At 40.7% G+C, this 226,112-nt stretch overlaps 4 protein-coding genes across 5 annotated transcripts; 1 reads left to right on the top strand and 3 right to left on the bottom strand.

The window, feature by feature from the left end:
• Positions 1-884: 884 nt before the first annotated feature.
• On the bottom strand, positions 885-137,144 carry SLC16A10 (solute carrier family 16 member 10; the record flags this gene model as incomplete). Its single annotated transcript, XM_082668668.1, is given in 7 exon segments — positions 885-3,313; positions 3,315-3,538; positions 5,854-6,082; positions 16,352-16,495; positions 40,444-40,906; positions 50,754-50,898; positions 136,799-137,144. Coding segments are annotated over 7 exon segments (1,605 nt in total). The 3' UTR covers positions 885-3,259.
• Positions 111,406-112,404, top strand: LOC309831796 (mitochondrial dimethyladenosine transferase 1-like; the record flags this gene model as incomplete). Its single annotated transcript, XM_082669143.1, has 1 exon — positions 111,406-112,404. The coding sequence occupies one exon, from the start codon at positions 111,406-111,408 to the stop codon at positions 112,402-112,404; it is 999 nt and encodes a 332-aa protein (XP_082525269.1).
• A 50,210-nt stretch (positions 137,145-187,354) lies between the features above and the next one.
• Positions 187,355-222,848, bottom strand: RPF2 (ribosome production factor 2 homolog). 2 transcript variants are annotated; one of them, XR_014297629.1, is made up of 11 exons: positions 222,745-222,848; positions 220,628-220,760; positions 219,649-219,686; positions 216,246-216,285; positions 212,757-212,838; positions 212,012-212,088; positions 206,181-206,280; positions 195,966-196,068; positions 190,997-191,141; positions 188,254-190,246; positions 187,355-187,460 (listed from the first exon to the last, which is right to left on the bottom strand). XR_014297629.1 is itself a non-coding variant. In XM_082669023.1 (10 exons), exons 1-10 carry the CDS (start codon positions 222,765-222,767, stop codon positions 190,067-190,069), a joined length of 921 nt encoding a protein of 306 aa, XP_082525149.1. In that variant the 5' UTR covers positions 222,768-222,848; the 3' UTR covers positions 187,553-190,066. The 2 variants fall into 2 exon arrangements, 1 of the variants encoding a protein (XP_082525149.1); XM_082669023.1 differs by lacking the exon at positions 187,355-187,460 and having other exon boundaries at positions 187,553-190,246.
• LOC309831946 (ubiquitin-conjugating enzyme E2 D3-like) lies at positions 209,478-210,149 on the bottom strand (the record flags this gene model as incomplete). Its single annotated transcript, XM_082669378.1, is given in 3 exon segments — positions 209,478-209,498; positions 209,502-209,527; positions 209,530-210,149. Coding segments are annotated over 3 exon segments (438 nt in total). The 5' UTR covers positions 209,921-210,149.
• Positions 222,849-226,112: the final 3,264 nt, after the last annotated feature.

The following is a 226,112-nucleotide window of genomic DNA, read 5'->3' as shown; positions in this document are numbered from 1 at the left end:
ACACATCTTGTAGTAGGGCTATAGACGAAGCATTACAACCGTGATCAAAGAGATTTATAAATTTTGAATATAGTATCAATAATCTGGGTGGTTTATTATTACTTAAATGGATGCATCCCAGCAATGTCTACTGCAATAAAATTTAACCAGAATGTTTCTGTAAGATCCTTGGGCATCTGTTACAATACCCAATCCAGCCTTTCTGTAAAGTTGCTCCTCTTCTTATGCTATTGTTGGCCTCAAATGCCAGAACCTTTTAAATTTGACTTCGCTTAGTCCTATCAGAATTAGGAGGATGAGATGAGAAAGTAGAGTTCTGTATCTATTCCTTTTTGGGGGTGGGGAGTGGGCAAGGAATAGCAACTTTATTCAGAAAGCCAGCCGAACAAGAAGACGGTGGACTTGTGTCCCGAGAACCATTGCGCCTGAGTTAGAATTCAGGCTTCTTTTATACTAAAAGGGGAGGGAGTAAAGTCAAACATTTCCTGGTTCTGTTCAGCCTCCGGAGGGGATGTGTTAATTTCTTCCTCCCTGCAGTCATTCACAGGTGGGCCTGGTCAGGATGTTTCCTGTGAGCTAAACAAAGGTATTTTATTTTATTTTTATTTTTTTTACAAAAAACTTTTATTGTATTTGAATTATAACGTTGTGTGAATTTCTGCTGTACAGCAAAGTGACAGTTTGTATCTATTCTTTTAAACAAGTGTCTTGGATTGAACAAAAAAAAAATGTAGGCCCATCAGGTCACTTTACTGCAACAGTAACACTCTGTTCAGAAATTAGAAAGGATTTACTTTGAAAGATTAATATTTCTTGGTCTAAAACAAATCTTTGTGAATATTAATATTTTTTATTTTCTTAGTATATATTTTAGATGTTTATAACTATTTGTACCAAACATATTACTAAATATGCATTTTATGGAATTTAGCATCTTACCTTTCATACTTTTTAACTTTATATTATTACAGCACAGAACTCCCCATAAGAGTCTATGTTAGTGGAGCCTTTTCAGCATTGTAGATCCTGTTTGATTCATTCCATTAGACTGAAAACTAACATATGTATAATATTATACACAAACACAATATTCTGAGATCTAAGTTTTATTATAAATACTTGTCATGTTGCTCTTTTATCATGGAAAATAAGCAAGATCAAGTCTTTGAGTTTCAGATTATTACTTTTCTTCCCCTAAAATCAGCAACATTTTGAAAGGAAAAACATTTTGGAGGTCTTTACAAAATAAATTTTCTATTTTAGATCTAGTCTTTCTGTAAAATTGGGAGGTAGTCAGGAGTTTGTGCTGAAACTGTAGGAAAAATAAAAATAATGGCAGGTTTGATGATTGTACTTAGTTGTATGGTTTTGCTAATTTCAAAAGCACTGATAATAATGCGGAAATAATGTTTTATATAACTGGGCATGAATAAATGAAGAAACTAATAATGTATTACATTATCATTTCTAAGTCATTTTGTAAAAGCTTAAATAAAATAAGAATATCAAAGGGCAGCATGGTCAAAATATATATATATATTTTTTAATGCAACAGAACCTTCCAAAAAACAAATTATCTAAGTCCCCTGAATATGAAATGTGGAAGAATTGGAAGTAGTAAGTTGCAGAGTGTCTCCAAGATCAAAATTATTTAAAGTTCTGTTAGAAATAAATTCCATATTTAGTATTTACACTTTGAACCTTCAAGGTTGCAGTATTTACACTTTGAACCTTCAAGGTTGATACTAAAAGGAAAAGTTATTGGGTTTTCTAGATGTTTAATTAACAGCCTCACTTTGCTCCTCCCCCTGCCTGCCCTCCTTTCCCATCAACAACTGCAAATCCATATGCTTTCCAGGCATCTCCATCCTCAGCTAGAGACAGGAATGGAAGGACTTTGCCTTTCACAAATGATCGAAGCTGAAAAGAGAAGTAGGGAGATAATAGGTTTCATTTCTCTCAGCACAGAGACTTTAGAAACAGGTGAATCCTGGAGGTGCTTTATAAAAACAGCATTTTCCCAGGTGAACAAGCTACATTTGAGGAAGATCTAAAATACATATGTATTTAGGATTTAAATATGCTTTGCACATTATCAACTTAAAGACCTAAATAAGAAAAATGTACTAAAATATAATTTCAGGAATGAGGGACGTGTTCTGATGTTTTTTAGATGAATATGGGTCATGTCATGACTTCGGTTTTAAGTCTTTAAAACTCAAATAGCCTTCTTATATTTGTCTGTGTATAAAAATATTTTTAAAAATACAGGCAATGTTAAAGGGGAACACAATAGGATAAGTACATATGAACGCAAATTTCTGTCAGAAAGTTTTACCGATTTGAGCAATTCTTTCTATCAGAAATAGATATTTTCTTCACAAATGTTTTTTTCCCATTTGTGCCTAAAACTGCAACTTGATAACATGCACTAGGACCTGATATTTAAACAAAGTCTTACTGAGCAACAAATCAGAAGTCAGAAAAATTCTAAGTTAAAATGCCAGAATATCTTTCAGTTCTTCTATTTTACTTTATTGTTACAATTTAAACAAATTCAGAAATCTGGGGTGTTTCTGGCTACTTGAGTAAAACACACTGCAAATCCAAAGGGGAAAAATGTAAATGGAAGAAATGTCTGATTTCTGAACTGTTCTGCCCTTATGAACATGATCCTGTTCATCTCACACCTTGATTCTGAACACCTTGTCAGTACCTGCTCCAAAAAGGTCCCTTGACACTGGAGCAAGTCAGAATAACTTACTTTCAAAGCTTATTTAAGAGCAGGCGAGCAATTTTAACATAGACTTGAGATTTAAGTAGATCTGATATTATCTAGAATCCAGGCTTAAATTTTGTTTCCAAATAGCAGAAGAAATTAAAACAAAGATACCAAAACTAAAAACGCCAAGTGAGACAACAAACAATATTTCCAGTCCTGACCAAACTGCAACCCTTTCAGTACAGCTTGAGGTATTTTTAAATATTTGTATAAGCTAAATAGCGCTCACAGTTTCTGAAGTTACTTTTTACTGAGATAGCTTCATATTCTCATAATAGTTGACTTTCAGACAGGTTTTCTTGTACATGAAATTGAGTCTGAGTCTCCGGCCTCAGACTCATGGAAATATTGGACAGCTTTTCAGTGGCAGAAAATGATTCTTGTAGTAATAAGGTTCTATTTCCCAATTATTGTGCTATTCCTAGGATGTGATTTAAAAAATAAGAAATTTGCAATTCATATAAAAGGAAAACTTGCTTAAACTTCTAAAAGCAAGTCCAGTCTGGTGGAGGTATATAAGACATTAAATAACAGAGTCAGATTCCTTCTTAAAGATTCCAGATGAGCTTGACAACAGAGAGTTCTGGTTCTCCAACATTTTCTCCATCTTTTCTCCTCCAGTGGTTTTATTGATCTCTCTTTGCTTCTTACTATGGATCCATGGAATAAAACAAAGGACAGCACCTCCAATAAGGGGAGGGATTCCAGCGAGGTAGAATGCCACATCATAGGAGCCCAGCTTGTCACGGAGTAACCCTGGGAAGGGAAAAAACTGTCACCAAGAGAGAACAAGTATGGCTCTTGGGGTCTCAGATTAGTCACTCTGGTGGCCTACTGCCAACCTAGTATCTTCATCTCAGCAGGATAGTTCAAACATCTCAGATATCAGACATTTTTAAGGAAATGGGTCTGAAATATAAACCTTTTCTGATATGAGGAAGGAAAAGATCTCATTTCTTTAATCTTGTTGCAAGTCTGTGACAGGCCTTTGAGTTTTCCTACCAAGATATTACACGGAAAAAATATTTTCAACCCAGCCTTGGCTTTCTCAAAACCCTTCAGAGGCCATTTGGGATATTCTGACACATGGTGTAAAGGTCCTGTTTTAGCTGAAGGTGGACGGACCGTCAAGCTGAAACTTCTCTCATACACACAGACCTCAAAATGTCTACGTTTTAAACCTTTCTTGGGCCTGTTTATGAAATAACATGAAACTACTTAAAAGTATAACCCAAAATCATGAAAAATTATAAATCTAAGAGTCAGGATGAAAAAACTAGGTTGTTAAATACATTTTGGAAAGAAACTAAGGTTTGTCAGCACATGGGAGGAAAATATAAGAATATATGTGTGGTGCTCTAATAGATCCTAGGGCTCTGCTTCTAAACACTGTCAGAATACTCCTTATTTCTAATTTCTCTAACCAAATCCAGATTTTAAAAGTTATCTTAGTGTTTTAAACTTTTACTATATAACCTAAGTTATCTGAAATGTTCTAGGAACACATTGTACTGAATATCTGACTCTGCTAAGTAAACAGCTGAGGATTTGTTCAGGTAAGTACCAACATCAAAAAAAAAAAAAAAAGAAAAAGGTGTACAGTCATTCCAAATAGAAACCTAAAATATACAACATATCTAAATATATGCTTTTCCTATCCCCTGAATCAGAACATTCCACATATAACTGAACCTTTCATCCTTATGAACATAAATTAGTATGTTTGGTTGTAATACTATGATCCCTCAGAACCTCCTGCTGTTCTGCCTGCTTTGAAAGTTTCCTGTTAACTCCTTCATTCTTGGTCTGTTATAGTCACTTCTAGTAGCAAACACCGTTTCTACAAAAGTGCTGCTTGTAATTTGCTGTGGACTTGGAAACCCTAACAAACTAAGCTTGTAAGATGTAAAAATAGTGTATTACCTGGGGGAGAGGGGAAGGACTGGAGGGTTTTCCCTAAAAGGAGACTGTGATCTTGAGAACTTATCTTTTATTTGGTCTGCTCAGTAGTGGTTCTGCTTGCTTGATACATGACTAGATTCCCAACTGGCAAATTTGCTGATATGTGTGGTTCTGAATGTGAGAATGAATTGAACTGAACTTTCACTGAGCCACTCAGATACCAGACACAGATGACAGTACATACATTTAAATTTTATAATAATTTTAGCAAATCTTATCATAATTTACAGTGGCACCCAACTAATACTGAACGTGAAACATCTTTATACTATCATTCAGAAGATTTCTAAAGGTGAAATTCACATAACATAAAATTAACCATTTTAATGGCATTTAGTATACTAACAATGTTGTACAACCACCACCTCTCTCTAGTTCCAAAATATTTTCATCACACCAAAAGAAAACTCCACACCCATTAAGCAGTTACTCCCTAATCCCCCATCCCTCCAGCCCCTGGCAACCACCAATCTGTTCTCTGTCTCTATGGATTTACCTATTCTGGATATTTCACAGAAACAGAATCATATAATATGGGACCTTTTGTATTTGGCTTCTTTCACTTAGCACATGTTTGAGGTTCATCTGCCTGGTAGCATGTATCAGTACAGCACTTCATTCCTTTTTATGGCTGAATAATACTCCGCTGTATGGATATACCACATTTTGTTTATCCATTCATCTGCTGACGGACATTTGGGTTGTTTCTACTAAGTGTTATTTTTCATTAACTACTTCTCAGGGGGCTATGATCTCTTACACAAAGCATACATATTTAGAAATCTTTCAGAATCTTCACCTCTTCCTAAAAAGAAATCACACTGCTATTCCTCCAAAACACATACTAAGTGAAATATAGGAACTCTGAAAGCTCAAAGTCCAGAACCTAACTGCTACACATTTCACTGAGAGTTTTAGATATCAATGAGAATAAGAGGACTCATCGGCAAATTTTTCCAACATGCCATCTACAGCTGGTCTTATTAAAAATGTTATAGATAAGGCACATACAAAGCAAGACACCAGAAACCAATAAATCATAATATATTTAACATATAAGTGAGACTTAGGACCTACAGTAGAAAATGCTATGAATTAATATAATTTACCTGCAATGGGTGGGCCCACAGTCATGGGTATAGACATGAATCCGAGTAGAAATCCAATTGCTTGTGAGACATCCTGGGCACCAACTAACTCAAAGGCAATGGGGGCCATAATGGAAATGAAGCATCCATCGAAGAGACCCATGATGAGACAGACAGCAATGAGGGCCCCAAAGAGGCTGCACAGGGGAATCATCATGGACATCAGACCAATGAAGAAAAAGGACAGTACCTAGGACAGACACCACAATGTCAACTCTGCTCTCGGGAAAAGTGAACATCACTATTACTGAGCAACAGGCTTAGGACTTTTAAGTGGTTACTGGTCAGTTGCCGCCTCAGCCCAGTTCGCCTTGATTTTATATACATAACCAACTCCCATAATCATCTCCCCCAAGTTTCCCCAGCACTTTCTCAATATTTCCATTAAGGGACAAGAAGAAAGTAAGGATTTTTTTTAATAAATTTATTTATTTTATTTTTGGCTGCATTGGGTCTTCACTGCTGCACGGGCTTTCTCTAGTTGCAGCGAGCGGGGGCTACTCTTCATTGCGGAGCGTGGGCTTCTCATGCAGTGGCTTCTTTTGTTGCAGAGCATGGGCTCTAGGCGCGCAGGCTTCAGTAGTTGTGGCATGCAGGCTCAGTAGTTGTGGCTCATGGGCTCTAGAGTGCAGGCTCAGTAGTTGTGGTACATGGGCTCAGCTGCTCCATGGCATGTGGGATCTTCCCGGACCAGAGCTCGAACCCGTGTCCCCTGCATTGGCAGGCGGATTCTTAACCACTGCGCCACCAGGGAAGCCCAAAAGTAAGAATTTTTATATACTTACTTTTCTTTCCAGGCTGAAAGCTCTTTGAGATCAGAATCTGTACAAAAGTCATCTTTGAACTACATATTATAAGGTTTAAGGATCTTGAACCTGGGCACTGCTCAATACATATTTGTTCCTTGAATATCAGCTCAAATTCACTTATCAAACATGATTTAAAAATTTTACCCTTGAAATTATATGCACTTTACTGGTATTAGTCCTCTGCATAATGAAAATATGCCAGCCAGATCCGTCCTTCACATCACAGAGCTTCCAGTTTGGAGAATACAGAGATGTAAGTTTTAGATATTTAAATAATCAATTTAGAATATAGTGCCTGCTAATATTCCAGACATGGTGAGCATAGGTAGATCAAGTGAGAGAGATTAAAATAAGTAGCTATGATTTGATATTCTATAAATGTGTACTGAATTTTGATTATTCCAATTCCAATTAAATTTTGACTGTCAGAGGAAATATATGATGCATAATATGCAGTGAAAACAGTGAACACATTCTGCTATAACATCCTAAGAACTCATTTATATAATCCAGTTTTATTTACAGTGTAAATCAGTGACTATTATTGCCAAAGAATATTTTCAAACATTGTCTTTTGATGCTAAGTCATAGATATACCCTATTTAAGCACCCCAGAGTTAAGGCTGAGAAATATTTTGCACCACAGAACACTTTCATTTTAGCGTTAGAGTAATTAATAGAATCAAACACTTGATTTTCCCTGCCATTTGGTAGCTACTGTGCTATGTTCTGTGTACGGTGCTATGTGAATAACACCTGGTTCCTACCCTTGGGTTGTGGGGAGAGGACCATGTAAATAAATAAATGCACATGAAGTGTTCTAGATGTTGCTGTTGTATATTCAAAGTATGGTGGGTACAAAAAAGGAAGGAGTGGCCAATTCAATAGCTTTTTTAGGCAAAGAACTAATTAAAATTGGATCATTCACTCATTAGCGGAAGAAATGTTTTAAAAAGAATCAGCTTTTTAAAAAAGTATTCATATAATAGCAACTATTATTTATTTAATGTTTATGAAATGCCAGGCGTTTTTCTAAGGACTTTAGATCGTGATTCTCATAACAGTTTTATGAGATGGGTACTAATGTTTTCCCCGTTTTACAGATGAAGAGAATGATGCTGAGAGGTTTAGTAACCCTGGATGGAGCCAGCCCGGAACCCATGGTCTGCGTGGGCAGTAGGTAGCAGGGAACGATGGAACAATTTCTAGAGGGTACCCTCCGATGACAGTGGGGCTGGGGAGGAAGGGAGAGGCCACATAAAGCAGCCATCTGGATCACCGTCTTCATCTGCCCTGTTTTTTCCCAGGACCCACTAGGCACGTCTGTGGCATACCAAGCTTGATTGCACGCCTCAGGGCAGCCCCTCACAACCTTAGTGCACATCAAGATCACCTGAGGAACAGGGATCTGGGAACGGTGATTTTCACAAGCTCCCCAGGTGACTTTGACACAAGTTGTCCACTGACCCCACAATAAGAAACACACTGTTGAAAAAGGTTTTAAACTCCAAGTTGCTTGCTTTTTGACAACAACATATTATACAGCTGAATCAATTTTTCTTCTTCATTATTAAAATACAGCTTTGTGGTAGAATTATGATTAGTTTAAGACTCTGAGTCGGCTGTTTGAAAAGTAAGTCTGGCACTTCACATTTTCTAAAGAACATAATCTCCCATATTCCGATTTTCTATGTTCTACTTAAACATCTTTTTCTCCAATCCAATTTCCCTCAAAGCATAAGCATAATTTCTTAGTGGTGGGTAATTACTGGGTTTGCAGCCTATAGACTGGAAAGAACTAATAAGGCTCAGAGGGACAGACCGGGCTCTAGCTCTCTGTGACCTTGATAAAAAGACTCCCTGATGCTGCCCATCTACACAAAAAAAGATTTAAAGCTAAATCAGAATGTAGAAAGTGGGTTGAAACTAGCAAGTAAGTCAAGATTTGAATTATTTTTATTGAAAAACTAATAAAGACAAATCCTAATATTATTAATTAGATACATTTTTACTCTATCTACAAACACAAAAGAAGATAAATACTTGAATCTTAGAAAGGTATCTATCATTACAAATTCCAGAGAACCTGGAGTAAAATGTTAGGACATCACGGGCCAGATGGAATGGGTTTAACTGGTAAAGCCACATACCAAATATTCCCAACCACACAACTGTAATTCTACTAGGTGAGCTTTCAATGTGCTTCCTATTCTTTTACTGTTTTGTTCAGAACAAATATCTTCCAAGGTAAGACAACCAGAGTGACTGTTGAAAGCTTAGCCCAAAGTCATTTTTGCTCAATAAACAAATGTTTTCTTGGACCAGTTTATGTAACATGAGACCGAGGCACTTATGTTAGTTATCCTGATCTTTCTATCCATTTTTGGCCCCTTCAACTTTTTGTTCTTTGGTCAGTTTTGTAAGAAATCATATAAGAGGGGCTTCCCTGGTGGTGCAGTGGTTAAGAATCCGCCTGCCAATGCAGGGGACACGGGTTCGAGCCCTGGTCCGGGAACATCCCACATGCCACGGAGCAACTAAGCCCATGTGCCACAACTACCAAGCCTGCACTCCACAGCCCATGAGCCACACCTACTGAGCCCAAGTGCCACAACTACTGCAGCCCACCCACCTAGAGGCCGTGCTCTGCAACAAGAGAAGACACCGCAATAAGAAGCCTGCGCACCGCCAACAAAGAGTAGCCCCCACTCGCCACAACTAGAGAAAGCCTGTGGGCAGCAACGAAGACCCAACACAGCCAAAAATTAATTAATTATTTTAAAAAAGGATTGCTAGTGTATAGATACACAATGGATTTTGTAAAAAAAGAAATCATATAAGAGTTTCAAATTTATTATTATATATTTTGAGCATATTACTTCTTAATACTTTACCTGACTGCAAGTTCTCCTTTTCTCAATTCAAATTATGTTAATTTATATTCTTTTTCAAATATTTAAAACTGTTAAATTTTAATAACAATTGTTAAATAAAAATTATTAGTTGTTATTTAAAAGTAAAATTTCTTGGTTTTTCTTTAAGAATTGAATTTATAGAAATTTACACATTTATTCTTTAGCATTTCTCAGAAAATACCTAGCTACTTCTGCCTTATTTGTAGCTATAGTAGTGAGAAACACTGCTCTTTCTCAGCAGATATAACTACCCCAAATGTAGCTAAATTAGGAGGTAAGCAGGCCAAGCTGGTGAGGACATACTCCCCACATGCAGGGACATCTGAGCCACAAGGAGCACAGGCCAAGGTTTATTTAGCACACTGCGTGTAGGAGGTTCATCACTTCCCCAAACATCTACTGATCTATAGATACTAGGCCCCAGTTTGAAAGGTGAATAAATTTAGTGTTACATACAATCTTTTTTTCCGCCCCAAACGCAGTAGCTCTGGTTAGATTTAAATAAGAGATTCAAAGGTTCCTAATCCTCTTATAGGCTCTGGCACTGACATTTAATAAGGCATTGACTGTTGAGATGTCTTCCTTGCTTTTGTTTCTTAAAACCATACAAGGAAATATCTCCTGTCATAATTTAACAGGCTCTAGAAGAATAACGCCCCGCTTAAGTTAATGTACCTAAGAACAAACAAACAAAAAAAATGGGGTTTTTTTTGCTATTACCGTTCCCATTTCTGTCACAAAGAGAGCATTTTCAGAGAACTGTCAGGGGAAGTTTTGCTCAGGAATCTAAGTATATGACTGAAGAGGAAAAATGAGCTGCACCTGAATAGCAGAAGGCACTTTCGGAGGCGGGCACACAATTGGGCACAGTTAGAATCAAGGGTTGCTCCTATAAATTTATTCACTATAAAGTTTCCAGACTTTCAGAGCCTCTGGCTAGGAACCCAGTAGTTGGCAGCAGAGACCTGCAGGTCCATCACACTTCAGGGAAGTGTTTAGGGCACAGCCAAGTGGCTGGCTTCTTCTAAAGCACAGTTCTCTGGAAGTGCTTCACAGGGAGTCTGTTCAACTTTCCCCACGGCACGTGAGTACCACCATTTCTGCCTGGAGGGGGAACTGGCCCCAGTGCCACAGCCCAGGCAAGGACAGAGAATCATCGTCTGATTCCTTACTCAGGCCGGGGAACTACTAAATATTTGGATACCATTTGGGAAATAGTTTATGTTTGGTAAAGCATGTACCTTTATCCCAATGTATCTTCAGGAAAACATAAAATGCTAAAAGGGAACAAAAAGCAACAATAACAGCAACAACAAAAAAAAGAAAACTGGACAACGCTGATCAGTTCATTCTACTTCAACCAGAAGAGGAAGCTTACACAGGAAGTTGGATCCAAAAGTGATTAATTTTTCTAAATTACAAAAAAAGTTTCTGAATTTCAAAAGTAACTCATGAATACATTCTTGAAAAATTTCAAACCTTAGAAAAATATATAAAGTAATATATGAAACTCTCCCTTCAACCCCCTCCCACCCTCAACCCATTCCCACTTTCCTCGTCAGGAATAACCGCTCAACAATTTGGTGAGCCTCCTAGACCTCTTCTGTGTACACACATGTTGTTTGGGTTTGTCTGCTTTACATACATGGATATGACGTCCACACTTCAGTATGTCCATGGCACAGAGAAATCTGACACGATGGGAAAGTGATCTAAACCCAAAGTTTTTGATTCTGTCATTAGAGTTACAACTTCCAAACCTTTGAAAAACACTTTCACACTTTTACAACAGTTACATATTAAACACACAAATCTGCAGTAATTTAATGGTGACTAGAAAAACAGGTCTGTGAAGTTAAGAAAGATGGCTGAGAAGATACCAGGACATAGCCTTTCCTCTCCTAATAAAGTACTCCAGGAACCCTTGCAAAGATTTTCTTTAACCATCATTATTCATCATTAATGCAGTTCGGTCATCTCTTTGCTTGGCATTTAGAATTGTTAGGCTGAAAATACCTGGAACCCAGGACCCTGATGGAAGTTTAAATTCAGAACTCTTAAGCAGAAGTGTAAGATATATTCCTAAACTCTGTTACCTATAAGCAAAGATCCCCAAATCAGGATAACCAAGGTCTCCTTGATACCTGTTCCAAACCAGGATCTGCCTCAGTATTTAATAGAATACTAAAACAATAAAAGCAAGGATCTATTAATGATCCACTCTGGGCCGGCACTTTAAATAAGCTGTCACCGGGACTTCCCTGGTGGCACAGTGGTTAAGAATCTGCCTGCCAGCACAGGGGATACGGGTTCGAGCCCTGGTCCGGGAAGATCCCACATGCCGTGGAGCAACTAAGCCTGTGTGCCACAACTACCGAGCCTGCGCTCTAGAGCCCGTGAGCCACACCTACTGAGCCCGCGAGCCACACTTACTGAGCCCGCAAGCCACAACTACTGAAGCCCGTGTGCCTAGAGCCCGTGCTCCGCAACAAGAGAAGCCACCGCAATGAGAAGCCTGTGCACCACAACGAAGAGTAGCCCCCACTCGCCGCAACTAGAGAAAGCCTGTGTACAGCAACGAAGACCCAACAGCCAAAAATAAATAAAATAAAATGAATAAATTTATATAAATAAATAAGCAAGCAAGCTGTCACCATGAGTCCTCACACAGCCCTCTGCCGGATCTAGAGACAAGTCATATCACACTCCAGAGCCTGTGCTTTTCTACTCTGCGGCCTCCCAAACCCAAGATGACTGTGCCCCAAAAGTAGAACATGTGGGAGGCTGTGAAGTGTGTTCTGGGCCCGGAGGCTACTCAGAACCCGTGTGATGGGGACAGAGAGGGAGGGGAACTGCCGTGGCCCCACCAGGCTGAGCTGTAACAGACGAAAGCGAGGAGCAGACACGTCTGAGAAAACACAGCACCAACAAAAGGCAGGAGAGGAAGATAAGCAGCAGAAGCCTTCCAACCCTTAAAGGCCGCCAAAGGGCGGACAGCCAGGCAGGGAGACAGGGAGAGGAGGAAGAATAAGCAAACAGGCAGAGCTGGAGTTGGTCGCAGCAGAGAAGAAAGAGCCAAGAATCAAAACCCACACTGAATGTTTGGGAGTTGGGGCAGGGAAGCCAGGAAAAAGAAGGGACAGAGCGGGGTGGTGAGCCCAGCCGCCTGTGTGGGGTAGGCCTGCGTTGGCCCCTGTGCTGTCAGTGGCTCCCAGCAGCACAGGACACACCGAAGGCTGCCTTTCTCCTCCACGGGCCTCCTCGGGCTGGACCGCAGTCATCTCGCCTGTGACTCAGCCCGCACTACTAGGTGCTACACACACTGCACATTTGGATGAAAAAAATCAGATGCGACCTAAAAGAAGCCAGGCTGTGACTAACCTTTCATCCAAAACGAAATTACTGATTCTTAACGCACTGCCGTGTAACTGCAGACCAAACATGGGACAAGCTAGGAAAGGCTATATTTTCTTTCATAAATCACATGAAATACTAACGTATGTGCCCCCAATATGTTGTAAGTGACCCGACTGCCCTGCCTGTAGGGGGAAACTTTCTAAAGTTATAGTTGTTCCCGAGTAAAGTGCTGATGTATAAAACATACCATGACTTCATCCATCACAGCACCTTAGTCTGGGCCCCAATCGCCTCGACCCGGGACACTGTATTGGCCTCCTAACTGGTCTCCCTCCCTCCAGCACTCCTGCTTCCCTCCCAGTAATACAGCCTCCACACACAGAGCGACCACAGCGACTAAAACGTAAAATCCCGTCATTCCCCAACAAAGACCTACTATGCTTCGAGTAAAATGTCTGCATCAGGGATTTCAAGGCCCTGTTTAATCTGGGCCCTCCTCTTCCCAACCTCTTCCCAGGCCACTCTCCCTGTCTTCTTGAGTTCCCATTCACTCCCAGCTTCCTCCTGCCTCAAGTCTTGCTCCAGGAACTCAGGGACCACGTCTGTCTTGTTTGTATCACCCCTACCAGGGTCTGGGCTGGTGCTTGGGGCACAATGGGCACTCCTTTTTTATTTTAATAAATGAAAGGAAGCCAAAAGTCTGTAATACAACCAATTTCCACTAGAGGGCTCCCTTGACACTTGAGAACAAGACAATGTTCTGCTAAGTGTTCGACAGGGATATCCGCAGTTGGGTATTAATAAAAGGGGGAATGATCCTAACACAGTGAATATTTTAAAAAGTAGCACTCTACTAGCTGTCTGCACTTCCTTCTAGCCGTGTGACCAGACTCCTTCCTGCAGCTCTCTGCCTGGCCCTATACACAAACACCCACAGTGAGGTAGCTTCCCTGTTCTTCCGTGTTGGCATCCCTAAGTGGAAACAGCGACGGTACCTTCCTCAAAGGGCTGGGGAAGGAGGAAAGAAGATAATGTACGTACAGCATTCAGTTCATCGTCTGGCACACGGAAGTGCTCAGTAAATGGGGATGGCTATTATTTCAAATTAATTAAAGGCAATTTATCTGTAATAAATATCTTTTCCAACCATGTCCTTCGCCCAAGTTCTACCTTTCCTTCAAGGCCCTGCTCAGATACTGCCCCTCATCTCTACAGTGAACGGACGTGCGCAATCCCCAGTCCCAAGCCCCCATTTTGTCTCTCCTTTACCTTCCTTCCACAGCCAAGCCCTTGACAAAGTTGCCTGTATTTCCATTTAATCAGCTGATCGTGATCAGTCTTTTGCACCTGCCACTCCACTGAAACTCCCCTCTGTTGCTAAATCCAGTGAAAACCTATTAGTCTAACGTGCCTGCCCTCTCACTAGTTACTGACACTGCTGACCACTCCTGCCCCTGGAAACACTATGTGCCTCGCTTTTTTCCTACCAGGCTGGCCACTCCCTTTCAGTGTCCCCTGCACACGCTCTACTCACCCCATACAAGCCCATGAATGCCGAAGTCCCACAGGTCTCTCAGCCACGCTCTCCCACGAGCTCCAAACTCAACTTGGCTTTCCCACAAGCACTACAAACTTAACATGGCAAAAACAAACTCATCCTCTTACTCTGTTCTACTGAATTACTGATCTTGATAAAACAGCAAAACCTTCCACTGTTACCTGAGCCACAAATCTCAGGCCCAGCTTAGGCGGCTCCACTGAATTCTCATTTCCTGTATCCCTGTTTTACTCCCTGTTTGATCCCAACATCTCTGCCCTGGTTCCTCCTGCCTAGACTATTTCAATATTCTCCAACTAGTCCCTGTGCCTCCACTTTTTAAAATAAATAATAACAATAGCTTTATTGAAATATAAATTCACACACCAAAGAATTCACCCACCCATTTAAAGTGCACAATTCACCGCGGGTTTTAGTTTAACAAGATTGTACAACCATCACTACTGCCTAGTTTTAGGATATTTACAACACCCCAAAAGAAACCCCATACCCAGGAGCAGTCACTCCCCATACCCTCCTTCCCCCAGCCACTAGCAACCACTAGGCTGCACTCTCTGTCTCAGGATCCGCCTATTCTGGACACTTCATATAAAGGGAACCACATGATATGTGGCCTTTTGTGACTGTCTGAACTCTTGCCCTTCCTCCTCTGTATTCCACCCTTCACAGTCACTAGGTTAAGCTTTATAAAATACAACTCACGTCGGGATTCCCTGGTGGCGCAGTGGTTGAGAGTCCACCTGCCGATGCAGGGGACACGGGTTCATGCCCTGGTCCGGGAAGATCCCACATGCCGCAGAGCGGCTGGGCCCATGAGCCATGGCCACTGAGCCTGAGCATCTGGAGCCTGTGCTCCGCAAGGGGAGAGGCCACAACAGTGAGAGGCCCGTGTACCACCAAAAAAAAAAAAACAACTCATGTCATGTCACTCCCTTGCTTAAAATCCTTAATGGCTCCTGGTAGATTTCAGGATAGAGTTCGGCCTCTCCTGTGCTCATAAAGGCCGTTCCCAACTTGACTCCTGCCTATCCCTCAGCCAATCAATCTACTATTCTCTCTTTAGTCCATTCAAACATTGTTTCCCAGACCTAACATCTCTTTGCCCATGTGGCTTCCTCTGCTTGCAACAAACACCCTTTTCTCTCTTCCTTATCTATTTAACTATTGCTCACCGCTTAACACTCCACCAGCCCAGGAAGCCTGCTCAACCCTCCTCTAGTGATTTAGATGCTCTGTGCCTATGTTTCTATGGCACCCATCTAGCATACCATTATTCCACTGTGCTGCAGCACTGCTTTATCTTTCTTCCCCGGAGACCATTAACTACTGAGCACACAGACCATACTTCAGCTGTACCGTTTAGCACAGCGTCTGGCACGGAGGAGTCACTTAAATACTTGTCAAATAAGTGTCGACGTGATCTTGGAATAGCACACCCCACAATACCCAGGAGGCGATCTGCAGTAAAGAAACTCAGAAGACACGCACACCCCTGAATTTCACAGCGTATTGCAAAAGGCACGTGACTATGAGAACTATGCCAAAAATAAATCATTCTTAGAAAAAACAATGGGCAAACACCATTTTGGTTTGGTGGAGTTCCACGACAAGACAAAGATTGTTGTTTGTTCGCCAATTTCTCATGTTGAAAACCCAAAACTCATAACTGATTTTGCCCTTGAAAAACTGCTTGTAAAAGTTAGGTTCTAGAAAGTATTTCTCATTTTTACAGAAGAATTTAAGCAAATAAGTACATATAATGAGCCATTAGGTGGTAAGGATAAATTTGCTGGAGGAAAAAAGGCTTATTAAGAAAGTACCTGTAGATAAACTTTCTTCACACCAGGCACATAATCTGCGATCCGGCCGAAGAGCAGCCGTCCAACTCCTGAAGTGATGCCGATGCACATGAGAACCACCTCTTTATTTTTCTCATCTTGAAACCTTTCATTCACATGTTTCATCTGTAGACCAAAGAGAAAGAAGCCACACTGAATATGGTAGGAAAACTGGACACGTTTTGAAGCTCTGTACAAATGCCTTTGTGTCTCTACCATGTTATGGACTCTCATCCCCTTCCAAATTCAAATATTTATAAAATTTGTTCTGTAAAAAAAAATTTATAAAATTTTTCATGAGAACACATGAAGAAAAGCTAACATGGTTTAGCTTGTTTATAAATAATAATTTTTATAAGAGGGTTTAAAAAAATTTTTAATAAAAAGTAACCAGCACACCCTTTATCAGTTACCACTGGGCCATGAGCTAAAGAAAGAGACCTTTGAACACACCGTGCCACCTTGTCCTCACAAGGTCACCCGAGGATCCAGCCATCATCTGCTCCCCTGAAAGGTAGTTTAAGGCTCAATTCTGGAGTTTCCTCTCTTCTAGGAGGACCTGAACCAAACTGAAATAAGTTATACTGGAGCTTACAGGATAAAAGCATAAGGTTCTCTGCCTGAGGATTTGCCTATTTGTGTGGCATTAGAACAGATAAAAATAGAGTCAGTTTAACAGAAAGAAGAAAGGCCTGGAGAGAGAATGTTTGCATTTAAGTCCTGGTTCCATTCCTTGCTAGCCTTGTGACCTTGGGTAAGTTGTTAATCTCTAGGGCCTCAGTCTCCTTGTCTGTAAACTGGAGACAGCAACAGTACTTCAAGAGGGTGTTTGTGAGGATTAAATATCTCTGTAAAGAACTTAGTGCCTGACACACAGTTAATAGTGATATTAATTTTAGCCTTTTTTTTTTTTAAAAGACCTTTTCCCTCAATTTACAGTCTACTTAGAATAGTGACTGCAAATCTACAACCCAACAATGTTTTAAAAGGAGTGTGACTAGCAGGTGTTATAATGGGTGACAAAACCTGCGGCTCAGCACCCACTGCCTAACACAAGCTTTGCTCCCATGGCCCCTAAGTTCCACGCTTTCCACCTCTTGCTCAGCGCTTCCACTTTCTCAGTGATCACCTATCTGTGCTCACAGCAAGGAGAAAAAGCATGTCTGTACTCCCACTGCTTTCTCTGAAATCACTGAGCTATCATAACAAACAGTTGTTTCAAACAGACTCACTGTCCCCTACACCAAACGCTGGCCTGAATTCTGAAAGCCTGCAAAGCAAATTTGCCGGAAAGCGCGATGGCCCAGCTGGTACCCTGCTGCACTCACCCCCTCACAGCCTGCCTCCCTCCGTTTCAGTTACCACCACTACTGCTGGCCCAGCTACCCAGGTTTAGAAACTGGACAACCATCCTAGATTATCCCCTCCCTCCCTTCAGATCCAGCAGTCACCACCCAGTTCTGATGGTTTTACCTCCTAAATCTCTCAGACACTCTTCCTTTGGTCCATGTCCCCCCCAGTGTTTGAGTCTGGGTTATCACTCCTCACCTGGACCCCTACAACAGCCTTTAACGTGCTTCATGCTACAGCCCCCAACTCCTGAATCTCTAACCTGCATTCTCTGAGACCACCTGATTAAGTTCCAAATTAAAAATAACACTGCTCTGCTATGATCCCACAGCCTTCAGGGTAAAGCTCAAACTCCTGGTTTGACCAACAAAGCCTCCCTACTTTGCTGCGAAGCCTCACCATGTCAGCACTGTGCTGTCCAGTACAGTAGGTGCTAGCCACGTGTGGGCTATCCAGCACTTGAAATGTGGTTAGTTTGAACTGAGATGTGCTTTAAGTGTAAAACGCAAAAAAAAAATTTTAGAAAACTTAGTGGGGAAAAAAAAACACAAAAAATATCTCAATAATTTTAAAATACTGATTCCATGTTAGAATAACAGTTTGGCTATATTGGCTAAATAAAATATATTATGAAACTAATTTCATTTTTTTTAACTTTTAAAAATGTGGTTAGTAGAAAATTTTAAATTACTTATGTGGCTTGCATTATATTTCTACTGGACAGTGCTGGTCTAAGAAATTCACTTATGGTCACAAAGATAAAACAGCTATTGATAAAAGTGACCTCAAACTGGCTAATTCCTCCAAGTCCTTATCAGAGATGGATTCCAGCTCAATTCTGAAGAAAATGAATAACCTGATCTAAGGCAGGTGAGATAATAATTATGTGTATTCATCAGCTTTATTTGGAATTTGAATCCAGACTCTGATGTATTAATCTACTTTAGGAAACACCCAAAGGATCTAGAATAACTTTTTAAGACGTTCTTTAGTATTCAAATAAGACTGAATATGCTAGTCATTCTTTTGATGAAACTAAGAACACCTGCCTGCCAAATTGCTATTATCCTTTATTAGTCGTTTATTTTTGCCCCCTGCTCTACACTTTGTAATCCTTAAAAGAAATAATGAGGTGAAATGTTTTGGGTCTCTTGAAATAAGGTAAATTTGGTAAATTCAAATTACACTTAAGTGGAAACTTACTTCTTCAGCTATAAGGGGCATTATTTCATTGAATTTTATTATTGTTGTCATTGTTTAAGTAAAGCAAGAACTACAGCTTCTAATACCTCCTTCCCCACCCTCAGCCAAAATCTGCAAAATAAAGTTGAGGTTTATTTTGTTTTTTGGATTTTTGTCAGGAAGTAAGGGAATCTGGGTGACTGGAGAATGGAATCGGGGGCTGCTGCATCTCTGGGTCTTAGAGAGCCTTTCTTGGTGAGGGAGTAGCACCCAGGAAAGCTGGCGTGTTCTACTTGCAGCCTGGGCCTCCCATGACTGCCACCAACTATTCTACGAATCCCTGCCCATCTCTCTGGAGACTGGCACACATTTTAGTTTAGCAGAATGCATGAACGCTGGGCAAAACTGATTACTTCCCATAAAGAGTCACATGGAAAGGGACATGAAAATGTGGAACAGATGTTTCCGTATTTAACCTAACTTATTTAAACCGATGCAAAGCTTATATTAGAAGCCACTATCTACACAGGGGATAACGCCATTTTGTATGGCAGTGGTTTAAAGTGGACTTTATCCAAATGTGTAAGTGCCTTTAGGGAATTAGTCTTTTGTTTCTATTCTAAACATGTGTTTACTCCAGGGCTGCACACCTTTCAGGGATTACCAGAGCCTTGCTGACTGACAGCTTGAACGCTCCCTGCTCCTGAAACATTTTCCATCATTCAAACAACTTTCGCTAACCACAGAAGCCATTTTTGGATTGTGTGAAACCCTATTTATTGTTTTGTTATCCAAAAATAACCAAGAACTTAAATCCCATAATATCTGCGCATTCGTTATCCACGGGTGAAAGAAAGACACACTAGCTCACAGTTTACCCCCTTCCTCCTAACCATCCCCACTTCAAGTAAATGGTGATTCAGCCTCTCTCTACAGATGACATGTTTCTGACCAGCCACATGAAGAGAGAAGTTCCTCCCCCCTCACTAGAGCCCAGAGGCAGAGCCGTTTTTGAGAGGTCGAGGGCAGCAGCCTAAGAAAGTGACCCTCCTGCTGGATTGGCCTAGCCCTGGCTTCTCCCCTCCCTACCTCTTCCCTACAGGGAGCCTCAGGACCAGACATTTGGAGACATCAGACAGTGTTCTTCCACTGAGATCCCAGGCTGAGTCCTCTGGCTGTCAGAGAGTCAACCATGAAGGAAGCTCAGTTTGGGGTGGCCATAGTACAAAACCAGGTCCAATACAGCTGACGTAAGTGCGTTAGAAACTCAAGCTTCTCCTTGACAAATGGTTTCACGACAGAAGATGGCCCAACAGAAGGGCATCCCAACTCACTTTACGGAAGCCCCTGAAATCCAGTGATGCTACGCATCTGCAAAACAAGGAGGTCACTGGTCCAAAAGGTCCAATAATTAGGGAATTCCCTGGCAGTCCAGTGGTTAGGACTCGGCACTTTCACTGCCGAGGGCCCAGGTTCAATCCCTGGTCAGGGAACTAAGATCCCACAAGCCACACGGTGCAGCCAAAAAAAAAAAGTCTAATAATTACTTATAGTTCTGTTTTCTAAGATTGTGTTATTTGGCCATGCCATGATGGTCATTAGCCTCACTGTCCTTCCACACACACAACTTTTTAAGGGGATGGGTGGTTTTTGTTTAATATCTTTTATGTAACTTATTACATAAAAACATGATAAAACTTTGGTAGATACAATTTAAACTATACATCTTTGGGGGTGTATAGTAGTTAAGAAAGAAGGGAGGGCTTCCCTGGTGGCGCAGTGGTTGAGAGTCCGCCTGCCGATGCAGGGGACCCGGGTTTGTGCCCCGGTCCGGGCCCAACAGAGCACTGCAGGCTATGGGACTAATGAAACTACAACTACCTTTGCAGGATGGAGGAAAAACAAAACAAAACGACAATATTTATCATCCGCTGTTGTTGCAGTTACTACGCCCTTTGGGAGATTAACAGATTCCAGACAGCAGTCATCATCTGTCCTTGTCTGTGAGCATTTGATTCCCTGATCCTCTGCCCTCCTCTTCAGATCCATACCATCAAGCTGAAAACAAGGTGGGCAACAGGTAGTCACGTGCACTCCTTCTGTGTCTGAGAATAAACTCTTGGCGAGGACAGGGGACCCGTATCATTTACATTTACGCAGTACATTCAAAAATGGGATAGTAAATGCTACACAGTATTTTCAGGGGTTGTGGAATTCAGAATGATTTCTGCAGCTTCCTACTTCCCAACAGAGATGCTGCATTCAGAGTACTTCTCACTTGCTGTTCACTCCTGAGATTAGCAGTTTCAGCTTGTTGCCTCTCATTTGCATGCAGTTTCAGCTTGTTGCCTCTCATTTGCATGCAGTTTTTCTAAGAATATATCCTTTCAACATCTGAAAAGCTACTCCGTAACTCTAAAAGACCATTCTACTTAAATATACTTTTTGAAAGGTAAACACAAAGAAAAGAGCCTGGTCCCTTTAAAAATTAGATGTACATTTGAAAGGCAGTAGAAGGCCTGCTAGAGTGGTTAATGGATAATCTCAGATTTTGTTGCAAATCAAAACTTTATACTACCCTTTGACTTCAAAGAAAGATGAACAGAAATCTTCTGAATGGAACGAGGGTTTGGTTTGGTTTTTTTCTTTCTTTTTTAAACAACTGTGTTTTCTCTATCTCTGTTTTTGCTAAGAAAAGGAAGAAAGGGCATTCATTCCCTGAAGAAGTTTTACATGGGCAGTGTACACCAGCAAGCCCAGTGAGGTGACTAAAGATAGCAGGAAACTAAGTCCATAGATATGGGTACATAAAATTAAGCCCTTTATATCATATAATATTGAAATCGGACTCTATAGCCATAAGACAGTCATTGATTAGGTCAGCCTCAAAACATCATTTTGACTTGTTAAATTTGATAAACTGTGCTTTGAAATAAAACAGCTCCAAGATGTACTTGAAGTGAAAACGCAGAATTTCCTTGCCTGCCAACATTTTTAAGGACTAACATCTTAGGCAGCCCACTGTCTCTATACTAGTAAGATATTTGACATGACTAAACCCGTGGTGCGGGTACCGCCTGCCTGCTCAGCAGCTGACCCAGTGGAGGGCAGACCTTTGGCCTGGCAGGACTCTAGGAGGCATGGGTAGTTGGTTCTGTTTGTTTTTTTAAACGGCCAGTCTTTCCATTTCATTAAGATGGGTTTCCATAGTGCAAGTATTCACACATGGCGCTGTTAAGACAGATAAATGTCAGGACTGAGAAAAAAAGAGGGAAGAGTTTCCAGGAAAATTATTTAACAGCCACCAAGGGATAGAAAAAGAGTTCGGAAGGAAGGAAGATAGCTAATGGTTTGGAAAACTTTGGTCTGATTTTGAAAACATTTTCTAACTCTAAAAATTCTTTAAATCCTTCATTTTTCTTTTTGTTTTTTTGAAAAATAATTTTCCTTAGATTAAAAAAGAAAAGTCCATCCTTAACATAGCATTATTTAGATCAGATCAAGATTTGGCAACATGTTCTAGAGGAAGTGTCTGTCAAAACCAATTTGGATTCAGATACCAGTTCAAATAATCCTGAATTACAGAAGTTAAGATGAACTTCATCTTAAAATAAAAAATAAGTCACTAGGATTTTTAGGTAACTTGAAATTATTTAGTGACCCTGACAATAATTTCTGTGTCAGATATTTCTCAAATTATCAAAAATTATTCTAGTCCTTCCAGAACAATGAAAGATGTTTAATCCATTTTTTAAAAAACTTTTATTCATTCCACCTAAATTCAAATATGATTCTGAAGAGTTTCTTTCTTGAAGTCTCATTCTTGGCACACCAGGGTCACCACTCTCTCAGACCCTTGGTTCCTGGATAGTTGGGATGAACACAATGGACTGTGAATTGTTAAGACAGTGCCCATCTGTGAAGGAGGTAGACTGTCTCTACTCTGGTCAAGATGGCTCGGGAGGTCTCAGTCATGGTCCACTGCATGACCGCCTGACTAACGCTTTAGTAGAGTACTCTGAAGATACACGGTGATAGAAAGGTCTCCGAAGATGTGGACTCCTGGTTGTGATTAATGCTCTTCTGAGGCATCATGTGTTTCTATGTTTGTATTTGTTTAAAAAAAGGTGGAGGGATATGCTCTTTTAAACTTACTCCTGGATTTATCTGGTGATAAAATCACCTATCAGCTAAATGTACATGCAAATAGATAGGTGTGGGTTATGGAGTCTGCAGTCATTAGCTGAATTGCATGAATTTGGAAAAGTAGTCCAAATTGAACAAATATACCCAACAAAAGGCTAGTTCAATTAAGGTTAAATTTTAGAAGTTTAAGATAGACTTCATCTTAAAATAGAAAGGGATAATTTCAGAAAGTATTAGTTAAATCACTAGGATTCCTGGGTAATTTTATAACTTTACTTAATGACCCTGGCTATAATGCTAATAAGCCAGATATTTTGTAAATTATCATAATTGGTTCTATTTCTTCTTGAACACAGAAAGATGTGTAGACTGTTGTTTTACTGAAATTTTAATTTGTTTAAGGTAGATCTAATTTTTGAGAGAAATTAGAGCACTATTAGTTCTTATTCAGCTTAATTTTGCCCTTAATTCTAAAGTGAAAAAAGATTGATCCTTCCATGAAAATTCTACCTTCTTCTACCCTCTCCTCACTAAGATTCCCTCAGACTAGTGGTGCTGGCTAGAGAACCCTTTTACCAAAAGCCATCTGGCCTCCTTTCTCCTCTAGTCTTCCTAAGGCACACCATAGTGAGTGTCTTTTCTATTAATTCTAAGAGTTATCTAATTGCCAACTCTCTCCCTAGTATCACATAAAATTCAAAAAAAATTTTATCTGAATGAAGATTAAAAATTATTAGGATTAGGGAATTCCCTGGCAGTCCACTGGTTAGGACTCCGAGCTTCCACTGCAGGAGGCATGGGTTCAATCCCTGGTTGGGGAACTAAGATCCCGCATGCTGCGGGGCACGTCCAAAGAAAAAAAAAAGCAATTGTTAGGATTAGGCCCAGAAAAGTTTTCCTTCCACTGCTGTCGCTTTCACATACTTGTGAGATTGTCTACCCCGATTTTTTACCCTTTTCTTAAGAATAAGACTATTTCAGAGTTTGGGGGTGTTGGTGATTAACATTATTTTAAACATGTTCAGTCCTGTCTTGTGATTTTAGTGTTCAGGAAGAAAAGGACCACACCCCTTTAGGATAGATAAGAAAGTACAAAGCCTGAGTGGTCTGGATTAAGGCAGCTGGCATGGCAAAGAGAAAACTTTTGTGGACTGAGAGTTGGAAGGCCTAGGCATAGTAGGAAGAAAAAAGTCTTTGGAGTCAAATTATGAGCTCTACTCCTTATTGAGTCTAAGATCTTGGGCATCAGTTTCTTAGTTTCAAACCAATACTGCACACTGGTTCACAATAATGGCAGTACCACTCCCTTGGGGGTGTTTCGGAAATCTGTGGAGGCTATTTTTATCTTTCTGATAGTTGTGTCCAAGCATTACCTTTTTTCCAATTATTGTTTTTTATTTTAACAACATTTATATCACATAACATTTACCATTTAAACCAGTTTTGAGTGTGTATAGTCATTGGCATTAAGTATTCACCTTCTTGTGCAAACATCACCACCATCTATCTCCAGAACTTTTCCATTTTCTCAAACTGAAACTCTGTACCCATTAAATAATAACCCCCATTGTCCCCCCTTCTCCAAGTCCCTGGCAGCCCCCATTCTACTTTCGTCTCTATGAATTCGACTCCTCTAGGTATCTCATCTAAGTGGAATCATAGACTTTGTATCTGGCTTATTTCATTTAGCATAATGTCTTCAAGGTTCCTCTATGTTGTCACATGTATCCCAAGCATTACCTTTATTTTATTCAAGAATTACTTTTTATTTCTCCTTGTGTTACAAGTGGGGCATTACTGATTTTTTTTAAATTATGTATATAGGCAGGTTTCATGACCTAGGAATTTTGTTTCAGGAGAGAAAAGGAGGCACTGGGTCTGACACACTGCTCTAGATGTGTGACAGGGTGGCTGTGAAGGTGAACGTGATACAGAACTTAGAAAGCACCTCACAAGGAAGAGGTAGGACGGGAACCCTAGGACTGGGCAACCCCTACTCCAGGATCCAAGGCAGCCCCGAGAGCTGAAGAACAGGAGACACTGGCAGGGAATCGTGAAAAGTCCCTAAGACAGCTCCCAAGGAGAAAGAAACATAAAAGGAAAAAATGTATTCACAGAAGCAGATACAGTTAAGTAGGAATAGGGATACCGGATGTACGTTGAGGCTATTGTAATGCTTCATAAATTAAATAATCAACATATGGCAACATTTTAAATTGCACAGATGGGTACATGGGTCAAGAGCGTGGGTCATCTGTTAGGCTACTTATTGGGCTGTGGTCACCTAGGCATCCCATTCTCCTGGAAGCAGCTTGGAAGATGGTACAAGGCCTAAGAGGTATTGTTTCACCTCAGCAGGGCTGACTATGTACCTCGAGCCACCCATTTCCGTATCTTTAAATTACTCCACATTGACACTAGTCTAGATAAGCATACTTTTACTTCTATTATTTAACCTTTAAACCACACCCTGCCACTAACTATTTGTATGTGGCCAGAGAAAGTCTCAAAAGCAACTAACTCCTCTCCCTATAAAATGGAGATAAAACTGTTCTCACCTCCAGGGGTTGTATATTGAGGATCAAAGAAAAAAGAATTTGAAGAACATAAAGTATTATTAGGATGAAAAGTAGTCACGAGTAGGGAAATTAGTAGACATCATATTCCAGCAATTCAACCAACCTATAGCTCAGCCTCAAACTGGTCAAAAAGTATTTGTGTGCCAGGCACATGCTTGGTGCTGGGGATGGAGCAATGGAAAGGAGGCTCTGTCCCTACCCTTGTCTAATCTACCTTACCTGGTTCTTCTTTATCATTTCCTGAGGTGTTAGGACACTCCCCACACAAAACTCCCCAATGTATTTTGTAGATAAATCCACAGTTTTCACCAGCCTTTCCCATACTTACATTGAATACATTATACAGGATAAGGGCCTAACAAAAATACACTACTGCTGCTTTTCAACTTAAGTTAAAATCAGATATTCTTAAATGTTTGTGGATTTCGTTTTCCCTCCAAATTTTAAATCTTTTAGCAGTTTGGGGCCTACATTCTAGGGATAATTTTCATGCCTGAATAAACCATGCATCACTTCTAAAAACTACTGTTGAATTATTTGTAAATACTTATTTTTGGCTAAATAAATACAATTTGGAACACATGACAAACTTACTCTACCTTACTAAAAGCAGCAGCTCTGTTTTAGTTTATTTGTAAATAATCAGTTTTCTAGATTTCTTATGTATTAATTACGTAATGTCTTCCTATCATGTTCCTATGCTAGTGTATTACAATTCGAAAGAAAAAAATTCCAAAAAAACCCAAAAACAACCCGGCTAGCTTTTTTTTGATGAAAATGTTCTGTAGATATTTAACTTCACCATTAATTAGTCACACACAAGTGGCCAGAGAAGTAAAGATCCTTATTCATCTCAAGTAGGAGAATGCTGGTGAATACTGCCTAAGGCACAAAACTGATAAATGGGCAAATTTTCACTAACCTGAGTAGTCAAATTTCAGCAGATGTTGAGATCTGCAGGGAAATAAATGCAAGGTTAGAAAAGCAAGAAAAGCATAGACACCATTGAAAAAAATCTGAAAAGTGGGGATAAAGTAATGGAGAGAGGATGTCTATTCACTCCTGTAATAATCACATGAGAACTGAGAAACTGTAGTGTATTATCAGAAGTTATAAGTCGTGAATGAAGTATCTGGAGAAAAAGCAAAGCTTGGGTCCTATGCAAGAATTTTAAAATTCTAACATGCAGATTTGAATATATCAGATAAAAATAAGTTGAATAAAAAAATTCATCAACTGTTGGCTGGCCTTAAAGATGGAAACTAGAGAAATTCCATGTCACAGGCTTCCTGAGGGCAATAGGAAGCTGTATCATTTTTGTATCTTCCAAATACCTAACGCTACCCTTCACTGAGAGAAGGCACCTACTGGCACCTCCTCAAAGAGGCTGTCCCTGACTTTACAAACTAAGGTTACATTCCACCATCACCTTCCATCTCATTTTATTTTCTTCAAAGAAAATATCACTATGTGAAAACTACCTTGTTTATTTATGTGCTTACTTATTTATTGAGCTCCGTGAGAGCAGAGATCACGTCTGTTCTCACCACTGCATCCCCACACCTAGAGGCACCCGACAGGTGCTCAGTGAATATTTGCCAGATATTCACTTGAATGCTTGAATCTGCTCAACCTGAATCTGTACAACTGAGTTGTAATTAGAGGAAGTCACACATGTGTAAGAAAATACAACAGTGACAGAATGGAATAACCCATTCTAATTCTATTCTAATAACATCCCTGCCACTGACTGTGCAACTCTGAGCAAAATACAACCTCTCTGATGGTCAAGGTTCTTATCTATTAGTGGGAGAAACCAGTATTAGCACTGCTTTCCTCATAAAAGGCTGCTGTCAGAGTTGAATCAGAAAATATATGTGTGAAGGAAATACCTTTATATTCTTTCTGGAAGTTCACTGGGATGGGAATGAATGAATGAAATGAAAATAAGTGAACAAACAAAACACTTCCAGACCACATAATAGTGAAAAAATGTAGGAGTTGTGCGTGGGTATATATAATCAGCACACAGGGAATCTTAATGGTTAATTCTGATATTTAAATTAATACACTATACAAAGAAATATTCTTGTGTCAAAGAAATTTTATAAGCCTATTTTTGAATGAAAAATAGAAGAAAAATTACTTAAATTAGAAAATCTTGGTGAAAAAGCAATGTGATTACTTTTTATTCTGCAAACTACCATAGCATTCTGCATAGCTAATAAGTGTTAAAGTAACAATAATCAGAATAATAAACCAAATCAAGAACAAAAAGAAGGAAGGGAGGGAGGAAATAATGAAACTTTAGCCCCTAGTACTTAGCCTCTAGTGTTTAGTGCCCAGGCTAAAAACAAAATTAAAACGTCAACTCTGCCTCTTTTATTTGCTTGCAGTGCCAAGAAGACTGAGATAGGGCAACTCTTCAGATTATGCAACTCCATTGGAAATCATTCTAAAAATGTTTCCAAAACTCTGCAATCATCATCCCAGGGCTGAGGACATGTAATGGGCACCAAGGCTCTTCTGCCAGAACCTTACAGTGAACAGAGATAAACACAACAGGAGAGGTCAGCTCAGCAGCCCAGTCCTGGCCCAATATACAGTAACCTCTGGTTTACATGGATTCTGCTATGAATCCTGCATTCTCAGGGCTCTGCCACACAATAACCATAACCCTGAGCTCTAAATATATCCATGAAAGAAAGACGACAAAGCCAGTACAACTGTTACTGGCAGCTTTGAAGAACTAGACTGTGTCAAAATGGGGAAGCAACCTCCCGATTGGGAAATGAACCCTATAAATTGACTAGAGTTATGTAAGGTGAGACAACTTCACTCCTTTAATGATTCAGTTTCTACTACATACACATTTACACTTTAGGCTACGATAAGCTTCCATTCATTTTCCACGGATATTCTTGCATGTTACACCAGGTTCTGCCACTTTTATAACTATGTGACATTTGGCAAGCAACTTAACATTTCTGTGTCTTAGTCCCTCTACCAGACTTAAAAAAAAGAAAAGTGCAATTAAGTGACCCGTACAATCCCTTCAACGCCTAAATTACTGTCCTTTTTTTTGGCAGGCATTTAAATATCTTCAAAGCCACACTCTTAAGAAGACCAGGCTCAAGCCCCAGCTGCACCAGGCACCGGCCTTTCAACCCTAAGCAAGTTGTCTTAACAACCCCAAGTCCGGTTCCTTTCCTGCTGAATGGAAACCGATCCTGCCCATCTCATAGGGTGGCCCTGAGGCTCCAGTGACAGAGAATATTTGTGGGAGCTTCTTATAAACTAAATGTTAATTAAACATGTGGGAAATAAAAAATACTATATGTGTTTAAAAGAAACTTATGGTTTAAAACAAACCCTTGCATGGCTGTGAGGACTGGGCACACAGAATCTTAAACCGTGCTCTGAAGACTGAATGCTACAGTTGTTCTGGTCATGTTACTCTGAGAATAAATCAGTTGAATTTGACATGGATGCAGACACAGCTGGATTACATAACTGCACACCAGTTGTCCATGTTTGCAATTTTGCCTCCAAATGGTAGGCACTACCTACCATTAAATGAGTTTTTCTCCAATCTGTTACGAGGGAATATAAACTTTCTGATTACAAGTGAGCTGCCAACAAGTAGAGGGGTGAAAAAAACTAGATACAGATAATGGGGCTAGAAAGTGGGGAAAATGGAAAGTGGCAGGGCATCTGGGAGCTAATACATAAGAGATGTGCAGCCCTCAAACTTCCTTTGGATCTCAAGACTCTTCCCTACAGCATGAATACATAAAGTGGCCTTTTCTCCTGGTGCTCTGTAATCCTTGGAGTTAGTGTCTGTGAGGCCTTTTCCAAAGAGGTGTGTCAGAATTTAGAGATAAGGTTAAACTAGCAGAAATATACTCTCAATGGATCAGACAATTCTTTCCCCTCACCAGAGCCACCTGGTAAATGTGGGGTAAAAGTCAATGTCCAGGTATAGCCTCACAAAGGAACATTCTTCAAATTAAGATTTCTATTTCTATTAATCCTCTATCATAACAATTTATTTTCTAGTTGATATAAAAATCATGATAGAACCCTTATCAGCTAAATTTAGGTTCCTCAAACTTGCACAAACTTTAATTTGATATTAATACAATGAGTTGAGGGATAAGCAAATATCCATACTACAGTTAAATTTTGAGATTATTCAAAAGTATATTATATTTTAACAAATAAAACATGAGACAGTTAAAAACAAAAGACCAGGGCTTCCCTGGTGGCGCAGTGGTTGAGGATCTGCCTGCCAATGCAGGGGACACGGGTTCGAGCCCTGGTCCGGGAAGATCCCACATGCCGCGGAGTGGCTGGGCCCGGAGCCACAACTACTGAGCCTGTGCGTTTGGAGCCTGTGCTCCGCAACAAGAGAGGCCACGATAGTGAGAGGCCTGCGCACCGCGATGAAGAGTCGCCCCCGCTTGCCACAACTAGAGAAAGCCCTCGCACAGAAATGAAGACCCAACACAGCCAGAAATAAAATTAATTAATTTAAAAAAAAACAAAAGACCTGGTGAAATTTACACATTAACAAGACAGAAGGACAGAGAATGAACTAGTGGTTACCAGTGGGGAGAGGATGGGGGGAGGGGCAAAATAGAGGGTAGGACATGAAGAGGTGCAAACTATTATGTATAAAATAATTAAGCTACTAGGATATATTGTATAGCACAGAGAATATAGCCAATATCTTATAATAACTTTAAATGGAGTATAACCTATAAAAATACTGAATCACTATGCTGTACACCCGAAACTAATATGGTAAATCAACTATACTTCATTTTAAAAAGAAGAAAAACATTACAGATATAGCTGGGGGGGAAAAAAAAACAAGAGAGAAGGAACAGCTTTTCCAAGGCTTTTAGGGCTTTCTCAGGACACTTAATGATTCATCAGTGGCCTCAGAGAGTTTATATATAACTCTAAAATTCAAGCAATTTGCTTTTTTCCATTTTCCTCTAACAGTACTTATGTTATTAATCAAACATAAGATAGCTCTTGCTATAAATTTATACATTTGTCCATTTTTTTCTTCTGCTATGCTTAATGTTTATTATAGGAAACAAAACTGAACATAAAACTATGTATATTCCATGTTCTGCTTGTCACAGGCTGTGAAAAGCAATTCAGTTTTCTCATATTCACAACGTACTAAAGACCAAAAGAGGAGATGTGGGGTCTGGAAGAAAGGTTAGGTGGTATCCCATCATCCCCATTAGCCTGTTTCCTCAGGAGTCCTCTCCGTGGCTGCGCAGCATCCTCTGAGTGCCAGGATGGTCCAATCCTGCCTCTGTGCTTCGCTCTGAGAGAACAGAGGGAAACTTGCAAGGCAAAGAAAACTCTGGTCCAGGCCCAGTGTGGCTGACAGTAGGCAGCACTCCACCTCTGAGGTGATCCGATGAAGGAACAGCAGACTATTTTACGAAAAGAACATGAGACTTAGAGTCCGAGATCTATGTTCAAATCCCAGCTCTGAGCAAACTCAGTGAGTGACCTCGACTAAGCACAGCTTAACTTAGCAGAGTTGTTTCCTTAGCTCCAAGTATATAGTTATTTATTACACTTATTACACTCATCCTTATGATGGTTACCTGAGATTTTGTGGAGATGCTTGACACATGACAGATTCTTGACAAACGTTACCTGAATCCCCCTCTGAGGAAGCCACAAAAGAGATGAAAGCATGTCTGCTGTTCCTATTTGCATGGCTCAGCGCCCTGAGCTCTGGCTTGGGATAATATTCCTGCTGTCACCACAACATGGCCAGAGGTGACCTGGCCAGTGAGGTCTAACAGCTACATTCCAGTACTGAGCCACAGAGCATTTGGCATTAACCAAAGCCATAAAATATCTCCCAAGGTACTACGTGTCCCATTTATCGGCTTATTTGCCTCAAATTTTCATTTCTAGTTTTAAAACACAACTTGTGGGGACTTCCCTGGTGGCGCAGTGGTTAAGAATCTGTCTGCCAATGCAGGGGACACGGGTTTCAGCCCTGGTCTGGGAGGATCCCACATGCCGTGGAGCAACTAAACCCATGCGCCACAACTACTGATCCTGCGCTCTGGAGCCCACGAGCCTCAACTACTGAGCCTGTGTGCCACAACTACTGAAGCCCACGTGTCTAGAGACTGTGCTCCACGATGAGAGAAGCCACTGCAATGAGAAGGCCGCACACCGCAACGAGGAGTAGCCCCCGCTCACTGCAACTAAAGAAAGCCCATGCACAGCAACAAAGACCCAGTGCAGCCAAAAATAAATAAGATAAATAAATTTTAAAAAATTAAAAAATAAAATAAAACACAACTTGTTGGGACTTGCCTGGTGGCACAATGGTTAAGACTCTGTGCTCCCAATGCAGGGGGCCCAGGTTCGATCCCTCATCTGGGAACTAGATCCCATACGCAGGCCACAACTAAGAGCCCACATGCCACAAATAGTTGAGGCCGGCAAGCCGCAACTAAGGAGTCTACGTGCTGCAACTAAAACCCAATGCAACCAAATTAATAAATATTTTTAAAAATTAAAAAATAAAAACACAACTTGTTTGTTCCCAATTACAGCTGGACTTGGTGTCCACTTAAGTGCCCTGTCAGCAGGCAAATGATGGTGCCTTCAATCATAGTCTCAGAAAAGTGGGATCTTCCCTACCAGATCAGAGTTTCTTTTGAGAACAACTACTATCTGCCACAAAAATGACACACTTATAACTTACGGAGTTTTTTCAAAATGGGCTAATAAACATATATGTTGCAGATTTCAACGCATGAGTCAGTCGTCTTTTCTCCGATAGAGAACTATGTGGATCAGAGCTTAAAAACCAAAACTTGACTGCCATATGTTCTGGAGTCAAAGAACACAGGTGCAGCTTTTCAAGGCGAGTAGTGGTGGACAGATGTGAAAGCAATAAAAACTAAGTCATCATTCTCGTACTGAGGATGGAACACTGCCCCTGAGAAGAGTTGCATCATCGTTGTCATTTTGTAGGCATTTATCAGTCATCCGGCTGACGTGGCCCTGTGGTCAGTGCTCTACCAAAGCAATGCAGACTTGTGGTCAGGCTCTGGTCCTGCATCCTCATCCTGTTCTCACACACACCACCCAAGGCTCTGCGAGATTTTCAGCTGCTACACCGTAGAGAAGACACCAGTTGTCTAGATTTCCTTGTTAATGGGGATAGCCATTCACCCTTCCATACACTTACACAATAGTGACAGAGACACAGAAATTTCTTCCATTTATAAAGTTTCAATTTCAACATGCAGATAAAGCTATGGGTCAAAAGCAAAACACATCAACTCTTTTCCCCATCAACAGATGTCATTAGTGCTCCTTAGTCTTAGGTTTGCTGAATTTGAGCTTCTTGATTAAGTGTTGAATGGATATGAATACCATCATGTCCTATAGGTATAACATGTGAAACATCATTCTGGTATCAAAGTAGAGAATTTTAAAGATCAAAATGGAGAGAAAATGAATACTGCTTATATGGTGTCACTTTAGACTTATCCATAAGATAGTCATTCGACAAATACTTGAGCACTCACTGTACATTAGGCACCATGATAGATGCTTGGGTTCATTCACTGAACAAGACAGAGGAGGACCCTCAGCCTCCTGAAGTTTACATTCTAGCAGAGGTATACACACAGAGAGCAAACAGTAATCATCACAAGTAAATTATGTAACATGTTAGAAGGTATGGGGACTTCCCTGGTGGTCCAGTGGTTAAGAATCCGCCTTCCAATGCAGGGGACGTGGGTTCGATCCCTGGTCGGGGAACTAAGATCCCACATGCTTCGGGGCAACTAAGTCCATGTGCTGCAACTACTGAGCGCATGTGCTCTGGAGCCCACCCACCACAACTAGAGAGAAGCCCTCAAGGTGCAACAAAGAGCCCACTAACTGTAAAGAAAGATCCCACATGCCACAATGAAGATCCCACATGCCACAACTAAGACCCAACGCAGCCAAATAAATAAATAAATATATTCAAAAGAAGAAAAAAAAGAAGGTATGAAGCGCTATAGAAAAAGAAATAGCAGTGTGAGGGGGTTTGGGAGTATGTGGAGGGCAGAGGGAAGAAGGGGGTTTTAACCAGGTGGTCAGGGTGAGCCTCACTAAAAGCTGAATAGCAAAGAGAGCAGAGTGGCGAGAGCAGAGTGAATGACGGGGACCAGGCCTGATGAGATAAGAGATAGGAGGGGACAGACCACGGAGGACCTTGTAGGCCACTATAAGGACATTAGTCTTTACTCTCAGAGCAATGGGGAGCCACCCAAAGATTTTGAGCAGAGTGACTTGTGTGTTGAAAGAACACCTGTGGCTTCTGTGTAGAGAACAGACTACAGGGGGCAGGGAAGGATACATTTTGAAAGGAGAACCGCCAGGATTTCTGGCCTGGATCAAGAGTGTGGTATGAAAGAAACAGGAGGTTTGGGGACTGATGGAACTGCCGCCTCCTGAGATAAGGATGGCTGAGGGCAGAGCAGGTTTTGGGGATGGGGGTAAAATCAGGATTTTAGGGCTGGACATATTAAATCTGAAACATCTAACAATCATCCCAGTGCAGATATTAAGTAAGCAGATGGCTATAAAAGTCCAGTGAAGAATTCAAAAGAGGCCTGAGCTAAATATAAATTTTGAGCCACTGGCATATATATGATGTCTGAACACAGGAAATTAGATGAAACCATCATTTGGAATGAGTAGAGAAAAAGATCAAGGTGTAAGGCCTAGGACTGCTATTCAGGGTCAGGGTGAAAAATAAGGAACCAGAAAAGAAACTAAGAAGGAGTGATAGAGAGGTAGGAGGAAAAGAGCACGTTATGTTTCTGGAAGCTAATGAAGAAAAACTGGATAACGAGGAGCCATAAAAACTTCAATCCTGGGCTTCCCTGGTGGCGCAGTGGTTGAGAGTCCACCTGCCTGTGCAGGGGACACGGGTTTGTGCCCCGGTCCGGGAAGATCCCACATGCCGCGGAGCGGCTGGGCCCGTGAGCCATAGCCGCTGAGCCTGCGCGTCCAGAGCCTGTGCTCCGCAACGGGAGAGGCCACAACAGTGAGAGGCCCACGTACAGCAAAAAAAAAAAAAAACTTCAATCCTGGGTTTCCCTGGTGGCGCAGTGGTTAAGAATCCGCCTGCCAATGCAGGAGACACGGGTTCGAGCCCTGGTCCAGGAAGATCCCACGTGCCGCAGAGCAACAAAGCCCCACGCCGTAACTACTGAGCCTGTGCTCTAGAGCCCGTAAGCCGCCACTACTGAAAGCCTACACGCCTAGAGCTCGTGCTCCGCAATAAGAGAAGCCACCGCAGTGAGAAGCCCGCGCACCGCAACGAAGAGTAGCCCCCGCTAGCTGCAACTAGAGAAAGCCCGTGCACAGCAATGAAGACCCATTGCAGCCAAAAATAAAATAAACGAATGAATAAATTTATTTAAAAAAAAAACTTCAATCCAAGCAACCAACAAGGGATTATCTCCAAAATATATAAACAGCTCATGCAGCTCAATATCAAAAGAACAAACAACCCAATCAAAAAATGAGCAGATCTAAATAGTCATTTCTCCAAAGAAGACGTACAGATGGCCAAGAGGCATATGAAAAGCTGCTCAACATCATTAATTACTAGAGAAATGCAAATCAAAACTACAATGAGGTATCACCCCACACCAGTCAGAATGGCCATCACCATTATGGCCAGCATCACAATAAACGCTGGAGCGGGTGTGGAGAAAAGGGAACCCTCCTACACCATTGGTGGGACTGTAACTGGTACAGCCACTACAGAGAACAGTATGCAGGTTCCTTAAAAAACTGAAAACAGAGCTACCATATGATCCAGCAATCCCACTCCTGTGCATATATCTAGAGAAAATCATAATTGAAAAGATACATGTACCCTCAATGTTCACTGCAGCACTATTTACAATAGCCAGGACATGGACGCAACCTAAATGTCCATCAACAGAGGAATGGATAAAGAAGACATGGTACATATATATAATGGAATATCACTCAGCCATAAAAAAGAATGAAATAATGCCATTTGCGGCAACATGGATGGACCTAGAGATTGTCATACTGAGTGAAGTTAAGTCAGACACAGAAAGACAAATATCATGAGATATTGCTTATATGCGGAATTTTTTTAAATGGTACGAATGAACCTATTTACAAAACAGAAATAGAGTCACAGATGTAGAAAACAAACTTATGGTTACCAAAGGGAAGGGTGGAGGGATAAACTGAGAGATTGGGATTGACATATATACACCACTATATATAAAATAGATAAGTAATGAGAACCTACTGTATAGCACAGGGAACTCTACTCAATACTCTGTAATGACCTATATGGGAAAAGAATCTGAAAAAGAGTAGATTAAAAACAAAAGAGTAGATATATGTATTATAATGTATAACTGATTCACTTTGCTGTATAGCAGAAACTAACACAACATTGTAAATCAGCTATACTCCAATTAAAAAAAGAAAACTTAATCCAGAAAACCAAAACAAAACAATTCTCAAGCAAAATGGGCAATTCACAACAACTAAAGCAGCTGTTACTGGGAATGGCTATTTAGAAAGTTATGTCTCACCTAAATTGATGTATAAGATTTGTACACTTACTCTATTTCTTTAATTTTGTATCTATGAGATGATGGATGTTTACTAAACTTGCTGTGATAATCATTTCATGATGTACATAAGTCAAATCATTATGCTATACACCTTAAACTTATACAGTGCTGTATGTCAACTGTATCTCAATAACAGTAGAAGAAAAAAAAGATCCATACCCTTACAGTAGAGATTACAAGTGGGTAGGCCTAAAAGAGATCACTGACCCCTTCCATGAAGCAATACGATTCTTCATGTTTAAAAGTTAACTACTAAAAGAAAATTTCCAACCTTGCTCGGAGAAGAAGAATGCCACAAAGCATACATATTTTCTCTCAAATCATCATGTATAATGTAATAAATAAGTAAAGATCTTAGGATCTTTAACATAACCATGAGAGCGCGTCACTGTATTTCAGAATCTTCAAAGGAGGCCTAGATAGATAAATTAGTTCCCTAGCTAATTAAGGATCCAGTTTCAAGTCTCAGGCTTAAGGACCAACTCCAATCCTATGAAACTTGTACTAACCACTTTTCCAAAGGGACACTTTCTCCTTTGACTCTTCCACAGCCCCACTAAAACCAGCAATTCACAATCACGTTGTCTGAAATTTAAATAACTCTTATTTTTATACCAGAACTGAATAGATGCTTTACAGACATTTTCTCTCATCCTACAACAACTCTGCAAAATTGGGTCTATCCCTATTTTATAGATGTAGAAACTGATGCTTAGAGTGTGTTACCCAAGGTTACACAACTAGTAGGGGACAAAACCAGCTTTTAAACCCAGATCTCTTTTACTTCAGAGCCTTTACTTTTACCCACTATGCAGTACTACCTCTTGCATGAAAGTATAACACTAATAATTACCAGCTGCTGTGTCTTGTGACCCTGGGCAAGTTTCTAAACTTCTCAGTGCCTCATTCTTCTCATCCATGAAATGAGGACAATACATTATAGGTACTGCATTGTGGTGAAGATTATATAAGATAATGTATGTAAAAGTCCTTTATAAACTATAATTGTTTATATTATTACATGTACTAGATTTTATGCTCCTTCAGAACAGGTTCTTATGCCTTACATGCATATTCCCTTCAACACCCAGTAAAGGGTTTAACATGAATTGAACATCTACTAGTCTTTGGAAAAATTTGAGACACCTTTTCCCCCTCTAAGGAGGAAAGTAAGTGGTGTCCCATTGCATGAAGCCTGGGATTAAGTATCCGTAATCCAAACCTTAAATTACAACACAGTGACAAACTCGGTGTACCCATCAAACATGAGATTTAAACAGCCTCCATGACATTTAACTGTCTGGTGTTTCCTTTCCAACGTGGCTTTAGTGCCATAACAGTTCAAAAGGGGGAAAATCCCAAATGAAAATATCAACACATTTTGTAAGAAAACGTGCCCGGAAGGAGGGAGAGCAGAATAAGGCCTGATTTGTTATCCGAGTTAACAGAGACCCATTGTTTTGTGTACTATCTGAATTACAGCCTCCTGACGACAGTAGTAACTATAACACGGTCTAACTGGTTACTCACTGTGAAATTTCATTTACTTTAAGAAAAAGACCAATAACATACTTATTAAATTTCCTTACGCATACTCACATCCCCCTCAGTAAGATGGACATATCTAGCAGTATATCCAGGGACGGGAGCCAATATGCCCCAGGCTAAGACTGTGCTAGATTTGCTACCAAGTAAGCACAGCGGAAGGGAACCAGCCCCTGCTCTGCTGATATGTGATTCCTGGGAAGCCACTTAACATCTCTGTTAATGATGGATCTGTTTTCCACTCTGTAAAACATGAGCTAATATTATTTTGCCTACCTCACAAGTTTACTGTGAAGGTCAAATGAAATAATAATATATGTGAAATTAATTTACAAATTATATTACCAGAAATAGCTAGATAATCACCTACCACTTGTCTTTTAGTAAATGTCACATACTAGCAAAGCTGACGTACAGATTTCTCTGAGTGTGTTCACCTTATAGTAACAAAGAGAATTTTTTAAAAATCTACTCGGGGGACTTCCTTGGTGGTCCCAGTTGTTAAAGACTCCGCACTTCCACTACAGGGGGCGCAGATTCGATCCCTGGTCTGGGAACTAAGATCCCACATGCTGTGCAGTGCAGCCAAAAAATTAAATTAAAAAAATGAAAAGAACTATAAAATAAGAAAATAAAAATCTACTTGGGAATTCCCTGGGGGTCCAGTGGTTAGGACTCCAGGCTTTCACTGCCAGGGGCCTGCGTTCAATCCCTGGTTGGGGAACTAAGATCCCGCAAGCCTCAGGGCGTGGCCAAAAAAAAAAAAAAACACAGCAGGCATTTAAATAAATAAATAAATAAATAATCTACTCGTCTCTGAGATGGACACAACAAACACTTTCTTATCTACAGAGCTATGGAAGAGGTAACTGGTAAAGCTGATCTTTCCACAATGGATCTATATATTTTTTTAAAAAATATCTTCAAATGGTTCAGCTATGCCTTCCTAAAAGTGTGAAAATGGATTATCAGATCAAGATGTAGCCAGAGACTTCATATGTGACAAGCATCACATACTAGGTCATTTTACCTAGTACCTCAGTCTCTGCAAAATGCCATGTGGCTCAGAGTACTAAAAACTAGTCCTCTCCTTCTCTCCCCACTGGTCATCCCAGCTGCTTCCTCAATACCTCTGGCAAAAAGAAAATAAGGAGAATTGAGAATTCAAAATTATCTTAGATACAGGACATGCCTACCACCCCTCTTTGGGTTTCCTTGACCTAATTCCTTTCTGAACTAAGCACAGGAACCCACAAAAGACTGATGATGTAGTGTACTGGCTGACCCCCTGACCCCAGTAATTCTCTGAACTGTACTGCCAACTTGCACCAGAACTTTAACTAAAGAAAAATTGCACAGATGTCCAAAAGTAGACTGAAAGCTAGAAAGGCTTCAAGTCACACACACAGTATACACACAAAAGAAAAACTTATCCCACTACCATTTTTGTTGATCATTTATCAACTATGTTGAACTGTATATACATTTTCAGTCATAACAGTAAGAAAAAAGGAAGAAACATAATAATAAGCACCTTTTTTTTTTTTTTTTTTTTTTTTACGGTACGCGGGCCTCTCACTGTTGTGGCCTCTCCCATTGCAGAGCACAGGCTCCGGACGCGCAGGCTCAGTGGCCATGGCTCACAGGCCCAGCCGCTCCGCGGCAAGTGGGATCTTCCCGGACCGGGTCACAAACCCATGTCCCCTGCATCAGCAGGCAGACTCTCAACCACTGTGCCACCAGGGAAGCCCAATAATAAGCACTTCTGAGGAAATTCTGCCAGGGGCAAATACTTTAGACACTGCTTACTCTTATTTCATTATAAAGAGGCCAAAATTTGCCTTCGCAATATGAACAAACAATATAAAGTGCTTGAGGCCGCACTTGCCTTCTGAGGTGGCCCACACTCTGTGGAATGTGTTTCTCTCTAAATAAATCCATTTCGTACCTATCAAACAAAAATAATAATAATGATGATAATAAAGTGCTTGAGCACTTGAAATCCTAATTTCCTGTGAAACCCTTGCTCTCTCCCATCATTTGGAACTTGCTAACATTTCTCAAATAATCCTCTGAGTAGAATTTCCATTTTCTCAGAAGTGTCCCACAAGTAGACAAAATGTTTCTTTATGTCAAGGCCGTTGGCTTTTACTATTTACTTAATTTTTGTACCCTTCTGTTGAAGAATAATTTATTGATGTTGACAAAATCATTGCACCATCTTTGTCCCTGATTATGATTTGTAAGCCACTTGAAGGAAAAGTGACCTATCAAATTTTTTGTACTGATGACATTTGTTCCAACATTTTAGTCATTTTTTTTTTAAAGAACTTGTTTTTGTTTGTGTAGGTTTGGCGATTTCTAAAAATACCAAAACACACCATGAAACATATTATCTGTTTAATGATCTGATGATGTGATGACCTCATCTTAGCAGACCTTGAATTTCAAGAGTCCCTGAATTACAAACAAGATAATTATTTAAGGCCAACTTCAACCTGATCTCTATTGCTCTTCTAAGAAGTTTTTGTGTATGAAATAATAATATCCATTACCAGCAACGCCAGAGAAGCATACTTACCAAGTGAACATAAGGCACAAAGTATCCAAAAAGTGCAAGTGGTATTCCAACTGCCCACACTGCATATGCTGTCACCTTGAAGATGGCAAAATTGAAAATTTTTTTTGGAGGACTGAACTTTCTCCTGGAAAAGAGGGAGAATCTGTTGCCTCCTTTGGTTCCACTGTCTTTATCTTTGGCACTGGAAGCAAGAGGTCGGTAAGTAAAGCCAGCCAGAAAGAGAACAAACATGAAGATGCAGAGGACCCTCAGGGTATAAAAGAGGCCCACGCTCTCAGTCAGTACCCTTAAAAGGAAAGGCAGCAAAATTGTGAAGATACTGCTGCCGGCGGTGACAATGCCATTCACCAGTCCAAGGCGCTTCTTGAAATAGTGTCCCAAAATGACCAATGAAGGCTGGTAGGCAAAGGAGCAGCCACAGGCAAATATGATTCCATAGGTCAGGTACAGAGGCTCGATGGAGCTGTGTAAAGACGAAAAAGATGGAGAGCAGCTTTCATTATTTTTATCATGTGCTTGGTAGAATAAAACCTTATTTTAAAACTGGGTTTCAGTTAATCAAAGTATTTTCTACAAATAAAAATCAACCAAAAACAGAGGTGAAAAACTTAATAAGTCAAGAATACAATGCTGAAATATTTTAATTTAATGTGAACGGATAATAAAAAATGCCTTGAGTATGTGAAAAAATGACCGTTAAGGTCATCAGTGATTTGATTCCTCCTTCTCTTTCTATGGATTTCAGGCAAACCATGCAGCACTGGGTAAAAACTGTTGTGTTCTCCGCAACTCAGAAATAAAGGACAGTGCCAGGAAGGGCCTCAGTAAAACTGACAATGATTAAAATTAAAAATTAAAAAAAAAACTAGTCGTGATAAAAGTTTTTAAAAAGTATAATTTAACTATGAAAGCTCACTTTTTTAATGGAGTTTTCCCAGGCACTTACTAAGCAATCTACTCAAAGAAAAGGCTGCATCTGATATTTTCTCCACAAGGTTATGTCACAAACGTTTGCACAGGGGAGCAGTTCTGTTGCATTTTGCTGGCCTAAGGGCTGCAGACCAACCTTCGCCCTGTACTGCACTGTTCTTGGTATTGTGCAAGATAAGGAGAAATCATATTCTGATTGCAGGAATACTAAATGAAGTGTGTTCACTAGTGATCCCAGTTTGTAAGCTTTAGGGCCGTGTATGTCTCAAAAAAATAATAAAGGATTAAGAATTCTTTATTTTAACCAAATAACTTAATTATACACTTCTTATGAAAGTAAATGAACACAGGGAATTCCCTGGCGGCCCAGTGGTTACGACCCCTCATTCTCACTGCCGAGAGGGCCTGAGTTCGATCTCTGGTCAGGGAGCTAAGATCCCACAAGCCTCACGGTGGGGCAAAAAAAAAAAAGAAAAATAAAAAGAGAGGGCTGAAGCAAGAGGAGGCTGCAGATGGAAGAAAGTAAAAAAACAAAACAGTAAAGGAACATACAGCATCACATTCTTTGAAACATTTAAGGTAAGGAGTGAAAGAAAACTAAAGTTTTTTTTCTTTTGAAAAGTTCAATTCAAAAGGCTGTTTATCAGTAGTAAAGGCAAGCTATTTATTAGAAACTAAGATAGATAAAGTTGGTTAATAATTAAATTTTGGACAATAATTCTAGCCTAGCAATATGCTGAGGTAATCACAAGGAATTCTAGAATCTGATAAAATTAAGGCAGGTTGTCAATTCTCTCTCCCTGAGATGCCCTTTCCCCCTCTATTAATCCACAGTTAGAACCATCTTCAAATCAGGCTCAAGAGCCACTCCCAGACTCTCCCAGATTAACCCTACCTCACTCTGATCACTCTTTACTGAAACTCCACTCTTTATTCAATAAACATATATTTAACAGCTACTATGCTCCAGATACTTGGTGAAAAGAATATTTAAAATGTGGTTATGCCCTACTTCTAGTCTGCTTAGTGAAACAAGACATCTACGCCAGATAATAAGAATACAGAACAAAATATAAATAATACTTCACTCATTCTGCATCAGTTTCTGCACATAAGTAGTTTTCCAGGTAACTACAACTTACTTCTTAAGGTGCTAATTTATTTTTATTTAACAATTTTAAAGGAAGAATCTAAATCTAAATACATTTCTCTGCCTTCTTCAAAGTGTATGTTAAAAATAGTATTGACAGCAAAGTATCATCATGAACACCAGTATCTACACAATTATACCACATTATTATAAAGCTGTCAGTTGGAAAACCAGAGAGCCACTGACATAAATCACAGACATTCTTTTGCACAACATTTAAACAGAGAGTGCTGGGTAAGATTAACTTTGTATCTCTCCCACAGAGTAAAGTACATAAGCTTTGTGATGGCATTTTCACTGCTGCTGGAACCTTTTTTACTTCTAAATTTTCACCTTAGTAACAGGTGGTTCAAACTATTGAAGTATGACAACTGAATAAGTACAGTGTAAATCAGTAAGATATCAAATATGTGTGGAAAAAGGATTCCAAGAAGAGACACTGATGCAACCTGGGGGTGCTAGAGAAGGCTTTCCTAAAAAGGCAGAACTTGAACTAGAGGAAAAGAGGGTTGGTCCACTGTTTGACACTTGGAATTTACACTACATCTCCCCCTCGCGCCTGTGTATTGTTCTGAAAGTCTGGCAGCTTTTGATCGGTGGGGGGTTAAATAATGAAACTGAATAGAAAACATGACAACATTACATACAGTAAGGTAAAGATGGCTTCAAGACATTTTGTTTTAGTTAGGGGTGGGGATGGGGGAGGGAAAGAGAAAGGAAGAACTAGGTCACAATGTAAAATACATTTCATAATTTTTATTTCTCAGCGGTCAAAACTATTTGAGAAACACTGCTTGCTGTAAGCAGGTTTGTGTATATGTGTTTTGTCTACCAAATTAGGTAATAAGTTACATGGATTTTCTATCTCTTAGTTTCTCTCTCCACCAAAGCCTGAGTGTTAACACTTCAGCAAGCGCTAAGAATACTGACAATGGGTACCTGGAAGCTTCCAGACCAAGTGGGTATCTGACAAGGTGGTTATCACGCCATGCTGTATTACTGATAAAGAAGAACTAAAAGTAAATGATCTCACAGAGCTACCTAAGCAGAATCTTATTCCAAACAAAACTGGGTTTTGTTTCTTTAAAAAAAAACTTTAGAAGAAGAAAAAAAAAAACAAAACACAAAGGCACTTTAAAGGTAGAATATTTATTTTCTAACAAAAAATTAAAATAATTGTTTAGGGACTTCCCTGGCGGCACGGTGGTTGAGACTCCGCCTGCCAATGCAGGGGACACAGGTTCATGCCCTGGTCCAGGAAGATCCCACATGCTGTGGAGCAACTAAGCCTGTGCGCCACAACTACTGAGCCTGCGTGCCACAAGTACTGAAGCCTGCGCTCTAGAGCCCATGCTCCACAACGAGAAGCCACAGCAATGAGAAGCCCACGCACCGCAACAGAGTAGCCCCCGCTCGCCACAACTAGAGACACCCCGCGCACAGAAACGAAGACCTAACGCAGCCAAAAATAAATAAATAAATAATTGTTTAGAAGCCAAATAAAATGTCTAAGTTAGGTGAAAGAAAGAGGCTCACTCTAGAGTTCAGAAAGGGGTATATATGGGGAGAATGGGGGTAAAATTAGCAAACCAAGGATTCTGTTGATTAAATCTTAAATATTTAAAAATAAACATGGCGGGAATTCCCTGGAGGTCCAGTGGTTAGGATCCCATGCTTCCACTGTAGTGGGCCTGGGTTTGATCTATGGTTGGGGAACTAAGATCCTATATGTTGCGTGGTGCAACCAAAATAAATAAACAAATAAATAAAGATTACAGGAACAAAAAAATAAAATAAAAATAGGGCTTCCCTGGTGGCGCAGTGGTTGAGAGTCCGCCTGCCAATGCAGGGGACATGGGTTCGTGCCCCAGTCCGGGAAGATCCCACATTCCGCGGAGCGGCTGGGCCCGGGAGCCATGGCCGCTGAGCCTGCGTGTCCAGAGCCTGTGCTCCGCAGTGGGAGAGGCCTCAACAGTGAGAGGCCCGTGTACTGCAAAAAAAAAAAAACAGGGTAGGGGCTTCCCTGTTGGCACAGTGGTTAAGAATCCACCTGCCAATGCAGCAGACACAGGTTCAAGCCCTGGTCCAGGAAGATCCCACATGCCGAGGAGCAACTAAGCCCACGTGCCACAACTACTGAGCCTGCGCTCTAGAGCCAGTGAGCCATAACTACTGAGCCCGTGTGTCACAACTATTGAAGCCCACGTGCCTAGAGCCCATGCTCCGCGACAAGAGAAGCCACTGCAATGAGAAGCCCACGCACCGCAACGAGGAGTAGCCCCCACTCGCCAAAACTAGAGAAAGCCCACAAGCAACAAAGAAAACCCAAGCAGCCAAAAATAAAATAAATTAAAAAAAAATAAAGATGGCAAGCAACATAAGTTTGATTTTTTTTTCTAATAACCACAATAATGCTTTTCAACTAGAGCACGAAGATAGCTAGGGAAGAGAAAGGCACAGGATGAAAATTAACTACTAAAGTAGAGACAGGATGAAAATCATCTTAAGGTTTTTCTTGTTAATCACCTCCTGTTAGCCAGACCTACCTATTAAACCAGTGTTTCACTAACTGGGGATTATTCTGACAATGAAAGGGTATTTACAGGTAGAACTGGAGCTGGAGGGAGAGGTGCTTCTATGGTAATATGCCCACCAGCTCTTTGCAGTTAGTTCCTCTGCAGTGCACAACAGCTTTTAACAGACACAGGGAAAAGAGTGTTTTATTTTAAGCTGCATTTGACCACTTCATTTTGTCATGATCTTTTTAAATTTCAGCATTGTTCTTTTTTTAAAAAGAGTCCCAGGCAGGATAAACCCAAGGAGAAACACGCCAAGACACATAGTAATCAAGCTGACAAAAATTAAAGACAAAGAAAAATTATTGAAAGCAACAAGGGAAAAACGACAAATAACATACAAGGGAACTCCCAGAAGGTGAACAGCTGATTTCTCAGCAGAAACTCTACAAGCCAGAAGGTAGTGGCATGATATATTTAAAGTGATGATGAAAGGGAAGAACCTACTACCAAGATTACTCTACCCAGAAAGGATGTCATTCAGATTCGATGGAGAAATCAAAAGCTTTACAGACAAGCAAAAGCTAAGAAAATTCAGCACCACCAAACCAGCTCTACAACAAATGCTAAAGGAACTTCTCTAAGTGGGAAACACAAGAGAAGAAAAGGACCTACAAAAACAAACCCATAACAATTAAGAAAATGGTAATATGGGCTTCCCTGGTGGCACAGTGGTTGAGAGTCCGCCTGCCGATGCAGGGGACACGGGTTCGTGCCCTGGTCTGGGAGGATCCCACATGCCGCGGAGCAGCTAGGCCCGTAAGCCATGGCAGCTGAGCCTGCGTATCCGGAGCCTGCACGTCCGGAGCCTGTGTGTCCGGAGCCTGTGCTCCGCAACGGGAGAGGCCACAGCAGTGAGAGGCCCGCGTACCGCAAAAAAACAAAAACAAACAAAAGAAAATGGTAATAGGAACACATATATCAATAATTACCTTAAATGTGAATGGATTAAATGCTCCAACCAAACGACACAAGCTCACTGAATGGATACAAAAACAAGACCCATATATATGCTGTCTACAAGAGACCCACTTCAGACCTAGGGACATATTCAGACTGCAAGTGAGGGGATAGAAAAAGATATTCAGTGCAAACGGAAATCAAAAGAAAGCTGCAGTAGCAATACTCATATCAGACAAAACAGACTTTAAAATAAAGAATGTTACAAGAGACAAGGAAGGACACTAAATAATGATCAAGGGATCTATCCAAGAAGAAGATATAACAGTTGTAAATATTTATGCACCCAACGTAGGAGCACCTCAATACATAAGGCAACTGCTACAGATGTAAAAGAGGAAATCGAAAGTAACACAAAATAGTTGGGGACTTTAACACCTCACTTACACCAATGGACAGATCATCCAAAATGAAAATAAATAAGGAAACAAAAGCTTTAAATGACACAATAGACCAGATAGATTTCACTGATATTTATAGGACATTCCATCCAAAAACAGCAGATTACACTTTCTTCTCAAGTGTGCACAGAACATTCTCCAGGCTAGATCACATCTTGGGTCACAAATCAAGCCTCAGTAAATTTAAGAAAAATGAAATCATATCAAGCATCTTTTCTGACCACAACACTATGAGATTAGAAATAAATTACAGGGAAAAAAATGTAAAAAACACAAACACATGGAGGCTAAACAATACGTTACTAAATAACCAAGAGATCACTGAAGAAATCAAAGAGGAAATCAAAAAATACCTAGAGACAAATGACAATGAAAACACGATGATTCAAAACCTATGGGATGCAGCAAAAGCAGTTCTAAGAGGGAAGTTTATAGCAATACAAGCCTAACTCAAGAAACAAGAAAAACCTCAAATAAACAATCTAACGTTATACGTAAAAGAACTAGAGAAAGAGCAAACAAACCCAAAGTTAGTAGAAGGAAAGAAATCATAAAGATCAGAGCAGAAATAAATGAAATAGAAACAAAGAAAACAACAGCAAAGATCAATAAAACAAAAAGCCGGTTCTCTGAGAAGATAAACAAAACTGATGAACCTTTAGCCAGACTCATCAAGAAAAAGAGCGAGAGGACTCAAATCAATAAAATTAGAAATGAAATAGAAGTTACAACAGACACTGCAGAAATACAAAGCATCCTAAGAGACTGCTACAAGCAACTCTATGCCAATAAAATGGACAACCTGGAAGAAATGGACAAATTCTTAGAAAGGTTAAAACTTCCAAGACTGAACCAGGAAGAAACAGAAGATATGAACAGACCACTCACAAGTAATGAAATTGAAACTGTGATTTAAAATCTTCCAACAGGGCTTCCCTGGTGGCACAGTGGTTGACAGTCCACCTGCAGATGCAGGGGACACGGGTTCGTGCCCCGGTCCAGGAAGATCCCACATCCCACGGAGCGGCTGGGCCCGTGAGCCATGGCCGCTGAGTCTGCACATCCGGAGCCTGTGCTCCGCAACACGAGAGGCCACAACAGTGAGAGGCCCGCATACCGCAAAAGAAAAAAAAAAAATCTTCCAACAAACAAAAGTGCAGGACCAGATGGCTTCACCAGTGAATTCTATCAAACATTTAGAGAAGAGCTAACACCTATCCTTCTCAAACTCTTCCAAAATATTGCAGAGGAAGGAACACTCCCAAACTCATTCTATGAGGCCACCATCACCCTGATACCAAAACCAGACAAAGATACTACAGAAAAAGAAAATTACAGACTAATATCACTAGTGAATACAGACGCAACAATCCTCAACAAAATCGTAGCAAACAGAATCCAACAACACATTAAAAGGATCATACACCTTGATCAAGTGGGATTTATCCCAGGGATACAAGGATTCTGCAATATACGCAAATCAATGTGATACACCATATTACCAAACTGAAGAATAAAAACCATATGATCATCTCAATAGATGCAGAAAAAGCTTTTTACAAAATTCAACAGCCATTTGTGATAAAAACTCTCCAGAAAGTGGGCACACAGGGAAACTACCTCAACATAATAAAGGCCATATATGATAAACCCATAGCAAACATCATTCTCAATGGTGAAAAACTGAAAGCATTTTCTCTAAGATCAGGAACAAGACAAGGATGTCCAGTCTCGCCCCTATTATTCAACATAGTTTTGGAAGTCCTAGCCATGGCAATCAGAGAAGAAAAAGAAATAAAAGGAATACAAATTGGAAAAGAAGAAGTAAAACAGTCACTGTTTACAGATGACATGATACTATACGTAGAGAATCCTAAATATGCCACCAGAAAACGACTAGAGCTAATCAATGAATCTGGTAGAATAGCGGGATACAAAATTAATGCGTAGAAATCTCTTGCATTCCTATACACTAATGATGAAAAATCTGAAAGAGAAATTAAGGAAACACTCCCACTTACCACTGCAACAAAAAGAATAAAATACCTAGGAATAAACCTACCTAAGGAGGTAAAAGACCTGTACTCAGAAAACTGTAAGACACTGATGAAAGAAATTAAAGATGATACAAACAGATGGAGAGATATACCATGTTCTTAGATTGGAGGAATCAATATTGTGAAAATGACTATACTACCCAAAGCAATCTACAGATTCAGTGCAATCTCTATCAAATTACCAATGGCTTTTTTTTTTTTTTTACAGAACTAGAATAAAAAATCTTAAAATTTGTATGGAGACACAAAAGACCCCGAATAGCCAAAGCAGCCTGAGGGAAAAAAATGGAGCTGGAGGAATCAGACTCCCTGACTTCAGACTATACTACAAAGCTACAGTAATCAAGACAATATGGTACTGGCACAAAAACAGAACTATAGACCAATGGAACAGGATAGAAAGCCCAGAGATAAACCCACGCACCTTTGGTCAACTAATCTATGACAAAGGAGGCACAGATATACAATGGAGAAAAGACAGCTTCTTCAATAAGTGGTGCTGGGAAAACTGGACAACTATATGTAAAAGAATGAAATTAGAACACTCCCTGACACCATACACAAAAATAAAGTCAAAACGATTAAAGACCTAAATGTAAGATCAGACACTATAAAACTCTTAGAGGAAAACACAGGAAGAACACTCTTTGACATAAATCACAGCAAGATCTTTTTTGATCTACCTCCTAGAGTAATGGAAATAAAAACAAAAATAAACAAATGGGACCTAATGAAACTTAAAAGCTTTTGCAAGGCAAAGGAAACTACAAACAAGACAAAAAGACAACCCTCAGAATGAGAGAAAATATTTGCAAATGAATCAACGGACAAGGGATTAATCTCTAAAAAGATTTATAAATATATAAATCTCTAAAATATATAAACAACTCATGCAGCTCAATATTTAAGAAACAAACAACCCAATCCAAAAATGGGCAGAAGACCTAAACAGACATTTCTCCAAAGAAGACATACAGATGGCCAAGAAGCACATGAAAAGCTACTCAACATCACTAATTATTAGAGAAATGCAAATCAAAACCACAATGAGGTATCACCTCACACCAGTTAGAATGGGCATCATCAGAAAATCTACAAACAACAAATGCTGGAGAGGGTGTGGAGAAAAGGGAACCCTCTTGCACTGTTGGTGGGAATGTAAATTGATACAGCCACTATGGAGAACAGTATGGAGGTTCCTTAAAAAACTAAAAATAGAATTACCATATGACCCAGCAATCCCACTACTGGGCATATACCCAGAGAAAACCATAATTCAAAAAGACACATGCACCTCAATGTTCACTGCAGCACTATTTACAACAGCCAGGTCATGGAAGCAACCTAAATGCCCATCGACAGACGAATGGATAAAGAAGATGTGGTACATTTATACAATGGAATATTACTCAACCATAAAAAGGAACGAAATTGGGTCATTTGTAGAGACGTGGATGAATCTAGAGACTGTCATACAGAGTGAAGTTAAGTGAGAAAGAGAAAAACAAATATCGTATATTAACGCATATATGTGGAACCCAGAAAAATGGTACAGATCAACCGGTGTGCAGGGCAGAGACGCAGATGTAGAGACCAAACGTATGGACACCAGAGGGGAGAGTGGCAGGGGGCAGGGTGGTAGTGTGATGAATTGGGAGATTGGGATTGACATGTATACACTAATAAGTATGAAATGGATAACTAATAAGAACCTGCTGTATAAAAAAAATAAAGTTTTAAAAATAAATAAATAAAATAAAATAAAGAATGCAGGCAGGAATTCTCTACCTGGGTTGAAATAAATAGCAAAGTCTGGATTTCATTAATAAAAATATTTCATATCAAGCCTATGAACAACCACTTCAAAATACCACTTCTCGTACCCTTTGGGGCTCAGACTGAGCTGACCATAAACTAAGCCCATTGTTTTAGACAACTTACTGTTATGAGTTAAGATTCTTCTGTGAATGGAAAAAACAAAAGGAGAAACATTTTTTCTTGGCTCCAGAGAACATATGTATCCTGACTGACATCTAACTCTGAGGCACTGCAAGCAGAAGCATTCAAATTCACAAGCTCTGATTTGCTGCTGTAGACAACAATGCGTTAAGTGACGCTGCTTAGTTTAAGTACTGAAAAGGAGGATTTTTCCTTGTAAACAGCAAAGTTTCTAAAAGGAAATCTTTAAGGTAGCTAACAGTTTTTGAAAAGTGACATGAAGAAGCTAAGTCCTTACCTTACAAAAGAACTTGATACGAGTCCAACAAATCCAACAGCAGCACCCACGACAGCTGTTCTCCGGCAACCAAACACGTCTGTGAAGACGCTGACAATTGGGCAGCAGAAGAAAATCATCCCCATGGAGAGAGAACTTACCCATGCTGTAAAAGAGGAAACAAAGGGACATTATGACATGGTAAATTCTATTTGTCCTTACCTAATAAGATATAATACATATTCAGAACAGTATTAATGCAGAAAAGGTATTACCCAGATTGATGAATGGGGGGAAGTTGGAATAAGTAACAAATCTGAATCACAGATGAAAGGACTGACCAATACTAATTATAATTAGCAAAGCAATTATTTGTGTTTAATGGAACTCTTAAAAAGTTTGTATTCTTAAATAAATCAAACATTCTCCTGTGACCTAATCACTATTAATCTCTATCCTGGTATCTATGGTTAATTTTAAGCAACTTCTAATCTATGGAAAGAAATTTATTTCAAAAAATTGAGATACGTTTAGGAACACATGCCTAGGTGATCAAACTGCAAAGAAGTGATGACCACCAAACTCAATACAGTGGTGAAACTCAGGGGAGAAAAAGGAATTATAACCATCTGGACCCAGTAGATAAGAACTGAACATTTGCCTAGAGTCTGGGCTTTGTGCTTTTGTTAAAGGAATAAAGTAGTACACAGGTAGGCTGTTTGTTGACCTGGGTAACAGTTACTGTGTATTCACTTTACTTATAAAACCATACATACATTTTATCTTCTTTTCTGAAAGTATGCTATCTTTCACAATAGAAAAGATTTAAGAATCAGGTCACAATTTCCTGTTCTGATCTGTAAAGACCAAAACAAAAGGAAAGCCAAAAAGAGAAACATACTGAGTACAAATGATCATAAATTTGTGCCCAAGAAATGAGTGATCTTATAGGATATCAAGTCTGTAAATTCTTAAAAAGTATATAAACTAGTGGGGCCTAAGTGAACATGAGCTATAAAACAAACAGACCTGGGTCCAAATCCCCCATCTCTGTAACTACAATATATCCTTCAGCAGGTCACTTCCTCTGAGTCTGTTTTCTCATCTGGAAAGGGAATTGAACACAGACTTTTCCAGAATTATTAAGGATTAGAGAAAATGTATCTAAACCTCTGCATCTAGCACAGGAACAATTAATAATTCAGAGTTTTAACAACAACAAATTGTCTTATAAAATGAAACAGATGATCTCCAATGCTCCATCCAGCTCTGACAGTCTACTAGTATATTACTCTATTTCCTCAGCAAAGGAATTAAGTCCAGATCCTGTGCTAATGCCCATTTCTTAATAATGTGGTCCAAATGGATCTTCACCAGACTAACAATTTCATTTAATTCTTTGCCTTCTTACCTTTTAAATTATTTTTTTAATTATGTATATTTTAATCAGCCATAATTCTCTTTTCTTTCTTCCCTTACCAGAAAGGAGACTATGATCTTAAAACAAAACACAATGGGATGCAAATAGAGATTATCATACTAAGTGAAGTCAGAAAGAGAAAGACAAATACCATATGATATCAGTTATATGTGGAATCTAAAATATGGCACAAATGAACCTATCTACAAAACAGAAACAGACTCATAGACATAGAAAACAGACTTGTGGTTGCCAAGGAGGAGGGAAGATGGAGAGGGATTGACTGGGAGTTTGGGGTTGGTAGACGCAAACTACCACATTTAGAATGGATAAACAACAAGGTCCTAATGTATAGCACAGGGAACTATATTCAATATCCTGTGATAAACCATAATGGAAAAGAATATATAAAAAAAGAAAGTCTATATGTGTATAACTGAGTCACTTTGCTGTACAGCAGAGATTGGTACAACACTGTAAATCAACTACACTTCAATAAAACACACACACACACACAATGAAGAGACTGTACAAACAATGCAGTCTTGGCTTAGGTGCTGGTGGGGGAATTCAGAAGTGGACAGCAGAGAGGCGATTGGCCAGATGAACTAGCACAACCTCAACCCCAGATGTGCAGAGCTGTTTAGTATGGGCTTGCTCAAGGAGAAGTGCAAATTTTTTAGTCTATGTTATATAAAAATGTCACTGATTTATAATAATTTAATCTTATTCAAAAAAAGTTTAGTCATCTATCCTGTTTATGAAACAACCTAGGCAGACTAGAAGAATAGCATCCTAACCTTTATTTTTGGATAAAGGTGCTTTTACAATTAAGTGAAACACCAACACTAAATTGGAGCCCACTTTAAGAAATCCAAGAGCGGAATTCCCTGGAGGTCCAGTGGTTAGGAGGACACCGCATTTCCACTGCAGGGGGCACGGGTTCGATCCCAGGAAACTATGATCCCGCATTCCGTGTGGTCCGGCCAAAAACAAAGAAATCTAAGAACATACAGCAGCACTGCATGTAATGCTCACATAAGTCAAGGCACTTTTCAAGAATAAAAACAAGGCTTAATGCATTACCATAGATTTCGGACTACTGCAATGCCAAACGTGAAAATTTTTACAGAATTTTTATGTCCACTGAACATGCACTAACTGCAGGATATAATCAAATATAACTTTATTTTTGTCTCGGCTATCCTCTTAAAATGTATGCAGGGAGAAAATGTTCCCCCGGCACTGGATGACCACTCAGCAGGCCCACACGTTTCTTCTAGCCAGTGCTAAGTAACAAAGTCCTACAGTCACTTTAGGTTACAAACCAATCTTCACTAGGTAATCAAATCTCATTTCCCACCCCCAGCTGGGAAAAGAGTAAGCTCAGCTATGTCTTTTCCATGACCCTTCTCCCCTTCCCTAGCTGCTGTTGTCTCCAAAGTGGATATGAGAGAGAGGAGTGCTGGGAGACGGAAGGCAACGAGATTCCAACTTAAGAGGTCCTGCCAAAAGGCCTGTCTGGTGATGTCTGAAGTGGACTCTTTTCCTCAGATGCACTTCTGTGGGTTCTTCAGAGTCTCACCTCAGAGTTTCTTCTGGCTATAGCTCTACCGACGTGGACAGTTCAGTGGATAGTTCATTCTCCTCCTGGCTTTTTGGCTGTCACTTAAAAGACTCACTGTTGGAGCCTCATTGCCCTTCTAGGCAGTTTATTTGGGCAGGAATTAAAACAGCTCCAGGCCGCCTCTCTCCTCCACTAGGCCTGCCTCTGCTCTGCAGGAAGTATTCATATTTCCTTTGCCTGGACAAACACTGGAGTGTAGGCAAATTCCAACACAGCCTACCTCTTGCTGTGGGAGCAGTCAGCCAGCTACAGTTCTCTCCTTGACGGATTTCTCAGGGGATCCAGACCTCAGTCCTCTGTACCCCCTAACTGAAGAGAATTCTTTAAATCTCTAAGTGGTCCCTCTAGAGCTCCTCTCACTAGATATCAAGTGAGTCTGTACCCCCAGTTCTCCCATGGTGTGTGTGTGGGGGGGGAAGCAACAGCATAATTTTTAAAAGAATCCTCACAAAATGTTCTTCCATGACCCTTAAGTATCCTTCTCATGTGTTTTAGAGCCTCGAACTGGTTCTTGAACATGAAATACCCCACTTCCAAATTTCACACTCTTGTACCTTAATGCCTCTGCTAAAGTTCCAACATCTTTTTTTTCTTTTTTTAATTTTTGGCCACACCACGCGGCATGCAGGATCTTAGTTCCCCGACCAGTGACGGAACCCGTGCCCCTGCAGTGGAAGTGGGGAGTCTTAACCACTGGACCGCCAGGGAAGTCCCCCAACATCATTTTTTTAAAAAAATAAATTTATTTATTTATTCTTGGCTGTGTTGGGTCTTCGCTTCTGTGCGAGGGCTTTCTCTAGTTGCGGCAAGCGGGGGCTACTCTTCATTGCGGTGTGTGGGCCTTTCACTGTCGCAGCCTCTCTTGTTGCAGGTCACAGGCTCCAGATGCGCAGGCTCAGTAGTTGTGGCTCACGGGCCTAGTTGCTCCGCGACATGTGGGATCTTCCCAGACCAGGGCTCGAACCCGTGTCCCCTGCATTGGCAGGCAGATTCTCAACCACTGCGCCACCAGGGAAGCCCCTCCCCAACATCTTATGTTACAATAAAAATTAGGAACAGATGAGGTTAGGTCTATCTTCTGAGCAAATTCAAGAAGAAATTAATTCTTGTGAAGATTAAGCGAGACTCTTTTTTTTTTTTTTTTAATTTTTGGCTGCACTGCACTGCATGCGGGATCTTAACTTCCCGAACCAGGGACTGAACCCATGCCCCCTGCAGTGGAAGCAGGTAGTCCTAACCATTAGACCACCAGGAAATTCAAGAAATTCATTTTTTAAAAAACTTTTATTGGAGTATAGTTGGTTTACAATGTTGTGTTAGTTTCAGGTGTACTGCAAAATGAATCAGTTATACATATACATATACATATATCCACTCTTTTTTTCTAATATTCTTTTCCCATATAGGCCATTACAGAGAGTACTGAGTAGAGTTCACTGTCCTATACAGCAGGTTCTTATCAGTTATCTATTTTATATATAGTAGTGTGTGTATGTCAATCTCAATCTTCCAATTTATCCCTTCCCCTCTTATCCCCTGGTAACCATAAGTTTGTTTTCCACATCTGTGACTCTACTTCTGCTTTGTAAATAAGTTCATTTGTACCCTTTTTTTTTTTTAAGATTCCACATATAAGCAATATCATATGATATTTGTCTTTCTGTGTCTGACTTACTTCACTCAGTATGACAATCTCTAGGTCCATCCATGTTGCTGCAAATGGCATTATGTTGTTCTTTTTTATGACTAATATTCTACTGTATATATGTACCACATCTTCTTTATCCATTCCTCTGTTGATGGACATTTAGGTTGTTTCCATGTCCTGGCTATGGTAAACAGTGCTGCAGTGAACATTGGGGGTACATGTATCTTCTCAAATTATGATTTTCTCTGAATATATGCCCAGGAGTGAAATTGCTGGGTCATATGGTAGCTCTATTTTTAGTTTTTTAAGGAACCTCCATACTGTTCTCCATAGTGGCTACCAATTTATATCCCCACCAACAGTGTAGGAGAGTTCCCTTTTCTCCACACCCTCTCCAGCATTTATTGTTTGTAGGGTCTTTTAAAAATATTTATTTATTTATTTGGTCGTGCCAGGTCTTAGCTGTGGCAGGCGGGCTCCTTAGCTGTAGTGAGTGTGTGGGATCTAGTTCCCTGACCAGCAATCGAACGAGGGTCCCCTGCATTGGGAGTGCGGAGTCTTATCCACTGCGCCACCAGGGAAGTCCCCATTTGTAGATTTTTTTATGATGCCCATTCTGACCAGTGTGAGGTGATACCTCATTGTAGCTTTGATTTGCGTTTCTCTAATAATCAGTGATGTTGAACATCATTTCATGTGCTTTTTGGCCATCTATATGTCTCCTTTGGAGAAATGTCTATTTAGATCTTCCACCCGTTTTTTGATTGGGTTGTTTTCTTGATATTGAGCTGCATGAGCTGTCTGTATATTTTGGAGATTAATCCCTTGTTGGTTGCTTCATTTGCAAATATTTTCTCCCATTCTGAGGGTTGTCTTTTTCTTTTATTTATGGTTTCCTTTCCTATGCAAACACTTTTAAGTTTAATTAGATCCCATTTGTTTACTTTTGTTTTTATTTTCATTACTCTAGGAGGTGGGTCAAAAAAGATCTTGCTGCGATTTATGTCAAAGAGTGTTCTGCCTATGTTTTCACCTAAGAGTTTTATAATGTCCGGCCTTACATTTAGGTTTTTAATCCATTTTGAACTTATTTTTGTGTATGGTGTTAGGGAATGTTCTAATTTCATTATTTTACATGTAGCTGTCCAGTTTCCCCAGCACCATTTATTGAAGAGGCTGTCTTTTCTCCACTGTATATTCTTGACTCCTTCATCATCGATTAGGTGACCAAGAAATTAATTCTTGAATGAATATATTACTAGGCACTGTAAACTCATAAAATTTCTCGTTTTTGTAAAATTTTAACATGGCATGACAAAGAATCCAAGGTCTTATGGGTTTTATGCTATACACCATAAAAATGAAAGAGACTGTTGTTCTCTTTTACCCCTTCCAAGTCTGACTATGATTATTATTAGTAACAGAAACTGAGAAACTGAAGACATAGTCACTATACCCACCATGGTAAAATTTTTGTTTAAAAAAATGCAAACTAGCCCTAATCCCTCTATGTAATTCAACCAAACACCCACACAGGGTTTCCTAATGTTGCTGAAGAGCAAATATTTTTCAATGGAAGAGGTACTATTTAAAATATGGAATAACAACTTTTCCGAGTAAAAGTGCCTATTATGTTCTAGGCACTATCCTAGGCTGCTGAGAATATAAAAACAACTAAAAGATTTCTCTACCTTCCAATAATTTCCATCTAGTAACATATATGCAAATAGAGGTCCAACCAGAACACCATACAGAATGTGCTAATCACCTTAAAAAACACAGATGTCAAAAAATATGTAATGAAGAAGGGCTTAAAGATCTCCTGAAATTTTACCAGCTTGGAATCCCTAATCAGCAAACATTGTTACAGACTGTTGTACCTTCTTCACATTTGCAATACTGTTTCTCAAATGTATGTTAGTAATAAAATACGGATACATTTTAAAATGCTAATGACTTCATAGTAGATCTCTTTCTCATTAGGTATTTCTCAATGAATTGTACTTTATATATTTACTGCTGTTGGAGGAGCAGCGTACACATGTATCTAATGAATTGATTTTGAGGTTGTTGGCACTCCTCTATGATTCAAGTTAACTATAATACAAAAGCCCATTTCCCTTAAAAAAAAAAAAAAGAAGAAAGAAAGGCTTTAGAATGTGCTTGTATACTCTTATTTGAATGTATGTGTGTTTGATGTTACAGAGGGAAACATCCAAAAAATAGCCAGGTTGGGAAATCTTTTTTAAAACATAACAATCAGCTTTCCAATTTCCCTATCCAGACCCTCTTTGTTTCCAACTCCATACTAAGAACAAATCCTCAGCTCTCGGTGCATGGCCAAAGGAGAATGCAAATCACTCGGAGAAAGTGGGTAGGTTTAATATTTTAAAAGATTTTCACTTGCAGGTGTTATAATTATGCAGATGTAAATGACTGCAAGGACAAAGTGTTTACAATTGAAAACACCCACAGGGAAGATTTACTATAGTTATTTTAAGGTTGATAAATATTTTTTTGCCCTGTTTTGAGAGCTCCAACCCCCATTTCCACTTGATCTTGGCCTCTTTCAAGACAGCTCTGCTCTATAATATCTGAACCTTGGTCTAACAGCCTCAAATAAAATGAAACAATATATTAAAACTGAGATTAAAATGCAAAATAGTATTTAACAAAGTCCCAATGACTTTTGGAGCATGGTGCTCTCTGGCAACTACACAATTTAGGAATGAGTAAACTGTACTTGATTTGACCATTTTATTGCCACCCTAAAGGTTATTTGGTAGTTATATGTCACTTAGGAGTGGTTTTTAAATTATTTGCTATCAACTTCTGTTAATGGCATCGGAGTGAAGTGGTCAAGTAAATCCTCTTGCAGATAATAACTGTGTGTAGCGGGGGGGGGGACTTATTTAAACACACTGGAAAATGTCTAAAAACAGAAGTTGGAGGAGAGTTTACACTTGAGAAGCTGAAACCGGAAGAAATAAGAATTACAAGTTTGTGGGCTTTCCTGAGGATCAACAAACTATGCAGGTGCTGGGTAGACTAGTAAGGGGTCAAACTAAAGAAAAGCAAGAGATGGAGAAAAAGAAAAGAAGCAACAGTTGGAAACTGTATGAACTGAACAGAGATAGCAGCTGCTACCTAGCACAGAGAGACAGACTTTGCAGTCTGAGTCCAGGCAAACTAACTGCCTCCTAAGAACAAAAACTCAATAACCCTTGGAAGAACACAAGGGAACCAGAGTTGCTTTAAATATTATCTACAATGTCCAAGTATTGAACCTAAAATTACTAGACATGAAAAGAAACAGGTAATCAATATTAATTGACTCTGAATGGACTAAGATGTTGGATTCAGAAAACAAAGACTACAAAACGTCTATTACAATTATGTTAGAAGTATTAAAGGATAATATTTTCAAAGAAGTAAGTTAAAATATGGTCTTATTGAGGGAACAGATAGTGAATCTCAACAGTGAAATGTAAACTAGAAAAAAATGGAAATTCTAGGGGTGAAAAGTACAACAGCTGAAAAAAATGCATTTCAATAGGATCACTAGCAACTTGGAGATAAAACTTAAGAATGAATCTGGGAATTTGAAGACAAAAATTACCCAATCCCAGAAAAGAGAGAAAAATAATATTGAAAAAGAATGAACAAAGTCTTAGAGACCTGTAAGACAAAAATCAAGAGGCCCGGGGACTTCCCTGGTGGTCCAGTGGTAAAGAATCCACCTTAAAATGCAGGGGACGCAGGTTTGACCCCTGGTCAGGGAACTAAGATCTCACATGCCGCAGGGCAGCTCCGCATGCCACAAGTACTGAGCTCACGCACCTCAACTAGAGCCCGTGTGCCACACACTACAGAGCCCATGCACCCTGGAGCCTGCACGTCACACTAGAGAAGAGAAAACCCACATGCCACAACTAGAGAGAAGCCCGCGCACCACAAGGAAGAGCCCATGTGCCACAATGACAGATCCTGCATGCCTCAACGAAGATCCCACGTGCCAAAACTAAGACCTGACGCAGACAAAACTAAGTAAAACAAATAAATAAATCGTTAAAGAAAAAAAAAATCAAGAGGCCCAACATAAATATAACTGAAGTCTTAGAAAAGAGAGAAAGAGAAAAGAGCAGAAGCGCTTCCCTGGTGGTGCAGTGGTTAAGAATCCGCCTGCCAATGCAGGGGTCACAGGTTCGAGCCCTGGTCCAGGAATATCCCACATGCTGCAGAGCAACTAAGCCCGTGTGCCACAACTACTGAGCCTGTGCTCTAGAGCCCATGAGCCACAACTACTGAAGTCTGCGTGCCTAGAGCCCGTGCTCTGCAACAAGAGAAGCCACTGCAATGAGAAGCCCGCGCACCACAATGAAGAGTAGTCCCCGCTCACTGCAACTAGAGAAAGCCACACACAGCAACAAAGACAAGGAAGGGAGGGAGGGAGAAGGGAGGGAGAAGGGAGGAAGGGAGGAAGGAAGGGAGGAAGGAAGGAAGGAAGGAAAGAAAAGAAAAGAAAAAAGAGCAGAATAAAATATATGAAGGGCTTCCCCAGTGGCACAGTGGTTGAGAGTCCACCTGCCGATGCAGGGTACATGGGTTCATGCCCCGGTCCAGGAAGATCCCACATGCCGCGGAGCGGCTGGGCCCGTGAGCCATGGCCGCTGAGCCTGTGCGTCCGGAGCCTGTGCTCCGCAACGAGAGAGGCCACAACAGTGAGAGGCCCGCGTACCGCAAAAAAAAAAAAAAAAAAAAAAAAAATGTATATATATATATATATATATATATATATATATATATATATATATATGAAGAAATAATGCCCCCCACCCCAAAATCACAAATTTTGTGAAAAACATTAACTTACAAAAACAAAACAAAACGAAAAACATTAACTTACAAATCTAAGAAGCTCAGAGAAATGCCAGCAGTATAAACTCTAAGCAAACCATTCCTAAGCACATCATGGTTAATCTTCTGAATGCCAAAGATAAAAAGACAATTCTGAAAGCATCCAGAGAAAAACGACATACCGAGGGAGAACAAAGATACCATTATCAGTTGGCTTCTCATAAGAACTAATGGAGGACAGAAGACACTAGAACTGTCATATTAAAAGTGCTGGAAGAGAATAAACTGTCAATCATGAATTCTACAACCAGCTACTAGCCTTCAAAAAGTGAAAGCAGGGCTTCCCTGGTGGCCCAGTGGTTGAGAGTCCACCTGCCGATGCAGGGGACACGGGTTCGTGCCCCAGTCCGGGAAGATCCCACATGCCGCGGAGCGGCTAGGCGCATGAGCCATGGCCGCTGAGCCTGCGCGTCCAGAGCCTGTGCTCCGCAACGGGAGAGGCCTCAACAGTGAGAGGCCTGTGTACTGCAAAAAAGAAAAAAAAAAGTGAAAGCAAAATAAAGATATTTTCAGATAATAAAAACTGAGAGACTCTGTCACCAGATTTCCACTGCAAGAAATCTTAAAGAAAGTTCTACAGACTGAAGGGAAATGATACCAGCTAGCAATTTGGGTCCAAAGGAAGGACTGAAACATACAAACACACACAACACACTGTTTTCTCATGATTTCTTTATAAGATATATGACTGTTTAAAGCAAAAATTATAACACCGTATACAGATGTACTATATACATGACGACAGTGCTAAAGATGAAGGTAAATGAAAATATACTGCCACAAGATTCCTATATTTCATCTGAAGCAACTTCATATCAACTTAAAATACACTGAGATGTATGTTGTAATCCCTAGAGAAAGCACTTTAAAAAATGCAAAGAGATACAGCTTGAAAGCCAATAGAGAAATTAAAATTGATTACTAAAAATTAGTTAATTAATTAAAGGAAGGCAGAAGAGAAAGAACAGAAGAACAAGAGGCAGATGAGGGACATAAAAAACAAACAGCAAAATGTCAGACCTAAATATACCCATATCAGTAATGACATTAAATAAAGACTCCAATCAAATGACAATATTGTCTAACTGGATAAAAAAAAATCAAGCATCAATTATATTCTGTTTAAAGAGATGCACTTTAAATATAAATACACAAATAACTTGGAAATAAAAAAGATATGTCATGTAAATAATAACCCCAAGTGCGCTGGAGTGACTGTACTAATATTAGACAAAATACACCTCAAGACAAGTAGTATTACTAGAAACAAAGAGGGCTACTTCATAATGATAAAAGTCTCAACACATCAGGAAGATATAACAACGACAAGCTTAGGTACATCTAATATAACACAGCTTCAGAAATACAGGAAGGAAATGTGATCCCTACCTTATACCATATTTTAAAATTACCTCAAAATGGATCACAAAACTGAAATGTGAAACTGAAAAGTATAAAACGCCTAGAAGAAAACATTGGAGAAAATCTTTTGTGACCTTGGGTTAGGCAAAGATTTCTTAGATACAACATCAAAAACATAATCCAGGGACTTCCCTGGTGGCACAGTGGTTAAGAATCCGCCTGCCAATGCCAGGGACACAGTTTGATCCCTGGTCCGCGAAGATCCCACATGCCACGGAGCAACTAAGCCCATGTGCCTAAACTACTGAGCCTGCGCTCTACAGCCCGCAAGCTACAACTACTGAGCCCATGTGCCACAACTACTGAAGCCCGCACACCTAGAGCCCACGCTCCACAACAAGAGAAGCCACCACAATGAGAGGCCTGCGCACCACAGTGAAGAGTAGCCCCCGCTCGCTGCAACTAGAGAAAGCCCTCGTGCAGCAAAAAAGACCCAACACAGCCAAAAATAAAATAAATTAATTATTTAATTTAAAAAATATCCACCAAAGAAAAGGGAACCCTCCTACACTGTTGGTGGGAATGTAAATTGGTGTAGCCACTATGGAGAACAATATGGAAGTTCCTTAAAAAACAAAAAATAGTTACCATACGATCCAGCAATCCCACTCCTGGGCATATATCTGGAAAAACAAATACTTTAATTCAAAACGATACATGCACCCCAATATTCATAGCACTATTTTCAATAGCCAAGACATGGAAGCAACCGAAGTGTCCATCAACAGATGATTGGTTAAGAAGACGTGGTATATATGTGTGTGTGTGTATATATATATATATATACACACACACACACACACACACACACACACACAATGGAATACTACTCAGCCATAAAAAATAATGATATAATGCCATTTGCAGCAACATGGATGGACCTAGAGATTATCATATTAAGTGAAGTAAACAGGAAAGAGAAACACAAATACTATATTATATCACTGATATGTGGAAACTAAAATATGATACAAATGAACTTATTTACAAAACAGAAACACTCACAGACATAACAAACAAACTTATTACCAAAGGGGAAAGGGGGTGGGGGAGGGATAAATTAGAAGTTTGGGATTAGCAGATAAAAACTACTATATATAAAATAGATAAACAACAAGGTCCTACTATATAGCACAGGGAACTTTATTCAATATCCTGTAATAAATCATAATGGAAAAGATATGAAATATATATTTATATGTATATATCTGAATCACTTTGCTGTACACTAGAAACTATATAATATATATATACGCATGTATATACATCTGAATCACTGTGCTGTACACCAGAAACTAACACCCTGTAAATTGACTATACTTCAATTTTAAAAATAATTTCAGGGGCTTCCCTGGTGGCGCAGTGGTTGAGAGTCTGCCTGCCGATGCAGGCTACACGGGTTCATGCCCCAATCCGGGAAGATCCCACATGCCACAGAGCAGCTGGGCCTGTGAGCCATGGCCGCTGAGCCTGTGCGTCCGGAGCCTGTGCTCCGCAACGGGAGAGGCCACAGCAGTGAGAGGCCCGCGTACCACACACACAAAAAATAATAATAATGATAATAATAATTTCATTAAATAGCAAAGAAATAAGAGAGAGCATAGGAAAACAATATAAAAGATTAACAAAACTAAGAGCTGGTTCTTTAGAAAGATAAACAAAACTGAGAAGCCTTTAGCTAGACTAACCAAAAAAAAACAAAAAAGACAGGACTCAAATAATATTGTAAAGGTACATGTACAGCATGGTGACTACAGGTTAACAGTACTCTATTGTACACTTGGAAGTTGCTAAGAGCATAAATCCTAAAATGCTCACCACAAAAATAAAATTGTAACTAGGTGAGATGATAGATGTGTTAACTAACCTATTTGTGGTAATCATTTCACACTATGTATGTATATAAAATAAACACACTGTACACCTCAAAAAAATAGAAAAATCCCACCAGGCGCTCAGAGCCAGGCACCATGCTTGATGCTGATGAAAAGCTATCCCTCCCCAGAGAAGCTCACAATCTAACTTAATTACAAAATCTAGACCTCAGTCAAGATGACACAGTGAATTCATCCTCTGTTCCAAACACAAATTAACAATACAGTCAAAATATTTTTTAAAAAAAGAAAAGGATACTGACAAAAAAAAAAAAAAAACACCTAGCCATGAGCTACAGACTAGCTGCAAAAAGGGATGGGGCAGTAAGTAGAGCCTGCCTGCTGGGGCCCAGGTCAGGAAGCAGGCATTGGCAATTGTAAAGAGGACAGAACGTGCTCCCTGTGAGATAGAAAAGGAGAGCCAAGCTCACCGGCTGAGGTGAGAGCAGAACTCCCCCCACACCTTATGACAGGAGGCTAAAGGTGAGAACTTAGTGATTCCTATATACATTAAAGATTTGAGGGCTTCCCTGGTGGCGCAGTGGTTGAGAGTCCACCTGCCGATGCAGGGGACACGGGTTCGTGCCCCGATCCGGGAAGATCCCACACGCCGCGGAGCGGCTGGGCCCGTGAGCCATGGCCACTGAGCCTGCGTGTCCAGAGCCTGTGCTCCGCAACGGGAGAGGCCACAACAGTGAGAGGCCTGCGTACAGAAAAAAAAAAAAAAAAAGATTTGAAACCCTACAAGCCTCTAGGGGAGGAGGATACAGACTCAGCCTCATGACCAGGCCCTGAAACAAGGTACACACTGGCTCTCTGGCTGGGTCTGTAAGATTTTCAGTGTTACCGTGGAACAAGAAACTTAAAAGGCCTAATTCTAAACTGAGAATTCAGGGAGCCAGGTGGAAGAAAGTATAAACCGTTAGGTAGGGAGGGTAAAAAAAGGAGACAATCAAACAAAACAATATACCTCCCACTCAGAATGATTCTGTAAACTCAAATTCCAAACAACTGAAGCCAATCCAATGCTAAGACAGCCAACAAAATCACCAATTAGCAAATACAGTCACTCCAGATGAAATTAACTCTATAGACCAATCTGACCACTCCAAAATGACTATGTTTACAACTTTCGAAGAAATAAAATAATAATTTTCATTTTAGAAAATAAGAAATTATGAAACAAATAAGCAAAAATAAAACAAATACATTAAAAAATGAACAAAAACAATGAAACAAGCAAAACTAAAACAAGTGCATAAAAAAGTATTCATTAGAAATTCTGGATATGAAAAAAATAGTCACTGAAAAATTCAATAATGGAAAAAACTTTTTATTCCAGATTACAAAGCTAAAAAAAAAAAACTTTAGGATCTTAAAATAAAGGAGAAAATCTTGACCTCATGATAGAAAAGGACTTCCAGACATAAGCATAAATCATGAATGAAAATATGGATAAAATCTGACCTCACTAAAATACAAATTCTGTGCAACAAAAGACACTAGAATCAAAGCAAGAAGAGATGAGCCACAGAACGGGAGATCACTGCAGTACATATCACTAGTAAATTATCATCTTGCATTTATAAAAATAGCCTGTGAGTCATTAAGAAAAAGACAGCGCAGCAGAAAAACAGGCAGAAGAGTTGAGAGGAAATATACAAAAGAGAAAACACAATGGCCAACTAACATTTACAAAGATGCTCATTAGCAATCAGAAAAATGCAAATGAAAAGAATAATAAATCACCATAATTTGGCAAAAATTAAGAAGTCTGACCACACCATGTTTTAGCGAGACTATGGGAAAATAAGAACTCTTATGCATACCAACATAAATTGAAATAACCACTGTGAACAGTAATTTGGCAACATCTAGCAAAGCCAAAGATGTGCATACCCAAATTCTAGCAATTCCACTCCCAGGTGTGTACACCAGAGAAACCTAACACATGTGCACAAGGAGACATGATTAAGAATGTTCACCAAAGCATTGTTTGTAATAGTAAAAGAGCTGGAAACAACCTAAATGCCCATCAGCATTAGAACAAATAAATAAATGTATTAACATATACAATGGAATACGGACTCACACATATGAAGTAACAGTATAAAACATGATGGAAATAATAAAAGCAAATTCAGGAGAGTGATTACCTCTGGGAAGGCATAGATAAAGATTAGGAATGGAGAAGGGTACAAAGGGGACTACAATTGATTCTGTAATGTTTCACATCTTTTTAAAAGGAGAAAACACTAGAATCTGACTACTAAGTAGTTATATAGAACAGGCATTTGTTATATTATTCTCTACATTCCTCTGTCTGAAATACTGAATAAAAAAGATACATAAAGTTAGTTTTCAGATCCTCAAAAGGTTATTCTAGCAGAGGCAAAATAGCTTTACAAGAAAGGGCTAAAAACAGAGACAACAATTTCAAACTCCCTCCATTTTAAAGCTTGCTTTAAAAATGAGAGAGACGTTATTCTGGCAAAATGGAAACCTTCAAATCTCACTTACTAGACGCGGGCCTCACACTGCTGTGGCCTCTCCCGTTGTGGAGCACAGGCTCCGGACACACAGGCTCAGTGGCCATGGCTCACGGGCCCAGCCGCTCCGTGGCATGTGGGCTCTTCCCGGACCGGGGCACGAACCCGCGTCCCCTGCATCGGCAGGCGGACTCTCAACCACTGCGCCACCAGGGAAACCCTACTAGTTCTTTTAAAACATGAATACAACAGAAAGACTGGAGTCAAGAGGGCAAACTAGGAGGACGTGGAATTCGCGTCTCCTCACAACTACGGCACCTGCCAGGCCAACGGTGGGGGACCACAGACACCTAAGGGGACGGGAGGAACCCCCAGCGAGAGGGTAGGACGTGGGGCATGGGGTGGGGTGAGGGGGGAAGAGAAGTGGAGGCGAGATGGGACTGGTGCCCCTGAGGGACAGCTGGGGGAGGGGAAGGGATCCCACGCCCTAAGGGGGAAATTGGGGGGCCATTGGGAGGGCAGAGGATCAAAAGGTAGCTTGGCCAGGCTTCCCCTGCCCACTTGGGCCCCCAGAAGCCTGCTGAGATCCCGGTCCTGACTCTCTGCCCACCAAAGCCCCCTCCAGCCATGCGGGTCCTGAGGTAATTGAAGGAAGGTGAGGGGGAGCAAAAGTAAAGGCCAGACCTCCGGGACCAGCACCCCTGAGGGGTGGCTGGGGGAGGGGAGGAGTTCCTACACCCAGCGAGACCCACCCATGGTTAGGGGTCCAGTGGTGACGGGGGAAACCCTGGGGGAGATGGTGGGGGAAGGGCACAAAGGAACGGAAGGGAACAGGGCCAGTGCTTTCCCTGTCAACTTAGGCACTGGGAAGCTTGTTGGGTTCCCGGGCCTAATCCTGTGCCTCCTGTCGCGCAGAACCCAGGCCCCGCCCCTACACCCCCACTAGGGCCCTACCTCTACACTCCAAGACCTCCTCCAACACGCTAGGCCTAAACCCCGCCCACACAGCCTCACTCAGGGACCTATCTCCAAACTCTGGAACTCCACACTCCAGAGGCCCTCCTTTCCATGTGCTGCCTCTCCCCTTCCATGCAGGTCCTAAGGAGAGGCCCCGACCCACGCTTCAACATCGCCCCGCCTAGGCCCCACCCCACGCTCAAACGTCAACCCCCACACACACCCGCCTAGGTCCCGCCCCACCCAAAACCAGACCCTGCCTAAGTCCCACCCCTGCCTAAACTCCACCCCCATAGACAAGTCTTTTTTCTTTTTTCCTCTTTTAGATTGGGGTTCTGTTTTACCTTGTTGATTCATTGTTGTTGATTCTTTTATATTTTTATTTTTCCTAATAAATATTTTATTTTTCTAATTTTATTTTATTCTTTATACTTTGTTAGTGATCTCTCCTTTTGGCTTGTTCTCCCCCCTTTTCTTTTTTTTTTTTTCTTTTTTCTGTGGTGGTTTTATTTTACCTTGTTGCAGTTGTTTCAATTCTAGTTTTATTTTTCATAATATATTTTTCATCTTTCTAAATTTGTTTTTTATTCTTTAATATTGTACTGCTCCTTTTTTTCCTTCTTCTTCTTCTTTACCACACCACGAAGCTTGCAGGATCTTGGTTCCCAGGCCGGAGGTGAGGCCCGAGCTCCTGTAGTGGGAGCTCCAAGTCCAAACAGCTGGACTAACAGAGAACCTCAGACCCCAGGGAGTATCAATTGGAGTGAGGCCTCCAGGAGGTCCTCATCTCAGCACCAAGACCCAGCTCTATCTAACTGCCTGCAAACTCCAGTGCTGGACACCTCAGGCCAAACAACCAGTAAGACAGGAATACAGCACCACTCATAAAAAAAAAAAAAAAAATGAAATGACAAAAAAATTTGTTACAGACGAAGGAGCAAGGTAAAAACCTACAAGACCAAATAAATGAAGACGAAATAGGCAACCTACCTGAAAAAGAATTCAGAGTAATGATAGTAAAGATGATCCAAAATCTTGGAAACAGAATGGAGAAAATATAGGAAATATTTAACAAGGATCTAGAAGAACTAAAAAGCAAACAAACAGTGATGAACAACACAATTACTGAAATTAAAAATACTCTAGAAGGAATCAATAAGAGAATAACTGAGGCAGAATAACGGATAAGTGAGCTGGAAGATAAAATGGTGGAAATAACTGCCAGGGAGCAGAATAAAGAAAAAAGAATGAAACAAATTGAGGACAGTCTCCGAGACCTCTGGGACAACATTAAACGCACCAACATTCGAATTATAGGGGTCTCAGAAGAAGAGAAAAAGAAAGGGTCTGAGAAAATATTTGAAGAGATTATAGTCGAAAACTCCCCTAACATGGGAAAGGAAATAATCAAGTCCAGGAAGCACAGAGAGTCCCATACAGGATAAACCCAAAGAGAAACATGCCGAGAAACATATTAATCAAACTATCAAAAATTAAATACAAAGGAAAAATATTGAAAGCAGCAAGCGAAAAGCAACAAATAACATACAAGAGAATACCCATAAGGTTAACAGCTGATTTTTAAGCAGAAACTCTGCAAGCCGGAAGAGAGTGGCAGGATATATTTAAAGTGATGAAGGAGAAAAACCTACAACCAAGATTACTCTACCCAGCAAGGATCTCGACAGAGAAATTAAAACCTTTACAAATAAGCAAAAGTTAAAGAGAATTCAGCACTACCAAACCAGCTTTACAACAAATGCTAAAGAAACTTCTCTAGGCAGGAAACACAAGAGAAGGAAAAGACCTACAATAACAAACCCAAAACAATTAAGAAAATGGTAATAGGAACACACATATTGATAATTACCTTAAATGTAAATGGATTAAATGCTCCAACTAAAAGACATAGACTGCCTGAAAGGATACACAAATAAGACCCATACATATGCTGTCTACAAGAGACCCACTCAGACCTAGGGACACATACAGACTGAAAGTGAAGGGATGGAAAAAGATATTTCATGCAAATGGAAATCAAAAGAAAACTGGAGTAGCAATTCTCATATCAGACAAAACAGACTTTAAAATAAGGACTATTACAAGAGAAAAAGAAGGATACTACATAATGATCAAGGGATCAATCCAAGAAGAAGATATAACAATTGTAAATATTTATGCACCCAACACAGAAGCACCTCAATACATAAGGCAAATGCTAACAGCCATAAACCGGGAAATCGACAGTAACACAATAATAGTAGGGGACTTTAACACCCCACTTTCACCAATGGACAGATCATCCAAAATGAAAATAAATAAGGAAACACAAGCTTTAAATGATTCATTAAACAAGATGGACTTAATTGATATTTATAGGACATTCCATCCAAAAACAACAGAATACACTTTCTTATCAAGTGCTCATGGAACATTCTCCAGGATAGATCATATCTTGGGTCCCAAATCAAGCCTTAGTAAATTTAAGAAAATTGAAATTGTATCAAGTATCTTTTCTGACCACAATGCTATGATATTAGACATCAATTACAGGAAAAAAACTGTAAAAAATACAAACATGTGGAGGCTAAACAATACACCACTAATTAACCAAGAGATCACTGAAGAAATCAAAGAGGAAATCAAAGATACCTAGAAACAATGACAATGACAAAGGCAACTACTGAAGCCCGTGCACCTAGAGCCCATGCTCCACAAGAAGAGAAGCCACTGCAATGAGAAGCCCACGCACCACAAAGAAGAGTAGCCCCCACTCGCCACAAGAGAAAGCCTGTGCACAGCAACGAAGACCCAATGCAGCCAAAAATAAATAAATAAATAAATTTTTTTTTTTTTTTTAAATCTTCCAACAAACAGAAGCCCAGGACCAGATGGCTTCACAGGCGAATTCTATCAAACATTTAGAGAAGAGCTAACACCTATCCTTCTCAAACTCTTCCAAAATATAGCAGAGGGAGGAACACTCCCAAACTCATTCTACAAGGCCACCATCACCCTGATACCAAAACCAAAGACGTCACAAAACTGAAAACTACAGGCCAATATCTCTGATGAACATAGATGTAAAAATCCTCAACAAAATACCAGCAAACAGAATCCAACAGCACATTAAAAGGAGCATACACCATGATCAAGTGAGATTTATCCCAGGAATGCAAGGATTCTTCAATATATGCAAATCAATCAATGTGATACACCGTATTAACAAATTGAAGTATAAAAACCATATGATCATCTCAATAGATGCAGAAAAAGCTTTTGACAAAATTCAACACCCATTTATGATAAAAACTCTCCAGAAAGTAGACACAGAGGGAACCTACCTCAACATAATAAAGGCCATATTTGACAAAGCCACAGCAAACATCATTCTCAGTGGCGAAAAACTGAAACCATTTCCTCTAAGATCAGGAACAATACAAGGTTGCCCACTCTCACCGCTATTATTCAACATAGTTTTGGAAGTTTTAGCCACAGCAATCAGAGAAGAGAAAGAAATAAAAGGAATCCAAATCGAAAAAGAAGTAAAACTGTCACTGTTTGCAGATGACATGATACTAGACATAGAGAATCCTAAAGATGCTATCAGAAAACTACTAGAGCTAATCAATGAATTTGGTAGAGTAGCAAGATACAAAATTAATGCACACAAATCTCTTGCACTCCTATACACTAATGATGAAAAATCTGAAAGAGAAATTAAGGAAACACTCCCATTTACCACTGCAACAAAAAGAATAAAATACCTAGGAATAAACCTACCTAAGGAGACAAAAGACCTATATGCAGAAAACTGTAAGACACTGTTGAAAGAAATTAAAGATGACATAAACAGATGGAGAGATATACTATGTTCTTGGATTGGAAGAATCAATATTGTGAAAATGACTATACTACCCAAAGCAATCGACAGATTCAATGCAATCCCTATCAAATTACCAATGACATTTTTCACAGAACTAGAACAAAAAATTGCACAATTTGTAGGAAACACAAAAGTCCCCGAATAGGCAAAACAATCTTGAAAAAGAAAAACACAGCTCGAGTAATCAGGCTCTCTGACTTCAGACTATGCTACAAAGTTACAGTAATCAAGACAATATGGTACTGGCACAAAAACAGAAATATAGATCAATGGAACAGGATAGAAAGCCCAGAGATAAATCCACGCACATATGGTCACCTTATCTTGGATAAAGGAGGCAGGAATATACAATGGAGAAAAGACAGTCTCTCCAATAAGTGGTGCTGGGAAAACTGGACAGCTACATATAAAAGAATGAAATTAGAACGCTTCCTAACACCATACACAAAAATAAACTCCAAATGGATTAAAGACCTAAATGTAAGATCAGACACTATGAAACTCTTAGAGGAAAACACAGGCAGAACACTCTATGACATAAATCACAGCAAGATCCTTTTTGACTTACCTCCTAGAGAAATGGAAATACAAACAAAAATAAACAAATGGGACCTAATGAAACTTAAAGCCTTTTGCACAGCAAAGGAAACCATAAAAAAGACAAAAAGACAGCCCTCAGAATGGGAGAAAATATTTGCAAATGAAGCAACTGACAAAGGATTTAATCTCTAAAATATACAAGCAGCCCATGCAGCTCAATAACAAAAAAACAAACAACCCAATCCAAAAATGAGCAAAAGACTAAATAGACATTTCTCCAAAGAAGATATACAGACTGCCAACAAACACATGAAAGGATGCTCAACATCACTAATCATTAGAGAAATGCAAATCAAAACTACAATGAGGTATCACCTCATACAGGTCAGAATGGTCATCATCAAAAAATCTAGAAACAATAAATGCTGGAGAGGGTGTGGAGAAAAGGGAACCCTCTTGCTCTGTTGATGGGAATGTGAATTGATACAGCCACGATGGAGAACAGTATGGAGGTTCCTTAAAAAACTAAAAATAGAACTACTGTATGACCCAGCAATCCCACTACTGGGTATATACCCTGAGAAAACCATAATTCAAAAAGAGTCATGTACCACAATGTTCACTGCAGCACTATTTACAATAGCCAGGACATGGAAGCAACCTAAGTGTCCATCGACAGATTAATGGATAAAGAAGATGTGGCACATATATACAATGGAATATTACTCAGCCATAAAAGGAAACGAAACTGAGTTATTTGTAGTGAGGTGGATGGACCTACAGTCTGTCATACAGAGTGAAGTTAGCCAGAAAGAGAAAAACAAATACTGTACGCTAACACATATATGGAATCTAAAAAAAAAAAGGTTCTGATGAACCTAGGACCAGGACAGGAATAAAGACACAGACATAGCGAATGGACTTGAGGACACGGGGAGGGGGAAGGGTAAGCTGGAATGAAGTAAGAGAGTAGCACTGACATATGTACACTTCCAAATGTAAAATAGCGAGTGGGAAGCAGCTGCATAACACAGGAAGATCAGCTCAGTGCTTTGCGACCACCTAGAGGGGTGGGATAGGGAGGGTGGGAGGGAGACACAAGAGGAAGGGGATATGGGGATATACGTATGCATATAGCTGATTCACTTTTTTATACAGCAGAAACTAATACAACACTGTAAAACAATTATACTCCAATTAAGATGTTTAAAAAAAAAGGAAAAAACAGAAAAGCTCTCTGTTATCCCCCCCACCCCCTCCATCACTTCTGTATACCAATAGCATTTCATGATGCTTACAGTTGAGAAAAGCACCTTTGGGGGCTACAAATTCCTAAATGCTGGCAGTTAGGATCATAGTTCTGATTATGATCTAAGGCATACATTTGCCTTAAAAGTGTCAATACAAGTAGTTTGAGGTTATATTCTATGGTTTCACTCATACTGACTGCCTGGCTAACTTGTGTCTACAATTCTCAGAAACCTCATTCTCAGATAAAAACACCCAAGTCTTATCTCACCTGTAAGATCAAAACTTGAGACTTTTCTGCTTTTTTAAAAACGAATTTTAGGGCTTCCCTGGTGGCACAGTGGTTGAGAGTCCACCTGCCGATGCAGGGGACACGGGTTTGTGCCCCGGTCCGGGAAGATCCCACATGCCGCGGAGCGGCTGGGCCCGTGAACCATGGCTGCTGAGCCTGCGCGTCCGGAGCCTGTGCTCCGCAACGGGAGAGGCCAAACAGTGAGAGGCCCGCGTACCGAAAAAAAAAAAAAAAAAAAAGAATTTTATTTTAGAATATTGTTAGATTTACAGAAAAATCGCGAAGACAGTATAGAGAGTGCCCATATACTCCCCATCCAGTTTCCCTGTTAACATCTTACATTAGTATGGTACACTTGTCATAGGTAATGAACCAATAACGGTACATTATTCAGTCTGTACTGAAGTCCATTCTTCATTCAGATTTCCTTAGTTTTAACCTAATGTCCTTTTTCTGTCCCAGGATCCCATCAAGGACACCACCTTACATTTAAGTCATCATGTCTCCTTAGGCTCCTCTTGACTGTGACAGTGTGCCATTTTCCTTGTTTTTGAAGACCTTGACAGTATTGAGAAGTACTGATCAGATATGTTGTAGAATATTCCTCAATTGGGATTTGTCTGATTTTTTTCTCATTAGATTGCAGATCGGAGGTTTTTAGAAGTTAGACCACAGAAGTGCCACATCATCACTTCATATCAAGAGTCCATGGTATTAACATGACTTCACTTTTGACATTAACCTTGACCACCTGGCTGAGATAGTATCTGTCAGGTTTTCCCACTGTAAAGTTTACCTTCTATTCCCCCTTTTCATACGGCATTCTTGCAAGTCGCTAACCACAGCCCACATTTAGGGAATAGGGAATTATACTCCACTTCCTTGAGGGCAAAGTATCTACCTACATAAATTATTTGGAATTCTTCTGCATGGGAGATTTTTCTATTCTCCTACATTTACTTAGTTATCCAATCATTTACTTATATCAATTTGGACTCATGGATATTTATTTTACAATTTGACTTATAATCCAATACTGTTTTATTTGGTTGGCCATTGGGAGCTCTTTCAGTTGGTTCCCATCACCCTTTGACATACCCCAATTATTGTGGAGGAGGGTTTTCTTGTGGGTTTTTGTGAGGGTTTTTTTGGTTTTGTTTTGGGTTTGTTTTTTTGTTTGTTTGTTGAGTACTTCCTCCTGGCTTTCTGGTACTATAACATGCTCCAGGCTCATCGTGTATATTTTCTGCTCCAGCCCTATTTCTCTAAAGAGCCCTGGTTCCTTGTATTAGAGAATGGTGTTAGAAACCAAGACCTGGGTGCTAGGTGTGCTTGTTGCTACAGAGGTGCTGTTGCTTCTAGGCCTGCTTAACTGACAGAGCTGGAAATACAAGCATGTATTTACACATATGTAAATGTATTTACACATATGTATTTACAAATACCCATGTACATACACATATCTATAAATATTCTCTATATGTAACTATTCATATCTATATTAAACTAAACATGAGTTCGTACTGTTATCTCCAACTCTAATCCATTATTGCATGAGTCATTCTAACCTTCTCCCTTGCTTGTCTGTACCTTCCATTTTTACATTGAAAATCTCCTACTTTTCACCTCAGAAAGTTACACGAGTAAAAGGGGAAATGAACTTATGCTTTGAAAGGAAATCACTTCTCCAAATAAGCATATTTTTCTGTCTTGTTCATAATATCAAGACTCTATAAATAAAGAACTTTAAAGCAACACTGATCACCCAAATGTAAAGTGAACTAAAACTTCTCTTCCCCATATCTTCCAGGTCATGGCATACATAGAAAATAATAACATTTGTACAGCCCACTGAGGCAAGATAGACAAGGCTGCTCATGGCTGGAGGCAATGGATCGGGGACCTGGGACTCAGAAGCACTGAGGGAATCAACAAGGATGCTCACCCGTAACCATTCACCTTGCCTGGGAAGCACTGAACTTAAGTAACATAGCTCTAAGCACTACTACACAGATTTCTGGAATTGTGTATCACACACTCCTCCTAATATATGAAAAGTAACAAAGTTCACGGTTAAAAAATATGGGTGTCTCATACCCATATCAATGGCTAAGTCTCCAGGGTTCACCTTTAATTGATGGCTCTGAGAAATTCAAAGTAGTAGACTTACAGCCTTGAGTTTGAGGATTTTTTTTTTTCACTCCTAACTTAGATTCACAATTCTGGCCTCTAATACAAAGCTCCTCACTTCTTCTTTATTAAAACTTACACCAAGAGTACTGAACACTTTCTAACCTTACCACTGTTTAAAGTAGAAGATAAAATCCCCCAGCCCACGTCCATAAGGCAGTGTGCTAGTCATATGGCTAAATGTGGGTGTTGATTAGGTTCTCAGTTTCCACAAGAGGATGCCAACCTGACAGTCTGCTGGTTTGTTCTCTAAAGGAGATTAACCCAGGATCTCTCAAAATACCCACAATACAGGTCCTAAACTCCTAGACAGCTCTTATCAAAAGACCTGTTGAAAGCAAGCATATGTAAAGAAGTTGAGAAAATTGTACAGTGCACCCTCCACATTGCCTTGGATCCAGCCTGCCCTAGAACCTATGAACTTGGATTGGATCACGCTGGCCTCTGGTATAGCTGCTTTCAGAGCTGTGTCTTGAAGTCATAGTCTTGGCTTTCATCAGGAGACACTTAGAGAAACCGCCTGATGAAATCCATTATTACATCTACTGTAAGGGTAATATGCCAACATTCCTTCATTACTCAGTGCTTCCTACAAAAAGCTAAGAGTTAGGGAACACTCGGCTTCCGTGACTACTAGGTAAATGTCCTTCTCTGTACACCTCCACCGTGCTTCCCTTTTCATTTTGGTTGCCAGGAAGCTTACAGTCAAATTTGTTATTGCATTACAACAACATAGGCCCTGTGACTTATGGATTAGGTACAATTTTCCCCCTGGTCTTCCCCACATACCGTATATTTTCAATGGTTCCTGATTTCTTATTTTCTGTTCCCACATTACCATTTTATTTTGTGTAGCGTTTTATACTTCTGAAACGACTTCAAATCCTTTGTGGAATGTGGTAGTATAAATTAATACACATATAATCCTATTATTACTACAGTTATTTGAACTTTGCAGTAATAACAGGATTAATGGCCTATAGTGGGAAACTTAGTTAAGAGTAACATTTTTTACTAAATTCATATATAAAATATTCTCCAAAATTGCAAGGAAATAAGCTGTTTTTCACCTGACCATCATTTTCTAGACTATCAAGAAAAATACTTTCCTAATTAGATCCCCTTCAAACATCCATTTTCCCTACACCCAATTCTGTGCCCCTCTTCTCCTTCATGGTAAACCTTTGTCTTTTTTTTTAATTGCTGGAACTGTAAGAGTGGTAGCTACACCAAGAATTAAAATCATAACTAATGATGGTCAACAGGAACACTTAAAATATATTCAGAGCAAAAAACTAGGGAACAAAAACCTAGGAAGAATGGTTGACATGCTGGTTGGCAACATCAGGACTCAAAATCCATACAAAGAAAAAACTGAAAGCAACAACATCAAATTTAATGGAGAAAAAATATAGCATTTTACATGTAGAGTCCAGGAAATTAAATGGACAAATATGAGTGGAAAATACAACTTTATTCATGCAAAAACATGTACTGAGTCCTAGACTTCTGGGCACTGGAGATCTCAAGTCTCTAATCTCAAGAAGCTCATAATCAAAACAGACAGACAGGGCTTCCCTGGTGGCGCAGTGGTTGAGAGTCCGCCTGCCGATGCAGGGGACACGGGTTCGTGCCCCTGTCCTGGAAGATCCCACATGCCGCGGAGCGGCTGGGCCCGTGAGCCATGGCCACTGAGGCTGCGCGTCCGGAGCCTGTGCTCCGCAACGGGAGAGGCCACAACAGGGAGAGACCCGCGTACCGCAAAAAAAAAAACAAAAAAAAAAACCAGACAGACAAGGACAGAACAGTGTACAGTGTGATAACTGACCCTGGTGTGAAACTTGTATTATGGGAACACTTAGGAGGGGTACCCACCCCAGACATGGGAGGGAAAGACCTATCCACTCTTTCCTCAGGGTAACACCCAAACTGTCTTGGAGAATGAACTGGCCTTAATCAGGCAAGGATTGGGGGGTGGGGGGATGGGGGGAGGATGCAGGAGCATTCCAAGTAGAGGGGAAAAAGCATGAGCAAAATTAATATCAGTAAGTGGTTGTCTAAGGGTGCAGCCAGAATCACAGCACAGCCATGCCTGTCAAATACAGACTTTATCCTTTAGATGTTATGGAGTCATCATTAGGTTTCAACCTGGGAATTCACATCATCAGACGGTCCTTTAAAAAACTTCACTCTGCCAAGGTTGGAGAGTGGGCTCTTCATGGGGGAGACTGGGAGGGAGGCAGCAGGAAGGCTCCTACAAGTGACAAATGGCAATGATCTGAACTCAGAAGTAGTGGGGTATCCAAAGGGACAGACCGAAGAGATGTGAGTGATGGAATCAACAGAACTTATGATTCTTTAGATATAAAAAGATGGAGGGAGGGGCAACAAGGTTGACACTTAAGAGATCTGACTAGGTGACAAAGTTGGGGAGGGGCAGAGACAGAGTCTAAGAATAAAGAAAATGAACGGATTTGGGGAGTAGAGAAAGGGGAAGATGATGAGTTGGTTTGAAAATGCCAGGAACTTAATATACCTGAATGTAAGGCAAGTTTCTTTTTCCAAAAGTACTCCTCAGGGAAGATGTAGTTGCTTTATATTAAATTCTGTTTCAAAGGTTTCCATAACATGGGGCACTTTCTCAATTTCTATATTTTGAAAAATTATTGTTGGAGAAGACAAATAAGCCAGAAACTACCTCAACTGTTGCTACCTGAGATCACCTGATGCTACCTGAGCTCACCTGATAGTTGGAATTGGTTAAACAGGAGCAAAGAAACTTAACACCAATTTATAATTCTCCTGGGAGCATACCTCACATTTGCATGTTTAAATGTTTCAAATTTCAAAAAGCTACATAGTAAGGAGATATGTTGCAGAGATCACAAATAGGTATCCACAGGACAAAAGCATCTGTCCTAATGTTGTCTGGGTAGGGACTTGCCACAAGGAACCTTCTTTATTCCCCAGCCTCTAGTTTCCCTTCAGGGGCTTCCCAGGGGAGTCAACTCAAGGTCTGTCTCCACCCCTCACCAACTACTCCTGGGGAAGATGACTATAGGCTAGGTGCCTTTGGTAGAAGGAACTGAGCATGCTCAGTCAGCTCCCTTCTGGGCTTCTCTCCTCCTTCCTAGTGGCTTGTCCTCAGGAGGTCCAAATTCTCTGATCATTCAGGATACAAGCCTACAGGGCAAAGCCTGCAGGAGAGATTTACAGCTGACCACTTCAACTGTAAATGCCACCACATCAGCCCCATCCTTTAAATGCAAAGAGAGACATTTAGATGGCCATAGATCATAATGATATTGATGATGATGATGATGATAGCTGAAATTTATTTAAAACTCACTGTGTGCCACTCTGGATGCTCCATACTTATTAAGTTGTTTAATATCCACAGCAATGCACAGAAATCTCTGACTTTCCTATACACTAACAATGAAAAATCAGAAAGAGAAATTAAGCAAACAATCCCATTTACCATCACAACAAAAAGAATAAAATACCTAGGAATAAACCTACCTAAGGAAGCGAAAGACTTGTAATCAGAAAACTATAAAACACTGACGAAAGAAATCAAAGATGATACAAACAGATGAAGAAACATACCACGTTCCTGGATTGGAAGAATCAATATTGTGAAAATGACTATACTACCCAACACAATCTACAGATTCAATGTAATCCCTATCAAACTACCAATGGTATTCTTCACAGAATTAAAACAAAAAATTTTACAATTCGTATGGAAACACAAAAGACCCCAAATAGCCAAAGCAATCTTGAGAAAGAAAAACGGAGCTGGAGGAATCAGACTCTCTGACTTCAGACTATACTACAAAGCTACAGTAATCAAGACAGTATGGTACTGGCACAAAAAACAGAAACATAGATCAATGGTACAGGATAGAAAACCCAGAGATAAACCCACAGACCTATGGTCACCTAATTTACGACAAAGGAGGCAAGAACACACAGTGGAGAAAAGACAGCCTCTTCAATAAGTGGTGCTGGGAAAACTGGACAGCTACATGTAAAAGAATGAAATTAGAACACTACCTAACACCATACACAAAAATAAACTCCAAATGGATTAAAGACCTAAATATAACACCAGACACTATAAAACTCTTAGAGGAAAACAAAGGAAAAACACGCTTTGACATAAACCATGTCAAGATATTTTTTGACCCACCTCCTAGAGTAATGAAAATAAAAACAAAAATAAACAAATGGGACCTAATGAAACTTAAAAGCTTTTGCACAGCAAAGGAAACCATAAACAAGATGAAAAGACAGCTCTCAGAATGGGAGAAAATATTTGCAAATGAAACAACAGACAAAGGATTAATCTCCAAACTATACAAACAGCTCATGGAGCTCAATATCAAAAAAAAAAATCCAATTAAAAAATGAGTGGAAGACCTAAATAGACATTTCACCAAAGCCGACATACAGATGGCAAAGAGGCACATGAAAAAATGCTCAACATTAGAGAAATGCAAATCAAAACTACAATGAGGTATCACCTCACACTGGTCAGAATGGCCATTATCAAAAAATCTACAAACAATAAATGCTGGAAAGGGTGTGGTGAAAAGGGAACCCTCCTGCATTGCTGGTGGGAATGTAAATTGATACAACCACTATTGAGAACAGTATTCAGGTTCCTTAAGAAACTAAAAATAGAACTACCATATGACCCAGAAATCCCACTACTGGGCATATACCCTGAGAAAACCATAATTCAAAAAGAGTCATGCACCCCAATGTTCATTGCAGCACTATTTACAATAGCCAGGACATGGAAGCAACCTAAGTGTCCATCATCGGATGAATGGATAAAAAAGATGTGGCACATATATACAATGGAGTATTACTCTGCCATAAAAAGAAACGAACTTGAGTTATCTGTAGTGAGGTGGATGGATCTACAGTCTGTCATACAGAGTGAAGTAAGTCAGAAAGAGAAAAATACCGTATGCTAATGCATATATATGGAATCTAAAAAAAAATAAATGGTACTGATGAACCTAGTGGCAGGGCAGGAATAAAGACATAAACATAGAGAATGGACTTGAGGACACGGTGGGGGGGGTGGGGGTGGAGGGGGAAGCTGGGGCAAAGTGAGAGTAGCATCAACATATATATATATATATATAACCAACTGTAAAATAGATAGCTAGTGGGAAGCAGCAGCATAGCACAGGGAGATCAGCCCGGTGCTTCAGGATGACCTAGAGGGGTGGGTGGGAGGGTGGGAGGGGTGGGTGGGAGGGTGGGAGGGGTGGGATAGGGAGAGTCAGAGGGAGGCTCAAGAGGGAGGGGATATGGGGACATGTGTATGCATACGGCTGATTCACTTTGTTGTGCAGCAGAAACTAACACAGTACTGTGAAGCAATTATACTCCAATAAAGATCTTTGAAAAAGAAAAAAAAAAGAATTGAGAGAAAATTTTAAAAACCCACAGCAATCCTGAGGTAGGTTATTCTTGAGGAAACTGAGGCACTAAGATTAAAAAACTTGCTCCAAATCACAAAATACTAGTGGATGGTGAGGCTGGAATTCGAGCCCTGAGCCCTCACTCTTTGCCACTATGCTATTCTGCCTTTGAAATGATTTAACCAAAAATTGTAATACAGTCTATATTAGAAGGATTAGAAAAGAGGTAGAATAAGAGAGTTAAATCTTCACCTTCCATAGAAGGAAGTCTACAGATAAGTTTGAAAATTCATAATACAGCCATATAAGCATTTCATTTAAAACTATGAAGGTAACCACAAGAAACAGCTGAAAGAGTTGAAAGCAGTTGCCTTTGGAGCAGGATGCCCAGGATGAGGTGGAGTGGGACGGGGAAATGCTACTTTCTATTACAAGCCTTAACAGAAATTGGATCTTTTATACTACATACATATATAACTTTAAACATATAAATTAATTTTAGGGACTTCCCTGGTGGTCCAGTGGTTAAGACTAGGGGTCCCCAACCCCCAGGCCGTGGACCAGTACCAGTCCACGGCCTGTTAGGAACCCAGCCACACAGCCGGAGGTGAGCAGTGGGCGGAGTGAGCGAAGCTTCATCTGCCACTCCCCCATCGCTTGCATTACCGCCTGAACAATCCCCCCGCCCCCGTCTGTGGAAAAACTGTCTTGCACAAAACCAGTCCCTGGTGCCAAAAAGGCTGGGGACCACTAGTTAAGAGTCCACGCTCCTGGGACTTCCCAGGTGGCAGAGTGGTTAAGAATCTGCCTGCCAATGCAGGGGACATGTGTTCGATCACTGGTCCGGGAAGACCTCACATGCCACGGAACAACTAAGCCCATGCACCACAAATGCTAAGCCCATGCACCACAACTGCTGAGCCCACGTGCCACAACAACTGAAGCCTACGCACTCTAGGGCCCATGCACTCTAGGGCCCACATGCCCCAGTTACTGAGCCCGCATGCTGCAACTACTGAAGCCCGCGTGCCTAGAGCCTGTGATCCGCAACAAGAGAGGCCACTGCAGTGAGAAGTCCGCGCTCCACAACTTAGAGTAGCCCCCGGTAGCCACAACTAGAGAAAGCCCACACACCTAGAGCCCGTGCTCCACAACAAGAGAAGCCACTGCAATGAGAAGTCCATGCACCAGAATGAAGAGTAGCCCCACTTGCTGCAACTAGAGAAGCCCGCGCACAGCAACGAAGACCTAACGCAGCCAAAAATAAATTTAAATAAAGTAATTAGTTAATTTTAAAAATTAAAAAAAACGAAAAGATCCTGCATGCCGCAAACTAAGACCTGGTGCAGCCAAATAAATAAATTTTTTTAAAAAATATTCCTAGGCATAGACTAAATCTGTGGGTCTGATATCAAAGACAGAGCAGTCTTCCCTAGCCACAGTCAGAATACAGTTTCTCCTGATCAGGGAGCAGACGGGTGGGTAATAAAAAGCAGCCTTATGCTTATAACTAGTTTTGTCTGAGTTAGAAACCTAGTTCAATTACTAACTTGCCAGAACATCTAACCCTTAAAAGCATAAAGACAACTATCCTTCCTTTAACAATAAGAATATTTGCAATGTGAAGGGAAAATGGAGGGTTAAAGTAATAGCTAGAGAGCAAGCCAGAGAAGGGTCCTGACTATGAACAGGCTGCTTTGTTAAGCAAATCATCAGTTCTGCTGAAGAGGGTAGCTATCAGGCCAGCACAAGCAAAGGAAGACAATTATTTCCCCAAAAAAGCACTTTGTGAGATTTTAGAGAATTTAAAAGTGATTTAAAATAATAAAACTTTATCTTGCTATTTAATACTGAACAACAGCATGACTTGTTTTAAAAAATAAAGAGGAATATTACACCTAGCAGAGTTCAGAGTAATAAGGTCATTCTAGACAGCTACATTCTCCCCATTTCCTTCAAGAGTGAAGAAAGAACTGCCTTCTCCACTCAAAGGGGTTTACCTGAGTACAAGTAAATTAGGTAGGTCTAGGACAAACTCAAGGGTAAAATTTCCAGTTAATCTCAAACCATCACCCCTTCTGCAGCCCAGAACACAGAACTATGCATACATTTCCTATAGTTTTGTACTAAGTAACTTTTATTAAGTGCTTACTATGTGCAGGGCACTGTTTAAGTGCTTTGTATGCATTACTCATCTAATTCTTGTTATCCTTGTACAGCAGAAGAAACTGAGGCAAAGAATGGTTCAACCGATTGCCCAAGGACCCAAAGATAGAGCAGAAGAAGGGAACCTGACATTCTGGAGGCCGTGTTCTTCACCACACCACACTCCCCACCAACAGCAGCCAAGTTCTTGTAAAGAGCTACAGCAAACCTTTGGAGACACACAGGAGCACCTCCGCCTGAAACTGTCACATACAAACATATCTTGATTATCTAAGAAAGCATCGACCCACACAGATAAGAATCCATCTGTTAGGCAGAAACCCATCTCAGTAAAACCAGTGCCTCCTTGCCCTGTCCTAAGTACCAACTAAACAAACATGCTGTGATAACAGCATTCCTAGCCACAGGTAATTCTGCCAGGGAGTGAGTTACTATCAAGTAGCAGAACATTAAGAGATAACATTTAAACTGCCAAAATAAACCATAAACTGCATGTATAGACTGGATTGCAAGACAAGGGTCTCACTCACATTCCTCCCTGACAGTGGATATTGGACGCAGATCATCTTTTATACAAAAGGATTTACTAAGACAAGTTGAGTTGATGAATGATTGAGGGGAAAAAAATAGCTTAAAAGAAAGATAGAAAGGATACCAAAACCATTCACCCTTTGCTCTGTTCTACTATGTTCTAGAAATCTTGATCTTTTTTTTTAATTGAAGTATAGTTGATTTACAATGTTTTGTTAGTTTCAGGTGTACAGAAAAATGATTCAGTTATACATACACACACACACATATATATATATTCTTTTTCAGATTCTTTTCCAATATAGGTTATTAAAAAATATTGAGTATAGTTCCCTGTGCTATACAGTAGGTCCTTGTTGTTTACCTATTTTATATATAGCAGTGTGTATATGTTATTACCAAATTCCTAATTTATCCCTCCCCCACCCCCTTTCCCCTTTGGTAACCATAAGTTTGTTTTCTATGCCTGTGAGTCTGTTTCTGTTTTGTAAATAAGTTCATTGTATCACTTTTTCAGGTTCCACATATAAGTAATATCATATGATATTTGTCTTTCTCTGACAGTTCACTTACTATGATAATCTCTATGTCTATCCATGTTGCTGCAAATGGCATTATTTCATTCTTCTTTATGGCTGAATGGTATTCTGTTAACCTGTCGTTGGACATTTAGGTTGCTTCCATGTCCTGGCTATTGTAAACAGTGCTGCAATGAACACTGGGGTGCGTGTATCTTTCTCTTTTTTTTAGTTATTTTTATTTTTGGCCATATTGGGTCTTTGTTGCTGCGCACAGGCTCTCTCTAGTTGCAGTGAGTGGGGCTACTCTTCGTTGCAGTGCGCGGGCCTCTCATTGCGGTGGCTTCTCTTGTTGCAGAGCATGGGCTCTAGGTGCATGGGCTTCAGTAGTTGCAGCACGTGGGCTCAGCAGTTGTGGCTCGCGGGCTCTAGAGCACAGGCTCTGTAGCTGTGGCACATAGGTTTTACATTCCCAACAATAGTGCAGGGGGGATCCCTTTTCTCCACACCCTCTCCAGCGTTTATTATTTGTAGACTTTTTTTTTTTTTTTTTTTTTGTGGTACGCAGGCCTCTCACTGTTGTGGCTTCTCCCGTTGCGGAGCACAGACGCAGGCTCAGCAGCAATGGCTCATGGGCCTAGCCGCTCCACGGCATGTGGGATCTTCCCGGACCGGGGCACGAACCTGTGTCCCCTGCATCGGCAGGCGGACTCTCAACCACTGCGCCACCAGGGAAGCCCTACTTGTAAACTTTTTGATGATGGCCATTCTGACTGGTGTGAGGCAATATCTCATTGTAGTTTTGATAGAAATCTTTATCTTCTTGCCCACAGCACGAAAGGAAAGAAAGATTTGTCTTAACCAAATCAAAATTATCTCTGCCATTCTGTTTAATCTCAAAATCAAACATAACAGGTTATGGAAAGTGTTAAGAGTGAAAAGGTAGACGGATGACCAAGTAAGGCCTAAAATGAGTGTGATGTGATGAGTAGCACTCCCTAGAGCCCCACAAGAATGAGCCCTGCCCTGGTCCCCTACAGATCACAGATACACACTCTCACAGAAATCTCATCAAACAAAACCTGGACTCTTGGCGCTGATACAGTGAGACTCATAACTCTTAACACTTTTCCTTGTTCAGGCCTCAGAGAAGCACATCTCCACACCTGCTGTCCTGTGTCCATGAAACAAAAGGGATTCTGCCTAAATGTCATGATGTTGTGGCTGTGCCACTGCCACACTCAAACTCTGGCACCACAGAGGGCTTGAGTGTGTGCAGAGGATATGAGCAGTGGGAGCACTTAGGTAAGAGACAAGTAAAGCCCTTCCTCTATGACAGCCCAAACACAATAGGTTCTTTGTGTTTTTTTAATTATAAATTTATTTACTTACTTACTTATTTATTTTTAGCCACACTGGGTCTTCGTTGCTGCGCACAGGCTTTCTCTAGTTGCGGCGAGCGGGGCCTACCCTTCGTTGCGGTGGCTTCTCTTTGTTGCAGAGTCTGGGCTCTAGGCACACGGGCTCAGTAGCTGCAGCTCGTGGGCTCTAGAGTGCAGGCTCAGTAGTTGTGGCACACGGGCTTAGTTGCTCCACGGCACGTGGGATCTTCCCTGACCAGGGTTCAAACCCGTGTCCCCTGCACTGGCAGGCGGATTCTTAACCACTGCACCACCAGGGAAGTCCTGCAATAGATTCTTGTATAATGAAGCTTTATTTCCAAGTACTGCTGAGTGTTCATTTCCTGTGCAATTCATGGTTCTGGCGTACTAAGTAGCGTGGTAGTCATAGCTATTACTCTTAAATAAGTACACATCTTGGTGAATCTAATATGAGTGACACATTACACTGACAGTTTATGCTGGGAATTAATAGACACTGAATGCTCAAACAGTTCTGATTTTACAGAACTATTTAATAAGACTTTAATAACTCTTATTAATAATAATAATGAGTTTAATAAATAAATTCAGCTATAAATGTATTTCAAAATTAAAATTCTGATTTACCTTCTTTGTTTTGCCTTGATTTTTTTCCTCACATAACTATTTTAGTGAGATATAACTCACATACCATAAAATTTGAACTTTTTTTAAAATAGTAAAGTCAGTGGTGTTCAGTATATCCACAAAGTTGTACAACCATCATGATCTAATTACAGACCATTTTCCTCATCCCCACAGAAACCCTGTACCCAGTAGCAGTCACTCCCATTCCTTCTTCCCCACAGCCCCTGACAGCCACTAATCTGATTTCTGTCTTTACAGAATTGCCTATTCTGGACATAAAACATGCTTCCATTTTTGTGTAGCTTCTTTCATTTAATATAATGTTTTCAAAGCTCATCCACTTTGTGTTAGTACTTTGTTAGTACTTTGTTCCTCTTTGTGACTAAATAATATTCCATTTGTGAATATACCACATGTCATTTATCCACTCATTCACTGATAGACACCTAGGTTGTTTCCTCTTTTCAGTTATTATGAATAACACTACTATGAATGTTTGTGAACAAAGTTCTGTGCGCACATATATTTTCTTTATTCTGTTTTTTTTTAATCTTTTGATCATGCCACACAGCACGGGAGAAGATTCCTTAACAAGATTCCTTAACAAGAATCGAACCCATGCCCGCTGCAGTGGAAGTGTGGAGTCTTAACCACTGGACTGCCAGGGAAGTCCCATGCACACGTATTTTCAGTTCTCTTGGGTAGAACTGCTGCGTCATATGGCCACTTTCTGAGGAATTGCCAGACTATTTTCCAAAGTGGTTGCACCATTTCACATTCCCACCAGTAATGTATGAAGGTTCTAATATTTCCACATCCTTGCCAACATTTGTTACTGTCCATCCTTTTTTTATTACAGCTATCCTAGTGGGAGTAAAGTGTACTTCACTGGATTTCTATTTGCATGTCCCTAATGACTACTGATGTTGAGCATCTTTTCATATGCTCATTGGCTGTCTGTACACCTTTTTTGGAGAAATGTCTATTCAAATGCTTTGCCCATTTTTAAATTGTGTTACTTGTCTTTTTATTGTTGCATTGTAAGAGTTCTTTATATATTCAGGATTTGCAAAAAATTTTCCCCCATTCTGTGGGTTCTCTTTTCCCTTTCTTCACAGTGTCCTTTGAAACACAAAAGTTTTTAATTTTGATGAAGCTCAATTTATCTATTTTTTCTTTTGTTGCCTGTGCTTCTGATGTCATATCTAAGAAATCATTGCCTAATCCAAGGTCATGAAGATCTATGCCTATGTTTTCTTCTGATAGTTTTATAGTTTTAGCTCTTATACTTAAGTCCTTGATCCATTTTGAATTAATTTGTGTATATGGTGTGAGATAAAGAGTCCAACTTCAGGGACTTTCCTGGTGGCGCAGTGGTTAAGAATCCACCTACCAATGCAGGGGACATGGGTTCGATCCCTGGTCCGGTAAGATCCCACATGCCTCAGAGCAACTAAGCCCGTGTGCCACAACTACTGAGCCTGCACTCTAGAGCCCGCAAGCCACAACTACCGAGCCCATGCGCCACAACTACTGAAGCCCGTGTGCCTAGAGCCCATGCTCCCCAACAAGAGAAACCCCTGCAATGAGAAGCCCGTGCCCTGCAACGAAGACTAGCCCCCGCTTATCACAACTAGAGAAAGCCCATGCACAGCAATAAAGACCCAACGTGGCCAAAAATAAATAAATAAATAAACAGAAATTTATTAAAAAAGAGTCCAACTTCATTCTTCAAGTGGCTGTCCAGTTTTCCCAATGCCATGAGTTAAAAAGATTATCCTTTCCCCCACTGAATTGTTTTGGCTTGCTTTTTTATCTTAATAATTTTTAATATTTAGAACAAAAATCATAGCATTTTGAAAACAAGATTTTCATTTATTTTTTACAGTTTTACAGACATAATTGTTATGCAATAAACTGCACATAAAGTGCTCATTGAGAAGCTCTGGCATGTGTATACACTCATGAAACCATTGCCACAATCAAGATAATGAATATTTCTATCATTCCAAAAGTTTCTTCATGCCCCACTGTAATTCCTTCCTCTTGTCACTCGCCAGACAACACTGATTCATTTTCTGTCACTATAGATTAGTTTGCATGTTTTAGACTTTTACATAAATGGAATCATACAATATCTATTTTAGTTTTTACTTTTACATTTACTTATATTTTTATTTATTTATTTTTTTTGGCCATGGCATGCAGCACGCAGGATCTTAGTTCCCCAACCACGGATCAAATCTATGCTCACTGCAGTGGAAGTGCAGAATACTAACCACTGTACTGCTAGGGAATTCCTACATTTATTTACATTTAATTACATTCCTACAATTAATTTACATCTTTGTAGAAAATTATTCAAAGACTGTGGTTTGAATACCAATACATTTTTTAGCTTATTCTATTTTTTATTAAGTTTTATTGGAGTATAGTTGCTTTATAATGTTGCAAAGCAAAGTACAGCGAAGTGAATCAGTTATATGTATACATATATCCCCTCTTTTTTAGATTTCCTTCCCATTTAAGCCACCACAGAACAACGAGTAGAGTTCCCTGTGCTATACACATTAGGTTCTCATTAGTTATCTATTTTATACATAGTAGTGTACATATGTCTATCCCAATCACCCAATTCATCCCACTGCCCCTTCCCCCTTGGTATCTGTAAGTTTGTTCTCTACGTGTGTCTCTATTTCTGCTTTGCAAATAAGTTCATCTGTACCATTTTTCTAGATTCCACATATAAGCGATATTGCATGATGTTTTTCTCTTTCTGACTTACTTCACTCTGTACGACAGTCTCTAGGTCCATCCACATCTCTGCAAATGGCACTATTTTGTTCCTTTTTATGGTTGAGTAATATTCCATTGTATATATGTACCATATCTTCTTTATCCATCCCTCTGTTGATGGACATTTAGGTTGCTCCCATGTCCTGGCTACTGTAAATAGTGCTGCAATGAAAATTGGGGTGCATGTATCTTTTCGAATGATGGTTTTCTCTGGGTATATGCCCAGGAGTGGGATTCCTGGGCCATACAGTTGTTCTATTTTTAGTTTTTAAGGAACCTCCATACTGTTCTCCATAGTGGCTGCATCAATTTACATTCCCACCAACAGTGTAGGAGGGTTCCCTTTTCTCCACACCCTCTCCAGCATTTACTGTTTGCAGATTTTTTGATGATGGCCATTCTGACTGGTGTGAGGTGATACCTCATTGTAGTTTTGATTTGCATTTCTCTAATAATTAGTGATGTTGAGCATCTTTTCATGTATTTGTTGGTCATCTCTAAGTCTTCTTTGGAGAAATGTCTATTTAGGTCTTCCACCCATTTTTTCATTGGGTTGTTCATTTTTTTTTTATATTGATCTGTATGAGCTATTTGTATATTTTGGAGACTAAGCCCTTGTCAGCTGCTTCCTTTACAAATATTTTCTCCCATTCGGAGGACTGTCTTTTCGTTTTGTTTATGGTTTCCTTTGTTGTGCAAAGGTTTTTAAGTTTTAATTAGATCCCATTTATTTTTGTTTTTATTTTCATTACTCTAAAAGGTGGGTCAAAAAAGATCTTGCTAACCACTCTTCCCAGGCCACATCCAAAGTGGAGGAATCTTTTTAAGGAGTCTTAAAAGTAATGCTTACTCATTGGAAAAATAAAAAGAAACACCTTAGAAAGGCAAAAAAAAGGATCTTGTGGCAATTTATGTCAAAAAGTGTTCTGCCTATGTTTTCGTCTAACAGTTTTATAGTGTCCGGCCTTACATTTAGGTTTTTAATCCATTTTGAGTTTATTTTTGTGTATGGTGTTAGGGAGTGTTCTAATTTCATTCTTTTACATGTAGCTGTCCAGTTTTCCCAGCACCACTTATTGAAGAGACTGTCTTTCTCCATTGTATGTTCTTGCCTCCTTTGTCATAGATTAGGTGACCACAGGTTCGTGGGTTTATCTCTGGGTTTTCTATCCTGTTCCATTGATTTACGTTTCCGTTTTTGTGCCGGTACCATACTGTCTTGATTACTGTAGCTTTGTAGTATAGTTTGAAGTCAGGGAGCCTGATTCCTCCAGCTCCGTTTTTCTTTCTCAAAATTGCTTTGGCTATTCTGGGTCTTTTGTGTCCCCCAGACCAGGGATTGAACCTGTGCCCCTTGCAGCAGAAGCATGGAGTCCTAACCACTGGACCGCCAGGGAATTCCTACAGTTACTTTAATTTACACTTTATAGAAAATTATTCAAAGACTGTGGTTTGAATACAAATACATTATTTTTTAATCCTTAAATAATCATAAGACTAGATCTTGTTACTAGTACACCGAAATATCTTAATAACATAGTGATTTTGCTGAAACAAAGTAATTAATTGTATAGAATAATTACATAGTAATTTTTTAATATCTGTATTTTACTTTATTACTCATCTAAACATCACAGACCTATCAAAAGAATACTAAGACATTTTAAATAATAATTGAATTCAGTCATCTTTGACATTTTGCTAAGTTTCAATTATTTAAAGCCATAACTTTACATATTTCCTAGTTTTGTTGCTATGAAGGTTGTCAAGGTAGAGAGCATATTTTAACCGTTTTTAGACATAAGGTATATAGGACTCCATTTGTACTTTTTTTTTTTTTAAATTTATTTTTGGCTGCACTGGGTCTTCATTGCTGTGCGCGGGCTTCCTCTAGTTGCAGCGAGCAGGAGCTACTCTTCATTGGCCTGCAGGCTTCAGTGGTTGTGGCACGTGGGCTCAGTAGTTGTGGCTCACAGGCTCTAGAGCGCAGGCTCAGTAGTTGTGGTGCATAGGCTTAGTTGCTCTGTGGCATGTGGGATCTTCCCGGGCCAGGGCTCGAACCCATGTCCCCTGCGCATTGGCAAGCGGATTCTTAACCACTGTGCCACCAGGGAAGTCCCATTTGTACTTTAGAAGCAGGCTGGGCTGGCAACATTCTGTTTCTTCATAAGTATGTTTGTAATTATCCTTCAAACTATACAGGTAAGTTTTTGCTCTTTTCTATACATAGGTTATATTTCACAGTAAAAGAAAGAGAAAAGGAAAAAAGCAGCTCAGAAAATCACATGACATGACCCTAATGAACACTATACAACTTCCAACTAAACTTGGCATAAATAATGGGTGAACTCCCCTGGCGGTCCAGGGGTTAAGACTCCGCACTTTCACTGCAAGGGGTGCAGGTTCGATCCCTGGTTGGGAAACTAGGATCCCGCGTGCCGTGTAGCACGGCAAAAGGAAAAAAAAAAAAAAAAGAATGGGTGAAGTAGAGTCATTTTGCTCACTTTGTTTATATGTGAATTCAGCTTCTGGAGGATTTGAATCAAACGTACAACTCTCCAGGATCATTGCTCCCTGAGGCAACCAGGGACCTTCTACATAGATCAACTTCAATGCTATCAGAAGAGCTGGGAGGGAACCAAGGGAAAAGCAACCATCCAAACAGCACCGTGGCAGGCCAGGCACAGAGCCAAGGGCTTTCCACATACATATGTCATTTAATCCTTGCAGCAACTCTGCCAAACAGGGAGCACGGGTTCCATTTCACTGCTAGGAAAGCTAAAGCTCACAAAGATTTATTCTCCGAAAGGCCACAGAGCTGGTTAGTAGGGTGCTGGCTCGAGGTCAGCGTGCTGAAGATTCATTCATCACATACACCCAATTTATTGATTCATCAATGATGGTAGAAAGAACTAGGAATTGGAAAAACCAGCAAACCATCAAGATGAATAAGACAACCAGGCTAGGGATTCAAAGACCAGATTCTAGTCTCAGCTCCTTGACACACATACCTCCCTGCCTGAAATACACTCCTGCCATCCTGTACCCCATTTATTTATTTATTCCAGCTCTTACTAGGTAATACAACTTTTCTGAATTCTCCAAGTCTTCTACAATGTTAGTGTATTACTTCTATGATTGGAAAAAAAAAGTATTTGTTTCACTTTATGCTTATATAATGTATACTATATACCAGGCAAAGTTCTAAGTGTTTTTTTAAATATTAACTCATTTAACCCTCATAACAGCCCTATGAGGAAGGCATCATTAGGATCCCCCTTTTACCTAAGGAAACCAAGGAATAGAGAAATTAATTTGCCCAAGATTACATAGCTAGTAAGTAACCTAGCCAGGATTCAAACACAAGCAGGTGGATCCTGCTCTTAACTGCTATACATTGTTACCTGTCTATTAAAAACCAGATTATCCTGAAAAACAAAACAGAACAAACCGGACTATCCTGGTGGGAAAAAGCTACTCTATTATCCTAGAGGACTCAAACAAAACAGAGGTGGGCAGGTGGCAGCATGGATGATGGCTAAATGGAGCTCAAGTCTAGGGCCCAGGGATGGGGGTACACTAACAGAAAGAGAGGTACCTCGTTAACAGCAGCAGCAAACAAGAGTGGCCTTTCTGCCTGATAAGACTGCAGACTCCCTGAGGGCAGATGTAATGCCTACCAGACCACAAGGCAGCTCTACACATGCACATCAGGATGCCTGGTGCTGAGAGTACATCAACCAGGGCACCCAAAAAAGGTAAAGGCCACCCAAAAAAGAACAGCCTGGGGAAAGATGCTTCCTTCCAGGCACTGTTCATATGTAAACATCAAGGAAATGGCCACATGTCAGTGACAGGTTCACTGAAGACTGTCACATAAACAAGTTTCCATACTACAGAAGAAAGCCTGTATGTGAATTTAACAGGAAGATCTGCTCCCCTGGAAATCTCACTGTGCTGACTCCACTGCGGTGCATTTCATCTAGAACGCATTCCCCTGACCTATATATCAATACGTATGCTCCAGTACCAACGTCTGGCTCACATTTTTGTTGTGATAGAAGTAGGGGGCAAAGCCTTAGGGCATACAAAGAGATGCTTTAAAGTAAACTACGTATTTTGATACAGTGATGTGTCTCATAATTAAATATTCCACTTCATCACTCAAATGTAGGCTTCCTTAATTTAAAGTGTGATGGCCTGAACTTAACATAAAACCTGATTTTGGAATTCTAGTTTATATAAATTATTTTCTCTCAACCAGATGGAATCCAATGTGCCAAAGCCAAAAAAAAAAAAAAAGAAAGAAAAAGTAAAATTCAAAGTAATTATGAAGGCGAAAAGAGGAAACAAGTGTCTCTATCAACTGTCTCAGGCCTTCTCCAAACAAGTTTAACAGGATTTATACTTTGTCCCATTGTTTTTCCCTTACCTCTTGTCACGTCCAGAAGCCCAAGAGAAAGGGCAATTTGGGTAGGGGAGCTATCAGTAAACATTCTGAACATAGGACTCCATCCTCAGAGTGTTTGGATTTAGATCATGGAGGACTTGAGTGCCAAGTGGTTAGTCTGTAGTTATACAAATCTGAAACTTAAAAATCACTTTGAATTAAACTAAATTTAAATATAGAATAACAGCTTTATCACTAAAATCGTATTTGTCAAGGATGTACTTTGTTCTTCCACTCTGATAAAACTGGTTTTATAAACAATAAGTAACTATTAAAGCCACTGAAAAGAGCAAAATATTGATAATTCTGACAGACTCTGATGCACTGCCTACTGGCTAAAGCTTTACCCTCAAAGTACCATATCAGGTAGGGATTGTTTTTCCTCTTTTCCAACACTGAACTCAACCATATTGTAAGTTTCACATGGTTCCAAATCACTGTATTTTTCCATTTCCACCTGGCTTTCTTGGAAGCCTGACAGACTGCATGGAAAGATGAAGGCTTTCCAAGGTCCAAACGTACAGCTGCTCCTTCCAAGGCCAGCTCTAAAACTGACGTGGCTGCCTCGTAGGCATCACCCCAATCAATTATTAATGCCTTGTAGCCTTTACACATTCCACTCTTTTCCTTTTCACGGGAGAGGCTTAACTTAAAAACCCATTATAACATAATGTTAAATGAAAAATTAATATGCTATAACTATGTACAAACTATACACAAATAAACACAAGAACTGGAAGTGAATGTGAAAAACTAAAAGCAGTTAATTTGCTGGGGTAAAGATTTTTTTTGATTTATAAAATACTATTATTATTATATTGTTTGTGCAATAAAAAAACCACTAAAGAGGTAAAAATCACAATCTGTCACTGGTTAAGCACCCTTCTATAAGGGACAACACATCCTCTATGAAGAAAGAGAGGTATTGGTTCTCTCCTCAATAAACAGCCTTTCTTAAAAGATTGCACTTCATGTGTATACAGGTGGAACTATTCAGAATAGAGAGGTGTATTATATGGTCCATGGAATGAACGTCTATATTCCTTCTTAAAACCAACTGGTATTGTCTTGATCAGCTAGCCTTTTTCCAATAGAAGAGTGCCACCCCCCGACTTCTTACCAGACCACTAAATAACCAATTAGTAACCGATAAATATATAAAAGTGTGAAAAAGTGATTAAGAGCATAGTCTCTAGTCTGGAGTTAAGCATGGGTTTGAGCCCTGGCTTCACTGACCCACTCTGCGACCACAGGCAGATTAATTAAACTCTCTATGCCTCATTTTCCTCAAAAGTGGAAAGATATCACCTACCTTGCAAGGTTTAAGGATTAGTAGAATAACGTAGGTAAAAAAGTGTATAACTAGTTCTCAGTAAGCACTCAGTAAATGTGAGCTAATATCATATTATATATAATTATTATAATGTTAATTGATAATTATCATAGCTAAACTGATGAAATGATTCAAAGAAACAAACTTCCAAGGGACTAGAACCCTGTTCTGAGAAGATAACACAAGAGTATCCCTGCCCCTTTTGGCCTCGGCGGAGATGAGAAAAGATACTGACAGAGTCTCAGGCCAAGAGCCAAGGAGGCAGCATCAGGGGTTGTGCTGCCTGAATTCACAGGGAACCTGGGAGAGAAGTGGTCCAGCCCATGCAGGCTCACTTAGGCCACCTCAAGGAGCCAGTTTAAACAGCATCCCTCATCTCTGTGCACAACAGAATCTTGCTTTTCCCTTCACTCCTCTACTTCCTAATCTCTATTTTGTACCCAGCGTTCAGAAATAGCCTCTTTACCCTTTTCTCCCACTGTCTCTACCTTCCGTGCCCTTTACATAAATTGTTAGAGAAGCAGATAACAAGAACGTGTCACTGGAGAGCTGACTCTGTGAGAATACATGATAAACAGCATCCCTTATCAGATAAGGCGTACACCAGCAGGAACACTGTGCAGTGCTGAAACTGCTAATCTGCTGTACACTAGTCTCATGACACAGAAGACTGCTAGCTACAGGAAGAAATAAATGTTTCATCCATACCTTTGTTTGTTTCACAGCACCTGGCCTGGGCTTGTCCCCAATTGGACACATCTCTTGCCTGCTCAAAACCCCACACTTAGAAGAAAATCAAGCTCTTTACCCTGGCCCCTCCACCTCTCTACACTGGACAACGTCTTTCTGTTCTGTGCCACCCTCATCCTGCCTCTCAGCCTTTGAACTTCTGTCTTCCCCCTCCTGGAAGGCTATTTCCCCAGATCTTCACATGGCTATGGCCACTCGGGTCTCAGATTAAACGGCACTTTCTCCAACAGGACTTCCCAACTAAGAATGCCCCTTTCAAGAATTGTCCCATTACTTTCCTCAAAGTCCCTGCCACTCCATGAACTTCATATTGACTCATTTACCATTTCTACCACTAAAATGTAACTTCGATTAGAGTAAGGACCCTATCTGTCTAGTTCACCACTGTGTCCCTGATCCCTAGGCCTAGTGACTAGCACATAGAAAAGGGCTCTTGATTTTTGTGGAGTTAATAAATAAAAGAGTGATAACCTCTGAAGATGATAATGCTACCTAATAATTATTGTTTGCCTACTGTTTGCCTCCACTGTTCTAAATACTTTGTACTCATTATCTTATTTAAACACTCAGACAACATTACAAGGTTTCCCATTTTACGTATTAGAATACCAAGGCTTAGAGAGACTAACTTGCTGTAAGGTCACTCAGACAGTAATTGGCAGAGCCAGGATTCTGGTCTGATTCATAAAAGAATATATAAGGATATAAGAATAGGGGCTTCCCTGGTGGCTCAGTGGTTAAGAATCCACCTGCCAATGCAGTGGACATGGTTTCGAGCCCTGGTCTGGGAAGATCCCACATGCCACGGCGCACCTAAGCCCATGTGCCACAACTACTGAGCCTGCGTTCTAGAGACCGTGAGCCACAACTACTGAAGCCCATATGCCTAGAGCCCCGTGCTCTGCAACAAGAGAAGACACCACAATGAAAAGATCACGCATCACAACGAACAGTAGCCCCCGCTCACCGCAACTAGAGAAAGCCCGCGTGCAGCAACGAAGACCCAATGCAGCGAAATAAAATAAATAAATTTAAAATATATATATATAAGAATATAAAAATGTATATTCTTAGCCATGGTGCTATACTATCTCCAAGTCAGATTTCTTCATTTGTAATATGATAATAACCATGTCATTTCACATGACTTAACATGTTTATTATGAGGAACAAATATATAAGAACAGATTGGAAAATATAAAGTGCTATACAGATATATTACAATATCCTAAAATAGTCATGAACTGCCTAGGATACATCTAACTAGGTCAAAAAGAAACTCGGTAAGCAATAAAATTCTTTAATCTCACACTTCATCTCTGGTACAACTGTCAGCAGTGGCATGAATCTGACACTCCTAGATATATTTCAGCATAATTCAATGCATGTTCTACCCACCTACCCTTCTGCTGCTACTGCATAACTATGAAGTATGGGAAGAAGCCAACCAAAGGACTGATGTTAAAAAGAGGACCTATAAATACCAAGAAAATACTCCTGGTGAAGTCAGCTTCACCTTTATAACCAAACACCAGCAAACTGGTTCCTCATTCATCATGTGGGAAAACATGAGATAACTGGAACAGTCTTCAAAATCTTAAGTATCTCTGATTCTAGGACTTTAAGATAATTCTCACTAAAGTAAGTGGTTCTCAACTGCAAATCTAAAAATAAGGCACTACTGATTATAATTCTAACATTTATGACAAATCTGATATACACATAAACGTATGCCATAAAATGTACATGTGCCTGTGTCTGAACAAAGCCACTAATGATGCAAGTTACAATTGCCATGCGTGTCTTCGCTAAGAATGTATCATGTAAGTCCATCGGTACAGAGAAGAAGAAGGAACGTGGAGTTTGGAGTCCAAAGGTCTAGGTTTGTGTCGTAGGGTGTGCAGGTACCTCCTGTTTGATCTAGTCAATCTGAGCCTCAGTTTCCTCAACTGCACAGTGAGGATGATGATAATGATGATGACAATAATAATACCACCACCATCCTACATGTTGGTCAAGTTAGGATTAAGGGTGTTATTTATGCAAAAATATACCAGAAAGCATAAAGCAGTAAACAGACTTTACATTTTTTATACAGAAATTGGCAATTCTAACAGCAAATATCCAGTATAAATAAAAACTTTTATTGATATTCAGGAATGAAGAGAGTTGTAGTATATCTTATTTAACCATAGAAATATCCAAGTAATACGCTCCCTTATTCAGACTGTCTAGAAAACTTAACAGAGGCAAAAAGATCTCAAGGGCAATTTGATGAGACATCGAGAGAGTAGTTTTTTGGCAAACTCGTCAAGTCAGATACTTTTTCAATGAATATTAATCTTAACATCTTACTGTGTGTCCTGGTTTTCCAGAATATGTCTTTCCAGAAATTTTAAGGGAGGTAAGTGAAAACCACTCCATGCCCATATACATTTATCAAAACATACTACCAATTCTACAAAGGCTCACCCCAAACTACTTGCATTAGCCCTGGAGATGAACTAATAATCTGTAACTTAATAACACTGCTTTTAAGGTCGATAATGTGAGCTTTAGTGCGGTTATAGAAACAGAAAGATCTTTGGATTAAAATAAGTCTCTGCAGATTTCATGATCTATTTAGATCTAGTTGAGGAATTTAGAAACAAAAATAAAGACTAATTCAGAGTTAAAATTATGTTTATTAATAAAATTTAAGGGCTTCCCTGGTGGTGCAGTGGTTGAGAATCTGCCTGCTAATGCAGGGGACACGGGTTCGGGTCCTGGTCTGGGAGGATCCCACATGCCACAGAGCAACTAGGCCTGTGAGCCACAACTACTGAGCCTGTGCATCTGGAGCCTGTGCTCCGTAACAAGAGAGGCCGTGATAGTGAGAGGCCCGCGCACCGCGATGAAGAGTGGCCCCCACTTGCCACAACTAGAGAAAGCCCTCGCACAGAAACGAAGACCCAACACAGCAAAAATAAACTAATTAATTAATAAACTCCTACCCCCAACATCTAAAAATAAAATTTAAGATATTTTAATAAAATATTTTTCTAACTATATTTCATCTTCCCAGTATAGCAGTACTAAGGTTAAAGTATGATTATCTCTAATGAATTGTGCTATTTAGCCATCAGCACTTATGAAACCAAGTGCCCCTAAAACTGAGTTCCCTTACCAAGTTTATAACTACTCTCTCTATCCAAAACTTTATTCCCTTTCTTGTCCCCTCTGAACTCAGTCCTGTGCTAACTGAACACTAATCAATCAGAGTCCGATGACTAAGGTTGCTGTTGTAGATAACATCGTTAATGTACTAAAATTGCTGTTGTCGATATTATCATTAAAGTACAAACTCTGGTTGTCTCTCCAGGACCAGGTGAGCTCAAAGACCACCTGGCAAGAGATCTGTAAACCGGAGACATCCTGACTCCGAAACCACAATTGAGAAATGTCACAGAGATGTCACAAGACGATGAGGAACCCCAGCTTCTCTGTTCTTCCCCTTTGAAACATCCCCAACTCTAAGACCATGAAGAAGCAGATCTGAGGCTTGTCTCACACTCCCTTGCTTGGCGCCCTGCACTAAGCCCTTACTTTGCTACAGACACCCGCTGTCAGAGTTTGGCTTTCTGTGCCACGGGCACATGAGCACACTTACAATTCAAAGTCTTACGAATTAACAGTGAGGAAAATTTCCAGATACTGCACAATGAACTGAACTCTGACAGTTATTAATGGATGAAACTGCAGAGGTAGGAAAAACAGTTGATAAGCAGAGTTTATAAACATTTGTTTTTCCTATAGAAAGTCTGTAAGGAACATTTCCTACTTCATGTCTTCAGAGATTTATTTTTACATCATACTAAAGATCACACTAAAAATTATCACTCTCTGCCACTCCCACTCAGTAACCTAAGCCAGAATAAAGTTGTAGAGATTCAACGAAGGAAAAGCACTCTATTGGGGAAATTGAAAAACTTTTAAAGTGGTTTTTTTTTTTTCAAGCTATAAGTACAAAAGTCTATTTCTCAGCTATCAACCAACCCTGAATAATTAGGTTCAGAATGAGCAGATAAAAGGCCCTAACTTAAGAGCTGAAAGCATAGGGCCCTCTGTATTTCTATGGCCAATCCCACCACCCAAAGTTTACTTACTTCATGGCAACTACAAAGCCCACTGCTAATCAAGAACCCCTCCATCTTATGTCTGAGGATGAGATCACCCTGGACTTAGACCAATTTTCTCTTAGGACCTCAGGGTGTTTGGTTTGCCCTAATGCTTCCTGTCAGTGTGTCCCGGAGTAGAGCCCTGGAGCCCATGGCTTTTTCCCACCTCTGACCGGCTAACTTTCCTGCTTCTTCTCATCCAGTCCTGACCCCCAACTCTGGGCCTTCTTGGAGATTTAAAAAGGAAAAAAAGGGAGGAGGTGGGATTTAAGCCAGTGTCTCTCTGATGGTAACCTAACAGAAACTGTACTGCTCTTTTTCTGATGAATGAATGTTGGTGCCTCCTTTCGGGAGGGCATTTAGGTGAGAAAGGACCCTTCGAGCTGAGGGTCACAGAAGTTAGTATGAAGAAGGACAAAAACAAATCCAGCACCCCAGGGAAACTATCTCTGATGAGGAGCTCCGATTCCTATTTGCCCCTTAGACCTACATCGGAATATTTAGGAACTTTTACTGGTTGTTAGTCTATTGGAATACAACAGAATAAGACGAAGTTACTGCCAACTCCTGATTCTGGGGTTCAAACAGTGAACCAAGTAACTAAGGGGCAGTGAGCCTCAGCCAGTAGGTCTCCCTGATTTAATCCTCACTGAATTAGACACCGAGGAAGGAGACTGTCAGACACAGATCCTTCTCCAGAGGGAGCAACAGTCTCAGAGCAACACTAACACATACCTGAGCGTGGGCATGAATTACACAAGTGAATAAATAATTGATCCAGAGGCTGAAAGGGAAAGGATTCTATTACACTGTAGTAATCTGAAGAGACTTCTTTGAAGAAGAAGAGATAAAAATCCAGAAGCAAGGTTATTGTGGAACCAGACAGAGATCAGCCTGCTAGGATGGGGACAGGTGGGAGGAATGGGCTAGAGTCCGAAGAAACACCTGAAGATAAAAACACACACATGGGGAGTAATAAGATCCAGCTCACACCAGCTCCAAGATCATGCTGATCTTTTCAGAAGGAAAGTTAATATGCAACATGTGAGTAAAAGGCAAAGGTGAAAATATTATGCCACGAACAGGTGAGGCAATGTTTATTTTCTAAATGAAATGATTCTCAGTGATGAAGAACTGGAAGTAGATAAAATACCAACAGCAGTATCTAGTCATTATGCTCAGCACCCCTCTCCCAGGAGATGGGCAATGGTCAGCAACTGAGGGTGAATCCAACCCAGCAAACAGCCTAAAAAGAACCCACCAATTCCCTCTGGGAAGCAGAAGCTGTGCTGAGTGTGCTAAGAACTTGACAAGAACCGGGCAACAAGAGCTCTCACCTAAACCAGGCGTTATGTCTGCATAGAAGAGCTGCACCTGAATGATCTCAATCAGAGCAGAGTGAGGCAAAAGGCCAGAGTTCCTCCCCAGCCAGCCACTGTGGAGAAGGGAGTTCTCACTGGTGCACAGTCCAACAAGCTAAAGTTTCTCTCGCCTGGAAAATCAGTGACCCAGTCCAGCCAGGATCGCAACTCCTTTCTGACAGCATATTGGGTTCCATCTTTAAAATCCCAAATCATCTCCTTTGTCTATGCAACTGAAGTGGGTTTCTAGGGAATACCAAGAAGCAGACTAGACTAAAGCAAAGGGGCAGAGTCAGGTCCAGGTTTAGGACATATAAGAGCAAGACACGGGAGGCTGTCAATGAGGGGAATGCATGAGCGAAGGGCCGTATCTATCAAGGCCAAGAGACTCACAAGCAACCGTAAGGGCAAGCCATGGTCAAAAAGCCCATGGGCTCTCAAAGTGAGAAACCAGCACGTTGACAGGCACAGGGACAGGGGGACAGGAAGGAAACTTAGTGTGGAGCAGAAATCATTCCTGGCATTACATGCTTACGTAAAAACCACCTGCTTAGTATAGTAAAGATGTGTTCCTGTAGAATTTACTATATACAGTGGGAATATAGTAAATTCAGGGGAATTACTCTTCTGACCAAAAAGCTTCACAGGTCCGTTTCATCACACATTAGATTTCATGTTTGTATGATCCAACTTGAAGAGAGCTTACCTTTCTATCTGAAACAAATCAACAGAGGCCACTGAAACTGTGCAGTCACAGTAAAGAAAAATAAAAAGTTTTAATGGTAAAATTCATGCTAATAACTATCTTTATGCTGTGCAATGCCAGGCTTAAATGCAAATATAAGAATGTTTAACGCATATGTAGAATCACTGAAATTACACAATTTACATTTCACAGCCCATCCCCAGAAGGTACCTGGAGCTAGCCAGAAGAGACCAATTCAAGCCAGGCTCAAGAAGGTTGCAAGGAAGAAGAGAAGGTGCTATGTGCGTGCAGCCAAAGCAACAGCATTCCTCTGGGCACAAGGGTTCTCATGGGAAGAGCATGGACTCTCAGGGGCGGGTGGGGAAGCGGGGCAGTGTTGCAAGCATACGCTCAGGCCTGATGGCTGCTGGCTTTTCTCTTCTCACCACCAACCAGACCAAGGCTGTGGGGAAATAGAGCCAGGTGTCTCTCCTGCCCATTGGCCAGTCACTGCAATCCATGCTAAGGGACACCCAAGGGGTTTTAAACCTCCACACCTGGACAGAGTAGACACCTGGATTGGGGGCGAGCTAGAGGAGGACACACCAAACGTGTCAGCGTGCTGCCAGCCTGGGGCGGGGTTGGCTGTCACCACTCCCCACAACGCTGCAAGACGTAGGCACCTGACCCCAACCCTCCCCGAACTTGTACCCAGGCCCCAGCAGGAGGTGGAGGGTGACAGCAGAACATGGGCTCCTCCTCCCCAACATGAGCCAGTCAGCACCCCAGGTGAAGGGTAGCAGTGGACATGGCCGCTGGCTGGAAGGGGAAGCAGAACAGGGCCTAGGGATATGGAAAGGTAGAACTGCACATGAGCCAAGGCCCCAAACCTCCAGCACAGGCTCCACTGTCCCACTGGACCTCATTTACAAAATAAGATCAAATATAAAATTATCAAGAATTTCAAGATGCTGACAGCAAAACATTAAACCAAGCACAGAACCCTTCTGAGCACAGAGCCCTTTGGGACTGCACAGGCCACATGTCCAGGAAGCCAGCCCTGCCTGATTCCCTGCTATAACATGAAAAAAAATTTTTAAGGAGGCTAGTCTGTAGCTTTCCACGAAGTTTCCTTAAACTACGCTTTAAATGGAAATGGAATAACAACACAATTTCTCTAAAAAATATGTTCTTCCAAATACAATGAAATCTTGATAATGCTGGTGCCAAAGAATTAAACTAATCCGGGCCTGCAGGGTAATTAGACTGCTTCAGCTCCTCCAACAGAGTGAGGGAAGCATGTGTGTCATTCTGTTTGCCAGGTTATTTGACCCGTGACTCATTTAAACTGGAGGTTTAAGAAGATGGTCGTATTGTATACACAAAATCACTTGGCAATAAACATTCCAAATACACTTTGAATAAATAAATAAATGAATAGAAATAATTGATTAAACACTTTATATTTTTTCCATTAGGAAAACAAAACTCCCACTTGCCTCATATCCACACACACACACACACAATTTAAAAATTATTCCCCATGGGCTTCCCTGGTGGCGCAGTGGTTGAGAGTCCGCCTGCCGATGCAGGGGACATGGGTTCGCGCCCTGGTCCGGGAAGATCCCACATTCCGCGGAGCAGCTGGGCCCGTAAGCCATGGCTGCTGAGCCTGCGCGTCCGGAGCCTGTGCTCCGCAACGGAAGAGGCCACGGCAGTAAGAGGCCCGCGTACGGCAAAAAAAAAAATTATTCCCCACAAGATAAGCTGTGTTTCAGAGTGGCTCAGATTATACCAGAAGTTCTAAAGAGTAAAAATAACCCTGACACCTCAAGATAGATTTTGTCAAATCAATTCTTTCTTTTTCTTTTTCTTTTTTTTTTTTTTTTGGCCATCCTGCACAGCATGATCCCAGTTCCCCTGACCAGGGATCCAACCCGCGCCCCCTGCATTGGAAGCTCGGAGTCTTTAACCACTGGACCACCAGGGAAGTTCCACCAATTCTTAAAAAAAAAAAAAAAAAAAAAATTAACCATTCTGCAGTGATTGCAATAACTCTAATATCTTGTTCAAATACTAATAATCATCACTATGATATGATGGCCATCCTCTTTCCAAAAAGGCTGTCAAGTGAACTACAGTACCTGTTGGCACACAGCATAAGTTAAAGTTACCAAGATCAGTGCTTAAAATGGTTCATGGATGGGTGCTAGTCCATCAGCTACTTATTACCAGTTCACGACAAGATAACTAAAGAAACTGAGAGTGTTTAGAAATGTTTATAGCAATTTGAAAGGGGAGTTTTATGTCTAATAGATTTATAATATAAAATACAAATCCGGGGCTTCCCTGGTGGTGCAGTGGTTGAGAATCTGCCTGCCAATGCAGGGGACACGGGTTCGAGCCCTGGTCTGGGAAGATCCCACATGCCGCGGAGCAACTGGGCCCGTGAGCCACAATTACTGAGCCTGTGCATCTGGAGCCTGTGCTCCGCAACGAGAGGCCGCGATAGTGAGAGGCCCGCGCACCGTGATGAAGGGTGGCCCCCGCTTGCCACAACTAGAGAAAGCCCTCGCACGGAAACGAAAACCCAACACAGCCATAAATAAATAAATAAAGTAAACTGTCAACAAGTAAAAATAAATAAACACTATTATAAAAAAAATACAAATCCAACATTACATGTTGCTTTTTTTTCCTTTTTTAGTAATTTTGGACTGGAGATATACACACACTAACAGATTCCTATTGTCATTTTACTTTACTTCCATTTAAGGTATGAAATTTATACGGTATAGGAACTCAACTCTTTTTTTTTTTTTTCTGCGGTACGCGGGCCTCTCACCGTTGTGACCTCTCCCACTGCGGAGCACAGGCTCCAGACGCGCAGGCTCAGCCGCCATGGCTCACGGGCCCAGCCACTCCGCGGCATGTGGGACCTTCCCGGACCGGGGCACGAACCCGTGTCCCCTGCATCGGCAGGTGGACTCTCAACCACTGCGCCACCAGGGAAGCCCCTGTGTAGAAACTCTTAAGTGCAGAAAAACATATTGAAAATGCAAACGCTGCCAGAGTTATCTGGCCCTAAATTAAACTAAGTTAAATCTGTAAAACAGTGACATGTAGGAAAACTAACATGTCTCAACTCTAATCTCTGGTGCAGGAGCCCATTTTTGTGTACTTATGTATACTTTAAAACAATGTTAATGAGCACATTTCACACTGGTATTATGCCAGTGATTATAAGTAGACCCAGAGCAAAATGTCTTGATTATTTTTCCAAGAATCTGAGAAAGTATTACACAGAGGAAAAGGAGAAGTGGAAGAAATGCTTCATGAAACCCAAACTAGAGATGTTGGAAGAACAATGTCAGCATCTTTCTCTGAATGTCAGTGTGATTCTGCAATATGAAAACATGCAAATCAGCATTTATAAAGACAGATGCAAGCAATACAGTTGTGACCATATTTTTAATATTTCTAAATATTTTAAGTTAATTTCTATGATGGATGTTCCCCTTAATACTACTTAATGATTTAAACCAGCTACATATTTAAAAACTGCCCCTATGGGACTTCCCTGGTGGTCCAGTGGTTAAGACTTCACCTTCCAATGCAGGTGGCGTGGGTTCGATCCCTGGTAGGGGAGCTAAGATCCCACATGCCTCAGGAACAAAAAACCAAAACATAAAACAGAAGCAATATTGTAACAAATTCAATACAGACTTTAAAAATGGTCCACATAAAAAAAAAAAATCTAAAAAAAACTGCCCCTAATCAGCTTTAAAAGAAATTCCTCCGGGAAGATCCCACATGCCGCGGAGCGGCTGGGAAAAAAAAAAAAAAAGAAATTCCTTTATCATGGAAATTATGAGTGTGGATACATAAAATAGTTGAAGGAAGACATCCAAAATAATAAAAATAAAGACCAGAAATCCTACCAGTACCATGGTTTCCAAACTAGTAAGGTTCTGGAGTTCTTTTGTAGTGTTCTTTAGTTTCCAAAATTCCAAGTCCTAGATAAGGCCTGGATACGATCAAGTTTCAGACAACTTTAAATATACTCACCATAACTTTCATTTTTTTCTGAGAGCCAGAGTTAACAACCCATGGCACAGTGGGGTTAACAGCAATTATTTAAGTCCAAAATAAATGCATCCTATTTTATTTGGCTTACTCACTCCTTATACTAAGAGGTGAAAATCTGCCTCTTCCTTTCTTATATTAGGATATCTACTGATATCTAAGCACACCTGTGTATTTGATTATAAAATCTAAATATAATACAAAATATTCCTGCCAGTACTTCATGACTTCAAAATGTCCCGAATGCAAACAAACAGCAACAATTTTTAAAACACTGTAGGGGACTTCCCTGGTGGTCCAGTGGGTAAGACTCCGTGCTTCCAATGCAGGGAGCCCAGGTTCGATCCTTGGTCAGGGAACTAGATCCCACAGGTTGCAACTAAAGATCCCACATGCCACAACTAAGACCCAACACAGCCTAAATAAATAAATAACTATTTTTTTAAAAAAAAACAAAAACACCATAAAGACAAAAAACAAATGACAAACTGGGAAAAATATTTTCAGCTCATATCACTGACAAATGGCTGAGCTTCTCAATAAATTAGGAATTCCTACAAATCAATAAAAAAGCCAACATCCCAGTAGAAAAACAAAGGATATAAGGGACAGTTTAGAAGAAGGAAATACAAATAAGTGACTCTCTGAACACAAAAGATCCTCAACCTTATCCATAATTATTGTTAAAATTACCCATATAAGATACCATAATGATTACCAATTACAATTTTCCATAATATAATTTTACCCAGAATAAGTGAAACGTGTTATAATGAAACGCCACTTTTTTTCTAACACACTGTCAAAAGCTGTTAACTAATTGTGTTAGTGCAATTGAGGGTAAATTGTGCATTCTCATATACTACTTTCGGGAATGTATAGTGGCACCACCTCTATGGAGACAATATGGTAATTTTTGTTAAAATTATAAATACATACCAAAAAGCATATTATTGGGTCAAATGATGAAATTAAATTCAGATGGCATATATTAGAGAAATATATTGTATCTATGTTCAACTTATTGAAGTTAATAACTTGTGGTTATATAAGAGGATATCCTTATTTTGAGAAAATACACATTGAAGCATTTAAAAGAAAAGGACAATAATATATTCAACTTATACTTAAATGGCTCAGAAAAAATGTTTCCTCGAATACATGTATGTATATGTAAATGCACACACACAGACACAGAGAGCACAAGAGAGAGAAGAGAGCAAATGATAAAGCAAATGGAATAAAATGTTAGGAGATGATAAAGGGTTTTCAGCAATTCTTTATACTATTCTTATTCTTGCAACTTTATTGTTAAATAACATTTTTAAAAGTGTGGAAAAATGCACATACCCTTTGACCCATAACTTTCCCTTTTAGGATATAAAACCATTTGTCAACTCTTGCTACAGACGATGAAAAAGAATGAAGCATCTCTATGTGGTCTGACTGGGCCCGTCTCTAAAATATATAATTTAGTTTAGAAAGCAACATTGAGTATTTACTACTTTTACCCTGTTTACTTCCAATTAGAATCTAAGGGGACCTATTTGTGTGTCAGTGATTCTTTTTTTTTTTTTTTTTTTTTGGCTGCACTGCACAGCATGTGGGATCTTAATTCCCTGACCAGGGATCAAACCCATGCCCCCTGCATTGGGAGCGCAGAGTCTTAACCAGGGAAGTCCCTGTGTGTCAGTAATATTAAGTTCAATCCTCTTTTCAGACCTCCTGGGCTGATTTAGCCCAGATGATAAGGTCTGTTCAGAAGATGTGGCACATGGTTACCAAGGACAGATAGCCCACTCAGTCCCCTTGATCTTGGCTTCGCTGAACCACACTTGCCTTCAGAGTCACAGCAAAGTCCCACCCCCATCTTCTTCAGCAGGACATCTGTTACTGTGCTTGCCTTTGGTCCCAGTCCTGTTTGGATGATTCTCTTTCCCTGGTTTCGTTCTCCTGGGGCCCTGTAGTATCTTCTGGGTGGGGATGAGGACATTTCCTTAGTCAGATCTGAACCAGCTTCTCTAGTTGTGTGGGGCAGGAGAGGAAAGTAAAATTATGTGCTCAATTATACCTATTCTCAACTGCTTTGCGCCCTTCACAGCTTCCTTCCTAGTGGTCCACTTCAGCAAAACCACCTGGGCTAAATCATCTATGGGTGCCACACAGGACTGAGTGAATGAATAAAAAGAGGTGTAAGGCTACCACAACTTTCATGAAATTCACTTTCCAGGTTGTACTTTGCCTTTTACTGTTTGCATCAGTTTTTCAATTATAATTAATTTCCTAAAAATAGAGTAGATTGTCAACAAGAAGCCCTACAAGGCCAATGGTCTGAATGATAAAGTTCGTCTGTAAATGTTTCACCTTGAGGCAGCAAGATGCATTTACTTTATATTTTACATTTCTTCAATGACATTGCATATTTTTTCGTGTTATATTGTATTTCTTCTTTGGTGAGTTGTCTGTTGATGTTCTTTACCTATTTTTGTTTTGGAGTGGTAGTCTTCGTAAAAACTATAAGTTAAGATAATAATGACATCATATCCAATGTTCTGTCCATCCTGAAAAAATGGCCCCTAAAATGTCAATAATTTGGTTCTGCTCTCTCTCCCTTTCCCTCCTTCTTTCCTTGTGGTACAGTAGAAAGGGCACTAAATTTGGAGGCCTAAAACGCAGGTTCATTGCTGAGTCCCTGGGATTTATCTACTTACATATAAAGTGAAGGGGCTGGATTAACTGGTCAGCAAGGCCTTAGATGTCTAAAATTCTTTAGTCTTTTTCTATTCCCTCCCCAATCATCACCAGCCTCATTCTACCTCTGATGGTAAGATGACTTAACTGTGAGTTAATTATAGGACTTTTTTTTAGTAGCCATAAATCACTGGTGATGTAAAAATCAAAGGAAGAAGTACAGAGAAAAGAAATGGTCCTTCATGCCCTCAGAAGTTTCAGTTTCTTTGTAAATGATAAAATTAGTTAAGATTCTACCATCTCAGGGTCAGACTTTGGCTCTGTTGAGGATGTTAATGGCATTATTGCAAACAAATAGCTTCAAAGCAAATAACCAAATATTAACTAAAGCAGACACAGTCCAAAATTTTGGTTTATTTGGTAGTGCAAATGAAAAAGCTAGTCACATCAGCTCTGATCCTCCCACTTCTTGTACCAATCCTCTTCAATATTCTGATTTCCACACACTTGCCCTCAGCCAACTTACTTCTAAAAAGACAAAATTTAAATAATCAATTTGTGCATTGCTAAAGCAAAGCTGGTTTAGAATGTTTTAGTTTTATCATCAAAAGGGCCACTACTTTGCATTTTCTAGTATCCCCCATCCTAATATCTGCTATTTTCTTAGAAATTCAAATTTTTCTTTCAAAGATCTGGCTGCCCCAAAAATATAAGTACAATTTTTTTTTTTTTTTTTTACAAATGGTGAGGGGAGAAATCCACTCAAAATTCTACCAGTCTAGTACAACTATTGCTTGTTTGTTTCTCCATATTCCCTTCATCTTTGTTCACGTTCATACACATTTTTAGAGTCACAGTCGGGTGATACACCCTGACTATGTATCACCATCAAACATTTTCCATGTTGCTACATAGAAGTCATTATCAGTTGCAACATAATTCATAAAGTAGATCAACATCATTTATTTAACCACTTCTATAGTTGGGGGCATTTGATTCCAAAGTTTTACTCTTTTACAGTAATGGTATCGTGAAGATCTTCATGCATAAAGCTTTTTCTTAGGAGTCATTAGGCAAGGTCCTAGGGAATGAGATTCTGGGTTAAGTGGTGTGACTATATTTGGCTTTTTTTTTTAATTAATTTATTTATTTTATTTATCTTTGGCTTCGTTGGGTCTTCATTGCTGTGCGCGGGCTTTCTCTAGTTGTGGAGAGCGGGGGCTACTCTTCATTGTCGTGCACGGTCTTCTCATTGCGGTGGCTTCTCTTGCTGTGGAGCACAGGCTCTAGGGCACGTGGGCTTCAGTATTATCTTTTAATTCATACACAAAAACGGAGATGTAGAAAGCCCTCGGCCTTCCAACAACAACAACAAACCCCACTGCTGTGGTATGATAGATATAGGAAAAAGTCTGAAAGAACACAAAATCAAATGCAGTCGTCCCTCAGTACCTGCAGGGGATTGGTTCCAGGATCCCTCTTGGATACCAAATTCCAGGGATGCTTAAGTCCCTTATATAAAATGGTGTACATCCTCCTATATACTTTAAATCATCTCTAGATTACTTATAATATCTAATACAATGTAAATGCTATGTAAATAGTTGTAAATACTATGTAAATACTATGTAAATAGTTGCCAGGCATGTGGCAAATTCAAGTTTTGCATTTTGGAACTTCCTGGAATTTTTTTTCCCGGAATATTTTCAATCCACAGTTGGTTGAATTTGCAGATACAGAACCATAGACATGGAAGGCCAACAATACTATACTAGAAAGTATAACAAGATCCACTATATATATAGGCTTTTGCAACTTGCTTTTTATGTAGCTTCTAAATATATACTTTTCATTAGGAAATATTTACAGCATACATAAAATTATAGGAACTCACCAACCAGCTTTATCTTTTTTTAATATTTATTTATTTTTATTTGGTTGTGCTGGGTCTTAGTTGCGGCAGGCAGGCTCCTTAGTTTTGGCACTTGAACTCTTAGTTGCGGCATGCGAACTCTTAGTTGCGGCATGCATGTGGGATCTAGTTCCCTGACCAGGGATCGAACCCGGGGCCCCTCCATTGGGAGCGCAGAGTCTTAACCACTGCGTGACCAGGGAAGTCCCCAACCAACTTTATCTATCGTTTTGCAATATTTGCTTTAGATTTAAAAATATAGGGCTTCCCCAGTGGCGCAGTGGTTGTGAGTCCGCCTGCCGATGCAGGGGACACGGGTTCGTGCCCCGGTCCGGAAAGATCCCACATGCCGCGGAGCGGCTGGGCCCGTGAGCCATGGCCGCTGAGCCTGCGCATCCGGAGCCTGTGCTCCGCAACGGGAGAGGCCACAACACTGAGGGGCCTGCGTACCAAAATAAATAAATAAAAATTTTAAAAAATTAAAAATAATAAAAATATAGAGTTGAAGCCCCTCGTGTGCCCCCATTATCTGTTTCCCTCCCTCGCTTCATAGAGATAAATCACATCCTGAATTGGCTATATATCATTTCAATGCGTGTTTTTATATTTTTATTACGTAAGTATGTTTCAATAAAATATATTTACCTTATTCAATTCTAAAACGCATGCCTTTTCATATTATATCTCTAAAACTGGGATGCACCTTACCATCCACAATAAAGCACTACATCACAATTTAATCTGCAAGTTTTCCCCTTCGTCAGTGTACATAAAATGGGGCTGCATCTCAGCAACAGTGTTTTAGATTCTATGAAATGTGGTAGTATTTTTTCCTTAGTTTTTTTTTTAATGAAATGTAAATGGTATCACGTTAAACATTCTACAACTTCATATTTTCAACCAATACTATGAGATTTACCAATACTGTTACATGTATGTGGCATCTTTAAATGTTCTTAACTCACCACTACACACCACAAGATTAGGAGTCCTCTAGGTAAGGAGCAAGTCCTATGCTAGCTAGTGAAAATGACAACCATTATTGCTCAAATGTGTGTGCTTGGCTAAAACAAAGAAAAGGAGTTAACGAGATGGAAATAAGAAAAAAGGGAAGGAAAGAAGATAAACAGAAGACGCTTCCTTGATACGTAAGTAGCTGGGGACAGCAGACAACTGCATAACTAAACACGATGATTCAGGAATAAAAATGATGACAGGAGGAAGGAACCGCGGGGAAGGACATGTGTGAGACCTGTGCGGCCAGGCCAGGGCTCATGGCCGCCTCCAGGACGCTCGGCACCTTCCGTCTCCCACCATTACCCACAATTCGAGAAATCATTAAGTTGTTTAGACTGCAGGCTGTGAAGCAGCTATCCCAGAATTTTCTCTTGGACTTGAGGCTGACAGATAAAATTGTAAGGAAAGCTGGCAGTCTGACAAATGCTTATGTTTATGAAGTGGGCCCTGGGCCCGGGGGAATCACAAGATCCATTCTCAATGCCGGTGTTGCTGAACTTCTGGTGGTTGAAAAGGATAGTCGATTTATTCCTGGATTACAGATGCTTTCTGATGCAGCACCTGGAAAACTGAGAATCGTCCATGGAGATGTCTTGACATTTAAGATAGAAAGGGCTTTTCCAGAAAATCTCAAAAGACAGTGGGAGGATGATCTTCCAAATGTACATATTATTGGCAATCTGCCTTTTAGTGTATCAACTCCACTGATTATCACATGGCTTGAAAATGTTTCTCATAGAAATGGACCTTTTGATTATGGCAGAACCCAGATGACTTTTCAAAAGGAAGTGGCAGAGAGACTTACAGCCAGTACGGGAAGCAAGCAGCGTAGTCGCCTCTCCATCATGGCCCAGTACCTCTGCGACGTTCAGCACATCTTGACAGTTCCAGGTCAGGCTTTCATCCCCAAACCAGAGGTGGACTCGGGGGTGGTGCATTTCACCCCCCTGACCCAGCCCAGGATAGAGCAGCCATTCAGGCTGGTGGAGAGAGTCGTTCAGAATGCCTTTCAGTTCCGAAGGAAATACTGCCATCGAGGGCCTGGAATGTTATTCCCTGAAGCTCGGCGATTAGAAAGCACTGGGAAACTGTTCCGCTTGGCAGATGTGGACCCTACTCTTCGACCCACCCAGCTCTCTGTCTTACATTTTAAGAGCCTCTGTGACGCATACCGAAAAATGTGTGATGAAGACCCACACCACTTTGCTTACAATTTCAGAGAAGAACTCAAGCAAAAATCAGAAAAAAGGGGATGACAAGGAGAGTTACAGACTGTAGCTGCTACTTCAGGGGCTGGCAGCCAACTGGATGTTGATTTTCACAGTGTTGAACTTCTCATATGTGTGCTCCCCAGGTGTGACTTATTTCCCCTTTTACAGCTTGGTAAAGAGAATAAATATCATCAAATAAATTTAAAAGTGAAATCAGCAACTTAACCCATATCTGAATTAGACCTGTATTATGCCTTTCCATGGCTCTCTGTTTCATAAAAACACTCCCCGTTGACAACCGACGTTAAGCTCTGGACGCTGAATTCTCGCTCGAGAACGGAGCTGAGATCAAGGTTGGCATTTTCCGATTGACTGTCCAGGGACTGGTGACGCATCTGCACCTTCAGCAGAGTTCCCCTGTCCCTCTTGGTGCTGTTGGCTTTGCGTTTGATGGGGCAGAAGTGCCCCCGGACCAGCTTGGGCTGCCCGTCCTTGCCGGGCGGCTGCTGAGCTGGCCGAGCGTCCGGGTCCTCCGAGATCCTCAGTCTCTGGAACTGGATCTCCATGTCTGTGGTAGGGCTGTCCTGCTTCCCAGTCTGGTGGTAGTCCTCCTCGTCGTCGCTCAGAATGTCGCTCTCCTTGGTGAGACTGTCGGAGAAGTCGGCCAGGCCCTCGTGGGGGTGTTTCTGGGCGTCCTGTCTGCTCCCGGCCGGGGGGCAGCTGCTGCTCTGGGTACCACTGCTCAGGCTGCCCTCATCCGAGTCCAGCGAGCTGCCTTTGCCCGGCTCCCCGGGCCACTCGCTGCTGGAGGAATTCTTAAGGACTTTTAAGGACCTGGATGAAGCTGCAGTGAGAAAAGCACATCTTCCCTTATGATAGAGGAACCGATTCCACAATGTGTTCATTTTTGCCTTGTAGGTTATCAGATTTAACATCTTAATTAAAATTTTATCACCTCACTTCAATCCTGGGACTATCCTGGGACTTGGGCAAAAAAAAGTGTAGATACTGCAAATATGGACATTTTTTATTTATGCTTATTTGAAATTTTAAGTTGGAATTTGGCATTTTTAGAGGACCAATTATCAGAGCTTAATTACTGAGAACAATAAGCTATAAACTATCATAAGGGCTAGGATTCCTATTACTAATGAATAAATTTAAAAGTCAGTTGCTAATAAAATCTAGGTTCCTTTCTTTCACTAAAGTACTTTGTAGTTTGAGAACTAAGATTACACCATATTTCTCTGCCCACCTTCTCACCTGTTTATTTCCCTTGCTGCTCAATTAAAAGTACAAAAATGCTTTTTCTCTCTCAAAAAAAAAACAAAACAAAACGATGACAGGAGGAACTGTTCCCTGGAAATCTGTGCTGTTGCTACTCCAGAACCCAGCTGGAGATGCAGTCTGCTCATGTCAACCAAGCAGGCACTAAGACCCCAGGCCCCACCCGCCTTTACTCAGCCAACTCTGCTCACTGACTCCAAGGGGGCCCAAAACCAGCATCAGGACAGGGCAGGCCCCAGGGACGGAGAGATGACAAACAAGCGGCATTTACGCAACAGGGACTGCAGTCTCAGTCGGCTTCCTCTGCTTCTGCTCCTCCCTGCCCCTCCATCCCACCTCCTCTCTCCACTCCCCTCCCCTGCTCATTTATGTTTACTCGAGGAAGTCTACTCCAAGACCTGTGTCCACTGTCTGTCTGTCTGCTCTCCTACACACAGACACACACGCACAATCATTCAGTGAAAAGCCATAATGATCACTCAGTACTAGATTTTGATGATGAGACATAAGAAAATTTCCATTACTGGTTCCTGAAGCCAAACTCCAGTTTTAGCTTATTCGGAGTTTTAAAAGGTAAGAAAATAATAGGACTAGAGTTCCTAATAGCTTTTTCTTTTCTCTTTCCATATGATACAAAAATACCTTGGTGGAGACAGATTTTACTTCTAAAAAGAGCCTCAGTGGCCAAACACACATACAGAGTCCTTACCTTCCAGAATCAGAGGCGTACTGTGATAAGTAGCAATATAATACGTCCCTGTAAGAATTAACACTTAGATTGTATTTTGCCCCTTTATCTCCATTTAACCACAAGCTTATGACACTAGTTTATCTAATAGCAGCTAACAGAAACACCCATATTTATGCATATTTCTTAAAAAATAAAAGTATTACTGAATTCATTAATAAATGTACCTTTAAAGAAAAACAGAATTCCTCAATTAATTTATTAATAAACTATATCTTTTTACCTGTAAGAAAGATAATATTTTAAACTCTAGTGTATTTTATTTAGTATAAGGTAATAGAACTAAACAGTCCCCAACCATTTTACTGATTTTCTTTCTCCAAAACATTCTGTAAGCCATAATCTCTGCAGGTGTTCTGGTGTTTTGGAGCATTCTGCAACTTAAGTTCCTGTGACTTGCTGACATGTTTGATGTGTATTTGAACATAAATTATTGGAACATTCTTTCAACTGTCAAGTTTGATTGACTCACTTTCTGTCAAGTTATCCTAATTAACCCACAGCCTTCAAGCTTTGGGATTATTGCTGTCAATTCTGTACAGCCATTTGTTTAATGCACAGTCTGCTCTAATACCTTCCATGGTGAACCTGCAAATATAAACCCATTTTGATTTTTACTCATTAACTAGACATTGGAAAGTGCCATGCCGTATAACCTGTATTAATGTGTGAATACAAGTTTTGCCTACTTCATATGAAGCATTCAGAAAGAACTTATTAAACAAATAAATCCTCTCAGTGAAGGACTTTCAGTTGTTCAAAAACTTCACTGAATGCCCACTATGGGTCAAGCACTGTGCTGGACAGTAGAGATATAATTGTAAACAAGGCAGACATAGATAGCCCCCGCTCTCATGGGCCTTCTACATTTAGTAAGGAAGACAGACATTAACACATAATTACAACCAAACAGAGAGAAAGCTAATGCCACAATTTGTGCCTTGCACAGCACCTGCCAAAGTTAAGCTCAGTACATACTGTTATCACTACCTCAATTTCAAAAATACAAATAGTCTACCCAGTAAAGAACTATGTTAAAGTTATAAATCAGGAGTGATACAAAGGGAGGAAAAGAGATGACAGTCATGCTTCAAATTTAAGTTCTGGTATAGTGGTGACGGATGCACAACACTGTGAATGTACTTAATGCCACTGAAGTGTACACTTAAAAATGGTTAAAATGATAGATTTTGTTATATATATTTTACTACAATTAAAAAAACAGCATTTAAAAATTGTATTAGGTTGTTGAATCAACTTCACCAAAGACTTATAGCACGTGAGTACTTCCGCATCTCAGAATGGTGCATAAAAGGTGGAGAGAAGAGAAAGCCATACAGCACACAGCTGAAAGCAGACAGAAAATGTGAAACTACTTTGCTTCAATTCTCTTCTAACCTTACTGAATTGTTCAGTTCACCTGCTCTGCTCACACAGTAGAGCACAGCTGAGAAGGAAAAAAAGAAAAAAAAAAAAAAAGCCACAACCTTAGAAACGGGTTTCACTACAAATTCACAATTTCCAATATTTCCAATCTCGGTTCAGTTCTCAGAATTCTTCTCAATCCTTTTCCTTAGCAGTAATCAGCTCCCAAACCTTTGCCACTCTCTCAAATCTGCTGTTAAGTCCCATGTTATGCTTAACACATACCCTCCTTCTCAGAGGAAGCAAAGGCCCCCTCAGTTTCCTGATCCTCACCAACCCTACCCCTCCATTTGTTTCCGTTCTTACTTTCCCCTCTCCAGGTCCTGAATAGGTGGCATCTCTGGCAAATGCACTGCCCCCCACCCCTCAACAGCAGCAGCAGCTGTGCTCTGAATTCCCGCATCTGTGACCTGCTCATGAATCTTATTCCATTAACTAGCCACTTGGTAACTTGACCTTCTCCCTCTGTACAGGCTCCTTCTCCTCAAGCTACTCCCATGTTTAAAAAAAATTGTTATTCCCCCCACCCCTGACCCTAATCCTCTTCTAGCTACCACCCTATTTCTCCCCTTTCTCACTTCTAAGCTTGCACCACCATCCCTACCTCCCAGTCACTGCTCCACTCCCTGCACACCCAGGCCAATGAGTGTACGCTAGCTGAAAACATCAGTGATTTCCCAATGACTCCTTTCAATGGACCCTCTTCAGTTTTTTTTAAAAATAGAAAATCTCAGCCATATTTGACTCTCTTGATTGGCAGTACCACCATTCACCTAAAATCACCCAAGTGAAAAACCTGCCTTTCCAGAGTCCTTGCATACTATTTCACCTCCTCATTCAGTCACACACACACACACATACACACACAAAAATACATAGTATTATCCTCTTGTTAAATTTAAAAATACAGGTAAGCTTATAGAATAAAATGAAAATTAAAATAAGGTGCACGAGAGACAAAAACATATGTCCACACAAAGACTTGCACGCAAATGCTCATAGCAGCACTATTCACAGCAGGCAAAAACTGGAAACAACCCAAATGTCCATCAACATGTGAATGGATAAAAAATTGTAGTACAGGCATGCAACGGAATACTACTCAGCAATAAAAAGGACTGAACTGCTAGTACACTTGTCCCTCAGTATCTAAGAGGAGTTGGTTCCAGCAACCCAGCAGATACCAAAGTCTGCAGATGCTCAAGTCCCTTATATAAAGTGACGAAGTATTTGCATATAACCTATTCACATCCTCTTGTATACATACTTTAAACCATCTCTAGGTTGTAACCCAGCAGGACCCTCTGGGGCCTTCCTGGGACAGACCCCTCCCCCATATCCTCTGCTTTAGCTCCTCTCTGAAGTGCAGATAATAGTGTCTGACACACATTTCCTGAGTTATTTTACAGATGCTAAAGCCACCACCAAATGGAAGAAATTAACTACTTGACCATGAGCATGTAGCCCCCAGACCTAATGGCACCTGAGGATTGATAATGTTAACCCCTGTGACCCTGCCCTGTTACCTCACCATCAACCAATCAGAGAGTTGTGCATGAGCTGATCACACACCCTGGGACTCCCCTCCCACACCTGGCTTTTAAAAATGTTTCGCTGAAACCCATGGGGAGTTCAGGCGTTTTGACACAAGCTGTCCTAGACTCCTTGCTTGAGTCTCTGCAATAAACGCTGTGCTCTCCTTCACCACAACCTGCTGTCAGTAGATTGGCTTTACCACCTGCCTCCGGCAGACCCAATTTGGTTCAGTGACAGGTTACTTATAATACCTAATGTAAATACTATGTAAACAGTTGCCAGCATGTGGCAAATTAGAGTTCCGCTTTTTGGAGTTTTCTGGAATTTTTTTTCTTTATATTTTCTATCTGTGGTTGGTTGAACCCAGGATAGCGAAACCATGGATATGGAGGGCCAACTGCATATGCAACGACACGGTAGAGTCTCAAAAGCATCATGCTGAGTGAAAGCTAGACACAAAAGAAAACATACTGTGGGATTCCATTTACAGAAAATTTTAGAAAAAGCAAAACTATAGTGACAGAAAGCAGATCGATAGTTGTCAGGGGCAGAGGTTCCAGGGATAGACTGGCTGCAAAGGGGCATGCAGCAACATCCTGGGGTGATGGAAGGCCCTGTATCATGACTGCAGTGGTGATTACATTACCTTAGACATTTGTCAAAACTCATCAAATTATAGACTTAAAATGGTGAATTTTATCATATGTAAATTATCCCTCAATAAAGCTGACTTCCAAAAGTTAAAGTGAGTCTTCTAAAATGCATCCTAGGGACTTCCCTGGTGGCGCAGTGCTCAAGAATGTGCCTGCCAATGCAGGGGACACAGGTTCGAGCTCTGGTCCGGGAAGATCCCACATGCCGTGGAATAACTAAGCTCATGTGCCACAACTACTGAGCCTGTGTTCTAGAGCCCACAAGCCACAACTACTGAGCCCGCATGCCACAACTACTGAAGCCTGCACACCTAGAGCCCGTGTTCCGCAACAAGGGAAGCCACCGCAATGAGAAGCCCACGTACCGCAACGAAGAGTAGCCCCTGCTCGCCACAACCAGAGAAAACCCGTGAGCAGCAACGAAGACCCAAAGAAGCCAAAAATAAATAAATTTTAAAAATAAAAAATATTTAAAAATAAAAAATAAAATACATTCTACTAAAGATTTCTGTGTCTGCATTTGTTTTCCATAGTCCTAATTCATATTTTAGTTCTATGGTAATTCAGTCCTATATAGAGTATTGTGTTTCTCATAATAATACAAATCCTTCTCTAACTGACTGGAAACAATACATAGAATTCTGTTTTATTTCCAGAAACCTTATCAAGGCAACAATTTACAGTGTAAGTGTGTGAATTTTATTATTATCAAAATGGGAGTATCCTGATTATGATAAATAAGTAGTATGTCTCTGATTCCACCTGCATAGCAATTTCATTGACTCTCAAAAAGGTTCTTTGGGAACCTCTTGAATGAAGACCTCAAACTCCAAAAGGTGAACACTGCTCTGTCTTTGAGACACTGTACCCATGTGGAAAACATGAGACAAGGACTTCCTCTTTATTTTATTCCCTTGGGATTGAAATGTGTACTTTTCTTTATTCCCATCCCACCGCTAGCACTTAATAAATACAGTAGTTTATGTTGACTCCTTCAAAATATTTAAGGCATAAATAAATAGAACTGCTGTCAGCAAAAGACTCACTTCCTAAACAATCTATATTCAAACCAATTTTATAATGTTATCAATTTGCCTAATCCTAACAATTTGACTTCTCTGGTGGTCCAGTGGCTAAGACTTTGCCTTCCAATGCAAGGGGTGCAGGTTCAATCCCTGGTTGGGAGCTAAGATCCCACATGCCTCGTGGCCAAAAAACCAAAACATAAAACAGAAGCAATACTGTAACAAATTCAATAAAGACTTTAAAAATGATCCACACCAAAAAAAAACCTTAAAAAAAAAAATTCTTGTCTAGTCCTAGTAACCAGAAATACATACACAAGTTGCAAGCCTTAACCTGTTAAGGCAGTTCTGTTAATCCTTAGCTGGGGTAAACCTATGAATGCTTACCACAGGATAGTGTATTAAAAACCCCAAGATAGTGTATTAATGTATGTTCCCTGTGGTTCCACATACAGTTTCCAGAGTTACAGAATGATCATGCTATAATGCAGGGGAGAAAAGGGTGAAGGCAACTAGTTTCCATTCACTTATAATTAGTCTTACAAAGGCTGATTAATTATGACAGTTCTACTAACTCACTGACTTGCTTTCCAGAAATTAAGGATATTTCCAGCTAAACAGAGTAATTATCCAAAGATTAGTGGCTGGTGATTAATTTATCCTCTTAAGTGACCATAAATAATAGGGATTACATTGCCTTGACATTTTTCCATAACCCATTCTCAGTTGCCACCAGACACCCAAAGTCATCATGATGAATTAGAGGAAGAGACAGTTTAATTGGATTAAGCATTACTTTTATCTGATTTTTTTCCAAAAAATAATAATAGTCTGCCTTTTGCTTTAAGTGTCTCAATATTTGTTTCCTAATCAAAGCTACAAAAAAAAACTACCATGTATACCAACTAATTATAATAGCATACACATAATGAACACTAAGTTATACAAAACAGTGTATTTTCAAGTCAACACCAAAAAACATACATTGCTCTTTTGTGATTCCTGACCTTTGGTATTAGCAAATCTCTCTGGTGTGTTGGCATGGGATTTAAAAGACTATATGGCTTCTGTTTCTCAAACTCTGAGGAAAAAATACTTGAGTTGGCCTTCCCTCTGCCTCCCCTCCCCATGATCACTGGATATCAAATTGACTTGTCATCAGGCCAGTACTTGCGTTCAACCCCACAAGCACAACAGTAGACAAGCATGGTTGAAACACTGCCTTAAACCCTGACATGTACTTTAATACAGACCTTGCAAATGAAGCCAAAAGGTACTAAAAGATGAAACAGTTACTGGAAGGAAGGGTAGGGGGTAGGGGTGTCTTGGCTTACAAAATAAGGCAGATACCCTCTTCTTGCACAATCATCAATTCCCTTTCACCCACCCCCTGCTTTTACTGGTTCTTCCTCCAGGGTCACTGCACTTCCAGCACCTTCAGCTGGGCTTCAATCACAAGAGAGCAATTCAGAACCTGAATTCTGAGAGATTACAGCACAGCACATGAGTCAACACACACGCCCACATACAGGGACTGTGCCAACCTACTCAGTAACAAGAGTGTCTGACATATCTGTTGTGCATCCAAAGCACTTTGACATTCTTCTATCTTACTTGAGTCTCACTGCTACAGCTGAGGGAACTGAGTAGCTGACTCAGTTCCTAAACTCTGTGATGGCTGATCTACAAGATAACATCTTCCTGTTGAACAAGTTTTCCACCACTATCAATACTTTACATTTAAATTAGAAATATATAAATTAATTGAAACGATTCTAAGCCACTCCCACAGGCTCTTGGTCTAGAACATCTTGAAAATAAGACTTACAGACTGGTTTAATTAATTATACGGTGAATGCAAGAAACCGTAAATGCAGATAGTCTCAGAGGTCACGTAAAACTAAAGGGGGAAAAAAAAAACCAAGTCTTAGGACTAAGTTTTGGAAATACTTAAGACAATGACAGTAAAAAATACAATCTGACCTTTGGAAAGTTGCAAATCTGAATTAGAGAAATCTAAATGCTGGAAAGTTTTTTTTTAAGGATGAAGTGTTGTTACTTTTAAATAAGATGATTTCAATGGAAATCAACTAAGCTACCTAGGAGCAGCCCCTGGGGCTTCTTGAGACAGAATTTCTCAGTTTCTATGATAACATCACATTCCTCATAAAGAGACGGGCTCTTTCCAAAGCTCTACCTCCGGCCTCAGCTCCACTCTGAGGCTCCAGGTTTACGTGTCCAGTTATCTGCTTGACATCATCCCCTGATGTCCTGCTGGCATTTCACACTCATATGTCTAACATCTGAGTCAGCCCTTCCCTGTCAACTCCTCCTCCACATGCCCCTGGTCCTGTCAGTGGCACCATGCAGGACTGTCTACATCATTTGCAGGGCCGAGTACAAAACGAAAATGTGGGGCTCCTAGTTCAAAAATTATTTAGATGCTGTCCCCAGGCATAAGCATCATCTGTTTCCATGTCACTGTCCACACGCATCACTTGCCAGACTTCCCTCAGTCTGTCCTTTGAAATGTCTCACATCTACCCCTTCCTTCCCACTTCCACTGCTGGGCCTCCAATCTACCCCGGCTCTCAGCCAAGACCTCCGTAATTGATGTTCCTCCTCTTTCTTTAACTCTGCAACCCAGTCACAATTTTTTAAGGCACACTTCAAACATCCTTGATATCTTCCCATTGCCTATTAAATCACATGCAAACTTCCTAACTCGGCACTCAAACCTTCCATTCCCCATTCTTTCCCAGTCTTATCTTCTGGGACTTTCCTCTACAATTCCTGGGCTCTTGCCAAACCAAATTCCTTGTCATTCATTTAATGAGCCCAGTGTATAGTTGAGTATTAAAGAACCCGGGTCCTGGGCTTCCCTGGTGGCGCAGTGGTTGGGAGTCCGCCTGCCGATACAGGGGACATGGGTCCGTGCCCCGGTCCAGGAAGATCCCACATGCCACGGAGCGGCTGGGCCCGTAAGCCATGGCCGCTGAGCCTGCGCTCCGCAACGGGAGAGGCCACAACAGTGAGAGGCCCGCGTACCGCAAAAAAAGAAAAGAAAAAAAAGATGTCTACAGATATGTTATTTACATTGCATAACACAGCCTGCGATTCAAACACCCTGCAAAAGGACGTCTGGCTGAGTAATCTAGGGTAGATCAGTATGATAGCCGAATATCACATTTACTGAAAACATGAAGCAGGTACGCTACCTAATAAAGAAAAATGTACCTTAAAAATATTGTTCACTGAGAAACAGAAAACAAAATATTCACATATAAGTCTACAATTCCTTATTTCCAACTTTGGAATCCCAAACCCAAAGTTTTTTTTATAAGATGGCATCAATAATCACTTGGAAGTAAAACATGATCTGAACTGACATGAAGGTACTTATGGTCTCTATTTGTCCCAATTACTCTGAATAGTCATATATTTTTTTGCAGAAATATCAGTGTATTAGATTATAGGGTGCTGCCTCAGACTCCCCTGGGTGGGGAGGGACGGGGGGTAAAAAACACAGCTGTATGAACCAGGTTACTTTTTTAAAATCAAAAAAATTCGACCCCAAAACACATATGGCCCCAAGAGTTTCAGATAAGGAACTGTGGCTCTATGCTAATGACATCAATTGTAAATTTAAAGAGTTAAACTTTGGTATTCCTCAGCTTTGTTGAAAAAAGTGTCTGAGGGACTTCCCTGGTGGTGCAGTAGTTAAGAATCTGCCTGCCAATGCAGGGGACATGGGTTCAAGCCCTGGTCCGGGAAGATCCCACACACCGTGGAGCAACTAAGCCCGTGTGCCACAACTACTGAGCCTGCGCTCTAGAGCCCACAAGCCACAACTCCTGAGCCCTCGTGCCACAACTGCTGAAGCCCGCGCACCTAGAGCCCATGCTCTGCAACAAGAGAAGCCACTGCAAGGAGAAACCTACACACTGCAACGAAGAGTAGCCCCTGCTTGCCACAACTAGAGAAAGCCCAAGCGCAGCAACAAAGACCCAATGCAGACAAAAATAAATAAATAAAATAAATAAATTTATTTTTTTTTTAAAGTGTCTGAAAGGCATGCATTCTTTCAGGAAGGCTCTTTGTAATGCTACAACTGCAGGAGTGTGTGAAAAGACAAACCAAATCCCTCTCCAAATAACTACAAATTCCAAACCAATAAAACTGAACTAATTACAATTTCTTTTTGCTTAGATTCAAGATTTCACATTTCTGGAAAAGGGTCAGTCTTCTGTCCTACTGAGCATCATTTTACAGACACAAGTTTATTGAAAGAAATGATAAACTCTCATATTTTTATAAAGAACACTGAGCTAAAATTTAGGTCATTTAAAAGCATTATTTTAAATCTTTTAGTTTAAATAGTCATTTAATATGTAACCATTTTTATCCAGGCAAAGATTTTTTTTTTTCTGGTGGCAACACAATGCGGCTTTGAGATTTTTTTTTTTCTGGTGGCCAGCAGCAAAATGTGGGGAATGCTCTATTTGCCTTTGCCCTCGTACAAGTAGCCTGTGTACCAGAAACACAAAAGAACCACCAAACAAGAGGATTCTTGATTAGTAATTATTTATCACTCTGGATTTAAAATTATGCATACAAACACAAATATTCATCTATTATCTCTTCTGCCCCTTCTCTAGTCCCTCTACCCGCCCCCCAAAAGAGAAATATCAATAATAATTTTCTGTGCTGTGTCTGGCTGGGGATCAGGTATGATTAGCATCGCATGATCTAGCTCTTAGCGACTGTCCATCTGATATAAAATATCTCCATTTTGATCCAAAACAAAATGTGGCCAAATAATGTAACGTGATTTAAAATCAGTTCCCTGGGACTTCCCTGGTGATCCAGTGGTTAAGACTGCACACTTCAAATGTAGGAGCCACGGGTTCGATCCCTGGTTGGGGAACTAGGATCCCACAAGCTGTGCGACACAGCCAAAAAAAAAGAAAAAAGCCTCTCCTCCTAATCTGTTTATATACAATTAACGAAAGATTGTCATTATAAAACTAAAATCAGTTCCCTTTACCAGTTCCAGCCTATTCCATAATTAACATTTTTCTCTGAGAAGAGACAAAACCTAACAACTACAATGAAAACTCCATACATCTATCATCTAGTCCCACAAAACCACTTCATCTTAGGCCAAATTTACTATTACAGTCATTAAAGTTAATACATCTAATGCTAATGGTTAATTATTTTTACTATTATAAAAGCAACGCTTGTTCAACATAGAAAAACTAGAAGCTACAGATAAACCAACAGAGACTAAGAAGCCCAAAAACCTGGCACTGGGAGGTAACTTTGGAGTTGGGGGTACTGCTGCCAAAGTTCAAGTGTTACATTACTGCAGGAAAACAACTGCAACTTTCTGCCCCCATCCTGTGCTAAAACATCAATTAACTTTGTGGAATGCCGTTGTTTAAACAACCATTGACAAATGTGAATCCTTTGAGATGCTGACATTTGAAATTGGAACGTGAAGTCAAAACTAATAAAAAGGATAATTAAGCAAGATGAAAAGGTTTTCACTATTAAAACCAGTCACCAGACCAACCCACCCCACTTGGCATTAGTACCTACACAGAAAAAGTCAATAAGTACCTCTGTTTAATGAGTAGTGGTTTTCTACTCTAATGAAACGTATCTCAGAATTGTTTCTTGGATCCAGTCTAAGTTGGTCACAAGACTAAATAAATTTTGACTTTCTGAACACATGCAGAACACTGTTGATGCAATTTACTCTTTAACAAAAAAAAAAAAAAAAAAGGGTAAAGCTGAACCACAGACCAATGCACCTTTCCCTGAGTTTTATACGTTAATTTAACCACTGACCTTTCATTTAGATTTAACTATCTAATGATAGAAACGCATACCTTGAACGGAATTCAAAACTCCAGTCACTGATTCTCAAGTTGGGGGACTGGAGGAGGAAGGCAGCACAGTTCCCCCTCACTAAGAGGAGCATATCAGAGAGGCACACTTAGTTTTTGGGGGTTTTTTTTTTGCGGTACACGGGCCTCTCACTGTTGTGGCCTCTCCCGTTGCGGAGCACAGGCTCCAGACGCGCAGGCTCAGCAGCCATGGCTCACGGGCCCAGCCGCTCCGCAGCATGTGGGATCTTCCCGGACCGGGGCACGAACCCGTGTGCCCTGCATCAGCAGGCGGACTCTCAACCACTGCGCCACCAGGGAAGCTCCACACTTAGTTTTAAAAAGCGTATTCAGTATTATACTTTTGTCTTCAAAAAAACAAATAAAGAATCCTAGGGGATTCCCTGGCCATCCAGTGGTTAGGACTCGGCACTTTCACCGCAGGGGCCTGGGTTCAATCCCTGGTGGGGGAACTAAGATTCCGCATACCACGTGGTGCGGCCAAAAAAAAAAATCTTAATTATTTCCATAATACCACTAAAAGTAAAGGGACAAAATCTTAGCTGGTGGAAAAATACAGAAACATGGCTTTATCTTCCAGGTATTAGGGAATCTCACTCAAAAGTTAAACTACCCTTGGAGGTGTGTATCAAAATTTTCAACAGCTATGGGACTTTTATGTTTGGGAACAAAGGGGGTTAGAAACACTGCTTTGGTCCACATACCTTATTTCAAATCTTTATTTCATGTGTATCCCCATAATTAAAAATTAGTGAAATGCAAAAGCCAAGACATGGAAACAACCTAAATGTCCATTGACAGATGAATGGATAAGGGAGATGTAGTACTAGGTTGACCAAAAAGTTCCTTCAGTTTTTAAGTAAAAATAAAAGACACATTTTTCATTTTCACCAAGAACTTTAAAGAACAATGTATTCACCGTTTTGTTCCACTGCCTTCTGTCATTTTTCAGGCAACTTCATGATTCCATCTTCCAAAACTTTTTCTTTTTGAGCAAAGAACTGTTCCAGGTGCCTTTTACAGTCTTACAGGGAAATGAAATTTTTTCCATTAAGAGGATTTTGTAAAGACCAAAATAAATCGAAATCTGAAGGTGCAATGTCTGGTGAATACAGCGGATGAATCAGAACTTCCCAGCCAAGCTGTAACAGTTTTTGCCTGGTCATCAAAGAAACATGCGGCCTTGCGTTATCCTCATGTAAGATTATGCATTTTCTGTTGACTAATTCCGGACGCTTTTCGTCGAGTGCTGCCTTCAGTTGGTCTAACTGGGAGCAGTATTTCTTGGAATTAATCGTTTGGTTTTCTGGAAGGAACTCATAATAGAGGACTCCCTTCCAATCCCACCATATACACAACATCACCTTCTATGAATGAAGACCAGCCTTCGTTGCGGTTGGTGGTGGTTCATTTCGCTTGCCCCACAATCTCTTCCGTTCCACATTACTGTACAGTATCCACTTTTCATCGCCTGTCACAATTTATTTTAAAAAACAGAACGTTTTCATTGCGCTTAAGTAGAGAATTGCAGGCAGAAATACGGTGAAGAAAGTTTTCTTCACTTAACTTATGTGGAACCCAAATATCAAAGCGATTAACATAACCAAGCTGGTGCAAATGATTTTCAACACTTGATTTGGATATTTTGAGTATGTCGGCTATCTCCCACATGGTATAACTTTGATTGTTCTCAATGCCTCGATTTGATCACTATCAACTTCAACTGGACTACCAACCGTGGAGCGTCGTCCAGAGAGAAATCTCCAGCACTAAACTTCGCAAACCACTTTTGACACATTCGATCAGTCGCAGCACCTTCTCTATACATTGCACAAATCTTTTCTTTGCATTTGATTTGCATTTTACCTTTCTTGAAATAATAAAGCATAATATGCCAAAAATGTTGCTTTTCTTCCATCTTCAATATTAAAATGGCTACACAAAAATTCACCAATTTTGATGTTTTTTTTTAAGTGCACGCTGATATGACAGCTGTCACAATACAATCCAACAAAATTGTTTCTAATGAACTTAAAGACAACTAAGCACTGTTAGAGTCAGCTTACAGAAAAACCCAAACTTTTTGACCAACCCAATATATATATACAATGGAATACTACTCAGCCATTAAAAAGAATGAAATAATGCTATTTGCTGCAACATGGACACAACTAGAGATTATCATACTAAGTTATGTAAGTCAGAAAGAGAAAGACAAATACCATATGATATCACTTGTACGTGGAATCTAAAAATATGACACAAATGAACCTATCTATGAAACAGAAACAGAATCACGGACATAGAGAAGACTGGTGGCTGCCAAGGGGGAGGGGGTTGGAGGAGGGATGGAGTGGGAGGTTGGGGTTAGCAGATGTAAGCTTTTATATATAGAATGGATAAACAACAAGGTCCTATACAGCAAAGAGAACTATATTCAATATCTTATGAGAAACCATAATGGAAAAGAATATAAAAAAAAGAATAATTCAGTTATATGTATAACTGAATCACTTTGCTGTACAGCAGTAATTAATACAACATTGTAAATCAACTACACTTCAATTAAAAAAACTTAGTGGGACTTCCCTGGTGGCACAGTGGTTAAGAATCCACCTGCCAATGCAGGGGACATGGGCTCGATCCCTGGTCCAGGAAGATCCCACATGCCACGGAGCAACTAAGCCTGTGCGTCACAACTACTGAGCCTGCGCTCTAGAACCCACGCACCACAACTACTGAGCCCACGTACCACAACTACTGAGCCCGCATGCCTACAGCCCGTGCTCCACAACGAGATACCACCGCAATGAGAAGCCCGCAAACTGCAAAAAAGAGTAGCCCCCGCTCACTGCAACTAGAGAAAGTCCGCGCGCAGCAACGAAGCCCCAACACAGCCAAAAAATTTTAAATTTTTTAAATTTAAAAAAAAGAAAATCATGACTACATTAATATAAGCATGTAATAAAGTTAGAAATTCTATCTGGCCACCTTCTTAAAAAAATGAAATAAAATAAAATTTTAAAACTTAGTGAAATGAAAAAAGACTTCAATTTGGGAATAAGGCAAGTCACCTCCTCAATTTCCTAGTTCTAGTTCCTACATGCAAGGCGGAATGCAGGCATTTTGCTGTTAATGAAGATAACTTAGCTAAGAAGGTATGATCACACACATCTGGTACACAGATAACTAGGAGCACTGCTTTCCTCCATTACTCCAGTCCTAGAGGGTGGCTCTGTGTAGTGCTTCTGCACAGGTCCCAGGAGAGCTGGAGTTGTTCCTTCTGAAACACTGCCAATAAAAACACCCACAGTTGTGCCTGTGTGGCACCAGGCTAGACGGGTGCTCAGAGCTGGGGTGAGCTGACTGTTGGAGCAGTGTTTGGGGTTTCGTTTGTTTTTGTTAAGGTTTGTTTTACTTCAATATGAGATCAGATCTCTAGCTGGGTTGTGATAACTCTAAATGGAATGGATTGGACGACTTCACAGGATTTCTGATAACTTGGGTAGGAGACACTAAAGGTTCTAGAGAACATTTAGGTAAATATGCAGAAAATAGTTTCAAGGGGATAAAAAGGCAGTATTCTACATTTCAAGACAACTTTAACAGAAGGATAAATCTTTGTCCAGATAAAAAGATGCTCTTAAATTCAACTTAACGGATGTAAATACTGATATCATGTGTCCCAACCTTAAACCGTGCAAGTTGCAACTTCACTATCTATAAATAGAGGTAATGACACACTACAATGCTACTCTAAAAAATAAAATTGAGTAATGTATATGAAAACCCTTTCTTTATGGTAAAGAACTATGCAAATTATCACTTAAACAAATATGGATTATCTTAAAAGTGCCTTTCACAGAATGCTAGATTAGGATGGGTTGAAATTAGGTTCTATGTCTTCCACTCTACTCTAAGCTTAATTCGTAACTCATTTGAATTCGTGCTACCCCCAAAACATTCCACATGCATCCCCCAAAAACGTAACAACAGTTGCATAAAAACATTGTTTATCCCATAGTTGTGATAAAAGAAATAAAATGGCCAACGATTTCATCAGAACTTTATAAGGACCAACAACCACACTGAAGAGAGCAGTGGCACACATAAAGTCACAGAGGCAAAGACAGCAGGACAGATTTGGAAAAGTGCAAGACCTTCGGCTAGGCTGGAGCATAAAAAGCAAGAAGGGAGAGGGAATTCCCTGGCAGTCCAGTGGTTAGGGCTCCATGCTCCCACTGCAGGGGGCCCGGGTTCGATCCCTGGTCAGGGAACTAAGATCCTGCATGCCACGCAAGATGGGAGAGAGGTGAGAAGCAAGGCTAGAGGGTCAGGCAAGGGCCAGTGCTCAAAGGCATTTGGTTTTCCCAGAACTAATGGGTATCACTGATGGCTTTTAAATAGAAAAATGATATGGTCCAATGTTTCAGAAAAACCACTCACTTGTATAACTGAGGACAGGTAGACCAGTTAATGGGTTATGACAATAATTGAGGCCAAAAGTAATGAAGGCATGAATTAAGGCACAGCACTAAAGGAAAAGACAGGGATTGACTTATGAGGCATTAAGGAGGGAAACACAAAAGGACTGTCTAATTTAACGAAATAGGAAAGGAAAGAGGAGAAATAAGAAATTAAGATGGATTCCAGGTTTCTGACATGAGCCATCAGAGGTGTTATATACTGAGAGAATTCAGAAGGAAGGTTACGCCTATCCACAGGTGGGCTGTTGTTTTTGGTGGCAGGTGAACACTAAGTGGGGTGGCTAAGAAATGAGTTCATTTTAGCTAAGTATGATGTACCTGTGCATCCAAATGGAATTTTCTAGAAATAGGTAATATGGGTCTTGAACACAAAGAAGAAATTTGGAAATAACACCCCAAGATAGTGGCTGGAGCCACAGGGCATATAAGACACGCAGGGAAGGCAAGAAAAGTGAAGCAAGCACATGGCCTGGGACCAAGCCTCAAGGAACTGCAACATGGATTCAACAAGGACCCATTGGGCTTCCCTGGTGGCGCAGTGGTTGAGAGTCCGCCTGCCGATGCAGGGGACACGGGTTCGTGCCCCGGTCCGGGAGGATCCCACATGCCACGGGGCGGCAGGGCCCGTGAGCCATGGCCGCTGAGCCTGCGCGTTCGGAGCCTGTGCTCCGCAACAGGAGAGGTCACAACAGTGAGAGGCGTGAGTGCCGCCAAAAAAAAAAAACAAGGACCCATATAAAAATGATACAACAAATCACATCAAGAGCACAGAGTACAATTTATTCTAAAAGACACCTCAAAACCTCTCCTGAAATAATTCATACACTTTTATTTTTGGTTGAGTTGGTTCTTTAGACTGTTAATTCTATTGATAAAAATTCTATGATAAAACACCACAGAAATACTCATATTGTTGTACTTAATCAGAATTCACTACACACTATTTACACTTTTCAGTCTTGCTCTGAACTCAGAAACATTCTGGAAATGGAGTATGAAATGCTCACACCATGCTCATGTCTTTATCATTCCAAAATCCCGTAACAATTTTTGTGGTCTAATAACTTATTTTAACAGGCAGTTTAGATGAATTCACATGGAATATAAGGTTGGATGTTTTAAGACGGAAGAGAATGAAGGAAAATCAAGCATCGTAACAGCCGCCATAAGTGAGTTCTCTTGGCTTTTCAACATCTCCTTGAGTGCAAATAAGAGTCAGGTATTTTCCTTATAGTGAAACATGTATATAGTATAGGACCACGAATCAGATCATTCGTTCACTGAAATCATATTAAGAAAACACCATTACCAAAAACTTTCCTATGACATAGAAATGGTTAGCTATGCAGACAGCTTTCCCCACCAAAAATAAAGTCCTCTCCATAAAAACCAGACATAGCAGTTCAGTTCTGAGCTATAGCCAAAACCTCCTGTAAGTTCAGGTGTAGCATACAACTGCAGTATGTATATATCAGCATAATATCAGTATGTAAATACAAAAGCTTTTTTTAAAAAACCTTCAGGAAGAGCTAACTGACAAACTTTCAGAGGTGCTAGTAAGACCACGTTGAGAGGTGTTGCAAGATGCATTCATCCCTAAATGCTACTAAAACTCCTACTTTGTGATTATAACTATCTGAAGAGCAATCTACCTCCACACAGGGAAGATAGAGTTGCGTTAATGATTATAACCAAAGAGCGTCCCTTTTTGGACCTTTTTGATAACCTACTTTCCTTTAAAACTGAATTGAATTTTTAATACCTTGATTTATACTTGAAAATATCCAAAAGAGGAAGATAATGTGCAGTGTTTCTCAAACTTATTTAACCACAGACCTCTTCTTTAAAGAAAGGCTATTAAAGAACACATTTGGGGAATTACTAAAAGAAGCAGGGGTCTTCTTGACCAAGCCTCTGGACCACAAAGACATAATTTCTTCAAAAGAATATCACTAATGACCCTAAATACTGATTCTGAAAACATACTTGTTTTAAATAGTTAGTTTTTAAACATCAATATACCACTAAAATATTTTTTTTTTCCAGGAAGAAAGTAGATAAGTAAACTAGACTAATACCCTAGTAAGATCCCAGAGAATATCCACAGCACTGTGTCAGGAAGCTAAAAGAACCCTAGAATCTTTCTCAGTTCCATGAAGGAACTAAAAATAGGTTTTCCAATAACCAAAGTTAAAGCAAAGTTGCAATTTCTAAGGGAAAACAATGTTCCAGTTAATTGTAGCATCTGTATTAGTTTTCCCAAAAGTGTCTGACTTCCCCCCATCCGGGCAAGAAGCATGTACATATGAACAGATAAAACTTAACTGAAAAGAGACAACTCAAGCTCAGCTTGCTCCCTCTGATGGACCTTTCTAACACAGCAGTATGTGCAAGGCATATCTCTGAGTGCCACGTCAACAGCAGCCAGGATAACGTAATAGGGCTGTGATGCACTCAACATTTTTAATTGGTTCTACTGCCTAAATTGGAGTTCGGCTTTCTTCCCCTTTCCAAAGCCTTAATTTCACCAAGTGAGATTTATTGCCACAGAGAAAGAGGCCATCAAATGCCTTTCCCAGCCTCCACCGTTGGTGGGAATTTCCTTAGAATTTCAGCCTCTTACATTAAGACTGAGTCCTGGTATACTGCAAAGAGAAGTACTCTGTTTACTTATTTGTATCCCACAGCAGATCAAAAGGGAATCAGCTGTTCTCCTTGGGAACAGCTGACTTCCTCTCTCTATTACCACCTCCAGTGCGCAGCACAGAGGGTGTCAGATGCTTGGTAAACATTTGTAGAATGAATAAGGAGTAACATTAAGATGTGTAAACTCGCTTATATCTTAGTGTGAATGAATTTCTCCACGCCCTTTTCCTGAGAAATTTTGGGTGGATCGTCAGTGACATAGAAAGAGGTAAGAGAGCCCTGAAGAGAAAAAGTAAAGCCTGAGGAAGGTTCCTCTTCAGTTCTGCCTGGAAGTACTGTCCTGCTATGGATCAGTCTAAAGGAGCCTGGTTCTTCAAAGGAAACCCCGGACTTCTTCTTGAATGCCATGTGAAATTATCTTGCTTCTCCGTGAACATCTCCCTATACTTCAAAAACCTAACTCTTTCTGGGCTTCCCTGGTGGCGCAGTGGTTGAGAGTCCGCCTGCCGATGCAGGGGACACGGGCTCGTGCCCCAGTCTGGGAAGATCCCACATGCCGCGGAGCGGCTGGGCCCGTGAGCCATGGCCGCTGAGCCTGCGCATCCGGAGCCTGTGCTCCGCAACGGGAGAGGCCCCAGCAGTGAGAGGCCCGCGTACCGCAAAAAAAAAACCTAATTCTTTCTTTCTTTCTTTTTTAATTTTGGCCACGCCGCACGGCTTGCAGGATCTCAGTTCCCCAACCAGGGACTGAACCCGGGCCACAGCAGTGAAAGCACCAAATCCTAACCACTAGACCACCATGGAACACCCAAAAACCGATTTCAACGAGACATCAACAATTGGCAATTGCTTACTGACAGCCAAGTAAGACCAAGAAACAGGGACCCTAATCTTTCAGACCTCTTTTCTAACGCCAGAATTCTCGGTATAGTACTCAATCAATTTCTAATACTTGAATTAACCAAACATAAAGAACACTGGATTAGCAGAATGTTATCTAGCCAATGCAATATGATCAACCATTAAAAACCTAGCTTCTGAAGTCACATAAACCTGAGGTTGAACCCTGGCTCCACCACTTACTTAATCTCTATAAGCCTGAGTTTCCACATCGGAAAAGAAAGATTAAATAAAGCCTATCTCAGGACTTCCCTGGTGGTCCAGTGGGTAAGACTCCATGCTTCCAATGCAGGGGGCCCGGGTTCAATCTCTGGTCGGGGAACTAGATCCCACACGCATGCCACAACTAAACATCCCGCATGCCACAACGAAGACTCGGCACAGCCAAAATACATAAATAAATTAAATAAATAATAAATAAAAGCTCAACAGATAAGTTTCTTTAAAAATAAATAAATAAATAAAGCCTATCTCATGGAGTTGCAGTAAGGTTTAAAATAGAAATGCATGTAAAGTGCTTAGCACTGGGCCTGGCACATGTGAAGTTCTCAAGAAATATAAACCATCATTTGGAAGCCTAGGTTCCCATTCCAACACCACCTCCCTGGGTATCCTTGGGCTTATAATTATAAAGAAGCTAATGAACACGTGGAGACTGCCCTCTAATGCCGGAATTATCAATCATGAATAACGTAATAGAAAATGGACCGAGGGCTTCCCCGGTGGCGCAGTAGTTGAGAATCTGCCTGCCAATGCAGGGGCCACTGGTTCGAGCCCTGGTCTAGGAAGATCACACATGCCGCGAAGCAACTAAGCCCTAGCGCCACATCTACTGAGCCTGCGCGTCTGGAGCCCGTGCTCCGCAACAAGAGGCCGCGATAGTGAGAGGCCCGTGCACCGCGATGAAGAGCGGCCCCCGCTTGCCACAACTAGAGAAAGCCCTCGTACAGAAACGAAGACCCAACACAGCCAAAAATAAATAAATTAATTAATTTTTTAAAAAAAGAAAGAGAAAAGGAGGGAGAGGATATGGAATGCACGGGCTCTAGTCTCTCTGTTCCAGACTTCGAAAATGGACCGAAACTTTGAAAAAATAAAAGCCTTAAACAGTTCCAGATATGTTTTACGTTGTACTTGAAGTTAGCATACGTTTGATCACAGATGACTCAGCATTAGAATATCCAAAAAAAAAGACTGAAGAGTCAAACTTCAAAGCAGGTGTTCTCAAACACTTCAGGGCTTACTGTAGATGAGACTTTATATGAAACACGTGTGTGTGTGTGTGTGTGTGTGCGTGTGTGTGAGTGAGTGTGAGAGAGAGATGGAGGGAGGGAGGGAAAGAGAAAGTGGGGAGAGAGAGAAAGAGAGGAAGGAAGAAGGGAGCAAAGAAAGGAGAGAGAGACAGAAGGGGGGTGGATCTCAACATTAACTGGCTAAAAGACTATCCTGTCACCATTTTTTCACCGATGAGGTGATCTCAGACCTTAAAGTTTATCGGCTGTACATGTTTCACATATCGACCAAGTACAAGTACAGGCTTTTGTGCCATCTAGCTGGGGTGTTACACAGGGCCATTACAAGTGCACAGGGACCCTCTGCAGGAATTAGATAAAAGGCACCCAGAGCACAGGCTGGTTTCCAGCCACCACTGACCCTGAATTGTGTACCTCTGTGCAAGGGCACAACCAACCACACATGGCAGTCATGCAGACGAGCACAAAGATCTTCAGTATTTAGCTGGCACCCCTGTATACTTGTTTGTGTGTACACACCCACACACACACAAACACGGCTGAAAGCCATCAAGGATTTAAATGAGTAAATGGAGAAAGACATTCAACAAAACTGAAAATAGAGAGTTTCAAAAAGTTCAAGAGAGCAGGTCCCTGTGGCCTCCCTCCCCTTCAGCTACCCAGAATTGGCCTGTTGTAGCAATGGGAACCTTGGGGACGGTAGAGATACAGAGGCTTCGACACTGCAAAACTCTGATCCCTGGTAAAGCTATGGTCTCTCTCCAGCAGTTGCTCACTCTCTCTCAAAAAAAGTTAGGAAGGAGAAAAAATAAGACACTCCACAGATACCAATGGATCTACTCACCTGAGTTTGCAAAACCAGTGGTAAACAAAAGACTGTTTTGACTTCAATAAACGTCTGTAATCCCAGGCAAGAATATGCTAAATGCTGAAGGACCTAGTCTTAAAATGTTGACTCTGTGAATTCTGCCTCCTTGGGCTTTTCCCTCCCAGATACCCGATACGCATAGAGAAAAGACACAAAATAATTTTTGTTTACTACTACATATGCATATCTATCCTGATAAACTGTACAATAGTTGCCTTCCAAGCAGGTACATCATATTACATTTTGAACACTTTTGTATCCTGTGACCTGCAGAACACAACAGCTTTAAAAGCTATTTAAGGAACAGAAATTCCAGGTTAAATATGGTACCTGATTCACATGCGCAAGGAGCCAATGTACAAGAATATGCATGGCAGCATTGTCTATAGTAAATTTGGAAGTAACCTAAATGTTTATTAAAGGAAAAATGCATATAAAGTATAATATATTCATACAATGGAAAACTATGAGTTAAAATGCAAAGAATTTAAGCTACCAGCTCAAATTGAGGTATTATGGGGATAAACTGCAAACAATGCAGAGTAGAAGAAAGGCTGAATAATGATACATATAGTATAATACTCTTTATATATAAGGCTTTAAAACTCCCAACATTACCTCTCTCTTAGAATTTGTTACGAGTCTTATGTATTTTTTGTATGCACACTAAAGACCTAAGGAAAACTCTAAAAATAAACGAAAATTAAAATTTTTTAAAAAAAAAGACCATTAACCATATAGTTGCCCAAATGGCAAGGAGGGAGCCTGATTTAGTAATGGAAATCACTTGGCCCTTTAAGTCATAAGATGTGTGTCTTATCTCCATTCTGGGCTCATTAGGACACTTTATTTCAACAAGCTTCACTTTTCTCACCTAAATGGGGTTGACAACGCCTGCCTTGCAGGATGAAACCTTGCAGGATGAAATAATGTATGTAAAGGCATTATACAGAAGGTCTTGGATTTGGTAGATCAGGTAATAACCAACCCTCTACACGGAAAAAAAATTTTGAGTCTGCACCTTTTTCATCTAATTTGGTATATGATTAAATATGACAAAGAACACACTAGGAAAGGGCAACCCTTCACCTCCCTCTTCCCAGTCCCTGATCTGGCTGTCTCCTATATTTAGCAGAGTGACAACCCCTTCCCCTCACCGCAAAAAAAAAAAAAACGCCACGAAACCGTGGTTCCTTCAGGGCCCCCTTCCGAACTCCCGTGACCTTGGAATACGTATCTTTCATCTCGCCAACCCTGCCTCCCCGCAACACAAACAGCCCTCTGCAGCGCCGGGAGCAGATGAACAAAAACCCAACCGTCACAGTCACGAAAGAGACCGTAAAAATGACGGAGCGGTGTAATAGGGTTTGGAAGGGTCTGTTTGTTTTCAAAAATTAAGAGAAAGTCTACCGCAGACTCTTAGCCCCTATTCTGCAGAGAGGAAAGCAGGAAGATCTAGGCAAATAAGTTTTGCGACTTGTTTCCAAATACAGTGCCTACATCTGGATTCAACACAAAGACAGGCGCACCGAGCATGCTGCTTTTGCAACTGGACAGACCCACCCCTCACAACCTCCGCACACACGGACCCACAGAGGCGCACTAGGCGGCGCCGACGCTCGCTCCGCACGCGGGATGCCCGGGGGTCCCCGCGCCAGCCCCCTCGGGGATGGCCGCGGCGGGTGCTGTGCCTCACCTGTCTTGAAGACCATCTTGTCATCGTCCTTGGACCCGAAGGTCTTCAGCATGGACACGAAGAGCACCCCGCAGGCGTTCTGGATGCCGAACACCGACCCGTTGCACCACATAGCCGCCAGCATCACCAGCCAACCCCAGCCGCCCTCAGGGGGCTCAAGGGGCTCAGCGCCCGCCGGCCCCGCCGGCCCCGCCAGCTCTACCTCCACCTTCTCGGCCCCCGCCGCCTCCGGGCCATCCAAGGGTCCCGGGCCGGGCAGCGGAGCGGCCCCTGGGGGCGCAGGGCCGGGCGGCTGCGCCTCGCTCGGGCCCCGCGCGGCGGCGGGCTCCTCCTGGGAGGGCACCATGGCCCGAGGCGGCCCCCTCGGGGGCCGGGGAGCGCGAGGGGCGCGAGCTCCCGGCAGGCTCGCGGAGGAGCCGCCGAGTTGGGTTGGCGGGCTAGTGAGGCCGAGGTGAGGGTGGTGGAGGCCCCCGTGGGCAGGCGACGCAGTGCTAAGTCTCAAGCCTCCTGGTCCACAGCTCCGCACCCTGACTGAGCAGGCAGCTGGGCAGCCCGGTCTTAAAGACTCCCGCCCCCCCGCCCCACCTCCTGGGGGCGTGGTCGGCGGTGGGACCTGCCCCGGCCCACCCCCCTCCCGCGGCGCGCGGAGCCAGGTGCCTGCGGGTGGCTGTATCTGCGCGCGCGTCTGCAGCGGGGCCTCCTCCTACCCGGCGGGGGTCACAGATGTGTAGGTCACCCCGCCACAAAGTGTTAACGGAAGGGGCGCGTCTCCTCCTAGGTGCACGCTGGGTGGATCATTAGGACCACAGTGCGGGACCTTCTTTAGCCTCAGCTCACTGACAGCCTCATGACTAAACTAACATTGTCTCTTTGTTTTATTTTTGTTTTGTTTTATGGCATTCACCTCTTATTACTAATTCTAATACATAACATACGTTATGCCACCTGCTGACTTAAAAAGGAAGTCGGAAAGATTAGAGGCCTTGTTTAATTTCTCCTGCATTCATATGCAATTTCCTGTGAATACTTGGCATAATGAACAGGCTCATTTTGGAAGACTGTTATACCAGTCTTCAAATAACAAACATTTTTGACAGACAGCTGAAAAACACTAAACTACAGCACAGTTGTTTGTACTTTAAACAAACACTAGCACCTGTATTCAACTCCTCTGTCTCCCTGAAGCATGGAGCAACAATGTATGTAAAAGAAATGAAGAGTAATTAGCTGCGCAACATTGAGCACAATTTTTTTTTTTTTTTTTTTTTTTTTTGGCTGCACGGGGTCTTAGTTGCTGCATGCATGGGGGATCTAGTTCCCAGACCAGGGATAAAACCTGGGCCCCCTGCATTGGGAGCACAGATTCTTACCCACTGGACCACCAGGAAAGTCCCTTGAGCAAAATTCTTAATTTCTCAGTTACTCAGATTCTTCACTTCGAAGTCAAAATATGCTAGTTACTTTATGATGGAGTCCACAAATGAGCGTGATTGATCACATTTCTGCCTCTATCTGTTCAAAATCTAGTAGAGAGAAGTCCTGGGACAGGAGTGTCGGATAATAAGTGTTACAACACATATACAACAAAGAGAAGTGGGATGGAACCATTAAATTCTCTTCAAAATGCTAGAGAAGAACTTATACAGCAAATAGCCTTTGAGCTGAACCCTGAATCATACAGGCAACTTCAGTGGACAAAGATAGGGGAAGAGCCTTCTAGGTAAATAGCGGAAGCTAAGGGAAAGCAGGGTGTACTTGAGGAACAGGGAACAAAGCTCAAGTATATGTCTTAGGGATGGGATTAGAATGGTAAACTAAAGAACAGTCGCCCAAGTGCACAAAAATGAATGTACAAGGATGTTATTCCAGCACTGCTGGAAATAAAAAGTGGAAGCAAAAGTGTGCATCAGTAGAGAATTGATTAAATACGTACTATATAACCACTAAAAGTTATGATGTTCACCTCTGTTGACTTTGAAAGTCACAACATTTCATTGAGCAAAGAAAGCACATCCAAAAAAAAATGGTATGGATTATAACACAAAATATAAAATAGATATCCATGAGTCAATATTGATATAAGTAAATGATTAAGTACATAAATAAGGGGAGAATAAATACCTCCTTGCCTGACCTTCTTTCCCCTCTTTTGAATGGTGAATTCTCACTCTATCTTCAAGGCTTAACTCTAAAAGGAAGTCACCTTTATCAATTCTCCCTCCAGGCTTCCATATTTTATTTATAACACTTTTCACAGTCAGCAGAGTGGTTTTCAGTCTCCTTAACTGGAGTAAAAATTTTCAGACGGTCAGATGATGTCTCATGGAGCTTTGAACCATAGCACCACGCACAGTGTAAGTGAACAACAAATAGTTGTTGAACCAAATTGAATTGAATTGAAAAAAATTTTTTTAAGAATCACACAGCATGAAATTGATCACATCAACTTCATCCCATATTTTCAGGTGGAAAATTGTCAGTATTTTTTAAACAACATGAATTTATTTCCCAATTATAAAAGTAATACATGCTTGCTATAGTAGATACCATAAAAAATAATAAAATTTTTAAAGTTTATTATTACACCACTCATATAACCTCTCTTAACATTTAATAGTTTTTAATTATTTATGTATTCATGGAAGATAGAGCATCAGTTTTGTAACTACCATTATTGCATATTTCCCCTATGAACTATGGTATGGCATCGTAAAAAAAATTACGAGTCTTTTAACCCTTAATGAAAATTGCTACATCCAAGATGATGAATGAAACATAAAGAAGCCCAATGAGATGAGGATGCCCAGTAGACTTTGCCACAGGCCATCTTCAAAGGTCCATGTGACTTAGATTTGTACATCAGCAAAGTTATTTACCAGTTACCACATGTTATGAATCTTCAGGACTGCTCATAAAGCTACAAATCTACTATGTTTCCTTCAAGTCTTTTTTTTTCTTTACATTTTTAAATAAAATCAGAATCACGGTATTGTGGACTGTGTACCCTCCCCCCACCCAGGCAAAAACTCGTATTGAAGCCTTAATCCCCAGTACCTTAGAATGTGACTGTGTCTGGAGATAGGGCCTATAATAAAGGTAATTAAGTTAGAATAAGTTAGAATGAGGCCATGAGAGTGGGCCCTAATCCAATCTGACTGGTGTCCTTATAAGAAGAGGATATTATGACACAGAAAGAGAGAGACACAAGGGAAAACCATGTGAGGCCACAGGAGGAAGGCAGCCATCTGCAAGCCAAGGAGAGAGGCCTCAGAAGAAAACAAACAAACCAGCTGACACCTTGATCTTGGACTTCTATCCTCCAGATCTGTGAGAGATAAATTTCTATTGTTTGAGCCAGCCAGTCTGCAATATTTTGTTATGGCAGTCCTAGTAAACTAATATACATAACTAAGCAAAATTTTGTACACTGCATTCTTTTCACTTAAGCCATTGTATCATAAATAACTTCCCATGTTATTAAATATTTTTCAAAAACATGTTTAATGGCTATATAGGCTTCAACTATAGAGATGGACCATAACTGATTTAACCATTTCCTATCACTGCACATATAATTTATTTCCGGTTTTTCACGATTATAAATAATACTGTAATAAACATCCTTACACACAAATATTTATCAGCATCTGTGATTTTTTTTTTTTTTTTTTTTTTTTTGCAGTACTCGGGCCTCTCACTGTCGTGGCCTCTCCCGTTGCGGAGCAAGGCTGCGGACGCACAGGCTCAGCAGCCATGGCTCACGGGCCCAGCCGCTCTGCGGCATGTGGGATCCTCCCAGACCGGGGCACGAACCTGTGTCCCCTGCATCGTCAGGCGGACTCTCAACCACTGTGCCACCAGGGAAGCCCTGTGATAATTTTTTAAAATAAATTTCTAGATGTGAGATTACTGGTGAAAAGCACATGCATATTTTAAGACACTAAACACGTTGATAAATTTTAAAGCAACTTTGTCAGTTTATAACCCCACCAGCACTATATGAGAATGCCATGTTAGTGCCCCTCAGGAAGTATGGAATAATATGATTATTTTTAAATCCTGCCAATTTAGGATTAAAATGAAATTTCATTATTAGTTTATTTTTCAAATCTTTAGCTATAAGTGACAAATATATTTATTAATCATCTGAATGTCCTTTTTTATAAATGGTCTCTTGATAGTCATTCTCCACTTTTCCCAACAGGGAAATTGATGTTTTTTTCTTAGCGATGTTTACTAATGTTTCTCATATAAGTCCCATGCATTTCTCATTAGGATTATTTTCAGACATTTCACTTTCATGTTGTTGTTGCTGCTGATGTCGTTGTCACTGCTTTTGTGAATGAATTTTTTTCCATGAGAGCGTCTAACTGGTTGTTGCTAATACAGTAAAAAACAATTAAGTTTTTATTTTTACTTTGGTCTAACTTTGACGGTAAAGCATTATCTACTAGATTAAGATAATGAACACCAGCCTAATAAAAAAAAGAAACCTTATCATTTTATAGCTTGTTAGATCCAATCCTACATCTTAAATGGATAAGTTTTAACTATGTGTACACATTTACCCATTTTACATTCCTAATTGAAAGTAACTTCAACATTTTTTTTCTAATGGAAACAACTTCTAATGCAATGACTTCTCCCTTCACATATTTTATTTTTATATAAAGTGTCTTTAAAAGCAAACACTGTGCATCAGTTTTTATACTGTTGATTGTTCAATAAGTCTTCTCAAACCCCTATTAGGGGATCCGAAACCAGGTTAAGAAGGTTGAATAATCTTCAGAGAAGATGTCTCCAAACTATGCTATGCTGACACCCTCCAACAGAAGACACAGGCTATGGTGGCAAGAGCACTTGGAATCAGAAGATGAGCTCTGTCACTTCACCATCTGTGTGACCTTGGCCCAGTCACTTGCCTATCTGCAGGTCAGTTTTTTTTGTTTTTGTTTTGTTTTAATTAATTTATTTATTTATTCAATTTTGTCTGCGTTGGGTCTTCATAGCTGTGCGCTGGCTTTCTTTAGTTGCGACAAGTGGGGGCTACTCTTCGTTGCGGTGCATGGGCTTCTCATTGCAGTGGCTTCTCTTGTTGCAGAGCACAGGCTCTAGGCGCACGGGCTTCAGTAGTTGTGGCCCGCAGGCTCAGCAGTTGTGGCTTGCAGCCTCTTGAGCACAGGTTCAGTAGTTGTGGCACATGGGCTTAGTTGCTCTGCAGACTACAGGTTCTTACCGGACCAGGGCTCAAACCCGTGTCCCCTGCATTGGCAGGTGGATTCTTAACCACTGTGCCACCAGGGAAGCCCGCAGGTCAGTGTTTGAAACCCAAACACAATTCCTTGGCCTCTAACCCCAATCCATCCACCCCACACTCCATCCTGACAGCGCTACCTCAGTCATACTACAGTTTACCTCAGATATATTTTAGTATCACTAAAGAGGTTTGGGGAAACCCATTCTTTAGCAGCATTTTCTTTGCAAATATACTGGAACGAGAACTATGGATTAGATACTTAATCAGCTTCATTTGCAGAGGGTAACACTGTGCAACCCTATCCCGAATTGTAGGAGTGTGTCCTATTGGTGGCCTGTGGCTCCCCATGCTTTGACCATCTACACCAAGTGTCCCCAAAGCATGGCTGCCCAACACAGATCTGTCAACTGCAGCGTCCTACCATTAGCACCCTGCTACTGTTGAAGCATACTAAATGGAATTAAATTTACTGTCATGACAAGGGAAAACATATTGATAATTTAAATTTGGTAATAGGAGTCCCTTTCCCTGTGGTGCAATGGAATTTAAGAGGATTTTGGAGGAAGGAGATTTGAACTCAAGTCCTGGCTCAACCCTTCACAAGCTGCCAACACAAGGCCCTAAGACTGTTGAGGAGATGAAGTAGGATAATGACCAGAAGCTGTCTGTGACCTGTGCCTCCCTGTGGAGGGGCTGTGGCATTATTGTTGCTGGAAGAATGTCCTTAGTTGTAAATATTTCTTGAAATTTTGTATTCTTGGAATCATACGATATTACCTCTAGAGAAGGGATCTTATTACCTTGTTCAACTTCCTGCTTAAAGCAAGAGTCTCTTCTAAAGCATCACAGCAAAACCAAAGAGTGTACGATGTGTGAGAAATTGTGTCCATGTATAGAAAAGCCCACACGATGTCTGGAATCCATTGTGTAACAACGTGGCTCACGGTTACACCTCAGCCTCTCCTCACTTTCTGAGGGGCTGTGCTCTTCTTGGGCTCGGTACAAAGACTGGCTGCTTGGGTTGAAGGTGTGGGATGGTGTCATGGAAACTTGTTCTCTCAAATCACCATGGAAGTAAATCCCTATGGAGTGCCTTCTGCAGACACAGGGAAACCTAAAACACCAGGCAGAGGGAACTTCCGGAATCGTGAATTTTAAAAATATTTTTACTGTGATCCACAGTTAGAAACACATTTGATGTCTCAACCCAGTACATACACACACACTCACGGACACACACACAAACTGGAACAAAAGTTTAACAGAACAATTTTTTACGATACAGCACATGCTGAGTACAACAGCACATTCTGATCTATTTTATTTCATTGAAAAAAACCCAACCTGCTGGTAAAAACTCTAAATTGATTTTACAACCTCCTAATGAATTTTGGTTTGAGGTTTGAAAAACACTGATCCTATCCAATGCTCCCATCTTACAAATGAAGAAACTGAGTCTGGGAAAAAGGAACTGGCTAGCTATTCCACAAAGACACACACATTTACAGCATGACAGTGACGAGGCTCCAGGTCTCCTAATCCTCGTCATGGCCTTCCCTCAGAACCTCCTATTACTTCTCCTGTCTTCTTTTTTTTTGGCGGTACGCAGGCCTCTCACTGTTGTGGCCTCTCCCATTGTGGAGCACAGGCTCCGGATGCGCAGGCTCAGTGGCCATGGCTCACGGGCCCAGCCGCTCCGCGGCATGTGGGATCTTCCCGGACCAGGGCACGCACCCGTGTCCCTTGCATCGGCAGGAGGACTCTCAACCACTGCGCCACCAGGGAAGCCCTCCTGTCTTCTTGTATAGAGATACAATATTGCCTATTTCTATTTTAGGAGCAAGATATCAGTCTTCTATCAGAGAGGGGAGGAAGTGTCCTCCTCTCTCCCATCTTCCCTGGATGCCCCCCATTGTTGTGGCTGCAACAGGGGCCCCTGCAAGCTCTTTTCCCAAAAACCTAACATACCAGGGACCCCAGAAGAGAGACCCTTGCGGGGAGGGGGGGGGAGATGCATAGGTATCTATTTCCCCTTATAGGTGTCTATTCCCCCCCAGTCTCATGCTTGTGGGGATTTTTTCTTTGGATTAGTTTGCCAACCCCTAGGAAAGGGCATCTGAGAGTCTGTCCTCAGGAAATTAAAATAAAGGGTAGTTCTTTTCTATGGGGAAAGATGGGATGTGGGGAGGATTCTGCAGAGAACTGGTCCATGACTAACTCTGGTTGATCAAAAGCTGTTTGGGGCAATTTGGCACTGTTGATTGGGAACCCATGTCCCAAAGCTAGTTGTGATGGACTTCAGAGAAGCAAGACAGCACTTATTTACCCTCAAGCAATAGCTACCTCTGCCCTCTTGCCCTAAGGCCATTCCATCTCTTTGCTCTACTCCCCTTTGCCTATCCTGCATGAGGGGGCCTTTAAAGGGCGTATATTTTTCAACCAATAATCCCTGATAAGATGGGCACTATCTTATATACAGTTATTTAAAGGAGTCAGGAAAACAAATAAAGAAACAAAATCCAGAGCCTCTTTTTGTTGTTGGTTTTTCCACAGGCCATACTTTTGAACACGAAGAAGAAGGCTGTGAAGATATCAAGGAGGAGGAAATTGTTAGAGAAGACAGACAAATTGACTACCGGCCATGAAAAGCTTATGACTGGGAGGTTTTTGCTTATCTCTTCCTAGAAAAAGAATGTGCAGACTCTAGGAAGTTTGATCTGTTTTTCCCTAGAGTGCCACAATACTTCTTGTAGTTCTTCTTTCTTCTCCCCACCCATCTTCCCAGCCCATCCCACTTCCAAACAATGACTTAAGACCAAGATACAGAACTTGAGATAAGGAGTCAAGGATGGGAAGCAGAACTGCAAAATTGGCAGGTTAGAGCCAGAGACATGTGAATCCTGGAGAAAGAATTGTCTTATTTATCTCTCTCTGCTCAGAACGCAATGCAGCTCCTGCCTGGCACCTGGTAGGTGTTTTGTATATTCTTATAGAAAAAAAATTGACAAATACAATATGAGAATAAGCAGAAGGTCCATAGAAAATCAGCTCAGACAGTGGATTCCAGACTCCAGGAATGCAATCTGGACACCAGGAAGGACAATCAGCAGAGAAGACTGAGCTTGACTCAGAATTCGTAGATAGTCACAAGTCAGAATCAAAAATAGCAGAGAACAGGCTTTCCCTGGTTGACACAAAATGGCTTTCTCCCATTATACAGCAGGTATACTTATATGACCAATGACGATAGATTGGCTTAGCATCGGTTAAAAGAAGTGAAGGTTTTCAGTAAAGAAAAAAACCCTCAAAATGAATCTATGGCTACTCTGAAACAATGCAAAATTATTCTATATTTTAAGAGTTATAATATCTAGAATTGTGCTGTTCAATGTGATAGCCACTAGCCACATGCAGCTATTTAAGTTTAAAATAATTAAAGTTAAATAAAATTAAAACTTCCAGACTTCCCTGGTGGCACAGTGGTTAAGAATCCGCCTGCCAATGCAGGGGACATGGGTTGGAGCCCTGGTCCGGGAAGATCCCCCCTGCCACGGAGCAACTAAGCCCGTGTGCCACAACTACTGAGCCCACGTGCTGCAACTACTGAAGCCCACGTGCCTAGAGCCCGTGCTCAGCAACAAGAGAAGCCACCACAATTAGAAGCCCACACACCGCAGCGAAGAGTAGTCCCCGCTCACCACAGCTGAAGAAAACCCACGTGCAGCAGCAATGACCCAACGCAGCCAAAAAATAAATTAATTAAATTAAATTAAAAATTAAAACTTCCTCATTGTCATTAGTCACAGTTCAGATGCCCAACAACTACATGTGGCTGGTGACTATCATATTGGACATCGCAGATACAGAACATTTTGACCATAACATTAGGTTCTATTGGACAGTGCTGATCTAATGAGCAAGTTAATAGTTCCCCCTGCTCTGGTGCATTCATTCAGAATGCATCACTCTTCAAATAAAATATAGACAAACAAACAAACAAAAACTTCAAAAGAGGATAACTGCAAAGCTAAAAAGACATCATTTGGGGAATAGTTCAAAGAACTAGAGATATTTAGTCTGGAGAAGAGGAAAATCCAGAGTAAATATGAAGATTAACTTTAAATATTGAAGAATTGTCATATTGTTCCATGTGACTTACGGGATAGACTTAAACCCGCGTGTCAGAGTTACAAAAGATTCTAGCTCAAGAGAAGGAAAAACTTCTTTCCCATCAGAGCTACCCAAAGGCAGAATGGGCTGCCTCATTCAGGAATGAGCCCTCTAACTTGGAGTGTTCAAGCAAAGGCTGGGCACACGCCTTACACACAGATATTAAAAAACAAAAAATCTTGTGAAAGAAAGGTTATTTGTCAAATATATCAGGAAGGAAGTATGAATTCAAACATGAATGAGCAGTTAAACTTGATGATCTTTGAAACCCCTTCAAATTCTGAGAATCTCTGACTCCTAGGATTGTTTTTCAGCCACTGGGTAAGAAATTCAGGAGAGCATGGGGACTAGGGAAACTGTCTGTACTATTTTTGAGCAAGATCAGGTGGAAACTCAAGAATGCGACAGGGTGAGAGAGAGCTCCAGAGAAAAAGAGAGGAAGAAGGTGGATGATGAAGCAATTTAACTGGAATTAAAAATGGAGCACGGGGGGCTTCCCTGGTGGTGCAGTGGTTGAGAGTCCACCTGCCGATGCAGGGGACACGGGTTCATGCCCCGGTCCAGGAAGATTCCACATGCCGTGGAACGGCTAGGCCCATGAGCCATGGCCACTGAGCCTGCACGTCCAGAGCCTGTGCTCCGCAACAGGAGAGGCCACAACAGTGAGAGGCCCACGTACCGCAAAAAAAAAAAAAAAAAAAAAAAGGAGCAGAGGGACAGAAAAGAAGGTGCAAGAGGAAAGGGGGATCCTGAGAAAAAGAAAGACAAAGAGAAGAAAGAATGGTATGGGGAGAAAGAATGATACACGTGTGGGACGTTTGTGAAAAAAAGGCACAAATAGAAGCCTCAGTTTTAACTCTCCCTAACTCAAAAAATGACCAAATAAGCTCTTTTTAAGATAGTTTGCTTAGAGGTCTGGGCGGAGGGCTGGCAGGCAGCGGCTGGGGCCGCGAGTGGGGATCGCGGCATGGGGATGCTGGCAGATGCGGGCGGCGGCCAGTCCGGAGCCCCCAGGCCAGAGCCGAGCTAACCGCAGTGGGGACCGGGGCCCGGAGCCACGGCAACTGCGGCTGGAGGACGATGGCAGCGCCCGCCGGGGCCGGGACACTGATTGCATCCCCAGACTGCAGGCGCTGGCTGTGGTCGGTGCTTGGGGTGGTGCTCGGGCTCTTGACTGCTGGTGTATCGGCCATGGAGGTGTATACACCAAAAGAAACCTTCGTGGCAAATGGGACACAAGGGAAGCTGACATGATGGGAAAGGAAATAGCCACCAAAGTCCAGGAAGCACAGAGAGTCCCATACAGGATAAACTTCAGTAGAAACACGCTGAGACACATAGTAATCAAACGGGCAAAAATTAAAGACAAACAAATTATTGAAAGCAGCAAGGGAAAAATGACAAATAACATACAAGGGAACTCCCATAGGTTAACAGCTGGTTTCTCAGCAGAAACTCTACAAGCCAGAAGGCAGTGGCATGATATACTTAAAATTATGAAAGGGAAGAACCTACAACCAAGATTACTCTACCCGGCAAGGATCTCATTCAGATTCGATGGAGAAATCAAAAGCTTTACAGACAAGCAAAAGCTAAGAGAATTCAGCACCACCAAACCAGCTCTACAACAAATGCTAAAGGAAATTCTCTAAGTGGGAAACACAAGAGAAGAAAAGGACCTACAAAAGCAAACCCAAAACAATTAAGAAAATGGTCATAGGAACATACATATCGATAATTACCTAAAACATGAATGGATTAAATACTCCAACCAAAAGACACAGGCTTGCTGAATGGATACAAAAACAAGACCCATATATATGCTGTCTACAAGAGACCCACTTCAGACCTAGGGACACATACAGACTGAAAGTGAGGGGATGGAAAAAGATATTCCATGCAAATGGAAATCAAAAGAAAGCTGGAGTAGCAATACTCATATCAGATAAAATAGACTTTAAAATAAAGAATGTTACAAGAGACAAGGAAGGACACTACATAATGATCAAGGGATCAATTCAAGAAGAAGATATAGGGCTTCCCTGGTGGTGCTGTGGTTGAGAGTCCGCCTGCCGATGCAGGAGACATGGGTTCGCGCCCCGGTCTGGGAAGATCCCACATGCCGCGGAGCAGCTGGGCCCATGAGCCATGGCTGCTGAGCCTGTGCGTCCGGAGCCTGTGCTCCACAATGGGAGAGGCCACAACAGTGAGAGGCCCACGTACCACAAAAAAAAAAAAAAAAAGTAGAAGATATAACAATTATAAATATATGTGTATCCAACATAGGAGCACCTCAATACATAAGGCAAATGCTAACAGCTATAAAAGAGGAAATCGACAGTAACACAATAATAGTGGAGGATTTAACACCTCACTTACACCAATAGATCATCCAAAATGAAAATAAATAAGTAAACAGAAGCTTTAAATGACACAATAGACCAGACAGATTTAACTGATATTTATACGACATTCCATCCAAAAACAGCAGATTACACTTTCTTCTCAAGTGCACACGGAACATTCCCCAGGATAGATCACATCTTGGGTCACAAATCAAGCCTCAGTAAATTTAAGAGAATTGAAATCATATCAAGCATCTTTTCTGACCACAACGCTATGAGATTAGAAATAAATTACAGGGGAAAAAACGTAAAAAACACAAACACATGGAGGCTAAACAAAACATTACAAAATAACCAAGATATCACTAAAGAAATCAAAGAGGAAATCAAAAAATACCTACAGACAAATGACACTGAAAACACGACAATCCAAAACCAATGGGATGCAGCAAAAGCAGTTCTAAGAGGGAAGTTTATAGCTATGGAAGCCTACCTCAAGAGACAAGAAACATCTGAAATAAACAATCTAACCTTACACCTAAAGGAACTAGAGAAAGAAGAACAAACAAAACCCAAAGTTAGTAGAAGGAAAAAATCATAAAGATCAGAGCAGAAATAAATGAAATAGAAACAAAGAAAACAATAGCAAAGATCAATAAAACTAAAACCTGGTTCTTTGAGAAGATAAACAAAATTGATAAACCATTAGCCAGATTCATCAAGAAAAAGAGGGAGAGAACTCAAATCAATAAAATTAGAAACGAATAAGGAGAAGTTACAACAAACACTGCAGAAATACAAAGCATCCTAAGAGACTACTACCAGCAACTCTATGCCAATAAATTGGACAACCTGGAAGAAATGGACAAATTCTTAGAAAGGTATAACCTTCCAAGACTGAATCAGGAAGAAACAGAAAACATGAACAGACTAATCACAAGTAAAAAAATTGAAACTGTGATTAAAAATATTCCAACAAACAAAAGTCCAGGACCAGATGGCTTCACAGGTGAATTCTATCAAACAATTAGAGAACAGCTAACACCCATCCTTCTCAAACTCTTCCAAAATACAGCAGAGGGAGGAACACTCCCAAACTCATTCTATGAGGCCACCATCACCCTGATACCAAAACCAGACAAAGATACTACAAGAAAGGAAAATTACAGACCAATATCACTGATGAATATAGATGCAAAAATTCTCAACATAATACTAGCAAACAGAATCCAACAACACATTAAAAGGATCATACACCATGATCAAGTGGGATTTACCCCAGGGATGCAAGTATTCTCCAATATACGCAAATCAATCAATGTGATACACCATATTAACAAATTGTAGAATAAAAACCATATGATCATCTCAATAGATACAGAAAAAGCTTTTGACAAAATTCAACATGGATTTACGATAAAAACTCTCCAGAAAGTGGGCATAGAGAGAACCCACCTCAACATAACAAAGGCCATATATATGACAAACCCACAGCAAACATCATTCTCAACAGTGAAAAACTGAAAGCATTTCCTCTAAGATCAGGAACAAGACAAGGAGGTCCACTCTCACCACTATTATTCAACATAGTTTTGGAAGTCCTAGACATGGCAATCAGAGAAGAAAAAGAAATAAAAGGAATACAAATTGGAAAAGAAGAAGTAAACTGTCACTGTTTGCAGATGACATGATACTATACATAGAGAAACCTAAAGATGCCACCAGAAAACTACTAGAGCTAATCAGTGAATTTGGTAAAGTTGTAAAAAATGCACAGAAATCTCTTGCATTCCTATACACTAATGATGGAAAATCTGAAAAAGAAATTAAGGAAACACTCCCATTTACCATTGCAACAAAAAGAATAAAATACCTAGGAATAAACCTACCTAGGGAGACAAAAGACCTGTATGCAGAAAACTATAAGACACTGATGAAAGAAATTAAAGATGATACCAACAGATGGAGAGATATACCATGTTCTTGGATTGGAAGAATCAATATTGTGAAAATGACTATACTACCCAAAGCAATCTACAGATTCAATGCAATCCCTTCAAATTACCAATGGCATTTTTTACGGAACTAGAACAAAAAATCTTAAAATTTGTATGGAGACACAAAAGACCCCGAATAGCCAAAGCAGTCTTGAGGGAAAAAAACGGAGCTGGAGAAATCAGGCTCCCTGATTTCAGACTATACTACAAAGCTACAGTAATCAAGACAATATGGTACTGACACAAAAACAGAAACATAGATCAATGGAACAAGATAGAAAGCCCAGAGATAAACCCGTGCACCTATGGTCAACTAATCTATGACAAAGGAGGCAGGGATATACAATGGAGAAAAGACAGTCTCTTCAATAAGTGGTGCTGGGAAAACTGGACAGCTACATGTAAAAGAATGAAATTAGAACACTCCCTAACACCATACACAAAAATCAACTCAAAATGGATTGGAGACCTAAAGGTAAGACCAGATACTATAAAACTCTCAGAAGAAAACATAGGAAGAACACTCTTTGACATAAATCACAGCAAGATCTTTTTTGATGCATCTCCGAGAATAATGGAAATAAAAACAAAAATAAACAAATGGGACCTAATGAAACTTAAAAGCTTTTGCACAGCAAAGGAGACCATAAACAAGATGAAAAGACAACGCTCAGAATGGGAGAAAATATTTGCAAATCAAATATTGAATTAATATTGAAATAACTGATTCGTTTCAAATAATATTGAAATGAATCAATGGACAAAGGATTAATCTCCAAAATATATAAACAGCTCATGCAGCTCAATATTAAAGAAACAAACAGCCCAATCCATAAATGGGCAGAAGACCTAAATAGACATTTCTCCAAAGAAGACATACAGATGGCCAAGAAGCACGTGAAAAGCTGCTCAACATCACTAATTATTAGAGAAATGCAAATCAAAACTACAGTGAGGTATCACCTCACACCAGTTAATATGGGCATCATCAGAAAATCTACAAACAACAAATGCTGGAGAGGGTGTGGAGAAAAGGGAACCCTCTTGCACTGTTGGTGGGAATGTAAATTGATACAGCCACTATGGAGAACAGTATGGAGGTTCCTTAAAAAACTAAAGATAGAATTACCATATGACCCAGCAATCCCACTACTGGGCATATACCCAGAGAAAACCATAATTCAAAAAGACACATGCACCACAATGTTCATTGCAGCACTGTTTACAATAGCCAGGTCATGGAAGCAACCTAAATGCCCATTGACAGACGAATGGATAAAGAAGATGTGGTAAATATATGCAATGGAATATTACTCACCCATAAAAAGGAACGAAATTGAGTCATTTGTTGAGACGTGGATGGATCAAGAGACTGTCATACAGAGTGAAGTAAGTCAGAAAGAGAAAAACAAATATCGTATATTAACACACGTATGTGGAACCTAGAAAAATGGTACAGATGAACCGGTTTGCAGGGCAGAGGTTGAGACACAGATGTAGAGAACAAACGTATGGACACCAAGGGGGGAAAGCCATGGGGGGGTGGGGATGGTGGTATGCTGAATTGGGCAATTGGGATTGACATGTATACACTGATGTGTATAAAATTCATGACTAATAAGAACCTGCTGTATAAAAAATAAATAAAGTAAAATTTTAAAAAAATAGTTTGCTTAAATAGGAATAGAAAAAATTAGAATCAGATATGTAACTAGACAGCTTGTTAAAAGGAAAGACATAAACAGATGAATATGATAAATACAAAATACTACAAAGGTTCTGAAACAGCAAAGCAGAGATTTGACCACCCACAGAGCCAAAAGGTTTCCTCTTCTACCACATATTCAATCTCCAGCCTTTAATAGTCTAATAAAAATAAAAGAACTATTCTGAAATGAAGATTATATCATTTTCCTATTAGCTGCTTTAACAAATTACCACAAATTTACTGGTCTAAAACAATACAAATTGGTTCTCAAACAGTTTTGGAGGTCAGAAGTCTGAAATGAATCTTACTGGACTAAAATCAAGATGTCATCAGAGCTGGTTCCTTCTGGAGGCTCCAGGTGAAAATCTGTTCCTTGTCTCTTCCAACTTCTAGAGGCTGCTAGCATCCCTTGGCTCACAGCTACATGGTAATCCAGGATAATATCCCCATCTCACATTTTCAAAGTCCCTTTTACTGTGTAGGGTAATATTCACAGGACTTCTTTGGGAAACCATTATTTTGTCTATCATAAGGATGGTAAGCATCTGCTTTTCATAGTTAGAAATGTCATGTGAGTATTCGAAATTGAGGCCACTGACCCAGTATTTGTAGGACATATGTTATTATTAGGGAGCATGGTGGTAGAAAAAGCAATAATCAGGATTCTGGGGGCCTGGGTTCTTGTCCTATCACTGCCATTAGCTAGTTGTATGACCTTGAGCAAGTCACTACCTCTTCTCTGGAATTCTCCTTGCCTATGAAATAAACTCATTCTCCAATGGGAAATTGTTGAACCTGTGTTCTTGGCCTATTCTTTCTTCCTTGTGATAAAGGGCATAAATTTTCCCTAAAAGTTAGCAGTTCATTCATTGTCACTAGGAAGCAATTTTTTTTCTTAGTAGCCAAGTGGTCCAGGCTTCCAGACAAACTCTGGGGCACTTTGTGAAGCATGTCACTTAGTCTCTGTGATGGTGTTAGCCTGCACTCTGTGTATGTCAATTAAGTCTCCTAAGAAAACAATGTTCTGAAGTTTGTTAAGACCTCTGAACTCATGTGAGTACAACATCCTAGGCTTGTTTCCTCAAATAATATTTGAAACTATTATTTAAATACATATATTCATATATTCAACAAACATTCATTGAGAACCAACTACGTACAAAACACTGTACTAAGCTAATTCCTAGCAAGCTTGGTTCTTGAGTATAATAAAGACTCATACCTAATAGATTAAATGGGACACTTGAACATTACCAGTTAGCATACAGTTCAATAAACATCTATGAGGACTAAACACAGGAAATAAGGAACTCAAGTGCTCTGACCTCAAGCAATACCATATAAATATAATACATATGAACATGCATTAAGATCAGGTTGCTTTTTTTTTCCCCAAAGTTTTCATTTTCCTTTGTATTTATTTATTTATTGGCTGTGCTGAGCAGCATGCAGGATCTTAGTACCCCGACCAGGGCTCAAACCCTCACTCCCTGCAGTGGAAGCATGGAGTCTTAACCACTGGACCTCCAGGGAAGTCCTTTTCCTTTTTATTTATAATTTATGAAAAAAGTGTCAGCCTCCATCCCTATCCCTTTCCAGGTGATGCTTCTTCTAGTACAGGAATATGAAAGCAGAAGTTTTTTTTTCTGTGTGTGTGTGTGTTTTTGTTTTTTTTTAAAAATTATTTATTTTTGGCTGCATTGGGTCTTGTGAGTGGGCTTTTCCCCAGTTGCGGCTAGCGGGGGCCATTCTTCATTGTGGTGCATGGGCCTCTCACTGTGGTGGCCTCTCTTGCTGCAGAACACAGGCTCCAGGCATGCGGGCTCAGTAGTTGTGGCACGCGGGCTCAGTAGTTGTGGCTCACAGGCTCTAGAGCGCAGGCTCACTAGTTGTGGTGCATGGGCTTAGTTGCTCCGCGGCATGTGGGATCTTCCTGGACCAGGGCTCGAATCCATGTCTCCTGAATTGGCAGGCGGATTTTTAACCACTGTGCCACCAGGGAAGCTCGAAAGCAGAAGTTTTGATCTTAGGTTCTGAGTGTTTTTTCTGTTACAAATAGTATAATCCCATTTTTTAATTTTAAAAAGTATGTTGTGATTTTTCCTCTACAGGGTGGAATTTTGAGTGGTTTTTTTTCTCTTTTTCATTTATCTACATTTTCTAATTTTTCAATAATGAACATTTATTTATCATATAAGGAAATATGTCAAAACGTTTTGATGAAAAATAAATAGATCCTTACCATTTTGACAAATTAACCTTCAATGTAATTTTCTGCTGGAAAACTTGTATACTACTCAATTTCCACAATAGTAGTAGATGTCTATACCACCTGATAGCTTCAAGTAATAATTATAGTCATAAAGCATTTATGAGATTGTAAGATTAAGTTTTGACTCCTCTCCAACTCATTCTGGAACTTGGGGAATTGTCAAACTTCTCTGTACTGTGATTTCTGGCCACATTTCACTCTGGGATTTTTTTTTTTTCCCTGACCTGGCACAAATTAAGAGAGATATGGGCTTTAATGGTCAAATAGCCTTTGAAATCTTTCTATTTATTATATTTATATCCACTAATGGTCACTTTATGTTATAAAAAAATTGAGGGAGTTAATTTGGCACAATTATTGTAAATCTCTTGAAACTAGCAAGTTTCAAAACCTGACAAGCTAATTGATTCCCAAATTAGATACTAAATCCTCATTGCAGCTTCCTGAAGGTCAACCCGGAAAGACAGAGCTAACGTAAGCACCCACGTAAGGTTATAATTTAACCAGTGGTTCCCATTTGAAATGACCACATTCCTGCACAGAAAAGGAAATGTTTGTTCAACAGTTTTATCTGTTTTCTTCCATGGGATTTGAAGGAATTTACAATGTATTATTCTAACTCCAGCTACTGTCTTGAACAAACTTCAGGATGAGCCCAATTCACAAATAAAATATATCAAAGGTAGTAGTCTGATACGGTTGTACTCCTTTACTCAACCCCTGCGAGATTAAGTCACTTGAGGTCACATGGTTACAAGAAAAGGAGGCTTGAGCACATCGAGTTCCCAGTCTCTGGAATAATCAAGAAGCCCTGTTTGGTGTTTTAATGAATCACACAGATCTCCTCTTCAGTTTTCAGCCCCTACAGTCTCCAGTTCTCACATATTATAGCTTGTTGTTTCAGACTCTCTCCTTATTCTTTCCTTCCACAGCTATTTTTGAGCACCTGCTCTGTGCCAGCACTGTATTAAATGTTGGAAGAATAACCAACATGTAGTGCTGGGCCATTCACAAGCCCTTTTCACCAACATCGTATCATTTGGCCATGTAATGTGCGCTATTTACAATGTAAACCGAGACTCAGTCACACTTGCATCATCTCGGACTTAGTTTGGTGCCTGCTCAATGCACCAAATGTTTGTTGAATGGATGCGTAAATGTAGGAGAGAATGAGGAATGAATATATAAAAGCTTATATCCCTGGTTTATGCATTTTTTGTTTTCACGGGATTACCAAGCATTCATTCGCTTTTCTCCTTAACTCTTTTTTCCCTTGGAAAAGCTTTCCAGTCCCTCTCATTTCTTTCTCCCCTGTAGAGCATCTCTTAATGATGCTCAGAGGCAACACCTCAGCTCCCCAGAAATCCCTAAACCTTCTGCCTCTCCTTGCCATCGGCTGCTAACAACCTCTGGGTGACACCGTATGTCAGTCCCAATCTGGCCTCTTTTTTTGAAACTAATGAACACTTTTTTTTTTTTGGCTGTGCCACAGGGCTTGTAGGATCTTAGTTCCCCAATCAGGGATCAAACCTAGGCTCCAGCAGTGAAAGCACAGAGTCCTAACAACCGGACCACCAGGGAATTCCCAAAACTGGCCAACTCTTATGAAGAGTTTGTCAATTGGATTAAGATGCAAATTCTGTACTCCTATTACTGTTGTAGAATAATTTTAATTGGGATAAAAATCTGTGTAACTAGGTTTTCCTTGTTAGATTAGAAATCAAGAAAGCAACATGTCAAGAAAACTGTGATGGAAACCATAAGCTAAGCTGATGTACATTTAATGCTCAGGGTAAGGGTAACAGGCAAAATCAGGAAATGGATGGTGTTCAGGGATTGCTAAAAATATTTCAAGCAATTATCTACTAGCCTCACAAACAGAAAGGTGTTTTTTTTTTTTTTAAAGTACCTTCCAGATCCACCAAAATTTTAAAACGTTCCAGAGCATCACCTTGAAAATAGCCCTGAGGACAGAGAAGACTCCAAGAAAATAAGACCTACCTTTCCCACCTAAAGTGGCAATGGTCCAGTTCCTTCCTGCACTTGTTAACAACTATTTATTGAACATCTATTTGCCAGGCATTCTTTTTTTTCTTTTTATAAATTTATTTATTTATTTATTTTTGGTTGCGTTGGGTCTTCATTGCTGTGTGTGGGCTTTCTCTAGTTGCGGCGAGCGAGGTCTACTCTTCATTGTGGTGTGCAGGTTTCTCATTGCTGTGGCTTCTCTTATTGCAGAGCACAGGCTCTAGGCATGCGGGCTTCAGTAGTTGTGGCATGCGGGCTCAGCAGTTGTGGCGCACGGGCTTAGTCGCTCAACTGCATGTGGGATCTTCCTGGACCAGGGCTCGAACCCGTGTCCCCTGCATTGGCAGGCAGATTCTTAACCACTGGACCACCAGGGAAGTCCTGTCAGGCATTCTTGAGGATACAGTGGTTTAAAAAAAAAAAAAGACTAACAAAGACACCACTGGGTGGTCAGGGAAGGAGATACTGCTCCCCCAGCCAAGAGACCAGAGAGGGAGAGGGTGTGAGATGAGATCCTGGAGGCAGGAGGCAGAGGGAGAAGGGCTTGAAGTCAGAGGCAGGGGGGTTTATTCTGAGGACGATGGCGCGCCGTAAGAGCAGTGGAGTGGCAGCGTCTGGTGGGTTTCTATCTGTGCCACATTCCGTGGCTGGAACAACGTTAAGAAAAAACGGCCATCTCAAGTGGCACAAAAGTTACTGACCACCCCCTTTGCCTCATTCATCTGGATACTACTGTAGAGGATTAGCATTGCCATTACATGTTTTGTTACTTCACTAACCTGTTCCCTGTTAATAAAGATTGTGCCAGGTTTTACCTAAATTACCACATTAAATCATCATGAAAACTTTATGTCTAAACCATCCGTAAGACTTCAAAGGCCTCCCTCTCCCAGGGCATCTACAGGACTGTGCCCTGTTGAAATGACACTCCGATAATGTGGCAGGAAGAGTGTCAAGATTAGGGTCTTCCACAACATCTTTCGCCACCGAGGCAAATAAATGTGCCTGTAGATTCTGATCAGGAGTAAAAGTGTATTCCTTCTCTCAGCACACATTTATGGGCATTAGAGATACGAAAACAGAACAGAGCCCCAGTCCTTGTCCTTAGTCAAGTAGGAGGGAATCTGGTAAGAGCTCTTATCTGTTGCCCCCTTTTTAATCCCTCCCTCTCCATCTACGTCCCTCGTGTATTTCTGTGATAGATAATGGAAGAGAGAACTGGGGGTGAGACACATGGAAAGAGGGAGAATTGCTCACGCCTGGTAAACACACCCCAGAACCATTATGCATGAGATCAGGTGCAAACTGAGATCGAGGTTGGCCTCTGGAAAACAAGAAGACAGGCTGGGCGAGTGGCTGACTACAAGCATCGGGGCCAGGGTTTGGGGCTCTGTTCTGCCACTGACGAGCAGCGTGACTCTGGGCAAGTTACTTATTCTCTTTAAGTCTTAAGTTCTCATGTGTAAAATGGGGGAAATAATGCCTAACTCACTGGGTTGCTGTTAAGGAAGTGGTACGTAAAGCGCGTGGCTCAGAGCCTGACATACTGTGTTTAATTATGGGTGGCTTTTCTTACCCCAGAGAATAGGAGAGGAGACCCGGATGTGGAGGTGGGGAGAGGTTACAGTGGAGGTGTGGGAGAACGGGTGGGCTGGCGAAGGCTGGGCCCGCCAGGCCACGTGTGAAGTGAAATTCACGTTGCCTCTGCCATCTTGTGCGCATGTAAGCCCCAGATCAGAAGGGAGGTAAGCAGGGCATTGGCACCATTGAGAGAGCCACCCTCCCCGTCCCCTCCCCACCTTTCCCCGGCCACACTGTCACTAGCTGTTGCTCATTGAAGGCACTGACAGGGCGGCCCCCACAGGGAGGAGACGCTGGGAGACGGGGTCTCTTTACTTGTCCTGTTACGCTGCTGCTGTCTCCCTCAGCCCGTCCCGTTCGTCCAGGTAAGGTGTCTGAGGAAAACGGACACTTTAACTGGGCCTAGAGGAACACAGTGTGGCCCAGAACCTGCTGACTTTACAGTCTTTACACATGCCACAAATAGTTATCAAATGTCTGCAAGTGCAAATCTGGAAGATACGATGACACCGAACTGGACAGCAGTACAAAGGAGCACTGGGGGTTAGAGGAAACGGGCGGGGGAAGTGACCGCCTCCCATGGGGATGCTCCATGGGGCAAGTGTCTTCCGAGTCAACGGAAAGGGAGGGTGTGTTTACCACAGAGGCTATCTTTCAAGCAGCTCTTACTGAGACAGAGAGATTGAGAATTAGCTAAAAGAAAACAGGCTAAGAGGAGGGTGTGTTTTAACACCAGAGTGACTTGGGCATGGGTGTAGGCTGAGAGACAGAGCAGAGTTGGCTGAAGGAGCAAGTTCCCCCTAGGGGCTGTGAGGGAGCTGGATGGGTCTGAGCAGAGGGGGCAGCGCTTCCTGTGAGAGGGAGGAGGTGAGCTTAGCTGGAGATGTAGGTTAAATGCAAGGGGAGCAGGGTTTTCAGGTCCTTGTAGCTTCCCGGCTCAATTTTCTCCATGAAGTAGGGAGTCCATTCCTGAGACAGAATGAAGGAGGGTCGTGTGGGGCTTGGAGAGAGAGGTGACGCTTTGCAAGAGTCATTGAAGACTGCTGATGGGCATAGAGGGCCTGGCTGCTGCTGGAAACAGAGGTTTTGTTAGGGCCCTAGACCTCAGGGGTGTGCAGTTTCTTTCAGCAAACTACAGAGCCGCTGCGTCCCGTTGAGGGAGACAGACTGTAGGGTGAGTAACAGGAAGTTGGAGGCAGGGTGTTAAGGTTCAGGTCATCAACTGTGTGGTCAAGCCTGGATAGGAAAGTTGGAGGACGTAAGACTGACACACTCAGACAAAGCAGGGAGACAGTGAGACTGAAGGTCCCCATGAGCGAAAAGAGGAAGTGCAGGAGGAGCGGGACTGTGACGATTGGAGAAACGCTGGGCTGAATAGTCTCCTCCAAAAGCCTATGCCCACCAGGAACTTCAGAATGTCACCTTATTTGGACACAGGGTCTTTGCAGACGAAATTAGTTAAGATGAAGTCATAATGTATTAGGATGGATCCTAAATTCAGTGATTGGTATTCTCATAAAAAACAGAGACACAGAAATACACACACACAGAGGAGAATGTCTTATAAAGACAGAGGCAGAGGTTGGAGAGACGTGGGTATAGGAACCAGGGAATACCAAGGATTGCCGGCAACTACCAGAAGCTATAGGAGAGCGGCATGGAGCAGATGCTCTTCAAGGGCCTCTAGAAGGAACCCACCTGCTGACACCTTGATATTGGACTTACAGCCTCCAGAACTATGACAATAAATTTCTGTTGTTTTAAGGCACTCGGTTTGTGATATTTGTTACGGCAACCCTAGGAAATGAATACAGACAGGAGGAAGGTCATGGTTGGAGAGTTGGGGTTGATGGTGGCAGCGTCCCCTTTCCCACTTTTGTGCTTTGCCAAGACAATGAGGATGAAGAGTGTTGGTAGACGTTAGAGAGAACGTGAGGTGGACTCGGTGGGACCTGGCAACTCATTAGATGATGGGATGGTGAGGGGAAGGGGACGTGGACAAAAGGGGCAAAGAGGACTCGAAAGTTTCACAGCCAGTAAATGAGTGACCACTGACCTCCCCATCCCGTGGCTGGTACTGCCATTCTCCCCGAGAAGAAGAGCACACAGTCTGAGAAGATTCAGGAGGCTGCATGTCTTCTCAGGAAAGAAGTGGAGGAGGGGGCCACGCTGCAAAGTGATGAGTGAGTTTGTGGTGAGGAGTGGAGGTGGTCAGGAGAGAAGTCTTCTGAAGTTTAGGAATGAAAGAGAGAAGGTTCAAAAGACCAAGTTTAGCACTGGTCTTTGCTGGGCTAGAAGAGGGTTTTGGGGGTTTTTTTAATATTTATTTATTTATTTGGCTGTGCCAGATCTTTAGTTGTGGCATGTGGCATCTAGTTCCCTGACCAGGGATCAAACCAAGGCCCCCTGCATTGGGAGCTCAGAGTCTTAACCACTGGACGGCCAGGGAAGTCCCGAGGTGTGGTTTGTCTGCTAAAGGGTTATCTTGGGCTGAGAAAAATTTGTATTATCATTTTTTTTCTCTCCCACCCCATATATGTATATTAAATATACACATATATGAACCATAAATTAAATTGAACCATATCTCTGCAACATAATCCTGGCTATTAAAACCTTCTACCTGAGTTGGCCACAGACAATGAAACGGAATTGGAAGAAAGCTCAAAAGAAAGAGCACATAGGGCTTCCCTGGTGGTGCAGCGGTTAAGAATCTGCCTGCCAGTGCAGGGGACATGGGTTCGAGGCCTGGTCCAGGAAGATCCCACACGCCTCGAAGCAACTAAGCCGTGCACCACAACTACTGATCCTGCGCTCAAGAGGCCGCAAGCCACAACTACTGAGCCCACGTGCCACAACTACTGAAGCCCACGTGCCAAGAGCCCGTGCTCTGCAACAAGAGAAGTCACTGCAATGAGAAGCCCGCGCACCGCAATGAAGAGTAGCCCCCGCTCACCGCAACTAGAGAAAGCCCGCGTGCAGCAACAAAGACCCAACACGGCCATAAATTAATCAGAAAAGAAAAGAAAGAGTACATGACTGTGACCGTGTGTGTGTGTTTGTGTGTGTATGTGTGTGTGTGTGTGTGTGTGTGTGTGTGTGTGTGTGGTGAGGAGACGGGAAGTACTTAGAAACTAGGTGTCTCATCCCAACAATTCCCTTTGGTACACCTGTGTGGTCGATTTCTGGGATGGTGGCTTCCACCCTTACCTGTCCCCACTCTGTCCACGTGATGATCTTCCTCTGGAGGTGTGGCCACAGCACCTGCCTTCAGGAAGTCCTCGGTCTGGGTCTCCTCTGGTCAGCAGGGGCCGTGGCTCAAGGTTCCCTTGGAGGGGATTACCTCCTCCCCTGTGTAGGTAGATCACAGCCAAGGCTGCTCCCGCTTCTCGTCTCTGCTGGATAAGGACCCATCCCTAATGTTGTGTTATGTCTTACTTTGACAGCAATTTGTTGTTGTTATTCTTTAGTATTTCTAAGTACAACCCCTTTGTCGACATTCGACATTCGTGGTGTAGAAACAAAGAGCTGGTTAAAGCTAATACCTTGTTCTAATGGAGCCTGGAGATCAAAGCCAGAGGATCAGGGTGGGCAACTCTTCCAAGAGCCTGAAGGCCATTTTTCTTCCAGCACAATCTTGATGCTCTCCTTCTCTCTGTTTGCTCGGATGATTCCTAGATGTAATAGAATCCTCTTACTCCACTTGCAGCCTCATGCCAAGAAAGAATTCATGCTTATTTATCAAAACTTCCCAAAGAATAAATAGGATGAAAATTAAGAACAGAGGCAAATCAAAGCTTAGGTGTTTTATTATGCATACCGCCACCCAGGGAGCCCAGGTCTGCTGATTTGAAAGATAAGCAGGAAAGGGCTGGAGGGGAAGAACCAGGGAAACCGGTGAAAGGGAAGTTTCCTGTGCTCCTCTTATCCATAGCTCTGTGTTGCCCAGTGACTTCAAAACATTTGAAGGCCAGTATAACACATGAGGAGTACAGAAGAAATGCAAATCTTTCATTAATTCATTCAACGTTTTGAGCATCTACTATGCATTGGGCATTGAGTAAGGAGAGTTCTGGGAATATAAAAAAGAGTACTATACATTCTCTGTCTTGCAGTAGGATTAGGATTAAGGCCTGGACAAAGTACACGGAGGAGGGAGTTGCAGATACTGCCTGGGGAAGTTGCGAAGGCTTCAGGGAGGAGGTGATAATTCAGGTAATTCTGCAGGAAGAGTAGAAGATTGCTAAGTATTAGAACAGCATGCACTACAGTACAGAGCTGTAAAGAACACAGCCTTTTTTTTTTTTTTTTTTTTTTTTTGCGGTACGAGGGCCTCTCACTGTTGTGGCCTTTCCCGTTGCGGAGCACAGGCTGCAGACGCACAGGCTCAGCGGCCATGGCTCACGGGCCTAGCCGCTCTGCGGCATGCGGGATCTTCCCGGACTGGGGCACGAACCCGTGTCCCCTGCATCGGCAGGCGGACTCTCAAGCACTGCGCCACTAGGGAAGCCCAAGAACACATTTTGTCCAAGGAACATTAAGAAGCTGAAGGCTGGTGTAATTTAGGCAGTGGTATGGGATGTGGCCAGAGAGGCAGGCTGGGAATATTCTATGAAGAACCTTTTCTACCCTGCAAGAAATTTGGGTTTTTATCCCATGAATGGAGCTCTGCTGGGAGTCAAGTAGGAGAGCTGCTTGGTGATAGACTGGACTAAAAGCTGGGAGACTAAGGATGAAGGGTGATAGGTGATGGCATGGAAGAAAAAGGAAAACTGGCAGAAGGGAGGGAGAGGAAAGAGTCGAGGTGAACTGCCAAGATCCCTGGCTGGGCAACTGCATGGGTGGTAATGCTATTAACAGAACTGAGGAGTACAAAGTTTGGCAGCAGGTTTGGCAGGGGAACCTCACATTTACTCCAAACCTGTTTAATGCACCTTGGAGCACTCCGCAAGAAACTCGGAGGTAGCTGACAATACAAGACCGCAGAGTTGGAGGTTGGGACTTGTAGCACAGGAGGGGACAGACCTACAGGAGGAGATCCACCCACAAGTCGAGAATCAAGATGGGCACTACTGGGGACTTTCTGGCTGTCCAGTGGTTAGGACTCACGCTTCCACTGCAGGGGGCACGGGTTGGATCCCTGGTCAGGGAACTAAGATCCCCACACGCCACGTGGCATGGCCAAAAAAAAAGAGATGGGCACAGTATAGGAGTTAAATATGACATGATGAGCTACAAACGAGAAAGAACCTAGAAGAGTTGGTGATCCAGGAGGCTGGAGCACAGTAGATGGAGAAAGCTCCAAGGAGCAGGTATATTCAGCCAGGAATACCTGACTCCCACACTCCCACACACATCTGTGATGAAAGTGAAGAAAATCCATCAGGTAGAAAGCAGCTGACATCCTTCCTTTTTCTTTCTTTGTTCGACTCTTCCCAATGCCTCTAGGCCTCATCTCTGGTTCAAATCTACCCCTGCAGCCAGAAGGGGAGTCAAGACCACAAGTCAAGGAGTGGACAGGTTAGTCCTTTCCTGGGTAGCTCAGTTGCTGCAACCTGGAAAGGAAAAGCAATTTATTTTCTTTGTTCTAAGGTTTATTTTTTTCACCATTATACAATAAAAGATATAATAAAAGAAAATTTGGAAATAATGAAAAAAAAGGAGAAAATACCTATAGTTTCAGAAATCACCATTAACCTTGTGGTACATCTCCTTCCAGTCCTTTTCTATATACCTAAGAGTTTTGCTTATTGTTAGTAAATGATGAGGTTGTTAAGTTTTGTTTAGGTTAGCATACATATAATGGTTCATTTAAAATGATATTATAAACTACGTTATTACATGTGTTTCATAAATACCACTTTTAGTGGCTGCATAAATTGCTTTGATTGGAAATAATCATTTATTTGAATCAGTTATAACATGTACATGGTAAAAAATTCAAAATGCAAAAAAGGTATACATAAAAAATATCTCTCCCATCCCTATTTCCCAGCCACTCACTTCTCCTTAAACATAGTACTAGTTCCAGTCTGTTGTGTGTTCTTCCAGAGATATTCTACATATATGCAAATAAGCATGTACAAATAAATAATCTTCCTTCTTCTCCCCCTAATGATAGCGTACTACACACACTCTCTGAACTTTGTTTTTTTCACTTATCAGTGTATCTTGGAGTCTGTTCCAGATTACCAAATTAAAGCTGCCCTGTTCTTTTTATTGGAAAAGCAATTTCTTAGCAGGCAACAAATGGTGGCTCTCCCAGGAGCAGCGGGACCCTCCCTTGAGCCAAGGTGACAGGCAGCAAGTGGCCCGCCAGACAGGTCTGCCCCTGTGAGCCAGGAATGTCAAGTCTGATATCTCCATCTCCTGCCCATAGGGTGGGGGCACTCAGAAGCCCAGGAGGCAGCAATGTGTCTTGTTGATAAATGGAGGCAGCAAGTACAGAGAAAACCAGACTGGAAGACTGAAATTTGCTCCAGATATGAGGTTGTTTTCTGTCTCATGTTCACTGGCTTGCGCAAGTCTACATGCTCTAGGAAACTTCCCCAGACCTCTCCAGCCTTCCGTCTCTCCAATGCCTCAAAGATGGGCTGCTCCAGGGATGGTGTGACAACCTTGCCACAAACAGCCCTCCATCTCCTAGCCATGGCCCTTTTCTCTTAGTTTTCTTGATGTTTCCCAGTTAGAGGAAAGTCTTCTGCCCTAGCTCTATCCTGCTAGTATTTTAGGTTGTCTTACATTACTAAATCAACTAGTCCATGAACTGAATATTCAGAAAGACACCAAAAATCTGAGGTTTGATATTATCATAATAATATTAAAAGTCCTAAAAAGAGGGAGATTATTGAAGAGAGATGTGGACAGTGTCCTAAAATATTTGTTGGAAACAAGATTTTCATGTTTTCCTGAACTTCTAAGACCTCACCCTGGAGACTGGTTCAAGATGGCGGAGTAGAAGGACATGCGCTCACTCCCTCTTGTGAGAGCACCGGAATCACAACTAACTGCTGAACAGGAAGACAATGGAACTCACCAAAAAAGATACCGCACATCCAAAGACAAAGGAGAAGCTGCAATGAGATTATAGGAGGGGCGCAACAGCAGATTACACTTTCTTCTCAAGTGCACACGGAACATTCTCCAGGACAGATCACATCTTGGGTCACAAATCAAACCTCGGTAAATATAAGAAAATTGAAATCATATCAAGCATCTTTTTGGACCACAACGCTATGAGATTAGAAATAAATTACAGGGAAAAAAACGTAAAAAACACAAACACATGGAGGCTAAACAATACATTACTAAATAACCAAGAGATCACTGGAAGAAGTCAAAAATTACCTAGAAACAAATGACAATGAAAACACAATGACCCAAAACCTATGGGATGCAGCAAAAGCAGTTCTAAGAGGGAAGTTTATAGCTATACAAGCCTACCTCAAGAAACAACAAACATATCAAATAAACAACCTAACTTTACACCTAAAGCAATTAGAGAAAGAAGAACAAACAAAACCCAAAGTTAGTAGAAGGAAAGAAATCATAAAGATCAGAGGAGAAATAAATGAAATGGAAACAAAGAAAACAATAGCAAAGGTCAATAAAACTAAAAGCTGATTCTTTGAGAAGATAAACAAAATTGATAAACCTTTATCCAGACTCATTAAGAAAAAGAGGGAGGGCTTCCCTGGTGGCGCAGTGGTTGGGAGTCCGCCTGCCGATGCAGGGGGCGCAGGTTCGTGCCCCGGTCCGGGAGGATCCCGCGTGCCGCGGAGCGGCTGGGCCCGTGGGCCACGGCCGCTGGGCCTGTGCGTCCGGAGCCTGTGCTCCGCAGCAGGAGAGGCCACGGCGGTGAGAGGCCCGTGTACCGCAAAAAGAAAAAAAAAAGAAAAAAAAAAAGAAAAAAAAAAAAGAAAAAGAGGGAGAGGACTCAAATTAATAAAATTAGATATGAAAAAGGAGAAGTTACAAGAGACACTGCAGAAATACAAAGCAATATAAGAGACTACTACAAGCACCTCTATGCCAATAAAATGGACAACTTGGAATCAATGCACAAATTCTTAGAAAGGTTGAACCTTCCAAAACTGAACCAGGAAGAAATAGAAAATATGAACAGATGAATCACAAGTAGGAACTTGAAACTGTGATTAAAAATCTTCCAACAAACAAAAGTCCAGGACCAGATGGCTTCACAGGTGAATTCTATCAAACATTTAGAGAAGAGCTAACACCCATCCTTCTCAAACTCTTCCAAAATATAGCAGAGGGAGGAACACTCCCAAACTCATTCTATGAGGCCACCATCACCCTGATACCAAAACCAGACAAAGATACTACAAGAAAGGAAAATTACAGACCAATATCACTGATGAATATAGATGCAAAAATTCTCAACATAATACTAGCAAACAGAATCCAATAAAACACTAAAAGAGTCATACACCATGATCAAGTGGGATTTACCCCAGGGATGCAAGGATTCTTCAATATATGCAAATCAATCAATATGATACACCATATTAATAAACTGAAGAATAAAAACCATATGATCATTTCAGTAGATGCAGAAAAAGCTTTTGACAAAATTCAACACCGACTGATGATAAAAACTCTCCAGAAAGTGGGCATAGAGGGAAACTACCTCAACATAATAAAGACCATATACAACAAAACCACAGCAAACATCATTCTCAACAGTGAAAAACTGAAAGCATTTCCTCTAAGATCAGGAACAAGACAAGGAGGTCCACTCTCACCACTATTATTCAACATAGTCTTGGAAGTCCTAGACATGGCAATCAGAGAAGGAAAAGAAATAAAAGGAATACAAATTGGAAAAGAAGAAGTAAAACTGTCACTGTTTGCAGATGACATGATATTATACATAGAGAATCCTAAAGATGCCACCAGAAAACTACTAGAGCTAATCAGTGAATTTGGTAAAGTTGTACAAAATGCACAGAAATCTCTTGCATTCCTATATACTAACAATGAAAGATCAGAAAGAGAAATTAAGAAAACAATCCTATTTACCACTGCAACAAAAAGAATAAAATACCTGAGAATAAACCTACCAAAGGAGGTAAAAGACCTGTGCTTAGAAAACTATAAGACACTGATGAAAGAAATCAAATATGACACAAACAGATGGAGAGTTATACCTTGTTCTTAGATTGGAAGAATCAATATTGTGAAAATGACTATACTACCCAAAGCAATCTACAGATTCAATGCAATCCTTATCAAATTACCAGTGGCATTTTTTACAGAACTAGAACAAAAAAATCTTTAAATTTATATGGAGACACAAAAGACCCCGAATAGCCAAAGCAATCTTGAGGGGAAAAAACGGAGCTGGAGGAATCGGACTCCCTGACTTCAGACTATGTACAAAGCTACAGTAATCAAGACAATATGCTACTCGCACAAAAACAGAAATATAGATCAATGGAACAGGATAGAAAGCCCAGAGATAAACCCACGCACATATGGTCACCTTATCTTTGATAAAGGAGGCAAGAATATACAATGAAGAAAAGACAGTCTCTTCAATAAGTGGTTCTGGGAACACTGGACAGCTACATGTAAAAGAATGAAACTAGAACACTCCCTAACATAATACACAAAAATAAATTCAAAATGGATTGAAGACCTAAATGTAAAACCGGACACTATAAAACTCTTAGAGGAAAACATAGGCAGAACACTCTATGACATAAATAACAGCAAGATCCTTTTGACCCACCTCCTAGAGAAATGGAAATAAAAACAAAAATAAACAAATGGGACCTAATGAAACTTAAAGGCTTTTGCACAGCAAAGGAAACCATAAACAAGATGAAAAGACAACGCTCAGAATGGGAGAAAATATTTGCAAACGAAGCAACTGACAAAGGATTAATCTCCAAAATTTACAAGCACCTCATGCAGCTCAATATCAAAAAAACAAACAACCCAGGAGAAAAGGGAACACTCCTGCACTGCTGGTGGGAATGTCAATTGGTACAGCCACTATGGAGAACAGTATGGAGGTTCCTTAAAAAACTACAAATAGAACTACCATACGACCCAGCAATCCCACTACTGGGCATATACCCTGAGAAAACCATAATTCAAAAAGAGTCATGTACCGAAATGTTCATTGCAGCTCTATTTACAATAGCCCAGAGATGGAAACAATCTAAGTGCCCATCATCGGATGAATGGATAAAGAAGATGTGGCACATATATACAATGGAATATTACTCAGCCATAAAAAGAAACGAAATTGAGCTATTTGTAATGAGGTGGATAGACCTAGAGTCTGTCATACAGAGTGAAATAAGTCAGAAAGAGAAAGACAAATACCGTATGCTAACACGTATATACGGAATTTAAGAAAAAAAAATGTCATGAAGAACCTAGGGGTAAGACAGGAATAAAGACACAGACCTACTGGAGAACGGACTTGAGGATATGGGGCGGGGGAAGGGTGAGCTGTGACAAAGCGAGAGAGAGGCATGGACATATATACACTACCAAACGTAAGGTAGATAGCTAGTGGGAAGCAGCCGCATAGCACAGGGATATCAGCTCGGTGCTTTGTGACCGCCTGGAGGGGTGGGATAGGGAGGGTGGGAGGGAGGGAGACGCAAGAGGGAAGAGATATGGGAACATATGTATATGTATGACTGATTCAGTTTGTTATAAAGCAGAAACTAACACACCATTGTAAAGCAATTATACCCCAATAAAGATGTTACAAAAACAAAAAACAACAAAACAAAAACAAACAACCCAGTCAAAAAATGGGCAGAAGACCTAAATAGACATTTCTCCAAAGAACATATACAGATTGGCAACAAACACATGAAAGGATGCTCAACATCACTAATCATTAGAGAAATGCAAATCAAAACTACAATGAGGTATCACCTCACACCAGTTAATATGGGCATCATCAGAAAATCTACAAACAACAAATGCTGGAGAGGGTGTGGAGAAAAGGGAACCCTCTTGCACTGTTGGTGGGAATGTAAATTGATACAGCCACTATGGAGAACAGTATGGAGGTTCCTCAAAAAACTAAAAATAGAATTACCATATGATCCAGCAATCCCACTACTGGGCATATACCCAGAGAAAACCATAATTCAAAAAGACACATGCACCACAATGTTCATTGCAGCACTATTTACAATAGCCAGGTCACGGAAGCAACCTAAATGCCCATCGACAGACGAATGAATAAAGAAGTTGTGGCACATATATACAATGGAATATTTTCAGCCATAAAAAGGAACGAAATTGAGTCATTTGTTGAGACGTGGATGGATCTAGAGACTGTCATACAGAGTGAAGTAAGTCAGAAAGAGAAAAACAAATATCGTATATTAACGCATGTATGTGGAACCTAGAAAAATGGTACCGATGAACTGGCTTGCAGGGCAGAAGTTGAGACACAGATGTAGAGAACAAACGTATGGACACCAAGTGGGGGAAAGTCGTGGGGGTTGGGGATGGCGGTGTGCTGAATTGGGCGATTGGGATTGACATGTATACACTGATGTGTATAAAATAGATGACTAATAAGAAGCTGCTGTATAAAAAAAGAAATTAAATTAAATTTAAAAAAAAAAAGGGCTTCCCTGGTGGCGCAGTGGTTGAGAGTCTGCCTGCCGATTCAGGGGACATGGGTTTGTGCCCCGGTCCGGGAGGATACCACAGGCCGCGGAGCAGCTGGGCCCATTAGCCACGGCCGCCGAGCCTGCGCGTCCGGAGCCTGTGCTCCGCAACGGGAGAGGCCACAACAGTGAGAGGCCCGCGTACCGCAAAAAAAAAAAAAACTACAGTGAGGTATCACCTCATACCGGTCAGAATGGTCATCATCAAAAAATCTACAAACAATAAATGCTGGAGAGGGTGTGGAGAAAAGGGGACCCTCTTGCACTGTTGGTGGGAATGTAAATTGATACAGCCACTATGGAGAACAGTATGGAGGTTCCTTAAAAAACTAAAAATAGAATTACCATATGATCCAGCAATCCCACTACTGGGCATATACCCAAAGAAAACCACAATTCAAAAAGACACATGCACCCCAATGTTCATTGCAACACTATTTACAATAGCCAGGTCATGGAACCAACCAAAATGCCCATCGACAGACAAATGGATAAAGAAGGTGTGGCACATATATACAATGGAATATTACTTGGCCATAAAAAGGAAAAAGACTGGGTCATTTGTAGAGACATGGATGGACCTAGAGACTGTCATACAGAGTGAAGTAAGTCAGAAAGAGAAAAACAAATATCGTATATTAACGCATAATGTGGAATCTAGAAAAATGGAACAGATGAACCAGTTTGCAAAGCAGAAATAGAGACACAGATGTAGAGAACAAACATATGGACATCAAGGGGGTAAAAGTGGGGGACAGGGGGATGGTGGTGGTGGTGATATGAATTGGGAGATTGGGATTGACATATATACACTAATATGCATAAAATAGATAACTAATAAGAACCTGCTGTATAAAAAATAAATTAAATTAAATTTTTAAAAAAAAAGACCACCCCTTACCCAACCCCAGACAAATGGGAAGGGTGGATTTCTCATGTTCATAGTGCTGAGGGGACCCAAAGCGTCACACTCTGCAGCTCTTGATCTCAAGGAGTGTGCAATCCACTATGTGCCTGGCACAGTGCCAGGCACTACGGATAGATACAATGCGGTGGGGAGGGGCTCATGGTCCAGATGGTAAAACAAACATCAGTTCGAGAGATATCACTAGGTAGTGAAGAATGGAGGCCATAAGAATGATAGAGATTGAGTTTTCAAACCATGGTCATTGGTGGATCATGAAAGCAAACTTAGTGAGTGGTAGATGTGATCAGGATCTTTTTGTAAACAGTAGAATAGAATGAAAAATAATGAAGCTTGTGGCACATACTTCAAATACTGCTGAGTGAAGCTTTTCTTTTTCAGTTATATATCAAGTTGCATGTGTTTTGGTCATGATATAAAATATATTTATTACTGTGGATTACAGACATAAAGTTGAAAACAACTGATTTCACGGGAAAGAGTGATCAATGTACTAGTGAGCAGCCAGGGAAAAACACCTCAAAAATACAGGACCCAGGGCTTCCCTGGTGGCACAGTGGTTGAGAGTCCGCCTGCCGATGCAGGGGACGCGGGTTCGTGCCCTGGTCCGGGAAGATCCCACATGCCGCGGAGCGGCTGGGCCCGGCCCATGAGCCATGGCCGCTGAGCCTGCGCGTCGGTAGCCTGTGCTCCGCAACGGGAGAGGCCACAACGGTGAGAGGCCCGCGTACCGCAAAAAAAAAAAAAAAAAAAAATACAGGACCCAGCACAGAGGTAGGTGCTCCAAAAATGTTTATTGAGGCTGTGCATGCTATAGGACTTTATAAATTTATTTATTGGTTTTTTTATTTTTGGCTGTGTTGGGTCTTTGTTTCAGTGCGCAGGCTTCTCGTTGCGGTGCGCGGGCTTCTCACTGCAGTGGCTTCTCTTGTTGCGGAGCAAGGCTCTAGGCACGTGGGCTCAGTAGTTGTGGCTTGCAGGCTCTAGAAGCACAGGCTCAGTAGTTGTGGCATGTGGGCTCAGTAGTTGTGGCTTGCGGGCTCTAGAGCGCAGGCTCAGTAGTTGTGGCACACGGGCTTAGTTGCTCCGTGGCATGTGGGATCTTCCCAGACCAGGGCTCGAACCCATGTCCCCTGCATTGGCAGGCAGATTCTTAACCACTGCACCACCAGGGAAGCCCCTATAGGACTTTAAGAGAAGGCAAATAAACCAAACTCAAAGGCCCTAACGAGGGAGGGGAAATTCTTGGGATCAAATGTGCGGGCTGCTCAGGCAGTGCATCTTGAATCTGGGATCCGTCCACTTTGCGCCAAGGCCATTGCTGCCATTCTAATGCAGGTCCTTGTCATCTCTGGTCTGGACTCTAGCAAAGGTCTCTAAACTGGTATTCCTTCTTCTCCTCTAGCTCTCTGTACCAGGAAGTAGTGTGTTCAGCTGTAACAGGAATCCCTACCTCAGTGGTTTAAATAAGTAGGGATTTATTATTCACATGTAACAAAAAGTCTGGATGTAGACTGACCAGAGCTTATGTAGCAGCTCAGGGGTGTGATCTGAAAACCAAGCTGTTTCTACCTGCCTGCTCTATATCTTTAGCATGAAACCTTCATCCTCGTGGTTGCAAGATGACTGCTGTACCTCCAGGCATTGTATCCTTTTCCCAGATAGGAAGAAGAAGAAAGAGTGTAGGATAAAGGAACATACCTTTTTTCAGTAAAGCAACAGCCTCCCCTGAGACTACTGAAGCCCACTCAGTAGACTTCCAAATTATATCTCTTTAGCCACTTATACTGTCACATGGCCTCCCAAGAGGTTCCCTGTGCCAAGGGAACCAATCAATTTTGCATTTTTGACTGAACACATTGAAGCCTTGAACAAAAAACAGGGTTTTGTTAATTTAAAAAAATGATGTCTGGAAGCATTGGCTACATCCCCTTTAACATAGCCCTTGCTTCTAATCTTTCGATGGTTTTCCATTGCTCTTAAGAGCAAATCTGAAATCCTTAATGTTGCCATTATGGACTGCATTGTGTTCCCCCGCCCTCCCAGTTCATATGTTCATATGACTAAAAGATAAACTAAGGTATATTAAAAATTTTAAGAGTTTATTTGAGCAAAAATCAATTAGAATTGGGCAGCAGCCAATGTGGCAGATAGAAAGGAGCTCCAAGGAGCTGTACAAAATGAAAGACTTTTATAGCCAGAAGGGAACAGGATCAAGGAAATTATACTAGGCAAAAAAGCGGGTTAGTTATTGTAAGGTCCCTTTCCTTTAGGGGATGACACGGGTCTCTTGGCAGATTATCTAACTAGTGCTGATCAGGCAATTCCTGATTGACTGGTTTAAAATTCCATTTCCGGGACAGCCAAAACTGTAATTAAGTCTCAGTTTGATGACATGGGGCTTAGTATAAGCAACTCCACTTTGGGCCTGTTGTTTGTTTTTTAACATCCCACTACTTCAGAATGTAACTGTATTTGGAGATAGGGCCTTTAAAGAGGTAATTAAGTTAAAATGCCTTTAGGGTGGGCCATAATCAAATCTGACTAGTGTCCTTATAAGAAGAGATTAGAACATACAGAGACACCAGGGATGCATGGGCACAGAGGAAAAGCCATGTGAGGACACAGAGAAGGCAGCCACCTGCAAACCAAGGAGAGCTGCCTCAGGAGAAAGCACACTGCCAACACCTTCATCTTAGTCTTCCAGCCTCCATTTCTCCACTGTGAGAAATAAATTTCTGTTGTTGAAGCCACCTAGTCTGTGCTATTTTGTTATGGTAGCCTGTGATATTGTGATTTATAATAAGAACTATACATTTGGTTTTCCTCCACTAGCTAGCACAGACCTCCTAAAACCCTTGGAATTTTCAAAGTGATGAGAGCAATAAAGGTGTCTTTTGTTATGTTAATAAGGTGACTTTTGGAAAGCTCCTAGGTAACTTAAGGATCTGGGCTGGTTGCCAGGTGAACCAACCAAGGGATTAGAGGATTGGAAATTTCAGTCCTCCAAAGAGGGGAGAGGGGCTGAAGATGGAGTTCAATCACCAGAGGCCAATAATTTAATCAATCTTGCCTATGTAATGAAGCCTCCGTTAAAACCCAAAAGGACCGAGTTCAGAGAGCTTCTGGGCTGGTGAACACATGGAAATGCAGGGAGAGTGTTGCTCCCAGAGAGCATGGAAGCTCCTCCCCACTTCCCACATACCTTGCCCTAAGCATCTCTTCCATCTGGCTGTTCTTGAGTTATATCCTTTTATAATAAAGCAGCAATCTAGTAAGTAAAATGTTTCTCAGTGCTCTGTGAATTGTTCTAGAAAATTAATTGAACCCGGGGGTGGGGGGTGCATCTTGTAAGACTAAGCCCTTAACCTGTGGGATCTAAGCCTATCTCCAGGTAGACAGTGTCAGAATTGAGTTGCTTGCTTCATGGTATAGAAAAAAACGAAACAAACACCACATATCCTAGGCCCTAGTAAACTAATACAGTTGCTTAAAAGAGCTGAGCATGATCTGGGTGCCCACTAACCTTGGGCTCCCTCCAGTGCCATTCTCCCTTGCTTACTACCTTCAAGACAAGCTGGCCTTCTTTAGTTACTAGAACAGGTGAGTCCTGTTCCAGGCTCTGGACCTTTGCATGCGCTGTTCCTTCTCCCTAGAGCTCTGTTCCCCTGCTATTTTTTTTTTTTTTATAACTTATCTTTGGCTGCGTTGGGTCTTTGCTGCTGTACGTGGACTTTCTCTAGTTGCGGTGAGCAGGGGCTACTCTTTTTTTGTGTGTGGTACGGGGGCCCCTCTCACTGTTGTGGCCTCTCCCGTTGCAGAGCACACGCTCCGTTCGCGCAGGCTCAGCAGCCATGGCTCACGGGCCCAGCCGCTCCGCGGCATGTGGGATCTTCCCAGACCGGGGAACGAACCCGTGTCCCCTGCATCAGCAGGCGGACTCTCAACCACTGCGCCACCAGGGAAGCCCAGGGGCTACTCTTCATTGCAGTGTGCGGGCTTCTCATTGCGGTGGCTTCTCTTGTTGCGGAGCATGGGCTCTAGTCATGTGGGGTTCAGTAGTTGTGGCTCGCGGGCTCAGTAGTTGTGGCTCATAGGCTCTAGAGTGCAGGCTCAGTAGGTGTGGCTCATGGGCTTAGTTGCTCCGTGGCATGTGGGATCTTCCCAAACCAGGGATCGAACTCGTGTCCCCTGCATTGGAAGGTGGATTCTTAACCACTGCGCCACCAGGGAAGCCCTGTTCCCCTGCTCTTTACATGACCAACCTCTTGTCCCACAGGTCTCATAAATCTTATGAAAGGTTATTATGATTTATTATAATTTTGTTTGTTTACTTTTGTCATGGTCTTTGTCTGTCTTTTCCAGTAGAGGACCTCAAGCTTCATCAGGGCAGGAAGATGTCTAGTTCCTACTTGTGTCCCTATGGCCTAGCACATCCTATACCTTCCATAAATAATTTCTGAAAGAGTGAATAGGATGTATGTTATCTGATATTTTCTGTTGGTTAAATTTATTTTTAACTATGTGTGGAATGAGAGGAGGAAGAGCAAGTCTGGACATTTTGGATGGAGGATGGGTAGCAGTTGGATACAATCACCACCCACAAATATGCTCCTGGGGTTTTGGGGGAGACTGGCACTCTCCTGCTTCATTTAAGCCATTTAACACCTTTTACTGACCTCATTGGCATGGAGTGAAGATGATCTTCCAAGCCGTTTGCTTGTTAGTGGTTCTAGTAACAACTTGGTGAAGGAAGAGGTTAGAAGTAATCGTGTGACCTAAAGTTGGTCAGAATCTCATCAGCTGCAGTGCATCCTTTTCCAACTCTAAGCCAAACTCAACCTAGTTCATTAAATGAAGACATCCAAATGTATTCAAATCCTTATGTGTTCCCTTTGTAACAATCCAGCAACAAAAAACAAAACCCAAGCTATTTTTATAAGTTTTGTAGAGGGGACGATTATTCCAATCATCACATATCACAAAGGCTGAACGTTCCACAAAGGACTATCAAATGGAAATTGGAATCTACTCCAAGTCTCTAACACTGAGCCAGAAGTAAAAAGAGTCTGTTATAGGGACCTCCCTGGTGCCGCAGTGGTTAAGAATCCACCTGCCAATGCAGGGGACATGGGTTCGATCCCTGGCCCGGGAAGATCCCACATGCCGTGGAGCAACTAAGCCTGTGGGCCGCAACTACTGAGCCCATGTGCCTAGAGCCCATGCTCCGCAACAAGAGAAGCCACCACAGGGAGAAGCCTGCACACCGCAACGAACAGCAGCCCCCGCTTACTGCAACTAGAGAGAGTCCGCGCACAGCAACAAAGACCCAACACAGCCAAAAAAAAGAAAAAGAGCATGTTAGAGTCTCTACGTCTAAGGTGAAATCTTAAGATTCAGAGCAGTGATTGCCCTGCCTCAGCCAGCCATAAATATCTCCTGGTCTGAAAAATTCATGCCTGCCAGGTTGTTGGAACAATGCAATATTATTTCAAAACATCCATGATTATGCAAATACAGAGAGAATAATTAAAAATAAGGATATAATAAGAGTTACTGGAGTTCCATTAATAAAATCTACCTCAAGGGACTTCCCTGGGGGTCGAGTGGTTAAGACTGTACTCCCAATGCAGGAGGCACAGGTTTGATCGCTGGTCAGGGAGCTAAGATCCTACATGCCATGAGGCCGAAAACTAAAATAAAACAATTTTTTTTTAATTAAAAAAATTTTTTTAATAAATAAATAAAAAAAATCTACCCCAAAAGGTATTCTGTCCCAAAGGTTTCTGGGCCACTGAACATGTTGAAAGGGAGCAAAAATATTATGTTTGCATGTTTCTGCTAAATGAATAAAATGTGGAGAGTTGGCTAATCCTCTCAATAATTAGATCAGGGCTTTTCCTCTAAAAGAAATCCAAATATTAGCTTTCCCTTTTTCTCATTTTGTAACCATAGGTGTGCCTTATTTTAAAAGACATTGTGTTCCTGGAAGGATGTATGCAAACAATACTTTTAGAAATGAAATCATATAATATCTAAAGATGCCAACTATTTTAGGGCTCCTTATCCTGAATTTTTAAAAAAATTAATAAATGTGTTTGCAGTGAAAATATTCACTTTCTAATTCTTCCATCTTTGTAAAAGTAGATTTTAGAGGCTCACATTTATCTTGTAGAGTATAAGAAGAATTATAGGGCTTCCCTGGTGGCGCAGTGGTTAAGAATCCACCTGCCGGGCTTCCCTGGTGGCACAGTGGTTGAGAGTCCGCCTGCCAATGCAGGGGACACGGGTTCGTGCCCCGGTCCGGGAAGATCCCACATGCCGCGGAGCGGCTGGGTCCGTGAGCCATGGCCGCTGAGCCTGCGCGTCCGGAGCCTGTGCTCCGCAACGGGAGAGGCCACAGCAGTGAGAGGCCCGCATACCACAAAAAAAAAAAAAAAAAAAATTAATAAATTGGACTTCAGCAAAATTTTCATGCGTCAAAGGATATCGTCAAGAAAATGAAAAGACAGGGGCTTCCCTGGTGGCACAGTGGTTTGGAGTCCACCTGCTGATGCAGGGGACGCGGGTTTGTGCCCTGGTCTGGGAGAATCCCACATGCCGCGGAGCGGCTGGGCCCGTGGGCCATGGCCGCTGGGCCTGCGCGTCCGGAGCCTGTGCTCCGCAACGGTAAAGACCACAACAGTGAGAGGCCCGCGTACCGCAAAAAAAAAAAAAAAAAAAAGAAAATGAAAAGACAACTCACAGGATAGGAGGAAATATTTACAAGTCATGTATATAATAGGGGACTTGTTTCTAGAATATCTAAAGAACCCATACAACTTAGTAATAAAAAGACAACCCAACTGTAATATGAGGAAAGGATCTGAATAGATATTTCTGCAAGGAAGATTTACAAATAGCCAATAAGCACATAAAAAGATGTTTAACATCACTGATCATGCATATCAAAACCACAATGAAAAGCAAATCTGTCTGAAAACAGCTTATGGCAACCTGTTGTTTATAAAAAATTATTATTTTTTTTTTAAATTTTTGGCTGCATTGGGTCTCCTTTGCTGCATGGGGGCTTTCTCTAGTTGTGGCGAACAGGGGCTACTCTTGTTGCAGTGCATGGGCTTCTCATTGCGGTGGCTTCTTTTGTGCGGATAACAGGCTCTAGGCATGCAGGCTTCAGTAGTTGCAGCATGCAGGGTCAGTAGTTGTGGCTTATGGGCTCTAGAGTGCAGGCTCAGGGGTTGTGGCTCACAGGCTTAGTTGCTCTGCGGCATGTGCGATCTTCCCGGACCAGGGCTCGAACCCATGTCCCCTGCATTGGCAGATGGATTCTCAACCACTGTGCCACCAGGGAAGTCCCGCAACCTGTTATTTACTGGCAAAGAAATATCTTTCTTTGCCAGTAAATAACACAAAAGACAAAAACACAGAATGAGATACCATTTAATATCCATTAGGAAAATGAAAAATAACAAGTTTTGGTAAGAATGTGGAGAAATTGGAACATAGAATTACCACATAATTCATTTATTCTTCCCCTAGTTATACACCCAAAAGAATTAAAAACAGGTATTCAAACAAAAACATGTACATAAACATTCATAGCAGCATTGCTTACAATAGTCAAATGCTGAAAATAATCCAAATGGCCATCAATAGAAGAATGGATAAATAAAAAGTGGCATATCCATACAGTGGAATATTACTTGACAATCAAAAAATTAATGAAGTACTGATACATTGTACAAAATGGATGAGTCTTGAAAACATTATGCTAAGTGAAAAAGGATCCTATTTCATATTATTCCATTTATATGAAATGTCCAGATTAGGCAATCCATAGAGCAAATAGGTTAGCAGTCATCTAGGACTAGGGAAGGAGAGGGGAACTGGAGGATGATGGCTAAGAGGAGACAGGTTTCTTTTGGGATAATGAAAATGTTATAAAATTGAATGTAGTGATAGTTGCACAACTCTATGAATATTCTAAAGCCATTGAATCATACATTTTAAATGGATGAATTGTATGGTATATGAGTTATAGCTCAATAAAACTGTTTAAAAAATTAACACTAAGTACTTTTTAGAAAAAAGCAAGCTACTTCCTTGGAAGAAGCACTACTATTTCTGGTACCAAGACTGGAGAGACTAAGACAGATGTTCAGAGTATATCCTGTAAGATGTGGTAAGTGATAGTCTCAGTGATATCCTTCAAGAAATGCAACAACTTAAGGATGTTTTTAGAATACTCTTTAACACAGGGTAGCGCACTAAAGAAAATGCAATTCAGTGCCCTCTGGCTTACTCCAGGAACGTACTCTGGAGAAATGGACAGACTACACATCTTTCAGGAGAACTTCCATAACTGTTTCCTTCAGCCTGTTTTTTTGTCTGTTTTTCTCTTTCGTTCCCCTCTTATTTAAAAATATAATGCGTGTTTGTTGAGGAAACCAGAGACAAATGAAAAGAGAAAATCAAAATCTCCCATAATTTTACCACCTAGAAATGATCACTGTTAGCTTTTGAAGTTGGAGATAATCAGTATTGGAAAAAAGTTGTTTAAAAGAAATCCATTTAAAACAGGAGCCAACATTTCATAGTAAATAGTATGTGGGGTGGGGAAGGAAAGATTTGATTCGGATATTCTCTTAAAAAATAAAACAAAAAATTATGAAGAGTTATGCAATTTATATTGTTTTTACAAATATGAGTGAATCAAACTTCCATTTTAGAGATGTGTAACTTTATTAACATATTTGTTTGATAACTTGATTAGACAATTTTCATATCATTGTTTGACCTTTGCAGCACAATTCCATACAGAGCATTGTTTTTCATATATATTTCAGTACTTCACCCATTTTTCCAAGGGCCTAACTGTTGAACACTGAGTGAGAGTGAGTTCAAGATTATACTCTCTGGGGACTCCCCTGGTGGTCCAGTGGTTAAGAATCCACCTTCCAATGCTGGGGACGCAGGTTCAATCCCTGGTTGGAGAACTAAGATCCCACATGCCACAACTACGGAGCCCGCACACTCTGGAGCCTGAGTGCCACAACTAGAGAGAAGCTTGCGTGCAGAAACGAAAGATCCCATGTGCTGCAATGGAGAAGTGAAGCAGCCAAAAATTTAAAAATAAAAATAAATATTAGGGCTTCCCTGGTGGCGCAGTGGTTGAGAGTCCGCCTGCAGATGCAGGAGACGTGGGTTCATGCCCCGGTCCGGGAAGATCCCACATGCCGCGGAGCGGCTGGGCCCATGAGCCATGGCCACTGAGCCTGCGCGTCCGGAGCCTGTGCTCCGCAAGGGGAGAGGCCACAACAGTAAGAGGTCTGTGTACCACAAAAAAAAAAGAAAGAAAAAAGACATAAATAAAAATATTAAAAAAAAAGATTATACCCTGGTATATCCATACAAAGGAATATTATTCAGCCATAAAAAGGAGTAAAGTACTTACACATGCTGCAACATGGATGAACCTTGAAAATATTACACTAAATGAAAGCCAGTCACAAAAGACCACACATTGTACCACTCCACTTAAATGAAATATCCAGGATAGGCAAATCCATGGAGATAGAAAGTGGATTAGTCAGAGGAGGGAAGAATGAGGAGTGACTGCTAATGGATATGGTACTTCTTCTCAAGGTGATAAAAATGCTCTGAAGGTTGTACAACTCTCTGAATATACTGAAACCACTGATACATACACTTTAAAATGGTGAATTTTATGACACATGAATATGTCCCAATAAAGATTATACTCTCTGACAAGTTCATGGAGAACAGCTGTCCTCTGCTACTGGTAAATGAACTGTCTTCTTGCACAAATTGAGGACCCTGAGAATGACAAGGGCTGGAAAAGTAGGTCATACCACATCCCCTAGAGGTGATGGGACCACAGCTTGAGGAGCCCTGTCTTAAGAGAGTTTTGTCTTACCCCTATCCTTTATGCACCCTTCCCATAGCAAAGAAGCTGGCAAGAAATCCTCCTGCTGATGACCCTATATTGTTCATTCATGTAAGGAATCAATAATTGATGATATGCTTTATTGAACTGATATGACACAAAGCCGTAGAGTACTAAAAACATGCCTGCACTCTTACCTGATGATTACAGAAGCATCTAGACAAGGACTGAGGATATCATGGAAGGATGAAAGCAGCAGTTTCTTAAGTCAGTGAAATAGATGGTTTTCTACTCCTCTCTGCCTTCCTCCTCTTCCTTTCCTTCCTTCTCCTCCTTCTTCTGTTCCTTTATTGTTCTTAAGTTTGCACAATAATTAAAAATAATTATATAATTTAGTCTTCTAATACATTTTCAAAAAGACTGCATCTTTTATCTGCATTAATATGTTGGTAGACATCATTTAATTTCAAATCACTATTATTATTTTTAAATGGACAGATGTAGGTAAATGCTGAAGGATTATCTCTATTTTTATTAACATGTCCTCACACTTCCTTGTACACTAACCATAGAAGGTGTCATTTAACTGAAAGAAGATAATGCATCCTTCTTTTTCTGGCCTCTCAAGGAACACTTGAATGTTTTCTGAGTGCCTATTGTTAAGCCCAAAATTAGTAGAAAAATGAAATTTTTTTCTATCAGTTGCCTTACAAATTAGCGCAAGTTACTGCAGTTTTTTTTTCTTTTTTTCCTTAACACTTGGCTGCCACAAGCCAGTGTAATTAGTTTTTAAGCTGGATTTATATCTGCTCAATAATTCACTTATTATAAGTGGTCAAGTAAGACCACTTATTTGGTCTCTAACTAGAGACCAAAGTCCCTAGTTAGTTCCATGTCCATCTAGTTGTAGTTGTTATTCATATTAGTAGGAAAGGTCTTAAGAACAATAACAAAAAGAAATAAAGAACGAAAAGAAAACCTCTACAACAGAAAAGGACTTAAAACTTGGTCCTTTTCCTACCCCCAAACATCCCACTATGAAAAGTTTCAACTGAACCCAAGCTCTTCTCTACCTAATGTCTGCTCGCTGGTCATATTTATGCCTCTAAAATAAATGTAATCCCTTTTCCTCCTGATTGTTTTTTGAACCTCTGGAGACAACTATTACATCCTTCTTAAGTCAAACTCCATCCTTTCTCAAGGACTTTGCTCTTAAAGTTCCCAGTTCCTGGAATGTGCTCCCTCAAACCTTCATACATTGCTTCATACATTGGAGAACTAAGATCCCACATGCCACAACTACTGAGCCCACACACTCTGGAGCCCAAGTCCCATTCGGGACTCGGCTCAACTTAAATGTCAGCTCTACAGAGAGATCTTCCTTCATCATTCTAGTTAAGATAAACCCTTCTTAGTCACTTTCAGCAACTCTTTTACTATCCTTATATCATTTATCACTTTCTGAACTTACCATTTGTTGACATGTTTTACTGCCTCTTTCCCCCCTAGAAAGTGAGTCTAGGAACCTGTTCCTCTTGTTCATAAAGTTCCTAGTGGAACTGAGTGTTCACCAGGACCCAGCCATTCCATTCCTAGGCATCTACCCAAAAGAAATGAAAACATGTGTTCACACAAAAACTTGTAACATGAATGTACATAGCAGCTTTTTCCATAATGGCCCCAAACTGGAAACAACTCAAACGTCCAAAATCAGATAAATAGATAAACAAAATGTGGTACATCCATATGATGACATACCATCCAGTAACGAACTACGGATAGATGAAGCAAGATGTGCAAACCTCAAAATCTTCAGACCGAGTGCAAGAGGCCAATCACAAGAGTTCTGCTCTTCTGTTCCATGTATATACAATTCTAGAAAATATTAATTCATCTATAGTGACAGAAAGCAGATCAGCGGTTGCCTAAGCCTTGGGGTAGAAGGAGAATGGACTACAAAGATGCATAAGGAATCCTTTCAGAGTAATGAAAATGTTCCCATCTTTATCGTGCTAGTGTTTTCATGGGTTTATACAAATGTCAAAACTCACCAAATCATACACTCTAAGTGGATGTACTTTAGTGTACATAAATTATATTCCAATTAAGCTGATAAAAACAAATTTTGTTCAATGACTGCCTTTCTCCCCCCTGGTAAACCATTTCTGCCTGATCTGGCAAGGTTTGGAGATTTTTCATTACCTTCATCACCATCTTCTGAACACAGTCCAGGGAGCTCAAGTTCCTCCAAGGGTGTGCCCAGAACTGGGACAAATACTGCAGATGTGGTTTGAGCAGATTAGAGTACAATGGGCCTCTGTTCCTCCACTTTTTTATTACTGTATATTCATATCAGGCTTTGCTGTTTTCAGACTTTCTTGTCTATCTCATGTGTTCTATTTCAGTCAACCTGAATGTTCTACTTCTGTCAGTGCAGCTTAAATTTCTGTGGACCTTTCTGGAAGTCTGCTCACACTGATCACTGACATAGGGTTTGTCCCCTGGGTCATTTCCCAACTGTAGATCTACACTTCCCTTATTCTAAAAATGTTCACATTTTCCCCTCTAAGTACTGAACTTTTCATTTATCTTACTAAATTTCTCCTTTTGGCTTCAGTCCACCTTTCAAGCCTGTTAAGATATTTTACATTTATGTCCTCTAATATTCTCACTGCTTTGTCATCCACAAATTTAACAAATGTGTCCTGCCTTCATTCAAGTGGAAGATAAACTTATTTAAGGAACAAAAGTCAAGGACAGGGCTTCCCTGGTGGGAAGTCAAGGACAGAGCCCTGAGGCCTGCCAATAAAGATTTCCTTTGTAGATACCACAGATTTATGCATCATTCATCAACACTCTTTGGGTATACTAGTCCTTCCAATCGTTTTGCATTAGCCTAACTGCTTTTTTAGTTATATCACCTTTCCCCATTTGAGTCACAAGAATACCTTGAGACTTAGATGTCCTGTTGAGAATCTACGCAACTAGGAATTAGAAAACAGAAGTTCTACGTCCAGCTTTAGCTCTTTAGCTGTGTAACTTCAGACAAGTTAATCTTTCTGAGCCTAATTATATATAATACCAGCTGCACTATACATCTCACAGGTTATTTTAAATGTCAAATAAAATCAACATGTGAAAATATTTTCTAAAAATATTTCTCTGAAAGGATATACATCACATTACATGTAACAATGCCAAAAGGAATTGACATTAATGCCCAATAGTAGAATGACAAAATTTTAACACATCCATATAACCAAGTATTGTGTAGCTATCAAAAATAGTGTTTTCAAAAAAAATTAATGACAGGAAAATGCTTACAATTTAATATTGATTTTAAGAGCAGGGTACCTAGTAGTTAACTGGCTCATGACTGAAGGCGGTACAAAGGGCTTCTGTAGGTCTTGACAATATTTCTATTTCTTTATCTGGATAATGGTTATAACAGTACATTCACTTTGTAAAAATGCATTGCATTTACTCATCTGAACACTTCCCCATTTGTGGTATTAGTTTAAAATTTTTAACTTTAAAAAGTTTACTTTTTTTTTTTAAAGCAGAACTCCAAATAATATAGTAAGATCATGTTCTTATTTTAAGAACCTGTATTTTTAAAGTGGTAAAAAATACAGCAAAATGTTAATAGTGGTATTCTGGTTTGTAAGATTACACATAATTTTATTTCTTCTCTGCAAGTTTCTCTTCAATAATCAGAAAAATGAGGGACTTCCCTGGTGGTCCAGTGGTTAAGACTCTGCACTTCCAATGCAGGGGGTGTGGGTTCGATCCCTGGTCAGGGAACTAAGATCCCACATGACACACAGCAACCCCCCCAAAAAAAAAATCAGAAAAATGATTTGTTTTTTATAATCAGGAAAAAAATCAAAATTGTATTTTATTTATTTATTCATCCATTCATTCATTTATGGCCAGGCTGCCCAGCTTGTGGGAGCCTAGTTCCCTGACCAGGGATCAGACCCGGGCCCCCTGCTGTGGAAGCACAGCGTCCTAACCACTGGACCACCAGGGAATTCCCAAAATTGTATTTTAAAGAAAATGCTTTCTAAATTGTAAATATACACAATGCCTGAAACAGAAAGCTTGATAAATGTGGAGTGAATGACTACTCCCCTATCTATCAGGGAAGGACTCCTTTCAAAACAGGAATGTGATCAGTTGACACTCTTAGCTCCCAGGGAACCCATGGTGGCTCTTAGCAATGACTACGTTCATGTCTAAGTAAGAGCTCACAAGCCACCTATGTAATGATTTTTCCCAAAATGTTGCCAGGACCAAATCTCTACCTCACTCTGCTTCCTCACAATTCCTTCAAGATTAGCTGATTGTCCTTTCCTGGGATTAAGACTCCAAGTCATTTCAATCAGCCTGGTGCTTTCCATACCACATCTCACGCACCTTGAGGTTAGGATAGGACTATGGAGCACCACTCCTCAACCATGGTGGCTCTGCTCTTCTCAGTTTCTAAGCATGGAAATCAGATAAGAATTCTGTCAGCTAGCATTGTACCATTTGCCTTATCAGGCCCCCTTTAAAAAAATTATTTGTCATACTACTACTACTACTACCACAAAACAAAATAAAGCCTCATTTATTTTCTTTGCATTTCTCGAAAAACGCTGGGAGCTAACACTTCTAACATTACTTAGAGAACCATACCACTAATTGGTATTGCCAATGGTTTTGCCTGTCTTTAATTGGGTCCTTGTCCTTTTAAGTCTTAGCTGAGGGCTCAGAGAGCATCAGGAGAGGATGTCAGTTTCTTTCTTTCTTTCTTTTTTAATATTTATTTATTTTTGGCAGCATTGGGTCTTCGTTGCTGCACGTGGGCTTTTTCTGTTGTGGCGAGTGGGGGATATTCTTCATTGCAGTGTGCGGGCTTCTCATTGCAGTGGTTTCTCTTGTTGCAGAGCATGGGCTCTAGGTGCACGGGCTTCAGTAGTTGTGGCACACGGGCTCAGTAGTTCTGGCTCACGGCCTCTAGAGCGCAAGTTCAGTAGTTGTGGTTCACGGGCTTAGTTGCTCCACAGCATGTGGGATCTTCCTGGACCAGGGCTCGAACCTGTGTTCCCTACATTGGCAGATTCTTTTAACCACTGCGCCACCAGGGAAGCCCTGTCAGTTTCTTTTAAGGCCACAACTTTCGGCCCCAACACTGCACTACCTGCTGTCCCTCTCTCCCACATATTCCACTTTTGAGGAGCTCCTAGCCACTTGAGCATTGTTTATTGATTTTTCAAGATTCAGTTTAATCCTTCCCCAAGGTCTCCCTATGCAAAGGAAGGTGCTGGGCATAAAACTCAGACACATTTGTGACACAGACTAGCTTTAAGTGGTGAGTCAAATGGATGGAAATGGGGCTTAAGGGGACAGCAATGAATTCTCCTGCTCTTTCCCACAGTGCCATAAACCCTAGGGCTGCCTCTGAGTGCCAAGCCAGAGGCCCTGTTGCAGGTTGTCGTCTAAAGTGATATCTCTACTCAGGTCACCTTGCCATCTGCTTTGTCAGCTGACTCTGGGGAACTAGCTAAGGGATTGAGAAAATAAACTTCTCAAGTTGATGGGTGTGAATCTTCCAAGTCCATTCCAGATGCACCCGTTAAACAGGTTGTGCTCTGCCCTCCAGGAACCTCTTTCTGAGCTAACTTGCAGTGTTTGAGAAGGACAGAGGAGATCCCTGAACACAGTCTCTGCTTAAGCTCAACTCTGACTCTGGTTACAGGTCCTTTCCCCAGATCTGGCATCCAGAACCAGCACCTCTGCAGCTCTGGGTTCCAGCTTAGCCAGAGGGCATGCCTCACAGATCCAACACCTGCTACTCTGCTTCTAGCTGAGCCTGTTTTGAGCTTGAGGAATCAATCCCAATCCAGTAAAAGACTTAAAAGCTCAAGGGCTTTGATCTTTGCTTCGCAAAAGCCTTAACTGCTGAGTTCTAAAGGCTTTGCCATTTCCCTTTTTTTAACCTTCTTTCATATAGGCCTCAAGCCCACTAAGTAGCAGGTGCCTGCCCAGCGCCAGACCTTTCTCCCTGTGTTTAGACCCTATTTTCAGATGCTCAGAATGTGAAGGGTCGGGGTGGGGGGTGAGAATGCGTTGGGGAAAGGAGGAGGGAAGTTGTTTAAAGGACGCAGCAGAACAAGAACAAAATTAAAATGCATGTCGGTTATCTAGAACATGGTTGGCCATGTTCTAAAACTTTTTCCCTAAGGGTTTTGAATTGGAAAAATTGCAAAATGGCTCCAGTTCAAGCAAGGCAGTCAAACTTTCTAACATGGCCTAACATGGTCCACTTACAGGAAACTCAGTGTCATTTTCTCTGATTTTAAACTTCAACCACTCGCGTTGTTGGTATGAGAGGAAAACAACATACATTTAAAAGCAAATTAACTTTCTTCTCACAGCTGGCATAAACCTCAGGCCAGCAAGCCTAATTTATCTTCTTGTTTACAGTAGTTTATTTAAAGGGATGTGAATAATAGTCTATATAATTTCATAATGTATATATATACTAGGATATATGTGCCTTTCATGCAATTATGGGATGTTTTGACCATTTCTATGATTAAAAGTGCATTAAGGACATGATAAAGACCCTGTATTTTTGCAGGCTCTTAATTTTATAATGGACAAAGTATCGATACCTGAAATTCCATTAAAAAACAAACCTTCTCTTCTTGGTCAAATTTAGCAGTGGTTTTAGTGATTTTAACTTCTTCCATTTTAAAGCTTCTGTGAATCCTTTCCTGGCCTCACCCTTGGGTAGGGGGGAGGAGAAGTGGCTAAAAATATAAATGAAAGGAAGGAGAGATCAGAAGCAGCTAGATAATCAGATAATTGAAAACTAACTTGGGGTAAGTTCTTTTTTGCCCTCTTTCTTTATTGATTTGGGTAATAACATCTCTACTTTGGATTATGTTCAATACCAAGAAAACAAATAGCAGCATTTAAGTTATTAAAAGGAATCAGATTTCATGAAATCATATATAGCTTGGTATTAGTATTAGCATCCTGAAAAATAGGAAAAATACAAAGGGAACGAAAGACGCCCACCAAACTGAGACAGGATCTTGAAACCGAAAAATGAGGCAGGCCACTCCATATAATCAGTGGATCAGCTTATTATAAGGCAGTTTGCTCACAGGGTGGGATAGGGTGGATGACATCCAGAAGCATCCATAACTGCCACTGGGAGAATTTTATAGTTAATCCAGGGTATGGGGGTACGTGCTTGGAAACAGGAAGTGAATTCCAAAGTCCAGATTTATGAACGGGTAACTAGTCTCATGGGCACCGGGAATACGTCAGCGAAGCTCTTCATTATTGTTTGGAGACTAACAGCACAGGGGCCACCTGGACCTAATGGTCATTAAACAACATCTATTAACTACAAAGCCCCTGACAACAGAGATTTACTACACAGTACAGCCCTAGGTAGGGTCAGCTGAAGGACAGGAGGAACTGGACAGGCCCAAGATGGCATCAGTTATGCTAACAGCCATACAGTGTGGCAGGGTCCTTCCTGTAAGTGGCTGGTGAAAAGGACCCATGGCTCTGCGTCCTGAATCTGCCTACCTTCATTATTGTTAGCTGGACCAGCCAGGGGTCACACATTGGGTAAGGGCTATGCATCCATCATTTCCTTTTTTTTTTTTTTTTTTTTGTCTGCGTTGGATCTTTGTTGCTGTGCACGGCTTTCTCTAGCTGTGGTCAGTGGGGGCTACTCTTCGTTGCACTGTGTGGGCTTCTCGTTACAGTGGCTTCTCTTGTTGCGAAGCACGGGCTCAAGGTGCGTGGGCTTCAGTACTTGTGGCTCACACGCTGTAGAGAGCAGGCTCAGTAGTTGTGGCGCATGGGCTTAATTTCTCCGCGGCATGTGGGATCTTCCTGGACCAGGGCTCGAACCCGTGTCCCCTGCATTGGCAGACGGGTTCTTAACAATTGCGCCACCAGAGAGGTCCTGCATCCATCATTTCTGATGCCCCTTTCATGACGCCCCTTCTCCCCAACTATTGTCCATTGTCCATCTACTTGCAGATGGCAGGATATGAATCATTTTAATTTCGCCCTCTCTCCCCATTTAGACATATAATGCAAATGCCTACTTCCGATCTAAAACCGTGTAGTCTTTGGTTAAATGTATAATCAAGTAACAAGTGTAAATGAGTGATACCAGCTCCCTCTTTTTTAAGAGACTATTAGCCAGGAAAGGGCTGGGGAGAAGGAAGGCTAAGGAATGGGTTTAAAAGAGAAGGGAAAGGATAAAAAAACTAAAATTGAGGTTCTAGCTTTTAGCAAACTCACATAAATGCATGCACACATAGACATGGAGGAGCTCCTTGACATGGAAATGAAAACAATAGCATTTCTACTTTACATAACACATCATGGTTTATGTATGTTTGTACTTTTACAGCATAATTGGCTTGTGCTTGTATAAAGGAGCCTCTTTGCCAGGGACTCAGTCAAGGAAACTAAATTGTACATTTAGGGAACGCAAGTTTGCAGTACGAGAAGCAGGAAGCAGAAAGCTTTCCCCCACTTTCCTAGGCACAGGGCCAGTCTTCAAGAAATTTCAAAATAAGCTGTTTGGCTTTGGCTTACTCCTACTCTGTATGCAAACACCCAGGGCCTTCATGTGACCTTTAGCTACCTACGGCTACCCAGTACCCTAAAATGTCGTGTGTCTTAACTTATCTAATCTCTCCTTTCTCACTTCAACCCTTATCAAAACTTTCTTTCTCCCAAAGAAGAGGAACAGGGCTCCTTTATTAGCAGAATCTCTTAAACTAATCAATAGTAAGGTAGCATGTCAATGATCAGGTAGTGGACATCTCAGAGATCTGTTTTAAGACACAGAGCTTAAAATCTCAAAATTAATCTCTAACTGGTAGAATTTCAGGTAAAACAACAGGAAAGTAAAAAAATAAAAGTCAGGTTATATGTATATGCTGGGAGATGGGGTCAACTTTCCAGGTAGCTCATACTGAGCATGTATACAGTTACTTTGGAGCATTGCTACTTTCCATAACTTCCTCCCTTTATCTAAAGCTTCACCCAAAATTCTCTAAAATACCAATGATTGTTCTGGAGATCCCTCCTCACTCACCCACCCAACGAGATAGGAGACTTTGTATGGGGTAGGCAGAGGGAAATGTCACATCACAGAGAGAAAACGGCATACCAGGGTGTAATGTCTCCAGTAAGAGCCTAACTTTCAACCTAATACTAGTATGTTACTGTTCACAATGTATATAATATATAATTTAGGTAAATTATCAAGTTATAAAAATATACAATAAAACCTTACAAGAAACTCTGAAATAACTGATGCTTGATAAGTCTAAGTAAAGACTACAATAAAAATGCAGTTACTGGCTATATTCCATCAATCCTTTTTAATTCTCTTTGATTTTTTCTCCTGGTCTTCTGCTTTCCTTTCTACAGGTCGCTTCTTCAACCCCTTCATTTTCCTGGTTTGTAGTTTGCTTAGGTCTTGCTTCTGCATATGAATTCTTCCATAAGTTGTACCAAAAGTATCATGAGAGACATTTTTCTTCTTCTTTGGCTATGAAACAAGAATATATTATATTTAGTTGGGTCTACTACCATGAACTGGTAAAAATCTAGTGTACAACAACTATCGTATCAACAATCTCCATTAATGAGCACACCTTTAATGATATAGAGTCTATAGCCCTACAGCCCTTTCTCCTCCAACTTAGGTATAAACAGATCACTCAGAGCTTGTTAAAATGCCAATTCTAATTCAGTAGGACTCCGGTGGGATCTGCAAATTCAGCATTTCTAACAATTCTCAGGTAAACTGTCAGACCATACTTTGAGAAGCAACACAACAGACTAATCACTGTCATGCACTGAGAGAATCTCCTGTGTTTAGCTTAAGGATTATAACTATCATTTCAATCTTTATTGGCATTCCAGAGATGCCATGTCTACTTGCTTTTTAAAACCATTCAAAAGTCAAAACACATTTTATGCAAGTATGGGTTACACATACTATGCTTGAAATTACATTTTCACAATGCCTAAAATGAGCCCCATTTTTGCTGAAAACTGGCAGTCTTGACTACTAGGAAGCTCTCAGCAACACCTGATGCCTGGTTTCTACAATTTTATTATCAATTATGGTTGGCTTATTTGCTTCTTCCTCCTTTCTTTGGCTCTGAGAGTCTAATTTTATCTATTTTATTGACCTCTTTATGTATGCTCTTCAATATAATATGCCACAAATCCTTTTTTGGAAAGAAGAATGGAATATACAAATAAACATGGCACCAAGCTACAAGCCATGTACCTTGAGGGCTTTGGGCATTTTCATAGATAACTTATAAAGGTCATCTGATGCTAGGTGTGTCCTCCTCAGAACCAGATCCAATGAGGGTCCCATCTCCTCCAATTCAATCCGAGGTGTTCTGCAGCCAGATTTCTTCAACAGCAACCTTTATGAAATAGCAAAAAAGAAATGTTGCTTTGACTTTGATAAAAGTCCCGCCGCCCTCCCCACAAATATTTTTGTTCTAGGAGATTACAGTTCCATAAAATATCATAAAATGTTTAGAAAGGCTAAGCTTAGAGACTTCCCTGGCAGTCCAGTGGTTAAGGCTCTGCGCTCCCAATGCAGGGGGAATGGGTTTTATCCCTAGTCAGGGAACTAATATCCCAGATACCACATAGCATGGCCAAAAAGATTAAAAAAAAAAAAAGGAAAGGCTAAGCTTAATACTTTATATATTTAGACCAAGTGTTTTCTTTTTATTTTTTTTAAATAAATTTATTTATTTTATTTATTTATTTTTGGCTGCACTGGGCCTTCGTTGCTGCTTGCGGGCTTTCTCTAGTTACAGCGAGCAGGGGCTACTCTTTGTTGCGCTGCATGGCTTCTCGTTGCGGTGGCTTCTCTTGTTTCGGAGCACAGGCTCTAGGTGCATGGGCTTCAGTAGTTGTGGCATGTGGGCTCAATAGTTGTGGCTCGCAGGCTCAGTAGCTGTGGTACATGGGCTTAGTTGCTCTGCGGCATGTGGGATCTTCCCGCACCAGGGCTCGAACCCGTGTCCCCTGCATTGGCAGGCGGATTCTTAACCACTGAACCACCAGGGAAGCCCCAAGACCAAGTATTTTCTTTAGTCTACTTATTTTCAAAATAAAACATAACAGTATGCAATACTGTTGAGAAACAGCAGGTGATATAGTTCTAAGAAGTGAAGTGGAATCCTTTTATTTGACTTCTTCATCTTACGTAAGATTTACATGATCATAAAAAAATCTTAATTGGGTTTTTGAAACATTATATTACATGATTGATTAACAAATTCTTATTTCTCTAAGACCTATTCAGAATCAACTTTTGTCCATAGCATAGACATTTACTGATCTCTATAGATTGGAATGAACTTAATATAACAAAACCACAACTTTCTAGATACCATATGTCCAAATAGCTCTGGATTTGAAAGCATATGAAGGATACAATGGGGAGGAAGGGAGAGTCACAAATTCTTTTTTTGTGAGAGATACAACAAGAACTGCTCAAAGACCTGAAGGTTTTTTGAGTTAAAAGACTCAATTTGTTACTGTGGCCAGATCTCCATACAGGGGAAAAAAAGGACTAAATAATAATGTTTTTAAAAGATCAGCCTTGGGCTTCCCTGGTGGCACAGTGGTTGAAAATCTGCCTGCTAATGCAGGTCACACGGGTTCGAGCCCCGGTCTGGGAAGATCCCATATGCCACGGAGCAACTAGGCCCGTGAGCCACAACTACTGAGCCTGCGCGTCTGGAGCCTGTGCTCCACAACAAGAGAGGCCGCGAGAGTGAGAGGCCCGCACACCGCGATGAAGAGTGGCCCCCGCTTGCCACAACTAGAGAAAGCCCTCGCACAGAAAGTTAAGAACTATTGCCCAGAACTTTTACACCCATGTAAATCTCCATTTCAGATCTTAACCTCAAGCTTTGTTTGTTTTGTTTCCCTATAAGCTCTAAATCAAAAGTGACATTCGGGCTTCCCTGGTGGCGCAGTGGTTGAGAGTCCGCCTGCCAATGCAGGGGGCGCAGGTTCGTGCCCTGGACCGGAAGGATCCCACGTGCCGCAGAGCGGCTGGGCCTGTGAGCCATGGCCGCTGGGCCTGCGCGTCCGGAGACTGTGCTTGCCTATTTCTTGAGAAAGACTGGCATTACCACTCTTGTTTAAATTGCGATTTCCTTATTTTTCTCCCTTCCATATCCCTCTCTTCTGTTGACATTCTGTGTTCATTACTTAACTCCTTGCCTAGAATGTTGTGTTTGCTTTTTAAGGTATGCTAATACTTCCTGTTTTGCATATTTCTCCCCATAAAACCTACCCAATGCCATGGCAAAGGCATACGTGGCAGTTACTAAAGATCTTCAGTTTCATATTAATAGCTCTGGTCCTATAGTGAATAAAATTCTCCAAGGAATTAATTATTATAGGATATACAGGAAGGTGCCAGTAACACTATGATTTATTTCCCCCAAACAGGAAAGGTCAAAGGTTCTATTAATGTAATTCCATGCTCAGAGTTCCTTTCATACAAGAAGCTCAAAACCATTTTATAAGCCTTACTGATCTTCACAAATTAGTAAGTGTCAATATTAACTACCTTTAACCAACTGCCTAAGGGCTGGTTGGAAGAGGGCAGGACACCCAAGAGCAGCCTGTGAGAATGCCTGAGGAGCCACAGTAGGTCAGACACACTTCTATGGCACATTCCCACCTCTATCTGCACCCCTCTCCCTCTCATAAAGGAGAATTATCCGTCTCAGAGGGACCTCAGAATTACCTATATGATATTACTACACTTTGCAAAGGAAAAACAGGGGCCCTGAGAAGTGACTTGCCCATGTCATGTGGCAAAGCCTGGCAAAGAGCCAGGTCACTAGGCTCAGAGGTGATGCTCATTCCCGGGACCACCTCTTCCTTCCCCTCCCAAGCAGAGCACAGCCCTTGGAGGCTAAGCTAATCCACATTTAGGGATTTTCCCCAGTAGCAGCTTGCTCTCAATCACACTGTCCACTTTCTATTTCAAATCAATAGCTAGCAGGTATTACAGGATATAGATATGAAAAGCTGGGATTAAAATTTTACACTAGAAAAAAAAAAAAAAATTTTACACTAGGGGGGCTTCCCTAGTGGCGCAGTGGTTGAGAGCCCGCCTGCCGATGCAGGGGACACGGGTTCGTGCCCCGGTCCGTGAAGATCCCACATGCCGTGGAGCAGCTGGGCCCGTGAGCCATGGCAGCTGAGCCTGCACGTCTGGAGCCTGTGCTCCGCAAGGGGAGAGTCCACAACACTGAGAGGCCCGCGTACAGCAAAAAAAAAAAAAAAAAAATTTTACAATAGGGTTTCTGATCTTAAAAATTCAGATCTTGGGACTTCCCTGGTGGTCCGGTGGTTAAGAACCTGCCTTCCAATGCAGGGGACGTAGGTTCAATCCCTGGTCAGGGGAACTAAGATCCCACATGCCACAGGGCAACTAAGCCCTGTCACAACTACTAAGCCCATGGGCCTCAACTAGAGAGCCCATGTGCCACAAACTACAGAGCCCACGCACTCTGGAGCCCATGCAAAACTAGCGAAGCCTGCGTGCTGCAACTGAAAGATCCTGCATGGTGCAAAGAAGACCCTGAGTGCCGCAGCTAAGTCCCAATGCAGCCAAAAATAAATACATAAATACATAAATAAATAAAATAATTTCGTAAAAATTTCAAATCTTTTTTTTTCATTATGGCAGATGCCATGCTAACCTAACAGTGATTCCAGCAATTACATACTTCTTAAAGTAAGTGGACGGACGAATATGTGTAGTTACACTGCCAATTTATCCTTGTTCTTAAGACTGATTTGCTAATTTTCTGTCCATTTTGCTTTATTTCTCTGTATTTTCTTTCTTTCTTTACAAATTTATCTTTCTTTTCACTAAATACAAGTTCTGATACAAGAGAATACTTCCTTTGAAATTGTTCACCATGAGTTTTAGATTATTATTATTCATTTCTCATTCTCAAAGACTTTTATCTTTATTTTTTAGCTCCTTTGTATCCCAGGGTCTCCTTGTTTAACATAAGTTTTCAAAAAGATTTTTTTTTATGTTAGTGATTTTTCATCTTTTATCTCTTGCTCTATAAATAGGAGTCACCTACTTCATAATATTCTTAGCTGCCCCAAAATCAAGTTTGGAAATGAAAACAACAGATTATAGGGACTTTCAATCTCAACTAGTTAAAAATGATTATAAAATCCTTTGCCTGTTATTATTTAAATGAGAAAAAAATAGAAAAATAGAAATGGTGGTACCACTCATGTGGTGAAAAGAACCGAGCATCTCTGACTCCATACAGTTGAGACAAAGATGGACATTACTAACAAAAAAGAGGTGATTACTTAGTTCATTTGGATGTTCACTGGACACAAGCTGGTCAACCATGTATTCCATTATGATAAAAAAACAAAATTAAAACCATGGATGAAATGCTGAAGTCCACGAATGGTTGCACAAACAGCACCACTGCACGAAGACACTGTCAACACTGGGCTGCCGGCGCTCAGGCCGCACTGCCACACCACAGCGCGAAGCAGATGTCAGGCTGAATTCAATGTACCAAGGGAGGCAGTTAGTGGGAGTCAATGTATTCTCTAGGAAAGTGTGTGCTCCATCAATCAGCGCTAACACTTTATTTTAAATAAGGGAAAAAACAAGTCATGCTTACCTCAAAAGGCAGTTGCAGCACGTCATTAAGGTTTTTATGAAAACAGAATGTGCTTGTTAGGATTTATATTTATATTGTGGTGGGGGTATGGGTAGAGGCCTGGGCTGGAGAAAGAAGGTAAAATGAATCTAGCCACTGAATCTTATTACTTTCAGACTCCATTTTTTAGACTCAGGACTTTGAGATTTGCTTTGGCTGGGCTAAGACTTGTGGCTTGGCGCTCTAAATTTAGTCAAGAAAAACAGGGAGATACTGCATAAAAGTATGGCAAGTTAGGACTGAATAAGCGTTCTAAGCTCAGAGGGAGTATACTGTTTGATGCCCCAGGGCCCTGGAAAAGCAGGGTTTCCGGGAGGCAGAAGTTAGCAGGGGAGTGACAGACCTGAGGATCAGCACAGAGCTACTTTGTCACTGCTATTCTGAAAACTCTCCAAATAAACTTTTGGCCAGACACCAATTCTAAGTCTGAGCTCTATAAAACAGTCACACTAAAATGCTAACCCTGAGGATTAACAAAAACATGCTAAGAAATGCACTTACTTATAGCTTCGAAAGTAAATCTTCCCATTCAGTGCAGTGAAGTGCAGAACATACTCTAAACCAGCCAGACGGACATTTGATACTGTGGGGCCTCTGAAGAAATCTAAAAGCACACATCAGGTTGTTTGGGGGAAAAAAAAAAGATTAATTAAGATTAATTAAAAGATCAATTAAAAATAATTAAAATTAATTAAAATAATTAATTAAAAATTTTAAAAGATTAATATTAATTAAAAGACTAATTAAAATTAACTTTAATTAATTGATTAATTAAAATCTTAATTAAAAGACTAATTAAGATTAATTGTTACAAATCAGCTGCACTCTAAACGCAACTCTCTGTATCTCATCTAAAAAGCAGCACAAAAACTCATGCCTGAAAAATCTGATGGTCCCGCCCCTCTACCATTTAATCTCATGACTGTATTTCTGTTTAATTCACTGAGCCATGTAATTTTTCAGTTTTGCAGTTCTCCCTCTAAGCCAATGCTCAGCACCAGAGTATAACAGGTTTATTGTGAACAGTAATTTTTTAGAAAATGTAAAACAAGGTATACAATTTTAATCAACTAAGACAGACAGGTTAAGATGGCAAAAGTCTATAAAAATGGCTGTTCAAACTTTGACTATTAAATTGAACTAGTGTTTGTCATATGGCAGACGCCAACAAACAAGAAAATTCTAACAAGGTATCTCAATTATATGAGCAAAGAAAAGCTATCTAGTGTCAAAGCCAGAAAAGAACCATCAAGATCAATGAGTAGACTGTTTTCCCACAGAGTGGTAATAATACCCAAGTGGCACATATGAGATAATTTTAAATGATACACAGGCAGATATAATCTACAATGCATTATTTATGTTATCATACACCATTTTGCACTGAGAGTAGGGACATAGGGTTTCCTTTTAAAAAGAGGAGTCAGGGGCTTCCCTGGTGGCGCAGTGGTTGAGAGTCCGCCCGCCTATGCAGGGGACACGGGTTCGTGCCCCGGTCCGGGAAGATCCCACATGCCACGGAGCGGCTGGGTGAGCCTGTGCGTCCGGAGCCTGTGCTCTGCAACGGGAGAGGCCACGGCGGTGAGAGGCCCACGTACCGCAAAAAAAAAAATAAAAATAAAAAGAGGAGTCAATTTAAAGAAAAATCTCCAGTGAACAATGCTATGGATACTACACAGACATGGCTAACGTTATGAAGGTGGCACATGAATGAAAAGAGTTTGGAAAACAGCAAACAAGTTTGGTCACCTCATTTTTACAGATAAAAAGACTGAACTTGGGGGGAGGCTAAATGGGAATACATGAATAACATCTAGCTAAGAAAAAGTTAGGCATAAAAGGGTCATCCAAATTAATTACTTAGGAAGAGGTGCCCTAAGACAGGTGATGTCATAAACAGGAAATATCTCATTCTGTCCCAATCTGTAGCCACTCAGCACTTGCTTCCCTCCTCCCTTTAGCTCATAAGATGGGAATTATCTCCATGTGCATGGACATATACATCTTTTACAGTTTGCTTTTTCCTTCTTACAGATAACTAAAAGAAAATCACATCACTAACATACATAAAGCAGACGTTAAGTGTGCATACCCTTGTACACACCACCCTTCCTTACTACCACAAATAAAAATCCCTTGGGGGTACTTTTATAAACCAAATATGTACGTTTTCAAGGTATTTTGATCTAAAAATTGATTTTAATTAATGAAGAACTTTCCCATAGTTTTGCCAAAACCTGACTCTCCTTCAGTGGCCAAGTTAATAAAGCCCCACTCACGGTTGTGGCAGCATTATTGAAGTCAGAGTCATTCTGGGGAACAAGATATGTACATTCCAGTCTCCCCTGAAACAGTTTTTGTAATGCAAACCTTATAGGCATGTGCTTTTTCCATAAGCTTTTAAGAAAGAAAAAAAAAACAAAAAAAGAATGAAATGAGGTAGAAAGTTTTAAGAACATTGACCCTTACCTCACACCATATACAAAAATTAACTCAAAATGGATCATAAACCTAAATGTAAGATCTAAAGTTATAAGACTTCAAAAAAATATTTATAAGAGAAAAAAATCTTTGCAATCTTGGGATAAGCAAAGGTTTCTTAAACAAAACACTGTATGAACAACCATTAAAGAAAAAAATTGGATAAAGTACACTTCACAAAAATTTAAAATTTCTGCTCTTTAAAAGACATCACTGTTTGCAGATTACATGATACTATACACAGAAAATCCTAAATATGCCACCAAAAAACTACTAGAGTTCATCAATGAATACAGTAAAGTTGCAGGATATAAAATTAATACACAGAAATTTGTTGCATTTCTATACACTAACAGCACACTGTCAGAGAAATACCTAGGAATAAACCTACCTAGGGAGTTAAAAGACCTATACTTGGAAACCTGTAAGACATGGATGAAAGAAATTGAAGACAACACAAACACATGGAAAGATATACTGTGTTCATGGATTGGAAGAATTAATATTGTTAAAATGACCATAATACTCTATAGATTCAATGCAACCCCTATCAAAATACCAATGCCATAGAACTAGAATAATTTTAAAATGTGTATGGAAACACAAAAGACCCAAATAGTCAAAACAATCTTGAGAAAAAACAGAGCTGGAGGAATCATGCTCCCTGACTTCAGACAGACAGAAAAACAGTTACATGGATCAATGGAACAGAATAGAGAGCCCAGAAATAAACTCACATACTTAAGGTCAATTAATCTATGACAAAGGAAGCAAGCATATACAATGTTGAAAAATCTCTTCGGTAAATGGTGCTGGGAAAACTGGACAGCTACACGTAAAAGAATGAAATCAGAACATTTTCTCACACAATATATAAAAATAAACTCAAAATGCATTAAAGATCTAAATGTACGACCAGAAACTACAAAACTCCTAGAAGAAAACATAGGCAGAACACTCTTTGACATAAATTGTAGCAATATTTTTTTTTGAACCTGTCTCCTAAGGCAAAGGAAACACAAGCAAAAATAAACAAAATGGGACCTACTTAAACCTAAAAGCAGCAGACCTGACTAGACATTTTTCCAAAGAACACATACTGATGGCCAACAGGCACATGAAAAGATGATCAACACTGCTAATCATCAGAAAAATGCTAATCAAAAGCACAATGAAATATCACCTTACACCAGTCAGAATGGCTATCATCAAAAAGACCACTAATAACAAACGTTAGTGAGGATGTAGAGAAAATGGAGTCCTTGTAGGAATGTAAGTTCTACAGCCACTGAGGAAAACAATAAGGAGGTTCCTAAAAAACTAAAAATAAAACTATCATATCCAGCAATTCCACTCCTGGGTACATAACCAAAGAAAACAACACACTAATTTGAAAGGATACATGTACTACCTCAATGTTCACAGCAGCATTATTTACAATAGCCAAGATATGGAAGCAACCTAAGTGTCCATACACACACACACACGCACACACACGCACACACATACATACAATGAAATACTACTCAGCCATCAAAAGAATGAAATTTTGCCATTTGCAGCAACATGGATGGACTTGGAGAGCATCATGCTAAGTGAAATTAGAGGAAGACAAGGTATGATATCACTTGTATGTGGAATCTAAAAAATACAACAAACTAGTGCACATAACAAAAAGGAAGCTGACTCACAGATATAGAGAACCAGTGGTTACCAGTAGGGAGAGGGAAAGGCGAGGGGCAAGAGAGGGACACGGGCTTAAAGGTACAAACTACTATGCATAAAATAAATAAGCTACAAGGATATACTGTACAGCACACGGAATATAGCCAACAATTTATAATAACTGTAAGTGTAGCATAATCTTTAAAAATTGTGAATTGGGCTTCCCTGGTGGCGCAGTGGTTGAGAGTCTGCCTGCCGATGCAGGGGACACAGGTTCGTGCCCCGGTCTGGGAAGATCCCACATGCCACAGAGCGGCTGGGCCCGTGAGCCATGGCAGCTGAGCCTGCGCGTCCGGAGCCTGTGCTCCGCAACGGGAGAGGCCACAACAGTGAGAGGCCCACGTACAGCAAAAAAAAAAAAAAAAAAAAAAAAAATTGTGAATCACTATGTTGTACACCTGAAACTTACATAATATTATAAATCAGCTATATCTCGATAAAAATTTTTTTTTTAAAAAAGACATCATTAAAAACAAAAAGGCAAGGGACTTCCCTGGTGGTGCAGTGGTTAAAGACTCCGTGCTTCCACTGCAGGGGGAGCGAGTTCAATCCCTGGTTGGGGAACTAAGATCCCACATGCTGCATGGTGTGGCCAATAAATAAATACATAAATCAATAAAACAAAAAGGCAAGCCACAGTCCAGGAGAGAATATTCAAAGATATATGTCAGACAGACAAAAGACTTCTCTCTCTCTCTCTCTCTCTCTCTCACACACACACACACACACACACACACACACACACACACACACACACTCTTCCACATTAGTACCCAATAAAAAGACAAATAACCAAATAAAAAAATCAGGCAAAGATCTGAACACACACTTTACCAAAGATATACAAATGGCCAATAAGCACATGAAAAGATGTTCAACCTTATAAGTCACCAGAAAATGCAAATTAAAACTGCAACACTACCACTCCTTTATTTTGTAGATTTGACTTTGGAAACATATTACTGTCAGTATTCAACACCTATTAGAGTAACTAAAATTAAAAAGAACAGCCTACCAAGTATTGACAAGGAGATGGAGCCCCTACAGTTAGTGGGAATGCAAAATAGTGCAACCATGTTAAACAGTTTGGCAGTTTCTTAAAAATGTTTAACATAGGGCTTCCCTGGTGGCACAGTGGTTGAGAATCTGCCTGCCAATGCGGGGGACACGGGTTCGAGCCCTGGTCTGGGAGGATCCCACATGCCGCGGAGCAGCTGGGCCCATGAGCCACAACTATTGAGCCCGTGCGTCTGGAGCCTGTGCTCCGCAACAAGAGAGGCCACGACAGTGAGAGGCCCACGCAAAAAAAAAAAAAATGTTTAACATACGCTATTCAAATGATCCAACCATTTTATTCCTAGGTATTCACCCAAAGGAAATGAAAACATAGGTCCTCACAAAAATTTGTATATAAATGTTCATAGCAGTTCTACTGGTAATAATTAAAAGCTGGAATCAATCTAAATGTCCATCAACAGATGAAGGTATAAACAAACTGCAGAATAGCTATAAATGGAATACTGCTCAGTTATAAAAAGAAATGGAGGATTGATACATACAACAACATGAATGAATCTCAAAACAAACTGAGTGAAAGAAGTCAGGCCAAGAAAAGTACATACTCTATGATTCCATTTACCTAAATTCTGGAAAATGCAAAAATGACAGAAAGCAGATCAATGTTTGCTTAGAATAGAGAAAAATAATGGATTACCAAAGGGCACAGGGCAATTCTGGGGGGTGGTGGAAAGGTTCTATATCTTGATTGCAGTGGTGTTTTTAGAGGTATATAAATATGTCAAAATCCATTAAATTTTAAAACTTTAAATATGTGCATTTGGACTTCCCTGGTGGCGCAATGGTTAAGAATCCATCTGCCAATGCAGGGTTCGATCCCTGGTGCAGGAAGATCCCACATGCCGCGGAGCAACTAAGCCTGTGCGCCACAACTACTGAGCCTGTGCGCTAGAGCCCACGTGCCACAACTACTGCAGCCCGCGCGCCTAGAGCCCGTGATCCGCAACAAGAGAAGCCACCGCCTGCGCACCGCATCGAAGAGTTGGCCCCACTTGCTGCAACTAGAGAAAGCCCGTGCGCAGCAACAAAAACCCAATGCAGCCAAAAAATAAAACTTTAAAAAAAAGAATTAAAAAAAGAATTTAAAAATAAATACGTGCACTTGATTGTATGTAAATCATACCCCAAAAAATAATTTATAATGAAAAAACTTAATAAAGTATCCCTAAAAATTGAAAACAAAATGAAATGAACCTGTGTACTGGGCTGAAGGCATAATCATACAGAAAAGGACTGTTTCAAATGACTTCAAAACACAGTAATTTGACCATATTCCTAATAGGATATATAGACATACAGAACTGCAAAAAAAAAAAACCACACACACAAAAGAAACCAAACACCATTCAGTTGCACTCAATATTCATACTACCAGTAGTAATAACAGTATTTTATTCTGAGACTGTTGTATGTGTAGTACAGTATAAAGTAAATGCATCATTATGTTGGAGTCATTGAGAACCTGGATTTTTGTCATGGATGAAAGAAGGTATGTACGTGTACATATCCTTCTGTCCTAAATTTGAGTTAGAAGTTTCAGTATGAACTCAGGATATATTTTATCTTAACAAATAAATCTCATAGTTCTGTCCACTGAAAAAGCCTAGAAACAATGACCAACCCAGAAATACTCCCTAGCACACAAAATGTGATTTCTAAAATAATCTCACTTAAAAAAAACCCAGGATCCTTACAGAAATAGCTGATTCCAGGACTGGAGCAATTAAAGTACAAGAGGAGTCTAAAACATCAAGGGGGTGATGGATTAAAATGTGTTGAAACTCAGAGCACTGTCAAAAAGGCTGACCCTAAACTGGGCAGGAATGATGGTTGAGGTAAAAAGGGAGATATTATGAGAATAGGGATAAGGAGAAAAACCTGGTTAAACAGAAATAAGGGGGTAGCAGATAAATTGGTTATAATTAGAAAGAAAGCCCCAGTTTGGACATTTTTTCAATGGATCAATTCCAAGCAAAAATAACACCTTTAGTGTGACTGTGTCCATGAGTAAAAACACTGGGAAAGGGCACAGGAGGATGACCAGGGTATTGACGGTAAAGACTAGGGGATGTGGAGTCAGAGAATGGATAAGATCCTGATTCTGACACTTACTAACTCTTCACTCTGGACATCAGTGAACTGGTCTCAATTTCTTCATCCACAACATGGGAATATTATTACCATAATGAACTGAATGTTTGTTTAACCTCTAGTGTGACTATATTTGGAAATGAGGCTTCTAAGGAAGTACTTAAGGTTAAATGAGGTATGTCATAAGGGTAGGGTCTGCTCCCATAGGATTAGAGTCCATATAAGAAGAGACACCAGAAAACTTAAACCCCTCTTTCCTCTGTCTATCTCCCTCCTTCCCTTCCTCCCCAAGGAAAAGCCTTGTAAACACAAAGCAAGAAGCCAGCAAGAGAGTCCTCACCAGAAACCTGGACTTCTAGAACTGTGAGAAAATACATTTCTGTTGCTTATGAGCCACCCAGTCTATGGTCTTTTGTATGGCACCCTGAGCAGACTAATACAATTATCTCTGTAGAGCTGTAGAAAGGATTAAATTTAATAAATTACCTGACCTAATCTATGGCAGTTATTTTCATTATTATATGTATTAAAGTGGAATAAGAATTAGGAAATGAGAAAGGTTAAAAAAATTAAAACAATGACCACAGATGTAGATATGACCACTAATATAGACAAAGGCAATGAAGAAAAAAAAATAAAACCCAGTTAGGTAGTTAAGTTAAAGGTAGGCTTTAAAGGAACACTTAATAAAACTAACCTATTACTTGATTCATTATCACCTTTATATACGAGAAGTAGTCATACTAAAAAATAACCATAAAAAGTAGGATGGACTGGGAGTTCCATGGTGATCTAGTGGTTAGGATTTGGCGCTTTCACTACTGTGGCCTGGGTTCAATCCCTGGTCCTTTTTGGGGAACTGAGATCCCACAAGCCACACGGCACAACCAGAATTAAAAAAAAAAAAATTAGGATGGACTGAATCAAAAAACAGGCACTGGTTTTCTGTAAAGAAAAGCAGGACCTGCTAAGATTAACTACAAATCTATATAATATTTAAAGCAAAAGAGAAGCAAAATTCGAATGAACAAAATGGGTATCTGGCATGAAAATACTGAAGTTAACTTTTCTTTCTGGCCAATTACAAAAAGAAAACAAAAACACAACTTCCAAACAGGAAAAAAGCCCTTGATAAAATTCTCTTTACCTACTGCTCTACATTATTTCATTTGAACACACAACACAAACCAAGAAGTCTGCAACTTTCTTACTTCTTATTTATATTAAAAACTCAACTTTGCTTAGTGCCAGAAAATGTCACTCCATCCTGCTACCTGTCTTTCTTCTTTCTTAATTCCTTTTTGGTTTTCACTCCCTCCCTCTCATTACTGCATCATGTGGTTATTCCTGCCATCTAGTGGAAGCACAAAATAGTAAGATAAAATCATTTAAACAGAAGCAACAAAGCTCTGTTATAACAAATTATAAGTACTTCCCTCACTAATAATAATTATACAGAAGAACAAGGGGAAAAAAGCAGGAAATCTGAGCCAACGCAGTACAACTACTAGGAATCTTGGCTAAAAAAACTCCCTTGATGTTTCGGGCTATGTAATATTCAAAGAAGTGTTGGTCGCTGTCTTCCATGTATGATTTTTTTTTAATTAATTTATTTTTTTGGCTACGTTGGGTCTTTGTTGCTGCGTGCGGGCTTTCTCTAGTTGAGGTGAGTGGGGGCTACTCTTCGTTGCGGTGCAACGTGCAATGCGGGCTTCTCATTGCAGTGGCTTCTCTTGTGGAGCACGGGCTCTAGGTGCGTGGATTTCAGTAGCTGTGGCACGCAGGGTCAGTAGTTGTGGCACGCAGGCTCAGTAGTTGTAGCTCACAGGCTCTAGAGCGCGGGCTCAGCAGTTGTGGTGCACGGGCTTAGTTGCTCCGTGGCATGTGGGATCTTCCCGGACCAGGGATCAAACCCGTGTCCCCTGCATTGGCAGGCAGATTCTTAACCACTGCGTCACCAGGGAAGTCCCTTTTCTTTTTTTTTTTTTAATTCATGGAAAACAGAGGTAAGAACCTATAGCAAAGACTCTGCAAAGGAATTATTCACCATGGGCAGGATGAAGAGCAGAAGAAGAAAAGCACAGGCTTTGGGTTTTGATTCTGCTTCACCTACTTAATGGCTCTTAACCTCTCTGAGCCTCCAACTTCCCATCTGTAAAATGAAATGTTACCAAACTCAAGAGTTTTAGTAAGGATTAAATAGGTTAACAGTGATACTTAGTTTTTCAAAAATAGCCATTATGAACAAGAGAAATGAGAAGTCCCGAAAACTGTATTCCTAACAATAAGAGCATAACTAATCCCAATAAGGAAAACTGAAATCAATGTGTCTGCCCACAAACATTCTTTGGTTGGCTCAGATTTGTAAAGAGCATGTATATAATTTATAATACATCCCCCACCAACTTTTCAAAAGTCATCTAGGGCAAAGTATATAAAAATCCAAAAGAAGGGCAACCAAAAAAGTTAAGCCATAGCTTGTAAGAATGGTGCAAGAAAAGCTCAAATAGAATAAATTATTTAAACTTCAGAAAATGCCACTAAGTATAAGAAGAGTTCATATCTCTAGGGACGAACTAAATTACCTTCCAGAGTAAGAACAGAGCTGGCAGATGTGATCACACAATATTAAGTATTAGTAACCGTTAAGAAACCATGAAGAACAATAATGTCAGCTTTTCAAAAAAGGAGAGAAAAAGTGGTTTAAAATTGGTAAATTTAACATCAATCTCAGACAATAACTATATATTGTATATTGGATTTTAAGAAGGTGGCTTGTGAACACATAAAAAGTAATGCAGTCATTAGATAAAACATTAGGAATGAGCAGAGTTCACTGAGAACCAATCACCTTTAAAACAACCTTACAAGGTTTTTTTTGTTTTTTTTAAACTGGAAAAGGGAGGAATGAAATTGGTGGAGATTAAGAAAGCAAGTTATACGGGGTTATAGTGTGAAAAGCCTTGTATATCAGACTAAGAAAAACTAATAGAGGTTTTTGAACTGGAAGTGGATGATGTATAATAATCTCGAAAATTTAACTTTTCAATTTTCTAAATTTAATTTAATAATGCCAATAATGACAGGAGATGGGTGCAAGCATTAAACAGGTTGCTACCAAAGTTACTATACCATCAAAAAGTAATAATGATCTATAGAGTATAGCATCCTTTTAACTCTCTCCTGCTTCTAGTGGGGAATAAACAAAATAATGAAAAGGAGAAAAAGAGATCAAAGAGAAAAAGCTGTATATCTAGAGTGAAGTTGCAAACTGCCACGACCAATGGCAACTCTTAGAATGCCTACCTGACCTATCCTGCAGATATGTATTAAAATACTTACCAATAAGAAGGCTTTTTAGCCTTCTGTAGTCTTCTGTTACATCAAAATCATCACCTGCAAATATTAACATGGGTTTTGTTCCCTCCGGACATTTACTATTCTAGGAAATAAAAAAAAGTAATTACATAATTATCAAGTCTAAATTGTTTATATGCTGATTTTAAAGCAGTCAATATTTATATATAGCAGGGGTCCCCAATCCCTGGACTGGCATCAGTCCTCGGCCTGTTAGGAACCGGGCCTTACAGCAAGAGGTGAGCGGCAGGCGAGCAAGTGAAGCTTCATCTGCTGCTCCCCATCGCTCGCAATACTGCCTGAACCATTCCCCATCCCCCCATCCATCTGTGGAAAACTTGTCTTCCATCAAACTGGTCCCAGATGCCAAAAAGGTTGGGGACCGCTGATATACAGTGACTCATTTTCACATTTTCTTAACTGTCCTAAAACTATGTCTATGAATGCTGATTTTATTTATTTATTTAGTTTGGCCACACGGTACAGCATGCAGAATCTTAGTTCCCCAACCAGGAATTGAACCCGTGCCCCCTGCAGTGGAAGCGCGGAGCCTTAACCACTGGACCACCAAGGATGTCCCTATGAACACTGATTTTAGACTTAAAACCAGAGTGGGGATTTTTTAATTTACAGATTTTTACACTAAAAAATGATTTTTCATTCCACTCCCTCTTAGTGCCAAATTAATAAGTGATTAAAGAATGATGTAAGCTACTTTTTATCACTTTCTATGCAAAGAATAAAATAAAAAGCTAAACTTGCGGCAAAACAAACACAGCCCTCCAACAGCCAACATCTCAGAGTCAAAATAAATTTAATTTCTTTGAATTATTTGTAACAATGTCTTTCCTACTATGTCACACCAGCAGTATTTTTAAATGAAAGCTAAACTGAACTACCAACTAAACATTAACATGGGAAGCAATATAATGTTATACAAGCTACAGAAAATATGGGCAATCCTCACTCAGCAGGATCGAAGCTCTACTCTAAAAGATATTTTGTCTCGCTCTGGATTTTCTTTTCTTTCTTTTTTTTGGCTGCACCACACAGCTTGTGGGATCTTAGCTTCCACACCAGGGAATGAACCCGAGCCCTCGACAGTGAAAGTGTGCAGTCCTAACACGGGACCGCCAGGGAACTCCCTAGTTCTGGATTTCCTATACCAAAAAGAATGTCAATTTTTGTTTTACCAAAGTGAAAGAAAAAATCAAATAGAAAAAATTCTTTAACTGAAGGGTTGATTTATGGAGGAAGAAGAATCGGTCTGAGCTTCCCACTGATTCTAATATCTCTGCTCTGACACTAATCAAGGATTATCCAAGTGGAGGGGGTAGGGGGAGACAGGACAACAAACAAACAAACATCCTCTGCCCTTGGACCAGAGGTCACGTGTTGCTTCGCTGTTCACCATGACCACTCTTGTTGACATTCTCTGCTTCCAACAACCTGAACGGTCTAAACTTAGGAGATGGGCCTAAAATCTGTCTGTCTGATTGTGGGCCTGAATAGACCTTCCAGACCCAATGACTCTTCTGTGTTCCACCTGTGCCCAGCTAACCTTTAATTTTAAATCATCTCATTTCTTAGGCTTATTTTATGCAGAATAACCACCCCTAGAATTTTGGCCATCTTAGAAAACAGGCTTCTTGAATAATCACTCTATTTCCTGGTAGCGTCTAATCACCTGTTGCTTAATAGTTAATAGAGGGATGAGGCTTGGCAATAAAAGTGGGCAAGTAAGAGAAGAAGTACCTGGTAAAGATGTCTTAAAAACGAGGAGGGAGAAATAAAGAAGAAATAAATATGGAAGGAAAGTACAACAAAACATGCAACTCCAGAACAAACTAAAACTACGAGGTTGTAGCCACATAACGGGGTCAAAGTGAAGGGGACTGGCTAATAGTCTATGTAGGAATTGCCAATGTAAGCACATTCTCATCAATTAATGAATTTTATAGTTATGGATATGCTCCATGAGTGAAAATTTAGTACTCAATTTATTTTTATTTTTTTCCCCACACCAAAACAGTACTTTTGTAAATTTTGACCCATTATTACTCCCATGTTATGGTTTTTTCAGCTGTCAAGTGTACAAGGTGAAGAAAAAATTTAGTTAGATGGGGGTTGCACCTGGAAAATAAATTTCTTAAACTCCATATACACATTTGAAAACTGCTGGGTCCCAAGTCCATCTATGAACCCCCGGGCTGCCAGTATCATGTGCAGCATACTAAAGCTACACTATCTGAATAGCTTATTAATTCTGCATAAATCAGGTCAATCAATGTGTCAACCTGTAACAGACTACACACTTTTAACTGAACATGGCAAAATATTCACTCTCTAGAACTTTACATCATCATTTGATGTCAAACAATGAAGCAAATCCCAACAGTATATACAAAAAACAGCTTTGCATTTACAAAAGATTGCTCCCATACTGATTAATCCAGGCAGCTAACTCATTGGTTTATGCAACTTCATTGAAGAAAAATAAATCAATTACTAGCAGAGCTATTAGTTGATCACTCATCCATTGACAACTTGCATCATTTATTCAGTGCTATATTAAACAGTGTACTGGAAGATAGATTAACTAATAGCTCCAAGCCTCCTAATAATTTAAATGAAAATTACAAAATGTTTGCGACCCTATTTTGGAATACAAAGGGTGTTTGACTTCCAATTTCCATTCTCTGTAAAACAGGTCATTCCTTTGTTGACATGCATAAAATACATCACATTTTCTGTCCTGCTGATGCTATAAATTCAATACCAATTTTCCAGCCACGTCAGTTACAAGCATAAAGTATATCATGTAACCTCAAATCTCTAACAGTGGAAGGCTTACACATGAATGGGTGCTGCTAGAATAATGCTGCTTCCTTTGATGTGATAACTCAGCATCCACCTCCCTCCCCCTCAGATGATTCTTCAGCATGTTAGAGCAGTGAGGAATGGTTTTAGTCTCATAACCAAGTTGGAGTGAAGACACTGGCCACATAATACACATGCTCCATTTTTTTAAAAATTCTGAATCTTGGGCAATTGTTCTCTTGTAACTACTTTACAGTTTCTAAAAGCAGTTATTGTCCAAAACTGGAAGGACTTAAGTCTTCACAGATGAGCATGTGAATGAATGGAGGGAGGTAAACAAAAAATAAAATTAAAGAAGATGAGTTCTGATACGGGAGCAGCCGGGTAAGAAAATCAAAAAAGGAACAGTAATTTAAAGTTTATTCCAGCTATAATGCAGGTTATTCTGACTTTAAGGTAGCATCACATGGCATACTTCTGAGTCTATTCCCGAGATATTCTGTTGTACTTATCTCTGTTTCATAGATCCGTGCAATCTCTGGCACTAGAGGGTCACGTGGGTTTGGATCACATAGCAGTGAACAAATGGATAAAAGAACTTTAGAAATAGTTAAAGCAGGAGAACACTGTGATCTTAGAATATCGAGACAAATGCTGCCATTACTGTTAATATTTGGATGATAAATTCTTGTTGTAAATGCAACCTTAGGTGGTTTGAAGGGGTAGTCTGTAGGGAAATGAACTGTCAAAAGGAATACACTGCCTTGATATGGGCTGTCATTAGGTCCCATAATTGTGGCTTGCCAATGAAACATATCATCCCCAACTGGACCTGCAAAACATTGTGCTGGAGGGTCACGGGCCAAATCACTAAGTTCCTTATTAATCCGTTTCAGCACCATCATCTGTGCTTTTCACCTGGCTCCTCACTATTTCGGTGTGTGCTCAAAGTTCCGGCCAAAACTCTTGATGATCCCGGCGGCTGGGAAGGACTGTCTCTTGGTCTCACACCAGCTCTGCCATACACAGGTGCAGAGGGACCAGGGCCTCCCTCAAGCTGCAGCCTCAGCCTCCTCCCTGCGCGGCAGCTGGTGCCTCCCTGACCCTACGGGGCTCACGCGCACGACATAGCCATGAGATCTAGTACTCAATTTAAATGGTTCTTGTTAAGAATACGCCTGCCAAACGATACTGATTTTGTGGTTCAGTTTAGAAGCTGCACAGTGACGGGGTATTTCTTTGCTTTGGAAGGGAAGTGGAAAGAGCAGAGGGATTGGCATGCAGGCATCAGCCACTGCTCACACCCACTAACTGGTAACCATGCTAACAGCAGTGGTACTGCTCATCTCCAGGGATTCACACACAGCCCCAAAGACAACCTGTAATAAACTGTAATAAAATGATGGCATCCATAATAAAGTATCACAGTTTATACAGTTTTCAAAATACCTTTCAATATATTAAATTCACTGATAAGCATTTTCACATATATTATCTCGTTTGATGTTGTTATACCTGTTTAATACTTGATTGCAATTGTGGGTCAGGGAAGTAACTGAATGTCAGGTCACAAATGCTATCTAACTGACCAAGAAAGGCCTCAAACCCACGTGTTCTGCCTCCAAATCCAATCTCACTGCTCTGCCCTGTACCTGAGGAAGGTGGTATAGCTAACCAAGTAGGGATCTGGTAAGAGCCTTTTTTCAAACACACAGGAAACCTAGAAGGCATGTCCTCTTCTTAGGGGAGGCTGGGAAAAGGAGTGATTATTATATATTTGCTATAATTCTTTCAACTATACAAAGACCCACAGACTGAGAACAATTATGTAACTTTCCATTACAAACTTCAATATCCTTTCTTTCAAAGTCCTTCAGTCTTAATCTTCATTATACCATTTACTGTATGTATGACTCCAGGTCACCAGTGGAATTCCCCTGGGCCTCAGTCACCAAATCTATATAATAGGGAAAATAATTTCAGCCTTAGAGGGTAGCTAAGAGGTCTTAAGTGAAATAATGTATTTGATGGACTAGATTAAGCCAGGAGCAGAGGTCTGAGGGAGCAGAAGCCCAATTTGGATCCAGGAACTGCATTAGGACAGTTTTCTTGCCTTTCTGTTTCATAATTCCATTCAAACAAAGGAGACACAAAGATGCAAGTCCTCAAGGGGAAAAGTGAGCTAGCAATTTGGTTCCCAGCAGCCAAAATACTGTAGGATCAGCCAAAGCTTCCTAGGTTTAAAACAGGGCTCACTTTGAAAACTGTGGGGACTTCCCTGGTGGCGCAATGGTTAAGAATCCGCCTGCCAATTCACGGCATATGGGTTCGAGCCCTGGTCCGGGAGGATCCCACATGCCATGGAGCAACTAAGCCCGTGCACCACAACTACTGAGCCTGTGCTCTAGATCCTGCGAGCCACAACTACTGAGCCCACATGCCACAACTAATGAAGCTCACGCACCTAGAGCTCATGCTCCACAACAAGAGAAGGCACCGCAATGAGAAGCCGCGCACTGCAATGAAGAGCAGAACCCCTGCTCGCTGCAATTAGAGAAAGCCTGTGTGCAGCAATGAAGACCCAACATGGCCATAAATAAATAAATAAATACAATTAAGAAGGAAGGAAGGAAGGAGGAAAGGAAGGAAGGAAGGAAGGAAGGAAGGAAGGAAGAAAAAGAAAATTGTGGTATTTCTGAGGTTACATAAAATGGGTGCTGTGATAATTCAGAGGGAGAGGAGAGCATCTCAACTATGGGCCTAGACAAGAAGTTAGTAATGACTCTAAGTCTAACTGCCTATATATGTGTTATATGCTGTAAACATCTCCCTCTTTTTAAAGGTAAAATGAAATTGTGCTTTTTAGTTTAGAGCACACTAGAATAAAACCAAAGTTCTTTCTTATTTAAGTCTGTATCTTTACTCTTCACCACAAGATGTCACTATTGCCCAAGAGCAACGTTATAAAATACTTATTTTTATGATCAGTATCTTACCTTAATATCTTTAAGGGAGACAAACTTCTCGATACCTACTTCAATCATATCCAGCACATGGTAGTCATACATACGACCTAGAAGGAAAATACATTTTCTTTTAACCATTTATTTTTTCCCAAACAGCTGCCTTATATTTACCTACTTATCTGCGTGTTCAAAATGTCCTAATAGCTGCCTCTTTTCTTTCTCCTTAAACCTCCCAAACATGTTTCTTCTTTCTTAAATTTTCAACTCTACCTAGAATGTACTGTTGCAACTTTGGACCTGGAAAGGATCTTAAAAGATCACTTAGCCAAACTCCCTTACTTTACAGAAGAGTAAATAAAGGCCCACAGAGGGTAAAGGGCTTTACCTAAGCCAGTGAGCATGTCAGCCCAAGCCTCAATACACAATACAGGGCAAGGGTTTATTTTCAAATGTATTCATTATACAGGTATTTATTAGGGAAGGGTTAATTTGTGTGTGTGAGTATGCTACTTCTTTTTTTCTAACTCTAATACTGATTTAGGATATATGTTTTATATTTGAAAAACTTCCACAACTTGGGGTAGAGTGATATTTACATGCCCCTTCTTTACCTGAAGACTGGTCAGTAAAAATAAATTTTATTCACACTCACAAGGAAAATAAAAAACTAGTTTAGTGCTAATTGGCTACTCCTGAATCCTCAATACCATCAATTAATCTGAGTCACAGAACTGACTCTATAAAATAAAAGTATTAAAAAGTAAATGATATTTACCTATTACTAGATTATTTGGCCGCTTCTTATTATGGGAGCCAAACATGAATAAAGAACAATCTGACTTCTTTGAAAAAAATTCCTGTAAAACCAAAGAAATCTCCTTCAATCAATGCATAAATATAAGAACCTTAAGAATTGTACCTCTTTGAAATAAAAGGTATCCAAATTGTATTTTTAGTTTATTTTAGGAAGAGGTAAAACTGTCATTATATGCAGATGACACAATACTATATATAGAAAACCCTAAAGATTCCACACAAAAACTACTAGAACTGATCAACATAAATAAAACAAAAAGACAACCTACGGACTTCGAGAAAATATTTGCAAACAATGAGACTGACAAGGGCTTAATTTCCAAAACATACAAACAGCTCATGCAAGTCAATAACAAAAAAACCAACCTGATCAAACAATGGGCAGAAGGCCTAAATAGACATTTCTCCAAAGAAGACATACAAATGGCCAAGAGGCACATGAGAAGATGCTCAACATCACTAACTATTAGAGAAACGCAAATTAAAACTACAATGAGATACCACCTCACATCAGTCCGAATGGCCATCATTAAAAAGTCTACAAGTGGGCTTCCCTGGTGGCGCAGTGGTTGAGAGTCTGCCTGCCGATGCAGGGGACACGGGTTCGTGCCCCGGTCGGGGAAGATCCCACATGCCGCGGAGCGGCTCGTCCCGTGAGCCATGGCCGCTAAGCCTGTGCGTCCAGAGCCTGTGCTCCGCAATGGGAGAGGCCACAACAGTGAGAGGCCCGCGTACCGCAAAAAAAAAAAAAAAAAAAGTCTACAAGTAACAAATGCTGGAGAGGGTGTGGAGAAAAGGGAACCCTCCTACCTACACTGTTGGTGGGAATCTAAGTTAGTGCAGCCACTATGGAAAACAGTATGGAGGTTTCTTAAAAAATAAAAATAGGGTTGCCATATGAACCAGCAATCCCACTCCTGGGCATATACCCAGACAAAACTATAATTCAAATGCACCCCAATGTTCACTGCAGCCCTGTTTACAATAGCCAAGACATGGAAGCAACTTAAAGGTCCATCAACAGATGAATGAATAAAAAAGATGTGAGGGCTCCCCTGGTGGCGCAGTGGTTGAGAGTCCACCTGCCAATGCAGGGGACACAGGTTCGTGCCCCGGTCCGGGAAGATCCCACATGCCGCGGAGCGGCTGGGCCCGTGAGCCATGGCCGCTGAGCCTGCGCGTCCGGAGCCTGTACTCCGCAACGGGAGAGGCCACAACAGTGAGAGGTCCGCATACCGCAAAAAAAAAAGAAAAAAAAAAATTGACTTCTATTACAGATTTGAGAGGGATGGAAACACAATTACGGGGTTTCAATCCTGGACAGCTCCTTCTACACTAGTGCCTATACTTCATATCCTACATACTTTGATTCGGTTTATTGAGATTCCCAATCTTAGCACAAAAATTAGATTGAACGTGTTCTTGTCTAGTTCTAGCATAGTTGGAAAAGCTTCCTAAATTAATGACAAAAATGTTAAAGAACATTTGAAGCAACCACGGTCCTCAACTTTTCTTTATTGAGTGCAAGACCCCCTGAGGTATGGGCCCCTCGTTTGGTTATCATTCATTCCAGTGTTTAAGCAGAAGCAAATAGGAACAAACAACTACCTACTTGCCTATCCACTCCCTATGTAGAGGATACAGAGTCAGAAAGTCCAAGAATTCTGGCTTTGCCATTTGCTATGGGATCTGGTCAGCCTTTCTGAGAATTAATTTTATCATGTGTAAATCAAAGACAATAACACTTCCTGAAAAAATCTGCAAGGGCCACGTGACACGTCATATGGGAAAGCAACTTACACTGTGTCTGGCACAAAGCAGGTGTTCAGAAATGTTTTATAAATGTCCAAATCAATGAAAATCCTTTCTTAAAAAAATTTTTTTTTACATTCTCATGTTAACAGCCCAAAGCTTTCCATAAACTACCTTTCACATATATATAGTACTCATCTGTCATCCTTCTCCATAAAGTCCGTTTTTTGTTAAAATTCTACAGCAAGAGTAGACAAATTATCTTCAAAAGACTAGACAGTATATATTTTAGACTTTTTATATGGTGTAAAAAAAAAAAACTTTAAAAATGTAAAAACCATTCTTAGCTTGTGGTCCTCACAGAAACAGGGATTTAGCCCACAGGAGGTATATTTGCTAACTCTTATGCTAAAGCACAGTTCCAAGATTACAGCGTAAGAAATGTGCTATTGGGGCATGGGCAGTCAGGAGGAGGAATTCAACCAAATTTCCAACATGATCACTGTTTCCACAGTCATTTTGAGCTCTAGTGGTCTGAGATTTATTACAGCCAATGAAATATCTCCTGTCTCTGGAAGTGGGAGATCAAAGAGAGGAAATGCCACAATTTTAAGTATAAGAAAAGCTGTCATATTGACACTGGATTGAAAAAAAAGTACAGAATGCTACAGATTCTACAACATAACACTTCTACAAAGTGGTCACTCAACTGAAAGCACCATGGTGTCACAAAACAAAATCAGCCCTGGATAAGTCACGTGTGGAAGAGAGAGATTTCTGGGTTAGACCCTCCATTTTTACTTTCATGATCTCTTCAAAAATGACGGTGAAAAAAAAAAAAAAAATGACAGTGAAAAACCCAAGACTATGATAAAAGCAATTTTATTAAAAAAAACTATTTATTCTGACAATATTTTCTTAATATAATTTTCACTGCAGTTAGTTGCCAAATTAGGATAAGATGCTCAATTTCAGTTTTCTAATTAGTTATTGAGATTCTTTTCAAACATTTTTTCTTTTAAATTCACTAACTAAAAGAACAAGCAAATGGCGGTCCTGTCAAGAGAACATAATCACGTTCTGATTTTTTTTAAGTCAACTTAAATAGTTTAATCCACGTATTCCCTTAAGATTTTCTTTAGTAAGAAACTAATATCATTACATACTCAAAGTCCACTCATCATTCTCCATTTATTATATACCACCTTTTATCTTCTGATTTCATTCACTAGACTTTTTCATTTAGTTTTGATTGCCAATACACTCAAACGGGAATTTGATTAACTCTAGTAAAGCAACTGACAATTGTTAGTAATCATTTGGGTAGTGTTTCTTGTTCTAAAAACACAAAAAAAGAAAAGTAAAATTTTTTTAAATCAAACTTGCTCTATAAAAAGATCCATAACAAGCTTCCTTTTGACAATCCATTAATTATGCACTTAAAAGGTAATTCAAGTTTTAAAAATTCTATCAATATACTTGCAAGCAGTGAATACGTAACATTCAGTGAAATGTAAGCTCTACAGTCATCTTTTTGAAAGTATAAAAGTCTTATTTCCCCTGCATTCTGCATTAAAATTCCCTCACATAGGATGATTTCTAATTCAAAATCATAAATTAGGAGTACTATTAAATTAAATGAATTAGTTTGAATAATCACTTATATGCCTTCTTAAATCAGAAAGATTCTACTTACCAATGATGTCTGATCCTCAAACGGTCTTGTAATATTTTTCCTAATATTAAAAAAGTAACCCTAATTTTAATAATTCATCCATAACAATAAATACTAAGATAATTTTATATTCAGATGATCAAAAAAAAGAAGCTAGAAGAATATTTATTCATTCAAATATTTATTTAGTGCCTATTATGTGCCAGGCACTGTTCTAGGAGCTAGGGATACCATAATACCATGTCAAACAAGATCCTTGCTTTCACGGAGCTTACATTTTAGAGGAAAAATGAACAATTTCAAAAAGTAATATCTGTTGTGACAAAAATAAAACAGGGCACTGTGTTAGTGTGAAGAATGGAAAATGATTATTTGAGCTGAGACCTGATAAATGAGGAGTTAGCCATGGAAAAGTTTTGAGGTTAAGAGTATTCCAGGAAAAGGAAACAGAATAAGAAAAGATTCTGAGATGGAAACAAGCTTAGACTATTCAAGAAACAGACGACAAATGTCACTGGAGCTTAGTGAACAAAGGGTTAACGGTGGGGTACGAGGTCAAAGATGTAGACTCGGCCCAGAATATGTAGGGCCTTGTTGGTCAAGGTAAGGAATGTAAGTTATTAAAAGAGTAACAGGAAGCACTGGAGGGTTTTAGGCAAGACAGTGATATGATTGGATTCAAGTGTTCTTTTTTTTTTTTTTTTTTAATTTACTTATTTTATTTATTTATTTTTGGCTGCGTTGGGTCTTTGTTGCTTTCCCCAGGCTTTCTCTAGTTGCGGTGAGCGGGGGCTACTCTTCGTTGTAGTGCGCAGGCTTCTCATTGCGGTGGCTTTTCTTGTTGCAGAGCACGGGCTCTAGGTGTGCAGGCTTCAGTAGCTCTGGAGCGTGGGCTCAGTAGTTGTGGCTCACGGGCTCCAGAGTGCAGGCTCAGTAGCTGTGGCATACGGGCCCAGCTGCTCTGTGGCATGTGGGATCCTCCCGGACCAGGGCTCGAACCCATGTCCCATGCATTGGCAGGCGTATTCTTAACCACGGTGCCACCAGGGAAGCCCCAAATGTTCTTTTTTTTTTGCGGTACACAGGCCTCTCACTGTTGTGGCCTCTCCCACTGCGGAGCACAGGCTCCGGACGCCCAGGCTCAGTGGCCATGGCTCACGGGCCCAGCCGCTCTGCGGCATGTGGGATCTTCCCAGACCGGGGCACGAACCCGTATCCCCTGCATCAGCAGGCGGACTCTCAACAACTGCGCCACCAGGGAAGCCCCAAATGTTCTTTTTAAAGGACTGCTCTGTCTGCTATGTAAGGATGGAATGTACCACAGCAAGAGTGAAGGGGTTAGTAAGGAGCTATCACAGTAATCCAGGAGAGAAAGAAAAAAATGGTGGGTTGGACCAGGAATAGTAGTAGTGAAGATGGAGAAACAGTGGGTAGAGAAACGTAGAATGCTATCTTTCATGCAAAAGGGAGAAAAATAAGATTATGTATTTTTATTTGCTTAAATATGCATAAAGAAATTCTGTTAAGACATACAAGAAACTAATGATAGTGGCTGTTCTGGGAAGAGTGTGTGTTTATATTTTCACTGTATATTTTTGGATTTTTAGTCATGTAAGTAAAGTATAAAACAGTTCATAATTTTTATGAATTTAAAGAGAAATAAAATCATATACACATGATCTCAATTTTGTTCAAAGAAAAAGATATATAGATATAAAACTGCATGAGGAGAAAATATACATAGTGCTTATCTATAGGTGATTATTTACTCTTATCCCAATTATCTAAGATAAATATATATTACTTTTTTAATCAGTAAAAAACAAAAAACGTATTTAAAAAAATGATGCAACACAAACAAATCAGGAAAAATTACTGCAGCATTTATGATTAACAGCTAACGGCAATTCACAAATAGGCAAATATGACCTGTTGGAAACAGGGAAAATGCAAGTTTAAACAAAATGTCATTTTCACTTCTTAATTTTAAAAAACAAACCGAAAGTAGGTAGTGACCCATGAAACTCATACATTTTACTCTGCCAAACTTCTCAAAAAGCACTACTGTTAATATGCTAGATTGGGCATGAAGCTATACCCAGTAATCTCACGTCTAGAAATCTCATGTAGGAACCAATACAAAAGAAGAACTCATTTGTGTAAAAATGGCCATTTTAGCATTATTTATAAGAACAACAACAACAAAAAAGAAAATCAAAATTTCCGCAAGTTAAGGAGCAGTTAAGTAAATTTTAGTATAACCATTTAATAGGCATTATACTAGCATTAAAAATAATATCTAAAGGACACCTATCAGTAGAAAAATGCTTACAAGACAAATGAAAAAGGCACAAAAGAATTGTCAGAATAATGAAACTGTTTCTGTACCATGACTGCAGTGGCAGACACAACTCAATGTATTTGTCAAAACCCATGAAAGTATACACCACAAACAGTAAATTTTACATACATAAATTAAAAAAACCACCGGGGGCTTCCCTGGTGGCGCAGTGGTTGAGAGTCCGCCTGCAGATGCAGGGGACGCGGGTTCGTGCCCCGGTCCGGGAAGATCCCACATGCCGTGGAGCGGCTAGGCCCGTGAGCCACAACTACTGAGCCTGTGCTCTAGAGCCCTTGAGCCACAACTACTGAACCTGCATGCCGCAACTACTGAAACCCATGCGCCTAGAGCCCGTGCTCCACAGTGAGAGAAGCCACCGTAATAAGAAGCCCACGCACTGCAACGAAGGGTAGCCCCTGCTCACTGCAACTAGAGAAAGCCCGTGCGCAGCAACAAAGACCCAACACAAACAAAAATAAATAAATATATAAAAAAAGAGAAAGGAAAAACTGGTATAAACCAAATCAAGCCTATGATTTAATTAACATTACTGTACCAATGTCCATTTCTTACTTTTGATAACTGTATTATGGTTATGGAAGTTATAACATTAAGAGATGCTGGGAGAGGGTATATGGGAACTCTACTATTTTTGTAACTTTTCTGTAAGTCTATTACTATTTAAAAATAATACATAATGCTATGATTACAACTCTGAAAGAATATTCAGTACAAATGAAAACACAGACAGGAAACAAACAAATTTTAAATACTCATAGCAGGACTTCCTTGGTGGTTCAGCAGTTAAGACTCCGTGCTCCCAATGCAGGGGGTCGGGGTTCGATCCCTAGTCAGGGAACTAGATCCCGCACGCCGCAACCAAAGACCCAGCGCAGCCAAATAAATAAATATTTTAAAATAAATAAATTAAATAAAAATAAAATACTCATAGCTATGTATGTAAGGAACTGTAGTATTTTTTAACCAAAATATTTTTCTAAATCTCCCATAAAGTGGTTGGTTGTTACTTTTATAATGAAACAATATAATTTAATAAGTGAAATAAAAGAAATCATGACTTACTTTTTATACAGAACTCCATATGGTTTCTTCAGTGCATACTGTAAAACATAATTTATAGCTTTCAAAACAAAGCACATTCTGAAAAGCAGAGGTAAAAATCAAGCATGATAACAGTCATTATACAAGATTATCCTGGTCCCTGAATCCTATTCTGCTATCTTCTGCATGGCTCCCTTTTGATCACTTATAACGTGCAACACGAGCTTAGTATTCTTAGCTGGGACTTTCGTAATCAAAAATTTCTATGCCCTTTCAATATTCTATCCAATTTAAATGATTCCCTTCATTTCCTTAAATTCTAGCTTCATCTAGCCCACTCTTCTTTAGCCATCCCCAATTCTGCAGTTCCCCAAATGCATCATGCTCATTCACATGCCCTTTTGCACAAGCTTTTTCCTCAGCCTTGGAAGCCCTTCTCTTCCGCTTTTCTCCTTCTTGTTCCAACTCCTCCTTCAAAATGATGCTTAAGTGTCATCTCTAGGAAGCCCATCCTGTGTGTGGCAACCCCCGTGGGATTTTAACTCAGCCTCCCATCCTATTCTGTGTGTACCTCCAACACAGCACTTCATTCACAATGCTGTTAACTTTTACTTGTCTGTCTTCCTCACTAAGCTCACTGAAAGGAAAGACTATGTCTTACGTAACTATTAATCCCTAGCACCTAGCACAGTAGTTGGTATTGTTGAAAGAATAGATAGTAATATGCCGTTACCTCGTTTTACAAATTAGATATGTTCCTGAAATGTGAGTAAATCAAATGCTAGTAATTGAAATCAGGTGAAATTTACTAAGGGAACTAGCTGCTGTAAGGAAAACCAGTAGTCAGTGCCTTGGTGAGACGTTAGCTTTTCTCTAAGGCTAGCATTTCTTAAAGCAAGCCAAACTTATCTATGTATTTCTCAGGCAGTCCAACTAGTATGCTAAAAATTTCCTAAAATGATTTCAACACCATTTAAAAAGTAAGTATATATATACGTACCACATCTCTAAGTACTTGTGTCACTGTTGAACTTGCATTGCCCCCTTTAATCAGCATAGCATTTTTAATATTTTCACTGAGTTTCGGTTCTCTTTTCTCAAGGAATCTCTTGGCTCTTTTTGTTTTGGGCTTTCTATTCGGAAAAATCACAATTCATAACAACTTAAAACATGTTCCTCATATTACAAAACCATGACTTATGTGCAAATTCTTAAAAATCAACAGAGACATTACATGACATTTATCAGTTAGGATTCCACCACTAAACAAAATCTCACTTTTTAGGGGAATATTAGTAAAAGATATTCAGCTCTTACTGTTAAGTAAGTGTTAATTTTATTAGATATGGTCTTTAAAAAGATTCCCATTTTTATATTCCCAGCATTCTTTTATTACTGTTTTCTAAACCTTTTATTTAAAAAAAGAGATAGAACTTCCCTGGTGGCACAGTGGTTAAGAATCTGCCTGCCAATGCAGGGGACACGGGTAAGAGCCCTGGTCCGGGAAGATCCCACATGCCGCGGAGCAACTAAGCCCGTGCGCCACAACTCCTGAGCATGCGTTCTAGAGCCCACGAGCCACAACTACTGAGCCCGCGTGCCACAACTACTGAAGCCTGCACACCTAGAGCCTGTGCTCTGCAACTAAGAGAAGCCACTGCAACGAGAAGCCCGCGCACTGCAACGAAGAGTAGCCCCCGCTCGCCACAACTAGAGAAAGCCTGCACGCAGCAACGAAGACCCAATGCAGCCAAAAAATTAAAAAATAAATACAAAAGGCATTAAAAAAAAAACTAACCTAAACTAATCACTCTGCAAGATATGAAGGGAAAACAAATCCATTATTCTGATTGTATGATGTTACAGCAGGAGTAGAATGTTTTTATACACTCTGTTCACCCCTGCTTACACTACAGTGAGAATCTTGATTTTCCAACAGTTCTCTGCCATCTACTGAAATAATTCCTCTTCTCTTAAATAACTATGACCCTCCCTCCTTCCAGTCCCACGGACACTTTGTGAAGTAAAAGCAAAACAGAATATGCACAAACTTACTTTACCATGCAGACTTCAAAAATTCACCAGATAAAATGTCAAGCACATTTAAAGCTTCTAATCATTTACTGGTTGATAAAGATACACAGTACTTTTTAAGTCAAACCAGGAGAGATTTAGTGTGTCTATAACCCAATAAAAGTGCTATATGTTCTATATTCCATGTGCTTTATTACTTCTGACTAACCAGCAACTAATGCAAATAACACCTTGTACGTTTTATTAGCTGTTTGTCCCACAATGAGACAGTAAACTAGTCTTACTCATTTTTGCGGTCCCCGCACCTGCAGAGGAATATTCAGCACATGTGCAAAAATCGCTGATTTAATGACCAAAAGAATAATTTGTCCTTTTGATTACATGTTAACCCAGGTAAAACGCAAGAAACCCATAACAAATAACAGCAGAACTATTTATGAGATCGATAAACATTTGCTGGACTAATATAAAGCAGACATTACCCAAGGATAACTCAGAAAAGTGTACAAGTTTGGGAAAAAGAAAAAAAGCTAATGAGCATCTCTACGTGCTGCCGCAAAGCCTTTACATATATTCTCGCAAATATTCCTCACAGTTCTATGAAGTACGACTATTATGAACGCTATTTTACAGAGTAAACTGAGACTTAGGGGGACTAAATGTCCCAGTCGCATAGCTTTACGTGGACGGGCCCGGACTGTCACCTAAATCTGTCACATTCCCAGGCCTGTGCTCAGAGCACCTCACTCAGGTGTTCTGTGCCCAGAACACCTCTCTCACCTTCCTCTCACTTCTGCGGAAGCCGAGACACTTCTTATTGTCTAGGATAAAAGCGGCCAACGCCTCGGTGCCACCTCCACGCCGCGGCTCCCACACACGGCCTTCCCTGCTCTCCGTCTCCCCGCAGGCCGTCCCAACAGACGGAAACCCAAACCAGTGGATACATCCGCACGGAGTCGCAACGGGTGTGAAGAAGGAGCGTGGGCGGCCAGGAGAAACGGGAGGCAGAGGCGCTACTCCTCCGTCCCGCTACAGAGGCCCTTCTCCCCAACGTTACCCGGGGAAAGAACCCACTGCACTTACACAACTCGATCCAAAGCGTCCATGCTACCACAGCGCCCACCTGGCCCACGCACGTGTACCGCAGGGTTACAGGAGATACGGCAGCACAACGACCAAGGAGGAACCGGAACTTGGGCGTGACGTCACTTCCTGGCACCGCCGCCGACGTGGAGGCTTGGAGGCGCTGGGGGCCGTTTGCGATGAAATAGCGCTCTGTTTCCTTGGTTACCGGTGTTTGTCTTGGCTCTTTTCCGGAAATCAACAGGCTCCTCTTGGAGCTTGATGTACACACCTGTGTGTGATAGACCAGGGTTCTCGGCCTTCCCCAATCAATAGAAATTGGTAAGAGGCCAGCCAAGAAATTCAGACAAGGCTTTTGGGGGGCTTCTGTGGCTGCAGGAAGGAGCAAAACCAAGTAACAGGTTCCCTTGCTAGTTCCCGAAGGTAGGGGGTGGGGCGCAGGTGAGCTGGTTCCTTATATGGGGTGAGGGTAGGGTGTGTCCAGGGGTGGGCTGGAGGGGTAGCTTAGGTGGTTTGCTCATGCATTTGGTGGTGCTGGTTGCAGGGGGCATGCGCAGTACCCTGCTTTTACTCCCTTTGCACCCAGCTCTGCAGAAGTGGCAATGGGGTTTTTCTGATCTTTTTGTTTCTTGCCCATAATTTGCCCCAACTGTGCATGCACATATTTTTAGTCTCTTATAGTTTTTTTTGTATTTTGTTACTCCAGGAGACGTTTGTTCAGGTGCAAGCATTGCAGCTCTGCAGGAAATGGTCCCAGGTCCCAGCCTGTCTCATGTGTATACCTGGACTCAGATATTCAGGGACCAGGTGTTATTCATCTGGGAATCCTCCAGGATGCTAGAAAGGTTGGTGGCATGGTAGGTATTCATAGTCACTAAAATTATCAATGTGAAATATGCACTGTTGACAAAACTGTGAGATCAGTGAGGCAGAGTTTATAAACAGAGTTTATAACTGCCACAGTGCCTGGCACATAAAATGTATGCAGAAAATAACACTTCTGATTGTTATTTTCCCCCCAATGTTTAAGTTGTCGTATACGTCACATGCCATAAATTACCCCATAAAGTGTACAATTTCTTGGTTTTTAGTATATTCACAAAGATGTACATCCATCACCACTATCTAATTCCAAAACATTTTTATCACCCTCTCATAACCCAGTAGCACTCTCCACTTTCCACCCTTGTCAACCCCTGGCAACCACTAACCTATGTCTCCGTAGATTTGACTATTGAGAACATACCATATTAATGGATTCATACAATATGTGGCCTTTTGCATCTGGCTTATTTCACTTACTATGTTCATAAGTGTCCATGTTTAAGGTTCATATGTGTTGTAACATGTATCAGTACTTCTTTCTTAGTACATTAATTTCTTTACTTAGGACTGAATAATAGTCCATTCTATGGATATACCATGTTTGTTTATCCATTCAAAAATTTATGAACATTTGTGTTTCCACTTTTATACTATTATGCATTATGCTGCTTTGAACATTTATGTACAAGTTTTTGTGTAGACTTTTGTTTTCAGTTCTCTAGGAGTAGAACTGCATGTGGTAATTCTATGTTTGACATTTTGAGGAACTGCCAAACTATTTTCTGTCTGCACCATTTTACATTTTCATTAGCAATGTAAGAGGGTTTGGAATTGGTTTTTCTATTGGTGCTGTAACAAATTACCACAAATTTACTGTCATAACACAAATGTATTATGTTAGTGTTCTAGAAGCCCGAAGCCTAAAATTAGTTTTACATGTCTAAAATTAAGTTGTCACTAGGGGTACATTCCCCCAGAAGCTCCAGGGAGACTGTTTCTTTGCCTTTCCAGTTTATAGAAGCCGTTTGCATTCCTTAGTATTCCTCCATCTTCAAAAGGCATCACTTGAACTTCTGTTTCTACTGCCACAACTTCTTTTTCTCTCTGACACTTCTGAATCCCTCTTATAAAACCCGTGTGATTACATGTGGCACAACTGGATAATCCACAATAATAACCCCCATCGCAAGATCCTTAACGTAATCATATAGCAAATTCCCTTTGGCCAAATAAGGTAACGTATTCACAGATCCCTGAGTTTAGGCATGGGCATCTTTTGGGGAGAGCATTATTCTATTAATCACAGGTTCCAACTTCTCCATTCCTCTCCAAAATTTGCTATTGTCCATCTTTTTTCATTAAGCCATCCTAGCAGGTGTAAAGTAGTATCTCATTGTAGTTTTCACTTGCATTTCACTGATGACAAACGATTTTGAACATTTTTTCCATGGGCTGATTGGCCATTTGTATACCTTTCTTCAGGAAAATGTCTATTCGAATCTTTGCTCATTTTTAAATTGGGTTGTCTTTTTATTGTTGGGTTATAATAGTTTCCAATATATTCTACATACAAGTCCCTTATCTGATATATAATTTGAAATATTTTCTCCAATTGAATAGGCTTTTTCATTTTCTAGATAGTGTCCTCTGAAGCGAAAACCTTTTCAATTTTTTTTTTTTTTTTTTTTTTTTTTTTTGTGGTACGGGGCCTCTCGCTGTTGTGGCCTCTCCCGTTGCGGAGCACAGGCTCCGGACGCGCAGGTTCAGCGGCCACGGCTCACGGGCCCAGCCGCTCCGCGGCATGTGGGATCTTCCCGGACCGGGGCACGAACCCGTGTACCCTGCATCGGCAGGCGGACTCTCAACCACTGCGCCACCAGGGAAGCCCAAACTTTTCAATTTTGATGAAGTCCAATGTATCCATTTTTTTTTCGTTGCTTGCAATTTTTGTGTTATATCTAAGAGGACATTTCCTAATCCAACATAATAAACGATTTGTTTTTTTTTTTTTTTTTGGCTGTATTGGGTCTTCGTTGCTGAGCACAGGCTTCCTCTAGTTGCAGCGAGCAAAGGCTACTCTTCGTTGCGGTGCGTGGGCTTCTCATTGCAGTGGCTTCTCTTCCTGGGGAGCACAGGCTCTAGGCATGTGGGCTTCCATAGTTGCAGCCCGCAGACCTTAGAGCGTGCAGGCTTCAGTAATTGTGGCGCATGGGCTTAGTAGTTGTGGCTCACAGGCTCTAGAGCGCAGGCTCAGTTGCTGTGGCACACAGGCTTAGTTGCTCTGCAACATGTGGGATCTTCCCGGACCAGGGACTGAACCCATGTCTCCTGTCTTCAGAGTTTTATCATTTTAAGCTCTTACATTTATTTAGACCTTTGGTCCATTTTGAATAAATCTATATGTACATATAGTAGAGATGGGGGGGTCCCGCTTCATTCTTTTGCATATGGATATTCAGTTGTCCCAGGACTATTTATTGAAAAGACTATGTTTGCTCCATTGTATTGCCTTTGCTCCTTGATCTAAGATCAGTTTACTATAT

The sequence above is a fragment of the Grampus griseus genome (genome assembly GCF_964374135.1).
Source record: "Grampus griseus genome assembly, chromosome: 13".
NCBI classification, from domain to species: Eukaryota; Metazoa; Chordata; class Mammalia; order Artiodactyla; family Delphinidae; genus Grampus; species Grampus griseus.
The sequence above is the reverse complement of the archived record's forward strand: the minus strand, read 5'-3'. Positions and strand labels throughout refer to the sequence as shown.

What these genes read in the sequence shown, in the direction of transcription:
- RPF2 (XM_082669023.1), bottom strand. Translation starts at nt 222,767, where the DNA reads ATGGACGCTTTGGATCGAGTTGT. An exon ending in TTGAGGATCAGACATCATTG is followed by an intron (nt 212,839 to 216,245) that starts GTAAGTAGAATC and finishes TTGGTTTTACAG; the next exon opens with GAATTTTTTTCAAAGAAGTC. An exon ending in TCTCCCTTAAAGATATTAAG is followed by an intron (nt 206,281 to 212,011) that starts GTAAGATACTGA and finishes TTTATTTCCTAG; the next exon opens with AATAGTAAATGTCCGGAGGG.